This window comes from Xiphophorus hellerii, chromosome 21 (genome assembly GCF_003331165.1).
Source record: "Xiphophorus hellerii strain 12219 chromosome 21, Xiphophorus_hellerii-4.1, whole genome shotgun sequence".
Lineage (NCBI taxonomy): Eukaryota > Metazoa > Chordata > Actinopteri > Cyprinodontiformes > Poeciliidae > Xiphophorus > Xiphophorus hellerii.
The window spans coordinates 16,302,939-16,508,499 of NC_045692.1; the positions used below are offsets into that span (position 1 = coordinate 16,302,939).

The following is a 205,561-nucleotide window of genomic DNA, read 5'->3' on the forward strand; positions in this document are numbered from 1 at the left end:
GCTGTATAATCCTAAAATGCTTCCAGTGGTGGATTTCGGTTTGGGTGTTTGATGGATTTTCTTAAGATGTCCTCCTCCATAGTTGGTTTTATAGATGAGCTAGTCAAACATAAGGCTCACAGCAATTATGGGAGCACCACAGTCAGTGTTTTGCCTGGTGGACCTCAGAAGTTTCCTTCAGTACAAGTAATCATAAAAATGTCTGTCAGGCAAAATAAAACTCATGATAAGGTGAATAGTACAGGCCAAAGAGGGTTCTTTGTAAATTAAGCGAGTGACAAAACGCAACGCAGAATGAAATGAATTATGGAGAAATCGCAATGAATTATGCAGCTGAAGGAGCGAGCTGCACTGATGGGTCTGAACTTGAGTTTCTCCCGCAGAGGAAACCAAGAATCTTTCAGGCAGACCTGGGGCAAAGAATATTTGCAAACATTACACTTTAGTGTTTAGCTTTGGTCTACGGCAGCACCAAATGGGTGGAGCTAGAAGCTAAAAGCAAAGGGAATCTCTGCAGGCAGACAGTACAAATCTGGTAAATGAGAATTATAGGAGACATTTTCTTTTCTTTAACTGTCTAAAGGAACAATTTAAAACAACATGATTTCATCGACGATGAAATGATATGTAGCTTGATATGATATTTAAATTTTTACTTAAAAATAAAAATCTACAAAAGCAGGAATGCACTGATACACTAATTAAGACCCTGTGACCAGGCAGCACACAAAAGTTTAAAACAGATTTAGGTTATAAAATAACATCTCCCAGTACACAGTTCAAGCCATCTTTAGGAAATGAAAAGAGTGAAGCAGATAAGGTGTCATGGTGACTCTGGAAGAGCTACAGAGGTATACACTCAATCCCTACTTATTCACATTGAAATATTGGCAATGTTTTTTGTGCTGAGTGTAAGTTATTTGCAAAAAATTCACTGTTCTTTTATACAGCATCTCTAAAATATTCTAAAGAAAATGCAGCTTGGGAAGATGAAATAGCTTGGCAGAATGCTACTTGACAAGTTTTTTTGTCAAGGAGCCAATCGAGGAGTGCCATTTCTTTTCCTTTTCCTTGGCACTGATTGGCTGTACCTACAAGAGGCAAGGAAGACTACAAATGTTAGCAATGTGTAGACAGTTTCCATCCATCCATCCATCCATCCATCCATCCATCCATCCATCCATCCATCCATCCATCCATCCATCCATCCATCCATCCATCCATCCATCCATCCATCCATCCATCCATCCATCCATCCATCCATCCATCCATCCATCCATCCATCCATCCATCCATCCATCCATCCATCCATCCATCCATCCATCCATCCATCCATTTTCTGTACACCCTTGTCCCTAGTGGGGTTTGGAGGGGTGCTGGTGCCTATCTCCAGCGAACATTTCGGGCAAGAGGCGGGGTACACCCTGGACAGGTCGCCAGTCTGTCGCAGGGCATAGACAGTTTCCACTGTGCACATTAATCCATCTTTAGGTATATTTGGTACTTAAACTTTCAACATAGTTAGTTGCAACCATTTTTAGAAGGGATCTCTAATATTCACAGATTTCAGCTGTTCACGTTTCAGCTGTGGTCCCAAAGTCCCCCGAGAAATTGGGGGTCCTCTGTACAACTCTGTACAAAGTGGGAAAATCTGTGTACTGGATAACTATTTGTAATGGACTCCACAAATCTGACCTCGATGGAGAAGTTGGAAGGACAAATTGATAAAACAAACTTTCAATTCAATAAATAGTTCATTAATAGCAAATTAACAAGCTTTATTTACCGTTAGGCACCACCTGTATAGTAAACATGTAGAAGAAAGGGCTTTTCACATCGCTCTAAATATACAATCTCCATAGTGAAACATAGTGGTGGCAAGATTGTGCTTTAGGGATGCCTTTCTTCAGTGTTGTGTATTGTATCACAGTTTCATTCACATTCTCATTAGGGTTAGATATGGCAGCAAAAGTCAGGTCTGTTTATGATGTAGTCTGGATGGGATTGAGGTCATTTCAATTACACAATTCATATTAAGAAGTTTGTTATGCCTTTCCCATTCAGGCACAGAGCAGCCAGTGAGTAATCACTTTTTGCCATTTTTGTGTCTGTCTTCCCTCCAGACTTCACCTGCACTGCTTCCTCCGCTAAGAAATACTCGCAGCTATTGTGCTGCCTTCATTTTAAAATCCTCCCTCTTCATCTTGACATTGAAAGGAATTAATAGATATGCTGTTGCTAAGACGAAATCCACGCCTATGTTTGATTTCTCGAACCACAGTCCTCATGAAGCACAAGCTAGATGCAACCAGGAGTGTTTGATGGAGTTTAACCAGAGTAAGTCCCCCCAATTACTGCTTAAAGCCTCCTCCTGTCTGAATGTTTTGTAACATTGTTAGACGGATTAGGACTGCGGAATAATCACGCACAAAACATTTAAGCAGTGTCAGGCTGCTGTGCTGTTTTCCCTTTACTGCAAATAGGGTTTCCTTTTTGTCAGTCAATCGGAAAGCCGGCTCAACCGCAATTCATTGTGGGTTTTTCTCGTTCGCAGGTGGAGTTCACATTCAGACCTTTATCCTGTTTTGAACATTTGACAAACCGTTTACAACACAGGCAGGTAGCCACCAATCCCACGAACATGTGTCCTCTTTTGTCCCGGCAATAATGTGTGAATGGCCGTCCTCTCAATGATTTATCTAAGTCGCACGCATAAAGCATTATGTGGAAGCAGTGAGTAACAATCCAGCCCAACAGATACAGGTGCCCTGGAGCTAATCCGTGAGCTACAATGGAAATTTCACAATACTGTATTTGGAATCACAGCTCTCCCGGAGTCTGTAAAGGCATTTTATTTGCACTCTCCAGCCGCTCCCAATACTTAAACATTAAACGCCAAGGCTAGACAGGCAAAACCACTTTGAACTGCAGGGCAGGGTGAACTCTGAGGGAGGGGAAGGAGCGCTGAGAGAGCACAGAGCAAAGGGGGCTGGTGTTTGAGCTCAAGGTGAGTCAGTGCAACACCATCAGAGTCTTTTGCAATGGTGACGGAGAAGGGAGGGACCACATGTGTCAGTATTTTTAAATATGACTGTATTTAAAGTTTCACACCAGACAATATAAACAAAATCATATTGTTACTTTTATGCCTCTGTGTTTATGCGCAAAAATGTATTATGTAATATACCTTTAGAGGCTATATGTAATTATCTTTTAAAGCTGCATGATGCAATGTTTTTAAACAATGTTTTTATATATATATCTGTGAAAAGGAATTGGAGCTTCTCCTTGTAGTCCTATTGCCGTCTGCATAAATACACTCAGTCAGACCATGATCCTAACAGATTGCTCAGACAGTCAACAGACAGATCACCCAGGCTACTGCTGGTGTCATTTGTGGACATGATTGAATTGAGAAATGAGCATCAATAATTAGCTATAGAAGCATGTCTTTTCAGTGTCTGAGCAAATGATTGATGTAAAGGAGAAACCATCTGCCTGCAGTAGATGTCTAATTCTGCTTCCTTCCCTTACAACCACTAAATGTGTTGTATTGCGTTGGAGTGACTTTCAAGATCTAAACAACACTTTAAATGATGGTTATTGTCAAAAACAGTCTTGTGGTGAGTCCACCAGGTAGGCTGGGTTTCTAAAGGGTGCCGGTTTGCTAAGCCTCCCTGCAACTGCTTTCACACAACAATTCTTCTGACTGGATAAATCACCAAGTACGTTTTTATGAACTCACACTAGAGTTGGATAGAGCAGCTATAACTGCTTTCCTCTTGGTTGGCCATTGGGTTATGCACAGGCATTCCAGACTTAAGGTCACCATTCCTCATCTTATCCCTTGCGTTCATTATTTTTCTTTCATGCAAGCTTTCAATTTCAGACAGAAAATAATATAACTGATAGCTACAAACATAACCATATCAGAAAAAAAGTTGTAAAATTGATGGGTGATATATGCCCTGCAGAATGTACATCTAAGGTATTTGTGGAAAATTCACCTATTCACACATCCTTTTGGAGAGCATATCTAAAATATCAACTTGGAAAACTGAGACACCTTGGCACAATGCCACTTGACACTCTTTGGGCTGGCATGTGCAAAGCAGCCAATATAGGAGCAGCATTCGTTTTCCTTGGTACTGATTAGATGTACTCCCAAGAGAGGTTTTAAGAAAGTCTCTGGATGTTAGGTTCTGTGGTCGTGCAAGACGGTTTCCACTCTGATATCAAGGATGGAAAATTAAATAAATACATTTCTGGTGATTGGATACTGGCTAATCAGCAACTAGGCCAAAATGCAGCAGTCCTGCAAAAGTAAATCAACCCTTGTTGCTTTTATAAGAATTAAGAATGAAAGAGGCAGCCAGGCACATTTTATGTAATGAACAACATCCAGTGACTAACAGCAGGTGTGACCACTTCTAGAAAGGAAACTGCATTAACTGTTTGCTCAGCTGAACCATTCAAGCATGTGATACATATTACTATATATTTAAGTTGTTACATGGATGACAGTGACTTATGGAAAAATGGCAATTGCACAAAAATGATCAAAGTGTAAATCTTAGGCCACCATAATATTAGAACTTTTCTTTAAGCACAGTGGTGGAGTGGTGATTACAAAAACTTGCTTTGTACTCACAGGACAAAGTCACATTACAGACATTGAATCAGACACTTTTAACTACCAATGTTTTAAACAATTTTGAGTCCACCTGTCCAACAGCTTAAACTAAAATTGTATCATTCAGTACAACAACATTGCCAAGCCCATCAGCTTACTCTGTAAGCTGAGAAGGAGAAGAATCAATGTGTTGTATTGCAACGTTAGACCTCAGTGGAACTGAATGCACTTGATTATTTACTAATAATAATCATAGAGGTGTACGCACTTTTATAAAAGTAGAACCTTTGGCAGTTTTGTTGATCTAGAGCTTACATGTGTGTGTTAGCATAATGCCAAGTTGGAAAGACATAAGCAGTGACCTTAGAGAAGCATTGTTTCTGCAGACCAATCTCTCAAGAGTTATTAGGTCATTTCCAAACAATCTGAAGTACATCATTCTACACTGAGAAAAGGGGAAACATGAAAGTGCCAAAAGTTAGCTATGAAACACTTCAATAAATTTGAAACTCAAAGACTAAACAAAAACTAAAAATATGGCACGCTAATTTTAACTTACAAAGGTACATCTGAGTAAAACACAAAGCCTCTGGAACAATATCAGTCCTGTAGATGAGAACGAGGTATGTTTAGGTTTGGTCATGATGCACAAGACTGTGATCAGAGAAATTATAAAAAGAAACTATAAAAAAAAAAATTTACTCTCACACTGCTGGTGTCACTGGTAGACACACACTTTGCACACTTTGCAGTCACAGGACCTGACCACTGTGCAGTTATGGCATGGACAATGGACTCTGTAACACACACTATTCTGGAGTCAAACAAGAGGATATCGGTATGACATGAAGTTTGATCGAAATTGAATCACCACCTGGAGAATTTACCAAAACTTAAAGGCGATTTGAAAACAAAATAGCTAAAAAAAGAGAAGAATTAAGATGTTGCAATGGTTCAATAAAAGTACAGAGATCAACGTGGTAAGCAGTAGTTGACGATGATGCCTGTTGATCTCAGGTCAAGGAAGAATGGACTTGTTTAAGATGCTAGAGAAGCAAGGTATACAGACTACCATCTCTGAATGCACAAAATGTTGAATCTTGATCCAGATAGTTCCAGCAGCAGAAGACCACTCCAGGTCCATCTCCAGATTCATTTGGAAATGTTAAAATTACCACCTGGTTTTATACACTTTAAATTCAGAGATTATGCTGTTTCTTTTCAGTGTTTCAGGCTGATGGCTGTGGTGTGATGGTGTGGAGCATAATTTTTTCAGCATACTTCTGGCCCTTTTGTACCAGTTGAGCATAATTTAAACACCAGAACTTATCTGGGTATTACTGCAGACCATTTCCATAGTTTTTTGTCATTAGTGCATCCATCTTCTGCTGGCAAACTCTAGCAGGACAGCAGATCATGACACTAATCTCAGTTCTTCACACATTGGTTACTTGAACATGGCAATGGGTGATTTTATTTTATTTTTTCCAGTCATCACAGTCATTACATCTACAGCAGTGCTTGGTGTTATGGTTAACCTATTTTAGCCAGTTTTTCTCTTTTTTGTCTTGTCTTGGGTCTAGATTAATATGTTACCTCGCCTCCCTCCTCTTATCTTCCCCCAAGTTCTCTTACAAACCTTCATAATAAAAGAGCCAAAGCAGGAATTTTCCTCCAAATATGTGAAGCTTTCTCCCATGGCAACAAAAGCCTTTTGCTGTTCCCCTTTATATCCAAATAGACTTGGCATGCTTGGAATGAATCAATATTTAATTGAATCAGAAATAAAACTGAATTGTGACTTTATGAATCAGAGCCATCCATTGTTAGAACAACTAGCATGGCCTGTTTCATATTTTCAGTGTTGAAATTTACAATCCAGGCTTTTGTTGTGTAAAATAAATTCTGAAGCCTTGAGTGAAGAGCAAACTCTGACCCAAATCATCAATGACAATAAGCGGCAAAACTAGTAGAATGTAGTCAATTAAAAACAAAGAATGACACAATCTTTTGAAAAAGAAAAGACTCATTTGAACTCCTGCTAGTATGAGCTGTCTGTTCCACTCTTGTCTAAATCAAAGCCCTCACTTTAACAACAACAAAAAACTTCCAATGGCAGGGACCCATAACTAAAAATCAGTGTTGTATAAAGTACTGAAATCTCAGAGTCAAGTAAAAGTACAAGTACCTCTCCAAAATATGACTTTGGTAAAAGTCGAAGTCACTGACTAAAATGTTACTTGAGTAAAAGTCTTAAAGTATTTGAAACTTCTTGTACTTAAGTATGGAAATTACTGTAAAAATGGATGTACTCAAGTAATGTAATGAAAAGTACAAGTAAAAAGTAAAACAAAGCAAATGCAGTTTGAATGACATTTTTTTATATTTTGGTAAACTTGTCAAATACACTTAAAATAATGTACCCAACCAAGTGCAGGCAAAATTAAACCTGCTAATAGATATACCTGCAGGCATCATTTAGTTAAGAAAATTAGGTGCTTTACCTATAGCACAAGGTTAACTTAACCTGCTTTACAACTGAACCAGCTTCTTAGTAAACCCTCCAGGACAGAAAATACAAAGTTTTCGTAAGCCTTAAGTTTTCCCTTCAAGTAAGGTCAGTGCTGAAAATGAGAAAAATAAATAGTACAGAAAATGCGGCCAACATGAAGAAAAAGAGCTGTTACGATTACTCTACTTCACAAATCAGTGAATCAGTCAATGCTACAGTCAGTAGGTGGTGCACACAACTGGTCATTATGCAAAAGAAAAAAAGAATTGGGAGGGAAATGCAGCTTATTGGCATCTGTAAACCTGGTTTTGAACTTGCATGCCTTTCCTATATTCGTTAAATTTAGTCTAAATTGCTATCGCTATGGCTTCTGTCCCCCCTTGAACAGAGGAGTCTAGGTAGCCTGCTACAGTCAACATTAGGCCTAAGCTAAATACACCACGTGTGGAACTGAAACGATGCCAAACAAAGTTCATTTATGGTCAAGATTTCACAATACAGTAGTGTCTAGTGACCAAGCTATAGTTACTGAAACAGGAGGATTATAACCATTTCATAAGAAGTTACCTCGATGTGTTTCTTCAAGTTGGACGGGGAGTTTTTGTAAGATAGAATTTCCATGTGACTGCTACTGATTGCGAGACTTGCTTTGTGTTTAATGGGAGAAGCGAAACAGGTGTATCCTAATTAAAAGTAAAGAAATCAAGAAATGGCAAAAAATGTGGAATGAAGATAAGAAAGGAAGAAGATTATATGAAGTACAAAAGTCAGTTTGAATTCGAAGCATTAATGAACGAAACAGAAGAGAAGAAATAATAATTAGTAGATTAAGAGTAGGTCATACCTACTTAAATGACATGCTTTATAAAATAGGGAGGAAAAATAATGATAAATGTGAGAGATGTGGAGAGAAAGAAAATGTAGAACACATATTGATGAACTGTAAGTCAAATGAACTCGAAAGGGAAGAATTAAAGAGAATAGTTAGAGATATGGGGCATGAATGGAATCTTAAAGGTATATTAGGAAATGAAGGAAACATAACAGATATTCACAAATTAAGGAAAGCATTGTTTATTTATCTTAAGAATACAAAATTAAAAAGTAGAATTTAATAGATATGAAGTAATGCTTCTACACACTCATGTACAGTAGGTGGCGGTATGCACCTTAAAGTTGCTTGTGATCCGCCATAATAGAAAAGAAGAAGAAGAAGAAGTATCCTATTGGTGGTGATGAACAAGCCCAGGCAAGCAGGCTACGGACTTTGTTCGGTAGCCTGCTTGCTAATCAGTAGGTGGGGTCAAAACACTTGCGTTTCTCTCTCTCGCTTTTTTGTAACGAGTAACTAAACCACACATTGAAAATGTATCGGAGTAAAAGTACGCAATTAAGTTCGGAAATATAGTGAAGTAAAAGTGAAAGTCATCAAAAATTTTCATACTCCAGGAAAGTATGAAGTACTCCAAAATATACTTAAGTAAAGTAGTGAAGTATTTTTACTTCGTTACTATACAACACTGCTAAAAATAATATCCTATAGCTGAAGTGCATTGCAAAAGCAGTCATTCCTGTTGAACTTTCCCACATTTTGTCATATAAAAACCACAGAATTGAATGTTGTCAACTGGATTTTGTGTACTAGATGAACACAAACTCCATAGTACTGGAAAAGATAGAATTTATTATTTATTATTTATTATTCTAATTTTGATTACACCAACTAGGGTCCAGTGCAACTACAGTAGTTTAATATCAGGATAAATGCAGGTGTTCTGTGAAGAGCTTAGAGGATTGTTAGAGAACATTAGTGGACAGTCATCAAGAAAAACAGCAGCATCACTGGGACACACCAAAAGACACCTTCAGCTTAACAATTATGAACTACTTTGTGTTGGTCTGTCACATAGAATCCCAACAAACTTCTTTGACGTTTGTGGCTGTAATGTAATGAAACATGAAACATTTCAGGCATGCTTTTCCAAAGTTTGACAAAAGTATAGAACCATATTACTGTTTCTTTTTTTTTGTTGTTGCACCATGTTGATTATTCTCTCGGATTTTCTCAAAACAAGAGTTATAAAGTGGCATAAAGAGTACAGTTAGAGTATTATATTTAACACTAAATGTGAGCTCTGGCAGATATAATGCTTGTACCAACACATGTTGATCTACAAGGCTACAGGAGAGCGTCAGTTGGAGAACACCACCAATGACTCGAAGACATAAAGTTGTGAAACAGCATTATAATGATTAATGCCCCAATCTGATTCACTGTGATCTGAGAGCACTGGCTGTACAAATATACTTCTCAGAGATGAGCAATGTGCTTCAACATGAACTCCTCTGGGTTTGCTTTCATTAAAGTGAGGACACTGATTCTATCTCTCTAATGAGCCCTGAGTGCTTCGAGTGTGTGCCATTTCACCTCGGGCAGCGAAAAGCGATGGTAATAACTCCCCTCTGACTGAAAAGGGGAATAGGAACACAACAAACAGCAGAAAAAGCTTCAATCACGCCCCGTTAGCAGGCTACTACACTACCTGTGCCGACCGCAGTAACCACCTGTCTGCCTGAGTCACTTCATTTTTGATAACGAGGTGCTCAGACATTCCTCTCCTCAATCAGCTCTTTCTCATTTGTTGCAGTTATGAATGCAAAACATCGCGTCTCTTAGCAAACTGACAACAAAACGTTTGTTTGTTCCTGTGCAAGGTAAAAAATAAGTTTTTGTTTTCCAGAGGATTTCAACCAATCTCCGGTCGATTTGCAGCAGATATCTCAATTTGTAACCAAAAGAGGAGGAAGTGCTGACATGCAATAGATAGACTCGGTGCTAGTGTTAAATCAAAGCTGATAGCAATCAACCTATATCCTTCCCGCTTCTGCTCATTCATTCAGACCCCACTAATCCAGGAAACTGCAGCTGCTGATCAAAATTGTTGCTTAGAAGGAACAAGGAAAAAGAGCTGATGTGGCTGAGCCTCATACCTTACTGTAAGAGGTTTGGATGGACACAGATCTTTGTCAGCTGGATATTTGATCACAATCTGTAGTGGAAATATTGGCAGTTTAATAGTGTTGACAAACTACTTGTACAGATCGGATTTTATTTTACTAAAACAACCGCAAGCATCAGCATTTAGGAAACAGACTGAAGTCAAGAGGAAGTGATTTGTGGTTTGCAAACATTTTCATGAATAAAAGTCTAAACTCTGCAGGGTGCATTTGTTTTCACTTCACCTGAGTTATTACTTTGTAGCATAACTTTTTTTGGTAAATAATGCGAGCCTTTTGGAGGCGTTTCTCTGTCATCTCTTTTCATGCAGAGACAGAAATGTTTGCCTCTTTGCAAATTAGTTCAGTCAGACTGAATGGAGAGCATGTATGGAAATTATTCTAACAAAGGGATATGCTTTGATCTAAATCATTCTATATTTAGGCTCTGGCTGAATGTTTAAGGTAGTTCTCCTCCTCAAAGGTGAACCTGCTCCAGGATCAATTCTGGAACCGGTGTTCTTCCAGTATTGTCCTTTATGCTTCTTCCTATCCACTGTAACAACAGTTTCTGTCCCTATTGAAGCAACCGCTACCTCATGATGCTGCCACCACTATGTTTCATTATTGGGAGATCGTAAATCAAGTTGGTGTGCAGTGCCTGTTTTCCTCCAAGCAGAGTGCTTTGCATCAACTTGTTCTGATATGACCTGAGCACCGTCTTCCACATGTTTGCGTGTCTCATACAAGATTTGTGGCAAACTGCAAATTTGACTTGGTGTTTTCTTTCAGCAGCGGCTTTCGTCTTGATTTGTAGAGTGCACAACTAGTGCTGGTTTGTTCTGGCAGGTTTTCTCACCCGAGCTGCAAAGTTCTGCATCTCCATCAGAGACACTATGAGAGTCTTGGGAGATTCCCAGGTGACCAGAGAGAATCAACGCTGATATTAATGCTCTCAGCTCCACCTTCGCTTATACCCTCATGTCCTCAATAGCAAGATCCACCCTGAGATGTCTTCAGTCTGTTTCGTTTTACAAGCAGGACCTCTCTGAGAAAAGATTCATAAAACGGACCAAATCCATTGACGGCAGCTTCATAAAAGACCTAGGCTCTTGTAGCTATTTTTATGATTTGTTTAGCCAGATTGCTCACGTGAGCTCAGGGTCTAATTGTCTTAAATGGCAGCGGCTTCTGTTTGTGACACTTAAAAGAGGCTATATTGAAGTGACCTGCATTAAAACCTCTTTGATGTACGGCAAGCGATGGATCGCTTTAACTGAGAGGAAAGCAAAGACCACAAACAGACATGTAGCTTAATTTAACTCTGCCACCAAACGTTCATTTGTGGTGACATTCATTTTATCAAAGATAAAATAAACAAGATGTGACATTAATTTATTCAGATAAACAAAAGTATGTATTACAAACTAAAACAAGTCTAACCAGAAAGACAGTTTATTTTTTAAGGAAATATCACAGGTTTCCTCTCAGGCAACATTCTAAATCATTTTTTTTTTAAAATCATTTTCATTTACAATGTTTTGCTTACGCTGCAAAATCTTGAAGTTACACATATTAAGTACCAACATTTACAAGGTAAAAATGAATAATTAAGTTAGTTGTTTTTCCCTTAATAAAAAGATAAATCACAATTTCAAGACTGCAGCTTTTATTTTTCTGGTTATTTTTATCTCACAATAGAATGGATGGATGGAGTTAGATAAGAAACAGTTATGAAAGTAAAGTTGTTAGACTTTGGCAGATGTTCATCTTCCTCTTACCATGAACATGAAGGATTTAGGTTAAAGCATAATCAGGAATTAGAATGGTCTAGTCAAAGTGCAAACCTAAATCCAAGTGAGAATCTGAGGCAAGACTTGAAAGCTGGTTTTCACACCTTTCTAAAATATTTATATGTTAGAAATCTTTTCATTTCCCTTCAGTCAAACTCTTTGTGTTGATCTAAAATCACACGGAAACACATGGAGGTTTGTGGTTGTTCAATTACAAGAATTGGGAATACTCTTGCAATGCAACGTAGCTGCAGTCTACAAGTTGTCTTGACAAAGCATGATAAGTTTGAAATGATAGATAATGCACGTGTTTTTCACCACAGTTGTTGATTCACAAGCTGAGGCGAGGCACATTCTTTCACTCTCCACCAAAGTTCACAAAGTCTAAAGGCTGCCTCTATTTCTCGCTCCGTCTGTGCACAGCTCGGTAAGCCCAAACTAATCCTGTCCTGCCACCGCAAATAAAACCCCAAGCCCTAAATACATTTCAGAAGTACAAACGAGGAACTGGAGCATTACTTTAGGTGGGATGTATGAAGAAGAAGGTGGGCTGCTGGGGCATGTCTTAGCAGGTTCCAACAACATATTTCGGTTGCTATATCAGTTGTTTTTCAGGATTCGGTTCCTATTACAAATTGATCTCTGCAAGGTCTAAAAAAGTACCTATGTTTGGCTGCTCTGGTTTTAAACGAACTCAAACTCATTTCCTGTCGACAGGTGGGAAACTCCTCATCCTTTATCTTTACTGCCTCAGTAAAACGTCTGCCCCGTCAGTCTCAGAGGGAGGAGTTTCACCTTTCTTTCCAGTGTGCTGCTTAAGGTTTATAAAAGGCTTAGATCACAGGTGAGGGGATCACAGAGCAGACAGCACAGGTGTTTGAACAGTGAACTGAAGACTGTTTTAGTGCCCTGTATATTTGAACATAATCTCAAATCGTACGTTATGTTTCAGCTTTGTGAAGACGTGTTTCTGTCTGCAGATCAAAAGCACAGGAAACGGACCTGCTCCCACTGGAGATGGTGGCAGCATATTGTACTGTCGCCCAGCTTGCAGATAATCCTGCTCAGGGCCTTTATTATTTAATACCAGCGTAAATTGATGATTGTTTAGGGCGCCTTAAAATTGATGTTTATGTCATTACAGGAAAGGTGCTTCCCCCACTTTAGATCTTTTTTTGTGTTTCTCATGTAACCTCGCCTCACATTTATTTGAAAATTCCACGTTGCAAACTTTTGCATATGAGTTTCATCCAAACATTTTGCACCTTTTAAGGAAGGTTAGGGCAACGGTGGGAAAACATTCTCCACTTGCGAAGCTCCCTGAAAACTGGCAAGATGGTGTGCAAAAACTCACCCACTCGCTACATTGTCCAGGCTGCCAACCAGACTGGAGCTCAGCACTCAAAAATGTATCAAATTTACTATCCTCAAAGTATTTTCCTTAAATACGGAGGCACTGAGTGAGATGTTACTGTCTGAACAGGCAGACGTGGAGAGTCAAAGAGGTGCTAAACGTTTTATCACAGCAAAAGCTTGGCAAATCTGAGATTTAGTCTAAATCTCGGGTTTAGACTAAATCTTAGACAAAAAGGTGCAAAAACAGACTCATACTAGGAGTGTCAGCTGCTCTGGTCCCTATCAGGCTGTTTGTCTGTCTGCATGTCTGGGTCACAGTTGAAATAGTTGAAACAGTGTGCAGTGTGACGCACAGCAGGCCAGTGCAGAAAGCAGAGCAGCAGGCGAACTCATCCAAGGTGCTTTGGGGGTTGTTGGAGGTGGTTTATGGTGCTCCATATCGTTTCGTGTGAAAATGTAATTATTAGGCAGCAAATTTGTTCTTAGAATGTATGTACAGTAATACTACTTTGTATTTAAGGGTGCAAGAGTGAAGATGAGTTCTGCCAAAATGTTCTGATTTTTATTTGTGATTATTTTACAAAGAGGACAGATTTTCTGTTCGCTTTGCAAAATTTTGCAATAGTTCAGAATAAATATAAGAAAGTTATCATTTTTTCTATATGCTGTGAACCTTTTGATGTCATTACCATTTTAATTAATTTAATCACCATTCACTTCAGGATCATGGATGAACCGGAGTCGATGGCAAAGGCGTGTGAAATCGCCAGGACAGGAACAAGACCAAGACATATGAACAGCCATGCACACACACCATCAACTCTAAATATGTAGCTGCCATTTTGGCTCACAAGCATGTTTTTAGGATTGTGGCGAGGAAACAGAAAAATTACTCACATGCACAGAAAGACCAACAAATAATTTAGGAAGTTTTATTACAGTTATTTTTTTCAATTCTCAGGTGATGTAGATAGAACTTATTGTCTGAGAATTAGTGAGTTCAAGCTACATTTAACATGTTATCAAATCAATACACACAAATACAAAAATATTTTAAATTTTTAATGAAAGAGTAGTTCTCATACTAAAAGATTGAGTTTTATCAGTTACTTTGGTTTTCACTTTTTCATCATAATTAATTTAGTATTTACAATTTTTTTAAAAGCACAGTCTGGATTTATATCCATACACAGACAATCCAGTACGCGAGTTGTCCTTAAATGCACTGTTGAAGTTCACCTGGTCTAACATAGGACAGAGTCCCCTTGATACAGTACCGGCAGGTGGTCAGATGCCTTTACAGCAACAGGTATACATTACATGCAAGTTTAAATTCATTAATAATGAGCAAACAGATTCAGAAATAGACTGTGATGCATTTTTTTCCCCTTCAAGAACACAACTCACACAGCAGGAACACTCAGAAATTTCAGCCCTAAATACCTGAGTTAAAGTATGATTCTGTCATAATGAATGAGGCTAAAAAAAAAAAAACTGTGAGAATCATGAGAATGATTAGGATTAATTTTAGAACTGCGACTGTTGCAAATCTATTTAAATAGCTGTTTTACTTTTTTCCATTTGATAAGATTCCACCCCCACGTTCCCCAGTAATATACACCAGTTTCTGCAACTGCTGTCAGCTTAATCAAGTAATATTACGATGATATTGGCAGAATATTAAAAACACTGAAAAGTGCAACAACAGAGAAAACCTTGTTTTGTTACTTAAGTATAACTAAATTACGAACTGCATTACTAGATATAATTATTTATATTATTCTAAGAATGTACCTTAGATCATGTTTTATGTGCAGCTATGATGGGGGTAACCAGTCCAACTGGACTCATTATCAGTCTGTCAACTTGCAGATGTTTGTTGTGAGGGTAAATCTTTACCCAGTGAAGTCGCAAACTACTACGAAATAACAAAAGATTAAAACTAGACTGACATTTTGTTTTGTAGTACAGTTGGTACCTCAAAACCAATTGTTTTGAGTCTTTTTGTTTCTTTCCTACCTCCATTTCAGGTAACCTGCAAAAAGACACTCCAATAGGTCAAAGTTCACTTCCAAGTGTATGTGTGATGATTTCATCAGAGTTTCAGTAACCACTGGACAAGCAGACACAAATGGAGGCAGTTTCTAAGCTAACATATAAAAAAAAAAAAAAATAGGTTTAATTATTTACACTAAATGTAGTGTCCTGTTGGGTAAAAACACATATCCATTCATTTTTAAAGCATCAATCTTTAAATTTCACAGAAATAATCACATTTTTGTGGAAATAGTTTTCACACAACACACACTTAGACATATTTTGTTCACAAATATGTTTAGATGATGCTTCTTCAACTTTGTGTAGTATCATTCAAAAATGATGCTTCTACAACCTCACGTCTGACCATAACAACAGCAGGAAATAATAAAAATGAAATCACATAGCACATAAAAATGGATGCTAGATAATAAAGGTTCCCCAAACACACATAAAATGTGTCCCGTAAGAAGCAACATCTCTAACACTAAAGGGGCAAGTAAATTTCAAAGCTGAGGTAATGGATGTTGAAAGATTAATAAAGAGTCTCCTGTTTATCTCACCATTGTTAAAGTTGTGGTTTTTAGATGTTTACAGAGGTCTTGGCTGCAGCACTTGAAGCTTTGAAAAAGCTATAAAAAAATAAAAGAGTGACAATCCGTGAACTACCTCAAAGAGAGTTGGATTTGTGCTCTGCTACTGCTTTTACTGCGCAGTATTTATAGCACTGAAGTGTGTTCACATGCAAAGAGTCTGTCACATTGAAGCCACAAACTTTGATTTGTTTTATTGGGATTTTTATGTGGCATACAGTAGCACATAATCATGAAGTGAAAGGATCAATGTCTTTCATAATAAAATCTAAAAAGTGTGGCATGTATTTGCCCACCTTCATTATGATACCCATAAATAAAATCCGGTGCCACCAACTGCATTCAAAGGTCACATAATAGCTAGACAGAGTCTATGTGCATGTACTTTAATCATCTGTTTTGTGTAATTCTGGAGGAGCTGCAGAGTTTCACAGCATACGTGGGAGAATCTGTTGACAGGTCAACTATCAGTCATGCACTCTTTCCATCTGACCTTTATGTAAAAGTGTCAAGAATGAAAACACTCCTGAAATTCTAAAGTTAACCATAAGTTATGAAAATTTCCTGAAAATTATAGTTTTTGGCCGATAGCAAAAACACGAGCGTCGTTCAAATCCATTTTTTTGCTAGGGTATTGCTGGCTTGTGCTGCTAAGCTTTAATTTGTACAACCGTATGTTTCTTTTTTTATGCCCCCTAGTTTCCTACAGGGATTTATTATTTGTTTCTCATTCATTATACATATCTTTGTTATCTTCAAAATTAAAGTGGCACAAACAAGGAGACACAAAAACATCAGAAAGGTGAGCACAAGTGATGGACCGAGCTAAGTACATGGCAAAACTGGAAAAGTAAAATCAAATGAACACGAGGAAAAGTTCTAAAGATGTCAATATTTTTGTAAGGAACTGCTTAAATAAGATTTGCAGGATGGAAACATAAATGCATCTACTCATTGCTGTCTATCCCCCTCCATCTGATTCCATCATCATAATTTCTGATTGGAAAAAGAAAAAGAATCAGCTAGTAATCTGGATAAAAAATAAAAAACATGGACAAAAATAACCTATGATAGCCTTTTATTTTTTCAGGTAATCTTATTGAACATTTTATATGAAGGCCTGAGTTTAGACATTATGATTTTTCATGCCTTTTTCCTCATGAATGTGGAGGATCAGTGTGTGAGAGGATCAACAGATGATGTGGGGGCCAACAGGGGGCACTGGGGGCCTAATCCTCAATTCAAGGGAACATGGAAGAGAATTTGCTTTCGCTTCTGCTAATACCTCCCTGCACCAACTTTGTAGCAGCCAACTGAATCAGATGGACAATTAATTTCTCTTATCACATTTCAAGATATTAATGTGCTTTGAAGAAGCAATCAATCTTGTGTGTTCAACGAGCCTGCGGACACGACTGCTCCCATCTGAACCGTCATCAGTGAGTCAGTGATGTCTAATCAGGACTTGATTGGCACCCTGGGTAGAAACGACCTGTGAATCAATCAGATGTGAAGTGCATTTTCAAGGGCTCAGCCAGCTCTCTGCAGGCATACACACTCCTGTTGGGCTCTCTGTAAATATTCCCATGCGTTTAATGCGGTGCGTTTTTCCACATATATGCCAAGTTTAAACCTTTTCTAAGAATATCTGCTTAAAATCGGATTGCATTCAACATAATCAACAACTTTAAGAGGCTTTCGCTCTAATTATTCTCTAAGTCTCTCTGCTTCTGTGAGTTATTTGCTGTGGAGAATTATGATAAAGCACATTGTTTTCACCAATTATCCTCCACGGAGAGAATGACCTGCTCCCCCTCTCTACCTACTGAGCCGTGGTTACCAATGGAAACGGTGTGAAACTAACATTTACTCTTTTGTGTGATGCATTGCAGTTTAAAAAAAAAAAAAAGAACAAAGCACAGAAGCGTACTGTGTGCAAGAGCGAGAGGGAGACAAGGCTCTGCAGAGGCTGAACTTTCTCAACTAACGTACCTTGTGAGGCTGATGGTGACAAAGATAAATTAGCCAGAGAAAGAGCAGGGAACGCTTCAACAGCAGCCGACCCTCCGACACCAATTAGCAGATTGATTATGCGCCTGAGAGAAGCGGACGCTTGTCAATCAGCGCCACACAAGGGGAGCGACAGGAAGGAGCTGGTGTGGATGTACCTGGAATGTTAAAGGAACAAGAGGCTGCTCCAAGGGACTCATACAGAGGCACTGATCCATAGGACTGTGCAGCGCTCAACACTGACACACTAAAACAGCAAAGGTGCAAATACCACTATGCCATATAGAGGCCCGAATACCTGCAAACTAAAATACCTGTATGACTGGATGCAAGCAGGCCCGTTTGTGCGCCCAGATTCCTGTACTACAAAGATCAGAGTAGATTACTGCTCATTACAGTGGCCTGCAAAATTGTCTATACCCCCTGAACTTTGTCACATTACAGCCAGGAACATGAAGTGAAGTGGAATGAAAATGATGCAAAACTGCCTACAAATCAAAATCTGTGCGATGTACACCTTTTATTCTGATACCCTTAAATAAAACCCCAGTGCAACCAATACATTAATGTATAATTTACGTATAACCTAATCTCAGTATAAATCCAGGTATGCTGCTAAGGCCCCAGAGGTTTGTTAGAGAACACTGACGAACAAACAGCTTCACAAAGAACAATACAGCAACCTAAGAATAAAGTTGTAGAGAAGCTTAGCACTTTTGACCATTATGTATCTCATTAAACTAGTTGCACACTTAATGTTCTGCAAAATCTGCTTGGAAGCATGGGCCTTCAGCATTTAAACAAACAAATGTGAAGAAAAGGTTTGCTAACAGCTTCTACCGCTAACAGTCATTAGCACCAAGACATTCTAACTTGCAACAAGAAAGCAATTAATTTAGGTGGGAGGTAATTCCCAGTTCTGAGTTCAAATGTTTGTGGAAATCAAATGCAGCATAAGTACAGGGCAAAAACAGAAGAAAACCTGTTAGAGATGGCAAAATAGTTGGAGCTGGTGAGAGATTCATCCTCCAGCAGAAGGGCAACACTAAACGTACAGGCAGAGCTACAGTGGAAAGGTTTACAGTACATCAAATGAAATTAATGTGTTGAAAAGGCCTAGTTAAAGCTCAGGCTTGAACTTAATTACAGCTATATGTATGCATGTAAATTCACATATGTTCTTTCCCTTTCACAAGTAAGCACAAACTCTGAATTGGACCAGTAAACAAAATAACTTTATGTGCATGGATGTTTTCAGCTATATGACAAAATATGAACTTTTCAACAAACATAACAATATTTGCAAAGTATTGTTTGTGTATGTCACTAGATTTGATCATTTTCTCCAGTTGATGCACAAACGTCTCCATGTTATTCATTTAATCCTGAGGAGGTGGGCAGTGCTGTCCTCTGGATGGTAGCAGTCCTGTTTGACTTCATTTAGCAAGGACACGCCAGCAAGGACATAAAGTAAATAAACGCTAAATTTGGTGCAGCCTGACAAAGGCAAAAGAAGAAGAGGTGCTTCATCATTTTTAATTTACATAGAATATTGGAAATCCTAATGTTTCCCTCAGTTCAAACTGGGTCACCTGCATAGGATTAATAATAGCAGGCAGATGTGCAGCTGCAGCTCAGTTTGATGTATATATTTCACATATGCAAAAACACTGACTGAGGAAAGTCAACAGTTAAAGTCCACAAAGCTCGATGGGATAGCTAAACTTGGAAAAGATAAGGACAGAATTAGATTTGGCTGCAGGAGGAGAGACCATTAGGTCCTGATTCTCTGCCTCTCCCTCACAATATATGGTTCACAGTCACTCTTAAAAGGATGAGATGATGACATCACCCCCATATTCAGAATACCAACTGCATGAAAGAATGAAAAAAAAAGAGGGGAAACAGAAACCAATTTGTTAGATTAAACATTTCTCATGCCGCTGCGTGATTTAGAAGGCCCTCTGACCGCAGTCGCACAAGGTTTTACCCGCCCTAAAACACAGTATTCTGAAAATCTAGCCCAGACAGAATTTCTAATTATAGGCTACAGACGCAAGAAGGTCAAAGGCTTATTAAAAGTCAAGATTAAAATTCCCAATGCATATTATAAGCTACCTCCTCCCCTCACTAGCAGTTATTTGCTAACTCATGCCAGCAAAGTGAGCAATAATTCTCAAGAGGAGCAGGTTAAAGTACATTTGAGGTGAATATATGCGTGTGGGTGTGTGTGTGTGTGTGTGGGAGGATAATAGTGTTTCAAATAATGTGCAACAAGGTATTCCACTGAGCAGATATCAGCCTATTGCTGTTTATTATCTGTCATAAAAACGAACTAACCAATCAACTTTGTGATTAAATATGTTTATTTAAGTAAATATGAATACTTAACATTAATTTGGTACTTGTATCATCTTAAAAACACATGTTTTAAGTGCTTGTTAAATTAATAATCAGTAGCAGCACTGAAATTATTTAGAATTTAAATTCTTTCATGAGCCATTTTATTTTTTAGTTTTTACTCCAATCTTGGCAAAATGCACAAAAAAATGATCAATTTGCAATCTTGGGTTTGCAAGCCTCTTGTGTAGCGTTTGTATATTCTCTGAACACGTTCAGTCAAAATGTTTTTCACAAAATACGATGACGTGCGTAGCAGAATAGAGACTGTATTGGCAGCTGCAGAGCTGCAGCTAGAATTCTAGTTATTAAATTTAACATTGTTCAAAGATGAGGAAGGACTTTTTCTGTAGATTTTTACAGCAAACCATAAACTGGACCAACAGTAAGATATATCACAGGCGAAATTATTGAAACACAGAGGAGACATGTTGACGTTAACCTAACATTTCAGGAAACTGCTCCAGAGGACTTTCTTTTGCAGAATATGGGTTTATTGAAGACTGTGGCTTTATGTATAGAGTCAGATTTAGATGAAATGGTGATGGTACAGTCTGTGTATTTGAGGTAACTCACATTTTCTTAACAGAGTTAACTTGGAGCTCAATCACTATATTGAGTCTTTTGGCAGAATTTCTGGTTGGGATAAAATATCTGTTACAAACCAGAGAAAAAGGGTTTGATGCTACTGTCAGATCCAAAGTGTTATTAGATAAAGACGGCACAGTTACACACTAAACTATGTCTCTAATTATGATAAGGTATTGACCCTGGAGTTGGTATTGGAGAAATAGCTGTTCTTTAAGGCCTCAGATTGGCATTGGGGCCAAAAAAATGACAATTGGTGCATCATCCCTACTTAGTTTTTTTCTTCTTTTAGTCGAGAAATTTTACTTATTTGAAAAGATACTTTGCAAAATAAAAATGCTTGTATTACATAATTGGTAATTGCAGAATGTAATATGCGTTTTCAACGTAAAGGAAATAAAATGAATTCCTTGATGTGTGTGCATGGAGACTGTCTGAAAATCTACCCTTGGAGTAGCATGTTTAGGTGCCATGAAAGCTGCCTTGCAATGTCAAGGCAGTTCATCACAATATACATCTTTTTTTTCTGCCTCTTTTCTAACAGTGACTTCTTTACTCACCTTCTTTAAAGAACCTCCCAAAAGATGTGCAGACAGACACTCCACTGGACCAGATAAGCTGTTGCTAGCAGACATGGTCCGTTATGAACCAAGGCCATTTCCGTCAACAAGATCAATCTCACTCAAGAAAAAAATAGGCTGTCTGCTTTTTTTTTTCTTTCTTCTTCTTCCCCCTCCTGTCGCTGGACCAGTTCCAGTGGTGTCTAATCACTTTGCCGCTCTGTTATAGAGTTCACCTTCCATTACAGCATTAAAGCTCCTTAATCATAATTGAAAAATTGATTAAAGAATAATGACATGACACTTGTTTAATCAGCCCACTCGGAGCCAAGCAAATAAACTTACTCATCCACACGCAGGCGCTGTCTGGTGTGTGGATAATGAAAGCTGCAAGGTGAAAAGCACTTTATCAAATGAATGGCTGAAACAGAGCCCGACCATAGTTATTATCAGTCCGAGCTGGAGGCTGAGACTCCTGTGAAGACAGAGATGCAGCTGAGAGTTATCTCTAACTGGATTTAATTGCTAGGTAAAAAACAGCTATAAGAAGGGCAGAGGGGGGATAGAGGGGGATTGCCATATTTATGAAAGTAAACATGATACCTCACTTCCATGCTGCCTCTTCACATGTGGTTTCCCTGTCTCAGGTCATCTTCCCTGCATCTGCAGCTTGTGAAGGCAGCTGAGAAGGAATAAAGCATTAATTATGCCTGTGCGGTTAAATGGTGTCTCAGGGTATTGGCGTGGCACCTCATTTTGAATTTGACCCTCGGTGATTCTCGTACATTTGGGCTCAGATGCTAGACCGGGCACGTTTCTGGTCGGCGCTGATGCATCCAGGGTCTGAGGCGAACTCTGGAGAAAGCCATGCATTTGCATTCATATATTCACAATACAACAATAAAGCTCTCTGTGGCTCCAAGTCGGGGATGACGCAAGCTTTTCCGACTGTGATCAATTTACCCGGCCACACAAAGGTGTTGGGTTTTTCTGAGCACCATTCCCGCTTCTTCTTTGTGATCTGACGGATTCAAAGACTGGCACAGAAGACAAACTCTGTGAATCATCTTATTTCTGTAGCCTATATTGGTTGGCACTTATTTACATTTTAATAACAGAGTCATTTGATATAACGTGGTCGTCAACAGTGCTGCATTCATGCAACCTGCACAACTGAGCGGGAAACATGTTCAGTGGTAATTTTACATGCCTTGCAAATGTACTCAAACCCTTTGAACCTTTTTTGCTCTTGTTCTCTTTGCAAACAGAAATTTCTATGTATTTTTAACTGACTGTCAAAAAATAAAAATGCACTATCTTTTTCTTTTCCAATAGAATCACCCAAAATTGTTACATGCATTTCCCCCCTTTACTCTAACACAACACCAACAATATAAAAAAACACTACGTTACAAACCGTACTGGAATGGTGTGTGAAAAAAAATCTAGAGACTTGTTAGAAAAATTAAAAGAAAGCTATAAAATCTGCAGATTGCCATAAGATATGTTGTGGGTGCCGCAAACGTGCAGAAGCTCTGGTCAAATGAATCTATAACTTGGCTTTTTAACCCAAATGCAAAATGCTACATGTTCTGTTAGGTGAAACATAGGGACGTTATTATTATTTTATACGATTTTTACCGTTATTAAGTGGCTCACCTTCCAGAAGAACAGTAATCCCAAAAATATATGAAAAGCAGCAAAGATGGTTTTACCATCTTTGCTGCCAGACTTCAATAAACAATTAGGTCAGCAGAAAGGATCATCAGGGCTGACTTTCCCTCCATCCAGTACTGAATAAATCTTCATAAAAAAAAAAAATTAAATTAGCTTAAAATTCACATATTTTTCCTTGGTAACATTTAATAATATTAAGCACTAAGGGAAAATAAAATAAGAATTTATACTATATGTTTGTATGCTGTGAGGGCTTGAAAACCAATTTAAATTCCTTATTTACAAGGAATTTAAACATCTGATCAGGTTGTGCTGATCAGTTGACAAAAATGTTGAAAAGTTCAAGGGGTGTGAAAACTAGACTGACTGTGTTTCTAGTTTTGGATTTATTCTGCTCTTAAAGTAGTCTCCCACAGGGCAGAAACAGATTTTAGGCACAGGTATCAGTAGGAATTACAGACGGGCTTCTGCAGAGTGTCAGCAGCACTTTCTTGTGGTTCACTAAGTAAAACTGGGTGTTGTTAAAGATGAAGGCCCACAGTAAAGTTTTACATAAATGATCAGGAGTTATTTTTTTATGTTCTTCACTCCAAACCTTTGAACACAGGATACATGCAATTTATTCTGGCTATGGTCAGTTTCATCCACACCCTGTCAAAAGATTTGAAGGGAACTGCACACAATGAAACAATAAAACTGAAATATCAACGAAGTGTAGTTTTAGATTCCCAATTGTATTATTCTAAATGTTTAAATGTGTGGAATTGGCATTATTTAAATTGTGTAATAAGATCATTTAATTAAGCTTGATCCAAGCCAAGTTCTTAACACCCCATAATAGTCATTAGCTTAAATGGGTTCCTAGAAATCCACGCTTGCTCTTCGTTTCCAAACAGGATAATGTATTTAATATTATATTGGTGCCACTTCCTCTTGACACATAAAGACCATATTTCATTATTTGGTGCCAGAAAAACTCAAGTTTTTCATTGAACTAAAAGAATTGAATCTGTGCGTTTTTCATGTTTTCAAAGCAATTAACTATTAAAAAAAAACACTTTTCTGACAGTAAGAAACAACAGAGGCAGGGGTTTGTATAACATCATTTCTACTACCATTTGGTCAGTTGTTTCTTAAAAGGGGGAGAGAGTTACTGTGCCAAATCAACATTTTTTTCATATAATTTGTATAATTCCTTTATAATTACAATGTTATTCCTTCATGGAGTGTTGCTTTGATTCTTTCATGCAATACTTGAATCTCACATGGCAAAAATTTGGGGGTATATAAACACAAACCCTTCCCCACTCAGTTCCACCAGATTAGCGGCAGCAACCATTAGCAAACATCTGGTGGAAGGAGTCTGCTGAGTTTATCAGAGCAACTAGTACTCAGTTCAACACTCCTAAGAAGAGTTGTTAGCGACACAATTAGAAGTCATTGTTGTGACGATGTGCTGAAGGCAGAGAAAGAGCAGGAACTTCTTAAAGAGACAGAGGCTGATTTCAAATTGCAAAGTTAAATTTCTTCTAGGCTGTTGTTCGCATATATGGCATTTTTTTTAACAACTAAAGAAAATATAATTACTAGATAGAGTTATAAAAAGATATTATGTTCCTGAAAAAATACATAATACTCCCTCTTTCAGTCCAAGTGGTCAGGGTTGAAATAAGTTATGAGGTCTAGGGGACTATGACTATTTTTTTTTTTACATAGATCTAGGTTGTGTTTGATAGATATGTCCCTTTAATAAATAAAAACAATATTTGAAACTCCATTTTGTACTTACTTTGCTTATCTTTTGCTCACTACAGAACAGCAGGGATATGTTTTTTTTTGTTCTTTTTTTGTTGTAATGTTTCTGATGGCAACTTATTGCACTAAGGTTGAATTTGTCTTTTATTTCTCTGTTAGACATGTGAAGCAGAAGAGTTTAACCAAAGAAGATTCATTTGTTTCATCTCTAAATGCGCCAACACAGATCCCTTAAGGACTGCACTCAGTGAAGTGTGTTAAATGTGCATCTTTTGACTAAATGTTAAATTGGAAAGCACTGTTTGCCCAGTTTGATCTCTGCTGAGTATTATCTTAATGTTCTCTAGATCTTTTCAAATAATTTGTGCTGCTGGCTTCACATAAAATAAGAAAATATATTACATTTGTGTATCCCTAATGTTTTATTGAGATGTCCTTAAGCTAAAGTTTAAAACTAGATTCAAACACAGATTATTTGGTGTCAGTTGAACATATTTGCTCTAGAAGTACACAATCTGGATGCTCTCACATCTGGGCTGCTACTCAGCAACTTGCCAACACACTGGGAGTCACTGAATGGCAAATAAGGGACAAAGAGAGCCAAACATGAAACAAAAGTAAAGTCAAACAGTAAACAATATTGAAGAAACACACTCCCAGCCCAATATACATTGTTTTGCAAGTACAACTCAGCGTAGTTATTTTTCAATCCAAGAAAACTGTAAATGTTCTCCATAAGTACACGGCTCTCAGTTGATGTCCTGCTTGAGGAAAATATATTTTATTAATGACAATTTCCCTGTCTGTTTCAAATAGAATAATTAAATTCATACTTAAATATTTAAAATTACAGAATGCATATTCAGTTCTTGGTTAGCATATGAGTTTTTTTTTTTTTTTTTAAATACACATCTAACTTGCTGTCTTGCATTTGCTCAAATTTGTGGGAGTATCTGAATATCAATTTTGGCTTTGTTTTGGCCCAGTCATTGTCTTTCCATCTGTGTTAAAGAGAGGCTGAGCTCTTCACTGAGACACTTTGATTAAAAGTAATAAATGTGAAGGAGAATAAAGTAAACAGCATGACAGTAAGTGTCAATTCATTATACCCCCGGCTGTGTGAGCTATAAAGCAAGCAAGAAAAGCATTAGTCATTATGTTTGTAACAAAATGAGTTACACTGACACTTGTAAACATCGTAGTCTATCACACTGACAGTACCAACATATTCAAGATAAATGAACATCCCGGTGACCCAAACTGTTGGAAAGCCATCAAGAAACTTTTTTCTGACAAAATCTAGTGTTAAACCTTAAAAAAATCGACCAAAATGCAACCACGACCACCTATAAGTAATGAATGGTGAAAGAAGTTTTCCTGTTTGTTAATCTTATTATTTGGAAGATAAATATAGTTGACAATGTTTTGCATTAGATGTGCGTTCAGGTATATTTCAGTTTAAAGGTAAGAAACATGAACCCAACTATGTGGTACATAATGCAAATGTTTTTAATTTATTACCAAGCACAAGCTTTTAATAGAAAGAAATTTTGACAATGTTACCTGAAAAGACACAGAGAAAACAGAGGTTTTCTCCAGCATTGTTCAGGGAAATGGTATTGCTTCTGTCATGTGTAGAAAGTACATAGTTGTATTCATAATATATATAATTTGTGTTGTTTGACAGACATCAAATCTTGCTCTGCACTGCAAAAACTAATGCCTCTGGTGCTGACGATGTTGCCCAAGTATCTTCAGTCTAATTGCCACCAAGCAATATCAGTGACGTAATGTTCTTCCAGTGACAAATACAGAAATATGATCTTACATCATCGGCACTAAACCTGGGAAGAGAGCGCAGACATGTATGATCTATATACACACTCTCTCTCTTTCTCCCTCTCTCTCTCTTTCACACACACACACACACACACACACATCTTGGATAATTAAGCTTTTTGCTGCTCAGGCTTCATTGTTGCAGCCTTTCAGAGCCTTTGAATGTGGTGCTAATTTGGCAACGATGGTGCTTTTTATCATTTAGCAGATGCTTTTCAATCTTGTGTGATGCTGTGGGAGGAAAACGAGGATTTCAGGATAGTTCAGGGGAGTTTGGTAAATTGGTGGATTTTGGGAGGAGGGGGGTTAAGGAAGCTTTCAATGTGTCTCCACTCATGGTGGGAATAACAAGACCAGAGTGCAGGAAGAACTAATTACATCCCCTGAAGAGTTGTTTGACAGTTTTATAGTGCAACATCTATTTTGTCTATCCGGCATATTGACATATGTCTTGGGAAAAGGAAAGGAGGGCTGGAGAGGGCATTAGTTTCTTAATTATTTAGATTTAAATGAAATCTATTTTAGATATCACAGAATAGAATTAATAATGATCACTCCTTTATCATAGAATTTTATGTTTGCAAGGATCACGCAATCCTGATAATCAAAACAAGATAGGTAAATTATTGATTAAGATTTCTTAGATTGCTTGCTCATTGAGAATGAGGTTAAGTAGATAAACAAAAGTTAAGACAAAATTCAAGACACTATGAGTTAAACTAGACAAACAGAAAATGCAGGTTTTTGATCCTATATTTGATCTCTACTTTAGTTCTCAAATCATGTAGATATTATATCTGTTGCTTTTCTTTGTGTAATCCAGGTCTCTTATTCTTGCGTCCTTATCTTTTCTGGAAACGAGGCGCCTCGGCATGGCCATATGTAGTTTAGTTACACAAGTGATAAGGACGGATCTCCAGATAGCAGTGTCCAGGACAGCAAATATTTACCTCTCCAAGATAAAATACCTGCCAAAGTACAATTACTCTCTATAACTTCCAAGAAAATGATCTTGACAGTATCTCATGACACCATTATGGACGCGTTCCCTTTGTTTTCTCAGTATTCTTCAGATCTGCAGTTGAATTTGATTTTAATTATTTGTAATGTTATTATTATCATGTGATTACAACATAAACATTAGAACAAATACTGCTGAATTGCTGCAAAAATCAATGAATATTTTTGACCACTTGAAGAAATATTTCCCCATCATTATAAATGTTCATGGAGGGTTTTATCCCTTCATTAAGTCAATCCATCCATTGCTGATTCCTGCAAGGTCGATTGGGGGAGGAGGGTGCCATTTTCTAGTGGTCATTGGACGAGAGACATCATACATTATGGACATGTCATGCAGATCTAGGAAGGGGACACAGACACACAGATGACAACTGACCATGCACACACATGTTCTTACCCAAGGGCAATTCATAGAGACTAATTAACCTGACAGTCATGTTTTTGGACTGCGGGGGGAAGCCGGAGTTCCCGTAAAGAGCCCATGCATGGGGAGAACATGCAAACTTCATGCTGCAAGACAACAGTCCCATCTCTAAATCTACAAAAATTTCCTCACACCATTTTAAACACCTCAGAAATTGTGAGCCAGTGCCCTGCAAAGTTAACAACTCACCTGATGCATATCTTGTGTGCTGAGTATAGAAAGGTCAGCGCGTACCTCTGTTCTTTGCCAGATTGACTGGCCACTACTTATCTTAATCATATTCTTGTCTTCCAGAATCTCTGTAAATCCGCTGAATGGTTCCTGTATCTTCTTCCTTTCTCCTGCAACCTACCTTTGCTGAGACCAAAGCAGTTTAGCTAAATTCAGCACATCTTTGCAACATTGCTCTTTTGCTGTGTTTGGTGTAATGTTTATTGCGTTGAAATTGACCATTTCAAGCCACCAGCACTTAAAAATCAGACAGCTGTTGAAGCTGACGCGCCTGGAATCAACAATATCTTGTCAAAAGTTGCCTAAATCACATGCTTATTCCTGCAGAAAAGAAGCGAAATGCTGACTCGATGTCTGCAAAACCGAGCTCTTTGTATAAACAGGAAGATGTTTCTGATGAAGCAGAGTCACTATAGAAAGATTTTCATTGCCCACATTTCATAATTGTGTTGTTATGACGCATGCACTTCCATATGTAACAAATGGCTTGATGTATTGAGGCTTTTGTAAGCAGTGAGAGTTCCCGATGTCTCTCGCAATTATGTGTGAGTATCATCACTATTTAGCAGAATACCCTGTAATATTATTCCTTCTCTCTGTAAATTAGGGACTGTGAAAATTACAGGCTGGAGTTCTGGCTCACAGATTTATGAACTTTAAGTGCTGATATTGATGGAAGGGTAATAGTAGAGCTCAGCCCTGAGTGTAAATAGTGTCTAAGGTGATTACACTTTTATCACATGGGGGAAATACGAGGAGAAAAACCGTGAGAGACCTTACATGAAAGGCTGTACTTTGGATAAGAAAGCACAAGGTTTGTTGCAATTTGAACATTACGCATTGAAATCTTTACTATGGATTGTTGATTGTTAATCAGAGAAACGTTTATATGTAACAATGCATTTTAGAAGCTGTACTGCTTCTACTGCCGTATTTCTGTATTTCTTGCAGATTTCTCATTCAGATCCAATAGCAGTTGGTGCCTAACCAAATAATCAAAGCAAACATAATATGGTTATTTTGATGATCATTTTTTTGTCAGTGAAGATGTGCATTAATAGAAACTATTAGAATCAATTAAAGGGAAAAAATAGAGAAAATTTTTTTAAGCTTCTTATTTGAGAGCAAAGTGAAAATGTCACGAATAGAGTAAGTTGATGTTAAAGACAAAGATTTATTTAAAAAAGCAAATATTGTGACAGAGGTCAAAATTCGAAGAGAACCTCTGACAGAGTTACATAATTAAAACTAAGATGATGAGAATAAAGTATGAATAATGTCATTAAATAGACTGGAATTACTATGCTCTATCAATGTTTTTTTTATGTAAGGATTAACTGTCTCATCTTATTTTGATGGGATATATTTACACATTTTTTAAAGTCTTCCTCTTTTCTATGTATGAGCGGATGTTCCTTGAAAGTTTGATTTTGTTCATAACATTTCACACACAGTGCCACAGTTGGTAGCACTGCTGCTTTGCAGCAAGAAGGTCCTGGGTTCGATTCCCAGCCCAGGGTCTTTATACATGGAGTTTGCATGTTCTCCCTGTGCATATGTGGGTTCTCTCTGGGTTCTCCGGCTTCCTCCCTCAGTCCAAAAACATGACTGTCAGGTTAATTGGTCTCTCTAAATTCTCCCTAGGTGTGAGTGTGTGTTCATGGTTGATTGTCCTGTCTGTCTCTGTGTTGCCCTGCAACAGACTGGTGACCTGTCCAGGATGTACCCTGCCTCTCGCCCGGAACATTCGCTGGAGATAGGCACCAGCACCCCTCCTGACCCCACTAGGGACAAGGGGGTTAGAAAATGGATGGATGGATGGATTTCAACCTTATACTTTTTTCTGTGATCTTGACTTGTTTTTCTCTACAGTTAAACTTGTTCTTGTAATTTCAACTTGTTATTTTTACTTTTTTGTTTCAACTTCAATCTCAACATTTCAACTTCAATCTCAACATTTCATTGACACTGAGTTTTTCTCAACATAATACTTGGAATTTTGACTACTTTTGTCCAAAAACTATTTTGATATTTTCTCAACATATTAGTTTCTTTTTCTTTTTATGGTTTGCTTCCTTCTTTTTAAATCAACACCAACATTTATTTTTCTCGTCATTTCAAGATTTTTTCTTGGCATTTTGACTTTGTTATTTTTGTGTCTTTTTTGACATTTGCCTTTTTCCTTGCCAGTTTGATTTTAATTTCAAAACAGGTAAACAAAACAATATACTTCATTTTCATTTTATTTCCCAAGTTACACTAATGCGTTCAACTGCAGGTGATTGCCATTTTTTAAAAACAATTAATGATGTTACAAACTAAAAACTCTCACAAATTGTTCACCTTAGATGTTGCACTTGTGGCCCCCACTTGACAACTGCTAGACATCCTAAGAAGCAGCGAAATTAGGGCTGTTTAAGATGACATCCAAACTGAACATACCCAGGTGTTTTAGGATGCTCATCTCCACCTCTGTTTGAGCTACAGGATTTGAAAGGTTCCTTTAAACGTCTAAACTGTAAACATGAAAAAGATATAACAGATATACAACATAAAAAGCAAAATTCCATGTTTAACGAGGTCTTGGTTGTGAAATATTTCTATATGTATTATCTACAGTCACAGGGAACAAAAGCTTCTTTGAGATTCAACAAAATCATGGGAAAAATAAAGAGCACCTGATGACCAAACAGCTTGTAAAACCACCTTAAGCAGCCATAACTTGTATTTGTTGTCAGTCTCCTTATCAGCCTCTTGTGCATAATCGCTGAGAAGGAAGTTTGACCATCTCTTCGTTACAGTATTGCTTTAGTTCATTGACCTTTAAAGGGCATCCCTTTCTGCACAGCTGTGTTATGCCCAACATTCAAACATTTAAATGAGGCTCACGTCTGGACTTTGACTAGGTCATTGCAGCACCTTCATATGAATTTCTCTTAGCCACTCTATAGTTGATTTGATGACATTTGCGGAATCATACTTCTGTTCACAACCCAGTGTCAGCCGAGCTTTGCCCTTTACCTTTTGGACTTTGGATTAGATTTGATAATAATTTTGGGCACTTCATGGTTGACTCAGCCACTACAAGGTGTCTTGTTTATGGGGCAACAAAACAAGCCCAAATCATAACTCCTCCACCACCATGCTTAACAGCTTGTATGAAACTGATTGGCAATGTTTGATGGAGCGCTTAGTTGCCAAACATCTTCATTTTTTTTCATTTATCCAAAATATGTTTCAGAAATCTCTTTGTTCCTTCTGATGCAACTTCGCAAACTTAATGTTTGTTGCCACATTGCTTTTACAGTGATTACAGTGATTGCTTTTACAAAGGATGTTGCAAATATTGCATGAAAAGAGAAAAACTCCGAACCTCAATATTTGTTTCAGCAAAATTAATCTCACAGATTTTTATTTACTAGATTGAGAACGTACATTTCTTTGCATATACCAAGGTTTTGCTGTTAGAAGTGGAACATTTTATATCAAGACAATAAATATAAGGACTTTAATGTCCTAAAACAACAATGCTGTCATGCAGGCAACACCTTTCTCTGGAATCGTCTTGTTTACTTTAGAAAGTATTTGACATTGCTCTGCAAAATGAATTTGGCTTTTAACTGGCATTCCTGCAATCCATACCTAAAAAAACTTTAGAAAAACATATTTCTACAGAATGTACTGTATGGTGACTTAAACATTTGCAAAATACAAATCAGATTAGGTTGACAGTGTCAAAGTGACAAAGTCCCTGATCTTCTGCTATAGAGAAGATCAGGGAAGTTGCGGGTTCTATGCCATGTGTTCGTGCTAATTTTGCAGCAATGTCTGTGAATGAAATAAATAGTTATTACCGTCTTCTAAACAATTTAATGAAGCCCAAATGATGTGATAATGTTTTAAGCTCCTAGACAAAGTCATATAATTCAAGTGAATTGGAGTTGCAGATATCGATGTAATGAAAAGACCTGAAACACACTGCAACCATGAAATCAGGAAGACAACTTTGGGCCTCCACAATATTTATACATTCTTGGGTATGGTAAAGATGGAGATTAAAAAATAAACCCAATTTGTCAGATTATCAGATGAAAAAATATATAAATCTGTACAAACAATGAGCTAGGAAACTATATCTTTACAATCGCTTTCTTAATACATGATTTGTATTCATTTAATTTTCCCAAATGAAATTTATTTGAAGGTGCTGTGGATGCAGTTCCTGTTCAGATTGCTTTCTATGTCTTTAGTTGTAGAGAAGACAGATGAAGCCTATAAAGTTTAAGTGAAACTTTATAGGCAACTTAAGTCTTGATTTATTTTTTTTTCAACAAGATGTTTTGAACTCAGCGGTGGAAATACTGTTCAGCTTGATGTGTAATCTAATGATCTGACGGTGATGCATGATCAGCTGCTTGCTCTACAGCAGCGGATCTTGAAACTTACTCTCCTTTCATTTCCAGTCAATCTGCCTGGCAGCTCCTCTCTTCACAGTAAAGCATCTGTTAAATTGTTTTGGTAAATTTCAATCCGAAGGTTCTCGTTGCGCCGCGGCTCCCTGTGAAGCTCTCCTGACACCCATGTCGAAGGGATCAGATTTTTTTATTTTTTTTTATTTTCATCAGTGAGCTGTGCTGCAGCCCTCCCCGCCTTCTTCCGCCACACGGCTCTTCCATTTGGCCCCCTGCTTTCTGCTGAACATATAGCTGATATCTTTCAATCAAGAGCTCTACTGTCCTTGCAATCACAGTGTCATTGTTCACCTCATGTTGTGGAAAGCTCTTTTGACAGAGCGCTGTGATGAATCACCTGGCTAAGGCTTTTGGAAAAGAAGCATTTAGATCCCATCGCCGTTTCTTTTTTTTTTTTTTTCATAGACTTAGGGGGGGGAAAAAACAACATTCAATTCACTTCTGCTCTTTCTGCTCTTTCATGTCTTCTGCAGCTTTTTTCGTTTCATACACAGTGTTTTAAAAGTTATTCACAGCAAACCCTCCTCTTTTCTTTTCGCTGGGATTCACAAAGCAAATATCTGGGGGGTTTAGCTCATAAAGGGAGCGCTTTTACTTGCTTAAGGTGCTGATGGCAAGGCACACTCTGTTATGTTGGAGGCTTAGAAAAACAAAACTTTGCAGGGTAAGTCTCAGCCGCCAAATTAAGTGGCAGAGTCTTCCAATTCTTCTCTGCTCACCCCGTGGAAAAACGAATCCCCTTGCTCTTTTGTCCAATAAGCCTTAGAAATGTAGAGAAACTTGTGGCCCTTTTCAGCTCAGTCATGTAATTCTGACATTTTCTACATCTTCTTCGTCCTCTTATATCAACTCCTAAAAGTGAAAAGAGAGACGAATATAAACATGCAAGAGGAGCATGTGAGCACACGATGCGGTTCACAGGTAGTGTTTTTCAAAAGGATGATCACATCTTAGAAAAAAACGAACTGAAGGAGTGCTGATCGCAATCCCTTCAAAATGGGCAGATTAATTCTGAGCACCTGCAATTTCACTACATCAAACACAAACAGTGCTAATAATTCAGGATTTCTGTCTGTGGCCGAACTGAAAATGCAAAGAGTGAAGCACAATCACAAACCTATACTGAGATCTGTTGGTCTACCAAAACTGATAGGGCAAGCAGAGAATAGGTCAAGAGGCCTGTGGTGATTCTAGAGGAGCTGCAGAGACTCACAGCTCAAGTTCAAAAATCTTCCTGAACTGTGATAATTATTGCTAGTAAGCAAATCTGGCCTGCAGGGGGAACATGCTGAAAGACCCCAAAAGGGGGTTTGAATCCAGGATCTTCTTGCTGCAAGGAAACATAGATACAGACTGTGTTGCCTTGCAGTCACATAAAAGCTGTGAAGCAGAAATGAAATTTTATACTATAAATACAACATCCTGATGGTGAAAATTTGTCCTGGCAGAATCCTACTGAGGAAGATTTTTTGAAAATCTTTACAGATCTGGAAAGGGTTGTGTGCTCCATTTCATTCTGATACCCCTAAATAAATAATGTGCATGTGATTGCTCTTAATGCACACCTTCCTTCTACAACAATTATGATGAGGGGATGCTTGTCTTCAGAGTTGATGAGAAGATGGATATCAGATGAAAATCAGATGAAATGAAGAGCTAATAAGAATGAATTGATTGCTTCATGTGTAGAGCTAGTAACAACATACTCCACAGCACTGCAGCAAAATGTTGTTCTATAACACTCAGGGAACTGAATGCAAATGCACACCTTTTGAGGATCATGCATCAATTCTACTTATTCTAATTATTATCTACTTTGTGTTGTCCTACTAAACAAACTCCCAATAAAATATATCATGCACGAATCTATGTTAGGGATGAGTTTGCCGAAGGTGACCAATGCTGTACACTGTGGGAGAAAATAATTTCTTACTCCAGAGGCATCTTACCTGCCTGTTGTGCTGACATCACTCCGCCCAGTGCAACACACACACAGACGTCTCTGAGTGATTGGACTGACAGTTATGGAATGGCCTCCAAAAGGTGAACCTTAACCAAACACTGCAGATTTCAGTAACGTACAGACAAAGCAGTGTTCATGCCGATATATTTATACCTTCAATACATTCTGACCACAAAACAGGGAGTGAGTATTTTATATAGAGCAGTTACAAATTGTATTTCAGTAGTCTCACATAAAGAGTAACTACAATGCATTCATTTTGTTTGGGAAAAGAGAGCGTGCAGAACGGCACGTAAAAAACACAAAGCTGGATATTGAGCACATGTAAATTCGTGCGACTATTAAGTTCAACTGTTTGGTGATCACACGTTTATCAACAAGACTTTGAAAAGCATTTTCTAAACATCTTTTCTAGTATTGAATGCAGGGCATGTTCCAACAACAGGTTTTTTTTTGTTTTGTGTTTTGTTTTTTTTCTGGTCACAATTATTTTTTAGTGTTTCTTTCATTTCTGTTCTGAATGAGGCCATGCAATCAAGACACAGCAGCTTCAGTAATGTGAAATTCGGAGACCTGGACAAGCCCTCCGCTGTCTGCAGCGGGGAGGCCCGACACCTGGGCAAACACTGCAGCCCGATGATCTGTCATCAGCTATGGAAACCAGCTTCAACCTGGTCCCTTTTGTCAACGCACAAAAGAAAATGCCTCAAATTAATTTAGCACTCTGCATTCATCTTCTGTGGAGGCTTAAGACCTCATCTAAGCTTGCGAAACAGCACAGAGCTCATGGAGCTCATGTAAGAATTTTGGCTCTTAGATGAAGCCAAACGCTGTTAAGACATGACATGTTGACTGTCTCATGAAGTATGTGTATCCTGTTAATTCAGACAGTTGGTAATACCTGGGATCTAGGAAGCCTTCAGATGTACTTCTGTGTGTACCTTCCTTCTCTGATCTTTTTTACTCAGCCTTTTCCTCCACAATGCCAGACCTCTTGAGGACATACACGATAATTGCCCCCTCAGCCCTCGTCCTCCCACAGGCAACTTCAAATGGAGCATTACCAATACAAGATCACGTTGAGAGCTGTGGTGATGACCACTATGATGTTCAGTGATGACACATTTGTGGTATTCCTAGTGGTTTTCTACGGTGGCCGACAGGTGCAAATGCGCAGCAAAAGAGAAACATGCAAACAAAAAAAAAAAACACGCGCACAAATTAAATGCGGCAAGCAAAAAGCAAATAAAATGCAGCAAACAAAAAGAGAGACGCAAACAAAAAAGAAGACACCCCCGAATGAAATGCAGCAAACAAAAAGAGAGACGCAAACACCCCCGAATGAAATGCAGCAAACAAAAAGAGAGACGCAAACACCCCCGAATGAAATGCAGCAAACAAAAAGAGAGACGCAAACACCCCCGAATGAAATGCAGCAAACAAAAAGTGTTGAAAACGGAAGTGCTCCAGACCACTAGGGGGAGTCAAAGAAAATAGTATTCATTTCTATGGGACCAGATGCAAGATTCTTCTTCTTCTTCTTCTTCTTCTTGGTATTTATTGGCGGTTGGCAACAAACTTACAGTAGCATTACCGCCACTTACCAGTATGGAGTGTGGTTCGAGATGGTCTATAAACTTTCACTTTCTACCTTTTCCCTCCATTAACTCCTGATTAAACATACCCCCACACATACACACCTGCTTATATTATCCAACTTGCTTATAGCTTTATATACCCCTCTTTGATATTCTTTACACACTCACACCCAACTTGCTCTACTCATATCCTATGAAATAGCTTTGTTTTTTTAAGATACCGAATAATTATTTGAATATGTCTACTCCCGAAATCTCTCCTCAAAAATTCTATTAAATTAAACCTTTCTTTAATACCTACACACTCTCTCAGCATGCATCTTCTCTCTTCTTCATACTTACAACACTCTAAAATAACATGCTCTATTGTTTCAGACTTCTCACAATAATCACACTTTCCAGATGCAAGATTCAGAGAGATACCTTTACTTTCTTTCAAATTTCTTTCTCTGAATCTTGCATCTGGTCCCATAGAAATGAATACTATTTTCTTTGACTCCCCCTAGTGGTCTGGAGCACTTCCGTTTTCAACACTTTTTGTTTGCTGCATTTCATTCGGGGGTGTTTGCGTCTCTCTTTTTGTTTGCTGCATTTCATTCGGGGGTGTCTTCTTTTTTGTTTGCGTCTCTCTTTTTGTTTGCTGCATTTTATTTGCTTTTTGCTTGCCGCATTTAATTTGTGCGCGTGTTTTTTTTTTTGTTTGCATGTTTCTCTTTTGCTGCGCATTTGCACCTGTCGGCCACCGTAGTTTTCAACTTGATTTTACACCTACCATAAGTGAAAATTCAAATAGGAATGCAAATATTTAGCGTTTTCCTTTGAAAGACACTATTTACTAGCACCCTTGGAAAAGATTTGTGAAAAACTTAAGATGAATTAATCCTTATTGAAAATATATGTTTACATTAATATGTAAAAAATCTTAATGTAAACATTAACATTTTTTAATATTTACATTAAACATAAAAAATATAAACATTAAAATTTTTTACATATCTTAAAGTAGTAATTGTAGATTAATTTAATGGGGAGAAGAACCATTATTAAAGACCAAAAATCCTACTTTTGGAGCCAGAAAGGCTACAAATTTTGAAACAATATGAAACAATAATAAATCTAAATTGGTTTTGATTTATTATTTATTATTGGTTTATATAATACACACACACACGCCCACACACACACACATATATATATATATATATATATATATATATATATATATATATATATATATATATATATATATACCCATAGTCTTTACACAGAATAGGTTTCGTATGAATGAAATGGTCTCAGAATTAATAGTGCTAGTCAATAAAAGCCTATGGAGTGACTGAGATTATATGCTCTTCAGTATGTGGATAAATGGCCTCTTCACAGTATACACTGCCAACATGAGCTGCATTTTGAGTCAGACCTGTAGCCCTCAAGGAATATGTTTACTGCAGATGAGAATCCTATAGACTACTACAAAGCATTGCACCAAAGGAGTAACCTGAGTGCCATTTCCATGGAAACACCATGTGGCTTGACTGCAATCAGCACTCAGTAGCTACAGCTGTCACACAAAGCCTTTCAGACGAGGAAGGACCTTGAGAGTAAGACGGACCGAGGTGAGGCAGTGTGACAGGGATGTTATTTTTTTTCTCTCTCGTAATGAGGCATGCTACTTAAACTTTATGAGTATCTCATATTTAGTTCTTTAAACTAATATTCAATGTGAAAAAAACTCATGTCTTCAGCTAAGAATGCAACTTTGGTTTTCTTTGTTTTTCTTTTTTACAGGTGAAAATCTGGAAAGTGTCATGTGCTTTGGTGCTCAGTTGTTCTGAAATAGTACTTTTCAGAATCACCTTTTTCCTACAAGTAACCCTGCAAGTGTGCAAGTATGTTTCTACCAGCTGTGCGCAAATGGAGAGAAAAATATTTAAAAGCATCCATTTGATCAAGGTGTTCATCTAAATAAGCATCTTATGGCAAACTGCACCTGAGGTCTGAGCTGTGAGTGTCTGTAGCTTCTCCTGCGTTACAGTAGGCCTGTTGGCTGTTTCTACTTTAGCAGCTAGATAGGCCTATAGTCTTCAGCTGTGCCATAAATAAATGAAAGCTGAATAACTTTATCAGAGAGCTGTTGCTGACCCCATTAATCTTCATCATCAATATTCTCTATTTATGTTTACTCTTTAGTAATCACAGTTAAATCTAACATTGCATTATTTACAAAAGGGTGAGAAATAACAACCGAAGGAAAAATAAATATAAATTCTTTGAGGTTTAGGATGAAGAATTTTTTTTATTACTTTTATGTTCTTTTTGACAATATTATGAGAGAAGACATTGATATAGCAATATTAAGGTCACCTAAAATCTTCAGTACACATCTTTGAAGTGGTTGTAATGTGACAGTATGCAAAAGGTTTTGAAAGGCACTGTAAATCCTATTACTGCCACAGTATGGAAGAAATGTTACAATATGACAAAATATTGGCCTACACACCTTATATTAGCATTACAAATGTAAGAAATACAAAATGTTATTAGTGCAAACAAGTCTAAGGGCACTAACTTTTTAGATGTAACAGTAAACTTGCTATTAGATGCATTCTAATACTTATCAGCATAACTGCCTTCTTTTATTTTTTATAAATCTTATTCACTTTATTAGGAGCTCAAAGACTATTAGTGGGGATTGATAAGACTCAAACTGAGTTACTTATCATTCCTTCCTAAGTTTACAAATCCTTTCCAAGTTTTCTTCAGTGTAGCCAGAGGACGAACAATATACTTTGTCCCTAAACTCCGTCTCCTGGCTTGCTTCCCCACGGGTTTCTTTTCAGCAACAGGTTAGCCACAAGGGCAGATTAAGCCGTCTCCCCCTCCCCAATCATGCGGTAATACCAGCGGGCTGCACTGGGTTTTTGCCTGTTGAATGGTGGCTTATGGCAGCTAAAGACGTCTAGAGGGGGAATCCTGAGGGGATTACTCTCACGTCCTGCATGAAGTGGGAAATCAAAACAGTCTGGAGCGCACTATGGAGGAACCTCATACATCCCACATTCCCCCGCTTGTGCACACACACCAGCGCACATATACGCTCTTCGGAAAACATGCACAATTATACTGTTGATACCCATGTATAGACATCTAACAACTAATCGCTCTTAGAGAGGATTAGTTGGACTGATAATGAAATCACAGACTGAGGAGCTGTGGTTCGGAGGATTTTGCACAAAAAAACCTGAATTATTTTGTCTTTTCTTTGTCCTATCGTTAAGATTGGAAGCGTAAGAAAATGTGTAACTTCTGCAACGGATGTCATCGTGTGACCTCACACCACTAATGTGCAGGGAATTTCCAGCTTTCTTATAGGAAGGCTCTCAGCGGCAGCGGAACGCATCATCATGGCATTAATCTGCTGCAAGGCCTGCATCGTCTTTCACCAGAAGAGCCTGACTGGGATTACACCATCTATCCATGTTCGCCTGTAAAACGGAACTGTTAGGCACAGAAAAAGAGTCTATGCCATGGTGAATTGCTAAGGATCCGCATCGACTTCTTAATTATCATCCAAGTGCAACAAATAGCGTTTTTGTTTCACTTCCTGTCATCCTGGTTCTGAGTCAATTGGAATTTCACCTAAATCTGAAAGCTAAAGAAATTGAAAACATCTAGGATGTGCATTTTAAATATTTCAGATTACATAAGTATGAGTCAAAATTTACAAAATAATTAATTTGATAGCAGTTTTGTTACTACCTAAGATTTAATAAAAGATTATAAAATCTGGCTTTGCTATTATATATATCATGACATAATTAAGCTCAAAGTAACTTCCTACATTATTGCAGATTTAGAGAACATTGTATGTAAACTTGCTAATATTAGATCAGATAATTAAATGCATCTTGGGATTTCTAGACATTGTTTTTTCCCATTTGACTAATCTGTTGTCTAATTATGTGTACCCTTGATCTATCTACAATGCAGAAAAACAATTGTACGCAAAGATTTCTACATAACATAATTTTGTACATAAAATTATTTTTCAATCTTAGCATTTACTGTATATAGTACTATAAAATGTTTTCTTATCTTCTATAAAATTGTGATAAAAACACATTTAGTCATTTTATAGCATATACATTTTGGCAGATTTTTACCACTGTATTGCCTGAGTCATATTGGATTCCATGTAGCACATTATATTTTATTTATTTCATATAACATTGTGACTTGATATATAATTGAGTTGAGTCAGCAGTCCATCACAGGGAAACACAGAAATATACAGGAAAATGCCATACAGAGAGGACTCGTATTCTGAAAGTCATTACATAAGATGTGGGATATGTTCTGGTCTGCACAACATCACTGAGCTAACACAGAGATGAACAGCTATCTAAATTTATACTTGCCCCCAAGGCCAAATTCCAGTCACCTGTAAACCCAACCTGCAGGTTCTGGAGCTGTGGGGAGACACTTAAGAAAGAGAACACCTCTTGCACCAAAAGCACTTGTCAACTACACAAACAATGATCCAGCTGTGATTTGAACAACCACTTTTAAACCTTGCTGCATTGTCATGATCCATGGTTCTTAGTGGTGTGGTTATCACTTTGATTTTATACGTGCGCCATTTAAGGTTGCTGTTATTTTTGGGTGTGCCACATGCGTTTTACAGATTGTACATGGTTTGAGTTTCTTGTGTCCTGTTTAGTTTTTAGCTTTAGATTTAGTTAGATGTTTTTGTTTACTAATTTGTTATTTTCCCTTAGCCTTTCACTGATTAACCTCTCCTGTTTCTCATGTCATTTAATCGCCTCCCCAGCAGTTAAAAGTCGGTAAGCTTCTTTACCTCCTTGTCACATCCTTCCGTTGCCTTTATCCGGATTAACACTACCGGTACAGATGGCGTCTCTCCACCGCGCACTTCATCACCATTCGTGACACCCTTGATTTACACTACTTTGGGGTCAGCTTCACTGCAAAGCCTAGAGGTGATCCAGTAAGCGTGCATAAAATGAAAGATCACCCGTCAAAGTCGGTGGAAAAAAAGGAGTGGTGTCATATAAAATACTGCAGTTCTCAACTTCCAAAATTAATTGCTATTCATTGCTCTCTCACTTTGTCTACCTTGACTGGCGCTCCTAATATGACTACAATGAGAAGACATAACTTAATAGGTTTTATAATAAGTCTAACTAAAGGCTTTATCAAAGGGAAAAGTTTTAAGCCTATTCTTAAAAGCATATGGGTCTACTTTAAGTCTTGCTCATGGACTAAAACTGGGAGACGGTCTCACAGTAGAGGAGCCTGATAAATAAAAGATCTGCCTCCCATTCGACTTTTTCTAGGAGCCATGAGCAGCCCTGCAGTCTGAGAGCAAAGGGCTTGGCTGTTATATTTTATAACGTGATAAAAAATCAAGAATTACAAAACATTAAAACCCACAAAAAATTTGTTAAAAAGGTGTTTGTGTACTGTCTGGCAGTGTACAGCTGTCTCCCCACCAAATTAAAAACTATATCACTTAATAATGTGTGTAACTTTTTGTACACACAAGTTATTTTCATGTTTGTACAATTTCCTGTCATATTACAATTTACTTTTCACTTTTGAACAACATAAATCATTCTAACATCACAACAAGGTTATGATCTGTTATCTGGTAGTTTATTTTGAAAATGTCAAAAATATAGTTAGAACATAAAACATTTCATGTTCAGAATCCAATCTAGCCATACTTTTATGTATGTAGTCAAGATTCATAGTAGTGAAGATGCCACATTATCACATTAGTACAACGTTTATGTTCTAATAACATAGTAGAAAATAATAAATAGGAAGGTTTTTTTATTTCAAGATAGATTGGTTTGCACAGTATTAGAAGAAAGATATTTATATAGATACTCCAGCAGAAGCTAATCTAAATTCAGAAGGACATCATTCAAGGACCTGTCCACCCACATCATCAAATCATCAAAGGAGGATTTTCAGACTTAGGAAGTTATCTTTTAGCATGTACAAAAGAGTGAGTCATACACACACACGCACACGCACGCACACACACACATATAAAAACAGTTTCAGCTCGCTTCAAAGCAGCAGCATCATAAACAGCTGTTGCCTGCAAAAATAAATTTACATTTTGGTTCGGCAAACCAGCAAAACTAATGATTTCAATAAGTAACTAAATCCCACTTCCACTGAAACTGACCTGTAGCTTACACGCACAGAAGGGTGGTGAGAAATGTAGGTCAAAAGCTAATTATGTGGCCTGGCAAGTGAGGCTTATATCAAGAAATTTCTCAAGGACTACGGCAAATCTGCCTGCACATGTTTTCTGAAAACCCATACCATGTGATCCATTAGGCTATTATTAGTTTGAGTATGGGATACAGTCACACCTTCGCGTCATGAACTTAATGGTCTACAAAAGCCAAAGTCCAAATGTCAGTGCAAGCTGTCATGGTGGTTTTGTTGACTTAAACCAAGGTTAGAATACAACAAGGGCAATCATATTTGTCAAACCCATCCCTCTTGGAGGGTCTCATAGAAGAGCGGTAATTTAGGGATCAGAATGGGAGAGCCACCTGTTGAGAGACGGGCGGTAAAAAGAATCTGCAGGCCGTCCCCAGCGTGCCTCTGTTTGTAGCCAGGAAGTAGCTTAATGTTGCATTCCACAAGTCTCAGGAATGCTGCTCTCAGAGTGCGTGAGATTAATATTTAACAACATTGCGTTAAAACTGCTGCTTTGAGTCTGTGGTTTAAATGGTCGTGTTGTCATAAGAACCCACCTGTCACTGTTATCAGGCTCTCCTCCATAACAAAATGTTTACGCCTCTTCTCAAATGACTTCTCCACAAGTGGTTTTAGTACTCAGAGGTGAATTATTTCCACATTATTGTGGGGTTTTGATCTTAATGTGCAAATTACCTTTAGATTAATTTGCTTCTACAGCCTAAATGAAGAACTACAAATTATTGGATCAGTTAGAATTTTGTGGCAGGTTAACTGTTGACATGTTATGACAACATTAGCTACATCCTGGACCACTAACCCATTTCAACCCACCCAAATGGTAACAGAGTATCTGTTTTATTAACACTTCTTGCTGTAGAGACAGAAAAAATAATAATCAACACAATTCAATTTACTGTGGAATCTGGGTCCTCATCAGATGCATGCATTGCTAGGCAACAGTGTCCTACCCAATGATATATGGACAATCTGTTGGAGCCAATGGAAGATGTTGCTACTTAGTCTACAAATGTAAAAATTAAGGTTTAATGAATGATATCTGCTTGCTAAAGTGTTCATAGCAAATGATCAAATTACAACCATAAACTATGAAGTATTTTACTACAAATTTATACAATAGAGCAACACAAAATAGTGCATAATTTTTAAGAGGAAGAAAAATTATATATGGTATTCAAGATTTGTTGGAAATCTGAAAAGCACGAAATGCTTTTTATTCAGCTTTCATGAACCAATATTTGTAGAACCATCTTTTGCTGTAGTTGCAATTGCAATTTGCGGGATGTCTCTATTAGCACAGCTAAAGGCTCAAATCTTTGCCAGTTTGTTTTTGCAAAATAGTTCAATTAAATTCAAAACACATGTGAAGCATACATTAATGCAAGATAAAGTACAAAAGTTCAAAATGCATTAGCAAGGTGCATTCGCAATTAGCATTGGCAAACTCAATTCAAACTCAGACTCTGTATCTGTTACCAACAGTCTTCAAGTTTGCCCACACATTACCTCTGGGAAGTAGGTCTGGAATTCGATAGTGCCATTCTAATAGTCTTTGATCTATTCTGTTCCACTGTAGCTCTGGCTGTATGTTCAGAGGTGTTGTATAAATGTGAACCTTCCTGCCAGTTTCCAGTAATTTGTTGCCTCTTCCAAGCTTTTACCCAATAATACCCATTGTCTGATCACATACAACCAGATTCACTATCAACGTAATTACCTCTATTCTATTTTATTTAGCGGTATCCTAGTAAAGAGAATATCTCACTTTTAAGATTTTTGGATCATTTGAATTGCCCTTACACCTTCATCCAAATGTTTGATTGAGTCACATAAAATCCCACTAAAGTATTATGAATTAATCCTATGAATACTTTTTCAAAGCACAAAATACTGGATGGCTGCCTTAGCTGTAAATTCTTGAAACTACAGTACACCTCTTGTGGTGTTCAAATAGTGTATATAAAAGTTTAATTTTGTTATAATCATAAATATTAAATGCATTAAATTTAATCATTTAGATTTAGGTTAAATAGACAGTGAAAATAATTAAAAAGAACTAAAAATATAATTTTTGCTTCTTTTTTTCTCTAGGAAAATATGTACATATACGAACAATTACAAAATTACTTTATGTAGCTAAGAATCAAAATTTTATTGCTCACAATTATTGATTTTTGTTCTGCGTCTGATGTATGACAGAGACAACTCATCTTTTGCAGGTAAACCATTATAAAATCATATTGTTGACATCCTGATTTTGAGTCTATAAAAGATTAAAACATTACATTAAACTTATATTTCCAGGAATAGTGTGTTGGCTAAGAAAGTGAAGAGACCCACACCTAACTGCTGGTCAAACCTAACTCTCTCAGAGCAATCACTGCACTGATTGGGTGACAAAGATGAAAAAAGGCCTTTCAATAACCCGGACTAATGTTGTGCCTTTGCTCAGACCGGCTGTTGCCCCGGGTGCGTGTGAAATGCTTGCCGTGGACAAAGTAAACCAGTGCCAGTGCCCATGCTCCATTGTCCTCAAAGCCTCCCAAAGAGGTCTCTTCACAGGTCCAGCAAACACACTCTCCAGACTCTTGGCATATCTCTGAAGATCCTCCTTTTGTGCGAGGAAACACATTACTCTCTCAAGGGGAGGAACAGGGGAAACAAGGCAGCACTGGTGAAAAGGCTTAAGTATCTCACCCCCACACCTCAACCCCCGTCAGACCGCCTCGCCTCTCCTTCTTGCCAAATGATAATTGGGGCTGAAACACTTTTTTTCTGGTCAAAACCTAATTCAGTGAGTAAATTGCAACATGGGAAAAACATGAATGGGGCCCAGGCTGTGTGGTGACTCAGCCACAGAGGCGCTAAGAGTTGCTCTTTGTGATTGTGTACAAAAGGGAAATGTTCTGTTAATCAGCATTGTTGTATCAAGTAAGTGTGCTTTCCTTCAAAACTGCATGAATGCTCATTCTGAGCTTTTCATCCAAAATTATTGATGAATAGCTCAATTTTATCAAATGCTAATTGATAAATTAACATTTACAAACCTAACATTTGGGCTGCAACATAACTCACAGGTAAAACATCTGTATGCCAGGCTCATCATTCTGCTGTTTTGTTCAAGCGGTGTGTTGCAAACAAAAACACAGCATAGACAGTGGAAAACAATTAACTGGTTATTTTTCATGGCGGTCAAATGCAGTTGTCACAGAAAACAAACCACAATGCTGACCTGACCAGCTTACGCCGAATTATTTCCCTCTTTGCTTGTTTGAAAAGAAAAGCAAAGAAGATTAAAACTCAATAAGGAATGCAAAAAATGCCTCTGCACACGGATCAGGGACAGTTTAAACTGGACCGCACAAATCTTTGTTTCACAACACAAAAACTCACAAGAATATTTATGGTTCCTTTTAAAGTGACATCATGAAATGAAATTCCCAGTACTATTTTAGCAGTATAGAGCACCAGAACTAGAATAGAGAAAATAGGTATTCTACATATTTTGGCAAATAAATGTCTTTAAATTTCTAATAGAGCAGAGTTGCTGGGGTTTCAATTGACAGAAAAACTAAATAATAGTTAATTGGGCTGCGCAGTCCCCCAGTAAGAAGGCCCCATGTTACATTTCTCATCGGGATCTTTTGGCATAGCGCTTGCATGTTCTCCCTGCGCATGTGTGGATTCTCTCCATGTACTCCAGTTTTCTCCCTCAGTTAAAAGGTATGCATGTTAGGCTGATTTGATGCTGCAGATTGTCCTCTGGTGTGAGTGCGTGTGTGTACATAGTTGTACACACACTGCCTGGTAGACCAGAAAGTTGCCTAGGGTTTATTCAGCAGGGGTTTGATTAGTTTTGGACTTAACTGTATTCTAAGGTTTTAAACTGAGCTGGTGATCATTGTGAATTGTATCATAGAACTGTTTTCAGAAGATTCAAAATTGGCAGAATGTAATGTTTCTGGAGGTAAAACGCAGTGGTTTACAATAAAATCAGTATTTTTATTTATCTTCTGTGCAAAATCATACATTTGAACTTAATTTTCCTCCAGTTTTGGATTCTTATTGAGTTTAAGGCTCCAAAACCTCTTGTATGAATAAGAAAAGCACATTGACTGGTCAATACATTTTCATAAATCATATAAATTGCTCCAAAACTCTATTTTGAAATCTTTTTGTTGCCAGATGAATAAGACTTTACTTGATTTATTCACACAAACAATTAGAGGGTGCATCAACAGGTGAACTGGCTTCTTACGGGGATGCCATTTCCAAATATTTGTTGACAATTGCACCAAGAACGGATGCAAATGCAGGCAATGTTTGGTCATTTGTGCAAAAGAAGTAAGATGCTCTTTTCAGTGGAAGATTTCTTTCCAAGCATCTTGAAATATGTATGTCTTCAATGTAAATAACTTTAATGCTCATCATACGTAGAGAAAATACCACCGTATACATTGTATTTTAGTGATGAGAAATCACTTCCTGCCTCCCAAAAGTAACAATATTCAATAGTGACTCACCTCAGCATGATCCACACTTGGAGCAGCTCCAACTGTTCATCACCCACCTACTTTCTGATTTATTCAGCTAAAATGTATAGAGTATTGAGTAATCACCAGATGGTCAATTGAGCTTTTAACATAGAAAATAAATAAAATGAGGCAATGTTTTTATCCCAATAAATGAGAACACTTTAAAAAGTAACACATTACGTTCATTGACATGACAGAGTTTTACTTCACAATATGTGTCTAATTTTCTCATGTTTATATTTGTCTTCTACTACATGGCTACATGGCTAAAAAGGTGCCCTTGTATCAGCTTTATGCATAAATCAAAAGATTCATGGGAAACTGTGTCAAAAGCAATTACTAATGCTTTCAAACCTTGAGCAGATTCATCTTATTCTTTAAATTAAGTAAAACAATTAAATCAAAACTAAACAAAGTATAGCTTTGGGCAATCTCAGGAGATAATTTTCAAAATTGCAAGTCTCTTCTTTCCTCTGTCTCACCATGGAAGCTCAGATCTCATTTAGACAGCCAACTCTCTCATTACTGCCTTCTTCATGCACATCACGTGAACAGGTTAAACAGTAGTTGTACTGAGGTCAGCTGAAATTTCTTTGAAACAAAAAAAACTTTTGCTCTTTTTGATTTTGATTTCTTTATTATGAAATGCTTGTGAATCGGCAGGAAGCAGCAGCAAAAATAAGTTGTACTTTTTCAAACTAGAGTTGCAAAAGGGAAATTTATTTTTCAGAGTTCCATGTTAATTCTTGTGACTTCTATTTATTGGGGCTGTCTTAGCAGAGCATAGTGTCGCCTTTCCTGCAGGATCCTGGGAATGCGATTTGCATTTCGTTGTGTATTCTGCATATCCGCCACCTGCAGTGGATGGCAAACCAAGGAACTTAAAGGATGATAATCTCCTTGGAATTCCTCTGAATTTTCTTATATGGATGAGAGGAGGGCTGGACAGTGGGGTTGAAAGGTCAACGGGACCAGTTTGCTGAGACCCATCTGTCGGCCCCTGCTCTGTTTACGCACCATCTCAGGAGTGAAAGGCAGGCGTCTCAAGAGCTATCCTGTTCTCATAACACCACAGTGCTTCATGTAGCTGAAGAATCCACAGAGGGAAGCTTGTGGTGGTCTGTGCATGATGAAGAGCAACATTCCTCCTCCTATTCATCATCTGCTTGACTAATAATAACCAATAGACTCAAGCTGCTTTTAAGCTTGATGTTGCATGCTGCAGTCTGAGATTCTCACGGTATGATAACCTTGGTTAAAATATGTCGATTTTACGCTATTTTTGTATTTTCACAAAAATGATAAACAAAAGTGTAAGCTCTACTTGATATTTGCTCATTAATAAGTTCGGTAATCTGCCCAGGTAGAGCCTCCAGTTGCCTGTTTGTCTGGCCAGCAGTTCATAGCTTACCAGATGAAGTTTTAAACAATTCCAGATAGGCCCAAAATAATTCTTACAGCTGGCAAATTTTGATTCAAAATATTTTTTCATAAAACCAAGAACTTTTTTCTCTCACATAAATGCCTCAAGTGATGATAAAACACAAAAAGAGCTCACATTTGTAAGTATTGCTTGTTGAAAATGATTAAATCCTTCTAAATAATCATTGGAAACATCTTTCTTGTGATTGCTGACCAGCTTTACATGCATGTTGTTGCTTGCATTTTGACAATTTACTTTGAGTTGCAGAGCTTTCATGCTACCACCCCAAGAGGTTCAAGTTGGAAATCTGGTTGGGTCAGTCAAAAATATTTTAACCAATATTAAATTTTTAATATTGGCTAAAAGATTAACTGGATGTTAATCTTTTAACATCCAGTTAAAAGATTAAGAAATTACCTTAAAATCACATCCACCAGTGATTTGAAAACTGTTGGGCTTCACTGTGATTTAATGTAAGTTAGGCTTGGATCTCCTTAGGTTTGCACAACATGACAGTAATCATTATTTGCAAAGTATTTCCAAACAGACAGCTCTGCCTTTACTGTCAGCAAGTAGTAGCCTTGCTGTCAGCCAGCTGACAAGAAGCATACAGCAATATATTGGAGAGTAGCAACACATATAATAGAAGACAAGGTTTGAAAGTATGTCATTTTTAATCTTTGTCATATCTTGATCACTGTAGATTGAAGCATGAAAAATGTACCCAATTAAAAGTTATTCTGAAGATGTCTCATTAAAATTTGTGCATGAAATTCAATCCTCAATCAAATCAAGTTGCTTTACAAAATAACGAGGAACGAAAAGTGCGTAATGATTGGTCATCTATAAACATAAAAAACTATCCCAAGACGAAATTGTTTCTTATGTAGAAATAACTGATTTAATATTTAATTTAGAGACGAGTAAACTAGCTAACCGTGTTTCTGTGTATTCTCTATACTTTAGATCAAAGTAAATCTAAGCTTGTATGAATTCATTCCTTCAAAATGACACACTTCCATCTGGAGGACTGCCAGCAGTAAAATACTCTAACTAAAAGTTTCATACCTGCCACTTCACTGAATCGTTTCATTCACAAAATCTATGATTATGTGTTTTAATAACACCACTCCACTCGATGAGAGAAAAGGATGGCTCAGGGAATATCAAATGTTGATGTATGCAAAATTAGATGGTTTCCTCACTCAGGTGAAACCATGATACTGTATTTAGACTGCATTTTGCCTTAACTTGTAAAAATTACAGCCTTGGCTATGTGTTTAAGAGGAGCTGACTGGAGTTGGAAGGCAATATATGAAGCCCATGACCACATTAAACACTACTTTAATATCTGACTTCAAAGCGGAAGGGTAAAAGCACCAGGAGCAAAAACAATAATTTCAGACATAATTATAAATATTAGTTAGGATTTAAACCTATTTTAGGAGCGATTTTTACACACTGACCTGATATGGAAGAACACTGGAAGAAGAATGCATTAGGTGAATGCCTCAACACTGTTAAATATTAGAAAATAAATAAACATTTGCAATGTAGTACTTACATAATATGTATTGAATTACTCAATAAGTAGATCAATTTAGAATGTTTGTAGGAGACTTTTAATTTGTCTGAATCATTGGATTGAATTGACTTTTTTTGCAAAGTGCCTTGAAACTATGTGTTGTGAATTGGTGTCTGAATTGAATATGTCAGTCTGTCGTACTCATTTTTTACACAATAAAACAATTTTTTCTACCTTACTAACTGACTTTTGCAAAACGTTCTGTCCAGTACAAAGCTCATCCACAAATTTTATGTTTTAATATTCACTAATTCTGTTTATAATACCCAAAGAACACATGCTTTCTGAGCAGATCCTCACTCTGCTTTTTTGCTTTTATTCCTGTGAATAATGCCAGTACATCACAGAGTAACAATTAGTTTAAAAGTGTAACACGTCTGAGGTTAAGAGTATAAAACATGTTACTAGGGAGAAGGTATTTATCCTAGTTTTAACATTATTTAGAAAAAAAATTGCATATTTTCCTTTTTTTAAATTTTCTGAAATGTTAATAAAACCACAAGACAAGATTACAATATGACTTTTTAATTTGAAGAAATTATATAATTACAAGAGAGCCCTTTCAGCAATCATAATTACATTAATTGATAAAGATTAAGTCGGCTCAGATGAAAGATTTTGAGGTAATCAAACACTTAAGGTGCATGAACCTTCCAAAGAAAAGGAAACAAATGAGCATAAATCTTCTGTGATAATTTCTCTCTGTGCTGGAGTTGTGTAAACTGGGGAAATTCCTATTGTTGGCAGATGCACCATGAGGCCTTGAAACTCCTTCAGGCATCTGTTCTACAAGTCCCGGCTTTACGAGACACAGCCTGAGGAGCTCAGCCAAAATATTCAGACCAAGTATACAAAATAAGTCATCACGTAGTCTAGATGAGAGATGGACCAGGAATTGTCTCATGAGGATGACATGCAGGGAAAATAAGCACAAATATTTCACTTTTATTTTATGCTGTTCAGTAAGCATGAAATAATAATGGTTTGTGACAAATAGGAGCATCAAAGTCCTTGAGAAAGATTTAGACTTGCTTTGTGTGGACAGGCACGTGCAGGTCTAAACAAGCTTTGATGAACATTTAATAAATCTTACATTGAAGGAGGAAAACCCTCTGCAGATTGATTAACTGCTGACAGCTTTATGACAAAATTACTATTGTTGCACTGAGAGCACTCATCATTAGTTAAATCAATAGTAAGGCATGATCATTTATAGTACACCGCACTTCTAGAGTTTCTGTCAACCCTTTCATTTGGTCCAAGTCTATCACCAGTCACCTGCACTGCAACACACAGGCTCTCCTAATAGGCAGTAGTTATGACCTGAGAACCTGTAATGTGACACCTTGCAGCATTTAGAGAACAACATACCTCTGAGGGTTTGTTGGAAATCATTAATTTTGCAAACATTTTAGTTGTTAATGCTTCAGATTTGTTTGGAAATGCTTCAGCATTAGAAGTGTGCAGATTGTTACACAATTAATCCTGTACTTGTGTTAAGCTTGCAGAATAGACTGGAGTCAGCAAAATTAAAGAAGGTTTCAAGGATTTGACAGCATCTTACAGAACAGGACCCCACAGGCGTTGCTTGCTCTTTTAATGGAGTGAAAATGACAAATACCAAAAAGAAAATCACTATAATCTCTTTTTGTTTATTTCGGGTATGACTTTGTGCAAATTCCCCAATATGAATATGTTTTTGTTGCACAAATTAACAATGGCATAATGTGTTGACCCTCAACTTTTGCTGGTTGAAGTTAAAGAAGGCCTGAATAGTAGAACAACAAAGACTGCTGATTTTATCTTTAGTTACAAATATGGAAAGGAAAACTCTTACAAATTATTTTTTGCTTAATTTATTTATGGAAATCATTTCAACACCCCACACTTGGGTTTCATCATCAAGATCAGAGGAGTTTGCAGTGTCAGTGTCTTCAACTCTGTTTGATACAATTTATGATTATACCTACATGAAGTTTAAATGTAAACTTATATAACAGAGAAATGTCCAAAGTTGTAATAGTCACTTAATGTGGCAGAATTCAAAACTGAAACTTCCATCCACCCATCCATCCATCCATCCATCCATCCATCCATCCATCCATCCATCCATCCATCCATCCATCCATCCATCCATTCATTTTCTTACAGCTTCATCCCATTGGGGTCGGGATGGGTGCTGGTGTCTATCTCCAGTCGACAACGGGCGACAGATGGGGACATCTGTCACCCTGGACAGGTCACCGGTCCATCGCAGGGCAACACAGAGACAAACAGGACAAAACTGAAACTTTTCAATTTGTTTTGTTTTTCAAACTTGTTGCGCCAAATGCAGTTGCATCTGTTTTTTTCTGACTTAAAATTAGCAAACTTCCAACCTTTTTATTTATTTTTATTAAAATTCATTCTTCAGCTAGATACTCTCCCTACAATGGACGAATGAGACAAGGATGACAACTTGGACCTTGAACAGTTTTAAAAGCAAAGTTTAACATTCAGTTGTTAGCATTCATTGGTTCTGGCTGAGATTTTGCTTCCTAAGTGCCAAGATGTTATAGTACTATGAAAGTGGATGTAGCTTATATTTCTTTATGGAAAATTAAGACCTTTTGTGATTCAAAATGGGATTTCTGAAAGTTTTATCACAAAACAAACAGTAATATCATTCGTCGTAAAAGGTGAATGATGACCCAAATGTGGCCAAAGTGCTTTAGGAAAGCCAGATTCTCAGGATAATTGCCATTTGTGGTTGTCTTGGCCCCCCTTCTTATAACTTTCACATTACATAAGTCAGTTAAGCCATTGTTATCACACAAATATTGTTTGGTGGCACTTTAAATTGTTCCCATAAAGTTGTCCAAAATTCCAGTCTTGCTGTGCTTGGGCTAAACATTAAATTCAAGATGACGCCTTGAAGCAAGTTGAACTTCACTGGGCTATTTCCTATTTTAGGGGTGACATTTTCTTTTAGCACAAACTGCCAGTAAAAGAAAGAAACACCCACTTGAAACCAAACAATGCCAACTTGTTTGAGTGAAATGCTTAAGTTTAATCTCATTTGGTTGATTAAAGGAGCTTAAAGCACAAAGAATGTTATGCAAGTTGCGTCATAACAGAGACTGGAAAGGAGATTTAGAAATAGGAGAAAGTCTTACAAATGCCAAAGAGTTGGGTCAAATACATATATATTGCCTTTCAAGGTTACTAAAAACAGTCAATTTTACATTAGTAAAGTCAGTGGAGCAGTTGGCAGCACTGTTGCTTTTTGCAACTGTCTTGGATCCTTGGTTCAAATCCCAATTTGGAGTCTTCATGTATGGAATTTGCATGTTCTCTCCATGCTTACTCCCTGGGCACCTTGGCTTCCTCCTACAGTCCAAAAGCATTATTTTTAGGCCCCCTTTTCTCTGATACCCCTACATGAATCTCAGTTTTACCATATCCTATCTTACAAAAGCTAAGCCATTTTTTTTATACATATAATAATAGGCAGACAAATTGCTCTGCAGATGTGGAGAGGGGGTAAAGTAGGGAGCTCAGACTCAAGTCCTGCATCTGTCAGATGCAGTCCTCAATAAATGTAACTGTACCAAATGCCTTTATTACCTCCTCACTATGCAATTACATTCTACAGAGTCCTGTGGATGAACAAATGATTTCATTTAGGTGTGCGCAAGAAGAAATTAATCTAAAGGTTTCACAACAACATCAACTCTGGAATGCTTGAATCGGATACCCAAAGGGTATAGGCATGCAATACCATGAAGACTTCCTGCTGTGACTGCAGTAAAATGTGGTTCTAAAAAATATTGACATATAGGACGCAAACACAAATGTGCGCCACACTTTTTCAATTTTTATTTTTCAAAAGTGTTTTGAAAACCATGCATTCTTTTTAATGCACAATTTTGATTGATCTGCAGATATATTCCAGTACAATTCTGAAGCATAAGGTTGTAACGTAACAAAAGATGAAAGAGGTGGTTTCCTCTTGTGTTGAATTAGCAAATAAAACCCTGCTTGCCTTACGTCATTAAAAGTTTTGACAAAACCCTGTATGGACCATCTTTGAGACTCAATCAACACATATCCCTCCTCAAGTGGACGTCCTCCACCTCTTTCCCACTGCAACGCTCACAGAACCGCAGGAGAATGTAACTTCAGCTCGTTTTTATCATTTTTCTCAAAAGGTGCGCGCTGTTTACAAAACCACAACAAATGTGACACTTAGCACATCGGTGGGTACAAAGCCCCAGTCGAGTGATCTGGACCTGGCAGTGAAAGATGAAAGCTCACACCAAGACTGGAGCTCTGGGTGACACTCAGACAGACAGGTGGAAGAAAAGGACGGAAAGACAACTGGGAGTTTTGGACAGGGAAGACAGGTCGGTGGGGGGAGGTTAAGCCAAGGCCAAGGCTAACATCTTTCCTGTTTGATATACTTTGATATGAGCACTGCAGTCTGAGAGTGTAAAAGGGTGATAAGCAGGGACTTGTCAGCCTCTTTATGGGATGCACCGTTTGTTTATTAATCACTAGGTTCTGTGATGTGTCTCTCATCACCCCAACAGGTATAATTAAGCTTTAAAGGGCATGGGGGAGGCTTGATGTGTCTGCAATTCATTTTATCTCCTTGTTCCTTTTGAAGTCGCTGCATGTGAGTGTACACTGCAGGGTGTGGGTGTACAGTAGGTGAGTAAATCTCTGTATGGTCAGGGGGGCCGCTCTACAAGGAATCTGTCTGTGGTTCCCGAGTTGCATGACCTGAAACGTCTGCTTACACGCCAGCTCATTTAGCCTGACACGTCTTGTTTAGCCTCTGTGGATGCTGTCATTTCGAGCACTGACAGTTCAAAGGTTGGCAGTTTTTGATGGCCAGGTATTGTGCTGCTTTGTGGGACATCTTGGGTTCCCAGCAGGCAGCTGTGGAGGCCCCTTTCCCCCCCCTCCCCTCTCGTCCCCTTACCGAAAGTATGCGACAGGTGTCGGTGGTGAAAACAAAACAAAGAGCCGTCTTGTTGTGATTGGCGAAGTGCTGTTGAGCAGAACCAAAAGGTTAAGCGAAACGAAATATACATCAGAGAAATGTTCTTTCTATACCACTTCATATGTCCTGAAATTTACTTGTGGTGTCAAATGAGATATTTTGAGCGGGACATCATGTAGGAATGTAAACAAGTCAGCACTGCTCCTCAGTAGCCTTGATCTTCTGACTGTCTTTCAGCAAGGTATATTCTTACTTATTTTACCTTTAAAGAAAAAAATATACACAGTCTAGTCTGGTATATTCTCTTTTCTGTTCCAAGTAAAATAAGATAACTGAAATAACATCTTTGAGGCAATAGGTGCTATCAAAACACCTCTGCTACCTACAAGAAGGCCAGACCATTGTCTCTAGAGTCTGATGTGCTTCTTCTTGATTCTGCTCTCTCAGGAGTCGAACTAGGTGAGAAAAGATGAGGCACTCTCTTGTTTTGTTTGGCAACAAGTCCTGAGGAGGCCAACAGTCAATATTTCCCTTTTCGGTCTTCTCATGGAAGAAAAATCTATGCATTTTACATAGAAGTCATGCCTGGTGCATCATAAGCGATGTTACTAATCCCCCATAATAATCACAATTGTATTTAGCAGACATGATGTGAAACTTCATGGTTATAACAATGTGATGCATGAAGAGGGTCACCAGATTTTTAACTTCAAAAAGTCGTGATTGTGATTGATTATTACAAAATCTGAAAACAAGGGGTATGAATACTTTTACAAGACACTGTACAGAGAATTGCTCTAAGGAACCTTCAACCATCACTCACAATAATTCAGTTACAATGTTCTTTATAGCAGACATTATGCATATGATGTAAAAAAATATACATTTGTTAACCATTTAACTAAATATGTGTTACCTAAAAGTACATACTAATAATAACAGCCAGTCTGTAGTTGCTGTTTTAAAATAAATTATGTTGTGGATTCTTGGGCATAAAAGTTAACTCTGACCTAAAAATACTTCTCTCGCGTGAGCCATGCTGATTTTGTTTTGGTAATATTTATTAAACTGACTTCTGAAACAGTTTAGCATTCTTAGTAAGGAACTCTTGCTAGTGTGTGAATCACTAAGCGGCTGCTCAGCATGCTGTGCTTTGGGCCGGCCCTGCTTACACACAATTTGTGTAATTGTAGCTAAATAGAGGCCATCAAGCATCACATTTATATCACCAGTTGCAAGGCTGGCACAGGAACTTCTAATCATCAGATAGAATCATGATAATAAGTAAATGATAAGCTAGAAACAGAGGTTCCTTGTGATAACAGGTTTTAGTTGTCAGTACTGAGACATTTGATACTTTCAAACTGAGCCAATAAAGCAGGGTGTCCACAAATAAACGCTCATCAGATTATCAGAGAGATATACATGATCAAACAGATAGTAGAAACAAAAACATCTGCGGCTGCACCTACTTTTGGCACACTGAATAACATGCAAATCATGTGTTCCTACTTCAGCTTTCATCAGGCACTCAGATTAACACTCTTGTTTGGCAGACTCAGAACAAGCTTTGTTGAGGGTGAAAAAGTGGCAAACTTATGGAACACAAATCATCACATCACAGGTTTGTGAGTGATACAGAAGTGAATGAGTGGCAAAGGAATATGTCTGCCGAAACTTTGTTTCTTTTAACAGTCCAGGATGCTTTCAACATTCAACCCATCTGATTTTATTTTATTGAAGTCAGTGAGAGTTAATAGTAAATATTGCTATGGAAATTAGAACTTAAATATCAATATTTCTGTTGAGATAACATATAAGACAATTTCCGATATCAAAAAAAAAAAAAAAAACAGGCAATAATTCACCTCTACTGATGGTTTCAAAACATCTTGAAGTGAAAATATTTCCATTATTAGTAATTATTATTATTGCTAATACGAAAAATAATGTTTAATAATAATTATTAGTATAATTATTAGTAATTATTATTACTAATAATGGAAATATTGTTTACATCATTGATAATTATTAGTCTAAATAGAATATTAGTAAGTATTCTATTTATATATTTTATCAGCAATTTTGCATATTTTAATGCAAAATTGTCTCTGTTTAAAAAAATTGTTTCTCACTACTTTATTATGTAGTGCATTTTAGTTTATTATAGTGTTTTAGTTTCATATATAAAGAAGAAAAATAGAGATTGATGACAGTGATGCTACTCTTAGCCAGCAACAAAGGCAGTGACAGAGATGAACTGGGACGCAGGGGGTGGTGCAGGTGGAAGAAAACTAATGACGCTGCTGTCCCCCAGCTGATTCAAAATTACTGGCTTGCTTCGACACTCTGTTTAAGAATCAATATGAAATAGGGTAACAACACTCTGACTTGCAAAAGCACGAACATCCTTTTATTGTTTTCACACGACAAACGAGTAAGATGATGTTTTGGAGTGTTGCGTGGCACAGTGGGTTGCGTGGCACAGTGTTTACAGAGGCTATGGATCTCAATGCAGCCGTCCCAAGTTTGCCTCCCATCCTTGGTACCGTTGCCACATGTTGCTTTCTCTTTGCCCCCTTCCTGTAAGAATACTATTAAAAATAAAGACCACTAACATCAAAAAAAAAATTGTTCTGACTGAATGATACCAAAATGTAACTTTTGGGCCATATCAAGCACCATCCATGAAAAAAGTTGTAAGCTCTTAAAAGATGAAACCCTTGGTTAAAAAAAGATGGTGTTCAGAATCATGATGTGGGAATGATTTTCTTCAGGTGGACCAGAAAATTCGTCAGAGTTGATGGGAAGTAACTGGAGCTAAATGCAGGGCAATCCTGGAAGAAACCATCTTGAGAATGTAGCAAGCATTCGCCTTCGTTCTGAACACAAACAATAAATATATAGCAGGATTTATAACGTGCTACTTTATGTTGGTTTATAGATATGACACCAACATGGGGGGCATCTACTACTGCTGCCAATAATTTCATGTTTTCTTTATGTACTATTTGTTCTTTCCTTGAAGCAACTATCTAGGAAACAGTGTACTATTTTCATTCTGTGCTGTATGGCTGGTTGAGAGCATATATATGTTCAAAATCAAATTCAAGTGGACTTTATTAAACCCAAAGAACAATTAAATGTTGTTGTAGCTCATTTAGTTAAATAGTCATAATAGATGGTGTTGGCTGTGGGCAGTCTGACAGAATCTAGGACATTTTGAATGCTGCAGTATCAGATTAGAGCACTTTGGGAAAAATACAAAAATAACGGGTATATGTAGAGGCCAATTCAGGGTCTGATTCCCAACCTCAGGACTTTTGCTGGATGTCTTCTCTCCTTTTCTTTCTGCCCATTTCTTGTCTGAAACGGTTTGAACAATAGTGCCACAAATTGCATTCACTTTAGGAACCTTGTATGTCTGATTGATGTATAGGTCAAAGTAAAGTGGCTTCACAAACAAAAGACCAATCTTCTTAGAAAAAAAAAGGAAAGAAGAAACATATATAAAGAAAAAAAATATCAGCTAAATCAAGTTTTCTCTACCCTTCTTCATCTTGATATGAATCCATTTTGGTGCATGTAAGGTAGCAGGGAGGAGACAGCAGGGAAAGTCCCCAATTATGTGGTAAATCTAGAGAGAGGTTGTGATATTTAGTCTTATTGCCCAGAAGAACTTGGCATTTATGAGACTCACCACAAACACATTCCCCGCAGCAGCGCAGGCAAACTTCAAGCTCTGTGCACCAGCTCAATCAGATGAAATAGCTACTGCTTGTGATTTATGGTGGAGTTTTTGAAAAAAAATAAATAAATAAAAGTCTCCAGCAGCCCTGCTTATTTAATTCAGGTGCTCTTTAAAAAAAAAGAAAAAAATGAAATAAGTTAATTATGTTTACAGTTGCTACTCTTTGACAAAAAGGTTGATGAATGGGTCTTAAATTTTCCACAGCTGGGAGCTGCTGAGAACACTGCTCTGTGTTTCCAGTTCAAGGAGTGCACACTTTAATGTCTAAATGTTAGGAATATTATCTAGAACCATTAATGAACAATGACATTACATCAGGCAAATGCCAAGATTTTCACTAACAACCTTTTTTTCCTCCAGAATTGCAGGCATACGTTGCACCTTTAACACTCCATAAAGGTCAGCTGATTGCCCTGTGAGCTTAAAGCGTATGATTTGGCTCAACTGTGTGTGCATTGTATGTAATCAGCATGGTGTCAAAATGTAAGGACAAAAAGAGAATGCACACATGTTGTAATGCCTCTCAGGCACAACGGGGGTGATTGGATTTTCAGTGCCCTCGCAGGCCACAATTTATGGCCATTATGGTGGTCTATTTCCAGCTATAGTGATGGATTCTGCTCAATTATTGTCCATTATGGAGAAAGATGGCTGCGCAGCCATGCCAGAAATTACTGATTCCTGTAGCAGCACATTACATTAAAATCATCTCTGCTTGTTGAGCTAAGCCAAAACTGAAGCAAAATTATGTTCTTTTGTTTTCAGGTTGATTAAGAAAATGATTCTCAACTCTTTCTTTGCCTTTAATTCCTGGTAATTACAGTGACACTTCTACCTCTCAATGCATTTTTTAAAAAAAATGTTTGTCTATTATGTTTGTTTAATGTTCGTATTTTATAGTATTATCAAAATAAGGATATGCCACTTCCCTACAGAAAATGTAAAAAAGTATAGCTTGCCACAAATGCAGTGCTGTAAAAAAGTATTTATGACAGTGATAACCTTAAAACATAAAAAAGCTACTTTAAAATTATTTTGTTTATCAAACAGCTACTAACTGTTTGAATTAATAAACTCAGGCCTGATTGCAGTCAGATCAAAAGAATCAAGAAATTACTCAAACTGAACCAGTGTCACTACAAGAATTAGGCTAAAAGATTTGAAAAAGTAACACATCCTGACATCATCTAAAACAATTGTATAACAAAAACAAAGTTACTGACATCTATCAGTCTGGAAAGGGTTACAAAGCCATTTCTAAGGCCTTTGGACTCCTATTACCCATAATGAGACAAACAAAATTACTCCAGGGATTCATTAACAACTCACCCAAGAAGTAAAAAAAACAACAAAAAAAACATCAAAATGACTGCAGGCCTAACTTACAAAAAATAGCATCCAAGTTTAAAAGCATTGCCTTCCAAAAAGAAGGCATCTCAGATTTGTCTAAAAGACTTCAAGGTGATCTCCAAAACTTTGGGGGAAAGTTAGAACTTTTAATGTGTCCCCATTAAAGCTGGCACCGCATTTCAGAAAAATAATATTTTGCAGGGTAGTGATAGTGTAATGGTTGGGAGCTGCTTTACTGTATCACAACTTTAACAATCTGATCTACCTGATGGAACCATGACTTCTTCTCTGACTTTGTCCACAGTGACTAATAAACTTGGCCTGATACAGATTTACCTGTTTTCTTAGCCATGAATGTTCAAATAGGAAAGACAAATGAATATGTTTTTCACATAAGTTAAATCTGTGCTTATGTTTAAAGAGACATACAGTATATGTTTGCTAGAATATAGCTACTCTTCTAAAACTGCAATAAATAAATCTCTATAACAACCATTAGATGCTGTTTACATAGAAGCTGGATGTTTGTGCAGCATCCCAGAAAAAAGCCTTTTCTGTCCACCATCACAAATGTAAACAATTGGAGTTTTCTAAACACTACAAGGATTTAGGCTGGAATGTTGTGGTTACATGAGATGAGATTTAGCTATTCAGCAACAATCATTTCATGTTGGTCTAGTAAGTGACTAAAATAGACCACAAGTATTCTCATCATGCTTGTGGCAGATCTATGATACTGTGGGCCCGTTTCTCATTCAAAGGTCTTGGGAACCTTTTCAGGTCACATTCTGTAATATTTGAGTTTCTGTGTACTCCCAGGTTTGTATCTCTGCTATCTAGTGTCTGCGTTCCCAGATCTGTCCAGTAGTTTCCTTCAGTGTCTCCCAAGCTGTCTCACGTCTGCACATCCACTTGCCTATCTAGCATTCTAGTAATAAAGCTGTTTTCTGAGTGAGAAAACTACTTGGTTTTCTCACTCAGAGTCAGATGACTCTGTCACTGCCACCTGCCAATCTTCTTGTGTTCCTCTTGTGTATTATTTTGGAGTTCCCCCTGGATCTTATTTTGTACATTTTTTATTTTTATTTTTGCAAGCAAAACTTTTAATTTTCACTTGCTTGTTGCTTACCTCCTCCCTTCATTTAGGCCCCGCTTTTCACCAAGTCTTCTCCACCACTAACCTGAAAATGGGTCGATACTTAGGACAAATCAATGCAAACGTTGTACACCACTACATACAAAATCAACTTTCTCCCCTAATTATCTCAGGGGAAACAACTGTGCCAGCTTTCCAGAGCTAATTTAACTCTACAAGTTGCTATGGTAAGATGGAACGAGATTGTTTATCTACTAAATAAAATGTAATGGTTCCATATTTTTGTGATTGGTTGTACTACATCAAGAAAATTTCCCAATTTATGAACATAGAAATGGGCAACATATTTGCACAGTTTGATCTTGAGCTACCCCGCAAACATCATGCTCATTTCCGTTTTTTTCTATTCTGCTTGGAGATATTTATGCCTAAATAATACAGAAGAGTCTAGAAGCAGGAAGAGTTGCTGTTATTCCGGGCATCAGGGCACTGCAGTGACTGTAGCATTGCCAGAGCTCAGGCTGGCAGTCAGCACAAACTGCAGGTAATTGAGCAGCCAGCTGAACAGGGGGAGCTTCAATGGGCCTCTGAATGCCACAAGCAGACATTAATCAAAATCTTCGATCAATAACTTCTCAAGTGCTAATAAGCACTGGCACATCCAGTGATATGTGAGCCCCTTTATCATTTCAACCACCCGCAGATTTATAGGAAATCCATTGTTAGGTCCAAAGTATGAGGTAATGTAGCACTTAGTAAATGAAGTAAAACCAAAAGCCTGCGGTGATTTGTATTTCATTTACAAAGGACATGTCTCATCATTAGAAGCTCTATCTCTCCAAGAAGCAACCAAACGAGTGTAATGATGGCTGTGTTCTTTTATAGCTTACTTACTCAGCAATGATGCAGGACATGACAGCAGGATAGTAAAGCCTTGCTGTCCTTCCCTAACTGATCCGCTCCCAGATGGCCATCGGGGACTCCTGTGCACCATGGAGTGATTAAAGTCATGTTAGGGAAGCATTATCGGTCAAGTCATAAAATAATTTGATTTCTGTTCCCCCTCCACTGTCTTCTATCAAAGTGATTGGTCTCCTGGTCATCTCACTGGCTGACATAATTGTTAATTAACCATTATGGGCTGCCCTTTCTCATCTATATCGCACCGCAATCATTCATTTGACAACAATGCAATGTACAGAAAATGCATAGTGTCGGGACACAAACTTCAGTACTGGGAGTTCAGAATTACCTATTTTGAAGTTGAACAAAAGTGAGATATAAGCTATTTTTTAAAAAATGTAAAATTAAAAATAAATACAACTAAAATCTGAAAAGTGTGATATGCATTTGCATACTTTCAGTACTTTGTAGAACCACCTTTTGTCATTTGTGGTTTCTTTCTATCAAGCTGCGCATAACTAGAGAATCAAGTATTTGACCATTTTGTTTGCAAAATAGCTCAAAATAGTTAAATAAATCGGCCAATAAACTTTGATCTCAACATGCAAACATCTCAATGTGACGAAAAGAAAAACACTGATCTCATCCCTACTGTGAAACATGGAGGTGGCAGCACTATGCGGTGGGGAAGAAGTTAGAGCAAATCTGGTCAGAGTTGATTGCACGATGGACAAAGCTAAATACAGGACCAAAAAGTTAAATTTTTGTCTCATCTGACCACAGCACTTTCTTTCATGTTTGTTTTGTCCATCAGATGGCTTATTGCAAAATGTAAACAGGAATTTTTATGAGTTTCATTCAACAGTGGCTTCTTCCAAGAAGGTTAAGATTTTTAAAATATAAATAATATGTATACTTTTCATTCCACTTAAGTTATGCTGTAGATAAAATCCCTGTAATATATTGTGAAATTTGAGGTGCATGTTTACATGTTAAAAAATTCAAAGAGTGTGAATACTTTTTCAAGGCAGACCCTGTGCAAATTTGCCAGGTAGCTTCGTCTTTCACATTTAGCTTTAAATTCTTGCTCCATTAATCAGTTTATGCATGTTAGTTGAAGTTAGTTGTCTTCAACACTGAAAACAGAAAGAGGTGTGGGAGGAGGGGGAGGGAAGTTAAATAAAAAGCTCTTTAAAACATTACTCCCAGACAAAAAGACAAACAACGTCCCTAAAATCCATTCTGATGACAGTTGGAAGAATGCGGGCTTTCTGGTGGACTGGAGCCCCATCTTTGCCGTATCTTTTAAGCGTGATTATTTACTTTAAAACAACAAACCAAAGCTCCAGGTCTGGCAATGTGGATCACAGGCCTTTGATTGAGCCCTGAGCTTCAATTCTCAGCTAATAAATTGCTCCAGCCTTTTGTTTGGGGCATTAACAGCAGTGGTCTCCGTTTTTCTAGCCCTAATCTCAAGAATGCAGCAGCCTCTTGAGAAGCTCAGGAGTTTCCTACTCTGACAGAGCTAGGTCTTCCTTTTGTTTTCTTAGAGAACTTCTGGGATTGACAGCCCTTGCTCTCCTTAGCTATCTGTTTGTGCTGATTCGGACTGATCCCATCAAAGTCAGTCAAGGCTGCATAGTATTTTTAAAGTCACACATACACCCAAACTTAATGTGAGAAATAAAGTTAACTTTTCATCAGGGACAAAATATTTTGTATTGTGTGCTTATCTGTAAGGTTTTCCATCGAAGGGCAACCTGGGAGGGATCTCTTAGCTCACTGCACAGGTATGAGCAACTTCGCTTTGTTCAGCTCATACTCTGACGACAGCTCAGTGAGTCACCTGGACACACAAACTAACCCCCTTTTAGACAGGTTCCAGCCGATCACTGACAACTCCCTCACAATAAAATAATCATTAGTGAAAATGAGACCTTTTTCGTTTCAAAGAACAGAATTCTGTTTAAAAAGATCAATATGTGCACAGAATATAGCATTTAACTTAAACAATAAATAAAACTACATTGTACTGCAAAATTCCAGAATATTGCATAATTATTTTCATTCTCTGACAAACTTATTCACTTAATTGCCCTAGAGCATGAATGTGTTACACAGGCATTTTATCATGAAGCAGCAAAAATGAAATGCATGCTCTTATTTAAGTGTAACAATCTAATCAACCATGGTGAAGAACTGACAGAATTAATAAAATAGAATTAATAACAATATATCAAAAGTTATCATTACCGGTTTCTTGTTGTTTGTTAAAAGACAGAAACAGTTAGATTTCAAATGTGTTACTATTGTTATATTATCTCTATGAAATTTGCTTTCTCTGACCTTTCAGGTCAGCCAATCAGATGCCGTAATGTCAAACTTGGTGACGGTGACGCTATAGGTAAACTGGTAACCAACTCTCGTTAGTTAAATAGAAAACACAGAGTAAACATATACTGTGAAAAATGTAATTTAAAAATGCTTTTTGGTATAGTTTAAGCTCTTAAGACACCAAGCAAGTAAATGATCAAATGAAATTACGATGTAGGGCTTAGCTTTTTAAGGAAAACACCAAATGCCACCAAGATACGGGGCGCAACAGGTAAATTACTACTCAAGCACTGTTGATAATATGGCGACGCAGAAGGTTTGGGGCTGCTTTTATCTTATGTTTTTAATTACCTTTCCATAAAAGTTTGTTCTAAATAACTGTTAGTAATTTGAGTTCTTTGTTGAACAACTGCCAACTGTGATGTTTTCATTGCGCTTAATTGGTTAAATAGAAAACACCTGTTAACTCTTCACAGTGCTACGTGAAAAAGTATCGAAAGTATTTAAGTGTTAGTCTACTTCATCTGAGTTTAGATCTTTCAGAACGGGATGTCTTTGACCAACTTATGCTTTCTGGATTTTCTGTCACAGGTAGAGGAATTTCTTCCTATTTTCTTTATGTGATAATTACCTGATCACATAAGGTAATTATGTGACAAACATTGACAAACATCTTTTTCAGTCCAGTTCAAAAGTTCAGAATTCAGTATCTTTGCTCGAGTTATAATTAAAGTAAGTCTTGAATATTACTGTAATATTACACTAGTAAACAGACTTTACAGAAACTGAAGTCAAGAAGAATCAACGACATGGTAATCGGGAAACAGTTTATATGCAGTTATATACTATGGCCTTATCGAGCTTTGATGTGGCCCCTCATCCTTACCAAGCATGGGAGAGAGAAATTATGACCTTTTAACACCGACTTCAGCTCAGCAGCTTCCAACCCTTTTATAGCAAGTGCCACCTAGAAATCCCTAAGTCTTCAAAGTACCATCATAGAGTCAAACTTTAGAATATGGTGGCAAAAGCTTATGCATCAGTGAGCAAACTGATTAGATCTGTGCTCTGTCATACAGTTTTGAATGAAATGATCCAAACTTAAGATGCTGAGAAGCCATCTATCTTGTCTATAAAATACTAACCACACTTGATCACCAACACAGGATTGGATGCCATTTTAATGTTTATTTGGACTGCATTTGTAGCCAAAAGGCTTTGGTTTAAGCCTTGATGGTTTCATGTAGTTGTAAAGCTAATACTGCCATGTTGGCCCTCAAAAACTTTAAGCCCAATGTTTAAAGTAAAAATATTGAACTATATACTTTATAGATTAGCTAGATAAAACTCTATGCAATTCATGTCAATGACATTCACATCCCTTTAAAGTCTTTACACCACAATGTATCTCTGTGGCATTTGACAAAATGTGGGAAAATTTAAGAGGTGGGAATTATTTTTTCATGGCACTGAATGTACTGAAGATTTATAATTTTTTCTACTTAATAGGGTGCCAATCAAGAGAAGCTACAACTGCAAAAATATAATGTCTCATTTTTATGTGATTAATACATTTATATTTGGACATTTTTTTTATTGTTTGTAGCTCAGAAGTTGGATTTGGTGGCCTCCCCTACTGAGAGATTGACAGAAGATGAATGGATCCAGGTAACGACAAGGTCTATACTGCAAGAAGAATCAGCTAAGCTGTGTGCTATACGCAGGGAGGAGTTTTGCCTTCAGGCTCAGGTATTCCCCAACACAGTAGCTGCTTGTAAATATTTTTTTACCCAATCGTTTTCTGTGTCTGTTTTTAGGGAAAGCTGTGTTTCTTTGCACACACGGATAGCAACACACACAAAGAATTTTCCTTAGTCACCCTCTTTCCCCCACTGTTCTTGTATGTTCTAATCTGTGTAGACAACTGTACAAATTTACCCATACTGCCTTGGAACTCAACTGTGAGGCGATGATGTAGCAATCAGTGTGTTACTGTGAGGGTAATTCTGTCTTTTGCACCTTTCTGATCCCCTTTTAAGATGCCAATCTCCTCAAGAATGTGGAACTAGAATAACCAGCCTCACAAAGGACAGTTGCCATAGATGCACATGTAAATATTAGTTTAACTCGGGGCAAAAGAAAGTTAATTAGAGCCTGCTAACAAGAGAAAGTGACGAGAGTCTTTGTTGAGTTGGCATTTTCCTGCAAACCTTCAAACTATGACAATGCAATTGTGGTATAGTCTTGTACTTCATTGATGTGATTGTTAAAACTGCTTACAACAGCAGTTGTTATGAGTCACTGGCACTGACTGGGACATTCACTCATTTATCAACTGAGTTGATAACCCAGTTTATTTTTTCAACCTTAATAAAAAAGGATTTATTACAAAAAACAGCTTTTGTAATAAGAATATTAGATCAACAGGGTATTTTTGCAATTATTTATTTTATATCCTTTTTATAGCAAGAAAGACTCAACATTTCTCTGTAATTTAATAGGCTGTCAAAGGGTCTTGGAGATTGTGCACTACGGGGAGCCCTTTCACTGATGATGGAGTGTGTTGGTGAGGCCAAAAACAATGGGAAATCAATATGCCTCCTCCTTGCACTCAAGAGGTCTGAGTAAACTGGTTTGTGTACCAAGCTTCATAGCTTTGGTTTTCTCCTTTCAGACGATAAAAGGCTCTCTCTCAAAGGTATGAGAAGGCAATAGGGCAGGTCCTATATAGCCTACAGGGGGTCATGCTGACTCCTTCAGTCTTATTGGACAATAGCACTGAAAGCTACAGACAGATATCTTTATATAGGTGAAAGTGTTTAAGTGTGTGTCTGTGTTGTTCTGAATATTAATTGAGGCTTCCCTTGTCAGTGAAATAATCTTAAATTCAGAAGCAGTTTCACTACTTTTTTTTTTTTACAGCACATGTCTTTTCTCTCCTTTTTTAGGGGTTTCTGTCTTGCTCTCATGTTTTCCACAGAAACTGTATGCAGGCTTTTGAGTGGTATTCTGGTAGGAAGTGCTGCCCAATGTGCAGAAGGGAGCATTACGAAACATGTGTAATTCATGACGCTGCTTGACTTGACAGATGTCGCTGTTCTACCAGGTAAACCATGGTATATAACAGTATAATTAATGATGACACCATTTCAGTGACCATAGGAACGAGACTCTACGTACTCATACCTGTTGAATTAGTTCAATTCTTTCTCATTACAACTGTATTTTATTAGAAACTTGTATAATTTACAAATTGTAAAGTAGCACATGGTTGTGAAGTTTAAGGAAAATTTGATATTTTTTCAGAAATAATTGATGTGTGTTTCACTTTGTTAGTTGAGTATGGAAATAAATAAACCTTTCAGTGATATTCTAATTTATGGAGATGCAAACAAAGTACAAAAATGTCCAGAAAATCAAGTTCCTCAAAGACAAAAAGATGACTTGCCAGTTCTTGGAGCAGAGTGTAAGTTTGGTACTGAGCTGCAGGAAGCATAATTTTGAATCAAACAGTCCTAGTAAAGTCCTAGTTTACAGACACTTTTAGTTGTTCAACCACTCTTCTTGAAAGGCATTGCTAGCGTTCGACCATTCTAGATGCCTAATTTGTCTCTTTCAAGTCTAATTTTGATATGTGTTTGTCATTTTGGAAAACCAAATTCAGTTAAATTTTTAACCATCTAAATCAAACAATCACCTAACAACTTGAGAGTGAATAATGTTCAGTTCTCTCTTAAAAAATACACTGCTGGTGTGCTGTGGTGGTGCAGGGGGTTAGCACGCCCCACGTTTGGAGGCCTTAGTCCTCGACGCGGACGTCGCGGGTTCGACTCCCGGTCCCGACGACCTTTGCCGCATGTCTTCCCCCCTCTCTTCACCCTCCTTCCTGTCTGCCTATTGTCGAAAAAATACGAGCCACTAGCGCCGCAAAAACTCTTCGGAGAAAAAAATGGAAAAAATAAAAAATACACTGCTGCAACAGAAGCGTGCCTGTGTAAAGGTAGTTAAAAAAAATCAACATTGAAGGACAGAGCTCCTGGAAGATGTAGTTGCTCCAAAATCAGTACATTTAAACCCATTTAAAAGTTGCAGCTGCCCTCATGGACAAGCCAAGTTACTTCTAGGTATTTTTTTTGTCCAAGAAGATAAAGATTGAGAAATTTGGCTTCAATGAGAAGAAGCAGTGGGTGTTTTTAGATCACATGGGTAGTTGCCTGAGGAATAAGAGGAGTAAGAAAGGTACCCCCGTGTGAATACAGAAAAACATTATGTCTGTTAGCAGCTTCTAGAACAAGGTTTGAATGATAAGGGGACAAATTCTGAAATGTCCAGCCAGAAACGTTCCAGAAACTTGTTGATAGCAACCACAAATGTGTTTCTTACCAACATGTTGGGACATTTTATTTATGTTCTTGTCCATATCTGAAATTTTAACCACACAAATTGCACAATAAAATCTAAAGTGTGCACCCAATTGAAGTTCTTCATTGTATGATCAATCCAATCTGAAAATAAATATTCAAATGCATAAATGACTAACATTTATGCAACATCCATACCCACTGCACATTTTGTATCTCCAAAGTGGAGGAGTGGGTTTTAGGAACTTTCTAGCCTCTGAATGCACCTTCACTCATCTGCTCTCACTTTTGAAGCACTTTTTAATAATTTGTAAATGACATACTTTGTTCACCAATGACAGCGTTTTGTGTTTTAGTTGCAACAATCTGGATCTTCCAGTTAATACATCAGGATCCTTTCTGCTGTGCATGTTTGGGTTGATTTTTATCTTCATTCATTGAAGCATGTCAGGAGGACTGCCCATATTCTGAAAATGAAAGACATTGAAGAGGTGAAGAAAGAGTCAAATTTTTGGATACTTTATGCATTTAAATTTCTCATACTGGAGAGGATGGACATGATGGAGTAATACTGACAAATCTCTGACCGTTGGTTTAAATAATTTCACTCTCATGCTTCATGGTACCCCATAAGAAAAGGGAACATTGCCACCTAGTGAACCTGTCCAAGCTGAGATCTTCAATAAACAGCGACTACAGCGGTCAAGATTGCTCTCAACCATTTATCAGCTCTCTACAGAGGGGGAATAATTTCTTCTGAAAATCCACTCACTCACACCTCTTTATGACAGATGAAGCTCCAACAGATGAATGTTCAATGTCAAGTGAAGAGCAGGTGGTAGTTCATTCTGTGTGGAGTGTTGCAATCACACGGAGTGCTTTGCTTCAAAGAGGCTGATTAAGGAAATCGACATATGCATGAGGTCCAGACTTGCAATATGTTGCAAGGGTCAGAGTGTCCTACCCTCTCTCCCTTGTCAGTTTCCAACATCTCACCCATAAACCGTTCCCTCATGTGTCTCATAAACAAAGATGCAGCATTTACTGAGCCAATTAGCTCAGACCTAATGCTGAAACCCAACACATACGGCTGTGTACAGGTTGACATGCTCAGGAAGGAGAAAGAATCATTCACTGTTGTCAGCTTCTTAATAGTCAAGTAGAGATCGACCACTTGAAATTCATTTTTGGTCTCACTGCCATTTTTGCATTTTGAAGCACTACATAGAAAGTCCAACAGTGCAAAATATGAATTCTTGCAATTTTTCAACTGGTCTTACAATTGTGATCAGGACTGTATATATAGGAGTGCTCTTAAATATAATCTCTCACTGGTTAGCTCTTAGTCTTAGAATTTTATACATCCTTCAGAGTCTTAGTCTTGACTCGGTCTTAGTTTAGGTGTTCTTGACAAAATGCAACGCATGTAAAATTCACCCGTGGGCTGTAGAGGGGGCATCAGGAGCACATTTTATGTAAAAAAAAGAGTTATGTGATGTCACGCAGCCAATGAGGCAAGAGCTCTTCTTCTATGAGTTCACAAATATGAGATTATTACTCATAATAATTTATCTTAATTAAACCAAACTGACTGCTAAGCATTGTTTTGCACATCCAATATGTTTCTGAAATACATCTTCAACTTAACAAATACAGTAAAGGGTATTTCTGTACTCTTCTATTCATTTAAACATTAATTATTTTGACTAAATGAATGCTCAGTATTGAACCATGTGATGATTAATTATTGATTGTTCTAAGACCAATAATTAATCATCAGAAAAGTGCTTGTCAGATGGTTAATGTTCTTTGTGTTTTTGCAGATGGTTGTCATACAATCAGAATAATAAACAGTTTGAAATGTCAGATAATCACACATTTTTGGGGATACTAGGTTCACTTTTCAACTTTTAGTTGAAAAGTAAAAACTAAAAAGTTGGCTTTTAACCACATTTTATTTGTGTGACTCAAAGGTTGCCAAGTAGTGGGTGGTCAGTAGATCGTCTCGTATCTTTTGTCACAAAGGAGGATGATCTTCAAGAGCAGCGCAGCACGGCGCCGACAGGTATGATTGACACGATTTTTCAGGGGAAAGACTTATTTGCTTAGCTGACTGTAATGCAAACAGGCACGTCAGTGCTAAGCTGGGACCTGTGTGAGATGGGAAACCTATTCTTTTAGTTTTCCTTGTGATAGCAGAGGGCAATAAAGCATCTTTGTATCATAAAGCCACAGGTGTTCCCTGGGAGAAGAGGGGAAAAACACCTTCATATAAGGCCAGCTTCAGTATTCTTATCAGCTTATTCCAATGCACAGCTTTCAATTTTTGCTCAGCTACAGAGGTCCGACCCTGAGTCAACACATTAAGCAAGACAGTACTGACATAGATGGATTGCAGCGAGATAACACCTCTGGGCCCACCTCCGCTTCCCCATTTCTGTGCCCTCTCTCATCCACTTCTAAAGTGGAACAAGGCAAAGTTCACCTCAGGCTGTGCTGTTTGCCCTGACTGTCGAAAAGTCAGCCAGAGACATAAAACCCTCCATTGAATGGCTAAAATGTGTTTAATCAGTGATAAAAGCCTATCTGTAATGCAATTCTGATGTGTCTTTGACTTAAGGCTTAAGAGAGAGCATTTGGCTATGTGTGTGTGTGTCACAGGAAAGGAAGTTTGGTTTTTGCAAGCCTACTCTTTTTTTGAGTTGTGCAATTGCAATTGAAAGTTACAACTATTATTCCAATACTTGTTAAATGTTCACGTGTGCATTCAATACATGAACACATTCAGCGTTTTTGATATTGTCTGATAACAGTTACTGTAAATAAGAGAAGGTAGATGTGTATCAGGAGTAAGCACACCTTTATAAAGAGATGCTATGTCAAACAACTCCACAAAATGAAATAATTCAAAAACTATGGTTAAAATCTTTATTTGTAAGAATAGTAGTTGGAAAATTTATCTTATTATATTCTATATCGCTATATATGATGATGAGTCATGTGCAGGCTCCTGTATCTAAGGACATCAACCTTCCCATTGGCTCTGACCAGGCATGTCTGTCCCCTGTAAGTGTGTCCACAGCGTTATGCTGCCTCTCCCATATTTCACTGTGAAGATCGAGTGTTAAGGGTGAAACACTTTTTTTTGCATGAAGGCCAAATATGTGTAGTTTTGTTCGCATCTGACCAGACCACCTTCTTCCACGTGTTTCTTATGCATGACTTGTGGCAAACATTTGTTTATTCATCAATGCTCCCTACCAACCAGACCTTCAGAAAACATCTGTATTCATACTGAGTTTAAATTACACTCCAGGTGATTGTGTTTAGTCATCAAGTGAATCTGAAAATGATTTGCTGCACAGAATTTTATTTAGTCCAATTAAAGGAAGCTGAATTCAAATTCAGATTTTAATTTATAAAACATTTTTGAGAACCATGCACTCTTTTACCTCTGTATCACAATTATGTTCTACCTTAATCTACCACTTTTGTGTTCAGAATGTGACAAAATGTTGAAAACTTATAGTGCTGGATGCATGTGATATCAGAGCAGTTAGTTCTGCAGAATGCTAATAGAAAAAAACAAACATTTTTGATTGAACAGGCGAAACTCCTCAGTGTAGTCTATTTAAATATTTAGCAGCACTATATGTTTTTTTTGTTTGTTTTTCATTAATTCTCCATGTTAGTTGGAGACATGACAGTATTGATCTGGCTATTTAACAACTACAACCTGTCAGCATGCCTCAGCCATTACAATAAACTCACAATCAACCATCGCTGAAAACACAGCTCCATTGTGTATCTGAATGAAACATTCTCATCCTTTGTGCCACTAAAATGATTTTTCTAATTAGTTGCAGGAACTGAATGACAGCTTTGTCCGATACTGTCACACCGACATGGAGGCTTTTCTGAGTGATATCGACCGTTCGCTGTCATCAAGCAGACGAGTCCTCGAACAGCTGGAGAGAAAAGGCATCTCAGAACCTCGGGAGAACGAGTGGGAGCGACTGAAGAGCCAGGTCGGAAACAAGACACAGTTGGTCATAAAATCCTGAATTCTGTTTCCAACCTTGCCTTCCTCCTAACATGTTAAAGCTTGCAAAGAGACAAGAGCTTCAAAGCTGCTGCATAAAGAGCACGGATCTCCACAGACGTGATCATTCACTTTACAATGTGAATGTAGATATGTGGGAGTAGTAGTCTTTTGTTTACTAAAAACAGAAGCAAGTCTGATAATGCACAGCAGACTTTTTATTCATAGCCTGGACTGCCACCGGGGAGCTGAAAAGACATTAAGATTTGCTGCTCCTTAAGGCTTCATTGTGTGCTTTCTTTACCAACAGTGCTGTTTTTCCATTCAGGAGACCTGGGCGTGTTCAAAAGAAAAAAAATAGATGTCTTTATTTCTCTTTATCTGGTGTGAAAAGGTTGAGCACGAGGCAGGAGTGGCTCAACCTTGACACGAAGCCTCAAATGGTGAATGTGCTTTCAACACTTACCTTGCACCCTTTTGCATGGGTGCAAACTCTATAAAGTGGAATGCAGCTTGCTATGAAACATTTAACAGCAAGACATATTGGCCTCTAAATACAGGAAGCTGACACTGGTTAATCATTGGTGAAGCTGTGCTTGTTTATAAGCGCAACTCAGCTTGCAGGAGTGTTTGTCCCCCAAAACCTTTATAGATTTTGTCATGTTACAGACACAAACTACTATGTGTTTACTTGGGATTTTTGTGATAGGTTAACACAAAGTAGAGTATGATTTTGAGGTGGAAGGAAATAAAAAAAGATATAACATGCGCTTGTACTTAGCCCCTCTGTTACCCTTGTATAAATCCAATGTAAATGACGGCTTTCAAAAGTCACTCATTGAGTGAAATTTAATGCAAGTGTACCACAAAGGCTTTTTAGAGAACATTTTGGACAAAGTTTGTCACAATGTAGTATGAGGTACATACTACCTACATGGAAAACACCATGTTTGTCCCCCCCAAAAAAACAACTAAGAGTTCACATCAATCAGATCCAAACCATCAACATCCATATAGCTCAGATTTTTGAGGTTTGATCGGCAGTCCTAATTTTGCGTATTTTACTAGAGTTGACTGGCTTAAACAGGGACAAGAGCCACAATTAATTGAAACGGAATAATACAAAGTATTCAGAGAGTGATATTTATTCAAATTAAACATGTAATTTGAGCATTTTTGATTATCTCCATAATTCATAAAAATATTTTACCAAGTGAACTAAATCCATTTGCAACAATTATGTACACTACATGTGAATAAAAAAAGTCAGGATTTAACATCCAAAAGAGATAAATAATGTAAAAATGTGATGTCCACCCAAGGTCACATAGAACTCAAACACTCAGACAAAATAAAAGCAGGTAAACATTTTACTTTTATTTGCAAACACACAAACAACAAAAATACCATTTATCAAACTGAGAAATCGTAAAAAATACATTCACAAAAACATGTACCAAAATTTACATGCAGAGATTAACAGACAGATGGATAGAAATAAAAGTTACACCTGCAGCACGAAACGACTTGACACCTTCATTCAAACACAGACGGTATGGACTGGAAAACCAGTAAAATTATTTCAAAGGAAAAGTGGTCCAATATTTATATGTGAAGTTTTATTTTTCCCAAGAATTACCAAAAAGTCCACTTTTTTTTAAGCCAATGGAACTGTTATTTTATTTCAATCCTTCACTAAATTACAGCTTGCGCATATGAAAGGAGAAAATCTTTACTTTGACTAATTCATCTGCCTCTCTTACATGGAAAACTGTTTAAATCTTAATTAATTTACAATATCACTTTTTATCTTCAGAATTCACATCTTCACATCATCCAAAAACCAACAAAATACAAACAAAAACAAAATATATCTGGCAGAACAGAAAGTTATTTGTTTTTCATTATTATGAAATATTACTGGATGCCCTTTGTCATATTTTTGTGTACTGCATGACATTGCAAGTGTATATAAAAAGAAATTGCGCTGTACATTTTCTTTTGTTCAAGTCTTGAATGCATATATACTGTAACTTCAGATTTCTATTTGTCATGACAAAGAAAAACAATGCCATTCTTCATCCAAGTAGAATCATTCCAACCAATGCAAGAAAGTGCTCAAAAATGAAGCTCCTTCCTAAACACTAAATAGTGAAAAAAAAGTTACATATAGCTGGCTTTGAAGCAGAAACTCAGTGGCAGATAGGATCACAGTGTGGCTGTGCAAAGAGACCAATTACCATTACATTACGCCTATAAGATGTTTTGTCATAAGGCATTTGAGGTGATTGTGAAGACAAAGAAAATCACAGTTTACAAGATTACGCAGCAATGCAACAAAACGTAGAGGGACGCCTGAGTTACCAAGTCTTTCTCTTGGCTACAAAGCTGGCTGGCTTGTGGTGCTCCACGAATTCATAGAACAAATTGTGTGTGATTTACAGATGAAGTCGATGTTGGTCCTGTAGCAAAACCTTCTTTCACTTGCACTTCTTTATTGTCTTTAAATTATATTTCACTACAAACAAATTGTAGACAGCCCCTCTAAATTACTGGTAAATCAAATTGTTCACTTCCACAATCTTCTAAGGGAGCCAAATGCAAATCCATCTGTGTTTATTGAATATCTACTATCCTTAGCTCCGCAAAGAGTGAGGTCAATGCAAACAGATACATCTGTGCAGCAATATTCTAAGCCTACCATGTTTGAATTTCAGAACACATATGATTAAAATAATATCAAAGATGCTTTCTGTAAAACCTTCAGTGGGCTCAGTGAAAACTGATTATTTACATCCAAACATTGGAATAAAATCTGAAACAAATTATTATATACATGTAAGTACAACATTTACAAAACAGTTTCCTGTGCGTGCCTGTTTTTTTTTTGTTTTGTTTTTTTTTTTGAAAGAGCAAAAATAATTATGGAAGATGTGCAAAAATTCAAAGTAAGACAAAACTACAGATTCCCTTCAGATTAACTAAAGCTTTCCAATCAGTGAGATTTGGCTTGTTTAACAACGGCCAATTTCTGATTGGCTTAAATCAAATCAGGAGAACCTTAAAAAACACAGTGTCCTCCTTCATACAAACTGACATCAAAAAGTTAAAGCCCACTTGCATAAAGTCAGATAAAAACACATACGACAGCAAAATTACAACAAGATAAGACGTTCAGACCTGACAGGTGCAATGCATAAAATGCAACCCACAATGCGGTGCAGCATTCTGCTCTGGCTCTGTTCAGTGGGAATAAAACACAAGTTACAATGTTTCAAAAAGCATTTTCTGTCAGTTTTTTTCTTATTTTCAGTTCAAAGAAGAAAAAGACAAATTGAGATCCCCTCATGCTTGCACCACTAAGAAAAAAACAACCAACCAACCACAAAAAAGAAATTAAAAATTAATTTATTCTGAGTTTCTCACCAACATTAATTAGAAAAAAATGAATTTAAATACCTTTGTAATTGAATGGTTGGGTTCTACTTCAGCAACTGATTTAAGACTTTCATACAGAAACGGAACCAAGCAGAAACTGCTTTTATCTAGTGCAAAGGTAAGAGTTGCAAAAGGAAGTAAGGTGACGACGACGGGTGCAAGAATGCCCCAGAAGCAAGAGATGGGTAGTTTAAAGTCACAGTTGAGGTTAGCATCAAGGTCAGTCCATTGATGCCAGTCTTTTTCACTCCTCTGTCTCCGCCCTGGCTCTGTTCCAGCTTCCATCAAAGACGCAGAGGATGGAATGTCACGAAGCTAAATTGCTCTCAGCCTCCATTTGCAGCAACAGTCAGACACTGCCTGGGTTTATTAAGTTCCTTCCTATCCTTTTCACCTTTCAGCACTCAGACAGTACTGTTGAAATCTCCCTGTGGCTCTGCTAACATGTGTGTGTGTGCGTGCGTGCTGATCCATCGTCCCTTTCACAGAGTTTTCTGATGCCCATTGGCCGAGAGCTTTCCAGATTCGGGGTCTGCGGGGCTGTTTGACAGTTGCAATTTATCCAGACCTGGGCGGTGGGAGATAAGGCAGAGAAATCTCATTAAAAAGCCTCAGATTTTCATTTAGGCAGAGGTATTGATGTTCTTTTCTCTCCTCAGTGCCTCTATCTGACATTTTCTAACCCCATTCCGTCTTGTGTATCAAACATTCAGGAATAGTCACATCAAGTCTTAAAATGCAGCTCACTGCTATTTTTTTTATTTGGTTTCTTTCTAGGTCATTCAATCTGAAAAATAAATAAAATCACAAGTGCATCTCAGTAAATTGGAAAAAATCACCTAAAAGTTTATATATTTCAGCAACTTTAGTCAAGAACTAAAACTTTTAGCTTATTGCTAATACTCAATTCAGATTCTCAGAAAATTAAAAATTAAATAAAGCCAGCAAAAACATTTTTATTACAGAAATGTCATGTATGTCTATGTACTGCAGAATATATACATTCCATAGTCGGTTGTGGCTCCTTTTGCATTAATTGCTGCATCAATGCAGTAGGTCCTCAATGGCTAATCTCCTGCACTTCTTAAGGTTTCAATGCAACTGCGGCTACATTCACTGATTGCGCACCTTTTTCTACCACACATTTTTCCTTCCACTTAATGTTCCGTGAACATGCTTGGAGACACGACTCCGAAAGCCAGCTTATTTAGCAGTGACTATTGGTGTCTTATCTCGTTTGTGGAGGGCGTCACAAACAAATTGTAAATCAGCTGGACAACTGAGAAGTCAGCAGTCTTTCCCGTAATTATGTAGACCATTTTGTATTTTAAAAATTCATTTTAAAATACTCATAAGATATACTCAATACTCATTTCTCATATATTATGTAATATTATGAGAAATTGAATGTTGGGTTTGGATAAACTGCAAGCCATAATTATAAGAAATTTACAGAAATAAACCCCTGAAATGTATTCTTCTGTGAGGAATCTACATTAAAAACGAGTTTAACATTTTTTAACTGAATTACTAAAATAAATCAACTTTTCATTTATTATCCACTATAATGCACCTGTGGATTGTCAATGTTCCAGAACAAAATAAGATTAGGCTTAAGAGACATTTACCTAGGGCCTTCAGGAGTTCTTCTCGCACTGCAGAGGTGAATTTTCTCACAAGACAAAGAGTTGTCACAACAGCAAAAAGCAAGTTGTATGAGAGGACAATGTAGAAGTTTCCCAGCCAATTAAATCTCCCAAAGTCCCCCAAGAGATCAAACCTGGTGATACCTGTAAAGGACAAACAGAACTGTCAAATTGTTTTTCTCCCCCATAGTGTTCAAAAGACAAAATCCACAAAGGGAACGCATACAACTTATTTTGTCAATGCCAGTTTTGAAAAGTGAGGTTCTGTGTTCATAAGCAGGATTTTTTTCCTTCTTGGTGAAAAGCACTGAGGCTTCTGGAAAATGCAGCCATATCTTTTCTCCCTGCAGTTCGACGGATCTTTCTGCAGGAGCTTATCTCTTTCAACAAGTGAAAACACTCATTCTGAAAGACAGAATCAAATCAAATACTATTTTTTGTCTCTACAATCTTGTGTACGGTAAGTGATTTGTAACATTTCTTTTTCCCCCTTTTTAAAACATTTTAAAAATCCTTTTTAGTCATCTACTTACACATTAAAAAATATAAAACTTTAATATCTTAATTTTTTTATTACAACCTTCAAGATATGTAAACAGAATTCAAATACATTCAGGATACAAAATACATTTTGAAAGTCATGGGCTTTTTAATCATATCAAAGTAAATTGTGGTTTTCAAAAGTTAGTTTTAGAAGTGCTACAGTTTTTCCGCGTAGCGTTCCAACTGTTTAAAGTTTGTTTGATGAGATGCCAGGAAAAAGTATCAGAGTACTGAAAACACAGTACTAGTTCCTCACTGACATGACATAATATCTGTTTGCAAATACTATTGGTCACAAAAATAAAAGGAAACAAAAAAGAACTGTTACAAATCACTTGCTATTAAACTGAAGCTCCAAGAGATAATTGTGGGCAGTAAAGACTTAGACTTAGACTTAGACTTGTACTTTATTGATCCCTTGGGAAGACTCCCTCAGGAAATTGAAGTTACCAGCAGCTCCCAGGCAAAAAACAAAGATAACACACAGTAAGCAAAAGTGCAAAAGAATACAAAAATACAAATTAAATACTAAGGTAAAGTCTTTCTGCATATTACTCGATACCATTTCAAAAGAGATAGGCCACCAAATATTATCTCCAAGTAATTCTCTTAAGTTTGTGTTTTTACACATATGAATACAGTAAGGACTGCTATAATTGTAATCATTTTTAGAATTATTTTAACTTCAGTGCATCATCCGGAGCAGCTTTGTTTTGCCATAAGGCAACACAATATTAGTTTACCGGTGCAAAGTGCCCACTGTTTTCTCTGTGCTGTTTTCTCCCTATGTACTGTTTTGCAGCTTAAGTGTAAACTGCAAAACTGAATAATATATGCACTTGAAAACTATGATAAGATTTGGTAAGTATTTATTTAAGTCCATGCAGTAGAGTCAAAATAAATTGGAAACTTATTTTAGCAGCAGTTGTAATGAGTGTTCCAACTGTTTGGTCATTTTTTTAAATGTGTAAATAAAGTTACCTGGTGGTGAACCTATTTTTTAATTGTATTGTTTTCATGCTCCCATGTTTAGCCTGGATATGCATGTTTGGCAACGGTCAAAAATAGATGAGTTAAAGGCTTTACATCTTGGCGCTTCGGGAGGTAGAAATTACTCTGCAATTAATTAAAGGTGGTTTGCAGCTTAAACTGTAATCTAGTAATAAATAAATTTACAGTTAGTCTTGCAGGTCCCTTTCAGGTCCTGCAAGACCTTTTAGGTCCAGAAGATTTAACATTCATGTTAAATCTTCTGGTTGAGTTGATCATGTCAAATTTCTACTGCAGCCATCATTGTTGCTTTTTTTCCCAGCCTATTTATCTTTATGTTGCCGACTCTCGTTTTTGTATAGTTGAACAACAAAATCTTGTCAGTTATGATTTACAATGTATTTTAAAAGATACTTATGCTGTCAATTGGATGATAAAATACTGTTTTATTTAATATGGTAAATTGATCAAGCAAACCACCAATTCAAGTCTGTGTTTCATAACACTTTCATATCTGATCTCGTCTATAATTTGTATGCACGAATCATATTCTGATGTGTCAGACTGAAGAAGCCCCAGTCTCTGGGCACTACTTCTCCTGTAACATCTTCACAATCTCTGTCGTCAATTAGATTGAGCTATCGATTCAGTGTCTGCAGAGATGTATTTGCAGCCGCAGTAAGCAGTTTGGCAGACATTGCAGACCTTTAACAAAATTGCCCATGAAGAGGCAGGGAGAAAAATGACGGAGACCTCAGTCGATGCAGCTAGGCACTGTGGTCTGGCCAAATTTGTTTCTAATAGCAAAGGTTCTGATCCTGGTTTGGTAATTTGATAAAATCTAATTAAAACTTTAAAAACATTGATTTTTAAAATGACCAGAGCATATCTGTAGTGGAGAGTTGCAGACATCTATCTGCATGCTGTTGGTTACACATCCAAAAGGCATTCATCTGTTTGATCGGGGTCATCTTTAGATTGCTTAAGTCTTTACTGAAACACTTCAGGACTAATCAGCTGCTTGTACATGTTAACAAATATGAAACCCTTGCCAGAAAATATCCCCATTTTCTTTTTCTTATGCATTTATTCATCTTAGGAAGGATTTTAGAGTTAGCTCTGGTCCTCACCGACTCTATGAAATCACAGGCTAGTAAGAAATTTTTATTCTATGGTCAGTTTTAAATAAAAGAAGCACCGTGTTGCAGTTTTTAAACAAAAAAATTAAAATTCAATGCATAACATAATTAACCTTGGAAAGAAAAACAGCAATTGTTTTGGTTGTTAAAACAACATTCAATTTTATGTCTTAAAATGTCTTAACACACCACATTTTCCATACCAAGTCTTAAATCATGTTTAGGTTCATCTTAAATTTTTTATCCACTTTATGCTTCCTTCATTTGTTTGTTTCTTCAGAAATGAGCCAGAAACACTCAAATGCTCTGTAACCAGCAGTTCTGGTAAACACATGTGGACGTTCTTCCACAAAAACTACAAGCCCCATGCAGCAAAATAGCAAAACATACAGCCTGTTGGATTTTATCCTTCCTGGTGAACCTGCAACACCAAAACCTTACTTATTGCACATTTATTTTAAAAAAATGTAAACATTCATGTTACTTCATCTACTACAACCTTCATCATGGAAAAGTCTATCTTTAAAGCAGTTTGGCTTATAAAACAGCCTCATGAAGCAGTGAAAAGCTCAGAAAAAACTCACTCAAGCACTTTTTATGGCTTTTCATTGAAAGGGGTTTAAACTGTAGGAACAATTTGGCAGATAGATGGAGAGATTTTGAAACATATATATTGGTAATTTTGGTATAAGATTTAAACTCTAGATTCGGGGTGGTAGGTTACCGTGTTATCTGAAACCATATTAGAAAATGTGTATATCGATCGACCTTGTTTTAGTACTTCTCAAATCTCCGTAACAACCCTGACTACAGACAATAAGACGCAGCAAGTCTCTGAGTCAACCTTATTAAAGTTGAGTAGGTTCATAACCCAACCACTCTGCATCCTGGGAACTGGTTATAATATGCATTTGATGTAACTCATCTGTCACTCCTCTGTAAAGATGACATATATTCTGCAAAGCTTTGTACTGTGATACACTTGTTTCCCCCCACTGGAAAGTATACAAAAAAAACTGATAAACACACAAAACTTTTTTTTCTTCTCTCCTAACATCTCACTTCGTCACACTCAACTCTCAATGAGTTTTTTTTTAATCTTTCAGTGGGAGGCCTTTTTCCTTTTCAGCTCAGTCTCATGCATCTATTCCTTTCATTTATTCAGCGTCACAAAGCAGAACCTGTTGATATTTTGTAAAGCTCCCAGTGACTCACTGTATGCTTGCTCCATCCCATTCTGCAGCCGGTCACACAACACACACACACAGAATAGGGCTATTTAAACAGCTGGGCTCTGCATGTGTATTACTGCCATTATGATGGTGCCACTCCTCGCATTTCTAGCCCTTCTAACAGCACTCTGTTCTACTGTCACTATAGAAAGTTTCAGTAAATTCAGCTAAATGACCTCATGTTGATAGTTAATCTGCAAGTGTTTATATGGGTGCCATATTAACAGTGTCTTGAAGAAGCAGTCATAACACTTGAACCTTTTCATATTTTGCTTTGTCTCAAACTTTAATGTATTTTATTGGGGAGAGAAATGAACAAATATAGCCACATCATGCTGTGGGGATGCTTTGCTTTAGCAGGTACAGAAAAGCTATATAGAATGGACATAGTAAAGTGGACAGAGTTAAAACAAAGGGCAGTCCTATTAGAAAACTTGTGAGAGGACATAGTTAGAGGTCTATCTTGCAGGGGGACAATGAGACAAAACCAACAGGCAGAGGTACTGTATGATGGAATGATTTGGTTCAAAGTATATTATTGTTTTAGACTGTTCCAGTTGATGTCCAGAACTAAATTCAACCGAGAATCTGTAATAATGCCCAATAATGCTCATAAATAAACTTAGTGTGCACTACAGTAATTAAAAGGATAAAGCAGGTAGAGATTTGTAGGAAATGGGCGTGCAAATTATTGTACATCAAAACATCTCCAATAAATGGATATTTTGGACATTAACTGTTTTCTATTTTGTTTTTTTGTGCTGGTGGATCAAATTTCTACCATTCAAATTCAAATTGGTGGTTGCACAAAAACAGTCCAGGTGCCACAAATGGCCTGCCGGCCACACTTTGGATATCCCTGCTTTAACACATTAAATCCCAATAAAATACATTTCAGTTTGTGATTGGAGTATGACAATTGAAAAAAGATTGAGGAAGATGAACCACTTTATGATGCATTTCATTGTTTGAAGTTAGATCATTAGGAATCATCTAAAAACTTAAATTTATCTTTAAAACTCAAATCTACACATCAGCAGCTGTAAAATTATTTATTTAACTTCTTCACGGGAAAAGATAGAAAGTTTATGTATGTGGTTCATTTATTTAGGTTAAATCATGCCTACGAAAGATAACCCAAACAAGTTTAAATATGTGTAGTCAATCTTGTCAGGCTGTTTTGTCTAATTTCTGGTTGAAAATCCAAAGAAACTGCTGATATACAAAATGATTCTAATTCAAGCAGGCAATAAACTTACCAAGAGTTCTGGACATCACTGGTAGAGCTGAGCTCAGGACCAAGATGGACACACAGCAGCCGATGATCTAAAAATATGATAAAATGGTCCCATTTTAGTTTCCAGGTCACTCAAGCACACAATGTGCACTTTATATGTGGAGGAAGGAAAGCACCTGATAGTTCCAGTGCTGATATGTCCACACACATACACACCACTTAATGTTAAATTGGTTCCACATATTACACAATTAGTACCTCTGAAGTTGCTCATTACCAGGTTCCCTCTATTGTCCTTTCAAGCCCTTTCACTGAAGCGTCATGGCTAGTTAACAAGCTGCACCACTCCCAAACTCATTACCAAGTGAAAAGGTGCCCCTATAGGCTGAACAGAACACACATCCTCAACCCCCTAACACCCCCAGTCTCCCTCTGATGTATAAGAAAGGAGCTTGCACTTTGTCAGTGTTTACGCAACCCACAAACAAATATTGGACAGATCGACGAAAGCTGTTGTGAAGCTTTGAAGGGTAGGAATTCAGAGAAAAAGGAGGTAGAGGACAAAAAAAAAGGAACAGATGAAACTCCAGGAGTCCCCAAACACATCAGCACCTCTGGAGTAATTTCAACACCTTTGCCCTCCACTTGAGCCCATCTTTACCGTTGTCATGGTTGTGTCATCCTTCCTGGGAGTGAATCCCTCAAAGACACGCAGGCTGTAGAATCCAACGACGGAAGACACCATCAAGTAGCTGTTCAGCAAATCAATCAAGGAACTGAAAACACTTTGCTGCAAAGAAGCTTTATTGAGTCTTTTATATGTGTGCCTGGATTGCTCCTTTTCAACTATCATAAAAGGTGATGAAACAACACAACTTGTTCCCGGAAGGTGTTTGGCTGAGCTATGCCCTAAGCAAACAAGGCAGCCTTGGCGCTGTTGCTCTTGGTCATGGAGCATACGACAAACAAAGAGGAGGTCACTTGAAGGATACAACATGAGGATGATCTCCACCACCGCCTGAATCACGCCAAATGTGGACAAAGACGTATTCCCAATGCCTCGCTCCTGGACAACAAAGAAAAAATGCACAGTTAGCTCTCGTCGCATAGAGCACCCCTTTAAACACATCCTAAATTAAACAAAAGGTTTATGATAACTCTAGTTATTGGGAGTAAAATACTGAATTGCCGAAATCTTGCAAAGTCGGTACATGTTGCCCAACGAATTTTCCGACAGAATCAGAATAAAACCTGCTAAATAATGAATAGAAGAAGATGAAAGAGGCTCCTACAATATATGAACAGGTGTTTAAACAAAAAACACTATATTGCTTATGGTACGAAGCGTAGACAGGCTGAAAGCATGCCAAAAACATAAAAACAACAAAACAAATACTTAAGCAAATAGACTACATGTCCCTCCCCCTCAACCCCCAACCTTCTCTCCACCTCAAAGATCTTTGGAAATCAGAGCAAGACAAACATCTACATACTCTGAACATTCCAAGCAGCTGTTTTGTTATATGATTAATATTTGCTTTTGTTAGTCTTGGCACAAGAACTGACCTTTCAAAGTGAATTATATGGAGCAACTTAATTACTATATTGAACTAAACAGAGTCAAGCTTTGCAAATCTGAAATTAAGGCACCTACAATAAAAAGAAAAAAGCAAACGTGTAGTCGTCTTTGCTAATCCAGAAAAACATAAAACATTTCATATCCATTTATTCTGGTTATATGGGATTTTACTGAAAAATGTTACTGAAGAAAGAGAGAAAAAAAACCCCAGTCTGGCATGTTGTTTCATGCCTCTTAATGCAACCGTCATCTTTGGGAGCTTACTGCAAAGCCATGTTGCAGAGTTCTTACTCTATTACACGGATAATTTAGTAGAGCTGATGTAATTTATTATTGCAGGAATGGCGAGCATGCATTTGGTTATGTATGCTCTCAATATGCATGAATATAAAAACTCACAGAAGCTAGCTTTAGATAAGAATTGTCAGGTCTTAGTACAACTAAGCCTGTTTGTAGGAGGAGTGATGTATATCTTTGACTAACGCTTACAAAATAATTTAAAGATGGTATGCCCACAACAATAAAATCATTAACAGGTGAAATAAATCATTTGTTTAGTCATAGTATCTCAGACTAGTTTCTAAACAGGTCTCAAACAATAATGCTGCAAAAACTACTTTACAATGGCACACATGTTGACACAATCACAACTGGACAGGTATAATTAACCTGGGATTTCTCAATTAGGATCACAATAATCATACCATATATTAAAAACATAACCATTATTACACAGTCAAATGTCAGATCAGCAACCGAGGGGGTGAATATTTTTATTAGTTTGTATTGTGATGTCATTCCTAGTTTAACCCAACTTAACTGATATACAACTCAGTCTGAATCCTGGCTCTAAATGTAAAAACAACACAACACACACAGTAGGTCCATAACAGCAGCTTTATGGCCTGTATTATAATCCACATGCTGTGTGCTGTGTGCAGGCTTTAACCCACCACAAGACGTTTTTGCTTGGGAGCTGCACATTTATTTATTAATGAATTTATACACTAATATCCAAAAGGTGTGCTGCAAAAAGCCAGGTTTTATAGCAAAGTGGGCAGATTGTTTGGATTTTAGATTGTGTCACAATAATTACAGCATGGGAAATGAATTGAGCAGCTAGTTGTTTTTTTTTTGTTTGTTTTAAACCACATCTATTTAAAAATATATAGATTTTTAATGCTACTTGTACGGAAATTACCATAAACCTGAAGGTTAGGTGTCCATTTTACTAGAATACAACATTTTTGCGACAGCTAGCAACGGAAAGGACCTGCAGTAACATCTTTACTAGTCCCTCTCAGAGTTTGTTCATAAAGCCATTAAATGCTGCTCTCTTTAATGGAAGTAGCAGCAGCTTTACATGTTCTCTCTTTACTCTCCTGTTCTGTAAAGCCGAGTGGGACACTGCTCAGTATGCTGAAGACTGCAGCAGGACGCTCAGTTAGAAAGGAAGACAAACGTTGACAGGGCACTTTCATTGTGTGCGCTCCATATAACAATTAGCATATCAGGGGTTCATTTGACTTTCCCACAGTCTGAGGCTTTGCTCGGGTCGTGGCGCGTCCAGATGTCAAACCAGATGTTTTTCCAACTTTCTTTCCACTATCCAATCAAACTTTGGGCAGAGGGAATTTTTGTGCCAGAGGGGGAGCGTGAATAATGTGTAGGTTACATAGGTAAACAGATGGATTTCATATCAGTATTGATTGTTTAAGAGGACGTGACACCCCCTTCTTCTGGTCCTGTGAGATTAGATCAAAGGTGTGGCATTCATCCAGTTGAACAGACGCATAACTCGTTTTAATTGGGCCAAACTATCAGGGAGGACAGGTTCGAGCTACATGACGCGCGTAATTTTGGGGGGGGATTTTCGCAGATGTGTCAAGTCAAAGCAAACATCATCTCAATAAAATAATTGGAATGTGGAGGGCAGCCCTGTCAGTTGCCCGCCAGACGCAAAAACATAATGTGGGAGAAATAGGATACATAATGTTGCCCCCTTTTCCAGACAAGAATGCAACCACAAACGCACGCACATGCGCATAAGTGCACGCGTGTATGCACCTCTGAGTGCTGATGAGATGAGATACAGAAATCTTTAAACAGCTTTCTTGTTAGGTGAAGATGAAAATCTCCAAGAGTCATTCCACTCTCTCAGCCTCACACTGAGAGTCCTCTACTTGGCCCTGTTTGTCTTTGCGGCAAGGAGGAAAAGCAGCTTTATTCAATCACCGTGGACATGAGACACGTAACAAGCTCATTGAGTCTGCAGGCTGCTGTGAAATGACTCTGAATGAACTTCCAAAACAAAACCGGCAACACATGGTTGGGACCAGATTACCATCTTGTTGAGCTCTTTCTTCCGAGGTGCACCTGAGCATATCCGGAATTTGATTTATGTCTCTGCTGAGAGCATGGCAGGTCCGACAGGCGTGCTCCTCTGCAGTTTACATTCTGGGTGTGTGATAGTGTATGTGTGAGAGAAAGAGCTGAAAATGTACTGCAGTTAGAGGGCTTACCGTGGATCCTTTGGGCATGGCCGTCTCATCCACTAGAAGGTAGAGGATGTTCAGCGCCACCATAATGACAGAGATTGTCTGCAAACACAAAGGAAGATATAGATTTGTTTACATACAGCATAAATGTAAGGTAATTGTTCCATTTCTTTCAGAATTTGCCATTGTGATATACTTAACTTGCTGATTTGCAGGAATGGTGAGATATAATAACTATTTTGTCATTGTAAACTGCTCCAACATAAAGCTTTAAAAAAAAGCTAAACAATGAGAAGTAGGCAGGACTGTGACGCACGTGCCATGCTTCACCCTTCTCCTTTTCTAGTGGTATTAGATGGCATAAACAGTATCTTTCACACTGTAATTTATACAAAATCCCAGTTATTGCAAGTGGCTAATCAGCACTGTTTAAAACAACTATTAGATAAAAGTAGTTTCCCCACCCAGACTCTGTGGGAAAAGTTGAGTTTGGAGGTGACTGTGTTAGTCCCAGTGGCCACCAGCCAGGCTGCAGACGCCGAGAGCAAACAGAGCTTAATGACAGGTCAGCCTCAACACTTACCGTTCCTGCGAGCAGGATCAGCATCACTATGGGATACAACAAGTTCTTCTCCCATCCTGATGCTTTCTTTCTTCTCTCTAACAAACAGCAAAGTGCAATGTTAATCTTAAAGACGCTGGGCCTCGTTTATGAAACGTGTAAGATGCAAAAATAAGTATAGTCATTTTCACATTCACTTTGAGATGCATTACTCTGGACTTGACTGAGAGTTGTTTATGTTTAATTATGATGATATATATATATATATATATATATATATATATATATATATATATATATATATGTATATTTTACTTTTTTTTTTAAATCAGATTTTTTTCTGACATTTCACTTGTTTGAAAAAAAATAAAGGGACAATCCCATGGCAGGTCACACACAATAGTTTATATCTGTGTGGACCAGAAGAAAATAAGCTATGTCATCCATGCTAATGATACATGTTTATTCCCAGTGATTTCAAGTGATACTGGGAGTTATATTTGATGAAAATTCATTGGAGTACTTTGCAATTTAGAGAGACGGACCACAGAAACATGTCAAATGTTCTGCAAAGTTAGTGTATGAATCTGGGACAATGTAATTGATGGCTGATCAGCTGCACAGAGATTTTTTTCAAATTACAAATCTGTGGCTGATAATTATGTAATTGCACACAGGAGGATCAAACAGATTTGCCTTTATAAAGAGTGAACACATCACCTCAAATCTGACCTTTCACACACATCAAACAACCTTTTATTGGATGCTAGAGGTTTACTCATTAATGGAAATAAATCTTATTGATGGTAAATAAATCCTTAGTCTAAGAAAAATATTGAATCTCTTTTGCTTCTTTAAATATATGAGAAAGTTTGCTTGCTCTCAAATCCTTAATCAGAACTGATTTATGGTTAATTGTGTGATAAGACAAATTGAATATAGTTTAGCATAGCATATCAGATGCTACACTATAATCAATATTGCATTCAAATGTCATAACATAACCCTAGACCTGCAGTTGAGGAGGGAAAATTTGGCATCCAGAACAGATTTTTTTTTGGACAACAAGATATTTCAGTGGGAGATTGGGGAAGCTTGAATTTGGACTCATTTTTGTGCCCAAATATAAGCAGTGAAGAGTGTAACTTCACCACTTTAATATGTTCATCTGAAACCACACGACTTCTAACTGTATTGAGAAGATTCATATTGTTTATTTTAGTGAATTATATTGTAGGTTATGTGCACCAAACACATCTCACCTGCGAACGAAACCACAGCACCTCCAGGTAATACAAATCTCATAACCATCAACAACGATGCTCTTCCTCTTTAATCAGCCACACTCATCATTGCCTTAATTAACGGAAACAGTAATAAATCTCAAGATAAAATGAAACGCAGCAAAATTAATTTTGTGATTTATATTTTGGTTTCAACATCTAAGAGTGTGGTGGGCAAACCAACGTGACTTTCTTCCAAGCCAGATGAAACATTTCAATTTTATACCTACGTCGTATTTCAGCAGCTGATCAGTCAAGTTTGTAGTTGCGACTGACAGCTTGTAAACCTCATGCACTCTGTCGCTGTAACACTGTTCTCCTACATTGTGTATGTGACCGTCCTTATATCTCTGACATATTGATTGTCTTTGTCTATTCCCAACCAACAGTCAGTCCTCTGTATTCTCAAAGTGTATTCAGTCTGCTTGCCCGAGAAGTTTGCCAAGTGCATTTTATATGCACCATCCTTCTAAATTAATGACATCACTAAAAGGCTTGCTACAATATAAAGTTTGCATCTTGTCCAATATCCTAAGTGCCTTTGTGCTCTCCTTTCCCTGAAACACGGCTCCCCAAAAGGCTCTGGCTTCATTTATAATATCCTAAAATGGATGGAAAATTATCAGGCAGTTCTGATCCAAGTCCAAATTAAGAAATTAAGGCAGATGAAGAGGGAGCAGCTGCCTGTCAGCAATATGTAAAAAGCTAATGTCTTTGCCATACATTACTCTAGTAATTCAAGGTCTTAAAACAAAATACATCAGTCTTATCAGAGAATGCAAACGCTTACCCAGTTTATTCTTCTGATTTCTAATATTGTCCAGTTCTTTGGTGAGTTGAAAAGTAAAGCTCCCTCGGATGTAGGTGTGTGAAGATGATCCTGTGGAAGAACAAACTAATTAAACTTTTACCATCAGACAGTGCATCGGGCTTCACAAAATACTGTGCAGAGAGGTTTTTATTATTGTAATAAATATCAAGATTATCAACTGAAACTGTTTATCAATTGATATAAATTGTTTATATATATGCTATCTAAAATTAATATTATACTTGTTCAGGTACATCAGTTAATTAGAAGAATTTGAAGAAAATCATCTTAAAAAGTCAAGGTAAAAGAGGACTGCTCTTCCAACTCCAATTTTTAATTTACCAAAAGACAGTAGAAAAAAAATCCTCTGCCTCCCATCTTAAAATTGAATGAATAGGACTCTGAATAAACAACAACTCTTGCCACATCACATTGTGTCACTACTTCTTTAGCAAAACCAACACAGAGAAGCACAATATAAGAAAAACAACATGTATCCTTACAGTTTCCTTAAGAATTAAAAGATTAAGAAGCATCTAGGGCTTTCTAAGCAAATGCAGCTGAATAAGTGATTGTCAGCAAGCGTGAAAACCTCTAAAAAACACGACTGACAACTTCTCAACAGTCTCCTGATAAATTAAACATGTCAGCAGTCGGGGAAGTAATTCTGAAAGTACAAAGCAACAGTGCAATAATCTTAAACACACAAGGAAATATACAGCAGAAAGGTTAAACCCTCTAGAAATGTTATAAAAGACAGTTAATTTATGGATAAAAGTTATTTTATCACATGGTAACCATTAGATTTCACGAACTACTTCTACAGTTTGATTTAGCTTGTAATATTTTTTTAACGTAATTTTCAGACTTTTTTATTTATGCCATTTAACTTTTCTTCGTAAGAAAATTTCACCCAAGCATGTAATCCTGCTTATAGCACATGGCAATGTTTTTAAATTTCAACGTGATTTCACACTAAAACTACTCAGGAGCTGTCTCACACATGCCACAACTAGTTGAGTGGGCTCAGTAAGCCAGCAAGGGATTCTCCAGGAAAACCACAAGGCCAGCTCATTTAGGGCTAATTTATCTGTTTTACTCTGTTTTCCTTCCAGCTTGACATACTAGCATTGAAGGCCGGTGAAGCCAAAGTGGAAAAGTATCCATTTGCATCCCTCGGGGTGACTGGCAGATCGAGACCAATTAGCTCAGTGTTACACTGTTACTACCATGCAATAAAAATACCATCTTTCATCTTTGTTACAGGAGTGAGGGACTGATCACTTTGATCAAACCTCTTCCTTTCCACTGTCATTATGACACGCCCTGTCTGGATGAGTTTAAGTAGGTTACAAAGGTGAGATAGGAAGAGAGCAAGGTAGAAGTCTATGTCTAAGCCTTTAGAGATAACACTATCTGTCCTGGGATCTGAAAAGGGGAAAGTTTGAACCCTGAGAGCAAAATCAAAGAGAAAAGCGTAGCACCACAGGAAATGTCGAGAGTTTTGTTAGGCTATTTTCCCCTTCAATCACAAACTAAAGTGATCATCTGGGAACTCAAATCTACTCAGTCAACTTCACTGCTTTATCAGTTTTTCATACAAACAGGATTTTAGATGTAAAAAGTAGATATAAATGACTTCTTCACAGCTGAAAAACGAATAGATTGCATTTAAAAACAAAGAATTTTTCAGTTGTTGAAGCAAAAAGGGGAAGTGATGAGGAACTGAGCTGCAGTATCTTCAATGACATCATTCCATACTGAAGTTACATATATCCTTCCTCTCCCTCTGCTGGCACCGTCAAGTAACAGACTGAGTTACAGCAAGGCAGAGATGCTGAGTGAGTGCTCTGGCAGCCAGGAGGGCTCAGAGTTAATTCAACATATCCTCTCCAACCTTCTCCGGCGCTCAAAAAATTACGTCATCCCCAAATATGCTAAACACCATGCTGAGAAAAGAGAGGCAGTGGCAAGGTCATTGTGCCGCATAGCATCTGGACAAGCACCATGTTGCTTTGTTTTCAGAATACCAGGATGTAAAAACATCACTTTGCAATAAATTAGTTATATACCCCAAAATCTACATAAGACATGCATTAAAAAAAAAAGAGAGATTTTTTTTCTTGTCCCTACAACTTTAATATAAACTACTGGAGACATCCAGTGGTACACCACACCTGTGCTTGCAAATTAAATTCTGAATTTGTAAGCATATTTATAAATTTGTAAGCCAGATGTTCATAAATCCAGGGCTTGTCAGCCCGTTTTCGGCTTTTTTCATAAAGCTGAAAACGGAATCATCAGTTTTTACAAGCATTTGCTGTTTGTTGAGATGCTGAAGGGGACTGAGGTTTGCACAGATCCAAAGAAAACGTGGCCACACCTGAAAGATAAACCTGAGTGGATACAGTACTAAATGTTTAAATCTGCCTTACAATATATTTATGTGTTCGAGTCACAGAGTGTTTGACTTTAGCAGAGTTTCTGTGAGTTCTGCAAGTCATAAAAAGCCTTAAGTTTAATCATCTAAATTTAAGGCTTTAAAAAGTGTTAGATGTGCCCAGATTTAATGCTTGGTCTTAAATTATATTTACCTGAGTCTTAAACATTTTACGATTTGTTTATTCATTGCTCTTTCTATAATTCTATCATTTTTTCATGCACTTTTTATGCACTGGTAGAATTTAATTTGTCTGATCTGTACCGGTGTCATATTGTAACAAATATATATGTCCTATGTTCACAGCCTACTGTAGGCATTAGAGTTTGATAACTCAGATGTAAAAAGTACTTGAGTCACATACAAAAAAAACCCCCAAAAAACAATTCAAGTCATAGTCAACTTGCTGAAGTCATCAAATGAGTTAAATGGTTATTAAATATTTACCAACACTTGCAAAAAACCCAACTACACTTTTAAATTTTAGCAACTTGTAATCCGTTTCATGTCACAAAGCTGCAATATTTGGAACGATTTCTTAGTTTCTACTTCCAACCATTCATCTATCGATTTATTGGCATTTTCTTTACTGCTTGTATAAAAAAATAAGCAATTTTGACTGGTGTTTCTGTAATTACATGTTAAAACCACAAAGTAAGTGTAAATGGGCTGCAACAAACAGTTTATCATTACATAGTATGTTCATGTTATGTGAACTCTCTTGTTTTTCCACTTCAAAGAAAGTAGACACATGACTACTGATCCTCAAGATGTACTGATCCACACAATTTAAACCACAAAGATGTCCCTTTAAAATGGGCAATTACACATCGAGGGACCACAACAAAGAGCCCCACACGTAAACAAACATGAATGCATCGACTGATGAGGCTCAACAGTTTGCTTCTAGAAAACACAAACCGGCGAAGGGGATAATCTATCAGAGAGCGGACACAGGTGAAGCAAGAACACACTGACGTCTCTGGAGTGTGTCCTGTGAACTGTTCCTGAACCGATTTCTTTTCAATTCTCTCAGATCAAAGAAATGCCACCCGAGCCTTCGGTTTCACCAACATAGAAACATGAAAAACAAGTATTTGCATGTGGATAAAAAAAAACACTCGTCTGATAAGGCAGAAAATCCTCCCTCACTTCTAACTCCCACCTCTTTAACAAGCAGAATGAACTGCAGTTTGGCCTCAGTCCACTGTCAGACATGTGTTGACCACAGTTATTTTTTTCCCCTCACAGGGACTTGAAAAGATCAAACAGTTAAGGAGATGATAAAGAACAGATTACAATTATTCTGTCAGATAGTTCAAAGCTGGGCAGTGTGGAATGAGCCCCGAAGAGACCGTACGCATTGGTGGCAGTCTATGGAGGAGGCAGGCGGTGCATTCAAAAACACACACGCTATCAGAAAGAGATCTTTCTTTTACCTTCCTGGTTTGAAAGGATGCTTGTCCTCTTCATTTACTCACATCTGTACACTTGGTTGCGTGCTTGAGTTCATGCTAAAGTAGGTTTTGGAACTTAACTTCCTGCTTTTAGAGATAATTCCATGTCAAACAAGGATTTTATGGAACACAGAGGGGCTGGACATAGGAGGGAAATGCAGGCTAAAAAAAAATAACATTTTTATCATCTTTGAACTCTAAACTTTCCCTTTGTGTGCAATTCCTAAGAAAAGCAAAGGACTTTGGTCGCTTTTTCAGACATCAATAAAAAAGCAGGTCTTTAATGTCCGCAGCAGCAAGCCGCAAATTCCTCAAAAGCTTTAATTTCCTCCCTATTAACCAGGATACCATTCTAGTCCCGACATTAAATGAGGCAATCACTTCACCAGTGGTGACAGAGGCTCTGCAGAAAAACTTCCCAACCATAAAATATCGTCCACGGTTAAGGTGGCTACTTTGACCTTTGGCAGAAAGTTAGAAGAGCGGAGCCGTGTGTGGAAAAACCTATGTCAAGTGTGTGTGAATTTCTTTTGCCCCGCTGAATTCTCGATGCTAATTGATTCCAGTGAGGCCAGCCTTTATCACACCCAATAGTGCAGTCAACCTCTACCCCTGCCTATAACGTGCCAACACGTCTCCCACAGACATACCGTTTAATCTCCTCTGAAGGGCTTCCTCCTGCAAATGGATGCAGTAAATCTGCTCATCCAGGTCCTCCAGGATCTAAAGGGGAGGGGAGCAGAGAAGGGAAAGATGAAATGGGTTATAATTAGGTCCAAAGTGGGACTGGAGCGATGGCAGATGGGAGGATGAGTAGGTGATTTATTTGTAGTCCTGTCATGCTTTTAATGGCTGAATGTTGGAGCTTTAGGAACAGAAGAGCACAATGTAATAGATCTGACACGGATTCTGTTAAAAAAAAAAAAAAAAAACAATAAAGCATTTCTAACTTAACCATATAAATTTTTAATTTGAATTGTTACCTACCGTCGGTTTCACTAATAACTGGCCCATGACAGTAAACATCCTGGACATCCCCACAGGAGTGCACACTTAATAGAAAACAGACAACAACTATGATTATCACTTCTGTTTAAGTGCAAAAAGGAAAACAAAATTAGGGACGTTTATGTGCTGTGCATAGAATTGAATCAAACAACTTACTTAGCAAAAGCAGTCCTCCCATCAGGGATATACAGGAATAGAGGTATGGCAGGTAGAATTCCCAAAGATCTAGAAGAAATTATTTCATAGTTTTTTTTAGTTGATTTAACAGATTCATTTTTTTTATTTGCAGTGTGTAATGCATGTTTTCTAAGCACTTTTTAGGTCAGAGTTAAATTTCAACATTCTGCATTTGAATTTCTATTTAGAGCTGGAATCTGGACTAGTTTAGATCAGCTCTATAGTAACTTCTAAACTTATTTGTTATTAATTAAAAACAGAACAATTTAAATGTGGGCAGACTGTTTAAAATAAAGAGGTCGAATGGAATTTAAATACATTAGAAAAATGAGGTAATAAAAATTATTAAATTTAGATTTGGATAAGTTAAAGAAAAAATGTGTTAACTAAAAAAAATATATGTATTATTTTGAATTTTTCTAGATAATATAATAAAACGAAACATATCAGAAATCTCAAGTTTTTTTTTTTCTAAACTCTTTTCTTTTTTCCAAACATTTACAACTCAAATGATAAAATTCAATAGTTTGTAAAGGTTTTCAAAATGAGGTTGTTTCCTCTTAATCTCATCCTGTGAACGATTATGTGCAAAATAATTTTTCTACTTTAACTTTTATGGAGTGATCGATACTGGGTCATAAAGTAGATATTTAAGAGCTCTCGCTTTTTAATAAGAATATTTCTCAGTCACAGTGGAACTGTGCCCCTGTCTGACCCTCTTACAGGTTACATTTTATAGCTACAATAGGGACAAGGTGAAGAGCTTTACAAAAAGTGAATGGTTCATCCTTGCAGGATATTTTCTAAACTTCAAAAGCACAATGAAACACCAGCTGGTCATGAACATATTTTGATGCCGGTTTGAGGTTATCCAGTCATGATCATTATTTAGTCCAGAAGAATATGAATTATAAAAGTCACTTTTTTAGTCCAAATGTAGCCTGAACAAAGATGATGAAGGTCAAGTTTAACCCTTACATAATATTGCACCAACATTATTTGGACACTAACGGATATGTTTAGATGTTTCTATGTCTTATTTCAAAAAAATCTCCATGTAACTTAAAACAAAATTAGTTAAATTTGAAAATGCATGACATTAATAGTTTAATTGAAAAGAAAGATATTAAGCCACTTACCATAGAGTGATTCCATACTGGCTGCATCATTGTCAATCAGGGCTGATGCCACCCACACAATGCCAAGAATGAGCAAAGCCAGCAGGAAGAGCATCACAAACGTCTCCAGAATGCGAGCCTTTATGCCCTGACAGAGGACAAATTATGGGTTAAAGTTGAACATAAATATCACAGTAGAAATCATCCCAAAAGACATTATATTTCATCACAGTAATATTTTGTTTTTTGTTTTCTGTTACTCATGCAGTCGAAATAATACAATTGGAGAAGCAGCAGAAGTAATTAGAATGGCTTTAAATTAACAATGAACTGTCAAAGATATGTTCCCTATTTTAATACAAAATGGTCAAATACTCAGGCTTTAAAATGAATTCGGTTCCTGGGACATGGACACTTCTTGCGTGTCAATTTGAATTTTCAAGGATACCATTCAGGCATATCTTTCATTGGGTAATTCAATGACCTATGTGCATGAAACACATTTTAACATTTACAAACACTGTTAATTCAATCAATTCATAATTTTGTAAATTATAAAATAGATTTACGATTCTTTTTTTCTTCTTCTAAAACCCAAGACTGGCGTTGACAAAAGTTGACCAGAAACCAGCTAGAACACCTGGACAGCTAACTCGACACCAAAGGAAATGTGATGCAAAATGACCAGAAACACGGAACATGGAGAGTGCTGTTCAGGAATACAGTGAATTGACCCGATTCTTCTGTACAATAACAATTTATTTTTGCACAAATAGAGACAAAAAATATTTCCAAACGTCCACTCATTTCAACATAATGGTTAATAATTAATAATGGGCAATGTCTCCATATTGCCCATTAAGCAAATTCAAAATACTGCTACAATTTCACAGTACTGTGTATTTATTTTTATCTGACAGGTTTATTTGTTTCTACATTAGGATTTAAAGTACGTAATAATAAAACTTTTGAAAGAAGAGGATGGTTACATTTTCTTGTATGGGATGTTCCTAATTATGGAAAATGATGTATAAAAAACTTTTTGCATCATTCTCTTGTCAAAATTCAATTGAAAAACAGCTCAAATCTTGATTTCTTATTATTTCTATATTTAAAAAAACATTTTTCAGTTCTTTATCAATTTTATCTAGTTATTAGGATCCAATGTAAACGATCAAAAGAGCCACTTGAGGCTCCGGAGCCGCAGATTGCAGACCCCACTCTAAAAACCCCCAGAATACCTGGAGGAGAAGAAAAAAAAAAGTAGACAAAGGGTGAACATTTGTACCCATACAGAAAGACTTGCTCAACTTATATTTACCAAAGTGACATTTGTGTTCACCATTTATTTACCTTTAAGCTATCCTTACATAAAAATACTTACTGGATGCCACTTCCAACATCTGACATTTTCAACAGGAAGCAAAATTCCCCCAACACCAAATCACTCCTTTTTAAACTGCCTCACCTAATAACAGCATGACTTCCACTAACCCTACACAAACATCACATAAAGGCTCCCATGGATCTGTGTGTAAAACAGCTCTTTTATACACGCTTATTGTAGTCTATAAAATAGGCCCAACAGAGGCTGACAGTGGCAGAGGCGAAATTAAAAAGAGGAGGGGAGCAGGGGTGTTCCGAGGGGCGCAGCTACTGTCTGCGATCAAGAGCAGACCTCCCATATGGGGCCGATTAGCAACTCCCTGAGTACCGCGGCCAAGTCCCATGTTGTGTAGACGAGAGAGTTTTGGGGTAATTTGGGTTTTCCGGGTCACAAACTGCTGAGTGGTTAATAAAGCCCCTTCCTATCTGTTCTCACAGTTTCTAAAACCTCCCTCCTCTGGTGGAGACATGAGCTGTCTAGGGCAGAAAGATGGATAGGTGCTCCCAAACACATGTAAGGTACACAACCAGACATGGGATAACAAGCGTTCCCTGCCTTTTTGGGGAGTGCCATTTAAATTAAGGACATGTGAGCAATTTGTTACCAACTAACATAATGGCTGTGTGGTTGCTGTTCAGTATTTGCCAACAAGTACATTAAGGAGAACCCTCTTCGAATGCTTCGCCTCTTAATCATGAGGCCACTTTATAGAGTGGACCCGGCTGCGGTTTGAGGAAGTAAATCATACAATGTTCTTCATTCCTCAGCACCCTTCCAAGTACACCTGTCCTTAGGGGTCTGCTTTATTATACAGTTCCACCACTGTATAAAAGCTTTTTTCTTCCCATAGTAAAATGTATTGGTAACTTACTTTAAAATTGCGACATTGTTTTATGTATACACGTACAACACAAACACTGGGTTGCCAAAACAGTTTTAATTTTGTCACACCGCAACCACAAACTGTTCTATTGAGATTTTATGTAATAAAATCATTATTTTGAACTGAAAAGTAAATGAACTGAAACTTTTGTCCTTAACCCTCTCTGAGCCAACACTTTGTAGAATCACCTTAAGCTGTATTTACAGATGCAGTTCTTTTGGAATAAATCAGGGTAGCTTTGCAGATTTACAAACCAAACTCTTTGTCCGTTTTTCTTTTCAAAACAGTCATGCTGCCGTTGATCAATCAAACTGGTCAGAAAGCGTCAAACTGGAATTTTAAATTGAATTTAGGTCTGGGGTTTGATTGGGTCGGATGAATATCCCTTGACTTAAACCATTCTATTAGACCTGTGATTGTATAGTTGAGGTCCTGTTTGAACGTAAACCTCTGTCCGCCGCAGGCTTCAGTCTTTAGCAGACATTAAATAACTTCCTTTCAGCTACAATCAGCCTTCACTCTGAGCAGCTTTGCTATTCCCTGCTGAAAAAAACCATCACGTCATGCTGCTGCTGTCATATTAATTTAGTAGAGCACCTTCCTTCACACCTTTATGTGTCCCTGGGACAACTTTTAAACTACAAGGACTTCTCATGTCTTTTTTTCAACTATGTTATTTTTTTTCTTGACACCCCATAAGAAAGGACACATTTGTAGAGTCAATTATTACTAGTGGTCTTGTTGAGAAATGCAACCACTGGTTTGTATCTCTGCAGCTCCTCCAGTTACCGAGGGCCTGTTAATTGCTTCTTTGATTCATGCTGTCCTGATATGGAGGGTATGAATCAAATCATTGGCCATATCTTTACAAGTTGTGTCATAATCTGTTTTCAAATGGTTGATAGAACAATGTCTTTTGAAATACTGAAAGCTTAGAATATTCCTTTATCACATAATTTCTCCATAAAGCCCTCCACAACTTTATCCCTGACCTGTTTTGCCGTTTGTTCACTAATGTTCCCTAACAAATCTCTGAGGCCTTCACAGAACAGCTGGATTTATACTGAGATTAAATTACACACATTTGGACTCTGATTACATATTAGGTGACTTCTAAAGGCTCACACTAGATTACCTTTAAGGATATCAGGGTCAATTGAGTGAAATACAAATCAAAGCTACATGTTCTAATTAGTATTTTTAATTTATAAAAATAAAAAAAGTTAAAACCAATGTATTACTTCCCTTCAACTTCCCTCTATTTTGTGTTGGTCTATTACTTAAAATCCCAAATATCTGAAGCTTGAAAAAGTTCAAGGGACCTGCATAAGTTTGCAAATCACCGTTTCTGATAAAACGTCCATACATAACCACACATCTATTGAGTCTGTATTACCAACCATTATAGAAAAATAGGACTGCAGGCTTATTCACATCATTGGTGTAAATCCCCTACAGCATCCCTTTGCTATTATTGAGCAATTACATGCCAATCACCTCTTATTTCAGGAAAAGCCTCAGTGAGGGTAGAATTTTCTAGCACAACAAAGAAGATAATGGGCAGAGACCAGAGTGCCCCAGTGTGGCTAACACAAACACTACAGCTACTTTACAGGTGACTGGACAGGGACACAGAAGAACCATTTAAAAACATCAACAATGTTTGCACATTTTCTTGTGCAAAAATATTCTGAAATTGGTGACTCTATGCATCTACAGATTTGACTAACAATTTTACTCACTGTCTTGTTCATTAAACTCTTGCATCCTTTGTACATTAGGCGGACATGTTAATCTTGCATCGCACAGCCGCATACAAATACACTCAACACAAGAAGAGGAGAAGAAAAAAGACCAACAAGAATAAAGAGGAAAAAATAATGAGAGGGAACAACATAGGGAGACTGGAGTCAACGACTGAGCAAATCTCAATCCCCAGAGTTAAGAGAGGTGAGAGAGGAATGCTTTCAGGGACTTCAACCACGTCCCACATGTGCACTCTTAAGGATGCATCAAAACACGCAGAACCCACAGGCAGGACATGTGTCCAGTCAAGCACACCAGTCCACCTTAACAAGCTGCCCATGCCACACCGAAGGTATATTCCCTTTAGATACGTCTCTCAATCATTTATAAGGCTCAAATCATTCCACATTCACGTCATTTAGGGCAAAAGCAGAGCTCATCACCTCCTTCACTGTCATCTACAATCTACTGTTTCAGGCATAATTTCACTCAACACATTATTGGAGAAGAATAGTGGCTTTGTTTTGAATCACAAAACAAAGCCACTATGATGAAAGTCACAAGGAGGAAAGTATGGTTCATAAATAGAAGCCGTCCAAAAGAGTCATCATTAATGATCAAAGTTTTAATAGTCAAACGGTGAAGGCTATGGAAAAAAACTACAAAAAAAACCCCTGTGCCTTGGCATCCAGAGTGCCCGTTGAAAGTTTCTATTCTTGCTATTCTAAATGTGTAACTACCTCTAAATATAGCAGATCTAAAATATTCAGCATCCCCTGATCCTCACACCGACATCCAGCAAGGGGCTGGTTGCCTGCTTCAAATCTGCTTATACAATACTGGAGAGATTTCCAAGAAAAGTGAAAAGCATCATAAGAGACGTGACATTTATTCATCAAATAATGCCAAACAAAAGTATTCATAACACTTAAACTTTTCTACACTTTGTCACATTACAACCACAAACCCTAATGAATTTATTTTATTGGAAGTTAGCAGTTAATTGTAAAATCAAATGTAGAAAAAACTACCCATGTTTTGAAAGATTTTATGCAAAACCAAAAGAATAAATAAGTAAAACTGAAAAATGTGCCATGCTTTTTTAATCCACCTCTAAGAACCAGGATCAAAAAGTGAAGAGTATGCTACAATCCTACCAAGGCATGGCGACCCAACTAAACTGTCAAGTCAGCTAATAAGAGTCATAATCAGAGAGGAAGCAAGGAGGTCCATGGCTCATGTGGACTACACAACTGTTAGCAGTGGAGACCACTTCAAAATGAAGGCCAAGTAGCTCTATTGGCCAACATGCAAAATACTGTGTGTGAGGGAAAACGTAACACTTGGACAATAACCCTAAACAAGTTCTGCCAGAGCACAAGGCCAGGCTTAAATCCCACGGCGAAGTTGTGCCAAAAGTTCAAAATCAATTTTGGTAGAAAATGCCAATCTGACTGAAACCGAGTAGTTTTGCAATGAAAAATAGGGTTGATTGAGACACATCCCAAAAATACTTGCATCTATAAAATCTTCAAAAGGTGGCTGAATGCTTATGTATGCCACTTTCTAATGTTATGCTTGCAACAAAATTTCAAAACTATGCATGTTTCATTTCCCTCCTTTAAAATTATGAACGACTTTGTCTTTCTGTATCGAATAAAACCCAATAGGTTTCAATGTGACAAAGCATGAAAAGATTAAAGAGGTACGCAATCTGTTTACTGTACCTAATGAAGTACTATGTCCAGTGAAATACCCCAAGACCTAAATAGATGTGAATCATTTTCCCAATTTAAAGAATCAATTGAACTGGAAACTGCTAGGTTTGAATTTAGCCTCAGCAAGAGACTTGATGCCTATAGCGAATACCTCTAAAAGCGAAATAGAGACAAGCTATTTGCAAAGCTCCTATGCCCGCACTAATGAAGAATAAATAAGAGAGAAAAGTGAGAAAAAGGAAGAGGGTCCAACAGGAGCTTCCTTGCTGCTGCCATCAATTTTGAGAAGGTCAGTAGGTGGTGGCAGAGACCGTTCTGCGCACCATCTCTCTGCCGACTGTCAGGTAAGCGTGCAACAAGGGCCAAGAGTGTAAAAAGTAAAGGAGGGGGCAGGGTCAATTTCACATCTCAGCAAAAACACTGTTCTCTTTGGTAAAGACGTGCCAGATGCTCTGGGACCTTGTTAGTGTATCCTTCAAGCAGTCGGCAGCAGCACAATGACCGTGTCAAAGACAGAAAGCAGAAAAGGACATTCCCCTGTAAACCTGCTCAGTACACTTCTAAATACCGTTTATACTTCTTAACGAAGCAACGATGACATCTGAGACTGCAAAATGGTCCCCACTGCAGCAAAACGCAGATTTATTTCATTTAACTTTAGTACACAGTCACTTCAAAAAAGAAGAAGCATCCATTCTTTTTATTCATAAAGTGTGCTTCTCAGAAATGAAGAAATGTTTCCTCAGTTATTTATTTAGTTATTCTTACACCCAGCAACACAAGTCATACTTTTCCAACACTGCCCAAATGATTGATATCTTTCTCTGAGCAAAAACAGCTTAGACTTTGGTCAAGAATCAGTTAAGTTTCATTCGCAACGTTTCACTTCAGTTTAGAAAAACTGAGTCATGAAAGGACAGGAAAATCTTGTTTGTCCTTTTTAAAATTCCCCCGCTCGAGCTAATATGTTGCTGTGGTAACCAACATTGTAACGGGCAGCTTTAGGGAGACACTATGACCCTAAAGGAAGGTATGTAAACACCACTATATTCTCCGGCTGGGCCTGCCTAGAAAGAAGGCCTGGGAAAAATGTCTGCATGTGCAGGAGATTTGAAATAAATATCCAGGCTCCCATTGTGGAGCGCCAACAAAGAGGAGTATCTTAGTAACACCAAACAGGGTTTGCTCGGCGAGACGTTTTCACCCTCTCCGCCTCCCCCTCCTCCACAATAAACACACTTCTCATCATCGGCGGGTTAGGGCTTAGGATGAGATTGATGAGGAGTTTCTTTAACTACCAGATGAAACCTGTTGGCCCTTCGCTGGGTCAGTCGCAGGGTCAAACTCGTTCCAACTCGTTCCAGGATCAAAAAGATTTCAATACTGGTTGGGACTAAAAGACTATTCAACACATAGCGCGTTGGCAGCTTAAAATAATAATTAGCAGCTGAAACAGATGGGAAAAAATAGAAACCCTTTATGCTTCTATACTAAAAATAGATTAAGGTTGTCTTTATCAAAATGTGTTTTAACAAAAATAACTTCAAACTACCTCAGATTTAGTTTAGTTGATTGAAGCCACTTAGATGGCTGGAGAGTACACTTTTATAGTCTTTGGGAGGAAATGCAAATTAATTCAGTAGGTTATTATTGTTCCAATTTAATGAGGTTCACTATTAAACAAAATCTGTAAGTTGAGCTCCATAAACTCTAATAAGTTACACTAACAACTAACACCACAACAACCCTGGGCGCCCAAAGTAATACAGGTCTTAAGCAAAAATCTGAGAACACGGCCATAAAGTGGGAGACATTTTACAGCAGCAACTAAAGCTAGATCATAACTTCTGACATCACAACCCTTAGTCGCCCTGATTCATCCACAATTTGGACAATTTGTTAAACTGTTAATCATTCAGGGTGACAGAGGCCCTAAAGAGTTCCGCATTAAAAAAAACACACGCATTAAAAAAGAAAAAACATCCACATTTCCATCCTTATTCCGTTGGCGTCTTTTAGTGCATCGTCAAAAGTAAACACAGCCACATGAAAAGGCTGACTTATAGTGTTAGCGGTGAAATTCATCATTCACTTCATTTCCGCAGGCAAAGAGACCTTGCGGGGCTACAACATAAGCCCAGGAGGTTAAAATGCCACATAAAACCTTATTACATCTTGGTCTAATGCTATTATTGGATGAAAGGATAATATCACATTATAAAAATGGAGATCTGTGTTTTACGTTCTTCTTGCTGTCGGAGACACTATTTCCTTTACAGGCGGCTACGTTTTTTGGGGGGGTTTTTTGGTGGGGGGATAGGGGATACTTGAGTGTCAGCCCACCCCCTCCCTCTCCAAACACAATATATATCTAAAAGTGAAGCTCAACACTGAACAGTGCTTCCTCTGAACAGATTTATGGAAGCTAAGCTGCAGGAATAAATTTTGTTCAAGTCTTATTTGTTAAAAAAATCTATACAGTACCTTAAACTTTTTCTAAACCACAATTTTCAATACATTGTACTAGGATATATTTTTTGTTTCATGCAGATGTTGTGTGCTGGGTTAGGAGTGAGCATTTATCACATAGTTTATCATTTACCGTGATAAATTTCTTATAAGAATTTTGATTTATTGTTGTCACAATAAATTCTAATTAATGACATTTAACAAAAAAAGGTCTGTATTACCGGAATTGATGTTTTTACTATTATCTCCAATGGTTGTTCATTGAAAGCACCAATAAATCAATACATTTGAAAATCTGATTAAATGCAATTACCATGTACAGTTTAATGCTACAAATCATGATTCTTTATGCGATTACCAACGAGAATGTTTTTATAGGGCAGTATTTGTATTTGGGGGCCTATAATTGCTGTGCCACAGTTGCAGCCATAAACAAGAAAAAATAGTTTTAATCACAAAATATCTTGATAAAGCTTTAAATTCCATCTCATCCACTCCTATTCAGGGAATTAGTTTTCCACCCCATATAGCGTTTTGCATGTTTTGGTCTTATCTGGGCAGAGTCCTTTCTTCCACTCTGCCCCCAAGGCTCCTCTTATTGGAGCTATGGATCTCTGCAGCTCCTCCAAAGAAGCCTCTTGGTTGCTACTCTAAATAACGTTCGTCCTGCTCTGCCCATCAGTTTGGGGAAACTGTCTTAGTCGGTTTGCAGTTGTACCATGTTCTTCCCAGTTTCAGATAATCAGTTGAGAAATGCCTTGCAAGATGCTTGAAACTCTGACTTTTGCTTTATAACTCTGCCATGAACATCTCCACAGCTTTATCCCTGACCTGCAGTGTGTGTGTCTTGAAAGCATCATGATGCTGTTTGTTCACTGATGTCGACTGGATTTTATTAAACCAGTTGATTAGAGATTTCTCTGACTCATTTGCAAAACAATTTTTCATCATCTTCTGTATGCACTTCTATGCACTACTTTGTATTGATATCACAATACCTAACAAAACCTAACAAAATACATAGAAGGTATGGTTGTTATGTAACCAAAGTGGTATTGTGACTTTTAAAAGGACTATACTACTATGTTGGACCACTGCTGTATATTTTGAACTGACAGGTTTTGGAGTAATTTCTTTATAACTAAGATTCTAAAGACAGAATTGGTCCCCTTCATCGCTATGTGTCGGGTTCCAATTGTTCCCCCCAATATACAAGTTAATACAACTTGTTCCAATTTGTCCCTCTCTCAAAATACTAAAAAAAAACAGAAACTTGTTCAAATTAAAAAGAACAAACAGGAGAATTGTTGTCCTTCCTACACACCAGGACCAGCTGTCTACATAAGAAATCCAACTGAAACAATTAGTGGCCTGCCTATCCACTACAGTATGGACTGATTTTTATGTGCTTTGGCCAGGAGGGACATAAACCAGAGAGGTTTCAAACTGTGACACAGGATAGAGGCATATTAAAGGTAAATCTTTCCCTTTCCTTTCTGCAAGGCTCTATTGTCCTGTCATGTTGCTGCCACTTTATGGACTTCTGGGACACGAGCACCCAGCCTTTTTTTTTTCTCCTTGGGGTACGGTTTGAGGGAAGAAGGGGGGTTCGGGTAATCAATTAAACGAGGAAGTTCGCTGAGCCTTACAACTCGATTATTAGCCTGTGCTTTTGAAGTTTTATTTTCGGGGGGCTGGGGAAGGGGTGACAAGGAATCAGGCTTTAAATCAGTGGGGCCGATGCAGCAGTGTTGAAGCGTTTGCAGCCTATGGCCTTATTGAAAGGGTTTGTCAGGATGTGGCACTGAGCGAAGACCAGATTCAGACTTTCATGCTTAATGAGCTTTTTTTTGCTGTGGCAGTTACAGTGGCCTGTCTGAGTCAAGCAGAGGGCACAGGCTACGCACCTGCTGCCACTGGCTGTTCACAGAAAATCTCCTGCACCGTGCTCATGTAACTCAATGTCAATCAATGAACAGAAAACCCATGGAGAAATACCTTAGAAATATAATCGTGTTTCTATAAAGTAAAAATGTATAGAATTCTGATTGTCTAAGAATAATCAAGGATGTTCAAATTTGATTTAGATGATAAAGTTCCGAAAAGTTCCCAAAGATATTGTGTAGCATCTGTCTTCCAGAACAAGCTATGAGTAAAGCAAATCTAGAATGGAGAATTTGAGATTTCTTGTACCTTTTTCGATCCAGCAAATCCCTCAGACTCCAGAAAGAAATAGGCAAATGGCATCAGGACAAAGAGGCAAAGGTTGGAGAACAGCGACACCAGGTTCCACAGACCTGCAGAAACCCAACAAGCCATTAGCAGCACATACAGAGGAGCAATTCCCAGTTTACTACTTTAACTCTTAAAGATACCACGTGACCCACTTTTGCTGGTTTCCCCTCTATCCTGCTAAAGTAGTTTGCCATAAAACGGGTTTTATCAAACAGCATCAGCTTTTAAATTATGGACTCCGGTGCCACCTAGTGGATTTCAAGTAACCTAGCAGGTTTTTTTGTTGTTTTTTTAACAACACTGAAGTCTGGAACATTTTCATTTTTAACCTAGGAACACTGGAACTACCTAACAGTTTTTGTTTTTGATATTAACCATGTTAATCATTTCCCCTCCCCAATCATATAAACTGCAACTCACAATGACAATTTGCAATTCAAAATTCACTTATTTCCTTCACAAATACACCACAGGGTAGGTATAGCAAAGACTTACTATATTCAAACATGACACAAATTTGTCTGAAGAGTATTTTTATTTGACACAATCATGTGATAATTTAAATAGCAACAAGTAATAATTATTCTTGTCAGATCCATGAACAGCGTAAAGTACTGACCATGAATGAGGGAACCATTGAGCCACTGAATGTAGTAGTTTCTGGGGAAGGAGAGGAGGATCTCACTGCTAATAATCGAGAAAGGCAGAAGGAAGACGGCACCGCCGGACACAGCCAGCGTGAAGGTGCACAAATATAATCTGTAAATGAAACCCAAGACACACACAGACACACACACGCACACATTAAAAACATCCCCAATCCAAGCAAAAATCTTTTACACCTTTACAAATTAGATAAGGCTATGATTTAAAGCTTTGTGCTATGACCGTTGTCGTGACGGGAGATGAATTTGTTCCACCTGTGCGATGTATCACTCTAGAATGTATACAGAATTTATCTGCATTTTCACATTTTTAATAATACTACAACTTTACTTCCAGCCTTGTGCTATCTTAAAAATTGCATAAAGTATATATTTTTTAAAAGAATCTTAATTCCTCAGAGCAAAAGTTGAAGCTTGAAAGCAATTAGCTTTTACTTCTTTGTTGAAATAACATATTAATTTTTAAAACCACATTCCTACATCAGCAACCAAATATTTATTTATTTTTCTTGCAGTTGAAAAATAAATAAACATCTTGTCTGACAAGTTGTTGGTCTGCAAATTAAAGGAATTCTAAAAGTCATAGATGAAAAACTTAAAATCGCATCATTTCTCAAAGACGAGCGAGATAAAAACAGCAACGCTTACGATATCCTGTTGACGACAGCATCTTCATCCTCGTGATCATCTGGAAAGTAAACAAAAACACTTCGGTCACAGAGCCAGACATTGTAGACCAGAATGCTAACAGTGTTGAACATCACACATTTTCAAAAATAAATTGATTTATTTTGAACACCAGAATAAATGACTGAGTTTTAAAACAAAGGATTACGCAGGTTGAAACAAATGCTTGGTTTCATCAGAGCAGAATAAAGTCCCCAAGAATATTTTGGGATGCGCTTTGATGTGTTTCGAGGAACAGGCACATGTGATGTAACATTCTAAGAATGCAGTAGAACAATTAGGATTCGAAGGAAGTTCCTGTAAGTTTCATGTCTGACTAGTTTCTGACTTTTAATTTCCTCATTTTTGAATAACTAAATTTCTCTAATTTTCTCCACCTTTTGTTAGCCATATCCTCAGACTGTTCCTCAGTAGCCACTGATGATTACAGAGAAGGATTTGTCAGCATTATGAAGGTATTTTATTGTGAACAAATGTCTTTACATTGCAAGCAGCTAAAGTCCTAAACAATTAAGGGTGGATACAGTTCATGCTCACACAAAGCTAAAGGTGACAGATGGCTCTATAGAAATGGGTTTGGTCTGTTCTACATACTCCTGGAGTTTTTATATTAATGACCTGGTTTTAATCTGAACACAATGAAGGGTTGTGTGTGTGTGTGTGAACTAACAAGTTCGTTCTTAATGGTCCTCAGTGTTCCTGTAGTTAATGCACAGTGACATTTTTCTGAGGAACAGTCTAATGTGTTGTTACAGACACCGTACTTTAAACAGACGTACCACTTTTCCTTTTGTATCTGGTTATAATGCAGTAGGAGACGATGTAGAGGACGGCAAACAGGAGGAAGCAAATCTTAAAAATGAGAAGAAAAAAAAGATTTAATGATGCAGCAAATGATCCACATATATTTTTTAAACAATGTAGAGATAAAGAAAAGCTTTGCAGATTACAAAGATTGATGTAGAATTAGTCATTTGTGGTCTCAAAAGAAGAATAGATGCAACCTTTTGACAACTCTGATCAACTTTATGGATCGCACTGCTTCTCTGGGTCTATTTGTAGGGTCACACAGAGCTGATGTCTACCTCCTGCGGTCACTGCGGGAGACGTGGGATAAACCCTGGACTTGTAATCAGTCCAGGGTCCATCACAAGGACACACAGGACAAATAACTATGTATTCACATATGTCTTTCTGGACCATGGAAGGAAACCAGAGCACCCAAAGAGAACACAAGAATGCACAGAGAGAGCATCCTAGCTTGGTTCAAGCTAGGATCTGAACCAAGAACCTTTTTTCTGTAAGGCAACAGCGCAAACCTCTGCCCCAAAATGTACTGTAAAAAAAGTACTCTAAAAACACGTAATACTGTTTGTGTGGCCTGGTGCACTGCAGCATGAAACAGCTGTTTATTGCTAAATGTGATAATGTACACTAATTTAATAACATCACTACGCTTAGTCAAGAGATGACTACTTGCTTTCAAATACATAACAGAATTACAGATCATTACCTCATTGAGTTTTAGAGAAAGGAGTAAGTTTCAAATAATCACAAATAAAACTGCTGATAGAAATTACTCAATATTATCCATTTATAGGATATTTATTGTAAGTCATTTCATACGACGTTGTTTTTTCATGGTGTAATACCTCAAATGATATAACTTCAGGCTCAAAACTAACTGGGTAGTTTTACAGAAAGATCATACACCACATTCCTTTTTCCAACTGGGACACTAATCAGGATGTAACTAATATTAGAAGCTCTCACTTCAGCACTTTGCATGCTGTCAACACTACACAAATCATTCTGTTTTCAGACATTGCTCAACAAAATTGTATACATTTCAAACGTGTTATATACAAGCTTCAGAAAAACAACTTCCCCGCCTCATGCTGTCATCTTGTAAATGGAGAAAATACTTATGCATTTAAAGCTACACACAATTTTGGCAACACTGGCCAAAGTCAAGAGAAGTCCACCGCAATCCCAGAACAATCCAGAATAATCCAGAACCAGGTGCCGAGTTCTGAGAAACCAGTTTACAACAGAAACAGAAAGACAAACTGAAAAATAACAAACAGCTTGTTCTAAGCATATCTGCCAACACTTAAATCTTGGTTACATCCTGTTTACTCCTTAGAGAATTGCACACCAAGTCAAAGAAAATGGCATGCAGTATCTTCTTTGTGCCAAGCACAGTACAAAAATCTCTAACCCTTTTCATTGATAGTATTTTTTCTGCCTTTATAGTACAGAAAGAAAACTGGAAAGGAAATATAGAAAATGTTAAGTCACACATCAAACATTCACTGAAGACTCGGTGCAAAATCAGGTCATTTTGAGCATAGTATGTTCCCATGCTTGATGCCCACACCAGACATCAATTGTAATTGCTAAGATGTTCAGGGTCAAAGTTGACATCGCAGTCTTCCACAATTTCAGGGATGCACAAAAATGAACATTTAAACCCATATTGACAGCTGACATTTAAATTTGTGCTGCTTCATGATCACTGTCACATGCCCAAACAAATACAACACAGTTAACCCCTCGCAAAACACACAAAAACAGCAACAAGATGGAAATAAATAATGTTTATTAAGATCAGCCCAGTTGTACTTATAGGACCAATAATGATAAGTTAAAAATTGATAGACATTGGCTAATGTTGATATGTCATACATTAATACACAATGTACAATATTATGCAGCTGGTATCATCAAATGTTTGTACAGCTATGCTAGATAATAAACTTATTTATATAATATGGAACAGAACGTTTTTTGTTGTTTTTTTTTAAAGAGCAGCATTGTGAGTTAAAATAAAATGTCGCAATAAGCAATAGATCAATTAATCCATAATAAATTAAAACAAACTCAATCATTTCCATTTGCATGATTTATAGTCGTTCTCTTTTCTCTCTCTTTCTACCAAAAACTGAATGACAAGACTTCAGTCTCTCAACTAGCCCTTTTTTGAAGGACAAATTTGTTTACAGAGACTAGGATTTGTTTTATTTGTCGTCTCTGTTGTTTTGTTTATTTATTTTCGCTATTGAAAATGTCTTCCAGTTGCAGTGTTAAATGCTCGTTACAATTTAAAGTTGATTGATTTTGAGAATGTGTTTTTGCATTATTATCCCATTACCATTATATTACTTGAAAATGAATTCAAAATAACAATATTATCGCAAGAATTTCTGGGACAATTTATTGTCCAGCAAACTTTGTTATTGTGACAGGCCTATGCATACACAGAGATTGCTGTCATAACTTGATTTCTCAAAGAAGCTCGACTTATGTGCTCTTGGCAAGGAATGGTTTGACTTTTTTTTTTAAAGAATTATTTAACTGGTCGTACAACAAAAATTCACCGACTACACATTAATTAGATGCATATTTTCTTGTCACAGAGCCATGTCAACCTACTTTAACCCTAACCCAAATTAGCACAGACAACCTCAAATATGCCTGTGTCATCCACATACTGAGTCACAGAAACACTACTGCTAACCGATACACTTCACATCTTGGTGTAAGGTTAGGCATGTTGATATGGGATATTAAGAAGTAGAGACGCTTAGGACAACATGTACAAGCCAACGCTGAACTGTTGAGCCGGCTCGCTTCCGAGACATTTGATAGGTTAAAAAATATTTCTTTAAAATTATGGGATTATGAACTTGCTCATACATGAAATTTCCCAGAGTTCTCCTAGTTTGCTCTACTGATGTTGTTGTTTCTAGCTCTAAAGAGCATAGAAACAATTCAATTCTAGGCGGCAGATCAGCATGACAATAGGGAAACATGTAATAATGTTGCTGATAATCATTATCCAGATACTGATTGTTGTATATTAATCAACATTTTCCACACAGTTACATTTTTATTACATGTATCACTATGGCATTACTACTTTCTCTAAAGTGCACAGCTCTTGACAGTGACCTTATACATTACTGGCATGCAGAATATTAAATGCATGACACTTCCAGTACACGGACGACTGCATCTCAGCAGTTCCTTGTAATCGTAATATTGTACAAATTAAAAGTGTGATTCCAAGTGTTATTAAACATAAAGTGCAGCTCTAGTAAGAGACATTATAAAGAAAAAAATAAGCATTTTCATCCATCTTCATCCCACTCCAATACGGTCATGTACAATAATATAACATGTAGTTTTTTCATTATAATACAGCAACAACTTTACTTTTCCACTCTTTGTCCAAAACTACACAAAACCTGTAAAACATTTAAGTCATCAGTATTTCTCCAAGAATAGGTTCAAAACTGATGGTGAAATTGACACAATCTACAACAATTTGACTTCAACATAAAGGTAGCTTGACAGCTTTGCAGCATGAACGTATAGAAAACCACGCACTAAGAAATACATAAAATAATAAATTGTGCAATAATTCATATGTCTTTTTCGATTTATAAGTGCAAGTTAGCTGGTGAGATTTATAAGCCATGTGTGGTGTTTTCACTAGCACACTCCATTCATTTCCTTTTAGATTTGTTGTGAATTGGTTTCTATCTAACCAAAGGCATGATTATAAATATTCAAAGTGCTGAAAGTAATCCTACGAGGCAACCTGTTTTGATGCGCTAACTAGCTAGCTGTGGCTAACGTCAGCTGCCCTGGAGACCTCCCGATCTTCACTATGCGGTTTAAATTCAAACTAATTTAGCAAGTGCTAATATTCAAATCCACAACAATGAAGATCGGAGTATCACGTTTTATAATTCCCCCCCCAAAAAAGTCCATCTGACCCACTGATAAAGCTAATGCTAGCCTCCAGTGATGTGCTGACAGAGGACATTAGCCAGCTAGCTCCATTACTTACGATGTACTCTCGAACTTGACTGTGAAAATTCTGCTCTCTGATGGTAACATCGTCTTCTTCCATTCTTCATATTGCAAGTACAAATAGGCTACAGGTTCTCCACATTCTAGCTTGCCTCGCTGGCAACAACTGAGGATGGCTCTCCACTGGGCGCAAACTGCTTTGGCAGTTTAAGTCGGGCTTCTCCGTGGTAAGTAGAAAAAAACACTCCCCAAAATAATGATCGTCATCTCAAAGCGTCAAGCTTTTAAAACGGCAAGCATTGTTGGAACGTCATCACCGCCGCCATATTGGAGAGGAAAAGTTATTTATAAAATACATAAAATACAATTTAGTATATAACATAATGAAACAAACTGAATGAAAATTAATAAGAAAATAGCAATAAGATTAAAAAAAAACCCTGAACCATGCGGGAAGTGTCCGTTTTTTAGAGTGTTAAAATGACTTAAATTCCTTATGGCTTTCAAGTTGACTTAAACTTCGTAGTTTCAAATAAACAGCAATGAATGTACTGTGATAAATGAATGAAGTACTTAATAATTTATTTTATCCTCAAAGGGATTTAAAGAGTTGTGTAATAGTAGCCAGTTAGTAATTATTAATATATCTAAAAACATGTGGAGGGAATTTTCCGTATTTATTAAACATATAAAAATCTATATTTGAATATACAGCCAGACATATTGTTATCCATTTTTTTCTGGTAGGTGGAATTTTTAGTACTCCATTGGCTTATGCACAACAATCATGTGGCCTCAAATGCATGTGATCTGTCAACACTTTTTTGTGTTTAAGGAGTTTCTGGTTAGTTACAAATTTCAGCATCATCAACTGACATCATATAGTACATAGTTGACATCATAAAAACATCACAAATTGACACAAACTGGAAATGCAAGAAGCATAAAAAATCTTATTCAGTGTGAAACTGGTAATGTTTAGCCCTCAGTGTGGGATTTCTTGTGGCGTACTACCCTGGGCAGAAACCCAAAATGGTTTGATAAATAACAATTATGTTTGATGAGAAGAAAATACACTTAAAATAGTGATAGTCAATCAGATAAAATGTGTCCTGATCCTTTTTTCAAAGATATTTCTACTGTGTTCAGTGACTCAACCCTGAAAAGACAATTTGGGCCACTGTTGTTTCTGTTTCTTTGTTTTGTTTCATTTTCAAGCCATGTACACTGTGTTGATATAAAGTTTAACTAATACATTCTTCTATCAAAATTTCATTTGGATAGCCGTCAAGTATTCATATTTATTTGTCCATCAGATGATGCTACATTTTCTCCTCTTCAAAGCATGTAGGGAAATGTCCCACATTTTATTTAGTCTTTTATTTTGTTTTGTTTTGTTTTTCAGAGCTGCATTGCCACTGAAATCAATCAAACAATGGTAGTTGGAAACCGATGCATGAAAAACTAGCAAATTTGTTATTTTTTAATTTTTGTTTTTCTTTTCTCTCTTTATTTCTTTTGATTTTAGTAATTTCTGTGTAAACTTCCTGACTTTTACAGGGCAGAATTTTCACCAAATGTAGTACTTTAATTTAGATACAAATCTAAATAGTGTTGGTTAAGTGTAGGTTGAAGCTGTTTTAGGGCCTTGAAATGTATTTTATGGGAAAAACTTTAGTATTTAATTATTTTATTTCACAAAAATGGTAGATTTAAGTAAATTTAGTCAAAGTGGGAGTATTGGTTTAACTAGTTAAACAAATAGAATAGAATAGAATAGAATATATTTTATTGATCCCCAAGGGGAAATTGCTTATTTGTTGAAAGCTACTCCAATTTAGATAATAAATACAACGTTTGTAAAATATATATATAGACCTAATAGTGATAAGTTCTAAATGACTAGATATAAACAAATAAATAAATACAGTGATTAATTACTTTTCTTATGAAACCACAACCTTGCGATAGATGCTGAATTTGTGGAAATGTTGGTAATGCTACTGGCCAGCGTCTCCCCTCCCAATATGGCGGACGTTTTGACGTCCGCCATTTTTTTCTTTTTACGCCTACGGTGCAACCTGGAAGTAAATAGTCACGTGTCATGTCAACAAACCTTCACTCATGGAAACGCATGTGCAGTTTCAGGTTTTTATTTGATCAAAAATAGAAAACATATTGCTTAGCTACTTATGTTGACTGCAACTATTCGTGCTTTAAGTTTTCGTGTCGCCGGTCTGAATTAACTTTGTTAAGCTAACCTTGTTCATTCCCAGACTGTTTTTAGAAATGAAAGGTGGGAAAATGAAACAGAACAGCAAGAAGAAGAAGAAGGGAAATGCGGTCTTACAGAAGTACATGTGTGCAGTGGACGAGTTTGTTAAAAATATTAGTGATCATGAAGAAGCAGACAGGGACCAGAGGCTGCGATCCGTGAAAACCAAAAGCAGAAAGGAGTTACGAAAAGAAAAGAGAAGACTGAAAAAAGCCAAAATGAAAAGTCACTATGAAGGGAAAAAGAGCGTCAGTTTTGCCTCAGATGTTGGGGAAAAGTTGGAAGTCAGATCAGAAATTAAGCACCAGACTCAAAAGAAGAAAACTGATCAAATAAAAAGGGAAGTGACAAAAACTCTTTCAAATAAGCACGCTGAGGTTCCTAAAGAGAAAACGGAGTCATCTGGATCTAAATCCTCCTCCAAGAAAGGCAAGAAAATTAACAAGCTTCAAGAATCCAGAAAAATGGCTCTGCTTGAGGCAAATGAACAAGAGGACAGAGAGATAAAAAAGCTGGAGCGATGTCTTGGATTAAACAAAAGGAAAAACAAGAAAAGTCTCCCTCAGTCCTTTGTGACCGATGGACTGGACTACATCCTTGGAGTCCTTGACTCCGGCTCATCTGGCGCAGGAATATACGACGATGAGTTTGATGAAGATGAGGATATGGACACTGCTAGAGAGAACTTTGAAAAGCTGGATCAGGATGACTCTCCTCTGTCAGATGAAGATGAGGAAGCTGAGGATGACATGGCGAGTGAGGAAAGTGATGATGCTGAAGAGGAAGAGATGGGGAGTGAGGAAGATGAAGAGGAGGAGATGAGTGACGAGAATGATATGAGTGAAAGTGGAGCTGATGCTGCTTCAGGAGCTGAAAGTGAGGAAGAAGCTTCCCATCCTGACCAAAGATCAGAAATTGTGAGTTTAGATTTTAACTCACATAATTTTGTTGCTTGTTTCATAATTAGTTATTGTGTTATGTTTTTGTCATTTAAAGCACTGTGAACTGCATTTTTGCTGAAATGTGTTTTTTTTTTTTTTTAAGGGCACCTCAATGACTGGCAAGTATGTCCCACCTCAGCTGCGAAATATCGCAGATGACAAACGCAAAGCTGAGCTTGAAAAGCTGAAAAGAAAAGTGAAAGGCCTGCTGAACAGGTAACACTCTCCTGCAGCAGCACAAATAATTCAGACAGTAATAAATGGAAAATGTAGTTTTGAATATTTATCCTCTCAGGTTCCTCTCATTTTAAGCACCACATTTTCACTTGAACACAAAAATGCTCTGTTAAAGGTTACACTTGAACTATTATGTCACATCCTTTTAATTTGTTTTAATTAATGCCATCAACATACCTGACAAATACTGTAGTAATGATTTGTCTGAATCTCTAATCGTTCAAGTGTCAGGTTTAGAAAATTTCAAGGAGATGTGTTTTTCCCCATATCCCATATGTGTGAATTGTAAATTCTTGGGCCATCATTTGAAGGATGCCGTGTATTATTTTTTTCTGTGAATCTTTTAAGAACAATATCAACTGCATCCCTAACATACCATAGCCGATTAAGTTCTGAATTTTTAAACCCTTAATTTCTTTTGAAAAAACAAAAAAGTATATATTCTCCATTGCATATTCATAAATTGGCTTATTATCCAGTTCCAGGAAAGTCAGAATTTTGAAAAATTAGTTCTGATTTACCGTACATTTTATTTATATAAGTAGTAGATAACTTACTCAGCCTGGATCCCATAAATGAAAACAAATGATCTCTTAAATATTAACATTCCTTCATTTTTTCTACAGTTATGTTTTATTCATCCAATCATTAACTGCAGTCCTTACCACCCTTCAAATATTCATGAATTTTCTGAATTTAACCACTTCCTTCATGATTTACATGACAAAATCCTGATGGCAACAACTGATGATAAACTTGCACCCTGTCCTCCTCTCATTTTCCTAAACTAGAATCGTCATTGTCATTGTATTTTATTCTCATCAATGTACCATTTTCAGGCTGAGCGAGGCCAACATGGCCTCTATCTGTGGTCAGCTGGAGGAGCTGTACATGAGCTGCAGCAGGAAGGACATGAACGACACGCTGACGGACGTTCTGCTGGCAGCCTGCGTCACTCCCACCCTGATGCCCGATAGACTGCTGATGGAGCACGTGCTGCTTGTCAGCATCCTTCATCATGCTGTGGGGCTGGAGGTGAGGCCCTTCGGTTCTTTGCCTTGAATATTTTAGATGTGAAATGAGCGGTAGGAACATTTCACATCATACAGACTGGCGAGTTTAATTTCTCTTTGTGGTATTGCGTTTATATTTATGCCTTTGCTGCAGTTTGTGAGAACCAGATGCTTCTTTTCTTCATATTAACTTTGGATATTTTGTTATTGGTTTGGTTCAGTTTTCAAAAATATCTACTTTCTCTACATGTTTTAACTTCTGAGTTAAAGCTTTTTGAAGTAACTCAAAAGCAGTGACTATTTCTTCCAATTATGTAATATATTCATACTTGTTTGATTTTAATTTTGTATTTTTTCATCAATCACTAGGGTAAGATTTTTAAATCATCATTTAATTTCCCTTCGGTATTATCCCACAAGGTTCCTCCAACTGCAGTCCTCCTGTAAAAGGTTGAAATTTATTAAAGCGTTTTCCAGATTTGGGTAAATATGGCATTTGAAAATAAATTCATATTTTCATATTGTATTCCCGTTTTAATGTCAGTTTGGTAAATATTTCTTATTTTATTTCATTTTTTTTAAATTCCAGTCTGTATTTTCTGGTGTTTTAAAATAAAATAAGCATCCATCCACACATGCATCTGTCCATCTTCCTTCCTTTCATCTCTCCCTCCATCCTTTCCATCTGTCAGTCCATTCATCTGTTTGTCCATCTCCAAAGAGGACTGAATTCCAACTGTATGGTATTTTTATACCTGGAAAATGTGTATATTCTCTTAGACAACTGCAGACATTTGCACTGTCTTGTATCCCATCACAGGTCGGAGCCCATTTTCTCGAGACAGTCGTGCGGCAGTTTGACGAGGTCTACAAGAACTCCAGTGAGGACAAAGAGTGTGACAACCTCATCGCCATCATCGCTCATCTCTACAATTTTCAGTTGGTGCATTCTGTCCTCATTTTTGACATCCTGAAGCTACTGGTGGGAACTTTCTCAGAGAAGGACATCGAGTTAGTTCTGTTTGTGCTGAGGAACGTCGGCTTTGCCCTGAGGAAGGACGACGCGCTCGCTCTCAAGGAGCTCATCTCTGATGCTCAGCGCAAGGCCAGTGACATTGGAACAAGGTTCAAAGATCAAACCAGGGTAGGCCGTGCAAAATTATTTACCTTCACACAAAACTCACTTTCATAACATCAGTTTAGCTTAAGTTGATCATTGCATTTTTACATTTATTTGGGTTTTTGTTATAAACCTAGGAGGTTGCTAAAAGACTCGTTAATTTATCTCCAGGTGCGATTCATGCTGGAAACCATGCTGGCTTTAAAGAACAACGACATGAGGAAGATCCCAGGGTACGATCCGGAGCCTGTGGAGAGACTGAGGAAGCTGCAGAGGACTCTGGTAGGTGGTGATGAGACCGGGCTGACGTCGGTAAATCTCCTGCCAGGTTGGCAGGGTTGTCTTCAGATTTCATTTTTGACATTTTTTAAAAATATAAACAAAAGGTTAATATTCATAAACACAGACTGTTGGTATGAGATGGATGGATAGACGAATACAGCTTTCAGAGAATGCCATAGAGAACAAAGTTTGGAAATCTAAGCATGTTCCTGTAGTCTGTTTTTTCACACTTATCTAGATCTGTAAAATATTTCAATCTAATTCCTCAGTTTTCCTAAGTGCAAGAGGATCCATCTTTTTAATTGTATCACTTCCAGTATTTTATGTTACCAACAGGTGGCACCAGAGTCCCACTTTCATATTCTTCTTCATCAGGGCTGATGTTACAATCATCATGACTTTTTGGAGACGATTAAAACTCACATGGTTTGTGGGATCTTTTTATTTTAATCCTTTAAGTTGAATTTAATGTTACTTGCTGGTGAATGCTTGATCCCCAGATCCGCAGCAGTGCTGGAGGCAGTGACCTGAAACTGAGGGTGTCTCTGGAGAACGTCCTGAAAGCAGAGCAGGTGGGCCGCTGGTGGATCGTTGGCTCGTCGTGGAGCGGAGCGCCCATGATCAACAAGCACGATGACACAACCTCAAAGCAGAGTGCTGCTGAGGGACAGGTAGATTAATAGAACCATGAAATATTATGTGAATGACAGGAATAACTTAACCCAAATCTATTCTAATGTTTTTATATGGTTTCTGGTACCATCCGCTTACTTCCTCTGCATCGTCTTGTCCCAGATTTGTTGTAGCCTTTTTCATTTTAATCATTCAGCCAAGACCAGCTTGCCTTTTACAAGTTATTCATCATGTTCCTTGAAGAGTTTAAACCCTTTGGACTTATGTACTGGTACACAAACTTCTGTGTGTTTTATTGAAACACACGTTGAGATTTTTGTCTGATAGATCAACTCAAATTGGTGTATAATTGTGAAGTCAGAACAAAATGATACATGACTTTACATGTATTATACTGCATGTAGCAAGTTCTCTGCCAGGACTAGCCTGTATTTTGCTCCATCCATCAGCATGATGCTGCCTTTACCTTACTTAACTATAGGGATGTTGTGTTCTTTCTGCCACACGTTCAGTCATAATGTTTTAACAGATTTCTGAGGCCGTTACAGAACAGTATTGTACTATTTACAGATTAAATAGCTACAAAGTACACTCAGATTTTTATTTATTAAAAAATTAAATAATGCATCCTACTCATTCCTCTTTATACAGTTATGTACCACTTGTAACAGTTTATTAATTACAGTACAATATAATAAAACGTTGCATTTGCATTTGAGAAAGGTGCCAAACATTGTTGAGCTTGACGTCATGTTACAATACTGTGCTGAAGCCAAACACATAAACAAATCTGAACATACAATACTATTTTTTTTCCTTTTACTGTTTTCCATCTCCTTCAGTTCAGCCAGAAAGTGTTGGAGCTGGCAAGGAAGCAGAGGATGAACACTGAGGTCAGGAGAAACATCTTCTGTGTCCTTATGACCAGCGAGGACTATCTGGATGCTTTCGAGAAGTTGTTGAGGTTTGTTTTGGCTCACATAATTGTCCTTTCATTGGGTTCAATTCTCCAAAAGTATCATAATTTATCATTTCCTCAGTAGTTTAGCTCACTTCACCCTAGATTTTTTTTTTTTTTGTGAAGCTCTTTTTGTGTTTTTTTCTTGTTGAAGAATGGGTCTGAAGGACAAGCAGGAGAGAGAGATCGTCCATGTTCTGATGGACTGCTGCCTGCAGGAGAAAACCTTTAACGCATTTTACGCCGTCCTCGGAGAGAAATTCTGCTCCCAAGATCGACGCTTCCAGGTACGAATAGTGCAAAGCCTGTAATCCGTGTTAGATGCAGTTATGCATTATAAAACAGTTAGAGACACTATTTTTACAGTTTAAACTGTAATCTGTGTCAGATGAAGTAGTGTACACATTGAAAAAAAAATGGTGGTTAGACATTAATTAACTGTATAAAATTAGGGACGCTGGATTAAAATTGTAAAAATAATATTCTCAATAAATTATTTTATTTTCTAATTAAAATGACTTATTTACACTAGTTACTTTGTGGGTGCATTTGAATGTATGAAAAATTATTTATAAATAATTAGTTACACATTTAGAAGACCACCCAGTGTGTGTTTGTGATTTGATTGCGGCCTTCGGTTCACCTCGGCAGTGTGGGAGACCCTCACACCTCTCGCTCCTGATTTGAGTGCAAACATTGGGGCTGCGAGATCACCTGCACTACTGCCATGGTAGCCAGCAGCTCATATCAGAGACCAGTGACCATTGTCCTGATCAAAGAGCTTTAACTAGAGCTGCTGGGACTGTTTGCTCTTCACATGTAAGCTGGATAGAGATGCAGTCACTTACTGCTTGTGAGAGTGAACCTTTTGCCTCAAATGACATGCAAATAAACTTAGGGAAGTTGTTTGAAGTTTGGCACCTCAAAAAAAATTCAGCATAAATCATGGAAGATATATTCTTGGATACAAGATGAAGCCTTTGTATGGGGTGCCACCAGGGACATAAATCAGGATGAACTTCCATATATAAATAAGAAATTAAACTTTGTGTTTTTTAAGTAACATTTTTGAAGACATTTCATTAAAAGAGAAATGAACATTGGAGAAAATGTTAAGGAAAAACAGAAAACACTGTAGTAGTTCTTTTTCATTTTCTTTCAATTTTCAAAATGTTGTCTACATGTTTCCTTTCTTTCTGGACCCTCACCTCTTTATGTGTACAGTTTATGCTTTTGTCATAATGTCCTTAGGGAGTTTAAATCTCTTTTTGGAGCCCAAATGTCTTGCAAGAGACCCAAAGCAATTGCAACATTTACTTATACCTCAAACTGCTTTGTTAATGTCCTAGCAAACCATATTTGTCTGGAAAACTTCAGGGCAGTAATGAAAAAGTATCCAGTATGTTAATTTAAAAGATTAAGAAAGCCTGGCTCTTAAGAAGCAAATTGTAAAGTAATAAAGGGATGACTTTATGTGCCGATTCCCCCCCCTCCACTTTACTGGATTGTCCTTGTACTAAACAAGAACTGTTACTTTCCTAGATGACGTTCCAGTTCTGCTTGTGGGACAAGTTCAAAGAGCTGTCCAACCTTCCCAGCTGTGCATTTACCAATCTAGTCCAGCTGGTGACTCACTTTCTTCGGAAGAAATGCCTCTCACTCTCCATCCTCAAAGTGAGTCATTCATTTTGTGCCACTATGTGCTGTCATAAATCGAGTCAGACATATCTTTTGTGCTTATTTCCCTTTCTTTGTGTAGGTGATAGAGTTTGGGGAGTTGGATAAGTCCAAGGTGCGTTTCTTACGTCAGGTCCTGACGAAGCTACTGAAAGAAACTGAGCCAGAGGAGATAGCCTGCATATTTGGGAGGTGAGCTTCTTTCTTTTCCAGACTTGAATCAAATAAACAGTAAATGTTTAAGTTGTTACAGGTTAAAGAAACAGAATTAGAGTATACCACACTTCACAAATTTTTATTCATTTATTTATTTGACTTTATTTCATTTTCCTTACTTTTTGAAACTATGCTTTGTTTTGTGTTGGTGTATCACATAAATTCCAATAAGGTGTATTGAATGTTTAGTTTGTAAAATGAAAAAAAAAATGTTGCAAATGTTCTTTATAGTGATATGAAAGGTTATGTAAAATAACTATTAATTACACTTTGACATTTTTGTAAAATTTGATAATACATATCTCTTGTTTCTCCATCTCACCAGGATTTCAGGAATCGTTAAGCTGGGATTGCTGCGAGAGGGCTTGAAGCTGTTCATCAGTCACTTCCTCCTGAAGAACTCCCAGTCTCAGGGACCGGCTGAGCATGCCGCGTTACTGCGGGAGCGTGCTCAGGTCGCCACCAAGGCTATGGAAACTAAAGACACCAAGCTCAAACTGTAAAACAGACCCAAAGTTTGTGGCATTAAAAGCTTGTTGGCCTCACATAAATCCACAAAGAAAGACCTAAAAACACTCAATGTTGAAATGTAGGGCTGAGATCCACCTTTGGTGATCTACGACCACCAACTAAAACATTTTGCATTCTCTGATTTATGTGTGTAAGAACTAAAATGTTTTGTTTCCATCTGCAACATACACAATCAGAGTTTATCTTTGTAAATTTGTTTAGCCCTCCCGCAAACTTAGCGAGACACTCTGGAGGAGCGCGGGAGATGTCACTGTCGGTCAGTCTCCATCTCCAATTAGCTTTTAGTGAAAATCATATTTTAGCATGGCTGCCCTCTTGGAGGTACTGTACGATCAGAGTTTGACTTTATTGTGTGTATTATTTTTATTCCTAGCAAAATATTTGTTTTTACATGTAAAACTCAACTGAACTTTAACTGTCTGCATTGTAGACTTTTTCCGCTTTCCCGTGTGTTTTGACCTGAACACTAAGAGGTTGCGGCATTGCTCTTCAGTGTTTACATGCCCTGATAAATTGACTTGGGGACGCTGAATATGACCTGTCCTGTTCGCCTGCTGACACCAGTATATTTCCCACATGGTTTGCATAGCAGAGTCATTCTGTTACATTTGATACTTGCTCCTATAAATTAGCTCTGTCGATGCCTGTATTATTCTAAAGGCGTAGAGCGGGCAGCCCTGGGGGTCAGGAACAGGCCAGGTCAACCAGATTAAGTGTTTGTCAGTTCATGAAGTAGGCTGCTGCTGATGGAAGGTCGAACTTTTTCCATTTGAAGCCAAACATTCAGTGATGTACACAATGTTAAAAGAAAAATATTAGAAGGTAAAGTGTTTACACCTTTTCAATTTTTTTAATTGTGATGTGGTTAAAGGACATGAAAACAATTATTTTGAAAGTTCTTCGCAAATAAAGAAGAATTTATAGTTTTCAGAGCAGATTTATTTTGGTACCCCTAATTTAAACAAACATACAACAGTTGACTTAAGAAGTCACAAAATCAGCAAGTTATGTCTCTTGCAAAGAACTGTCACTAAGTAACCCTGGACACACCTTTCCTACTGTGAAGCACAGTGGTGGCACCATCATGTTGTGGGGATGGGTGTTTTTCAGCATTGAAGTCAAAGCTGGTCCATGTTAATGGAAAATACAGTTAAATCCTGCAAGAAATCCTGCAGAAAACTTGAAGCACAAACATATTTATATAATTTAAAAATGTTTTATCCTTCTTCACAGTCATCCTCAACTTTATGTCAATGAATAAAATACATCAAAAGTTGTACTGTGACAAAATTCAAGTTTAGGGGGAATGAATATAGTAGTGTATGCATCAATTTTTAGTGCAATTATTTTTTGAGAAAAGCAGTGTTTTAGAGAAGCACTGTTATAAACAGATCTGTAAGTCCACTACAGCTTGATTTTTGCCTGCTGACCCTAAGCTGAACTTTAAGTTAGCCTGCTAAAGCAAACAGCTCATCAGATTACTCGGTAAACCTGGTATAAATGGTGCAAAGATCTCTCCGGTGTTGCTGTCGATTAACAGTGATCACTGCAGGAACACAAAATCTTTTCAGTCTGCTGCATTTCACCAACATATCAGGAGTTCACTGTAAAGTCGTATTAAAAGTTGACAAAGTCTAAAACGAACCCGTTCAGACAATAACATTACTAAAGTAAAAGACTCATATTTTGAACCTACCTGCTAGATTTTGTTTTTGTGAAATCAACCAAACAATCTTTAGGGATAATTTATTATCTATGAAGCAACATCATGGTCAGTTCATTTATTTTGTTTAGTTGTAAATCACCATTTAATGAAGCTAAAATGCACACTTCCAAAAACAGTCCTTCATACCTCTGGTGACATCACAAAGGGTAACTGACCACAATTGTCATTGATTCCTCTGGTGCTTTTCTGTCTTTTTTCTGCTATTATAATCACATTCATGCTGAAATTCCAGATTCAGACGTGTTTACTTATTTCCTGTACCCAACAGTAGTCAGTGTTAGCGTCAGCTTTTCTGCTCAGGGTGTTCTCCATCATTGCCTTGTTGTCACAAGAGTCAAACTCTAGCACTAACATGTAAAGTTAAACCCTTTACTACCTAATAATAGTAACTCCTGTGCCATAAATATCCTTAATATTGCCTGATCAGCGATTCGTATGCCTCTTGCGATGTCATCGACCCAAATGCACACAAGCAAAAATATCTCTTTCTCTCTTCTGTGCACTTTTTAAGAAATGATTATATTTATGTCAATTACAATATGAGGCCACTGGATAATATCTTTAAATTGGAAACGCATATGGGTTTTTTTGGTTTTGTTTGTTTATTTTTTAATTTCTTACATTTACAAACGTTATAAGCCGATATCACAGATTATAGCTACAGATCTTACCTTAAAATCTCAGTCTGCATGAAACTATCCAGCAGCATGTTTTCCTGCTTTTTAAAGGGTGTATTAATACGAGCCTATTGTCGGTGTGGTGTGAAATGTTTCCTCTGTCTGACTGCCTGCTCGCTGTTTGCTCTCACTGCCCGTTTGCACAGATCCGACAGCGCTATTAACAGTGATTCCCATGACCCGAGCTGTCAGAGCAAAGAGAGGGAACACAGGACTCAAACACTCCCTGTAAATCATGAATGAGCCTCTGTGTTTCCGAAAAGAAGGGGGGGGAAAGGAATACGCCGAAACATTACCTGATTTTAATTTTAAGTTAAAAAGAACATTCTATTTTACATTATTTGCAGGAAGATAAAGGTCAAACAATTATTTTTAGCATGCATTTTTTTTCTATGAGCAATTTATTGTATAAATACATTATAGAAAAATAATTTTCCGTTTACTTTGTCATATTGCTGTGAATAATTTTGTTTTATGGCCTCTTTACCCGGACAAACCAAAGCAAACCGCAGAATTTCGCCAATTCTGACCCACTCTAGGCTTCATGCAGTATCTAATGTGGGTGCGCAATGAGCATAGCCTAAATAAAATGCAGGTCTTCTGATTTATTGCTTCTTTTTTCAACATCAGCGTCGTTTTTTTGCGAATTTCGTACAGGAAAATTCTTGGATTACTTGCAGCTGCATTATTTTTCTTTTTTACAATGAAACTTCCCAGAGTCAGTCAGCTGAAGGTCAGCTCAGTTAAGGCTGCGGACTGGCGTCGCTGTTGTGATTGCGCTCCTCGTCCGAAGAGCAGTTCGACGAATTGTACAAGAAACTGTCGCCTTCGTCGTCGTCGCTGTCTCTGAAGTCTCTTATTCTGCCGTTTTTTGAGTCCGTCTTGCTGTGATAATCTGACTGTTCAAGTCCGTCTGATTTCTCCTGGCCGCTCTTGTTGGTGCCTTTCTGCTTCTCGGCCTCCTGGGCGGCCTGCTCTTTGGCCTTTTTGCTCCTCTTCCATTTCATGCGTCTGTTCTGGAACCAGATTTTCACCTGAGGAGAAGAGGAGTCGATAATTTATCTAACAGAAGCGTCAATAAGGTTATTGGACATCATTGTTCTCGGGGTCTTTTTTTATAGTTTTCCATTTACTTCTTATTTCACGTCACTTCTCTTTGTAGTAGTGTTTTAGTCATTTTCAACGCTAAGAAGAAATATCTTATTTCTCCACTAATTGAAATTGAGAAAAAAAAAATAGCACTCGTCACCATCGTTTGGTGAGATTGTGCATCTTATAATAATTATAAAAAAATGAAAATAATCATATATAAAAACAGGTCTTATGTTTAAATGTCACTCCTTTGTGCATATTAAAAAAGGATTCCAAAAGTAGCAAACAAAGGTGGGTAAAATCATCTTTCCGCTAAGCAGTTACATTTTTCAGGTTGAAAGAAAAAGAAAAAACACTACCATTTAATGAATTTTTTAAAATAAAATCAACAAAATTACTAATGACGCCTTTTTTATGTCAGGTTTATCCAGCTGAACTGTTTAGTAGCTGCTGTAAAATAATTTAAAAAACACAAAGCTGTAAAGACAGCTATAGATGCCTAAAATAGTTCAAATGTGATTAGAGTTCATCATATAAGACTACCAAGAATGAGTTTTATAGACTTAAAATATAAATCAAAATGTCAAATCTCTAAGTTATTTTTTTCTAGGTTAAAGCAAGGGTTGGCTAACCATAATAGCAATGTATCGTTTGCAGGGTAAAGGGTTAATCATTTTATATCGTTTTATATTTACAAAACTAACTAAATTCTCTCTTTCTTCCAAACTTTGTTCTTTAAAAAATGTATAATCACCCATCTGGCCGTGTCACTCCTTTTTATCCTTTACTGCTCAAAACAGCATAAACACTTAATAACTGTGCGTAAAAGTCACCAATCCACCTAACACGGCCCTTGCTGAGCTTAGTGTCCGGGGGATTGTCACAAAAACTTTCAAAATCTGAATCATTGTATTTTTTTAATTTACTTAATATTATATTAATCAATAAATCAAAATCACAATGAGCTGATTCAGCTGGCCTCTTTTGGTTCTTATATTTAATCTGGGGTTAAAGGACCATCTTACAGTGTCAGTTAACTGAGACTCCACCACGGGGGTGCTGGTGGGCACTTTTCTAAACCCAAATAGTATAAAGTAATTAAGATGGGCCAAAATAAACAATGGAAACATATTTTTAAAACTCTAATTGTCAACATCTTGACTCATCTGGATTTATGACTATGGCATATTAAAATTTCTTAAATTTCTTCATGGTTATTGGTTTTGGTGTGTCATTCCAAAGTTAAAAAAAATGGTCCCCACTTAGCTGTCCTTTTAAAAGCTTTCTAGAGGCACCCTGTCTGCATTAACACAGCAATGCTAAGAATGGGCTAATCCTGGGGGGCTTTTTTAGTAATGCTGATATCTGACAAAATAGAAACTTGGAGAATTTCTTGTATCTGAGCAAAATCTCATACAATAGACATAGAGAAGACAACGCATCCATCCATCCATCCATCCATCCATCCATCCATCCATCCATCCATCCATCCATCCATCCATCCATCCATCCATCCATCCAAAGAAGTGAAATTGGGAAGTTAAAGGTGAAAAAAACATTTGTTCAGGCTATATTCTTATCTGCTCTACTCTTAAGGTATATAAGTCATCAAAATTATTTAACTCTCAATTGAACATTTGACTTTGTAATGTAATGATGCTAAATTCTAACAGCATTAAGGTTTGTTCATTTTTTGTTTGTTTGTTTTGTTTGGGTTTTTTTGGTACCAAATATTACCTTAACAATTTGATCAGTGCAGTGAATAGTTATTCTTGTTTTTCATGTGCTGTGTTTATTAATGGACAGTAAGGCTAATAAGTTAATATGATTTGACAGTATAATAATAGTAATAGGTTAAGTATTGTTAAAAATCTCTGGTTTGGATAGGATGTGCTTTTAGCAAAAAATAATTTCTGTATCCCGCGTCAGCTGCCAAAAGTGCTAATGCTAACATCAAACTTGGAGGAAAGTTAGACTTCTTAACTCCATTAATGTTTTACGCCATATCAACAAACAGATGTGTATTTATTGTTTTTGGTAACATATGAGTAAAATTATCTTAGTTATTTAGCTTTAAATAAATATAATTAATTATGTTTGGCAGTTGATGAATCATCAGTTGAATCTCATATGATGTCTAGTCAAATGTGCTGATTAAAATGTACACCAAAACTGTGTTTAAATGGTTTTTCATTAATTAGATTAAAACACTTAGTTTTTTAGACAACTAAAACAATGCCAAAGTGTAATTTACTCTGTTTTTGTGGGTTTAAAAATTATGATATAATAGTCAGCCGTTATAAACTGGGCTTTTCTTAGTATAGTTGCTGTAAAATGCATAATGTCATCTTTCAATTTGTTGAAAAGATTCAATTACCTTATAAACCTATTGTAAATGTGGTTGAAAGTTGAAAAGATGTTGGTATAAAGCCGTCTACCATATCTGTTGGTCAAAAGGCTTTGTTTGATCAAATGGACAAACTAGACCTAAAAACTAAGCTTTAATTGTGGAACTGCGCTAAAAGAATTTTAAAGAGTCATAAATATTAGCTATTGAAACTATGTACCTAAATTCAAATTGAGTAGACAACACAATAAAATGTTCAACAATTGTCCCATTTAAACATAAGCTTCTGCTTTGGTAACAAACTCGTTTCAAACCTTTTCATTATAAATTAACTGCAGGTGTTGATTTAGTTAATTTAGTTTAATTAACTGTAATTGTCATTTGCTAATTTGTTTATTTCAATCAAATTATAATTGAATTGATTAACTGAAATGAAGACTAACAACCGTCACAAGATTTGTAGTTGAGGTGATTTTGCATTGGAGCAAGAATTTACATTTTTATCCAGCCTTAGCTAGCATAGCAAGAGCGCTAGTGCTAAAGCCAAATTTCCAGTGAAATCCATTTACTTGAGGAGGTCATTGTAAATGAACAGCGCTTTTTAGTTGTAGTTCAAAGGAGAAGTTTAGTTCTGATAAAGGAGAATTTAAAGGTTTACATCTGCTTTATAGCAACAACGCTAAGCAATAAATACATACACTTTATCAATCCCACACTGGGAAAATTCACATCACAACAACAAAGTTACAAATAATAAACAAATCACATTGAAAAACAATCTAAGCAATCTAAAAGAAATTAAACACTTTGCACAATGTATAATTTTTTTTAAAGCTGTAATTTTGCACCTATTATAATGATGTATACGAAATTACTTATGAATTATGGTATAATGCCAATGCAATAATAACTGCATAGATGAGAGGTAACAGAGACATTAGTGGTAACAAGAAGTACAAATTTATCAACAAGTTGTCTGACTGTAGTTTGTATGAATGACAAACTACAGTCTTTTCTTCCTTTAAGTGGGTCTGTCAGTTTGCTACTGAAGGAGCTGCTTACGGCCTCAGCAATGTCATGTAGAGCATTAAAGGGATTGAGAATTTTGCTTTCAGCTTAATGCTGTACAGGAAAGCTGAACTTTGTAACCTTGTAGCAGTCGTTGCCTAATGGCATATCCAGCTGTAGTTTTCAGGGGAAACGTTTAACACAATGCTGCATAGTTTAAAATAGATTTTAAAGGTCTGTGTTCATCTTGAACTATTTTGGCATCAATGCTAAAGTTAAACTTGCCAGCAAGCTACACCATGCAGGTTGGCTTGAACCTGCCCAGAAATGACACCAGACTCCTTGGCAAGTCTTCTTAGCTGCGGTTGCCAGGGAAAATGTTCATGCAATATGTTCATTGCAAATTTAGTAGCTTTTTATGCCTTAATCAGAAACCAAGTACTTTTCTTGTTTCTTTTTAAACACGGAAAACAAGCATAATTTAGGATTAGGGTTTTATTATTAATTAATTTAGTGAAAGAAACAGTGAGGGGTATTAAAAATGTCATGTGCTCCAATGACTCCAGCTGTGAACGTGTATATTTGGTGTCTAATGCAATGCATTTGGTATTAATCAGTCTGAACGTGCAGCTTTTTATCTTAATGAAGACAGCTCTGAATTGAGAAATGTGACAAATGCATTTGTCCTGGTTCTATGGGTGGTCAGTTGTGTGAATGTGATTTCCCCTTTTGATTAATGACATAAATAAAAAAAAAATATTGTCTGTTGTATCTACAGTAAATTCCAGGCTAATTTGAAACCAAATAATTAAGACCTAATTAATTTATTTGAGAGATCAAAAATGAGTTAAATTAATTTAGTTTTATTTAATTCCATTGACATTTTTAATACAACAAATTTGGCTAAACTATGTTGTAAACTGGAATTGAACAAATTTAATTGTTACTATTTGATCAACTGTTTTAGAAGTGTATGGGTAGAAAGAAATAGTTCTGCTTTCAGTGTGCATTCAATAAACTGAATAAATTGAATGCCCAAACTTAAAAAAAAAAACTGGTGGCGTTTATATTTTCAAGTGTTGTGACGCGTAATGTTTTATTTCTGAGAGCAAGGCAGGTCCTCATTCCTGACTTGTTTGCCATTATCATGTATCGAGCAATCGCTAAATAAGATGTGCAGGAAAGAGGTATACCTGAGTTTCGGTGAGCATGAGCGACGTGGCCACCTCGAAGCGCTTCGGTCGCGACAGATACTTGTTCAGTTTGAACTGATGCTCCAGCTCCAGCAGCTGCTGACTGGTGAACGCTGTCCTGGGCCTTCTGCACTTTCCGAGCAGGTTTGACTGCGTCTGAGCTGCAAGACAAAACAATGAACAAAGATGTGCTGTTTTCTGGGTAAAAAAAAAAATCCTTTAGAATAATTAAATTGGTCTCATTGTAGAAATATACGATCTTGACAGATGTTTACGCTGTTGATATTGAGTCTAGTTCTTAAAATAAGATTCTATGCGGTCAAAAATTATAGTTCCACATATGAAGGCAGATAAACTTCCTGCCCTCTTAATTTTGAACAAATCCGCCAAAGTGAGCAGAAACAAAAAAGCCAGTATCTGCTGAGCAGATCGCATGTCGGCTGTGGCTTTCACACTCCTCTGCCACTTTCCCCACTGTCCATTATCTGTCCATTTTAGTTCCTCTGCAGAAAAACCAACCCTGCATGACAGCCTCCGCATCGAGGCGGTACAATCTGGTGGGAAATGTGGGAGCCTTGATATTTCAAAAATAAACTTGTATAATTTTTTTTTAAAAAAAGATGTGGCTGCTGTTTTAACGCATCTTATTACGCCACATTTTTTCTTCATTATATTTAGTAAATAGAATGAAACGAATTCAGCATTTATAATTTCTACTACTTAAATCTGCTTATTTCCACTAAAAGTTCTATTTTTATTTGGCACAGCAATTTGCACATTTCTCTGAACCTTATTTTTGGCATTTTGCTTTAACTTTATTATTGAAGTTTTTTTTTCTTTCATTGTTTTTTTTTTCTTTTTTTCATGTATTATAGTTTTAAACTTCACATATAAATAAAAACTTTTCTCTTAATCCTAATCGGAGAGGAAGGGTGAGAAAATTCTGCAACTCACCATTAAAATCGGACATCTTTGGCAGCATCATCCCAGCTGTGGACACTCGCAGCCAGTGATCCAGCTGGAAGGTGCTGGCTGTCAGTTTAATGGGGTCGCTGGTGTGGTGGTGATGCGAGCCGTGCGGATAGGAGTAGGACAGTGCGGGGTGTTGGCCCGTGAGCGCAGCGGCGGAGTATGTGTACATGGGATGGCCGTAGAGAGCCTGAGCCGGGATCCCCGCGCTGCTCTGCGGGTGTAGTCCCACCATGCCGTGCGCGCTGTTCAGAAACCCCGGTTTGGGAATCAGCCCGCAGGTGGAAATCCTCGGCGGAGACGGCGGCGTCTCGGCGCGTAACGATTCGGCGGCCGCTGTGAGGTCCGGGGCAGCTCCGCTCCCAGACGACGGGATGGAGGAGGAAGATGCGGAGGAAGAGGACAGGGAAGTCACAAGTGCCAGCGGCGAAGTCTGCGCCTTTGGTGTATCGACTGCCAGAAGCGCGTCGATGCGAAAGTTTTTGGATTTCTCCATTGGGTCGGCCGTCCTGGGAGCCGCTGCGGCCGATGAACTGGAGAAGAAATCAACCCTGTTTTCCTCACCTTTCAGAAGTTGATGATGTTCTCCGAAGTGTGAGAGAAGAGCGCCGTTTGACACTTAATCCCGGTCAGATGGAGGCGATTGGTGCAGCGTGAGTCAGGGGGCTGTCCCACCGGATGCACTCAGCGGACTCAACACCGCCTCCTGCCCTAATGACCGCGCACCAAGATGATGGCAACAATATTTACGCCACGATTGGTTTAATGGCAGCGAAAAATGATGATTTCAAATAAACTCAGTCATGACTTTTTCCAACAGTGAATTTGTGTGCGCGCGTTTTTTTAAATATAGGCTATAATCAATTATTATTATTATTATTATTATTATTATTATTATTATTATTATTATTATTATTATTATTATTATTATTATTATTATTATTATTACTAGTCTTGCAAATAACCAAATAGCCATTTTATTACGTCAGATAGAATTCAAATAAGCAGCAACTTTAAATATGCTCACTTTGGGTAAATAATTAATAATAAATCACATGTTGATTTGATGTCATTTTAGTTCAATTTGAAGAGATATACCTGTGGCCAACTGAGTTCAGAGAACTCCTCTTCTGATGAAATGGTTAAATAAAACAACGCAATAAATCAGAAATTCTGCTTTAAAACAAAAAGTAACACTTTTCACAGCATACAGTGCTGTTAAATGTTTAACGCAGCCTTTGTATATTAATACAAAAAATAAAATAAGACAAGTTGTACAATTAAAAAAAAGATTTATAAAGCATTGACTTCGACTCAGTATTTGTTTTCTTTTTAAAATGAAATCCTTAAAGGTTGGTGGTGAAGGGTTCAAAAGGCCTTTCAATATTGTAGCTCTTTACTCGTTATTGGACAGTTGTTCTTCATCTTAGTTTTCTCGGGTGAAGTTCAAGTAAGCAAGTGCTGCCTTTAATTTCGCTTTAGATCAATTATAAATTGGAAAATATTGATCTGATATTTTTAGTTGAGCTCAAATTTGAATAGATTACTGTTAAATTAGACAGTAAAAAACGGAAGCGCTAGAGGTGACACGTTATTGATATGGGAGGCAGATATTCAATGGCTTTTATACATCCTGTCTTTTCCACAGTCTAGAAACAATTTTTGTTCAAATCATAATTTGTGGTCCTCCCAGGCTGATTGTTCAGGTCTTTGCTTGCTTCCCCCGCATTGTGATTTGATTTGCTTTGTCTCTTCTTGGTCACCTTCCTGCAGAGCAGGTTCTCTGCTCTGCAGGATGTGTCCAGCGTTGTGCTGGACACATCCAGCACAACGCCTTTAAAGGGAGCAGCGAGCAGTGTGTGATTAAAAAAAAGTATATTTTCCACCACTTGTATGTGTGGAGCCGGGGGCGGGGAGGATTGTGCTGTTTTTGTTTGTTTGTCGTTCGTCTGTATTTTGTTTATCTTCTTTTTACTTTTATTAAAGGTCATTTTATCTTCTTTTTCCATTAAAATTGATCAAATTAGACTCTTTGTTAATGACACCTATAAATGTTCATGCTTAAGGTTGTCTGTCCCAACTTCTTTCATTTCTGTAATGTGAAGGACGCCAACACACGAGAGGAATGGAAACATTGTGTCTGCACGAGAGGCCAACGGGGAAATTTAAGTAAAAGCCCTCCTTCTGTCACTTCCACAGTCAGAAGCTGGCAGATGTACAGCATGTGCAATAAATCCAAATATTATCAGCAAACTGTTAATTGTGCATTTGTATGTATTATGAACAACATGCCAGGCAATAAAATTAGAATAAAACAGATTTTTGCTGATACACAGAAAAAATGACTATAGATAGACAGACAGACAGACAGACAGACAGACAGACAGACAGACAGACAGACAGACAGACAGACAGTAATTTTTTAATATCCTAAACTAAGTTGGCCAATTAAATGTATAAATAAAATGAAGACAAGAGTCCAAATCATGACGAGCAGACGGACAGATTCGGTCTGAATAAGCCACTTAAACCTAATGGAAGAGGAGGTCGAAAACGAGAATTATCGACACCCCGTTGCCCTTAACCTGTCTCCCAATAAAGCTGATTGGTTTTTGTCGATTCATCAGTGACGCGCCCTCCCCGGGACGTTTATTTGCTCGGGGGAAATCAACAAGTCAGCCAGGAGTTTTCTAGTAAAGAATCGCCGTTTAATTGCGGACCCTGATGATCATGACCAATTACAGAATGATAACTGGGAGATTGATGCGGGCACTGGGACGTCATCACGCGGGCCTGCAAGGAAAGCTGGAAAAAAAATGCTGGGAGGTGGTGGCGGGGAGGGCAGAGCCTGAAATTCGCAGTATCTTGCATGCAGGTGTATACATTTAACAATTTAACTTATGTCAAAAATGACTAATATTGTATTTTTAACTGTTGCATTCAGATTTAGTTTTCTTTGTTCTCAAACAGGTTTTGGGCACTTTGGAAGAATTAAAACGAACTGGGAGTTCTATGGTTAAATCTGCAGCTCTGGATGTTTTCATTAAGAAACGAAACAGAAAATTAAGTTAAACGCAATGTATCAGCCTCATTTACCAGCGCGAGTTTTCTTCGGCATACGGGTTTAATTTCATTAAGGGCCCCCACATGAATATTTCTATTAAGGCAGCGGTGAAATATGGGGCCATTTCTTATTGGCCCCGACCGATCACCCAGATTTATCGCCCCTTTTCATCACATCTTTAAACGAGAGAGAAATTAATAAGGCGGCCCAAGATGGATCCGGACCTGCAGAAGCCTTTTTCTTTCCTGAAAGCTGTTAATTTGCCCCGTAATTACGTCCACAATTAACTAAAATACAAATCAACGTGACAAATCGGAGGAGTTTATATATTAATTACCTGTGCTGAATTAAGTGGGAGCTGCTCTGTCTCTTTTAATGCAATAAATATGTTCGCCCCAACTGGCCCCAAAATGGATACATTTATGAAATGTCGGAAAATGGTTTTGGAAACATTAACTGCTAATCATTCTCATTTAATCTCTCTCTCTCTCTCTCTCTTTTAGCACATCTCTTTGGCTGATATTTTCTGGTTTCAGGAGAAAAACTAAATGCCTTTTCTCAGTTCAACTGTAACCAATAATCCAATGTGATGAACTACACTAACTAACTAACTAACTAACTAACTAACTAACTAACTAACTAACTAACTAACTAACTAACTAACTAACTAACTAACTAACTAACTAACTAAAATATGATCCAAAGATTGCTGAAGGCGATAACAATGCTACGTCCTAAAATTAAGGAAACAAGATATTCACATAATTCTACTGTTCACATTTTCTTGCATTAAAATTTTATTTATTTATTTATTTATTTATTACATTTTATTCATGGAACATTACATTTTATTAGATTTTGTGGCAAGTGGCTTGTAGGACCTTTCACAATAGCTCCCCAAATCTTGACTAGAAGTGATTAGAAAGCAACACAGATTTTTAAAAATAGATATGCAGAAAATTTTATTTCGAATTGAATTTCCACAACAGAATGTCACTATAATACCATTTAACCATTATTTCTTCGCAATTAACAACGTCCCATTGACCACAATGTGCCCAACCTCTTTCTGATATGTTTTTGTTATTTTTAAAACCCATCAAAAATGACAACATATTTCTTACAGTAGGGATTTATTTTTTCAAAAGATCATGTAACATTTGAAGCTCTGAAAAAGTTTCATTTAGGGGGATAAATGGCAAAGATGGCTCTTTGGACCGTAAAGACTGCAGAAAGCGATGCCTAATTTGAAGGGGAAGAACAACAACACACGGTTTTAAAATGTGGAAATCTTCCATGTGTGGATTCAAGTGTGGATTTGAATGCATCCCTCCTTAGTCAAAACTTTTTTTAAATTTATTTTTTTATTTATTTTGCTAAAACTATAACTGCAAGTCTTGTGGCTCATGCAGGTTTGAACATCCATGCAGTAGTGGAAATAAAAGGAAGCACAGCAGCAGGATCTGGGAAAGATCAAACTGAGAGTCTTTAATGTTGGTGAGGTTGATCACAGGAAAGGACGCCAGTGGGGCTATTTACTTGATAGATAACAGCTGATGGAGAGAAGAGTGTTAAAGAAAAAAACAACGGAAGAGCATCTAATGAAAAAAATTAATTAGATGTTTCCCAGGTAAACAAAGCACATAACTAGACAAAATGGAAACTAAAATGCAATACCAAAGCAAGGACAAGTGGAACACAGATTGCACAAAGGGTTATAACTAAATCCACAGGAATATACACAAAACCACAAACCCAAGCATAAGAAAGACAACAGGTAGTTTTGTATCAATTTTCAGTAATAGGTTGAACAACAACACAGAAACACAAATCCGATGAGGACTTATGCTCGAGATTGGTCTGAATCTTTGAAACATGTGGTCCTTCAAAGCAAAGAAATAAGGGACTTCTTATGTGTCTCATACAAAAGACGTCATATTAATTTTGGCTTTTTGTGACTCATTTGGGCTAAATCAACATAGACTGGTTACACAACAAATAAATGGAATTGACTTTTAAAAAGAAGAATTTGTTTCACAATTTGAATTTATTGTTTATTAGTTCTATGCAAGACAAGTTCAAATAAAGACTTCTGTATCTCACAATCAAACTTTTATCTGTTGATTTGATGCGAAGTGGAGGAATTTAGATGTAGTTCTAACATTTTCAGGAGTTATAATTTAGATAACTCCTGAAATCTAAATTATTTTAGATTTCAGCAGTATTATTTAGCAATACTGCTAAATAACTTTAGCAGTATTGCATAAATCTCGAGAGGTGGGCAGAGTACCCCAAAGTCGCACTCCAGTAAGATTAGCACTACTTCAACATAATTTAGCTAAAGTAAAAGTAAGAAGTCCAAGAAATTATTCAACTAAGAGTAAACAAGTATTTGGTAAAAAAAAAAAAAACAGGCCACTTAAGTACTACGTATGCTCATAAAGTCTGATTTGATATTGTCTAATGATGCAATCAGACACACAAAAATAAAGTTATGTGCAAATATTGGAATTCTAAAGACTAAAATGAAAAAAGAGCACATTTTAAGCATGAGAAACAATTTTCTAAACAAACATTTTCTATATAAAACTGAGACAACATGAATAGCCTATGAATAGGCTAAAATACATCTATTGACAAAGTATGGTGTTGATCTTATAGTCACTTGACCGCTAAATGGCACAGCAGACAGAATATTAGAACAATGCCACTTGTGTACAAGCAAGAGGTTATGCTTTAACGTAAACTGCAGGGTTATGTCTGCATCTGGTGCATTTTTGGTTAAAATTTGTTGTTGTTTTTTTTTATTAATGAAGCTATTTGCAATGAGTAGAGTGTTTAGAAATTTGACACAAATTAAATGGTACTTCATAATACTTAATTAAAAGTAAAAGATACAAATATTTCCCATTCCCCAAAAAGTGATTCTTATAAATGTAACTAGTTGCTGCCCCCCTCTGATTTATTGTATGTTTATTTTATGAAGATACCATTTTGAAGTTGGCAGGACATGGTTGAGCATCTATCACTTTTGAGTTTGTCCACAAATGTAACCAAAATCCAACCCAAGACCTCTCAACACGTACAATTTTATTATGAATAACAAGAAATTGATCTTTCTCGTACCCGCAAAATATACAATTCTAGTGTCCACACATTTACTCATAGAAGCTTCTCAATCTATCTACTAGAAAGGTGGAGCTAACGCTTAATTGACGTGGATTTTGTCCAATCACCTGCTTGGGATTTGCAGGAACCGGAAGAAGTTAACTGTTTCTGTGTTGTGATGATTTCCAGAGTGGAGGAAAAGAAGACTTGATAATTGGATTTCTCAGTGTCAGTGTTTCTGTTGCACTTCGTAGTTTACAAGTTAAAGGTAAGAAGATTATTGATTGTAGATATGGTGTTTTTTGGTGTCTAATTTGAAATTTGAATGATGTCAAACAGAACATGCGGGTAGAAAGAATCCCCACGTAAAGTTAGCCTCTCTGACTTCTTAGCCGGTGGCTAGTTAGCTTCAGTGCTAACGCGAACAAAATTAAGGTAAATACACGGATATTATTCTATATTGTTGTTTTTAATCATTATTTATTGTATATTGGCATTGTTTCGGTTTACACTTTGTATCGTAAGTCATACACCCCCTTAAAAGACCCTGACAGCTGCTGAGTCATGAGCTACAGTAGCTAAGTTAGCTAACTATTGTTGCTGCCAAATTGAGACTGTCACTTGGAGAAACTAGGTGAAGTCAGAGTGCTAACTATTTCTTTGATAACTAAAGTTCTTGACTGAGCACATGAATTAAAACTGTAGCTGTGTGAAGGCTTTACGTGCTATAAAACAAGGTTGTTTCGAAATTAGAGCCCTAGTCCAGGGTCACCAGAGAAGTTTTGATGCATTTCAATTTAACCTGGTTTCGTTTTATCTTTTAGAACTTCATCAACAAGTCTGAATCAGTCATTGGGAAAAACCTAACAATGTTCAGCTTTGAGGGAGATTTCAAAACACGACCCAAGGTGTCATTGGGAGGAGCCAGTAAAAAGGTGAGGATCAATTCAACGTGGAGACAGTTGCTCAAAAACAAAACACACTCTATTGTGCTTTTTGCAGAAAAATAGACCAGTAATAAAACACTATCTTTCTATTGTGTAACTTATCTTGTCTCAGGAAGAAAAAGCCTCCTTGTTGCATCGTACACAAGAGGAAAGACGGAAAAGAGAGGTAATCTTTTATGGCGTATATGAGAGAACCAAACATTAAGACCTTTTTAAATCAGGATGTAGTGTGTTAGAAAAATAAATGTGTGGCAATATTCCAACACTGATACTTATTTGGAAAAAAGTAGAGATTTATTTCATTAACAATGCGCAATTTTTAGGTCCAGCTCACAATTTATGGTTTAAAAGCAGATCCCAAAACGTGTAAGCCTGACATTATAAAATCCTCATTCAAATATGTGTCACCAGGCAGTGCAGTTTGTTGCTACGGCAGAAACGTTGAACAATAAATGGAAAGTAACTCCTTACATTATTGCTTGTATTGTTTGATTTAGACTTTTAAAAACAGCGGTCACTCTGTTAAATTTTTCCAGAAAACTTCTAACAAATTTAATGTGTAATTGGTCCAGAAAGTGTTATATTGGCTGTCGGTAAGCCTGTCACACTTGACATTTTTTGTGACACTTCAAGGTACATTTTAACTTTACATTTCTTCTGAATACTTTTTTGACTCATTTAAACAGTTCATGTTGGTAACTCGTTAATTCCTAACTTCTTGGCTAATAATGGATTCTCATATTCGTCTGTTCTGTCACTTTATATTTGTTTAAATAAGTATTATAATACTAATGTTTCATATGTTGAATTATGGTTGTGTTATTTTTAAGCTTTGCTTCTTTGCTGCTTTAGGAAGAAAGAAAAAGGCTGAAAAACGCAATCATCATTCAGTCCTACATACGTGGCTACCAAGACCTAAAACAACAGGTATGTCTGCCTCCTCCACATCAACAGATTTTCTTTATTTAATTTAGGAACATATTACATTTATGTTGATTCAGATGGCTTTCTGCTGGAGAAATAGTTGCAAATATGAATGTTTCTTAGTGTTAGCAGGTCTTGTCCATTTTGAACTGGGGGTGAGTTGCTGCCTGAAGCATTACAGTCTGATTCATGAGTGGTAATAAAAGCAAAACATGAGTTTAAGAGGTTGATTTCTCACCATGTATTGTGATACAATTGTTCAGTTGGTCTTTTTTTTCTGACCTGAAAACTGAGCTGAATAAGCCATTTATCTGGTATCCGTTTCAAATTATCGTTGTGCAGTAAAGTCGTGCCCACAAATAACTTTTTTCTCACACATCATACTAATTAATCTTTTGAGACCAAAGGGCCATGTCCGTATTCAGCTGATGGTCAACTGCCCTTAAAGGAGCTCTGATTTTCTGTGTTTCTCCATTAAAAGGAACCTCTGACCGAGATGACATATGTACGTTGCTTTTGGGAGACTTTTTAGGATATATTTCCATTAGAAGAAGACTAAGGACAGAATCTGAACACCTGGTATTAAGTATCACCTGGTTGATTTTGGAATGCCTTAGTTGGAAGAAGGAAAGGTGGAAAAGTCTGTAGATCTGCTCTTAAGTTTTTGTAGGACAAAATTTATGATTTCTCAAGTTCCTCAAACTTTTATTTTTAACATTTACTTTTTAGATTTTTATAATGAAAATTATGAACAATTTATTTCTTTATGTTTAGGTTTACCGAACAAGTGTTTTCATTCAATTACTGTATTTCTTCCCTTTAGTATGCCATTCAAAGGGCTAAGTTTGATGAGTCTGTCAGTCAGTCACAGGCAGAGGGAACGCAGCACGTCTTGGCTGCCACTACTCTATGCCTCCTATCGAGACGACTTATATTTTTCTACAGACAGAGCGTGGATGCACATAGATTGGTAAGAATGCAGTATTACCAGTGCTTTTGTTTTTTGTTTTTTTGGTAGTGCTTTAATTACCATGTTATGTTGAACATCTGCCTGTTTATGTGTCTATAAAGATATGGTTATGCCAGAACCTGGTGAAACACAACAGTCAGTTTGTGAAGCTGTTGAACAGTCCCCAGAAGCAGACATGTGTATTTCAGATCAAAAGAATCCTGGGATTCTGCTGCAGGTAAGGTTCTGGGCACACAAACACAGGATGCTGATTGATTGCCATGAAGAAGCTGAAACTTTCTATGGACTTACATACTTTTTTTTTTCCCAGACTCCTGCAAAACTGCCCAGATGACAGTTTAAATGTTGCTGTTCCCATGCGGATGTTAGAAATCTTTTCTTCAGAGAGAACTTATCTTATTGTTATTCCAGATGCTAACAATGTAGCTTCATTACTTGAGCAGATTTTGCACTATATGGTACAAAAAGGTGAGCTAGCGGTGCATTGAAATAAAATGCATTTTTACATTTAAAACTTTTATAATGTTGTTAAATCGACCTTAATACTACTCTTTTTACATGGACTGAGGCCATTCAAATTATTGAGACTTCAGTTTGAGTTTTTTTGTGAGATGTTTAAAAAACTTACATAATTTACTGCAGCACAATAAACTTTTCCTAAACATCTAGTTTGTGTTAATTTTTAGTTAGTGTAGTTTTCATGCAACCTAATTTCTTCTATTTCTTTTTTTTGTTTTAAGGATACTACAAGTCGCTGTATAGTCTTGTAAATCACAGACTGCCCTCCAGTCTGGAGTACAGCGATGCTCCCTCTATTCCTCTGGCAAGCACACTGTTGGAGCACATCCTCAAACCTTTGCACTTTACTTACTCCTCCTGCACAACAGGCGCAAGGTACACATTATTTTTTTTAAAACATTTTTACAACCGTTTTAGTTGTGTTTGTGCTTTTTGCTCATATTTGTTTACATGTCTGGTGGAAAAATATGTAAAAAGTGTAAAAGACATAACTCTAAAGGCAGATGGGAGTTACCAAGCTGGGATTAGTTAATGTGCTGAACTCAAAAACTGGGCATTGTTGGAAAAGAAACCCATGTTGAAAGTTGTTTGGATAAAGTTAAAACAACTTAGACTTGAGATTGTAACAGTAAACCAACTACCTCAGTTGGAAAGCAGATGATTATGAACAAAGACATCTCAACAATATCTTTGTTGAGATATTGAACGTATTTCAAAAGGTATTGAGCCCCCACAGTATCTACAGAAAACAACAGGAGAAATAAGCGTTTAAGTTCAGGTTGGAGACTTATTGCTTCTTCCTATCAAATAAAAGTTTTGTGTGTGTGTGCTCTTCCATCAGTCTGAAAGCATTAATTATATAAGAGACCCACCTACAATAAGTCATAAAAGTCCCCCTGGATTCTTGAGCTGAATATCAGACTGTTGACACTCAGTTTAAGACTTTTCTAATAACGACAGGAGAATTTCTTTTCTTTTATGAAGAAAGGCACAGCAGGATGGAGACAAACTTGTGTACACAGTGATTCCAATAGTTAATTATCTCTTCTTCGCCCCACCAGATGTTATTGACCAAGTTAGACAAAGCACTCCTATTTGGAGAGACAATATTGTTTGGTTAGAACGCCAATGAAGCAGAATTGTGTTGAAACAACCCCAATAACTAAAACCAGTTTGATCTGCTATTTTTCTACACTGTATTCAAAGGGGTTTTTGGCTGTTGTCTTGCAGGCAGTTTGTATTTGCGGCGTTTACAGAGGAGTTCATCTCTGCGCCGTTCACCGAGCAGATCTTTCACTTTTTTATCCCGGCTCTGTCGGACCGTCGTCTCTCGTTCCCGTTCGAGGCCTTCCTGAGCTCCCTGCAGGTCACCATCGACTCTTTCTCAGCAGCACAAAGCCAGGCACCGTGGCTCTTCTACTTTGTCCTCTCTGCAGGAGAGAACTGCTTAGGTAGGTGATACAATTAAGTTTACCGTTTTTCCTGTGCATATTCAATTCCTTATGTTATCAAAGTACACAAACTTAAAAAATAAACAATGTAGTAATGGTAGGTGTATGTTCGAAGGCTCACTATCAGAGGAGGGACACCTGCTCTACCTTCGGGCTCTGCAGGCTCTGCTGCCGCTGCTTCCGGTGTCGGAAAGCACCAGCCGGCCGGAAGTGAACAGTGATTCAGAGGATGATGATGATGGTGACATGCACCCTACACCCATGCAGGTACAACCGACGCATAAGGACACACAGCATTCAGGGAATAAAACAAATTTGTGCTTTGGGTTTTGTAAGGTGAGATGAGACTCCTACAAAATAAATCCTGTTGATTTATTTTCTGTGATGTCATTAAACTTTTAAGCATTTATATGTACTGTAACTTATGACAATACAAACACTTGAATGAAGCTATTATGAAGGTCAAGAAACTAAAGTTTGTCCTCTGACCAGACCGCTGCATTTCCATGTTTTTGAGTGTCTCACATAAAATCCCACAATGAATGAAATGCATTAATGTTTGTAGTTATAATTTGATTTTTTTTTTTTCCGGACATTAATTGTAGTTAAAGATGGGTTAAGGTAATAAGTCTCTCTTTTTTTTTGCCCATCTCTGTTAGGACAACAGCCGCATTTCTGTGCAGTTGATAACGGAGGAATGCATCCACAAGCTGGACACAAAACAGCAGACTAATGCCCTGCTGAACCTGGTTTGGAGGGACTCGGCCAGTGAGGAGGTCTTCACCATGATGGCATCCATTTGTCACACGCTCATGGTGCAGCATCGACTCATGGTGCCAAAAGTCAGGTAGAAATACACAAAAAGGATGATGTAGCACCCTGTCTGGTGTTTATTACTGTATTTTTCCTCTTTTGTTGTTCTGATGGCTCTTTACTCGACTGTGATCGTAAAACACTTGAGAGTTTTTGGTCAATTAACCCACATGCCTTTGATTTTAAAAAGCAGCCAGGGTATTGTCCTTCACTGCTGGCGGACATATCTGTGTGTCCCCTCCACTGTAAATTCACAAAGTACTAAATGGACTTTCATAATGTAAACACAGACTTAATTTATGTTTTTTAATCGCTTTTAAATAATGTGAAGCATGCACTAAACCTTATTATAATAATTTCCCCAATCAGTCGTGGATTCCACCTGACTGAGAGGAAAACAGTTCTATGTGTTGCTGTTCCGCATTCAGCAATGTAGCTAATGGGGATTTTAGACAAGCAGCTATCATTGGTCCGCACCCACTGGCATTTACAACCGGCAGAGATGTCAAGGAAGCCCTCCGTTCTGGACAAGGGAAATTAGCTCTTTTCCTCATTAATTACATTAGGGTTGGGATGGATGTCAGCGACGGCTTTGGATGGAAGGCATTGGCTAACAGGAAGTCAGCTAGACCCACCTTCATGGACAGTAAACCCAGTGGAGTTAATCATTAGTGTAGTCATTACCTGTTAGTTGAATTGTATCTGATGGGGAGAGTTGGTGATGAATAGATGAATATCGCAGTGGTAATTTTAGTTTACTGTATATTCAACTAAAGAGTAATAGTGGGGCTTAATGAAAAGATTTAGTCGAGTTAATTGCAGTGACTAATTAATTAATCACGTTTTAATCGAAAGCCATATATTGAGAAAATAAGCAACACTGTCAATTCAAAGACTTTTTTTGCTGCTAAATTATGTAAATAAAGATATGTATTGTTTTTAATCTATTATTTAGGTTATTCAACCATCAGATTGGTGCATATTAGTACCATTAAGCTTTTAAGTGTTTTAGGAATCCCTAATCATTCATGTAACTTCTTTGAAAATGTACTTAGAAATATGAACTGTGGACGCTGACATTCGTGTTGGGAACGTCTGACATTCGTGTTGGGAGCGTCTGCTAATTATGTTGCTACTGCAACATAATTAGCATGAAGATGGTATTTTGGACTTAAATAGCTTTTGTGATAGACCAACTCCTTTCTGCACAATTTGAACACAATAATAGTCTTTTTCATCAGATCATTTTTCAAAGCAAAAGTTAACCTCCAGTGGACCAAGACAAGTGACTTTGTCGTCCATTGCTGTTGTTTATGGATGCCACTTGTGTGTCAGATTTACGGGCGTTCCATAAACCCATTACAAAGGTTTTGGCCGGAATTTTGTGATTAATTGCATTAAAATTTTTAACGTCTTAAAAGCTATGTAATTAATTAATTGAAATTAATGTCTTAAAATCTGAGCCCTACTGTACTGTACTTTACACAATATCCATGCCTCTAGAAAATGGTAACCACAAACATCCGTATTTTATTGGGATTTTCTATCACACATTACCAAGTTGATGAAAAGCTTTAGTGCTCTTTAGTTTTATACCTCTAAATTAAACCCAGTGGAACCAGTTGCTTTCAGCAGCCACTTAATTTGTATTGAAAACCCACCTGCGTTTTAATTTACATCAGAAATCAAATCTAAATTTTGATTCTGAAACCAGTTGATAGAAATATGGATGAAGCTGAAAACAGGGCAATCATGGATGAAATCCTGATCAAATCCAGCTCAAAGAATGTTCTGAAGTTAGAGTGGTCCAGTTAAAGCACAGATTAAGAATATGTTGGAAGACTTCCAAGTCAATGTTCACATGGGCTCTCCATCCAATCTGACTCAGTATTAGCTGTTTCACAAATATTAATGCAAAAAAGACTTCTTTTAGGACACTCAACTTAGTTTTTTTTGTTTTTTTTGCAGAGTTCTTGAGGATTTCTCTTTCAGTCCCTGTCCTCTTTTACAGCTTCCCTCTCTTCTCCACTTTTATCATAAATCCTGTCCTTCGTCTTCCATCATTATTGGATATCTGTAACAAAATAATTAGCTCACGGAGGAAGATTAATCGCTGCAGGAGTGGACGGGATAGCTTTACAAGAGGCTAAGGGGAGCAAATTGCATCCCCGTCTTGATTTACTGCTCTTACAGCAAAAAAAGGAGAGACTGGCTGCATGCAGTGGGCCCGGCACACTTCCTTTGTAATAAATATAGAAAATGTCTCATTAAATTTCTCTTTTTTTGCTGGTTTTAATTGGAGAACTGCTTTTTAACTCGCTCAATAAGTTGATCTTCTGTTTGTCCTGTTGAGTGTGTTGTAATTTCTCTTTAATTGGTAAAGTTAGATATTTGGCGTAATTTCCCAGCATAACACCAATCTGCTAACTGGTTCCCTTTGAAGGAAGGAGTCCACATTTACTTTTAGATGGTTGCTGTGATTTTTGTGTTGTTGTGAAATAATGACGTTGATGATGAAGATTTAATTTGCATTGAGGCAGAAACTCACTCCGGTTTCCTGGTCTCAGATCCGACCCCAGCCTACCATCGGACACGGTTTTTGTTTTCATCACAGCAAAATGAAACGATCCAGACATTATTTGTCAAGACATTCGTCGCAAGCACGTACATGCAACCCCCTTTTGATGCCTTGACTTTGTTTATTAGTGCTTCATTCCGTGATTGAAATTGGGGAGGGGTTCGGTTTCCCCGCGGCTGTAAATCAGCAGGTCAGCTGGCATTTAGTGCTTTGTTTCTCATTTCAATCAAACACCAGCCGGACTTGTTATGAGCCCCCAGTGCTGCTCAGTGCTTCTCTTCTGAGCCTTGTTGCACTGACAGATGGTCTCTGCTCGACACCAACCATTTTTCATGCCTTATTGAGGGTTTGCCTGACAGTCTGCCCCCTAATGTTCATTTCCAATTTAGGATTTCTGAATGAGCTCTGATATATTGAAACGGATATATTGGAAGGGTTGGAAATTAAAGGCTTATATTGAGGATTTGGATGTTTTCTCTTCCTCGTTGTGTTAAAGGCTAGTGTCTTTACAGCTGTCCCACCTAGACAAGGGCCTATTATATTTAGGGACACTTTATTTTGCCTGTTAGCTTACTTACCACTCTATTGTCGCCTTTACTTACCCTCGGTGTGAAAAACCGAGCAATTCCAGCGTATACGCAAACAAATACTCTGGAACAAAGAACCCCTTCACACCTTCTTGCCTCAGCCTGCTGAGTCCAACGGGAGGTATGTAGCTCCGTCTGTGTTTCTCAACTAATTCAACCTGAGTGTGGAAGCATGCTAGTCATCAGGGGTCACAGCAAGGACCAGGGTGCCCCTCCTCCTTTTCCTCCATCCTCCATTGTCCTGGTTCCCTGGCCATTAAGTTAAATGGGGGGGGAGGGCTCCAGCAGGAAGCCAGTGGGGCTGTTTATGACCTGAGCTGGGCACCCTCGCCAGCAACTAGTTTACTAATGGAAGGTGCCTCGCCTAAATAAAGCTTAATGGCTCATTTAATCTCCTTTTGGCCCCTCGCAATGCATAAAAGGAGGGAAAGGCCAAGAAGATTCTATAACTGAAATGTTTGGTCACAATCTTTTTTGCTTTTTTTCTGTGTCCGCTGCTAAGCGAGGCAACGTTAACAGTCTTAGCGCTGCAGACTGTTAGGCTGAGAGTAATTTTATTGTTTGTTGCCCTGATTGTGTCATTTGAACTGCCTTTTAATGCATTTCTGTCTTAAATCTTGTTTATTATTAATTTGTTGTTTGTCTGCAGACTCCTGTACAGCTTAGCTTTCAATGCACGTTTCCTGAGGCATCTGTGGCACCTGATAACCTCCATGACAACTAAAATGATTACCGGGTAAGATACTATGACTGTTTCTACTCTTTGCTGAGCATTTAATGTCGGCGGTGTGATCATGCTTCTGCTTTTTCTGTGTCTTCCTTCTTAGCTCAATGGTGCCGCTGCTCCAACTGATCTCTCGGGGTTCCCCCATGTCATTTGAAGATTCAAACCGGATCATTCCCCTCTTTTACCTCTTCAGCTCTCTCTTCAGTCACTCTCTTATCTCAGTGCATGACAGCGAGTTCTTTGGACATGAAATGGAAGGTACTGGGCATATTAGTCTGTTAAGTTAGGTATTGTAGAAAATATAATAATATCAACTTCATGTTAGTTTCCAAATAATTTATTTAGGAGTTCTCCTTTATATGGCAAACAAAGTCATATAAAGGGTTGCAAAAGTATTTATACCTCTAGAAACCTAGAACATATTTTATTAAATTTGATGTGATAGACCAAAGTAGCACATCATGGAAATACTAAAATAGTGAAGTCTGGTGTGTGAATGCTTTCAGTCCTCTTTACTCTGATACCCATAAATTAGGGCTGCAACTAATGATTATTTTAGTGATTGTTTATTCTGATGACTCTTCAGATTAAAAAAAGGTTCATTCTGCAGATTTTTTTATCAAACCTCTTAAGCATATATTATTCAATAACAGAGAAAAATGAAAATAAATACATTTCTTTTCAAAAGAAGAAATTCAATTTTCTGGCCTAAGAAAGAAAAAAAATCATAGTATTATCTCAATGCAGTATCATGGGATTTCTTTAGTGAACACTTGATTATTTGTTATAATGGATGCATTTGCAGCTAAAACCGCACTTCTAATACCAACATGTGAAAAGTTAAGTTAGTCATCTTAATTGTAAGGTATATTTTTTACAGTTTTGCCTTCATTGCTGCTCTGAGAGTTTTGTTCTTTCAGCAAATGACCTGTTCTTGAGTTTGTATACTAAAGTTAAAAGTTACTCTATTACTAAATTTCTTTTTTTTCTAGTAATTGCTTATTCACTAAATATGTTTTCACAATTGTCTACAGCAGCTTGAACAGCTTGTAGAGATCAAAGTTTGTTAGAAGACTTTGAGAACGTTCTCCTTCTGAGCAGGTCAGATGCAGTCCTCTATGATGCCCTTCACTCTGACTGAGCTGGTGACTTTGTCCCGCTGCCTGAGAGATGCATGCCTGGGAATCATCAAGCTGGCCTACCCTGAGACTAAAGCAGAGCACAGGGAGGAGTACATGGCCGCCTTCCGCAGCGTGGGAGTCAAGACGAACACCGAGGTCCAGCGACGCATCCAGGCTGAGCAGAAGCGCTGGGTGCAGCTCTTCAAGGTAAATAATATAGTTAACTCATCATTTGAAAAGTCCAATTTTAAGCCAGCAGTTAGTAACTTTTATAATTTATTTTTACATTTGTTAAAACTGAAAAATTGAGCTCCTCAACCTTCTCCCCACGATCCTGTTGTCATCTACACAAATAAACCACTCAGTCACGAACAACCAATCAGAGCCAGGAATAGGGTCTTAACACTAATGTATGTGCCGCTGTATCCTCCCCCTTTCTCTTTGTTATGCTACAGCTGGTTCACCGTAACGAACCCCATCATGAATGCTCAGGCTAGTTAGCATGGCCACTGATAATGATGGATAATCAAGACAGCGTGTACACAGAATGATTGACAGCGCTAAAACCTTCCTCGTGGCTCTGATTGGCTTCTTTTGACCAGGAGTGCCATCTTCAGATGGCAATAGTAGATTAGATAAGAGGTGGTAAAGCTTGATGACTTCACAGGACATCTATCTCATACTGTCAAAACATGGAGACAGTTTTAAGAAATGTGTAAAAAGCATATTTTTGTAATAGTTACATACTACCACTTTAATATTAGGCCACTTTATCCATTTCTAAATTAGCTTCAATGTGTGTTTGGGATTATTTTCCTACTGGAACAAGAATTCCATGCTGCAGTCACTTAGTAGTCTCCCTTTTTAATGGTAAAAATGGTAAGTGGTCTGAACTTATATAATGCTTTTCCAGTCATGCCAACGACTTTCAGTGCTTTGCACTACAACCACATTCACCCATTCACACACACACATATATACACCAGTACGCAGATTTGTAGGCAACTTAGTGTTTAGTGTCTTGAGAAGGGGGGCATGGAAATGTGGCAGTATGAAGCTGAAACAGAACCTACAACTTGCTAATTTCAAGACCACTACTTTACCCACTGAGCCACAGTTGGCAATTATAAATGCCTTAATATGAAAGCATAACAGCACCACAGCATGAGGCTACTAATACAGCCTGCTATGATCATGACCTAATACAGTGTTATGAAGTCCGAAAGTTTCATCCTGACTGATACGGATAGAATATTTAGGTCATCGTCTGACCAGATCGCCTGACCAGATTTGGTTTTTCCACAGAATAATTCTGTCGAGCTGAATAGTTCAGACTTTTGGTCATCAGCCTGTCAACCCATGGTGATAAAAAATTTGTTCTATTGTGAACAGCATCAGAGATGTTCCATCAGTTTCCAGTTAATGACAAAATACAGCCTTCCTGGTTTGTGGGTTATTCCTGAACAACATACAGAGATTCAAAATGAAAAATAAAATTGAATATTTTTGTTGTTTTCTTTAAGTTTTAAGGCGAATAAAAGTTCCCAAAGGCCATGGATACAATTCAGATGAAATAAAATGTGTATTATCCTGCTAGTTAATTAAACACACTATTTCCACAGTGTGTTGCATAATCTGTGTGTTGTTGTCATTAAATTGTTGTATAGTCTCTATGTGCATCAATGCTGTAATGATTATCTGTTAGTGGAAGTTGGCAAAATATGCCTGAGTGGGCAAAGACAACGAGCACTGGTTGTTTACTGTGGGGAAATGAGGCTGAAAACAGGATCGACTTCAATCCTCTCATTCAAGGCCTTCTGTCATTTCTCTTTCTTTTGTTTATTCAAGGAAACGGCTCTTAGGTCACTTTTGTTCTGGGCTGTTAGAAGTGAACACAAGCATTTAGAAGGAGGTGGCAAATACTCCAAAAGCACGTCGAGGGAGTTTTCATAAAAGATCAGTTCAAAGGGCTCTTGTCAGCTAAAACGACCCATTAAAGAAGTGAGGAGCAGGGAAAATGCATTTTCCAAATTGAACAGTGGGATTTACAGTTGGTTTAACGCCGCTGACCCCTAACACGTTAATGTTTGGTTCGTGTCATCAGCCGTCCCTCTCCATCTTTTATCACCTCCATTGTCGAGCTATCTATTTAATTGAAAGAAGTTAATTGAATGAAAATGATCAACTAAGCTTGTATTAATATTGCTAATGGAACTTTCTTCTTGGCCATGTTTGGAGAGCGATGTCAGAAGGAGTTTGGGAAAGACCCATTAAGGTTTGCACTTAACCCAATGGGCTAATTAAGGAATGCTTATTCATTCCCAGAGTCAGGGGGTGGGTCTGCTCTGAGCCCATCTCCACGCACCTTTTACAGCATTTTGCACTCGCCATTATTGCGGACTCTGGTTGCCTCATGGTGATTGGCCGGGATTGATTGTCGGTCTATGAAAATGACACGTCTCAGAGAGGAGGGTTTCGATTGAGCTTATCCAGCTGGGGTATTATATGGAAATGGACTGGCTTTGAGTGTTATTGCATCAATGACACACGTGACATTATTCAAATGTGTCTGAATGTGTTTTTCACAGTAGCAACAAGGAGTCCTTTTATAATTGAATAAGAAAGTCTTGTTTTTTTGTTATAGCTCTAAGAACTTGATCTTTGCTTGTGTCCATTATATAACGGTATAAAAACCTTTTTCAGATTTTTTTTAAAGTGGCAATATAATTTATAGAAACTCCTGATACCAACCATCAACATTACAACAAAGCGAGCTAACTTCTTTTTAACGTCCCGTTAGACGGCCACTCTTGTACTCAAAGCACATTGAGCTGTAAAGCCTTGGCGTTCTCTGTCCGATGGCTGATGTCAGCAGACCTCGCTGGTAATTAACAAGGCTGGACATTGAGGGACGGTACAGGTCGTTTTTCTTTTATACTCCCCATAAATGGTGCACTAATGGCTAAATTCTCAAATTGCTTTTTTCCCCCTCTAAGAAGAAGCACTTCATCCTGTTCAAGAGACATTTAAAAAAAAAAAGGCTTCACTGGACACTTTGTTTTCAACTATTATGAATATTTTTGTTTTAGTGAAAGATGCTAATATGACTTCTTTTTTTTTTTTTTTTTTTGATCTACAACACAGGTCATCACTAACTTGGTGAAGATGCTGAAAGCTCGCGACATCAGACGACCTTTCTGTCCGGTGGGTCACTGGCTGTCTGAGGAGGTCAACATTCGGGCCGATAAGGTGCTTCACCTGCATCATAACACTTTAACTTTAGCTCAGATTTCCGTCTCAAATATCTTTTAGATTAACAAATAAAAAAAGGTATAGAGTGTATTTAAAAAGTTGGAGGTTAAGTACTAAAAATATATTTTGTTAAAATTGGCAGTATGCTTTGGGTGCTTTTACAAGTATCTTCTGTCATAGGTGAGTTGTCCACACAGTCTACCTGAGAGAAACTGAACAGAATGTTTATAAATAGTTTATCACACTGTTCTGTCTATTGTAATTTCACTCAAATTCTGAGAAAAGAATTTTTTTTCTTCAAATAATAAAAAAAAAGAAACAAAAATTTCAGTCTAGGGAAGTTTTGAAATTGAAAATGTTGAAAAAACTTTGAAACCTTAAAGCAACTATGGTTCTTCATCTTAAAGACAAGGTGATCTTCATCTTTACTTCTGTGTAGGTCACTCAGCTTTATGTCCCATCAGCAAGACACGTGTGGAGAACAAGAAGGATGGGGCGCATTGGACCTCTTCAGTCTACGCTTGATGGTAATATAGGCTACAGTCAAGCTTTTTAATTTGATATAAATGTACAAGATGGATTATTTTCCATAAAAAAAACTGTCTGTAGATGTTCTTTCTAAGTAGAGTTTGTACTTTGTGTCCCTACTTGCTCAAAGCTTATGTGTTACAATTGCGTTGTCAACCTTTTTTAAACTCATTAGAATCATGAAGTATTTCATTTAAGCATACTTATAATTATGTGATGTTAGGGTCATCTCGCCTGCCCACACAATCAGTGATTTCTTCCTAAAATCACTGCATCTGTTTGCCAACACAAATCAAGCTGGCCCTCTCATTTAGCCACATTCAGGTTAAAACACGGATGCACACAGGACTCATTAGGCTCACTTTTAACTACAGCGCTTTTCTCTGACATATAGTGTGAAAACAGGCTGATAACAATGTGTGTATGATCTCCCTAATGCCACTCAAAGCCTGTATGAGATAAATTCAATTAGCGTGAAAGTACCTGATGAACTCAGCCACATCTGGTGCATGTGTTTGTCTGGCCTTTTCTCATTTCCTTAAATGGACAGGCCCAGCGCTGATAAATGAGGTACGTATTGACCACTCGGAGGCCATATTTCTCCTCAAAGATGGAAACCTGATGGGAAAATGCAGATCAGGTTGACTAATTGGGCAGAATAATTGAGCTGCATTTGAACGACCAGGGTAAAGAGCAGTTTAGCAATTGGGGCGGTTTTTCCCCTCCTTTGAATTTAAGAAAACATTAACTTAGATGGGTTTACAAAATCAAAAAAGACAGAAAAGTGCAATCCTCATTTAGCTCATGCACACAGTTACAGAAAATACATAAAACAAGAAATTTAGTTGGATTATTGACCGACTTTCTAGACCTAAAGGTTTATGTGTTATGATTACTTTTAAGTTTACCTGTATGTGTCTTGACATATTTATTTAAAAAAAAGACAGAAAATATATTTTCTACATGGAGTCTTGATAAACAAGATGTACATGTGTTTATTTCTGCAGTTGGTTTTGAGCCTCCGCAGCTCTCTGTGTCTGAAGAGAGACACCTGGCCATCCTCACAGAGTTGCCTTTTGTTGTTCCATTTGAGGAGCGAGTCAAGGTATCCCACCGCTACATGAAACTAGAACACAAGCCTAAGAGTTGAATCATAATCAAACATTCAAATGTATTGTTTTTGGTTTCAGTGTTATGAATTTACCTCTTTCAGTGGTTTCTGGAATGTCTTAAAAAGCCCAGAATAAGTTCTCCACTCCAAACTGATACCATGTTTAGGTGCTTATCCTAACATCCCTGCTATGTTACTAAAGTAGAAGTGTGTTAAAATCACTCCAAAGTAGTGATTTTTAGTAGTTATTTGTGTCAAAGTTAAATATCTAGGTTTGAAGTTAAATAAACCTCTCAAGCATCCTTTTTTCTATTATTTTGTGATATATAAATGGGTTACAGTTAAAAAAAATTGTTGATAATATAAACCTCTTCACCTATCAATATATAAGATAAAACTGTATTTAGCTTGCATTAATCTCAAGAGAAAGTACTTGTTACAAACTCCATCGCTGGATGTACATCCTCCCTCCAGATCTTCCAGAGGTTGATCTCTGTGGACAAACGTGACGTGCAGGGGGATGGGCCTTTCCCTGACGGCATCAATGTCACCATCAGACGCAACTACATCTACGAAGACGCCTATGATAAACTCTCCCCAGAAAATGGTGAGACGAGCGTCGCTGTCATTTCAGTAAAAGCACTGCCATATGATTGTGTTATAAGTTGCGTTGGACTTAAAAAGTCCATGCACACGTCTGAAAAACTATTCTGTAACCTCTCCATAATTTTTTTTCATTTATACCGTGATGACGAACACCATAAGACTGAGATAGTTTACTAGATGCCCACGCTGCCACTGAAACTCTTGTTAAACTATATAAAACCCCGATAATAAGGACAAGGGTTAGAGTTTGCATAGAAGATGAAGGTTACCTCCATCCTTGGGCAGCATATTGAATTTCAGTAAAGCATAATTGTGATTCTGATTATTATAATGGATCACATAAAAACTGAATCAATTATTTTAAGTCACCTCTTTTGTGTTTGAGTTTGAAAGGGTACTCGGATGATGGGGGCACTCTGATTAAAAAGAGTAGTAGGCGACCTGGGTTGAAGACATGATCTATATCATTTGTGTGTCTATAAGTTAAAGCTGCTTTGATTTATCACTCTACATTTATTATTCTGGAAGACAACCTCGTATAGAATTGATCTGAATATTCTGTAGGTCAAGATGAGCAAGTTTTGTAAATAATGTTTGTTAAAGGAAAAGCCTTTTCTTCTTTTGTTGTGATGTTTTCAAAAATATTCACCGTGCCTTGGAAAAGTCTTAAACTTTATCCTTCAACCAAAAGGATAAAGTTACCGGTTGATGTGGAGCTCACGAGATGCGCTGTCACTCACATTGTTTTGCATATAATCCAAAAGGTTTTCAGGTTTTTATTTGGGTGAAAATTTTGTGAACAAAGTATAATTTTCTTTTACCTCACAGTTTATGCTCCCTGTTGTGTTTGGGTCTCTTCATTAAAATTGCACTAAAACGTATTAAGGTTTGTAAGAGGAATGGGAACATTCTAGGAATAAAAACAATTTAAATGACAAAAAATAACATTTAATAATTTAAATTCTGTGCTTTTGAAAAGTTATTTAAATTAATACATTACAACTACACAAACAGCTGCTTTAAAATCAGTTGCGTTTTCCTGTTCCTGAGTTCTATTTAGAAGAAAAATAACTATAACCATGATAAGCTAGAAAGGTAAATAGCCAGATTGCTAATGACCCTGCTAGAAATTGCTTTTAAACATATGAAAGAATAAATGAAGTACAAAATATGTTTTAAAAGACTCAAGACTGCTGGTCATAAATTAGTTGTTAAAATATATTTTTGTAAATATTTCCTTTAATTTGAATTCTACTGACTTGTTACTTAATCAGAACCGGACCTTAAGAAGAGGATTCGAGTCCACCTTCTCAACGCTCATGGTCTGGATGAGGCAGGCATCGACGGAGGCGGCATCTTTCGCGAGTTCCTCAACGAGCTTCTCAAATCGGGCTTCAATCCCAACCAGGGCTTTTTCAAAACCACCAACGAGGGTTTGTTGTATCCGAATCCTGCTGCAGAGATGCTGGTGGGCGACTCCTTCACGAGACACTACTATTTCCTGGGCAGGATCCTCGGAAAGGTGAGTGTGTCAAATTAAAGGTGGTCGGATAGAAACTCAAAAATCTGACCAGTGAATACAGTTGGCCACTATCAGGAAACGCTAACTACAACACTTTTCAGTGTGGATGTTATTACTGAGGAAAGAAGGATCAAAGTTCGCTATTTTGGTGTAAATGAGAAAACGTATAGTTAAGTTAGAAGAAGCACAGTGATGTAAGAAACTATTTAAAAGAAAAACGTGCAAAAGAGAGCAAGACTTTATCATACTAAGGCTAAAAAAAAGCTAAGTTGCTCTGTTTTATCCTATGAGCTAAAACATGGATTTAGAAATATTTACAACGTTTTTGAATTCCCTGGTAGCTGAAATGCGCTGTACAGATAGACTTGACAAAATTATGATCAGTGGATCTCTTCATTAGATGTGACAGTGTAAAGATCATACAATATTTTTGTAGAAAACTAGACCTTATTTGTTCCAAAAGCTTACATTTCTTAAATTTTTGAATAAAATTAGGTTTAGTGGTAACAGCTGGAATTTAACTATGCTGTAAGACACCGTTTGCCTGCTCCTTTACTCCTCTGATGCAGCTGTTTATTAGAGCCTAATGTTTTTAAATCATCTCTAATGCAAGTGGTGATGATTGTTTATCAAGATGCCTTCCTCATGAGGGAGCCATCATCTCAACACCAAGAGGAATTACCTCATGACAAGTGGTCGCCTCTCAATTAGGGCTTCCATTAGCGGATGATTCCTACCTCTTGTTTGTGTAGTGACTGCATTTGGCTAGCATTAAATCAACAGCCTCACAAAGACAGGACATAAATAAGCGTTCAAAGCATGTGGTAATAGCATTTTGATCTGTTTTACAGTCAGGAACATCCAGGGCTCTTCTCTCTTAAACAGTCTCGGATGTTGTGGTCCACTTACCGGAGCGTCATAACTCCTGCTCCTCCTCTTGTTTCCTTTTCTTCTCTATGTTCTGTTCAAGTGAGAAGCAATCAATCTGCTCCTACAGTTCCTGCATCTATCTCGCTGTGCTCTCTGTAGCTAATGGTCGAGGCAATTAGTCTGAGGGAAATTAATTTGAATTTGACTTTCAATTAACCCTACCTTTAAGTTCCTCTTTCTCCATAAAAATGGACGTTTGAGTGGCCATTTGAGAGGCGTATTGATATTTGTTTAGTGCCCGTTATTGCCTGGATAAAAGGCGAGCAGTTTATATGGATTGAAATTGCATCACCGCTGCCGCAGCGCGTGTGGTGCACATTGCAGCTCAAAGGACACAGGAGATTAATATTCTTAATTAATGTCCGAGGCGTGCCATTGTTGTGGAGGTGATGTATTACAGGCGGGAGTGGCTTGTCTGGGGGTACTCACTGAAATGGGATTGAGCATCAGAATAGAGGCCGGGCATCATCCCTCTTCCTCACTTGTCCACCCCGTTGACAAGCTGAAAGATTTAAGCTACACATATTGAAAACATGCACAGAGGGTTGCTTTGCATTTCTGGATTTGGCCTAAAGATTAGAGCGCTGCTTTCTCTTTTTCACATGCCACTGGTACGAGCCGTGAGAGATTCTCCCCGACTCATTACCACCAAACCTCCGCCCTCATCAGCAGCACTTCTTCTCACTTCGTAATCGCTCTGATCCTCCCTGAGCTCGGCATCCTCTCTGCAGACGTGTGAAAGCGTTGCTGCTCTGATTGATAAAGATGCGTGTGAAAGGCATTATAATTTTATTGATTCATAATGTTGTAAATTAAGGAATTTATTTGGCAGCTAACAGAACGCACCTGCAATGCCGCTGGCATTTATTCCACCTGATGGTGCCGCGATCTGCTTTAATTGCGTTGCCACTGCACTCACTTATATTAAAAGGCTCCGGGCCATAATAATTAATTCTTTCCAACCCAAGTCATTTTGGCACAATTTCTGGCAATAAACACTCATAAATAAGGCTGGTGGCATAGAAAAAATAAGGCTACAAGTTTTCTCCATATACTTATTGCTGCCTCTTCCCGGCACAAGTGTTATTGATAGGTTTCAAGGGGCCACGCAGCGCATATGGTCTGAAATTAGTGCCGGCCATGAGAGTAACACTAAGTGGATTATTTTGCATAAAAAATAGACAATGTTTGAAGTTGCGCAGTTAACCTGTGTTTAGAAAATAGCTGTGATTTATGCATTTGTGTGTGTTTAAGATGCATGCATTATGGAAATCCTCTAGATTTATAATCCATTTAGCTGATGCGGTCAGGGTTTTTAGCGCTATCATTTATAAGAACCTGTATATTTTAATGTCTCCAATAGGTTCGTTTTCTACTATTCCAGTACATTAGCTTAGGGGTTTTATGAGTCACCTGCCCGGTTGCACTTCTTAATTGCATTTAGGGTCAAGGTGAGAATCGACATTTATAAAGTTTGAATCAAGGGAAGAAGAAGCCGAATATGCATGTTCAAGATTGATTGGACTCTGTTTTGATCTCAAACGCTGTGATCAGTTTAGCCTGACTGCTGAAAACCTTTTGTGTTCAACAGGAAGTTACATGATTGAATATTTACTTATGGGACAGTGCTTGACGCAAACCATTGTCCGTATAGTACAACTGATGCAAAAATATTTCTACCATTTAGGCATTTTTATGTTCTGTCACTTAACCTCAGACTTCAGGGTGTTTTATGCAAAGGATCAACTCAAAATAATGCACTATTGTGGAGTAGAAAAATGATTGATTGTTATCAATTCTGTTTATTTTGATTCACCTCAATAAAATCCGGTACAACCAATTGCCTTTAGGAGTAAAAGTGAAAAGTAATCAGAGTTTGGAGAATTGCACTATAAAAGTGTTTCTACAGAACTCAGAGATGTTGAGTTAATTTACACACCACACTTTCCAGACTATTATTTTAAGAAATGTGAAAACCATGTACAGTCTTGCACTGCTTTGTGTTGGCTCATTCACTCAAAAACATTACATTTTGAGGATTTAACATGACAAAATAAAAAATTACTTTGAGGGCCTCGTTACTAATGTCGGTGTTTCTCCTCAGGCACTCTACGAGAACATGCTGGTAGAATTGCCCTTTGCCAGCTTCTTCCTGTCCAAACTTCTGGGAACCAGTGCAGACGTGGACATCCACCACCTTGCCTCTTTAGACCCTGAGATGTATCGCAACCTTCTGTTCCTCAAGAGCTACGAGGGCGATGTGGAAGAGCTGGGCCTCAACTTCACTGTGGTCAACAACGACCTGGGAGAAGCTCAGGTAACTCGACCGACCGAATATGACAAATGGCTCTTGTGTGTTTATTTTTCAGCTCTGTTTCTTTCTTCTGTTTGGTTTCTCTTTGTGGCGTTAATAATTCATTTCCCGCCTGATGCACCACTTCTCAGCCCTGACAGAGATAAAGCACGTCACTGCTGTCGCTCCAAGCCCTGCTGCAGTGCAGAGGACGCAGCAGCTCTGTTGACCGTTCCGGCCTGCCTTTTGCTCCACAAATTATCTCACACCATGCATGACAGAAGCAGCCAACAGCTCTTAAGCATGTCTCCTTCTCTCTCCAAAGCTGTGCTCAGACCTGATCTCTACATGGAGCCCCTGTTTGCTCAGGACCTTAACGTGTCTTATTAGCTCTTCTCAAACAACACCTGAAACAGCAGAGTTACAATGTGGCCCTTTCTGGTCACCAAATAGAGCGCAACAGAGGAAAACAATTTGTGGAAGATTAGGCACACCCGGGAGCAGTCTGCCCTGCATTTGCCCTTGTGAGATAGCCAAAGCAAGCAAGATAACAGCAGTAATTCTTTTACATTAGCACATAATCAGAATCTGGTGGGAGGGAGAAAAGGCAGAAAATGGATTCCTGAAAGGTGGAGTTTGCAGCACTATGGGAATGAACAGATTAGATGGACCCCATTACATTAAATGCCAGTGTATTCTCAGCATTGCTGCACTGAAGCTTAGTGTTTTTTGTTGAGAATGCATGATGGGGGTCCTTATTAGTGCTTTCTGTAGGTTTGATGAACAAATATCTTTTAAAGCATTTTTCAACCCGAGCTCAACAACAGATGTGCTAGGTTTGAATTCATGGAGATTTATCTACAACTCTGGATGTTAGTTTGTTTACCATCCATCATTATGTCAGCTTTTTTCTTTTCTTTTTCCTTTCCTGTTTCCTTTTTTCTTTTTGTCCTTTCATTTTCCTTTCTTCAGGGGCAGTATTTACATTCTGAGCACTGTAGAAATATCTGTTGTAGAATTGTTGTATTTTTACTTTACAAATGTACTAAAAAGAACTGAGAACTCTGAAAAACTATGCCTGGAAGTTCAACATAAATGTGCAGAAACCCCGGTAATGACTACAGCTCCGTAAATGCCTCGTTTGTGTCTGTTCCAGGTGGTGGAACTGAAGCCAGGAGGAAAAGATATCCCGGTGACAACAGCCAACCGGATAGCTTACATCCATTTAGTGGCTGACTATAGGCTCAACAAACAGATCAGGCCTCACTGCCTGGCCTTCAGACAGGGTCTGGCCAATGTGGTCAACCTTGAGTGGCTGCGTATGTTTGATCAGCAGGAAATCCAGGTGCTGAATTACTGAACCAAACAAAGATTAGATTTTTTTTTTTTTTTTTTGTAGCATACATTTAAAAAGCATGTTTCTTGCCTCATCCTGACAGGTGCTGATATCTGGGGCTCATGTTCCGATTTGTCTCGATGACCTGAAAAACTTCACAAACTATTCAGGTAGGTTCTTATTATCGCTGCACAATATTAGGAAAACTTGCAGAATGCAGTAATGTAGGTGAATGTTGCCAAAATGATGGAAGTTGAGCTATGTAAGCAATCTCATAGGTATTACATAGGAAGAGCTCAAGTGTTAGCTTAATTTTAAAAGCTTTGTTAAACCCTTGTTTGAAGCTTAGATGTTTATTTATTTATTTATTTTTTATGAAATTACACATTTAAAATCTCTTTGGCAGCTGAGCTAACAAAGAGGTTTAAATTGAACCCCTCTGTTTTATTTTGTAGTATTATTAGATTAGTGTAAAACTGAAGGAATGAGTACAAAAAATTATATAATTGCAAAAATAAGCTCCACAATGCTATTGTAACCTCTTAGCTAATGCTCAGATATCTTTCAAAATATAAATTTTGTCTTTACATGTCTTTATTTTTGTAAAATTAGATTTCGGACTCCTAATGAACTTTAAGGCCCAAAGCTGATGTACATCTCATGTGTTGCATTTGTATAGTTTTCATGAATCTATGCTCACTTATTTTCTTTAATTAGGCTTTGATCATGCACAACATGAGGTAGTAATATGGTTTCTGTTCAATAATTTCTTTTAGGTGGATACTCTGCTAACCACCCCGTTATTCAGATCTTCTGGGAAGTGGTCGAAGGATTTACAGATGAAGAAAAACGCAAACTGTTAAAGTTTGTCACCAGCTGCTCCAGACCTCCGCTGCTAGGCTTTAAGGTGAGCAATCTTCCAGACTTAGACTTCCTCTTTTACTTCCTGTATGTTTTCATCCCAACGTTTACTCCTATTTGAAGCAGGTTTCCAAACCAGACAGAAGTTCAGTTAATGTGCCTTTATAAAAATACCCAGACTGATAAGAACCCTAATAATGATAATTTTCCTATTAGTTGTGCTTAGAAAAGGTCTCTTTGGTGAACTCTTATCACCACGTTCGCTATTGTGTTATAGTTCGTGACCTTCCTCTGTGGAAGAAGTCTGTCTGCAGCTCTGTGTGTGTCTGGAGACCTTGGCTGGACAAATACTGTCATTCTGAAGTTGGTAGATGGTTAAACTCTTCACCTTTTTTCCGAATGGGTCACGTGGCAGAAAGCAGCAATAGCTGCAGAGATAAATTGCCTCGAAACTACGTCTGTCTCCTTCTGAATATCATTTTAAAAGTCTTGAATCATTACAGCAAATTATATCTAAAACGATGTCCTAATTGGAAGCCATTCAGGTTTTTCATTGACCTGATTTATGGGACACTTAGAAAGATACAGTGAAATGCTAGAAAGTGTTGGTCAGGGCTATTAAAGAGTTTTTATGCCACACTTTGTCCCACCAAGAGCTGCAGGTCTATAGTGCCTTGCATAAGTATTCATACATCTTGAATTTTTTTCACTTTTCTTTCATTACAACCACCTTTAATGTGTGTAATTAGGAATGGATATGATAGACCAACACAGAGTACTGCATAATTGCGAGGAAGGAAAGTAATACATAATTTTATAAATGTTATTTTCTATAAAAAATGTTTTATGTGCATTTTAAAGTAACACTTTAGAACGAGTTGATGGAAATAGCTAAATTTGAAATAACTTTGTCAGTTTAGCAAAAAAAACGTTTTCACGCTCTCTTGGGGTGATTTTTGACTTTTGCGAAAACAAGTCAATCTCCTAAAGGGGAGATGGAAACACACTTGCAGAATAAGATCTGATGTGGCAAACACTCCTATCCACTGGTGGGTCTATGTCTTAACATAGACATGAAACTCTAAAACTCTAAAATCTAATACTCCATCTCACAGGGGAGAACTGTATATTTTTCTGATATGTGTGATCTGTGCAAGTTTGCAACCTGTGCATCTTGTTTATTACATCCATGTGTAACGTCTACATCTAATGAAGTTGTGCTTTGTATAGCCTGGTTAATTTGTTCCCAACCAGTAGATGGAAACATGCCTAATTTGCATTTTCTTTTTTGTGACATTTTTAAAGGTTTGCTCAAAATTCACGTGACAGTTGGATGGAAACATAGCTTGTGTTTGTCAAAAAGCTTAAAACATGTAATTTAGTGGTGTGAATACTTCTGCAAAGCACTATAATGTACTTCTATTTAATAAATTAGAATATCATTGAAAGTTCATTCATTACAGTAACTCAATTCACTAAGTGAAACACAGATTAATTGCACACTGTTTTCAAGCCTTCATTTTTGTTAATTATGGTGATTTTCTGTACATATTTAATAAAAACGCATTATTTAAAGTTACAGTTCTATATTAGACCAATAAACAGCATTTTCAAGGCAGAAATATGGGTTTTATAAAAAGTATGTTTAGTACCTGCTTTAATTTTATTTTTAAAAACTACTTCTAATCTGACAAATTAGCCTCATTGAAATGCTTTTTTAAATTTATTAAATATGACTGTGATTAAGTTTTGTTCTCACTGCCATTAGTCAAGAAAATATTTGTCTTGCTTTAAACTTGGAAGTGACGACACTAAACTTTAAATCCTTCAAGCTTTAAATGATCCCCTCCCTTCTCATTTACTAAGTTTGACTTTGGCCAGCATTCAGATACACCGCCCCTCCCACACAGATGCCTCACTTGAGACTTAAAGGGTGGTAATTTGTGGGGGGGTGACCCCTGACCTAGTCCTCGGCTCAAGCCAGCAAAGCCTTAATTAGCTGTCGTGAAAACTGCCCAGGATTCATTAGAGGAGAAATAGCTCTGTCAAGAGAAGCCATTTAAAAAAGGTGATGGAAGCTGTCTTTTTTTTTCTTGCTCCTCAAAATGATAGTTGTGGTAATGATACTTTTTCAATAGGCAATGATAGTTTAATACGGTAATTGTCAGAAAAATGGGGTCATTACAGCAAAGCTCCTGAAGGGCCATTTAATTGGGTAAGTATAGCCGGTGGGACATATAGTCTAACGTTAAATATCGTGATGGAATCAGGGCGGAGTAGTTTGTACGTGATGGAAACCGTCAGTGTCACAGTTTACAGATGAAGTGGCCTCATCAGCTGCGAGGTTTGATTTTAAAAAAAATGCCAGATGGACAACATGAAACGACTATCCTTTTAGCGTCTCAGCCAAGGGTCAACCTCTGAGCCCATCTCCCCCCTCAATATCTTTCAAAGCACTAAGCTGATTTCCTAAATTTATACTTTGGCTTTATTCGTTTGGCTCTTTACACATTTAATCCCTTGTGAAATTTGACATTTATTGCTTAATCGGGATGGGTTTGGAAATTGGGATCATTACCGACACGTGTTGATTCATTCTCCGTCTGGCTCTGAAGACGTTCATCCACCTCGCTCAGCTAATTAACTCCAGACGTCACTGGGATCGAAAAAACGTTTAGGAAGATATACAAAATCACAACATGTGCAATAAATATTTAATCAAACCTAAATGGGCTTTATAGTTTTTATTAGTTGTGGACTGTTTACCCACTAACTTCAGGATGTTGGCAAGAATTGCATTTTACTTAGAAGCACCAAGAAACTGGCTGATGAGTGGAACTGGCAAAATTCCATCTAGATAAGCCCCGACGGGTGACTAGCCAGATGAAAATTTAAAAATCAGTGAACACACTATAACAAAATGAAGCTATGATAAGCAGGCAAATTCAACTCAAAAAAACCATTATTATTATTGTAAAATCGGATTAGAAACATCCAGAGATATTTCAGCTGCCCTCAAATATATGTAATCAGTGATTTTTTTTTTTTTTGCCTACAGGAGCTTTATCCAGCCTTCTGCATTCATAACGGTGGAAGTGACCTGGAGCGCCTGCCTACAGCCAGCACCTGCATGAACCTGCTCAAGCTCCCAGAGTTCTGCGACCAACACTTGATGAGGAGCAAGCTGCTATATGCCATCGAGTCGAGCGCCGGGTTCGAGCTCAGCTGAGCCGGGACAAAACGTTTGTCCGTTTCAGTGCCGGCGGACCCGACGCGACTGAGGTGGCTTTAGAGTAAAAGACTCTAAATAGAAGAGAGAAGGCAAAAAAAATGCACTGATTGATTATTGTGTTTCTGTCAGCGTGTGTGAGTGCCAAGTAAAAGAAAAAAAAAGGGAGAGACTTAGTGGGATGTTTTCTTTTAAACCCTTGTTTTTAGGACATTTTTAAATCATTTTTGAGAACCATACAGAAGATCAGTGTTGCATCTGACATTTAAATGCAGATGACGGTAAACAAGAGCAATGGCAACTCACTGTGTCATTTAATGACGTGAACTATTGTTTTTCCACCAAATACAAAGTAGTGTTGTATTAAAAAGGCAATATGGCAGCTTGTGGTACACCAAAGGCTGCTGAGAGGGACCGTCTTTGCCTAGAGCTAACAAAGTGTTTTCGTGTAGAGGTCACTGAAATTCCAGTTTTTGTCATTTCTAAGTAACTGTGCCTTGCAATAGTATTTATACCCCACAATTTTTTTCCGTTTTATTAAAAACGTTATGAATCACTAAGTAAGGAATAGTTAAGTGGAAGGATAAGAATGTAAGATTTTAGATCTAAAAGAAAATTATGCATGCATTTGTATTCAGTTCTTTTAGTTCAGTCAACCAATTGTTTGTTTTTTTTCTTCTTTTTTTTTTACAAAACAGCTCAAGTTCCATCTGGTTATATTGAGTCTCTGTGAACATCAATTTTCCAGTTTTTCCACATATTCTCAATTATCGTTAGGTCTGGACTTTGACTAGGCCACTCTAAACCAGGAATATGATTTGTTCTGGCTTTCTGCTGTATCTCTGACTACAATAAGGTTTTTGTTCTGCTGGTAGATTACCCGAGTCTTCTTTCATCTTCTGTTTTTCCTCCAGGACATCTAGCCCCATTAATCATTGCATAAACTTTGATCAGCTCTCCTGTCTAGTAAAACAGCTCATAGCATAATGCTGCTCCCATCATGTTTTGCTGTGGGGAGATAGTGTTCAGGATGATGCGTAGTTCATTTTTCTGTAAAGGTTCAGTGTGTGGCTCATCTGATTTGAGCAACTTCTTTCACCTGTTTGCCTACATGCCCTACATTCCCACAACCCCTTAAAGGCCTTTGGGAAAATGCAAACGGGACTTCTTGTGGCTTTTTTTTTTCTTCCATAAAGGCTCAGTGTACAGACGATATACCTAATAGTTGCTCTATTATATCTCTGCAGCTCCCCCAGAGTTACCAGTGCTCCATTACTACTACTCAGATTTTTTGTGGTCTTTCATTCTCCAGTTTCATCCCTTTTCTATTAATCAATTAGTCTTTATGAGGCTCTTTTATCACTGTCATCCAACAAACCTTCGAGGCATTTGGAGGATTTCTCTGGGCTTTATTAAAGGGTACGGGGATGAAAAGAGTTGAAAACAAATGCATGCATGTGCTGCTCTGTCACAGAAAACCCAATGAACGACATACAAGTTTATGGTTGTAACATGGTAAAATATGGAAAAGATTAAGGGCTATGAAAACGTTTGCAAGGCACTGTAACTTGTGTTAAGTTTTATGTCTAAAAACCATTCTCCACACAGTGTCTGAAATCTCGAGAAGACTAGACTTGCTGGGATAAATTAGAGGAAAGCATTATATGATTACGGCTTTGTTAATATGTATATGTTATAAACCGCTCTTGTACGACTCATGTATTTGTTATTTGTACAGGTTTGTTTCCGTTCCCCCATGTACCCGCTTAGGTGAACAGTTTTTTTCGCCTGATCAGCACATGAAGGCTTGTGTCCTACTGATGACCTGTGTACCAACAGGGTGGAGAGAGTGAATATGGATATGAATAAATCCGCTTTTCTTTTTGCATTTTCCGTCCATTAGCCGTCCAGTTTTTCTTGTTACTTGTAATTTACAGTAATGACCGAGACATAAAACGGTGCTTTGTGGGGAAATTTCCGCTCCGAGTTTTACGGCCTCTGACATATAATTAAAGAAACATCCAGTTAAGAAACACTGAGCAGAACTGTTCTGGCCTTGAGATGCATTATCGGGTTGAGCACAAATTAAGATTGTGTGCGTTTATCATAAATCTCTCTGCCCCCCGATGCAGCATGGCCCGGGAAGACGTCCATTCCTTTTTGGACCGAGTCCATCTCTCCGTCCTATCCTTCTCTTTCTCACTCCCCGCTCAGCTGAAATGACCAGCGTCTCCTCTTGTGTCGACGCCGGATCCTCTACTCTTCAACTGGGCCAGAGAACTCATAGTGGTAATTGGGTCTTAAAAACTGGACTTGTCGTTGAAATGAGGGATTTATCTCAATTACTGTGAGATTTATTTAGGTCTATTACCTTGTGATGGATTGCAACTGACAATGTTAATGCAGGATGTTATGAATCTTCTCCAGTATATACTTTTTTTAAAAATGGATGTCTGATGTTTGTTGATTTGATTTGAGAGAAAACATTTGTTTGTTTTTTTATATATATATAAAAGGCAAGTACCATTGATACACAAGTTAAGTACTTTACAGAAGAACAAAATCAAAACAAACAAAACAGAAAGGTGTCTCATAAAAGAATAAAACTGAGCCCTAATAAAAATAGTAGGTTAAAATGGCTATATTTAAGCTAATAAAAAGCCAATACATGTTAGAAATGAAAAGCACCATTGTTTAAGTTTTAGTCCAAAACAGATTGAAGAAGTCTGACGTGAAGAAGTTACACAATTACCTGATTATCAACTCTGAAAATATATTTAGACCATCAAGATTTGAAAATGCTATTTGAACAGATGGGCATTTTGTCCTGAAAACTGTAAGCGTAGATATCTACAAGTAACTGCTAGCTGAAACTAAATGTGTATTTGGGCTATTCTGTTTTTGCTTATGACATACTGCCATCTGGTGGCTGATTTGGTACTTGAAAACATTTTAAGCATTTCAAGGTTGTTTTTTTTTTAGCTGCAAGAAGAAAAAGACCATGTGTCAGACGATTTCTTCTCCAAGCCCTCTCATCTCCAAGGATGAGATTGAGTAAACGTCATCATTTCAAAACTCGCGAATTTTAACAGCGTGTGACATTTTGCCTGTCTAGACATGATCTGGGAGTTGACCAACCTTGTCTTCATTTTAAAATAATGCTTGTTAGCAGTAGTTAATACTACATTTAATTTGTTTTAAAGTTTACAGTTACAAGCCATTTTTGTCTCCTTGTGAAATGCATCTACAGTGATAGCAGTCCGATAAATACATAAAGATCTTTATTACATCATTTAGACACGGCTACTGCGAGCATAAAGCATATTAACCTGTTCATAGTGTCTATTGCTGTCATTTCTTTTGTACTTTATCTACATTCTGACTGTCCAGAATGCACTGTCTAATCAATAGATGTGTGTAATTTTCATTGTGTTCTCTGTAGCTTGCAAGTTCTGCCGCTGGATTGAACTGCAAAACAGACTTTAATTTCTTTTTGAAAATCAAAATTTAAGAGATTTGATCTTTAGACTCAGTGTGGCTCAAATTTAAGTCAATGTTTCCCATGTGGAAAAAAATCATAGATCCTGTGAATGTGAATGTCATTGACGATTTTTTTTATGCTAGTGTCCTCTAGTGACAATAGTCAGAGAAGGTGAGAGGAGATTACATTTATTTTTAATGAGAAGCAGGAATTTTAATTTTAATTGAAATTTAATTGAAATGTTTAAAAGCAATACACAAATTATGTTAGTTAATTGTTTTTTATTATTGTATGTTTTATATTGTTAGTAATCTATGGCTTGTGAAATACACCCTAACCTTTTTAAACCTTTAGTTTACTAGAAGTCCCTTGAAATAAAATCTCTTTTTTGGGGGGGGAGAGACCTGTCCATGCCAAGAGGCACACCAGTGCACTGTAAACTATTAGACACAGAAAATTAAAGCGTCCTAAAACAGCCGTAAATACAAAATAAATAAAAGCCAGGATGGAGCATAAGATTAAGACATCGTTAAAATAATTAAAAAGGTGTTTAAGAATAGCAAAATGCTCTTCAGTTAAACCAATTTTAAATAGTTATTAATTTTAATTAGTTTTGCAAATTACTCCATGACCAAGATGCAGTGGAAAAGAAAGTTCTGATCAAATTTTGCCGAGCTGATGTGAGGAGCGGATTTTGTGTCCACTCCTGACTGGAGACATGAGATGAAGCAATGCTGCCACAGTCTTTCACATTATTACAGGATACATAACATAAGTATTGTTTTCTTAATCTGTCGATAGATGGCGCACCATTTACACCATCTTCGTCCATGCCGGATAGCGTCTGTTCCTTCCTATAAACTAAATGTTATTAACGATATATCGTTTTAAGTCGGTAACTCCGTTTAAAAATATTCGGTTTAAACCCCCAATGTACCTCCACTGCAAGATGTCTAATGAATTTTCACAGTGAATAGCAGGTCAGTGATACCGGAGACGCAGCGTTTGTGTGGCCGCTGAAAGACGTGCTACCTTTAGATATTCCTCGTAAATATAGATTGCAGAATAAAATTATGCTTTGTATTTTTGTTGTTGTACAAACTTAATGAATTCTCATCGATGGTAAGACAATAATCGAACTCAACATTGGAAATTAAATGCAACATAATCAAAATTGTATTCGAATAGTCGTATAATTTCTTCTTTCATGTAAGTTATTGTTATTGGGGTTTATTGCAAATTGTATCTGTTTCTAGATTTGTGATTCGAGATATATTATGAATATTTTTACGGCTGCAAAAGTACAGCTTTTAAAGGATACCCATAAAAAGGCCGATTGTTGGATTTCCCGCAGCACCTGAAAGCAGCAGTCGCAGCTAGTGGGCAAGGCCAAAAAACCTCCACCATCATTATTAACCAGCTGCCGCCGACTGCAGCTACATTTTCTGTTCTCAGGAAAAATATAGTCTGAACAGCAATAACAGAGAGAGGTGGCATAAAGGTGGAAATCTTTGTTTCAGAGGTATGTATTGTAATATTTACGTTGTTTAATTTTTTTACGGAACATTAAACGCCTTAAGGCTGGGATCGGCCTCTAAATTCGGTTAAAACCTGCCGTGCCGCATAGAGTCATATTGTGATGCTGTGTTGTCCTCTGTGCTGTCGTTGATAATATACTTAAGTTATTAACGCCTTTTTATGTCCGATTTCACTTTACGCCTGCACCCATACAGGCGGTTTTTGAAATCGTAGCGGGGGGTCTTCTACGGTTTAGCAAATCAAGCTAATTGCTATTACTAGCCACGACTGTTAACTAAATAGCATTAGCTGTTCTACAGTTAGCTAGTAACTATCAGCAACTGTTTAAACTGTGTTTATAAGTAGTGTTTATTGCGCAGGTTACGAGAACCTCAAGTTCATGTTTTGGCTCATAATGTCCTAAAATCTTGGGGTAAAGCTATTGTTAGCAAGACAAGGTCCACAGTCTAATGTTAAAATTACCATGACTTTGCCTTTTGAGGTCGTTTATTTTTTTTTGCGTAAAGTTGTTTATTTTTAATTGGTGTGTCGCTAATAGTTTCTACTGCAAAGTGCGTTTCAAGCTGAGAGACTTACTAGAAGTTTCTGTATCTGATCGACCGCATTTTAAGTGCTAACACGCTAGTTTAGGCGTGTGATTGGCCTGTTTGTGCTAATTCTAAGAAAACCTGAACATATTTAGTAGTTTTCCATTTAACATTTAGTGATTAAAATTACCATAGGTTAACAAGGATAGTTGCTATTGGGGACAGAGTCCCTGGGGGAATGATTAGGTTTCAACAAATGATAGTGATTCATCAACTCTGAATTTAGCATTTAATCTGTCAATTTATTTTTATTAATCTAGTATTTTCAATATTATTCTGGTTTTCCTGTTCCTTCCATAATAAAAATATTTTATACCAATCCTTAATATTTGGGGAATTAATTTTGAACCATTTCTTGCAATGTTTTTTCTTGTATCAATGCCGATCCAAATAAGTGTATTATTTATGTCTATCTGCCGAGAAAAGGCGAGGAAGGTGGGAATGTTATGGCATTTACAGCAATTATTTTAAAATGTTTAAAAGTAATTTTGAACCAGGCCTTATAAAGTAGGGTTCTTGGAACACATTATGGCACATTTGTTTTCTTGTGTTTTTAGCAAGTTATTGTTTCATTAATAGATCATAGAAAACTTTAAATGCACAAATATGTTGAAAACTTTTACCTTTTTTAAAAAAAATTTAATTGTATAGCTGCTCACTTATGTTTTTCTTCAGATCTATTTTTATTTGGATAGAAAACTGCTTATGAAGTCTACAGTTGAAATGCAGTGTTCCCGAGTCCCAGTTTAATGACTTTGATAGTATCTTAGTGTGTCATTTCCTTGTTATCACAGACGGTAAAACTCTACTGAGTATTATGTGTTGTTGCATGACTCCTCAAGGCCTGAAACATTCTTATTTTGTGCCTCATGGTTTTTTGTCAAATTAAGTGTCTTGATGATATTAACAATTTCATCTACATGGATGATACCCTGACGCAACAGTGAAAGTTGACGGCAAAATCCAGCCCAAAGGAGTTTCTCTTTACTGCTTCTCAAGCTCTCGTTGCCTGGATCATTTCAGGTGAAGGGCGTGGGTTTTATGGTGGTGTTCTTCGCAGTCACCTGGTTTTCTTCTCTGTCAGCTGTGGTTTGTGTTGGACCTTCCCTGTTCCCTGTCGTTTTGTGCGGAGCTCTTGCCTAGTTAATGTCACATTTACTGTGGTGTTCTGGATGTTTTCAAGCACAGACAAACCTCTTCTAGTTGTTTATGAGGTCAGTCACGTTGTCGGAAAAATATTAGGAGTTCGGGTTGAAATCCTGGAAACTTATTATTAAATTAAAAACTTTCATGTCCTGGGGGGGGGGGAATAAAATGCTCAACTCTTATCAGATATCTTAGTCTCTTGATAAAACCTGAAAGTCACCTGCAGATAATTAACTTGGGTCTTTATGTAGGTGTTTTGATGATAATGTTGGTCTGAAAATGGCTGATAGGGACACAAAGTAGGCACAAAGGGTTGAGTCTCATCTATGATTAATGATGTATATTTTTATTGATGTTTTATAGACCTGAGCAGTCATTTCTATCAAGAAAACAATGTTATGGATAAAATACACTTAGTTTTTGAGAATCTATAAAATAAATATATTTATTGGGAAAGACTTAATTCCCAATATAAGGAATTAAGTCTTATATCTGGAATTAAGTGACAAGCGGTTGTAATATAGGCTTGGATATCTCCCAGTCACACGTTGCATTTCAGGACTAACCAGATTACTTAAAAAAAAAAAAAAACATATAAAGAGTTGCTTAGAAATGGCTTAAATGGGAGGAATAACAACTTATGTAACTAACTTGACACATTCAGTGTTTCCAGATATTTGAGTTTGTAACAAAATCTTGATTATTTAACATTTGTGCTTCTAGAGTTTAGAAACACACTGATTGAAACAAAATAACAGTGAACTAACAAATCAGAATGTTACAAAGTAATTTTAATAATTCTTTGGCGTTTGCATTGTTTTCATTTAAAGGCAAAGTTGAAATACTGACTCAAATCTTATTTTAAGAGTTTTAATGTAACTCGTTACATAATGTCACCCCTGAAAGGGGAAACTCATGTGGCACACCAGCGTAACTCAGCTGAACAAAGTCTTGAGCAGATGTTGTTTTAATCTCTTGCTGCTCAACAAGCCTGGAAGTGTTTGATTCACATTTCGGTGCATAAAATGCACATGCACATTAAGCACATTAAGATCGGACCATGCTGTTGAGTTCCCTGTGTGAACTTTTGTCCCACGGTGCAGATCTCATGAACATGTGAAGTTGTTGCTTTTAAGTGACTTATAAAAGTAATATTGTTAACTCATTTTCAAAAAACGTCTAATTTCTTAATTTACTTAACTTTACTGCTTTATTTCATTTTAACTATCTAAGTTTGGGTTGATATTATATATATGAAAGTTTTTATTCTGCTACTGATAAAGAAAATCTATAAGTTCCTGTTTGAGCCTGCAACTATGAGTTACTGCTAAAAATTAACTAGAAGTTTCAGTTGGAATCCTTGTCAGCTCTCATTTTCTGCCATACATGCAGGGTCTCCAACAAAAAGTCTTACCTAAAAATTGTTTCCTCCAATGAGGTGAGGGGCAGTTCCATGACGGTAGATAAAGATGTGGCTGTTATCCACCTGGTAATGGAAATAAGTTCAAACTTGGGGTGTGATCTTTTTTTGCTGTGACTATATAATTATGTGATCTGTGGTGTTTGGGGCTCTTATACTGACTGTGTTCAGTGAGATGGGTCTTTGAATGCTTTTGCCTTCGAATAAAAATAAAATCGAAGATGAATCTTTCTCTAGTTATTGAAACAGTCTCTCATTCTTTGATAACAGAAATTTCCACAACAAAACACATAAAACCCATGTGTTTATGCAGTGTCAGATTTATCTGTAAGAAAATCTGGAGGACTCATGTTTTTCTTTTTTCCCCAAAATTGCCATTTTAAAATTTTTATTAATCTGAATTCCCCTTTTTTTTCCATTCTAACCATATTTATTTACCGAGAAAGTTTGTGATTATGGCGTGAATGAAAACAGTTGAACAAATCAATAGCTAGTGGTTCACATTTACAGTTGTTCAATATAACTAAGGGCTGGGCTTCAGCAGAATGTTAACATTAAATGCTTTTACCAATGTTTCAGATGTGAAACATTATGTACAAAACAAAGAATCTTTTTTTTCCACATTAAAAAAAAAACTCGCAAAAATTAAATCCTTGCGTACTTCCATAATGACAGGAACTTGTTCATTTTATTTCTTCCATCTGTCACAGCATTCAAGTACCTGATCGTTAGTGTTTCTGTGTTTAACTCTTATGTTCCTGCATCAACCCCTATGCCACCATTCCTGTTTTTTTTTTTTTAATGCTTTTTTCCTTTTCATTTTTTCCTGAAAAAATGAAAGCTGAGTCAGCACACTAAGTAACAAAAGCGTTAGCAGGCATAACTCTTCACAATGAAAAATACTTGGTTGGTTTAGGAATTTCCAGATTAGATCAATCTAGTATTCATGGATTCTAATCCAGTTTTCCTAGCCTTGCTCACAAGTATAGGCCTTGATTAGAAAACTAAGTGGACATTGTTGGGACTCTGAAGAAACAAAAAAAAATTCTGAAAGAAAATGTCATTGTTGATGGATCTGCTTTGTATCTGACTGAAAGGAATCAGTCTGCATAAAATGCTTCTTTCTATATTATTAGGCTTACTCTCGTCATGATCAAATCTGTTTAGTTAATTCTTGCAAAGTATAACTAAACAAATTAACATGAGTAATCTAATTTCCTTGGTCTGTAATGCCTAGTATTTATTAAATGAAATATAAAAAATATGTATTTATAGTTGAAAACTTCTGCAATCTGAATAATTTGAAGGACTTTGGCTGGAGTTCATCTGAGTGTAATGCTACCCAAGGCTTATATCACCAAGTGTGCAAACATATGCAATGTGCAGAACAATAAGCTAGCTTGGAGTCACTGTTTTCCATTATACTTCAGCATATGGTGGTTTAATGGATCTGTAATGGCTACATTCTCTGGGGAAAAGATACATTTAAAGGAACAAGTCTGTCTTACAGGAAAAAAATCACTTTCTGGGTCATGTCTCTAAATTTAGATGGTCTATATTAGGACGTGAAAGTGATCAGTGTTGACTAATTAATGTTTTATCAGTAGATGGTAAGTTTATCTGACAAAAGGCAAGAGCTCAGTCAGAATGTGCACCCCACTGCAGCAGTCAGAACGCAGAGGTCAGTGCCTGGACTGTTTTCCAAGCTGGAGTCGGTGTTTGGCACCAACACGTGCCAAACGGCCCCCAGCTCCCCACAAATAACCCAAACACAATCTAACGGCAAAGGCCACAGGTTATATATAGCAAACAAACAGAACACCGTGCGCTCATGTCCGACTCTCTGGGTTGTTTATCTTTTGAAGATTTCTCAGAGGACATCTTTCATAATCAAAAGCGAGTTTTGGGGTTTGCCTATTAAGTGTGTGGTTCTCACATCTGTGGAAAACACACTTAGGTTTTTTTTTCTAGGTTAAGGTTTTACTGAACTTGAAAGTACTTTGTCATGTAAACTGTAGCAGCTGCATAAAGTTAAATCTGTTCTAGTTTTGTAGTTGGAAGCTTAAATGTAGATTTGTAAAGGGAAGCAGATTTATATGCTGGTTCACGCTGAGTAAAAACTCTCAATCTAATAGTCTCTTGATTTGTATCAGACTTGTTTTGGCTTGTTTTTTCAGGAGTTTCATAACTCCTTGATTTATGGCTGTACAGCGAACTTCAAAAATTAAAGGGAAACATTTTTCATAGTCTCTTACAGCCTCAGGCTTGAAGGATGTTTTCAGTGGTGTCATTTTGCTTGGCTTGCATTAGTAGCTAAGCTGTCATCTTTCCAGCATCGTTGGTTCAGAACAGAGCAACAGCATTGGGTTTTTCCATCCTTTAAAATATGTTTCTTCTCTCTGATCTGGAGTGTAGGAATCCTGCAGGTCACACTTGACTGGATTCCTACACTCCAGATTCCTACACTCTTTGCTTTTTGTTGAGCTTGATTTAATCTCTTGGTTCCTAACAAAGCATATTTCTTCCCACAGAGGCCAGTCAGAAGAGCCTGAAGTAAATCAGAATAAAACAGACAGAGCCATGGTGGAGTACTACCAGATATTGGGAGTCCAAAGGAATGCATCGCAAGAGGACATCAAAAAAGCGTAAGTGCTTGAGTGTTTGCTGCTTTGTATTATTTATTTTTTGCTTTCTGCTGATGTTACAATTTGTCAGCCTATTATGGTATGTAATAAGGAAATAATGCAGCCTGTACTTGGATAAGCTGGCACAAAGGAACGATGAGGAGTTTTGAGTCATTTAGTGACCAGTACAGTTCAAACTAACTGTTTTTCCTCCCTGGTTTTATGTGAACAGATGCTCCGATAAGGAAAAAACGTCTGTAGAGTTGAGGAATCATAACAATGTTAAGGAAAGAAATAAAACCTAGTCATCTGCTAGAAATAAGGATGGAAATTTATCTTTACTGTGAAAAATTTGACAAAGTGTAGGTCTTTTTTTTGTTGTTGTTTGTTTGTGGGGTTGTAACAGCAGTCACAACCAGACAGTTGCCTAAAAAAAAGACCTAAAAGAAGTTGTAAATGCTTTTTTTAATAATCACTATTAATCTTATCACAGCGATTATCTCACCATAGCTGGAAATGACAAAACAAGAGTATTTTTTTCTAAAGCAGAAAATTAATTGGTGAAAGTAAAACTTTTGGCTGTGGAATATGTCGTCTGGTGAAAATTGATCAGTCACTGATGTGATCAGCCAGCACTAATTTGCAGAAAGCTTTACCACTTAAAACTGGTATAGTTATCTCTGGAGTCGATACATTTTATACTGCTCTATGACACAAAATCTCTGATTTGCCACTGATATTTTATTAACATTCTGGAAGAACTGTTTATTCACTAAACTTGAGATGCACAGAGAAATTATTGCAATTTGACTTTTTCTTGATAATTGCACATGCTTTATCTGTGTTTTATTGGGTACTGCTTCTGACCACTCTCTTTGGTGTGGAAGCTGTTATTGAGGGAAGAAAGCCCCGTTAGTAGTAATTGAATGTTTCTGTGCAAAGTTAGAGAAAACAAAAGCTGCTCCTGTCTACTATGGAGCAATGTCTGCTGTATATTGAGAGAGAGAAAACGAGACTTGCCTTGGGTACTGGTTTATTTAGTGTCTTTACCATATCGAACATCAGTTTTTATAGTTTATATACCTCACAAATTCAGGTCCAGTCTATACCACAGACTATTTTGGACTCGTCTTGGTGTTTATTGAAGAAGAGCTGATTGAGTCAGAGCCCACAGCTTGCATGATATTTTGAAAACATAAAATTGTGACATTGTTTAAGAATAAGGAATCCACATCAGAATGACTCCACCACTCTTGTTGAGGTTCAGGATTTGGTCACTCAGATGAAATGATGTGTTTGGGGGTCAGTTAAAAAAAACAAAAAAAACGAACTTATTGGAATGCCAGGAAAATTAAGTCTTCATTTTGAAACGGCATTTCTAACAAAATTTTGATTAAACTTTTTTTTTTTTTTTAATCAACAACTGTTTCATCCTTGCTACTTGATGTATTTAAGAGCAATTGACCTCAGTGGAATGTAGATTGCACTGATAAAGTTTCACATGCTGCTTTTTTCCCCATGGTGAACTGACTAATTTGTATGTTGCACAATTATCAAGCAGTCTGCTTTGTATGACCTGGTCTGGCCTCTGACCACTCATACAGGCTTTTGACAGCAAGATAATAAGACAGATTACAACACAGATGTGAGCAACAAAACCTGTTCACCAAAGGGAGTGAATCCCCTGAATAGTATGAACCCCACCCACCACCACCAACAGACCCCCGTTCGTTTTTTTTAAGTCCCTTGTCTTATCGGCGGCTTCTGTGTTTCTGCTTAGAAACAAACGGCTGATGCAGCGTAAGCCGCTCTGCAAGTCCCACTCTGCTGGTCAATGCAGAGTGGGCAGTCTGTCTTTGTTAAATAAGCTCGGGAGGGGGGGAAGGGAGCTGCCTCTGTCCATTTGGGTTTGGCGTCGTCATGGTCACTGCCTCGAAACAAGCCCCCGACGTGAACATGCATTTCTCCACAGAGGGATGTATTTTACACATGTGACAAACGAAATCATATGGTTCTTAACGGGTTGTGTAATTATTTAAGTACAGTCTGAAATGAGCAGCAGTAAGTAAGACGGAAGGACTGTGTGAACTCTGTATAGATCATAATTTAAAAGGTTTTGTGCTTTGTGTGATCTTAGCAGTGTTGCGGAGGAATTTTGGCCTCCTTATGTTTCCAACATTCCTGTAGCTCATTGAGGTCAGAACACATAGAAGTTTATTTTAGTGGTTGAAGCTTGTTTTTTCTTTTTGAACCGTCCTGGAACGGAGTTGCATTCAATACCAGATGTACCACCATAAAGTAAAGCATTGACTAGGATGAAAGCCAAAACTTCACATCAAGACAACCTTGTACACTTTAATCTAGACGTCGTGTGTCTGCGCTGTAATGTATTCTTTGGAGAAGAAGGTTTTCCCTGACAATCCCTACAAGACTGAACAAGTTATACATATTTAGTCTTCATCCAACTGTACTGTCATGGACTTTTAGCTCCCTGGTAGAGGCATGTACAGGTTAAGCTGCATTTGTTTTTTTGGGGGGAGGTTTCTGAGTATGTGTATGTGTACTTAATTGGAGCATTGTTCTGTCTGACCTCTGAGTGAACCTGCTTGTACATCCACTTCTGGAAACACTGGCAAATATCCTAGATGTTTTCTTACTCGTGAATAGCCTTTTTCATTAAAGAGTAAGAGATTCCAACTTGTCTCAAAACTAAATTTGGGATTGTTTGGAAAGGCAGATTTGTATAAAAAAATGTGTTAAAATGAAATGAGGGATAAAAGAGTAAAAAACTACTTGTCAAACAAGCAATCGTTTTTAGATAAATGTTGATATAAACTAATCTGGCAATAATCTTACACATAATATAACTGTAATAATCTGTTATTTTAACAGCAGTAGGAATTCTTGTTTAAAATTTACTAGTTCTACCATCTTATCCAATTTTCTTTAAAATTTGTCAATGCTGTGATTTTTGATATAGATGTTATCATACTATACTTTTACAAAGTTGTCTAAAAACTAATTACCTCATAAAAATGTGTGTTATTTGATTTGAAGTAAAATCTTATGACTTTTGTTTTTTCTGTAATGTCTGACCTCATTTGTTTTTTGAGGACAATGTGTAAGAGAACAAAGAGTTTTGGTTTCAAGTTTTATGATACAAGTATCGGTTTTAAACTCTATTAAATTACGCTATGTATCAAAGTGAAGGTAGCATGTGTATCTTTTATTTTAAATTATTATTAAATGATGCAAAAAAGTGTGTAAAGTAAATGCTGGTGACTGATGTGTTTGTAGACCAAGAAAGGTGGGAATTCTTGGTTGTGATGCATTCAGTGGATAAACTGAGTGATGTAAAAGTAGCCAATTCTCATCTCTGGCTGATTGATTTTGTACATCTCATATGCAGCTGATTGTCCCACCTCTGTATTACTGGTGGGGGTTTTTTGGCATATTTGTGTATTATATGCTATGTTGGTTGTTTTAACCATGTGTTTTTTTTCCCCCTCACAGTTATAGAAAATTGGCATTGAAATGGCATCCTGATAAGAACCCAGACAACAAGGAAGAGGCAGAGAGACGGTTCAAAGAGCTGTCAGAGGCTTATGAAGTCCTGTCAGATGGTAAGATGGGTCTATTTTAACTTCAAATGTTCTGTTTTTATCCCTGATATGTTGACTCTACCCTCTGTGTTTTTTCTACTTTTTATTATTCAAGTTAAGAGGTTTTGTTTGGGAGACAACTGTTTGTAAAATATTGAGTTGGTGTGTTTTTTTCAAATCTGTTTTAAAGTTGCTTAGTAACGAACTACCAGTCTTTTTTTAACAAGTTTTTATTGAAAGCCTCTCTTCAGTTTTGTAGGGAATACAGTTAAGTCTTTAGTTATTTGACTTTCAAAAAAAAATGTTTGTTCTTCAAAATGAAAAGGGAGTGAAGAGCTCAAGGACTAAATGAACACCCTGCAGGGTAAAAAAGGGAAACAAAAGACTCATAAATCCCTTTCAAGGCAACATTCTACCTGTTGCAACTCTACAATTGTTATGAGGCTGCTAACTTTTCAAAAGCATAGTAGCACCTCTCTTGAAAAATGTAACCAGCAGTCAAATTGTTCCTTTAATTACGGGTTGCACTTTCAAGAGGTATACTGGTTGGTTGTGAAGAACAGTGGGAATTAAGGTTATCAATGTCACAGTGGTGAAAGAAGATGCCTGCAGCAGCAGTTCCTGTGATTTTTTTTTTCTTTTTTTTTTTTTTTCATTGCACCGTGTCGGACTTCTGGAATGCATCTGTTTTGTTTTTTTTGTTTGTTTGTGTTTCTCAAGAAAGTCTATTGTGATTTTTACTTTTAGTTTGACACAGGCAGTCTGACAGCTCTGTTTGGTTTATACAGGTAACCTGTTAAGCCGTTTCATAAATAAAATGTCTGGATGTCTCACTCGTATCTGGAAGTGGCAAAATAACACTGATAGACTCTTTGGCTTTTATATAAACCTCAAATTTACACATTTTGATTGTTAAAAAACAAATAGCTTTCACTATTAGTTAAATATAAAAGCCTTTTATAATATTTTTTTGCTAAGCATGAGAACTTGTTGGATGTTGTGGAATTTGATGATTTGTGAATGTTGTGTATAATAAATCCTGCTGTTCCCAAACAATCCAAATGTTTTCTAATGGCACCTAAATTACAAAACAGGAAAAACTGTTCTTGGAAGTGTTTTACCGAACAGGATTAACTGGAACTGCAAGCAAGCAACATTTTGAGCTTATCAACAAGTCATGTAAAAATAGGTAAACGTGTGCCTGTTAATCTAGTTCTTTGGGTTTCCTGGAGACGTTGTACTTATATTTGCCGACTATGATAGAAAAATGTGTAAAAGCCACCCAGCCATCAGTTAGTGTGTGTATAAAGGTTTTTTCTTTTCTCTCTTATTAAACAATAACACTTGAATATTGGGTGAAATTGTGTGTTTCCAGAATAAGACAAATATAAAATCATAATTTAAGTGAAATAAAACTGGTTTCGTTGCAGATTTTCTACTTCTGTTCTATGCTGTTGGGCAAACGCAGCTCTTCCTTCTCTTCTTCCTTCAGTTTGGTTTCATAAAATGACTTTTTGAGGCTAAATAGTCTAAGACTGAGGTTTTCTTTCTTTTTTTTTTTTTTTACTTCAGTCTAACGCAGTTGATCAGTTTGACTTGCAACTTTTTCCAGTAGTACAGTTTTTTTTTCAGAAAGAAAACAAAATTGTTTCCAGAAGCCACATGAGAATATTCCGTCTATATATTGGTCAGGTGTGACTGGTGTGTTAGAGCCAAATGTAAATCCAGGAAGGGGGTTCTGTATTTCAACCTACAGCAAAAGCATAGAATTTAATTAGAATATTAGTATTTCTTTGTGTATGATTTCAGACTAGATGTCTTGGTTAACATGGTGTCTTATCTTTTTACCTTGACACTGCCTTTGTTTGTTTGTTTACACTGCCTCGACCCACAGTGCAATGCAAACCCGGCTTTGAGAAGGCATTTGACTCGGTCTCTGATTGACGTCGGCTCCCATTGACGCCACAAACGAACCACTGTGGAGTTTGTTTGAATCATTTAACCACTTCTTCCAAAGGGCATCAACACCCGGGTGCTATCGTGGGGTTCACATTTACACAAACAAATGGGAAATGAACAAATTGAACATCCCTAACCATTGTTTATTTAATTTAAATAGTATTTGATACAAGCTAAAAATATTTGAGCAAACAGATGAAACAGTTCCTAGATTCTCATTGAACCTGAGGGTATGTTCTTTATGGAAGATGATTTTAAGTAGGAAAATGTAAAATATAATCATGATTTAACCTCAAAAGGAGAGATCGTTTTGTCTTTTTTTTTTTTGCACTGCTATAAAAGCCATTCATATTTTTCTTGTTGTGTAGTTTGACATGACATTAACCTTTTTAACTAAGAAAAAGCAGGTATTCAAAATTGGGGGAAAAAAAGTTGATACGAAATTAAATCTTGCAGGTCATATATTTAAATTTTCAGTTTATCTTTTCTCACATAAATTTTCTTTCTCTCCCAGAAAACAAAAGGAGTCATTATGACCGATATGGAAAAGATGGCCTCAATGGAGGAGGTAAGACGACGTTCAAACAGGCTGAGGATCTTTCAGTGTCCTAGACTTGACTGATGAGATTTAACTCGTCATGACGAAATAAGATGATTATTAGGAGACGTATCAATTTCATCTTAGTTCCTTGTTGACGTACTGACACGTTATATTTGCAGTGATGTGTGTAGATTGTCATGTAGTTAAATAATTTATATATTTTTTTTCTATAATGTTTTACAGGAAACCATTACGATAACTTCAGCCATAGTGGCTTCACATTCCGTAACCCAGAGGACGTTTTCAGGGAATTCTTTGGCGGGAGAGATCCGTTTGCAGATTTGTTTGGTAAGGTCACCCTACTCTGCTCTGCACACACACATCGTGAAACGCTAACATGTTTCGGAAGTTGGAAAAGAAGCTGTCTACTTGCATCTAAGAGCTATGATTACCTTGTAAAATGTGTTTGGTAAAAAAAATCAACCCTCCAAAAAGTTCTTTCTTTGTATGAAGAGCAATATGTTCTATTACCTAATTAGTTTGCCCTCTCAGCCATGCTTTTCCTGTGGTGTTTAGTGCAGCTTTAAACGTAGAAGAAAAGTCCCGGTGTTAATCCCTCTGCTGTCCACTCAACACTCTTCCCAAAAAGATGTCCTCTGCCAATGAAGTCTCATGTAGAGTCACTGCTGACTTTACTTTCATTACATAACCTCCTCCATTTAGCAATTGTTTTGACCTTTCCTGTAACATAATCTTTAACTTGTATTAAAAAGTAATTGACCTTTTCTCATTGGAGATGGCGAAGGCTCTTTACGACAGGAACTGTAAGTTTGCTTGTTGATTCCTCTCTGTTCAAATGTTGCCTTTGCATGGGAGTGCATTTCCATCGTGTTGACAGCTGTATCAGATCTTATGTAACCTCAAAGGGACTGTAAATAATGGTTCTGGTTGGTTTCTGTCTTATTTGTTAAAATATGTCTCCTGATAATAGTAAGAAGGCAAAGTATCAGAAGTTTCATCGTTTTTATAGCACATGTAGCGCTTGTTCGGGGGCGTCTGGGTTGAGCAGAAGACTGATTGAAAAGCATGTTGTACTTCACCTCGTGTAACTCTAAATAAGGAGTTCAGACGCAGGCAGAGGATGGATTGGACCATCTACATCACTCAACTGGAATGCATTCAAAAATAGCGTCCGTGTTAAAACAAAAGCAGATGTAATAACGGCAAGCGTGTTTTCGCCTCCTGTCTGAACGGACATGGAATATACTGATTCAAGATTTTTCCTCTTTTTTGTGATGTTACAGTTGTGTTGATATAGAAAGGGTGGCACAGCGGAGCTCAGCTGTTTCTGTTTACTTGTAAACAGTGATCATAAAACAAGATGGCCGAGTGGAAGAGTGAGATTTAGTTTCTGTTTTGACTTTAAATAGCCTTTATCACATTTGTCTGACTGGTAAACAGAGTGATACATTACCTTGCAAAAGTATTCATACCTCTTGAACTTCTTTAACAAACTTCACAAAAATATGTGTACTATGTACTGTAATCCAATTACTTTTTTTTTTTAATGGAGTACAAGCAATTGCCTTAAAGTCTTCTAACTAGTTTGTACAATCCACCTATGGGTGTTTTCTCAGCTTAGGCGATACTTAATTCTGGCCTTTGTTGAAAGAAAGCAATAAGAACATCTGTTTGCAGGATACAGAGTTGAGATGCTCTGGTCAGATTAAACCAAATGATGAATTACTACCCTTAAAATGGAAGTCCACGAGGCACAGGATGTAACACGGAATATAGAAAATAAATCTAGCAACCAACAACAAGCACAAAAGTGTCTTTTATTGCTCAAGTTAAGGATTTCACACAGCTAAACAAAAAGGGAAGCGATAAACTTCAAGGTCTCGAAGGCCAAACTAAACAAAAACGCTCCCTTTTGTGTGAAAGTAAAAGCTTTCTTATCTGTAAAAAACATACGTACAATGCCTAAACTCCCGGTTTGACCTAAAACCAGGGGAAAAAAAGAACTTAAAGAAAACGGCAAAGAACCCATGTTAATATCTCATCTAAAAGTGATATTTTAAAACATTTATCCAAACAATATCTAATCGCAGTATTATGCTAAGTACACAGAATTTACTTCAATAGCCAATCAAATCACTGATGTCAAAGGGGAGAGGGTGTGGCGTTGGATTATTGAAGCGCTTATCCAGTTGCGCCAGTTTTTAGTGATGGTGAAAATTCATGCAAAATCAACAAATCTTTCTTTTTTCACACCATTGCGTAGTTGTGACTTTATTGCAAACATAGTTGTGACTTTATTGCAAAGTGGGGGGTAGGGGGATTATTTTGCACACCTTGCAATAAGATACTCTTGGAACGGGCTTAATGAAGAACAATTAAAAAAATTTCTTGTTAAAATATCAGCACAAAATCAGAGATTTTGATTGCAAGAAAAGGTGCTGTTAATGCATAGTGACAGAGCATTTTACATTAAAGTCAAAACGTTCTGTGCTGCAACAACTGCTGCATAAATGCCTGACCACACCATCCTCATGAGATAATGTGGTAGGGGAAGTGTCATGCTGTGGGAATGCTTTTGAGTGTCAAGTGAGTTTGTCTTAATGAAACTCCATAGAGTAAAGCTTAAAGCTTCTCAGCTCAATGTACCAATGGCAGAGAAAACAACTTACCATTCCAGGAAATCTGTTTATCCTCCGTCATCAGTGGCTATGCTAACTAGCTTGAGCATTTATGGCAGGCTCTGCTGTGGAAAACTAGCTGTAGCGTAGCAGTGATTGGTTGTTTCTGACCAAGCGGTGTATTTATGCGGATGGCAATAGGATCGCAGTAAGAAGGCAGAGGAGCTCAATTTTTATCCTTTTATTCAGATTATCTCTTATTCTGTCACAATATAGTGACAGTTTCAACAAATAGTGCATTGATATTTTTTTTAATAAGTTACATACTGCAACTTTAAGTCTTTAAAAAAGTGGATGTATTGTTCCATGCCAATTTTTACAATACATGAAGTTCAGTTGGCATGTTTAGAATGAGCTCAGTCAGAGAATGTGTCTGATTTGTTTCTAAGTCCCATCCAGCTCTCCGCTCCTGATGGTCCAGCAGTCTATCTTACCGAGCAGCAGCTGGTCCTGTAGATCTGTCACTCACCCACATCAGAGGGACTAGCAGCTTGCAGGGAGGGAGTGCAGTGGCTGCAGTGTTCCCCTGAGACACAGACTTGCACTGCGATCCGGCCAAGATGTCTGCCAGGAACAGCAGACACTGTTATTCTGAAATGAACATGGGATGAATCAGGCTGGAGGAGAGAGAGATCAGCTGACTCTTCTCTGGGCTCCTTGCTGGTTTCAGAGCAGAAATTTGACAGCAGCTCTGTTGGACTTTGCTGCATTTCAACTTACACAAATTTTTGTTTGAGTAATGCTACAGCATTTTTTTAAGACCATTATTCAGTGTGTAATTTACAGTACGAGTCCACATCTGCGTTGATGCCCTTAATCTTTATTTTTTTTTATTTTATTTTTTTTAAGTACAGCCTCACTCTTCACTCAGATTTCCAAAAGCTGAATCACAGTTCAAGTGTTAAACAACATTCCTTACAGCTTACATTCCTCTTTATTTTCCACTGATGCTTAACTTCTCTGCTAAAGCTCACTCGTGTGCGCTCAGAGGTCCACTTCTTGGTAAACAGAAACACGGGAGACTTTTATTTTAAGCTTTTCTCTCAGAGGGAACAAGCAAATCATTCTTTCTTTTTTAAATGCACCCTTGGTATGTTCAAGGTTGAAGGAGGAGTCTTCTTTCAGTGCCAGTGATTCCAGCCTTATCCTGCCAGGGTGACCTAGATCGGCAGCACACAATTAGCGGAAGCTCCTCGGGGGCTTTCGGATGAAAATGAGTTTGCGGCACTTGAACAGTTTTTAACGGATAACGTTTTTCCAGAAAGGACTAATAAACGCTCTGTCACCAATGAGAGCCTTTAGCTAATCAGTTTCTTGAGCTTTTTTTTTTTTTTTTTTCAAGCTGGGACCATTTTCCTCAAATAAAATACTCAAAATATTTCAACATTGATACTCGATTTGGAAAAATGCTAAATTTGGTAATATTTTGCCAAGTATTGATTAAATACTAGCCCTCCATCAATCTATTCATCCACTACTCTTATCTATTAATCTATAAATTCATTCATCTCTCCATTCGTATATTTGTCCAACAATCGCTGCGTTCATACTGTCATCAATTTATCGGCCACCCATCTATCCCTGAATATTATTCCAGCCATCTTGTCATCTATCATTTTTTTAAAAATATATAAATCCATCCATTCATCATCCAGCCATCTATCAATCCATAAAACCACATCTACCCCATTAATCAAAGTTTCCCTCCATTTGTTCATTATCTAACCAGCTGTTTATCAATCAGTTCCTCAATTTATCCATCCACCACTCAACCTGTTCATCCATCTTTCCGTCCGTTTGATCACTGGAAAAATACTTATAAAATATGTTATAAAATTATAAGAATCTACAGAAATTTAAACAACTATAAAAGGTCATACTGAAAGTGAGACCTTCAGTAGTTGAAGAACCAAAAAGGAAATCTGATGGTGAAACATTGCAAGAATTTTGAAATAAATATATCACCGTGGCAAACTCTGTTTGCTTTTGCAGCTGATGATCCCTTTGATGATTTCTTCGGAGGCCGCAGTCGTCAAAGAGGTGCGCACAGGAGCCGGATGGGTGGGTCGCTCTTTGGTTTCGGCGGCTTTCCAGCATTTGGGCCTGGCTACTCAGGGTTTGACTCAGGTCTGCACATACTTTACATTTTTCATATTTTATTGAAATAATGGCATTAAAAAGAATTACATTGTCTGTTAACTGAAATTAATAAAAACTAATTTGTTACTGATTATTAGGTTTTAGCTCCTTTGGCGATATGGGTGGTGGAGGATTTACTTCCTTTTCTTCCTCTTCATTCGGAGGCAACGGAGGAGGGATGGGCAACTTCAGATCTGTGTCGACCTCTACCAAGATTGTCAATGGCAGGAAAATCACCACAAAGCGGTATGAGTGTTGAACTCGTGGTACAATGCCGTGGAATACATTCATATATTGAGCTTTTCTAAATCTTGTAACGATACAAAAAGATACTTTTATATTTTTAAGATTCAAAACAGATGAACAGTAAGGACACGTTTTCCTGTGAAATGACATTCTTAGTTTGATGCCAGAAATTTAAAATTTAGGTATAAAAAAATATTAAATGAACCATGAAATATATAATTAGAAATAAACTGTACAGAAATGTAAACTATGCAGAATATAAACTTGCATATATGGTACATTTGCTGATATGAAGATAATCCCATCAGACAAGATTAGATGTACCGTATTTTCCGCACTATAAGGCGCACCTAAAAACCTTCAATTTTCTCAAAAGCCGAGAGTGCACCTTATAATCCAGTGCGCCTTATATATGGACCAATATTGAGCCGCAACAGGTCTCGCAACTACGGTAAGCAGCCGCCGACTTCATTTTCCCCCATAGAAGAAGAAGCGTGCGATGCACGCTGGGTTTTGTGTAAAGACTCCAAAATGGCTCCTATTAAGAGACACGCTTACGACGCAGAGTTTAAGCTCAAGGCGATCAGTCACGCAGTAGAACACGGGAATAGAGCAGCAGCGAGAGAATTTAACATGAACGAATCAATGGTGCGGAAGTGGATATATATTGTGATTGCACTAACGTTTGATTTACCGTAACAGTATCAGACTGTTTTTTACGTGTTTATTGAATCGAGGAAAAGTTCCCCTCCACTATATGTTATACCTTGCTGTTGTTAAAAGATAAACTGTGTCACAAAAATACCACGTCACTGACTTTACCTCGGGGAAAATAATAAAACAGCTGTTTATTCATTTTGGGAATGAACGCAGTTTTCAGAACGCTGGTTTGTGATCTATTAATAAAGTTTGACTGACCTATCTGACTATTTTGTTGACATTCCCTTTAGCGCAGTTCCATCTAATTGATGCATAACGTAACCCCAGCCTCTACTGTAGCGTCTATTCTATGCGCCTTGTAATGCGGTGCGCCTTATATGTGAAAAAAGTTTTAAAATAGGCCATTCATTGAAGGTGCGCCTTATAATGTGGTGCGCCTTATAGTGCGGAAAATACCGTATGTTCAAATTTGATGGGATATAATGTGCAAAGAAGAAATGTAAGCATTTAGTTTGAGTCTTATTTCATTGACCCAAATGAAGTGATCCATCATTTCAAAAGGAAAGTATTTTTCATTAACAAATGAAGGTTCCTTTACTCTGATACCCCTAAATAAAATCCAGTACCACAACTTGCCTGCAGAAATAACCTAATTAGTAAATGCAGTCAGTCTGTCTTTAATTTAATCTCACTACAAATACAGCTGTTCCATGTAGTAGTATAGTAAATAAAGTCGGTCACTAAATGTATAAAAATGCAAAAAGCAGTGGTATCTGCTGTGAAAGGTGGTGCTACAAAGTCTTGACTCAGGGAGGTTAAATATAAATGCACACCACACTTTCAGATTTTGTCATGCTATATGAAACTCATACAAAATCTAAATCTGAAAGGGATCATTAAGTGTGACTATTTTTAGAAGATGTTTTATTTTCAATAATTGTTGCTCCCAGGTTCCTGAAGAAGCTGCTGTCTTTCTGTGTGTGTGTGTGTGTGTGAACAGGATTGTGGAGAACGGCCAGGAGCGGGTGGAAGTGGTGGAAGATGGTCAGTTAAAATCCCTTACAGTTAATGGTAAGGAGCAGCTACTAAGACTGGATAACAAGTAAATATCTCGCCACAAAATTTGACCAACATGCAATTGTCTCATCTGGAAAAAAAAAAAAAAAGTCTCTTCTCTCTCTGTTCCTCCTGCATCTCATTCCCAAAGAAGAATTTTCTCATGTTAGCTTAGTTGCCAGGGAGAAGAGGGACATGTTTTCAGTATTTGTATATTGTATTTATTCCATTATTTAGGGGGACCAGCTTGCTGGGATTTGTTGTTTTTATTTTCTGAATTTATTGAATTGTACTTTTCTGCCATAAACGCTAAGTTGGCTGTGTGCTGTATATTTTCTTTTTCCTTCATTCAGGGTGTATATCGTCTTAGGTGTTGTGGCAGAAAAAAGATGCTGTATGTTTAACTTGCGCATGTCATTTTTGCTCCCTTTTATTTGATTAGTTTAACAAGTGAATGAGAAGCTTAACCACCTCACATTAATGTCTTTAACATAAACTCCACCTTGCTAACCTGTTGGCTATTGTTCATGCGAGTGTAATAAGATTTGTGTTCATTAATAAATTAATTATAACAACATGCATATTTTGCTCATTTTCTCTGGAAGCGCGTTTGGTTTCTTTCTGCATGATAGAAGAAGGCTACCTTTATGATTTCACATTAACTGCTTTGCCAGCTCAGACTGTGAATTTAAACAGCAACACCAGCTAAAGGGGACTCACTGAGGACTTTTTTTTTTCCTTCATGCAGCTCAGATTCAATAAATAAAGCTTGGTTTGTGAAACGTCATGGAAACCCCACTGCCCTCATCTGGTGTCTGTGTGTTTCTTGTGGCTTGAGTGGCTTTGAATCATCTCTCCTCATGGATGTGTGAGTTTACCTGCTTATACGCCCGATCGCAACCGCACTAAAAAGGAACTACACCGGCTGCTTCCTGTTGTACACTCACTTACCACCCATCACACAGCTCACCGTGTGTATTATATAACTTACTAATGCCTTAGTGACTCACATTAGGGTTTGGTGCCTGTCTGTCCTCACTCAAGTAACCCTTGTCATTGTTAGATGCGTCTTCACTGGAATTTCATCTATCTTCAATCTTGGAGCTTTTTTTTTTTCTGTTCTCTGATGGGTATATTTCCATTGAACAAGTCAGCTGATTTTTAAAATGTCCCCTTATTCACACACGTCCACAAGGTTATAAAAGTTCTGTTGGCTACAGCATTTACTCACCAATAGAACCCATTAAATGCAGAAACATTTAAGTTTTTGTGGTAATTGCTGCTGAAGATAAAAGCTGAAGCCTTTGAATGTTTGTTCAATATCCCAGGATCTCATTAAAAGAGGAGGAAATTAAATTTCCCTAAATATCGACCAGAATCTCAAGTTTTATTAAAGGTTTAAGCATTTTTGAGGTCTGTATGTCGATGAGTGTGGGAAGATTTTCAAATGTTTTCTCATATCTCTTTGTCAGTTTCTTTATTCCTCTCTTTATCCATCAATGTCCATCTGTCACTGCATTATTCATCCAACTGCCCATGCATCTATTTATTCTTTTGTCTACTGTTCATTGCTTTGTCCAGTTACCCATCTATTCCTCCATCCATTCTTCCATTATTCATTTATCTGGCTACCGATCCATCCTTTTTTGTCTATTATCCATTTCTTTATTCAGCCTTTAACTTGTTTCCATTATCTCACCCATTCATCCTTCCAACTATTGTTCATCCATCTACCAATTTTTTATCCATTATTCATCCAACATTTCACCTATCCATTCCTTTATTCTCACATTACCCGTCTTGTAATTTTGTCAATTATCCATCAAACCAACCATCCCTCCTTTTTGTCCAGTACATGTCCATCCATCCCCTTGTGTCTTGTCTCTGTCCTTTCTGTTTTTTCTAGGTTCCAGACAAGAATGAGCTGGAACTCGGATTACAACACAGCAAATCATAATTCAGTTTATCTACTTTATTTTTACATTTTCCTCTACATGATTGCAAAAGAAAAATCATATCCAAATAGGACTGCTACATACATTTAATTTAAATTAATGGTACAATCTGTCCCATAATGCTTTAGTATAAAATCCTTTCAAAATGATGCACCTGGCCATGAAAATTCATTTGTTTCTAGACTAGACTAAACCCCCAACGTTGCTGATTTGCTGCTTAATCTCTTTAATGTCTTATGAAGTGTAAAATGAAGATGTACACGAGATAAGACACTTTTGCTCATGGGATTTCCTGTCTTGAACCATAAAGCTGGAGTCATGGAGATTGCATTTGTTTTACAGCGTGCTCAGAGGAACACACAGAAAAACATGAGTGTTCCTAAAAGAATGTGCTCAAGGCTAGTTTATTTGAACAGGGCCCACTTCAGTTTTTGAGACATGTCAAGCAAAGGAAGCAATAAAATCGGGGTGAGGCCTGCAATGAGTCAAACTGAAGCTGTAGAGCTTCCACTTGGATTTCTAACTTTTTACATATCTGATTCCAAATGTGTCTGGCAGAGCTGGTGTTTAGATTAACACAGAATCTATTTCAGTTCGACCTCTTTAGATTTCTCTTATGAGTAGCAATAGGTTAAATGCTAGACTAAAAGATTTCATTTATAACCCTTCAGGTTGGCTGTGTCGCCTCTTTTCCGTCAGTATAATTTTATTTAAATGTGACGTGTAAGCTGAATGTTGTTTTTTTTTAACCCTGTATTTTAGAGCCCCAGAATCAATCATTTAAGAGATTGAAGAACTCTTCAGGGTGTAGGTGTCGGATTTGTTGAGCAATAGCGCCATCTTCCGGTCATACTGGAGTTTCTGTTAACCTTTCTGTTAACAGTTTGAACAGTATTACCATTTTTGGTACGTTTAGCATGTTAATAGGATTAGAAATAAATAGAAAATGTCGAGATACTGAAGGATATGTATTTTCACTGCACTATTAACATTATTTTGAACTTCAAAATAAGTTCAAAACAACAGAATAGCATCGCTTCAAAACTTGAAGCGATGCTATTCTGACTTCAGTACAATTTGTGGTTACTTTAGCCACCTCTAGTTATTTCACTGAATAAAATACGAACCTCTAGCAAACAAAAATGCACAACATAGAAGCCTAAACAGTTTGTTAAAGTGAGACTTCTTTTGTTCAAGTTTTGTTGTTGAAGTGAAAAGGACATGCTGTAAGCATATGTTACTAGAAGCATTTTTTTGCGCAGTTCTATACATCGTCATCGTAACGCATATTCTGAGATGTTCCTGCGATAAATGAGAAAGCAAAGAAATCCTACTGAAGTGCAAAAGTTCTCAAATCTTTCTAGTTTAGATCTCGGACCAGTAAAATATTACTTGACCTCAAGTTAAACTTATTGATGAAAGAAGATCCTGCAGATGAGAAAACTAGCAACAAATGCTGTGAGTTTTACAACAGACAAAATGTCTGGTCAATGAGGCTATTTTCTCTAGACTCAGAGGCAGAAAATGTAATTTAGAAATCTGATGTTTGATAGAGATTATTGTTCTTGGTAAACAGAACACAAACATCCGCAAATATTCATGAAAGAGGACATAATAGTTGATAATATATTTATTACAACAAATATTACTGATATTGGAAAAAAAAATAAACAATACAACTTAAATGTACAATCATAATACATTTATTTGCTTAACGGAAAACATTAGGTGGTTTAAAAGTGTATCTCTTGTGACCACTAGATGTCATCATTTGTATGCAAACAGAAAATAATCCCAAATAGGCAAAACTACCATTTAGAGAAAGAATCACAAAACCACGAGCTCAGTTGAACTCAATTTACTACCGAAAGCAAGTCTGAAGAAACAAGATATTTTTAAAAAGTGCCTTAAAAATGTAAACCAATGTCAGTTAATTAGGTACCAAAATTGCTATTCTTCTCTTCAGCAAAAGAAAAAGTTTTTTTTTTCCTCCTCTGCATGGAAAAACAATAACCAAGAAAACTCTTGCTGCTTTTGCTATTCCCTCGTCATCCATCTGCTCCAGTATGACACACACGTCTGATTTGTTACACCGCCCCCATCCTCGCCTCACCTCGCCTCACCTTATACCCCCACAGCCTTTCCTCCCACAAACACACAGAAACACAGTCTGCTTGACAGCTTAGCACGACACCAGAGCCTCTAGCCACTGGCTATTTTATGAACGATGGGAAAAGATAAGCCGCCTGCTTCTCCTCGGCCGTGTCTGGACAAGGATTTTATCTGTCAGTGCTCAGCAGTGGGGTCCCCATCAGCACGACACCAGACATCCTGAACCCAGCGATGGTGGACTGTTGAATATAATCTGGCTGAAGTTGTCATCTAGAGTTAGCCCTCCTTTGGAGCTGTGATTTATTTCAGACTCTCTAAGTCCATGATTCAACCTCCAGTCTGTTGCGTGTAACGCTGTAAATGTCTCTCTCATATAGATTTAGTGTTAAGGTGTAACTTGGTGTTTGTGTTCATGCCTGCATTACAACTGGCCACATTATTTAACCTGGAGACAAATGACAGGTGCTCTCAGCACAATAGCTGCAACTGAAACATCTTACTGCTGAAGGGTGTTCACTTTTCAAATTAAGTCTTTGATCCAGAAAATAATAGACCACTTATTTGAACATTAACTAAAACCTCATTATCACTATAGCTCTTTGATATTGTCTTTGTTTTATTTAATTAAATGCTGCTGGATTATGCGACTTGATAGCAGAAAAAGCCCTATTACAGAGGTAGCAGGATGCCTAATAGATGCAAATATTGATCCTCTGGAGTAGCGGAGGCTGGAATGAAGCAGGCGGCCTTGAAGTCACAAATGTTTTGGCTTAATCCAGCTATCTAGCATCACCTGATGGGATCGTGAAACAAATATGGGTTAGAAGTGAGAGAAAAAGCCACCAATTTTCCTGCTCTCTGGTGGTCCACTGAGAGCTGCTGTCTCCTTGTAGGGTCGACTCTTGGTTGTCCAGTTTAATAAGCTGGTTTGTAAACTCTGAAAACAAAAGGCACTCTAGTTTGAGGCTAAAATAGCATAAATAACCTTAAAGTGTGAGCTTTTTCAGTGAGAAGATAAACACGTTTTCTGTGGATTGTTTCAGAATAAGTAAGAAAAAAATAAAGTCCTTTTGTGAGGAATAAATCACAAATCACAAGGTCATGATGAATGACCTTGGGTGAAATGTGTTGGTTAAAACCTGGGTATCATGACATTCTTTTGCTGGAAGTGAAAAAGGTTTTACCTGAAGCACTCAAAAACCATTTGAAAGACATTTTATACATTCACAAGCCAGCTTACTTTGTATGTTTCCTCAAGTTGCTTGTTCACAAATGGCTTGGTAGAAAGCCGATGATTTTAGACATCTTGGTGAGGTGAAGACAACATGTTGAAAATCAAATTAAAAAAGAAGACTTTGGTGACTGAATGTGGCATTGCTGCCAGTTCCAGCCATCCTGTGCTTTTTTTTTTTTCAGGAACTGATGATCCACTTTTTATGTTCAACCACAGGTCAGACAGACAGTGGTCAAATAATCACTGTGTGGACAAATCAACTTAACATCAATTACATAAATTAATGCTAACAAACATGAATTAAACATAGCTTGTATCAACATTTCAGGCTGGTGCTGGAAGTATAATGGTGTGCTAGATATTTTCTTGGCATACTTTGGACCTTTTACTACCAGATGAGCATTATTTACACACTATAATCTGAGTATTGTTCCTGCCAATGTCCATCCAGCCACAACAACTATTACTTTCGACAGAACAATGCACTGCCACAATATCTTGATCATCTCAAGCTGGTTTATTGAACATAAAGATTAATTCTTCTCAAAGAGACCTCCATGCTTGATTGCAGTTGTTGCTGCCCAACCAGTTAGGTTTACTGGGCAATCACTTTTTCACACAAAGCCATGTGGGTTAGGATTTGGTTTTTTCTCTCTCTCTTTATGGTAAAAACCATTTAAAAAACTGCATTTTCTGTTTACTTGTGTTGTTTGATGTTTTGATATACGAAAGTGTAACAAACATGTAGAAAAGAGGGCAAACACTTTTCACACCACTCCATTTACACAGTGGAGGTTTAATCATGCTCTGGGCTCTGCCGTGTTTTATATACAAAAAAAAGTCCCACTGCTTATGTGTTCATGTTAGTTATATTTCTTTTACAAGTTGGTGCAGACCCTCCTTTAATGGGAGCGGTTCCAGGAAGGCGAGCATCTGGCTTTCTTTCTTCTCCTCAGCGCTGCCTTAATTACACAACACAATGGCGATCCGATCTGCCTGTAATCTTCTAGTATAATAACCCCTCCACTCCCACCCCCAACCACAGCCACCTCACACCATTCCCTGCCTGCCACTAATTCAATATAAATGTAAATTACCTAGAGAGAAGAATAACCAAATCTCATTTTATTTACATGACTAATCACAATCAAAGTCAGGCAGATGAAAAATGAATGAAATATATGCCTGGAGTTTGATTGAAGGAGGGGGGGTCTGTTTACCTTAAGGGTACCTGGTTTATATCATCTCTGTTTTTTTCTTCTTGCTTACATCAATATACCTTTTCGGACTCACGCCTAACTTGCAGTAATATAAGTTTGTATCTCTATTCCTGTGTCTGATTGTATTCAAACAGCCAAGGGCATCAGAAGGCAATATGTTTTTCTCTTTTGCAACAAACACATCTCATGTCAAAAGGGACAGGGGGAAAAAAAAAAACGACTTTATGTTGAACACCTCGGGCAATCCAACCAGACAGCGATAAGCTTAGGTGTGATTCATTCCCTCTCTGCTCACACCCACAGATATCGCCCCCCAAGACCCATTTGAGGAGGAGTTTCGCAGCCGCAGACAAAACATGCTCCCCGGTTTGGGCCTCCACCAGCGCTACCTGAGGAACTCCCCCCAGAACCCCACTGAGGAAGAGGAGGAGCACGGCCCGCAGAGCCTGGGACTAACGAGAGGTCCGCCCTGCTGCCACTGCAGGCCTGATTAATTACCAACACACAGAGCTCTGCCTTAAAGACTCCTAATGAGCACGGCTAATTGTCTGCTTTTGTGCCTGATGGCCTCACAAAGCACAGTGACGACGTCTGATTGGCAGATGTAAACACCGAGGACAGAGATGTTCATTAGCCAGCTCTGTTTTACGTCGCCGTAACGACCAGAGGTCAGAGTCGGCCCCCTGTTTTCCTTCACGGGGTCAGGAAGTCAGGCACAAAAGCTGAGCAATTGCACACAGCCGCCGAGCGTTTTACACACGGCGGCTTCGTTAGCTGAGGAGGGAACCTTTAATTTCAACGTGCATAGTTCCTGCTGAGATACAAAGAGCCTGATTTTCAGTCGCTCTCTCTGTCTTAGGGAGATTTTAACTAGCATTCCTGTCTGAAACCCAGAGAAAATGAGGGCAAAATCAACAGCGAGGTCTGACAAGTCCAAAAAAAAAAAAGCAAAATTACAAATTTAACAAGCCAAATGTGGTGTAGTTTACTAACAGTTCATTAATCATTCACAAAACCATGTCAACATGCTGCAAAAATATTATGGATGACCTATGGTTGCTTTGATGAGTCTTATGTGTTCTGCAAGATGTGGATCTTCTGGAAAAAGAGCTCCATCTGGATCACCGATGCAGTTCAGTTTTTTGGGTAATGAGAATAATTCCAATTAATAACTAAATGTTCTCAATTTTAGCACTAAAGAAAGACCCTCATAATGCAATAAAATGCTTCCTTCAGTTACGACATCTGCATTCCTGTTTCCACAATTAATCATTTTTTATTAATTGCCAGCAAAATGCTTGCAAACATATTCATCCTACTTTAACAAATGTCAGTGTGCAAGATTAAAAAAAATTTAAATATATGATAAATGGTTTAAAAAATCTGAAAAATATGGCATACCTTTGTATTCAGCTACTTTTCCTCCAATATGCCGAAATAAAATGTAGAGTAACAAACTGCATGCAAAAGTAACATGATTAACCTCAATATAAATACATTTGTTGTATGTGGATCTCATAGAGAACACTGATGAACAAACAGCATCATGAAGACCAAGAGCCACAACAAACAGGTCATGGATAAATTTGCTGAGAAAAAGACATATATGTGAAACAATGTTCCAAATCTAACAATTTATGGCTGTCAATCTCAGCTGATTGGGAAAAGAAAGGCTGTTGCAAATCCAGAAAAACAGCAGAGAAGAACATCTGTTAAAACTTGAAAATGGATCCTCACAGATTTTCTCATTTTTAGTCTATTTTGAAAAAAAGAATGGGCAAAAGTTAGATTTTCTGAAAAGCAGGTAGAGACATTCACTAAAGGGGTCGCTGCTGTAAATGCAGGAAAAGGTTTTCTACAAAATACTCAAGGGGGCTGAATATAAATTAACCACATCTTTCAATCTTTTACTTGTAAGAAAAAGAAACATCTTGAAGACTCAGTATAATTTTTCTTCACTTCACAATTATTGTCTGTTTTGTGTTACTCTAGCACATAAAATCCCAATAAAATCAGTTAAAGTTTGTGGATGTAGCAATGATTTGGAAACTTTTGGTAGGTGTAAATAATTTTGTTGTACGCTATTTGTAATGGGGTAGTTTAAGAGTTGTTGACACCAAAAGAATCCATGGGTTAAACAATGCCCTCATTTACTGATACTATTTTCTTCTTTGCTGTTTTGTAGGACATGTGGACACCAAGAGGAAGAAGCTGTGGCTGAAGGAGGCAGAATCCAAAAAGAAGCGAGCTCCTCGGCATTTCCCTCGTTTCAGTGGATTTGGTACCTATTTTTGAACAGTTCTCAGTTATATTTGGCAGATGCGCCTTCAGCTGTATGTGGCATTAATTTGCTTTGGCTAAAATTCAGAGGTGCTACTCTGCTTCTGCATCATAGTTCCCTTTTTTCTATTAACTGCAGCAAAGAGAATTATGTCTCTCCTGCTTGTATTAACCAAAACCATTCTCTCTGAGTTCTCCGCTAAATATTTAGATTTGTACAGTATTCGTTGTACTTTACTAGTTGGCAGTGGTGGTTCTTGCATGAACGGAGCCTTAGCTGAGACCCAGCCAATTAAAATGTAGGAAATCATCTATATTCTGAGGTAGAATAAATTGCAATGGACTTCCACATGAAGCATGTAAAAGTCTCCCATTCTCCAGCAGGAAGCAGTAGACACCAGCTCTGAATTGAATGTACATGAATAAAAGCAATAGAAAACTTGTTCAAGGTGCCACTGTGAGGTTTTCAGGTTTTTAATTAATTTTATGTTTTTTACCTGATGCTTGTGTGCTCCCCTTTCCAACTCAACCCTAGGCAACTGGCCAAATGGCCCACATCAAAAGCTTTATATAAAAAAAACATTCATGGGTTTGGCCTTGAAGATTTGCAGCTAACACACAAAGAAAATCTAAATAAATTTTTTCTGATTGAGCTTTATCGGTTGCTTTGTGCGTATTTGAAAAGATACAGGTGGAAGGAGAATCACAGGAGCAGCTCTGTTTGAAATTAGCAGAAAGTTTCTGACACTGCACAGCATGTGAGTCAGTGAAGGTCAAACCATTTAGTGGATCCATCTTTAATAGGAGACAAAGAGGAAGAGGGAAAACTGAAAAATATGAGATATGAGTGGTAAAAAGGCTTAAAGCTTTGGAGAGTATTAGGAAATGATTAACTTGTTCAGCTCAGTTGAATCACATTTTTCCACAGCATGAAAGGACACGATTACCGCTCTTAAATACTATCCAAAGAGAACCCACGCATGCACAGGGAGAACATGCAAACTCCATGCAGAAAAACCCAGGCTGGGAATTGAACCCAGGACCTTCTTGCTGCAAGGCAACAGCTCTACCCACTGCGCCACTGTGTAGCCCTCTTAAATACTTAAATACTACTTTAGAGAATTAATTGTTTGTGAACTCATTGTATTTGTAATAGTTTTCTCAAGAAATGTTTTCCTCATTTGATGACTCCTGACAAATCCAAGAGAAATGTTCATTTTTTATGGACTCTCATGATTAAATGCTTAAAGAAAGAAAACATAACCTGAGTTTTTTTTTATTATTATTATGTTGACAATATGTTTTGGATAATTGTAGTAACTGAAAGACTTTAAATGACTCATTGTTATTGTTTCTGGCAAATGTTGACATATTTTTTATTTACGGTGTCCTAGTGCATCATGACAAGCTTTCCTTTGGAAGTTAAACAGGCCCACAGCATCACTGGTCCTCTACCACACTCAACAGTGGAGATGAGGTGCTTTTCTACAAATTGATGCTTGATTTTACTCCACACTAATGGTCACTCGTCAAATGCATCAAGAAACACTGTTTTGTGTTGAAAAACAACTGCCGATGAACTTACTGAAGAGGAAGAGCTGATCCTCAGGGCTGAGCCAAATCGGTCAACATTTTCATCACTCACATGTCATAATGATACTTTGGTAAAACAAATCCATTGTACCAATAAATCTTAAATAAAAAAATAATTTATGCAAACATTGCACATGCCATTTAACAGTATAGAACATTAAAATTCTGTGTATAGGGCACTTTCAAGGTTTTGATTACAGTTCCTTCCAAAAGAAATTGAAAAGAGTGCCATTGGGAAATCTGCGAATTTCACAAATTTGTTGTTAATCAAAGATTGGCAAGAAGACAGAAAGGAAATGAAACCCAAATGAACATCTGTGGTACAAAACTAAGACTGCATGTCGAACAAATCATTGCCATGGTGGAACATGGTGGTGGCAGCAGGATGAAGTGGGAGCAGCTTAACCTTCCACAATTATGCATTTCAATGTGGTGGTTTATCAGAAAAAAACTCAATAAAATACATTAAGTTGTCACAAATGTGAACAAGTTCAAGGGGTTTTAGTACCTCTGCAAGGAATTTATATGGTTGTTTGCATCTTTTTACATTGTTAAACTTAAAAACATTTGTATTCAGATGCATGCGTTTCTCTATGCTGTCAAACAGTTTATTATTTCAGAGTCATCTGCTCTTATTGTATGCGTGGATGTTTACCAGTTGCTCTCTAGGGAACAGTAACTGAATGGTGAACAAAACACCCTGAATTTCCCTGTCACATGTGCAGTGCCTTAGAAATAGCAGCATTCCCACATTATTTTGAATGAGTCTGCCTGCAGTAGTTTGTATTATTCATCCGGCAGAACTCTTGCACATGACCCAGCAACTCATTTTGCCCTTATTCCCATGCAGCCAGCAGTCTCTGAGGGTTTAATTAAACTGTGTCAAAGCAGAGGCCCATCTCTTGCCATTGCCTTAAAATCTCGCAAGCGTTCCTCCCGCTGACTTCCACTCAGAGGATGTCGACGTCCTGAAGAGCAAAGAGGCGAGGCAGCAGCACAATGTCAAGCTCTTCTGTGTCAACCGGTGGCTGCTTGAGAGAAAACAGCACCTGAGTGAAGTGGAGCGCCTATTGACACCCATTACAACACAGAGAGAAATTAGGTCACAAGTAAGTGTTATACACTGTAAGGCAAATGAGAATAAAAAGAGAGCATCGACCTGAATCAGACTGATTTAAAAACCAGCTGCTAAAACCAAAAATCCTTCTTTTAAAATATCAGAGCATAAGTGGAAGACACAGTAAAAGGGTAAAATAGTTTTCAAAACATTTTGGATGGCAGTGTTCCTTTTTGAATTTAGCCCTAATTTCCCCTTCTAAGTTCATGGGAGTCCAACACTAGACCTCATAATACAGTCATTGTCAGTAATTTAGAATATCATTCAAATAAGGCTCATTGTCAGGTTAAAAGTACTGTTTGAAAATAACAACCTTTAAGCAGGTATTTTATATAATTTTAATAGGTTCACATATCTGTATTTAAATATTTATTTTGGTCAGGTGTACAGTTACATGTTTTTTTAACTGTAAGTAGAAAATCCTCATAATTAACAAAAATAAAGGCTTTAAAAACATCAGTAAGTGTGTGATTAATATATCACTTAGTGAATTTAGAGAAATAAACTATTCTAATAGTAATATTCTAATTTATTGAATTTATGTGCACATGGAGAACTTTGTTACAAATGTAACCTAACATTTTAATTCTTCATATAAATACAAGGGTTTTTTTTAAATGTAAGTTTTGATTTCATTGAATTTATGAATTCTCATTTTAACTTTATCTTCACACTAAGAGAACAAAACTGTAGTTTTTAGTTGTAGTTTCCTTAAAGATGTGCCTTTTGTAAATACAAGAATAGAAAAGGTAATTTCTGACTAAATGACCCGGTTTTATAGCACTCTTGTAAAGTGTGAAATCAGACAATTTTAACAGCAGGTAGACAACCCACTTGTTAACTTGTCAGCAGGGTAAGTAAAAACTCGATGGTAAGGAAGCAAGCTGGGATGCTCTCTAACTTGTTATAGAACAAGCTATCAAGCTATTTTGTGTACTTAACATGCTAGAAGGCTAAAAATAAGCCAGCATGGCATCAGGCTTGCTAGTTGCACAGTTAAACTAGTGAGTTCACCAATTCTTTGGTTAGCTTGCTAGAACTGGAGTTTATAATTCAAATGTAAAAACATTTCAATAATCCTACAGGGAAATAAAATGCTGTATATCATATAGTTTTTTTTCAAAAGGTTGTTGCAGATACTGGTGACTGTGGGCATGCCGGAACTCCTGTAGCAGTCTGTAATACAATGATCTGAACAAGCCTCTGACAGAATACACTGCTGTCATATAACAGTCTCATGAAAATGATTCTCAGAGGTTTCCCAAATATTTCTGAAAAAATACTTTTTTGCACAATAATATCCAGATGTTTCAAAGTGGTCCAAAGAACAGACAGCCTGGTTGTCATCCTGACACCCCAAAGGATGACTGCAGAAGAGATTACACTCTGCACAGCAGACTTACAAAATATATGCAGTACCCTGCTGCAAAACATGAAGGACCTAAGCTTCCCCAAGAAGCACAGTTTGCTCTGTCCATTCTTCCAGACAGCTTTACTGTTGCAATTCTGGTCCAGTCTGTTGCCCAGGTGAGCAATGCAGTATTTATATTCCTCAGCTTCTTCTCGAATCATTGAAATAGTGTCTGTTTCTCCTGAAATCTACAATGTTTGTTTTGTTCACATTCAAGATATGATTATTGTTTCCCCAGCAGCTCTCTGTGTGCAACTTCTTCACCATCTCTGATAGCGATGGTCTTTCAGATGACTGCAGTCATTTCTGTAGATGACAAGAGTCTGTTTTGTATTGGAAGTCAGAGTTGTACAGAATGAAAATAAATGGTGAGAGTACAGTCCCCTGTGGTGTTTCTGTACTGTTTTCCACCTGGTTAGACACACATCCCTTCAGTCTTACAAAATGTGGTCTGTTTGTCAGGTAGGTATTGATCCAGGTGATTGTTGAAGCCTCTACCTGCCATCAGGAGTTTCTGGCAAATAAAATCAGGTTGAATTGTGTTCAATTCTCTGGAGAAATTAAAGAACATGATTCTCACAGTGCTGAAAGAACTTTCTAGCTACTTAGCGTGTTAAACAACTTGCTAGTAGGCTTCTTTATATTCTCTTCCACTGTCTTCCTTGGTAGTTAGATTGCTATCAGGCTAGTTAACACCCTAGTTTCTTGCTCCCAAGTTAGATTATTGTAGGCTGCGTTTGTTGCAGTCTGCTGTGAAATACAGTGACTGTAGCTGCGTTTAGATGCATGCCTGATTAAATTTAAAGTACATAAAATAAAATAAGCCTATTTCTTCTTCAGAACCATCTAATTGGTTTGTTGCTGTATCGTTCACCGATCCCCAGCATCTCAAACAAGTTTTCAACAGTCAACACTGTGCAGGAGTTCTCTGCTCGTTGCAAAGGGAGTTTTTTTTTTTTTTTTTGCCTGTGGACAATAAAAAAAAGGAGAGTCCAAAATGATAGAGTTCTTCAGGGCTGCTAACCATTAAAGAAAAAAGACATGGAAGTTTGAAAATCCTCATATTGTGGATCAGCTGTCAGACAGAGATTTAGGAGCCACTAAATTGGACTGAGAATATTTTTTCCAGTGGTGCACTCAGCAGATTAGAGGTAAGGCGAGGGGGTGTTTCATAGCTGGAGAAAGCATTCATACCTCCACCTCCAACAATTACTTGGAACACATTTATGTAAATGACTTGTTTCTCAATACAAAATCAATCAATCCTGAAACATAATTTTACATAAACCTGTTATTTTTTTTTTGTTTGTTTTGTTTTTTGGGGGGAGGTTTTAAAAGGCGACTTTTTCTTCACACTAAGCAAAATTAAACACATTTTCACATTTGAGTGAGTGGCTGTTTCTTTGTTCTTAGTGATGTTTTGATTGTGCTCCTGTTTACAAGAAAATAACTATTACTTGTGCTTGTCTTCAGAATTGAGGAATTATTTATACAAGCCAAAACAGCAGCCTTGAATTTTGTGCTTGTTTACAAGTTGGATTGGGTGCATGAATCCGTGGCAATTTCAGAACTACGGCAGTACACTAGACTATTGTCAGAAGGATGTATGAGAGTAAGTAAAGTTTTTGTCTGACAGAGTTGCTATTTTTTTTCTGACAGACACAGAAACTTCTCTGGACAGTCTGGGTGCCACTTAATCCCCAGATAGAGGAGAGTGAAGCTCAGCAAGGAACTGGAGGTGCAAAATGTACTTATTTTTGGTTCCAGTTTGCAGGAGATATAGAAAGAAAAGTGTTGAGATGCTCTCTTAAAAAGTAAAGTGACATTGTTTGGAGGAAAAGCTGTCCAAACCACTGCTGGGAATTAAACGGTTTTCACCGTTGCTATACAACTACACTTCATCACTACATAATTCCTTTATGGTGAAACATGGTGGTGGCTTTGTCATGCCGTGATGATGCTGTTTGTCACCAGGGATGGGAGACGTGAATAGGGCTTGGTAGACGAAGAATTTAAGAAATTATGTCCTTTAAAATCAATAGATCTTGTTTTTGCGTTTTTACTTCAAATTGTTTTTAATCAACTTTTCCTTTTCTCTCCAGTTGAAGGATTCCATTCGTTTTCACACATCTGTCTCTTTCTTGTGAATAACCCTCACACAACCTCTCAGTCTCTTAATCATCTCTCAAATACTTGTTTTAAAAGGTTCTCAAAATAATTTTCCTCAATGTCAGGAGAAGTCCAGCATCTGAACATAAAATGCTGCTGCTACAGGTTTGAGGACAATAATTTCAAGTGCAATAAAAACTTCACCTGGAAAGCTTCGTCTTCCAACAAAAACTGGATGTAGTTTCCACCTCATCGCTGAGATGTTACTTTGTGACTAAAATGATATGAAATGTGTTTCAGGGGGAGACAGTTTCCACATAAAAGCGGAGCGCTGATTAGAAGCAAACTCTGAATTCAGAAAAATGTAAAAAAATAAAAATCAAACTGTGAGACAGAAATATAAAAGGGACAATCTACAGCCCCATTTAAATGACAAAAACACCGCTCTCCTGCTGCGTGCAATCAGCACAAAAACATACAAGCAGCGACTATACGAAACAATATGTAAATCACTCTGCGAGCTGCCTCTAAAAGAAGCAGTTACTCCCCATATATGGAGGCTGTTGACACAAATATTGTGCTATTTGAACTTTTTTCCCCCAGAAAGTATTTATTTTTTCCGCTCTCGCAGTAGAACACAAATATATAAGGCGTCTTGTAGATTAGATTGGTTGTTATCAAGAACATGTACTTTCACTGAGTGCACCAACAAACGCTGCCATAATAGAGTTATTTACATTCAGTATCTCTGTGTTGTACTTTAAAGAACCATGAAAACTGTTTAAGAAGTTATTTTTCTGTGGCATTCATCTTGAAGTTAATATTTTCAGGTCTGCCGGGACCCAAAATTTCAGTGCTAAATGGGTGGTTTAGAACATTTTGTCTGTTCATTCTCTTGACTGTGAAAGGAGAAAGCGACTGTGCCTCTGCAGAGAGAGCAACAACACTCCACAGTGGAGAGAAAGACATCATCACAGACCTTTTGAAAGCAGCAAAGAGCATGTTCCTTTGAAGCAAAAATCAGACCTATCTGAGATTAAATGATGGTCAAAGTGCTTCTTTAATATTGATGGATAATTTCAGAAAAGCCAGTGATCAAACATGAAACACTGCTGGATTGTCTGCATGTGGGAAGGTTAAGTGGGAAATCAGTAATGCAGTTATGCTGTATGCATGCACCTAAAGGAAACATTTTCAGGAAAGTACGCATATGAACAGTTTAGATGAAAAGAGATCAAAAAAGCAATACAGTGAGCAAATAATTTGTTTATTTAAAAGGAAATTCAGTCAGTTTTCTTTAATATTAAAATCTTGCAAAAGTGTTCATACTTATTGAGTATTTTCAGACTTTGTCACATTACAACCACAAGCTTCCATGTAATCCATTGTGATTTTTACATGACATAATTGTGAAGTGGAAGGACAAATATTATTAGGTCATTTCACAAGTTGGACTTTTGAAAGGGTGTCAAATAGACAGCCTTTGAAAGAAAGTCATAATAAATTTAATTTAAAAATTCCCTAAAGCAACAGCAGATGAGTAAAATACAGTGTTCTGGTTAGATAGGACCAAATTGTCAGTTTTTCAAATGTGAAATATTCCACATATTTAAAAGTGAACACTGCACATCAACATGAACACACCTATTACATTTTGAAATATGGTGGTGGCCGCACAGTGCTGAGGGGATCTGGAGGCAAAGCTGGTCTGATGTGATTGGAAGATTTGCAATCTTAGCACAAGGTGATTTCACCTGTCAGGAGGGTTAAAATACAAATGCACGCTGCACTTTTAAGGTTCATATTTAGAAATGTGATGGTCATGTAACATTTACCTTCCACCGCCCAATTCTTCACTACTTTGTATTGATCTATCACACAAAATCCCAATAAAGCTTATGGTTGCATGAGGAAAGATGTGAAATTTTTCACGGGTATGCAAAATTTTCATCCCACTATATAGTGGAAAAGGAAACATTTGTTTCCTTTTCAATAGAAGGAAACAAATGTTTCCATTGTCAGAAATGTAAATGTGTATAAGCACAAAAACATAACGCTTTATTTTCTGGACTATATTCTGCAGTAATAGTTTGTGTAGAGCGTGCCTCATTGTTTATGTTTGTCCAAAATGCATAAAGTCAACGTCAAAAGAGTGAACTTCAAAAGAAGGTTTGAAGGAGTCATCTGTTGGTCTAATATGCTCACTTTCAGGCAGATAATGTGTAAAACAATATTTTTTTCCTACATTTCAGCCTTGAAGTAGCCACTGTTTGGTTTGAGTTTCTACAATCATTCCACATTTAAGCTCATCTAAAAGGTGTAACTGCACAAATGAACAGATTTCCACCTAGGTAGTTAGTGTAAACACTTATTTGTTTTATCAATTGAGTGTGCAGCCCTCAACACGTCCCTGTCTGAAGAACAGCTCAAGATAATGCATCATCACGCTGCCTGCCTGCTCCACCTTTTTCATTGGCTAAATTTTGATCAGACATCAAAGTTCCTGATAGGTTGCCACGACGGCGGAGGGTTGTTGCTGTTGCTAGGATGGCTGCCAGCTCGGAAAGCTCAGCAGGATACATGTAATGAATCATGGAT

The 205,561-nt window shown here is 37.4% G+C and overlaps 6 protein-coding genes across 7 annotated transcripts; 4 read left to right on the top strand and 2 right to left on the bottom strand.

Annotated features, from left to right (window-relative positions):
• Positions 1–66,116: 66,116 nt before the first annotated feature.
• Positions 66,117–73,114, top strand: rnf32 (ring finger protein 32). Its single transcript, XM_032552153.1, is given in 5 exon segments — positions 66,117–66,135; positions 66,296–66,438; positions 67,638–67,795; positions 71,076–71,115; positions 72,911–73,114. Coding segments are annotated over 5 exon segments (564 nt in total).
• A 1,330-nt stretch (positions 73,115–74,444) lies between these two features.
• On the bottom strand, positions 74,445–113,104 carry lmbr1 (limb development membrane protein 1). Its single transcript, XM_032551464.1, has 17 exons — positions 112,899–113,104; positions 108,820–108,892; positions 108,002–108,041; positions 107,308–107,447; positions 106,647–106,750; positions 96,272–96,398; positions 95,112–95,180; positions 94,935–94,999; positions 94,598–94,670; positions 90,030–90,119; positions 87,978–88,054; positions 87,419–87,496; positions 84,310–84,383; positions 83,979–84,069; positions 83,340–83,406; positions 78,159–78,320; positions 74,445–77,098 (listed from the first exon to the last, which is right to left on the bottom strand). The coding sequence occupies exons 1-17, from the start codon at positions 112,959–112,961 to the stop codon at positions 77,013–77,015; spliced, it is 1,479 nt and encodes a 492-aa protein (XP_032407355.1). The 5' UTR covers positions 112,962–113,104; the 3' UTR covers positions 74,445–77,012.
• Positions 113,105–114,968: 1,864 nt separating this feature from the next.
• On the top strand, positions 114,969–123,679 carry nom1 (nucleolar protein with MIF4G domain 1). Its single transcript, XM_032552090.1, has 11 exons — positions 114,969–116,053; positions 116,181–116,293; positions 117,154–117,349; positions 118,148–118,471; positions 118,619–118,729; positions 119,230–119,400; positions 120,205–120,326; positions 120,475–120,607; positions 121,863–121,994; positions 122,080–122,189; positions 122,539–123,679. The coding sequence occupies exons 1-11, from the start codon at positions 115,151–115,153 to the stop codon at positions 122,714–122,716; spliced, it is 2,493 nt and encodes an 830-aa protein (XP_032407981.1). The 5' UTR covers positions 114,969–115,150; the 3' UTR covers positions 122,717–123,679.
• Positions 123,680–124,842: 1,163 nt separating this feature from the next.
• On the bottom strand, positions 124,843–132,408 carry mnx1 (motor neuron and pancreas homeobox 1). Its single transcript, XM_032552091.1, has 3 exons — positions 131,742–132,408; positions 130,788–130,948; positions 124,843–126,181 (listed from the first exon to the last, which is right to left on the bottom strand). The coding sequence occupies exons 1-3, from the start codon at positions 132,250–132,252 to the stop codon at positions 125,891–125,893; spliced, it is 963 nt and encodes a 320-aa protein (XP_032407982.1). The 5' UTR covers positions 132,253–132,408; the 3' UTR covers positions 124,843–125,890.
• Positions 132,409–138,082: 5,674 nt separating this feature from the next.
• On the top strand, positions 138,083–166,130 carry ube3c (ubiquitin protein ligase E3C). Its single transcript, XM_032551753.1, has 24 exons — positions 138,083–138,196; positions 138,753–138,863; positions 138,988–139,041; positions 139,728–139,802; positions 140,623–140,769; positions 140,871–140,986; positions 141,080–141,237; positions 141,510–141,663; positions 142,519–142,739; positions 142,855–143,006; positions 143,399–143,586; positions 147,367–147,453; positions 147,545–147,702; positions 148,546–148,772; positions 151,710–151,814; positions 152,257–152,344; positions 153,353–153,450; positions 153,931–154,063; positions 155,337–155,584; positions 158,619–158,831; positions 159,964–160,152; positions 160,247–160,313; positions 160,920–161,050; positions 164,063–166,130. Exons 2-24 carry the CDS (start codon positions 138,798–138,800, stop codon positions 164,231–164,233), a joined length of 3,246 nt encoding a protein of 1,081 aa, XP_032407644.1. The 5' UTR covers positions 138,083–138,196; positions 138,753–138,797; the 3' UTR covers positions 164,234–166,130.
• Positions 166,131–169,066: 2,936 nt separating this feature from the next.
• Positions 169,067–197,996, top strand: dnajb6b (DnaJ heat shock protein family (Hsp40) member B6b). Of its 2 annotated transcripts, XM_032551754.1 has the most exons (10): positions 169,067–169,236; positions 174,938–175,051; positions 178,544–178,653; positions 181,106–181,159; positions 181,376–181,480; positions 185,824–185,958; positions 186,069–186,216; positions 187,877–187,947; positions 194,757–194,915; positions 196,639–197,996. In XM_032551754.1, exons 2-10 carry the CDS (start codon positions 174,987–174,989, stop codon positions 196,746–196,748), a joined length of 957 nt encoding a protein of 318 aa, XP_032407645.1. In that variant the 5' UTR covers positions 169,067–169,236; positions 174,938–174,986; the 3' UTR covers positions 196,749–197,996. The 2 variants fall into 2 exon arrangements, with proteins under 2 accessions (XP_032407645.1, XP_032407646.1); XM_032551755.1 differs by lacking the exons at positions 194,757–194,915; positions 196,639–197,996 and having other exon boundaries at positions 187,877–188,513.
• The last annotated feature ends 7,565 nt before the right edge of the window (positions 197,997–205,561 follow it).

Excerpts from the sequence above, each read along its gene's own strand:
- lmbr1 (XM_032551464.1), bottom strand. The coding sequence starts at position 112,961 with ATGGAAGAAGACGATGTTACCATCAGAGAGCAGAATTTTCACAGTCAA. Across the intron at positions 90,120-94,597 it reads CCTTCAGAGGAGATTAAACG|GATCATCTTCACACACCTAC; the intron begins GTATGTCTGTGG and ends GTTCTTCCACAG. Across the intron at positions 84,070-84,309 it reads GTGGAGATCATCCTCATGTT|CTACTTGATGGTGTCTTCCG; the intron begins GTATCCTTCAAG and ends TTTGCTGAACAG.
- nom1 (XM_032552090.1), top strand. The coding sequence starts at position 115,151 with ATGAAAGGTGGGAAAATGAAACAGAACAGCAAGAAGAAGAAGAAGGGA. Across the intron at positions 116,294-117,153 it reads GTGAAAGGCCTGCTGAACAG|GCTGAGCGAGGCCAACATGG; the intron begins GTAACACTCTCC and ends TACCATTTTCAG. Across the intron at positions 118,730-119,229 it reads GGAAGCTGCAGAGGACTCTG|ATCCGCAGCAGTGCTGGAGG; the intron begins GTAGGTGGTGAT and ends CTTGATCCCCAG.
- mnx1 (XM_032552091.1), bottom strand. The coding sequence starts at position 132,252 with ATGGAGAAATCCAAAAACTTTCGCATCGACGCGCTTCTGGCAGTCGAT. Across the intron at positions 130,949-131,741 it reads AAAGATGTCCGATTTTAATG|CTCAGACGCAGTCAAACCTG; the intron begins GTGAGTTGCAGA and ends TTTGTCTTGCAG. Across the intron at positions 126,182-130,787 it reads TCATGCTCACCGAAACTCAG|GTGAAAATCTGGTTCCAGAA; the intron begins GTATACCTCTTT and ends TCTTCTCCTCAG.
- ube3c (XM_032551753.1), top strand. The coding sequence starts at position 138,798 with ATGTTCAGCTTTGAGGGAGATTTCAAAACACGACCCAAGGTGTCATTG. Across the intron at positions 141,664-142,518 it reads TCCTGCACAACAGGCGCAAG|GCAGTTTGTATTTGCGGCGT; the intron begins GTACACATTATT and ends GTTGTCTTGCAG. Across the intron at positions 160,314-160,919 it reads AAACTTCACAAACTATTCAG|GTGGATACTCTGCTAACCAC; the intron begins GTAGGTTCTTAT and ends AATTTCTTTTAG.
- dnajb6b (XM_032551754.1), top strand. The coding sequence starts at position 174,987 with ATGGTGGAGTACTACCAGATATTGGGAGTCCAAAGGAATGCATCGCAA. Across the intron at positions 181,481-185,823 it reads TCCGTTTGCAGATTTGTTTG|CTGATGATCCCTTTGATGAT; the intron begins GTAAGGTCACCC and ends TTGCTTTTGCAG. Across the intron at positions 185,959-186,068 it reads CTACTCAGGGTTTGACTCAG|GTTTTAGCTCCTTTGGCGAT; the intron begins GTCTGCACATAC and ends ACTGATTATTAG.